The sequence below is a fragment of the Gorilla gorilla genome, chromosome 16, assembly GCF_029281585.2.
Source record: "Gorilla gorilla gorilla isolate KB3781 chromosome 16, NHGRI_mGorGor1-v2.1_pri, whole genome shotgun sequence".
Taxonomy (NCBI): Eukaryota; Metazoa; Chordata; class Mammalia; order Primates; family Hominidae; genus Gorilla; species Gorilla gorilla.
Genome location: NC_073240.2, coordinates 40,257,573 through 40,506,893, shown reverse-complemented (window position 1 = coordinate 40,506,893; position 249,321 = coordinate 40,257,573). Strand labels below are relative to the sequence as shown.

The 249,321-nt window shown below is 39.5% G+C and overlaps 2 protein-coding genes across 5 annotated transcripts; one reads left to right on the top strand and one right to left on the bottom strand.

Annotated features, from left to right (window-relative positions):
* The first annotated feature begins 14,548 nt into the window (after window positions 1-14,548).
* FSIP1 (fibrous sheath interacting protein 1) lies at window positions 14,549-207,020 on the top strand. 4 transcript variants are annotated; one of them, XM_055363352.2, is made up of 13 exons: window positions 14,945-15,120; window positions 20,992-21,145; window positions 21,227-21,359; window positions 27,109-27,292; window positions 31,661-31,815; window positions 33,504-33,597; window positions 55,818-55,913; window positions 57,929-58,053; window positions 59,516-59,626; window positions 70,967-71,125; window positions 84,178-84,315; window positions 179,549-180,059; window positions 202,980-207,020. In XM_055363352.2, exons 3-13 carry the CDS (start codon window positions 21,234-21,236, stop codon window positions 203,024-203,026), a joined length of 1,746 nt encoding a protein of 581 aa, XP_055219327.2. In that variant the 5' UTR covers window positions 14,945-15,120; window positions 20,992-21,145; window positions 21,227-21,233; the 3' UTR covers window positions 203,027-207,020. The 4 variants fall into 4 exon arrangements, with proteins under 4 accessions (XP_055219330.2, XP_063554533.1, XP_055219327.2 ...); XM_055363355.2 differs by lacking the exon at window positions 20,992-21,145 and having other exon boundaries at window positions 14,549-15,120; XM_055363353.2 differs by lacking the exons at window positions 14,945-15,120; window positions 20,992-21,145 and adding an exon at window positions 15,306-15,791.
* On the bottom strand, window positions 206,434-222,865 carry THBS1 (thrombospondin 1). Its single transcript, XM_004055957.5, has 22 exons — window positions 222,706-222,865; window positions 221,992-222,087; window positions 221,164-221,723; window positions 220,224-220,299; window positions 219,727-219,926; window positions 219,492-219,614; window positions 218,352-218,445; window positions 216,395-216,568; window positions 215,697-215,873; window positions 215,216-215,389; window positions 214,829-214,956; window positions 214,561-214,713; window positions 213,891-214,109; window positions 213,290-213,397; window positions 212,563-212,722; window positions 212,290-212,408; window positions 211,116-211,350; window positions 210,691-210,918; window positions 210,253-210,524; window positions 209,717-209,814; window positions 209,472-209,611; window positions 206,434-208,544 (listed from the first exon to the last, which is right to left on the bottom strand). Exons 2-22 carry the CDS (start codon window positions 222,056-222,058, stop codon window positions 208,537-208,539), a joined length of 3,513 nt encoding a protein of 1,170 aa, XP_004056005.1. The 5' UTR covers window positions 222,059-222,087; window positions 222,706-222,865; the 3' UTR covers window positions 206,434-208,536.
* Window positions 222,866-249,321: the final 26,456 nt, after the last annotated feature.

Here is a 249,321-nt window from a genome sequence, read left to right as displayed (position 1 = left end):
AGGACAGATATGCAAATCTAAAGTGGCCCCATCTGTAGGAAAGAAACTGCAAGTTAGTTGGTGGGCTAAATGAACATCTGGAGCTCAAGCACCAGTCTGATTCATCTGAGGAGGAAAGCCACTGCTGCATCCCAGCTGGGTACTGCTGAGCTCTTGGCAGACCTGCCCGAGGTGAGGTGGCTCTGTGCATATGGAGCTGCTGCTACAGGTTGGATCAGAGATGCACAAGGAAAAAAGCTTATTACGGGCGAAATTGTGGTGGAGGGAAAGGGTTAATGCTTTCATAGTGTAGTGTACCAATGTCTCAACATACAGTGTCAATAATACCATAACATAGTGATGCACTTTCCCCAAATAGTTGTAAATATTTAGCAGATTTGTATCCCAACTAATGTGCCACATTAGAGCTCTGTAACCAAAAGAGAAACAAGTCATGGTAAATAACCTGGGAATCTGTGAATAAAATAGGAATTGAAATAAGTATCAATGCCCAGGGCAGCATCAAAAGCCTTTTTGTGCAAGACGTATAAAATAAATGGAAATGAGCTTAGATTCTCCATACATGAGGTTTCAGAAGATAAAACAGCTCCCTTTTTCTTAGCCTCAGTTTCAACCCATGTTTTCCCCCATTTGTGCCAAAGGTATCAGTTAGTTGATCAGTAGAATAAAGGTTGGAAACCTGTATAGAAATGAAACTGTGATCTCCAGCATTGTTTATGCGAACCTCTATAGCACTTCATGTCCTGGGGATTCAGGGGCTTCTTATTGCCAGATTGAAATGAGTGAATGGTGAATGAATACATAAGAGATACAGCACCTGGAGCAGGGGTGCGGTCTCTGTCATGTATGAGTGATGAAAGATTTGCTTTCAGTGGAGTTATTGCTGGCTCTTATTGATTTCCTTGGAATGACTCCTGCAGAGTTAAAAGGCATCAAACGCAAGGCCTTTGATCCATCTCCTTCTTCAAATACCCAAGCCTCCTTTTAATGCACTAGGAGTGTAAGTTCCAAAGTTGGAGGGGAAGTTCAATACTGAGAAACACAGTTCCAGGCATGTGTGTTGGGCTTGAAGAATAATTATTTCATCAGCTATATTGATCAGAACTTAGTGATGAAATCTTTCTGCCTCCCTCAAATTTCTTTTTATATGTATATTCATTGCAGTCCATATACAAAATGTAATACACACACAAAGGAGTTACTAGAATAAACACGTAGTATACATTCTAAGGCAACAGGTGAGAAAATAGGACACATGGCATGATGCTCTTGCTATATTAACCATATTACCTGTGCATCTAACTTCTCTTCTCCCTTTGCCTGGCCTCTCTCATTCACATGCATTGCCGCCAGGGGAGGGGACGAGGCTTTCATTGCTTCAAGGGAAAGCAGATATCCTTTGAATCTCTTCCTAGATTTGGGTCTCAAAACCTAGGTTTTAGGAGAACAGAGGGGACTCTTGGGGTTAGGCCAGTGAAGTTTTGGTCATAATTGTCAAGAAGTGGGGCATGCTCCAGGCATCTACTGGGTAAAGGCCAGGAATGCTGTTAAATACCCTCTAATGCACAGGACAGCCCTCACAACAAAGAATTATCTGGTCCAAAATATCAGTAGTGCTAAGGTTGAGACACGCTGGGTTAGCCAAAAGTTTGAGGTGGTTTGAGGAGGGTGGGACCATCTCCCCAACCCTTACCTCTGTCCTCCATGCAAACCCAGGTTATTTATGGAGAAAACAGAAGAAATTTAAAGAGAGTTGTGTAGGTCATGAGACATCTGCTCGGTGGAAAAATGCAAGCCTGGCTGCTTTTCCTCAGCTGGATATCTGCTTCAGGGATGGACTTGCTGATCGGCCCTCTGAATTTGGAGGTGTGAGAAAGGAATTGGAGAGAGATGACAGAGTAAACAGAGAGGGCATCCTGCACACCCACCATATGGCATGGTGAGAATGGGTGATTTTCTCAATGTCAAGGAGACACCACAGAAACTCGACTTGAAAGCTGGCCCCTGGCCAGATTTGGAGGAGTCTGCGGGTGGATGCTGAGAGGGATTGAAAGTGGTCAGGCCAGCACTGTGTCTGGCACCAGAGATGTGTACACTGAGGGCCACATGCCACACCTCTGGAGATTCCCCGCCAACTACCAATGAGAGAACAATGGCTGCACCAATCAAGGAGAAGATGTTTCCTCCTTTTGCCCATCCTTCCTCCTAACTCCATGGAGGCAGAAGGGGGACCCGCAAGAGGAAACATCAAGCTATAGGAGGAGAGGATTCTCATCCACTCGTGGTGAGTTCCTTGGGCTACAGATCAAGCCTGAGTTGGGGGAGAGGAAGAGCATTACATTAGGCATCATCGTGAACTTTAAAACTGGACCAGACTCTTTAATATCTGAAAGTGACTGTAGAGTGCTAGGATCTCCCTGGGCTACAGTTAAGGAACAAGAAAGGAAGCTTCCTTGGATTAGTTACCAATTCTAAGTTCAGACTCTACAGTAAATCATGACGACAGTTAGGGGAGCCAGCCTTGGAATAAAGGTGACAAAGAGGACAGCACAGTACAGACAGGGCAACATGTACTTGATGATGTCACTCAGCTGCTAAGTCACATGTCTCTACCTTTGAACTTCCAGTTAATGTGAGACAATAAATTTCATGTTGTACACACAAGTTTGAGTCAAAGTTTTGCAATTTTCTGCAGAAAGCACCCTCATCATACTTGATATGTGAGCTAATTTATTATTTGCAAAGAAGAATGCATCAGAAATTGCTCCTGTTTGGGGATACAATCTCAATAAAATAAAATAATCTTCTCAAAAAATTCACTGTTTTCCTGCCTGAGATTTACCCTTTTATGCTGTATCTGAAGTTTTATATTGACTTAATGAAGAAAACCCCACAAAGGAACCATGTGTGGTTCCTGATAAGAAATGACTGATTGATTGTACGTGTCTAATTCTATTTCTTCCTGAAATGCCACTAAAACCACATTTAAGGGGTTAAAAAGAAATGTCATAAATCCAGAAGGATGCAAGGAATAGGAGAGAAGACAAAGCGCTCTCTGGTTCCAGGTGAGTCTACAACAGCAACAAATTTTAGAAGCTGGAAAGCAGATGGAAGGTGGTAACTGACTGGGCAGCAGACTTAAGAACTTCCCTGGAGCTTTTTTTTCTCTCTTTTTTTCTTTTCTTTTCTTTTGTGTGCTTTGGATCTTCATTTTTAAGGGAAAGAAACATTTTCTACTGTCTCGCTGAGGATATTAAGGATAATTCTTCTCTATGGGTTTGTCTTAGTTTCCAGTTTTTTTGCTAGAGGTTTATTTTATTTTTTTGCCTGACAATAATAATTCTTAGCTAAGGTGTTGGCTTCTCTAGGTGCCTTTGAAATGAAAGCTCAGGTTGGGGAGGTTGACAGCTGTTTGAGAAGTAATTAGAGCCCTGGCTAGATCTGCTGTTGGTGCCACACTGCTGGGCCAGCTGCCTCTCCTTAGTCCAGCTTCCCCATGACCCCGCACTTCCAGATCTTCTCCCCACACTCCATTCCCAATGCCCTTCCAGTCAGGACTTTACCTTCCTAAGGATTGGAAGTATTGCACAAGAGAGCAATATCCTCATCTACCATGACGGGGGGCAAGATCAAATTATGCTCAAAATGTGTGATGCGAAACAGAGTAGAATGTGAGTTATTCAGAAATATGGGGAAGTGTGATGACTGCCAGAAGAGGCGGCTAAAATTATTGCAGGTCCTTTTCTCTGGGACTGTTACTGTTTGTTTGTTTTGTTTTAAGACTTTTAGTTATATTTTAAAACAGTCTACGTGTATTATTTTGATAAGAATACACATTAATGTTAAAAGTCTTCTGAATTTTGCAAGGCTCCATCAGACTAAGCAAAAGAAAAAAGAAGAAACTATATACATCATTAGAGGAAATTTAGAAAATGAGGCAATTTAGGCTGTCAGGGTCAGAGAAACTGATGGCTTTTGCTGATATACTCAAATCATGTCAGAGGTACTCAGATAATACCTTTGGCTTGGCTGTATGAACTAGGCAATCATGGGCTACAATGAATTCTACTTTTCTCCCCATATCTTCTCTATAGCCAAGAAGAAAGATTTCTTCTTTCTTCTTCTGTGTATTTTTACAGTGCTTTTAAGAATTATTGCTACTTTGTTATATAGATTTAATTTAAGTAATGCTGGTTTGCTTTAGAAATTAATTTAGAACCCACAAAATATTTTGGATTAATATGTCTAAGATATTGAGTTTAATGAGTCAAAGCATCCTAGGATTTGTTTATGTATTTATAATTTATGTTCTCATCTACTTTTAAAAAATCTAAAGTGTATGCAATACAGGTACCTTTGCATCAACCAAAGGTCAGTAGAATATTACTTAGAAGTTCTTAATTCATTTTAATTTATAATACTCTGTCTTAAAGTTTATTCCCTTGGTAATATTTGGATTCTTATTGCCTGCTTTATATTTAGATATGATGTTTCACCAGAGGATATTAAAGCACAGTCCACGGGCTTTCTGTAGGAAATGATACAATCTCTTTTTTGCAGATGGGGAAACTAGAGACACAGATGGCCACGTCATTAGCCCTAAGAGATGAAGCAAGTTAGAGACAGAGCTAAAAACAGTACAGAAGGCATTAAAGCCCAATTCTTCCACAGCACCCTCTAAAGTACTGATGATCATTATCATCTATCATTATCATAACTATTTTTTGAATACCCACTTGGCACATATCATTAAACTGTACTGGGGACTAGATGAAAATCCTTGATGCTTGGCAGCTGTTTTGCTCAATGTTATTTTCCAAATTTACTTCTTCTCCCTCATGATTTCCCCTGTTCTGCTGTAGAGGCATTCAGTTTAAAATAAATGTTAAGATACTCTTGAAGGAATGCCAAGACTGAGGTCGCTCTGCGGAGAGCACTCAGAGGCATCTTCTTATGTCCTGTGTCCTCCATGTTAATATCTTCGCTTTTTTTTTTTTTTTGAGACTTCTAAACATGAGCAGACAGCCAAGGATCACCAGTCCTCTGAGGAAAGTATCTAACATACAGGCAGATGCCAAAACAAACATACAAGAAAAAAAAATTGGAGGGAAAAACAGGATATACAAAAAGAACAAAACTTAAAAAAAAAAAACAACCCATTCTTAATCTCCTCAGGGAGATATAAGAAGATGTTATATGGCCTTAAAAGGACATTCAAAGGGTCCTTCAGAGGGCCTCTCTCTGTCACCAAGGCTGGAGTGCAGTGGCACCATCATAGTTCACTGCAACCTCAAACTTCTGGGCTCAAGGGATAATTTTAAAGAACTTTTTTGTAGAGACAGGGTCTTGCTGTGTTGCTCAGGCTGGTCTTGAACTCCTGGGCTCAAGCGATCCTCCCACCTCCCCCTCCCAAAGTGCTGGATTATAGGAGTGAGCCACTGTGCCTGGCCCTCCTTGTTAATTCTGCACTGAGTTTACTTAACTTTAAAAGTTTCTGCCATCGCATCACTTTCACCCATTGCCCACATTCCTGAGAGTCACTTGATACTCTTCCCTGTAAGGACATGAAACATTAACAAGATTCATTCATTCATAGCAGTAAATATTATTGCATTTAATACATGCTATTGTAATGGAATATAAGGTGTTCAAGATATGGTCCCTGCTCTCCAGTGATTTCTTTTGATGAATGACAAGTCTTTCTTAAATTCAAAAGATTTCTTTCACCATAAAATTCTCATTTACTTTATATAGTGATAACATTTTGAATTCGGAAAATTTTAGCCTAGTCATATGCCACCCCTGTAATTTAATATAAAGAAATTGAGGTCCAGGAAATTAAGTGCTTTGTCCAAGACTATGGATCAGAACTTATGATTCTTTTTAAATTTTTTATTTTTTTAACTTTTAAGTTCAGAGGTACATGTGCAGGATGCGCAGTTTGTTACGTAGGTAAATGTGTATCACAGGGGTTGGTTGTACGGAGTATTTCATTACCCAGGTATTAAGCCTCGTAACATTGGTTAAATTTTCTGCTTTTCTCCCTCTCCCACCCTCCACCCTCCGATAGGCCCCAGTGTGTGTTGTTCCCCTCTGTGTGTCCGTGTGTTCTCATCATTTAGCTCCCACTTACAAGTGAGAACATGTGGTATTTGGTTTTCTTCAGAACTCATGATTTTTTATTTATTTATTTATTTATTTTTTTTGAGACGGAGTCTCGCTCTGTCGCCCGGGCTGGAGTGCAGTGGCGCGATCTCCGCTCACTGCAAGCTCCGCCTCCCGGGTTCACGCCATTCTCCTGCCTCCGCCTCTCAAGTAGCTGGGACTACAGGCGCCCATCACCACGCCCAGCTAATTTTTTTGTATTTTTAGTAGAGACGGGGTTTCACCGTGTTAGCCAGGATGGTCTCGATCTCCTGACCTCGTGATCTGCCTGCCTCAGCCTCCCAAAGTGCTGGGATTACAGGCGTGAGCCACCGCGCCCGGCCTGAACTAATAATTTTTAAAAATGCCTACTCCATAAGAAAATTATGGAGGACAGAAACCATTGCTTTTAAATGTCTTTTCCATGATGAAATATAAGTAATTTAGTAGATAGTAGGTTGAGAAATAAAGAAATATTTCCTTAATTAAGGCCTTCCATTTCTTCCTCTGCTAACTATTGTGAAGGGGTAACTATTGCATAGTTAGTATCTAGAAATCCCCCTGACTTCCAACACTTTTTATCTCAAAGGAATGGAAGTGAGGAGTTGGAGAAGATTCATGTGACCATCTTGTTCCTATCCCTGTCAGAATCTCTGAGCAATTCGGCATGATTAGAGAAATGCTGAAAAGTTCACTTGCCCAGAAATAGTTCGCTAGAGGTTTTTTTTTTTTTTTTTTTTTTTTTTTTCGAGATGGAGTGTTGCTCTGTCGCCCAGGCTGGAGTGTAGTGGCGCAATCTCCGCTCACTGCAACCTCCGCCTCCCGGGTTCATGCCGTTCTCCTGCCTCAGCCTCCCGAGTAGCTGGGACTACAGGCGCCCACCACCACGCCCGGCTAATTTTTTGTATTTTTTAGTAGAGACGGGGTTTCACCGTGTTAGCCAGGATGGTCTAGATCTCCTGACCTCGTGATCCGCCCGCCTCTGCCTCCCAAAGTGCTGGGATTACAGGCGTGAGCCACCGTGCCCGGCCCTGGCTAGAGGATTTAACTCAGAAAAAGTGACCAATGAATGATAGAAAATTGAATGCATGGATGCAAGTATCCACCCGAATGCAAAATTCTCACAAATATGGGTCCAGGTAATGATCTCTAGATTCATTTAAAAAATTGTTGGCAATTTTCCCCAAAATACCATCATCTGTAGCAAGCTATACAAGATAGATGAGCATTTAATGCACACCAGATATGAATTGAACCTGATAATTCATCTGCTTTTCTTTCATTCTCCAGCATGGATTGGATGGTTGCTGTTATTTGACATGAAAGTACTCATTTTATTAACAAGTGCAATGAAAAATTCAGTATAGTGTTTCAAGAACATATTAATTTCTCTATTTCAACAAAATAAGGAACAGTGTTAGAGAGTTATCTTCCCATTGTTTGACAGATAGGCTGGTAAACTGAAGTCTGGAGAGGTGAAGAGGCTTGCCCTTCCATAACAGAGGTGGGATACATATGCAACTCTCATAAAACCTAAACAAATTCTGTTCTATTGCATCGTTCTATAAAAATAGGGCACTTCTCTTGTGGTTTTGCTTGCTTAATTCTTTGTTCGACAATTGCAGGGACAAGACAGATGGTTGTTACCATTACCCAGATGTTTCTAAACAAGCAATTCTTGCTGCCATGCACGTTGAGCAGATGCCTTTTACATTGGTATGAATGTTGGGTTGAGAAGCAGGTCATTTCCAAAGAGAGCAGAGACTGCTTAAATCAGAAAATCACAGGGTCTCGGAGCTGGAAGTAGTGGTAGAAACCTTTATCTACCTCTTATTTACTAGACGAAGAAACTGAGGTGGAAAGAGGTTAAGAGACTGGGCCCAGGCCACACTGTTCTTGGCAAAGACAGGACAGAAAATCCAGAGATGTGTATTTTAAAATGTGTGTCAGCGATGAATTACAAAAATATAAAACATCACAAATTTTGAACGAAATTAAAGCACTAATTTTAGTTTGCCTATTACGGCAAAATAAGGGGAAAATAAGCCAGCTTCTATTAAGAAAGGAGTTTGGATGATCAAATTTTAAAAATGTAAACAAGAAAACCAAGTCTTCAAAATGATGACTAGTTCCTAGTGTAATAAACACTGTATGTTCAGATAGAAACATTACTTTGGATTCGAGCTAAGAAAAAGATTGTGTAAGAAATAAAGTGAGAAGCTAAGAATGCCAGGATGAGACTTAAACATTGTGGCAGCCTGACCCATGACTGATGAACAAACCCCTGGGGTGGTTTACTTCTTATTTCTTTATGTCTGAGATGTTAACTCTGAGAAAAATCATTTCCATACCTTGCTGCTTAACACCCTAAATATTTGGTTTGAATGTTTCTAATATGGCATCTTAATTATTTTAGCTTCATTTTTTGTTAAAATATGTACAAAGGTTTACATAATAATGAAGGCTTACATAACTATATACTAAAGCTTCATTTTGGTATTGTAGGAAAACAGCCTGTTGCATAGCAAGATGACCAATGTGTTCCTGTAGCATAGATAAACCCCCATAGAGATGCTTATCTAACCACCCCAGGGGTCATGAGTTTTGCAAGAAGGCCTGAGGCATGACTGGCTGCACATCTTTCCCTAAAATCTTGCTATATAAAAGATGCTTTCTGGAGGGCAGGTGCGGGGATCCACTGTCTCTCTGGCCGCCAGAGACATGGCTTCTGTTTGTAAGCCCTTATTGAATGTTTCTTTCTGAGAAACTGGACTTGTCAGCTTCTTTCATTGGCCTCTCAGCTTCCTTGGCCTTTGGGGGTAGGTTTGCATAGACCTGCTCACCTCAACCAAGTACACAGATCAGGAGATCCAATTTAAAACAACAAACTAACAAACCCCTATGGGATCAGAGAGACCAAGCTCAATACTGAAGTTAGGTTTTGGACTCAGAGACAAGCTTACCTGTAGGTTGAAAGCGTGAAGCATGAAACCCAGTGCATGGGCAATGTTCAGAATCTGTTGGTTTCAGCCCAGGATTGATATTTGCAATGCAATTTCAGCCATTATGTGCAAGCAGTGTCACATCCATTCAGCTGACAGGGGCGAGACACTAATCTTAGTGGGCATCCAGCAACTGAAACTGCAGCTGGCCTTGGGAAGTTTCTGCCAACTCTTTAAATCTTTACAGGTACAGAGTTGCTGCGGGTGACCAAACTTTGTAGCTAGTAAGATCGTGAGAAAGTTAAGCAGTCTGTTACTTTGAGGGAATTTCCTTAGAAAAGAAGAGAAACCGATTTTTTTCTCCTTTCTGGTAAGAATGACTCACTTGGCAGAGCTGATTGCTTTAGGGCTGACTTGACATGACACCTTCCCCCTGCAAATGACTCTGGATATTATAACATACCTTCGTTTTCATTGATTTACTATCTTTAAAAACAACCCTCTAGGCCAGAAACATGTAGCTGCACTGCTATGTGTGTGTGTGTGTGTGTGTGTACGTGTGCACTGATTTTTACACAACTTCACAATGTCCTGGAAGTTTGTGGCCCCCTAGGTTGACATTCGGATCGCTCGAGCCAGTTGAATAGTTATATGACAATACATGATCTAACTTCTTTAACTGAAAACAAACCTAAAGTCATCACTGTTTTTGGACCAATAGGCATCGAGAAGTTGTAAGCTTGATCTTTTAAAAAATGGAGACATCCACTGACCAGCAGCTAATTCTGTGTAGCACTCCACAGCAGACAGGGAGAGGAGGGAAAGAGTTCTATAGGGAGAACATTTTTCAGTCTCTAGCCTGCTGTTTACAAAGGAAGTGCTGGATGTCACTGTTCACAGCCTCCGTGTAGAATAGCTGCAGGGGGCTCCATGGTGCCTCCAGGAGCAATGTCCTCGCCAGTATTTACCCTCTAAAACATTAACTTGAAGTCAGTGGTTCATCTGTACCACAAGCACCAAGGGACTTGCTAAAAATGCAGATTCCTGGTCTGCATTCCAGACCCACTGAATCATGTAATAGGGACTAGAATCAATATTTTAAATAACACCTGAACTGATCCTTCTCAACAGCAAAATCTGACAATCCATTTGAATCGGGTTTATTTCACAGCTTTTAAGTTCTAAAAAATGTACTAAAATAAGGTACTAAGCACATACGAAACATATACTTAACATGTATTTTACTTTCAATAAAAGTAGCATTAAGCCTGGGCAACATAGGGAGACCTCACCTCTCCAAAAAAAAAAAAAAAAAAAAAAAAAAAAAAATCAACTGGGCGTGGTGTTGCATGCCTGTAGTCCCAGCTACTCATGAGGCTGAGGTGGGAGGTTGCTTGAACCTGGGAAGTTGAGGCTGCAGTGAGCCATGATCATTGTGCTACTGCACTGCACTCCAGCCTGGGCGACAGAGAATGACTTTATCTCAAAAAAAAAAAAAAAAAAAAAAAGAAAAGAAAAAGAAAAAAGTGTTACCTGTTCCAGAATCTGATTGTTGTTTTTTTCAGGCTTTATTTACTTCCCTGTTCATGACCCTTGATGGCATGGATGGCACTGTGGCCAAGCAGGATTGGGAGATGCTGGAGGGAGTACAGTTGGTATAAAAGGGGTACATGGAATAAAACATGTATTTCTTCTTAAGTCTACTGATTTAATGTAAATACAGATGTGTGAGAACTTTCAGTGTCTCAAAGTCACCATGGTTTTTTGATATTATTTATATGTACTAATATTTTTAAAAATGCAGTTTTTTTGAGATCAAATTTTCACTTTTCCTATTTGGGTGGCTATTTAAAGATGCATCCAGGCACAATTCAAACATACAAGATACTTCAGTTCAGTGGTTTCATGAATTACACCTAAAATCCAAAGGAACGTGTTTCTGAAAGTAGCTGCCAATTTTTTTTTAAGAGGAGAATCAGCACCATCTAGTGGACACAAATATCTCCTCTTCTAGAATTCGGACCCCTGAGGAGATGGAGGGCAGGCTTTGGAACCCTAGGTTGGAATCCCGGTGCCAGTTAGTTCCCCAGTGACCTTGGGACAATTACTTAACGCTTTAGGTGCTCTGCTTCTCAACTCTAAATCCAGGTAATACTAGTGCCGACTCATAGAATGTTATGAATGAAGTGAAATGATGCTTCGAAGGCAAGTCTGAAACACTTAGTAAATGAAATTTTTCAATAACACTAAGCATAGATTCACAGGACATGGGAACTATCCAGTGGTAAACACTATTACCCGCTCTCCAGTAGGAATGGCTATTACACACAAAATCCAGTGTGTAGAATCTATGATATGAGGCTTAATGAGATCCCTCTCCTACCATATTGTTACATTTGGTTGAAGTTTATGGTGAGAAAAGGGCAACCGGGGCAACAAGGCTGAAATGGTAGTTGGTGCCCAGATGGCAAACAATGCTCTTGCTTGCTTTCATTCATTCAAATCTGACTCCACTCGGAAGGAGGATGTCAAGAGTAGGGAGAGACTGCAAACAAAAACAAAAGCTAACTCCGAAACTAACACTGCCACTGCCATATGTCACCAACCTGGAATGAGACCAGGGAAATTTTAGCTTCAAATATCTTGACTCTAGAAGAAATTTTTATGAATGACTTTGAAGGGCACAACACTTTCCAGGATGTGTTTGCGGTTTTTGAAAATGGAACTGCAGAGAACACAGTATAGACATTTGGTGCTCTCGGACTTACATCCCAGTGCTGTTTTGAGGGTGTCACCTGCAATAGCTGACACAGAAGTATTTGGGGAAATTAAAAACAAATACACAACAAATGCAATTTATTAAAGCTGGCCCTTAAGGCACACACAGCCTCTCGGCAGTTTACAAAATGGAAGCATCAGGAGGTAAATAAACAACGTGAGAGTGACACAGAGACAAAACAATTCAAAATGAGATAAATAGTTTTATGCAAAATATAGTCAATAGGGACTTAGCCTGGAAAGGTTACAAAGAGTGAAGAGACACAAAGTTTACGTGGAACCCGAATTTTATTTTCACTTGCTTTATATGCATCTTATGTTGCATTTTAAAAGCAACAGTTAAAAAAATGACAACAGCAGTAATCATAGGTCCGCTTTTTCTTAGTTCAGCCCCTCCCCCCCCAAGAAATTGGGAAGGTATTGTTTTCTTAGTGGACACTATTAGTCACCAAATTAAAAACCGTAAAGAATGGCCTTCGTTTATGGTGTATGAGAACCGTGCAGGCACTTGGCAATGATCTCGTCTTGCCGCTAGGTAAACAGCGGTCGGTGGACGGGGAGCATTGGCATCATCTAGGAGCCTGTTAGTCTCAGGTCTCACCTGATACTGAATCAACATTTTTTTTTTTTGAATCAGCATTTTTAACAAGATTCCTCGGTGATTTGTCTGCACATTAAAGTTGAGAAGCCCTAGATTCATTTGATCTCAGGTACACCCCTGGTTGTGTAGTTTATGAAGTCTCCCCAGGTGATTCTAACGCTCTGTGCAGTTAAGCACTGCAAAACTAGTCCAGCTTCATTTTTCAAATGAAGAAACTGTGGCCCATAAAAGCTTATGTATTTACCTAAGATAACCTAGCTGTTTAGTATCAAAATCCAAATAATGTCGTCTCTCTTCTTCATAAAAAAATAAAGCAGGGTTGGGGAGAGAGAGGGTGGGGTGTGTGGAGATGGGGATAATTATTTTACATAGGGTGGTTGGGAAAGGCCCTCCTGAGGAAGCCGATGCCTGAGGAAAGAGAGGAGCAAACCATGTGGATACCTGGGAAACTATATTTCAGGCTGGTGTGTGTGTGTGATTATTTGGATTGGAGGAACAACAAGTGTTTCCAAATTCCTGACAGATACTGATCTTTGGGATGCAGAAACAGGAAATCAGAAATACCAGCTGTTCTCAAAATCTTATTCTTAAAATATTCCCTACCTTCTTCATCTTCTTTACTCATTATTACAAGTATCTGAAGCCTTTGTTTAAAAAATGAGAACTATTAAATTTAGAAGTGTTTACAAGAACTGGAGTTTATAGCAAATATTCAAATACTGGAAAACACAGACAACATTATAGAGTAGTATTCAAATAATAGATCTCCTAGCAGGGTTAACTGTACTACCCAGAATCATGGGTTGGAAACTGCCAATTTAAGGATTTACTTTGAATCCAAAACCCGTTACTTTTTTGAACACTGCTCATAGAATTTGTATGAAGTATACAATGAGTATCAACCTATTTATATTTTATTTGCAAGAATGACTCACTGCCAGGAGCACACAGGGCCAGGAACATAGGCTTACATGGCACCAACTACAAACAAGACTGACTGATGAGATTGTGCCATGTTTCTCCCAAGTGCTCCTGTCCTGGTTCCTGAAAATGTTCACCTCAACCTCGAACTCAGCATTTCCTGCGCTGGTTTTCAACTTGACATTGGTGAATTTCTTCAGTAACATCTCTAGGTTGGCTGCTAAGTTTTAATTCTCATAGGAGAATTAGGATACTTTCTCCCATTTTCTTCAGTTTGCAACTTTTTTTCTTTTGAGATTTGGAAAGCCACATAAATTCCCTGAGAAATGCTGGGAAGAAATCCCTGCACAGAAACACTAACAATGAGGACAGTGAGCCTGGAACCAGGTTTACCAGGGGAAAGCAGTAGGTAGGAGTGGAGGTCAGAGAGCCAACAGAAAGCCTTATCATTTAGAGATGATGTCAGTATGAACCTGAATGGAAGCACTGAAGTTGTGACGAATGTTTGGATTCTGAATATATTTTGAATGCTGAGCTGATAGGACAAATTGATTGTAGAGTGAGAGAGAAAGAAGAATTGAGGATGACTCCAAGGTTTTTGGTCTAGGCATGGCAGGCTGAAATTACCATTTGCTGAGATGGATAGAAAGTGGGTGGGGGACTCTGGAGAAGTTGTTTTTTCCCGTGTTAAGTTTGAGACGCTTACACATCTAAGTGGATATGCCAAATAGGCAGTTAGGTAAAGGAGTCTGGAGTTCAGGGAAGTCCGGGCTGGTGATAAGATGCAGGATTCAGGAGCACAGGGATGGCATTTATAGCCAGGTTTTTATACCCAGCACTGGCCTAGACTGCAGCTGTGTTCTTTCGGCAACTCAGCCTATGACTATTTGCTTCGCTGAAGAAAACCACATCGTACCTAGTTAAAACAATGAGGACAAAGGGGCCATGAATGTGAAAATGCCCTGTAAACGGTAATGTGCTGTTCAGACTGGAAAGCAGGAGAAATGATGGCAATGGAGGTGAGGAAAATCAGTTTGTGGACGTAGGGAAATAATTTTCGTGCACTGAGAGTTAGAGAAACTACGAAATGAAAGAAGGTGCAAAAAGCAATTATAACTCTTTTTGGACTGTAGCCGAATCTGTGCAAAACTCATATTTTTAAAATTTCCATAGCACCCCAAATTTACTAGAGCTTCACATACATGGTCTTTTTGAGCTGCACAAGTCTTGTAAGAAGGGAATTATTATTGTTCCCATTTTACGGAGGAGGAAACTGCTCGGAGAGGATAACTGACCTGTAAGGCATCACAGCAATATGAGGGACAGAGATACACAAGCATCCAGACGTCCCCGTTCCGAATCCAACCTAAAGACGAACAAATCGCTCCCAACCCCCACCGTCTGCAGCGAAGACGGAAGGACACACACCGGCCGTCCCAGCTCGCAGGGCTCCAACAGCCGCCGGCCCCGGCCCCATTTCCGGATGGTACAGCCCTTTCCACTATCGCGAGACCGGAAGCATCGCGCATCTGGTTGCCAGGGAAACAGCGGTGCCACAGGCAGGAGGGATCTGGACCGGCGGCTTCTTCCACCACCAGAGAGGCTGAGGTGGCGGGAGAGAACCCTCTCCTTTGGGGGGAAGTGGCTGGCGCGGCGAGTGTCTGCGGCGCGCTTCTGCGGCCATCTGCGCCCTGACTGACGGCGGCCAGTTCCTCGAGGAGGCCCGGCGGGAAGGTGAGGGGCCGCGCAGATGAGGGCGGAGCTCGGTCGCGGGGCGGTGCGCCGAGGAGTGGGCGGGGCGGAGCTGCGTCGGGCCGCTTGGCATGTAGATGGACTGTCAGGGAGAGCGGACAGGGCCAATGAGAGGGCGGGGGCGGGCTCAGTGGGGGCGGGGCCCCAGCGGCTTCTGCCTCCGCGGAGGCTGTTTCTCCAGGAATCACCTAACATTAGGACCTGTAACCAAGGCTTCTACTTTCCCGAGATTTGGATCTTCCCACCAAGATCTAGAACTGATCACCAGCCATTTAAACTAGATCGTAAACGGCAAAGGATGCAAATAGGCATTTCACAGGAAAAATAAAAAGATGCAAACAGCAAACAATTGATTAGAGACTCAACTTTTCTCGTGAAGAAATGTAAACCAAATTCACAGATACCTTTTACACCTGTCAGACTGGAGAAGATGAAACAGCTTTGACATAACCAGATGGGCCCCAGGCCAGTGTAGGGAAAGTAGTGTAATTTGGTGCAGCCTTTTTGGAGTACAATTTGGCGAACTACCAAAATTTGAAACATAGGTGTTCTTTGACTCAGCAATTCTAATATATTTTATGGATGTATGAGCATAACTAAAGAAAGATTGGCACAAATATATTAACTTAAAATTGAGGTATAACTTACTTATGGTAAGCCTGACCCATTTAATCTACAGTTCTGTGAGTTTTGACAAATGTGTACAGTTATGTAATTACCAACTACCACAATCAGCATACGGAAGTTTCATCATGAACCCCAAATTCCCTAGTGCTCTTTGTATTTAACCCCTCCCCTAACGTCATCCCTGGCAACAACTTCCTAGTTTTTTGTTCCTGTAATTTTGCCTATTCCAGAATGTCATATTGATGGAAGCAAACACCCTGTGGCCTTTTGAATCAGGCTTCTTTCAGCTTAGCATCATGCAGTTGCTATTCATTCATGTTCTGTGTATCAGTTGTTTGTTCCTTTATGTTGCTGAGTAATAGTCCATTGTATGGATCTATGGTAGTATATTTATCCATTTCCTACTTGAGGCACATTTGGATGAGTTCTTTCCAGTTGTTGGCTATTATTGATGAAGCTGGTATAAATATTCATGTACAGGTTTTTTTTTGTGTGTGTGAATATGTTTTCATTTCTTGGGTAAATATGAATGAGATTGTGGAGTCATATGGTAAATATATGTTTAACTTTATAAGAAACCGCTAAGCAGTTTTGAAAAGTGATGATTTTGCATTGTCGTTGGCAATATGAGTGTTACAGTTGCTCTCCAACTTTGTCAGCACTTGGTATTGTCAGTTTTCTAAAAAATTAATTTTTGTCATTTGAATAGGTGTGTAGTGGTATCTCATTGTGATTTTTATTTTATTTTTTTGAGGGGTAATGATGTTGAACATCTTTTCATGTGCTCTTTTGCCATCCGTACATCATCTGGGGTGATGTGTGTGTCCAAATCCTTTGTTTTCTTGTTATTGAGTCTTGATATTTGTTTATATATTCTGGATATGAGTCCTTTGTCAGATATGTGTTTTGCAAATATTTGCTCCTACTCTTTGGGTTTTGTTTTCCTTGTCTTAACATCTTTTGAAGACTACAAGTTTTAAATTTTGATGCCTTCCAATTTATCCATATTTTCTTTTATGAATCATGCCTTTGATGTTGTATCTAAGAAGTTTTTGCCTAACCCACAGTCACACGTATTTTTTAGAAATTTTATAGTTTTGGCCGGGCACAGTGGCTCACCCCTGTAATCCCAGCACTTTGACAGGCTGAGGCAGGCAGATCACTTGAGGTCAGGGGTTGGAGACCAGCCTGGCCAACATAGTGAAACCCGTCTTTACTACAAATACAATAACAATAACAACGACAAAAAGAAAATTTTATAGTGTGAAGTTTTACTTTAGGTCTGTGATACATTTTGAGCAAGTTTTAGAATTGCTTTTAATAGCAAATATTCTATATACCACCTAAGTAAACTGATGAAAAAAGTGCTGCATCTATGGGATATTATGCTGTTGTTTGAAAGCATGATGTATATCTATAAATGGTGATATAGAAAAATAGATAAAATAAAGTTTTTTTCTTTTTTTGAGATGGAGTTTCGCTCTGTTGCCCAGGCCGGAGTGGCGCAATCTCGGCTCACTGCAAGCTCCGCCTCCCGGGTTCACGCCATTCTCCTGCCTTAGCCTCCCGAGTAGCTGGGACTACAGGCGCCCATCACCACGCCCGGCTAATTTTTTTGTATTTTTAGTAGAGACGGGGTTTCACCGTGTTAGCCAGGGTGGTCTTGATCCTCCTGACCTCGTGATCTGCCCGCCTCGGCCTCCCAAAGTGCTGGGATTACAGGCGTGAGCCACCGCGCCTGGCCAAAATTGATTGTTAATTGTGAAAAAGCAAGTTGCAAAGCACCATGCCATTTGTATGTGTGTCTGCGTTGGGGAGGAATCGATGGGTATAAAAGATAGAAGGTTTGCGTATGGCTAAAAAAATGAGACTTGCGAGTCTCTATTAACACTAATTCTTGGGATAAGCCGAATTTTGACTTAAAACATTTTGATATTCACCTGTATTATTTGATGTTTTTTCTGCATGGGCAAGTATTCCTTACAGATACACAAATATATAAAGTAAAAAAATTGACCATTCATAAATAATTTTTAGACATAAAAATAATGAAACTAAATCAGTCCCACTTTTTAAAGTCTTGCTACTCATAATGACTAAACAGAGGAGGATTCATTTTCTTTTGATTCTTTTATTCATCTCAAAATACCAAATTATAGCAGCCATATGTCCCCATTTTGGCTTTAAATCATCTATGTTGATTGCATTTCTCAGAAGCCTCTATGAAAAACTTTAATCTTGTTTGAAATGAATGTTATATAAAGTTGGCACTTGTTACAGTTTAGAATCTGGTCATATATCTAATCTATTTAATCAAGTATCATGAAGTAAATACGATTCTATTTTGAAGTGTTTTAATGTCATAAGAAAATGCTCATTATGTACTGGTGAGAAACACATTAGTCCAATTTTGTTGAAAAAGACATAGAGCAAAAATGGGAAAGATGTACCAATAGCGTTTAGCTCAGGGTGGTGGGATGTTGGGTGATTTTTATTTCTTTTCAAATACCTTTTAGTACATTCTAGAGATCTTTCTATAATAAATGAATTCTTTAGTTATAAATACAAGATATAGTTAATAGAAAAACAGAAAATACAGATAAGCAAGGGGACAAGAACATCCAGAAACCCACCAATCCAGAACCCACTACTCTTACTTCCTTGATGTGTCATCATCTTTCAGGTCCCTTTGTGTATATTCCTTTAATAAGAGAAGTTGGACTTTTTAAAGCAGGATTATTGACAACTTGTATGTCTTTCTCTATTTTTTTTGATATGTGCATTTCTGTTTAAAATCTTTACCCAGTTTTCTATTAGAATTTTCTTTTCTTACTGATTGGTAAGAGCTCTATAAATATGTGAATATATTAACCTTTTGTATATCATCTTTGTTGCATTTATTTCCCCAGTTTCTCAGGTTCCTTTTAATTTCACTTAGAGTTCTTTTTCATGTTTGAGATTCAAGAGCATTAACTATTATGTAGCCACATCTGTTAGTCTTTTCCTTTTTGATTTATATTCTTAGTATCACGCTAAGTCATTAATTCCAGAATTATGAAATTTATCTTTACATTTATGTTTATAAATTTATCTTTATGTTCCTTCCAGTCTGTTAGAGATTTCATATTTTTTATTACTTATAAAATTAGTTTTTACTTTTATTAAAGTATTATGTTTAACTGTTGTTTGGCTTTATCAATTTCTGGACAGTCTCTTTGATTTCCTGTGGTAACAGATTACACTTCTGATACTACTCGCTTCGTTTTGTGCACTCCTCACGGACACTCAATATAATTAAGGCATAATATTTGATTAAGTCAACATTCAATGCTTATGTAATTATAACTATTTACATATTGTTTGATTGCTTTTTTCTTGTACAATGCTTTATTTTTCTTGTGGAATTTCTATGTGGCAGTTGCAATTTCTTCTCAAATGCTTAAATACATCTATAAGATCCAATTTTAATACCCTTTACCAATACCTTTTTCTAGATGGCCAAATTCATAAGATAGTCTGTTATTGCGTCCCCACCTACCTCAGGAACTGCATTTTATTTAATTTATTGTTTTCAGGAGTGAACCTAATAGAACAGACCTATTTCTAGAGCAAAATGAAAGATTTGTGGAGCCCTTTAGCTGATCCAGGTCATTGTTGGTTGCCTGTGCCTGTGCCTTTATTGACATGTATTATGCGGCTCTGCGCATGCTTCCATCTCATTGCTCCCTCTGCAAGCTGTAATAAGTCTCCCTTGACAGGCTGCTTAGGGCGTTTACAAGACATTTGGCCTTTTGGTGACTTATGCTTTTTGGTTTTGATGTGAGGGGCCAGGGTGATCCATCATCCCACAATAATAATGTCAGTGCTTTCCTGAGTGAGCCCAAACTCTTTTGCAGAGTTTGAATAATATTGAGATCAATGCTTTTTTCATTTGCTGAGATGGGAAGAGCTGAGCTCCTGGTCTCTTAAACATAAGCTTTGGCACCTTGAATGGTTGGAAGCCAAGCCGTAACATCGCTCTGTGTACCTAGGTGAAGCCTCAGGTTGTTTATATTTGTGCTTTCTCCTGTGTCCACAGCTTCTCTGGACCCTGCCTCTGCTGTTCAAAAAAGCAAAAGAAAGATGAGTCATTTTGTAGGGTAAGAAAAGGACATTGTTGGGTAGAGGCAATTGCCTTTTTCATTCTGTTATGGTTGAATGTATAATTGATAGGAATTTAGGAAAGGATTTGTTGGAAGACACCCATTCACATGTAAATCCGAGTATGAGAGGGCAAAAGCTGGAATTACCCTCTTTCTTCCATCTGACTCAGCATGCGTGTTGCCCCAGTGTCACAGGACAGATCTGGAATGGTCTTAGTCAGCCACACAGTTTGGAAGGATCAATGTGCCTGCATCGCTCACTGCGTCTCTGTAGCTTATGCCACCCTGCCTAGTATTTCTTGCTTCCGGAAATAGCACTAGTTATAGAGCAGCCAGGGTGGTGAGAAGCCTGTGGATAATATCACATGAAGAATAGTTAAATAGATTGGTAATGTGTAGCCAGATAATGAAAATCTGTCCTCTAATAAAGGAAGTAGGTTTTGTTCTCTTGCTTCAGAGGGCAGAAATAGAATTATGGGTTTTAGAAGGGGAGGGTTGATAAAATGAGAGCAGTGCCTGGAGATAGGTACTCCATGAAAATGCAGCCCCACGGGGGAGAGGAGAAATCAGAGCTGAGAGGGAAGAAGGCTGAACTAGAGTGGACAAGGCTAGAAAAAAGAAGGCAAAACCGAAAGAAAGTAGCAGGGGGACTTTGGGAGACCGAGGTGGGCGGATCACCTGAGGTCAGGAGTTTGACACCAACCTGGCCAACATGGCGAAACCCCGTCTCTACTAAAAAAAAAAAAAATACTATAATTAGCTGGGCGTGGTGGTGGGCTCCTGTAATCCCAGCTACTTGGGAGGCTGAGGCAGGGAGAATTGCTTGAACCTGGGAGGCAGAGGTTGTAGGGAGCCAAGATCGCGCCACTGCACTCCAGCCTGGGTGACAGAGTGAGACTCATTTTCAAAAAAAAAAGAGAAAGTAGCAGGAGGGCCTTAGCAAATCATTAAGATGAAGTGGATCTTGCTTGAGAGACGGGTGCCCCTGAGTGTTCCCTCGGGGAAGACCAGGGACATGTAAATGTTTTTTCCTGGAGGCCCAGGAAGCAACCAAGGTGGCATTCACTTCTGTGTTCTCTTTTAGCCATATTCAGTATCTAACATCCTGAGCAGTATATTTTATGCATGCTGTGGCATAAGATTGAACAATCCATGTACACAAGGTGTCTTTTGGTGAAGCTGGGAAACCCTTAAGTGTGACTTCAGTAGCAACATAATCTTTAAAACAAAGCCTCTGAGTAACTGGATATTAATACTAACTAATGAAAGATTTAAATATCCGAGTTGCTTGGTATTAAATATTTTATTTGTTGTTTCAGGATTTCAATGGATATTATAAAGGGAAACCTAGATGGAATTTCAAAACCAGCTTCAAATTCAAGAATACGCCCTGGGAGCAGAAGTTCAAATGCTTCTTTGGAGATGCTCTCAACAGAACCAGGATCCTTCAAGGTAATTTACTGTTTAGAAAAGATTTAAACTCCTTTCCCCAACCTCTCAGCAGTTGATGAAACTAAGGTTGTTGTTAACATCCCATTTTAAATTTTCTCCTTAGACGGTGTGTTTGGGGAGCACTTGCAGATTTCTTGGATTTTAATCTAGATTAATATGAAAAAACTCTACTCCATTCCTTCCCTCCCTCCCTCCCTCTCTCTCCTCCCTCCGCCCCTCCCCTCCCTCTGCTCCTCCCCTCCCTCCCTCCCACCTTCCTTTTTTTCGTTTCTTTTTTTGGAGTGTGGTTTATTTCTCTGCACTGTGCTTTGTTAAAACTTGTGCATCGACTCTTTTTTTCTTTATAAGGAAGTTTTGTATTCCAACATCTAATATACCACCATTGACTTTTACTAAAAACACTTACTCAAAAAGATTCAGTATTTTAAAAAAACCGTTTGGTAAAGGCCATGTGATGTATATTGGGTAGGTATATTGTATTAGTCCTTTCTCACATTACTATAAAAGAACTACCTGAGACTGGGTAATTTATAAAGAAAAGAGGTTTGCATGGTTCCACAGGCTGTACAGGAAGCATGGCTGGGGAGGCATCAGGAAACTTACAATCATGGTGGAAGGTGAAGGGGAAGCTGGCACATCCTACATGGTTGGAGCAGGAGAGAGAGAGAGTGAAGGAGGAGGTGCTACACACTTTCAAACAACCAAATTTCATGAGAACACTGTCAGAAGAACAGCAATGATTCAGTCACCTACCACCAGGCCCCTCCTCTGACACTGGGATTTGGGTGGGGACACAGAGCCAAAACATATCAGATATTATCTGGCTGTAACCTTATTTTTTTTTTCTTCAGCAGTCCCTTTTTTTTCCTTAAAATATCTAGACTTCTAGACTTGATTTTTTTACTTAAAGCATTAGTTTTCTCATTTATTTCTTTTAAGGTTTTAGGAAATGAATAATTGAACATTATAATGAAAAATTTTGGCAAGTTAATGAATTCATACTCATTTTTTTTTTTGTTTGTAGACTAGATTCTGCATTATGGAACTCTTAGAATTCTGTCTGTCATGATGTGGTTCAGGAATAGCATTCTATGTATTTCAAGCAGAAGGGGATTGAATACGAGAGTTAAAGCCTGGGCAACATTGTGAGACCCTAAGTCTACAAAAAATTAAAAAAATTAGCAGGACATGGTGGCACATGCCTGTAGTCCCAGCTACTTGGGAGGCTGAGGCAAGAGGATAGCTTGATTTCAGGAGTTCAAGGCTGCAATGAGCTGTGATTGTGCCACTGCACTGCAGCTTGGGTGACAGAGTGAAACTGTGTTCCCCCTCTACCTCCCCCACTGCAAAAAAGAGTTTAGTTCCTCAAAATCAACAGAAGACCTCAAAATCAACAGGCGACCAGCAAGAAAGGGAGTTCAGGGAGGGGCTTTCCCTGGATTATGGGTTCTCAGGTCACGCCACCAGAGCTGTAATCCAGAGATCAGAAAGTTGCTGCTGCTGCTTCCGCCACTGCCACAAGTCCCTCAGAACCACAAAGCTGGTGACTAGACATGCAGAGATGGCTGCCTTTGATATTTTTCTGCCAGCTTCCTATCAGGAACTTAGGACGATGCTTCTACCTCACATCTGCTTTCTAAATCTTGTGCAGGTTCATCTAATTGGATTATCCTAATGTACGTCCGGAACCCTAGCTATAAGTGACTTTGTACAAAATATAGCTTTGTTTCATCTAGTCCTGCATCATTACTATATGGCGTGTTAACTCTTACAGCTTTGTAATAATTACTGATATCTGATAGTGGCTCTTCCATATTATTTGTTTTCAGGACTGTCTTAACTATCCTTGGCTTTTTGCTCTTCTGTATGTATTTTTTCTTTTTTTGAGTCTTGCTCTTTTGCCCAGGCTGGAATGCAATGGTGTGATCTTGGCTCACTACAACCTCTGCCTCCTGGGTTCAAGTGATTCTCCTGTCTCAGCCTCCCGAATAGCCGGGGCTACAGGCACACACCAATAGGCACACCTAATTTTTCTATTTTTAGTAGATATGGGGTTTCACCATATTGGCCAGGCTAGTCTTGAACTCCTGACCTCAGGCGATCCACATGCCTTGGCCTCCCAAAGTGCTGGGGTTACAGGCATGAGCCACCGCGTCTGGCCTATATGTGCTTTAGATCAGTTTTTTAAGTTCTGAAAAATCCGGTTGGGGTTTTGATTGAAATTGCTTTGACTTTACAGATTAATTTGGGGAGAATTTCTAACTTTGTGATATTAAATCTTATCATGTATTAATATTGTATCTCAATTGATCTATTAACTTTTAATTTTTAGTTAAAAAAATTCACATACAATAAAATTCACTTTTTTGGTGTATAGTTCTATGAGTTTTGGAAGATAGATTGAGTGATATAACTACCATTACAATCAAGATATGGAACAGTTTGTTCCATCATCCCTGAAAACATTTTTTCATTCTATTCCTTTGCAGATAATCCCATGTCACCCTTAATCCCTTACAATTACTGATCTATTCCCTGTCTCTCTTCTTTTTCCTTTTCCAGAAGTTTGTATAAATGGAATCATACAGTATGTAGCTTTTCACGCTGGCTTTTATCTCCTAGCATACTTAATACATTTGAGATTCATCCATGTTAATACATGTGGCTGATTTCCTTTTTAAAAAATTTTAAGTAGAGACAGGGGTCTCACTATGTTGTCCAGGCTGCAAATTTTAGAGTAGCATAGAATTAGTATTCCTGCTTATTTATTTCTGGGTGACGATTTTTTTAAGCAGCAACTTCATGATATTGATACTTACACATATTTTAATACACAGATTAATATTACTTCATTCAAGACTTATTAAAAGGAGAATATCAGTGATCATGTAAACTCAGATTTTATTTGAACCTGCTAAGCTACAGGTTAAACTCTAGAATATTTATCAGCCAATCTGGACTTTGGCACTTATATTGAAAGCAAAGTTTTCAAAGTTGTGATTTGTGTTAATCAAGTTCATAGAAAGTCAGTAAGGTTCACCTTAGATTGGGGAAGAAAGCTACAAATATATTGTATGCTGACTGCTGATTACAAATCATTCAGCATCTAGAAAACCTTACATATTGTTTGACTAATAAATCTTGGTGTGCTAGTTAGTTTTATTGCTCAGATTTATCTTTTATTAAATTCTTACCAAAGATTTTTTTCACAGCAGAAAATGAGCTTAAAATATTAGTGTTTTAGTGACATGTATTTAGTGATAATATACTTCTCATTCTAAAAATTTTGGCTTGTTGTTGCTTATTAATTTTTTTTTAAAGAGCCAATAGTTGTATTTTGTGTAAAAATCCCATGGGTTTCAAGTAGGAATCTAAATACTAGTAAGGGGTTTCATGAGGTATTTGCGTTTCCTGTGATTAAGATAAAGGTATGGAATGGGGGAAGTGGAGCCATGAAAAATGGAGGTGGGGCTGGGCACGGTGACTCACGCCGGTAACCCCAGCATTGTGGGAGGCCGAAGTGGGCAGATCACTTGAGCCCAGGAATTCGAGACCAGCCTGGCCAACAGGGTGAAACCCCGTCTCTACTAAAAATACAAAAATTTGCTGGGTGTGGTGGTGGGTGCCTGTAATCCCAGCTACTCGGGAGGCTGAGGCAGAAGAATTGCTTGAACCCGGGAGATGGAGGCTGCAGTGAGCCGAGATCGCACCACTGCACTCCAGCCTGGGCGACAGAGTGAGACACCACCTCAAAAAATAAAAATAGGCTGGGCACGGTGGTTCACATCTGTAATCTCAGCACTTTGGGAGGCCAAGGAGGGTGGATTGCTTGAGCCCAGGAGTTTGAGACCAGACGAGGCAATATGGTGAAATCCCATTTCTATTAAAAAATACAAAAATTAGCTGGGTGTGGTGGCATGCACCTGTGGTTCCAGCTAGTCAGGGAGGCTGAGGTGGGAGGATCGCTTGAGCCCAGGAGGTCGAGGCTGCAGTGAGCCATGATCATGCCACTGCACTCCAGCCTTGGCGACAGAGTGAGACCCTGTCCAAATGTATATATATATTTATATAGAGATGGGATGTGACGTTAAGAATGAGGAAGAGAGAAAAATCATGCATATAGGCCACAGAGCAGAAGAGCAAGGGGGTTAGGAATAGAGAGGCCAGTGGGCAATGGGTTGGGGAAGACAGTTGGTAGCTAGTGGGGTGGGAAACTATGGGAAAATTTGTGAAATTTGCCTAGTTCTCCAGCTTCACCTTTGTACCTCATTACCTTCTGCTCTTTCTGAGTTAGGATCATATGAGATGATGGATGTGAAAGGTCTTGGGGTACCCTGAAGTGTGCTATCCATCTAGTTATGTTTTGTATATTCTTTATTCCCCCATGTGAAACCCAGCCGCAGAGGAAGGTCTGCTAAGTTCATTTATACCAATATAAATGACAGACAGAACTTGTGTGACTTCTCCCAGAAATGTTAGCATTTTCACAGGGCAGAAGGCCTTAAGGATTAACTGGCTATTGTGGAATTACAGACTTTTTCTGGCATTTGGCAGAAATATGTTTTTGAACAGGGAACCCTGTTTAACCACCTCCCGGATTACATAAAGTAGACACTATTTTGCTTATTTATAAATTGGGCCTTCACTAGTTTCGTTTTCTGCTAGGTCTGTTTTCTTCTCTGTTAATTCATGGTAGAGAAACTTACACCATAGGGTCATTGTGGGAAGCCAATGAGGCAGGCCATGACTGATAGTAATTCTTCAATAAATGATGGCTATGATTATTACCACTGAGTCAGCTCAGTTCCGCTGGGTTTATGTCCTGGCTCAGGCAGGGACATACTCATGCAGGCCTGCATTCCTGGCAGTTTCATTCTCAGCACTGTCCATCTTCCACCCTGGGGATTCACGAGGGGACTGCAGATTGTGGTGGAGAGTTGAACATGTGGTGCAGAGAAAACACAAAACCTATGGAGGGCTGAGAGCAGATGGGCTGGAGGAGACAGTCTCTCTGTTGGGAGGGAAAGGTACTTCTTTGAGAAGGGGCTGACTCTCTCTCTTTAAGGTCTTTCCTCTCTCCCTTGGGCTGTGTTAACTTCTGAAGTGATTTTCATCACAGTTTACAAACCCCAGGGCCTATGATTCCTGCTTTTCCCTCACCCGGCCATGGAGGTCCTTTTCTGTTCTCTCTTAGGAAAACACAGCTGTGTCAATTGGTGTTTTCAAAATGAACTTTGCTAAAATGTAAAGGGAAACTAAAATGAAATAGAAAAACTGTGAATAACATAGAAATAAATAAATGACCAAAGCACAGGGATCTGATTAGGAGACTCTCACTAGAAAGCACATCTCAACTCAGACTATCCACTTTTCAACCATTCTGTAGCCACATGTGGCAAGTGGCTGTCGTATTAGACCTTTGACTGCCCATCCCGGTATGAGCTCAAGGAGCAGGCCCGTCTGCCTTATCCCAGAGCCCGGCAGATAGCAGTTCCCTTCAGGACTGAGGTAGACTCTTCTCCATTATTGCTAGGGATTGCTGGAGAATGGTGCAAATGTTATTACACGGAATTGTGTAGTTAAATTACATTTAATTAGAGTGTTATATTTCTAGAATACTTTAATGCTACTGTATGCATTTATGTACATTCTCCATCTGCTTCCATTAGTGTCAAAATATTCTAGAAATGTAAAGTTTAAAAAAAAACAGTATTTTCGGAATCTGTTTTTTTTTGGAAATTATTTTTAGGTCGATACTGCAAGCAACTTGAACTCTGATAAAGAGGACCACTCCGAAAGCAGTAATACAGAGAACAGAAGAACTAGTAATGATGATAAGCAGGAAAGCTGCTCTGAGAAAATAAAATTGGCTGAAGAGGGATCAGATGAAGATCTGGATTTGGTTCAACATCAGATAATCTCTGAGTGTTCAGGTAGGATAATCACTAGGTGATTGGCTAATGATAATTACAAATGTTAATGATAATTACAAATGTTATATTTAAGGTGTTAGTATTACCTGTGTTTTTATCAACTAAATATAAAGAATAAACCAAAAAAAGACATAGACTATTTGTGAGCAAGCAATCACTTTTTATTTATAAGAATATTAAGAGCCCTTAAATATATTAGAAATATAACAAAATATGTCATTTAATAAAATTGTGGTCATTGTGCATGAATCAAGTAGGGAGTATTTCTGCATTTTATGATGCAATTTATTGATTTTTTGATGACTAAAATTATACAATATAATATATGCTCTAATTTATAGGGATAGTCCCACCCAATAACATTTGGATTTTCAAAGATGACATTTTTTATGCTGATAAATTAATTCTAGTCAGATTGAATTAGAATAGTGTTTCTCAAAAAGTGGCCTGCAGAGCCCTGGGGGTATGGTGGGAGATAGTGTCCCTGAGACCCTTGCAGGGGCTCTGCAAGGTAAAAGCTGTTTTCATAGTAATGCTGAGATGCTGTTTGCCTTTGTGTCCACCATACTGACATTTGCACTGATGGTATAAAAGGAATGGTGGGCAAAATTGCTGGTGCTTTATCATGAATCAGGACAATGGCACCAAAATGTACTAGTAGTCATTGTATTCTTTGCAACCAGGCACTGGCAGGAAAAAGAAATAGCCAGTGTCACTGGCTATGAATCAGTAAAAACTATCAATTTTATGAAATTTTGACCCTTAAATATGCATCTTCTTAACATCCTGTGGGGCAAAATGGGAAGTATACATAAAGCAATTCTGCTGTATACCGAAGTTTGAAGGTTGTGTTGAAGAAAAGTACTTTTGTGATGGTTGGAGTTGAGAGCTGAACTGGCCACTTTTATAATGGAACACCATTTTTACTTGAAAGAATGACTGACAAACAATTCTCATTCAGATGGGTATTTGGTAGACTTCTTTTTAAGAAAATAAACATGTTACTTCGAGGATAACTACTGACAGTATTTGTTGCCAATGGTAACATTTGAGCTTTGAAGTGAAAATTACAGTTTTGGAAAACTGCATATGTCACTGTGAGGTTGATAGCTTTCCAATACTTAGACTTTTCTTATAAAAATTGGTGGCAATATTAACTGATGCCATTGTGTAATGAAATGTGTTAAGAGGTTGAAGGTCTGCATAATCTAGTTAACCACTGTTTTCCAAATGATCAATGTAGGATAAAAGATCCATTCAATGTGAAATATAGATCCGTGGATTTTAATGGAACAAATACATAAAGCTCACTGATTTGATTACAGGTTTCACTTAACAGTTAACCTGTAGGAAACCACCCCTGTTAAGTTTTGGTGTAGTAACAAAGAAGACTATCCAATTATCTGAATAGGCTATTAAGTTTCTTCTTCCTGTTTTAACCACATGTCTGTGTGAGGCCAAATTTTCTGCATATACTTTAGCCAAAACAACAGATTACAATAGGGTGACTGTCTTCCTATGAGAATATGAGAATCCACCTGTCTTCCCTTCATCCAGATATTACAAATTTAAACAATACCACTCTTCTCACTAATTTTTTTGAGAATATAGTTATTTGTCATAAAATGTGATACTTATGTTAACATAATTAGTAATAGCATGTTTTTTATTTTTGAAAGTGAATTAATAAGTAAATATTTACTTTTCAGTGTTGATTTCTAATATGTTCATTACCAATAGCTATAACTCACATAAGAAAAGTTAAACTATTTTTAAGGCTGTAAAGGGGAGCTGAGAAAAAGTTTGAGAGCTGTGATTTAAAGTATGTTTGGGATGAGATCAACTCTCACTGTTAGGTCAGGTGACTCAGGATTATGGTTTTCAGGAAACAAAGTGGAATGGGAGATTTCCCTTATCACCCTTGAAGGACGTGTGACAAGGGTACGGCTCACTTCTTCAGTGCCTCCCTGCTCAAACCCCTAGAGGGGGCAGGCAGATGAGCAGGTGCAGAGGCCATGGGGAGTGCTTTTGTGCTCTGACCCCATGGCAGTGTCTAAGGGTGAGTGTTTACAACTCCCAAATCCCAAGTGGGAGTGTTCCAGTGTGCTCTTTCAGCTTTGCCGTCTGCTGGCGGCTTGTGTTAATCAGCTCAATGAGACCCTCTGCCTTATCACAAGGGCAGAGGGCTTTCTGTATCCTGGGTTCTTGCCCTGGTATACCAGAAGAATCGAATCACATGTTGGCTTGGAGGATGAGTGCAAGGTTTTATTGAGTGGTAGAGGTAGCTCTCAGTGAGATGGATGGGGAGCTGGAACGGGGATGGAGTGGGAAGGTGGTCTTCCCCTGGAGTCGGGCTGCCCAGTGGCTGAACTCTCCTCTGACTGCCTCTGGCTGAACTCACCTTGGCATCTGCATCATTCCGTAGTCACTGGTTTGCCAGTGTCTGCTGGTGTATTCCTCTGCTCCTCTCAACGTCCAGCCACTTGTGTCTTGTATGCTTAAGGTCTCGGGTTTATATGGGCACAGGATGGGGGCATGGCAGGCCAGACGGGGCTTGGAAAATGCAACATTTGGGCATGAAAATAGGAGTGCCTGTTCTCACTTAGGTCCATGGGCACAGGCCCAAGGGTGGAGCCCTCACCAGGGACTCTACCTTTCTCTACCCAGCACTTCCCTGTCCCCTTCCTGTCTCAAAGATATTATAATTGAGATTAGCTGCTGACACAGTTTACATTGGATTTGTTTATATTGTTTTAGTACTGCATGAGTTACTTCAAAATGCCTGCTATATAGACTACCTATGTTCACGGAGCCTGAGAATGCTAGGATTGGCAGTTGGGAATGAGAACTAGAAGGTGTTGCTTTTGAAGTACATAAGCAATAAGATTCAAGGAACCTCCTTATTAATAATATCCTTTTTGGATAAGTTGCTTTCCTCTTTCTTTTTTTCCTCTAAGAGGAAATGATGGAATTGAGAGCAGTAGCTCACACCTGTAATCCCAGCATTTGGGAGGCCCAGGCAGGAGTATCACTTAAGCCCAGGAGTTTAAAACCAGCCTGGGCACCATAGTGAGACCCCCATCTCTACAAAAATTTTTTAAAAAAATTATCCAGATATAGTGACATGCACCTGTAGTCCTGGCTCTGGCTATTCAGAAGCTGATGTGGGAGGATTGCTTGAGTCCAGGCGTTTGAGGTTGCAGTGAGCTATGATCATGCCACTGCACTTCAGCCTGAGTGACAGAATGAGATCCTGTCTCTTAAAAGAAGAAGAAGAAGAAGAAGTGGTGTACATTATAGGGAAACATCACTAACCTTTGGGTTTTCAAAAGTTGATAAATTTGGCCTTACTTAGCACAATATGCCACTTCTAATGATCTAATCTGGGGTGGCTGAGACTTATTATTTGAGCATTCATGCTCATTCATTGCTGGATTATCAGCTTTCATCAGATTTAAACAGAGAGAATATTATCTGTGGCTAAGAGGCTAAGAACTTTGGCTCTGCAGTCAGGCAGATTTGGGTGGAACCTGACTGGCATTTACCAGTTATATGACCTTGGACATACGTGTAACTCAGTTAAAAATTAGCTTCAGTTTACTAATTTGTAAAATGAGAACAGTGATTATACCACCTCTGAGGGTTAATATGAGCATTAAATGATATAAAGTTTAAAAATAAAGCACTTAAAACTGTGCCTATCAGGTAACTCTATAAATGTTAGTTATTATTATCATTAATCATAAGTTAATGACAGAAGTTCTAAAGAGTCCTTAATTTCAAATAAGTGACTATCAATTGTACTTTAAGAAATTAGAACAAAGGAAGCAGCATAGAAAAAAGATACAAGCTACATAGAGTACTTGTTTCGAGTTTTTTCTTTCTATATGTTGCAACCACTTCGTGTCACTGAAGACATACGGCTTTCTGCTGTAGCCATTTGTGTACACGCCTTCTCTTTCAGTTAGTCTGAAGCAGCTTTAGGACAGGATTCTTGTCTTATTCCTTATTTCCTATTTTTTAGTCATGAACGTAGAAAGTATAACAGAATGAAGGAGAAAGAATTTGGGATTTAAAATCACGAGGATCACTTCTGAGTCCAGTGCTATAATTTGTTACGTATTTGAAAGGACCCAGTTATCTCAACTGTAAAATAGAGATAAATGTCTATTTCATAGGGTTGTTAGATAATTATATAGACAAACACATGTGAAAGCACCTTGTAAATTGAGATACATGGTACCAATATAGTAGTTATTACTATCAGCTATAAATATTTGTTGAATGAAAGAACAAATTGTAAGAACAAAACAAAACTTTATAGTTTTATTATACTTCAAACCTATTTTTACTTTCAACACAATATAGATGAACCCAAATTACAAGAATTAGATTCTCAACTTCAAGATGCTATTCAGAAGATGAAAAAACTTGATAAAATATTGGCAAAGAAACAACGCAGAGAAAAAGAAATTAAGAAGCAAGGTCTAGAAATGAGAATAAAGCTGTGGGAAGAAATTAAGGTAAGAATTATCTAACCTTATGCTGACGTGTAAGAAACAAATTCTCCTGGCTGGGCATGGTGGCTCACACCTGTAATCCCAGCACTTAGGGAGGCTGAGGCAGGAGGATTGCTTGAGGCCAGGAGTTTGAGACCAGCCTGGACAACATAAAGAGACCCCATCTGTACAAAAAAAACCTAAAAAATTAGCCAGGCATGGTAGTACGTGCTTGTTGCCCTAGCTACTTGGGAGGCTGAGGTGGGAGGATCCCTTGAGCCCAGGAGTTCAATGCTATGCAGTAGCTATGATCATGTCATTGCACTCCAGCCTGGCTGACAGAGCAAGACACTAAAAAAAAAAAAAATAAATAAATAAAAGAAAGAATTTCCTCTAAGATGAGTAAGAAAATCATGGACCATGGTGTTACTGTGGCCTACCTTTATTGTTTTATTTTGTGGAGGTAGTGGCAGTGGTATGTATATGTGTGTATATGAAGGAGTCATAGGGGTGATATTTTTCTGGAACCTGAGAAGAAAACTTGGTCTGCAACATTCAGATTTCAAGCACTGCGCTGGCGTGTTCATCTCCCCAGGGACAGGCCCAGGGTACCATGTCTCTTACCAGCAGCAGGCTGGTAAAGTGCTGGGCCCCTCCATCTCTGGAATAGGAAGGGGTGTAATAGCTGCTTTCATCAAGTATGTATATCTGCTTTTTCTTCAGCAGCCTTATAGTTTGGAGATAAATAGACACAGTTTAACCCTCTGGTTAGCTTTATTATTTGGGTAAACCTTTGTGACAAACAAGTTTTGGGGAGTTGACTGTTTCCTGTGCTGGTCAAGATCTTTGGGAAGCTGTGAAGTGCTTGAGGTCTGGGACCATACTTCATTTGCTTCTGTCTCAACAAATTCCTGGTGCTCAATGAACTTTCCTTGGCCTTCTCGGACCTCTTATTCTCTATAATATTGAGGGCTTGAAGTTGACTAGATGTTGGCATTGACTTGGTATATAGCCATTGGCTCATATTTGAATTTTGACCCTCAAAGGAAAGCACCTTTAAGGTAAGGAACCTTGTCATAAGAGATTGGTTGTTTTTGATAAAGCCCTCCTTGAACAGTTGACTGACTTCTGGGAAAGTTTCCTAGGCAATAATGTGAATTAAAAATGTAGTAATTAAAAATACATTTTTATGAGGTTCCCAGGAAGTCCACTGGGATGGAAAGAAAGAAACATCCAAAATGCAATGCTTTAAACTAGAGAAATCGTTTCTGGAAATTTTAGCAGAAAAAGTTAGCCTATCACTTTTTCCTACTGAATCTCAAGCAAGTTTTTATTTCCTTTGAAGCAAGAATTGTAAATGGAAACATAATAAAACATAGTAACAATCTTGAAATGTCTGAAATTTTTAAATTTTATGATGTATCTTTAGGTTACTCACAGATTATAAAAATATCAAGCAGAAACTTATGATACTTTAAGCAAAGTAATTATCATATAATGATAGGCATATACTCTAACTCTATCTGGGAATACCCATTGACAGAATTTTGTGAGAACAGAGGAGATTTACAGATTTCCTCAAAAAAAAAAAAAAATAGCCTGAGACTTCTCGTTTGTACGTATGTGATTGGGAGCCGTGTTGGAGTTTAAAAAATCAATGATTATAGTTGCCTTCTTTTCCCATGTTTAAATTTTAATTCTTCTTTCATTAGTCTGCAAAATATAGTGAAGCTTGGCAAAGTAAAGAGGAGATGGAAAATACAAAAAAATTTTTATCTTTGACTGCTGTTTCTGAAGAAACTGTTGGTGAGTAGATGGAGATGTCATTCGACTTTGTTTTTATCTGAGTCATGGAATATTTGGATTAAAGTAAAATTCCCAATCCAATTTTTCTGTCCTGTTCTTTGTGAGTTTGACTGTTCTTTAGGGAAATAATTGATCACATTAGGTAGGATTACATGAAACTACTCCGAGCTTAGGTGTGTTTTGGTGTCTTTAAGTGTTTGTGTCTGCTTGATGGTAAGGGGGACAGGGCAGGGACAAACTGGGAAATAGACAAAACTATGTCATTGCCTTTACTTCCTTGTCTCTTTTAGGTGTCTTTAGACCTCACTTTCTGCATACAATTCCCTAACTGCTTATGAGCCTGTGGAACTCCTTTTGTTAAAATCTGTGACCGATTTGTCCTATTTCCTGGTCTCTCACAGTCCTATATTTTTGAGATGAGCCAATTCTGCACATTTATTTCTGCCTTTCTCCTTTGTTTGTGTGTATATTTGTGAATCTTCCTTTTTGAAAACAGAAATATTATGGAGTCATGTAACCTTTAACCCATTTATATGATGGTGAAAATTTTAGGGATTAGAAACATTTTGTATTTTTGTATATTCTAGTTGAAACATCAAAAAATACTAGTCTGGCCTATATTAAATTCATAGATCATTTACTTTTTGCATCTTCTGTTTTGTTACGGAGGTAACACATGTATAATCTATATAAGAAAATATTGGTTAAACAAAAAAAATTACTATCAGCTAAATTCTCAACTTGTAGAGATAACCACTATTAATATTTTAGTTTACTCTTTATCTTTTGAGATGTGTTTAATGCAAATATCCATGTATATATTTTGAGAATAAAAATATGATCAAATTATATATGTATATGGTATTTTGTAACCTTTTCCCCACTAATTTGTATTTCACGAGCACCTTTACCTGTCAATAATAGACGTGTGTGGTAGTTTGTTTCCAAACGGCTGCCATTAGTTCCTTCCCTTTATTTGTGTTCATTCTCCTCCTCATTTAGAGATGGAGTCCATGTTTCCCTCCCATTTCAGTCTTGGCTATCCTGGAACAACTTTGATTGATATATTACAGCAAAAATGATACTATGCCATTTCCAGGCCTTGTCTTTAAGAAAACAGGCCGTTTCTGCTTCCCTTAGAATGCTCACTCAGAGGAAAGCCAGCCATTATGTAAGAGGTCAGGTTACCCAAGGCTGCCATGCTGTGAGAAACCCAAGCAAGCCATATGAAGGGGCTATGCAGAGAGAAGATGATGGTGGCCAGTTCCTGGCTACAGTGATTTTGGTAATGTCTCTCTCAAATTCATGTCCACTTGCAACATTGGAATGTGTCTTTATTTGGAAACAGGGTCTTTGCAGAGACTTAGTTAAGATGAAGTCTTATTGGATTAGGGTGGGCCTTTAAAAAAGAGGAGAGGACACAAAGAGACATAGAGCCACAGGGAAGAAGGCTGTGTGAAGACAGAGGGATGTAGCTACAAGCCAAGGAATGCAAGGATTGCTGTAAGCCAAAAGAAGCTAGGAAGACCCAAGGAATCATTCGGAAGGAATGCTCTGCTGACACCTTGATTTCAGATATCTCTTGATTTCAGATATCTTCTAGAACTGTAGAGAATAAATTTCCGTTGTTTTCAGCCACCCAGCCTGTGATAAATTGTTATAGCAGCCCTAGGAAACCGATACACTGACTGTTCAACAGTTTCAATGCAGACACTGAATAAAAGAGCAAGCTTGGACATTTCAGCTCCACCAAACACAATGCAGAGAATAACCAAGGCTAGACATACGGCCCCCTGACCTGCTCCAGGCATCTCCAGCCAAAGGGAGCTACCCAGCCATCTGAGGCCCCATTCATAGTGGAGCAGAGATAAATTGTTCCTGCTGTGTCCCTCAAATTCCTGGCCCACAGAAGCATGAGCATAATAAAGTGTTCACTGTTTTATGCCATTAACTTAAACATTTTTATTGTAAATTGACAATTTATATTTATGGGGTACAAAGTGATATTATGATTTATGAATACAATATAGAATAATTAAATCAAGTTAATTCGCCTATCCATCACCTCAAATACTTAACATCTTTTATGGTGAGACCATTTGAAATTTAGCCTCTTAGCAATTTTGAAATGTACAATACATCCTTATTGATGATATTCACCACACCGTGCAATAGATCTCAAAGAAAAACTCTTATTCTTCCTAACTGAGACTTTGTACCCTTTGGCCATTATTTTCTCATTTTCCCATCCTCCAGCTTCTGGTAACCACCATTCCACTCTGCTTCTATGAGTACAATTGTTTTGGATTCCACATATAAATGGGAACATGTAGTATTTGTCTTTTTGTGTCTGGTTTATTTTGCTTGGCATAATGTCCTCTAATTCTATTCGTGTTGTTGCAAATGATAGAATTTCCTTCTTTTTAAAGACTGAAAAGTACTCCATGGTGTCTATACACCACATTTTCTTTATCCATTCATCTGTTGGTGGATACTTAGGTTATTCCATAACTTGGCTATTGTGAGTAGTGCTGCAGTGAGCGTGGGAGAGCAGACATCTCGTTGACAAACGAATTCCAAAGCTTTTGGGTAAATGCCCAGAGGTGGGATTTCTGGATCATATGGTAATTCTATTTTTAGTTTTTTGAGGATCCTCCATACACTTTTCCATAATGGCTGTAGTAATTTACATTCCCACCAACAGAATGCAAGGATTTCCTTTAATCCACATCCTCACCAACAATTTAACTTTTGTGTTTTTGGTGAGAGCCATTCTGACAGGAGTGAGATGATAGTTCATTGTGGTTAATTTGTATTTCCTGAATGATTAGTGAGGTTGAACATTTTCTGCATATTTGTTGTATGCCATTAAGTTTTATCTTTTACTTTTTATTTTGAAATAATTTTAAATTTATGGAAAATTTGCATAAGTAGTACAGAATTCCATATACCCTTCCCCCCTGCTTCTCCTAATCTTACATAACCATAGTGATCAAAACTCAGAAATCAACATTGGTATGATACCATTAATTAAAGTATAGACTTTCTTAAAAATTTACCAGGTTTCCCACTAATGTCCTTTTTATTTACTAGTATCCAATCCAAGATCCCATGTTACATTTCGTTGTCATGTCTCCTTAATCTCCTCCAATCTGTGATAGTTCCTCAGTCTTTCCTTGTCTGTCGTGATGTTGATCCTTTGGGAGAGTATTGGTCAGCTATTTTGTAAAATGTCCTTCAGTTTTGGTTTATGTGATGTTTTCTCATGATTAGATGAAAGTTATGAATTTTGGCAAGCATACTCTGGAAGTTATGTGCCCTTCTCAGTCAATCACACTTGGTATACCTAATGCTGTTATATATTATTATTGGTAATGTTTCACCTTGATCACTTTGTTAAGATGGTGTCTGCTGGTTTTCTCCACTGTAAAATTACTATTTTTTTCTTTTACAATTAATACATATCTTGGAGGAGATGCTTTAAGACTATGCAAATATCCTGTTTCTTCTCCAGCTTTCACCTACTAATTTCAGCATCAATCAGTAGATCTTGCTTGCAATAATTTTTACCATATACCACTAGATTTGGGTGATTTTTTAATCCAACAATAGAAAACTGGAACAATGTGCATCAGCATTATTTTTAATGATTATATATTAATTCATTAGATGGATGTGCTATCATTTGTTTAACTAATACCCTTCTATTGAATATTTAGATTATTCCCTTAGTTTTTCAGTTTTTTAAATTACACATGTTGCAGTGACATCCTTAGTCAATTATTGCAATGATTACCTTCTGTGGTAGGCTGAAAAAAATCCACCCCAATTCCCCAAGAGATACCTATGTCAAATCCCTAGAGCCTGTCAATGTTACCTTATTTGGAAAAAGGGTCTTTGCAGATGTGATTAAGTCCTGGAATATTGAGATGGGCCCTAAATTCCATCATAGGTAGCCTTATCAGAAAGAGATGGAGGGAGAAGAGGTAGATAAGGAAGAGGAAAAGGTGCTGCAAAGATGGAGGCAGAGATCGGAGTGATGCAGCCTCAAGCCTGCTGGCAACCATCAGAAGCTGGAAGAGGGAGGAACAGAAATTCCTCTAGAACCTCTGGAGGGAACGTGGCCCTGCTGACACCTTGATTCTGGATTTCTGGCCTCCGGAACTGTGAGATAATAACTTCTGTTGTTTGAAGCCACCAAGTTTGTGGTAATTTGTTAGGGCCGCTATAGAAAATGGGTGTACTTTCAAATACATTCCTAGAAGAGAAATACTTAGTCCAGGGTTGGACTTTCACAAGATTTTTATTCACATTGACTTATTGAAATCAATTTAGACTCTTACCCACATTGTATCTGAATATTGTTTTTCTGTGCCAACAATGGATTTTGTAGTTATTTTTAAGCTTTGTTTATTTAAAGTGGAATCACAATAATTTGTATTTCTCTGATTATCAGGGAGGTTATAGATTTATTCTTTGGTTTAGCCAAGTTGTGAGTTACCTACTCATGTCTTAGTCTCTTTTATAAAGTGAGGTATTCTTTATTGATTTGAAAGACTTTTTTAATATTAAGGATATTAATTATTTGTCACAAACACCATAAGCATTTTTCTAACTTTTTTTTTAATTTTGTGACATTTCTTGCTCTAGTTAGTCATTTCTTTTATGTTATCATTCATTGGTACTCTGCTTTAAAAGGCCTTTTATGTCTCAAGATTGTATAAAAAATATATATTTTCCTTTCATCAGTTATAATTTAATGAAAAAATTTAAATATTAAATTTGAGATTTATTTTGGTATTAGATATGAGGTAGAGAGTTGATTTCGTTTTTTTCCTCCAATTTGCTAACCAGCTATTCCAAGACCCTTTATTGGATAATCCGTCATTTCCCCACTTATTTGAAATGCTAGCTTTATCATGTAGGAACTGGGTTTATTTTCAGATTTTTCTATTTTATTCCATTAAAATTTCTGTCTGTGCTGATGTTAATACCACTCTATTTTGATTATTGTGTCTTTGTAATATATTTTATTGGGGCAGTATTTTGAAATAACATGGTTTTCTCAAACCTATTTTTTTTCTGAGTTTAGCAATGACTACATTATTTTTTAAAAAAGAGATTGCAAAAGCACCTCTAAAGCTATAGCTTATGAACTGCTTTTTTATTTATTTAAATGTCTAAAGACCAGTATATGAACGTAGTCTGCTTGGAAAAGTACAACTTACTAATATATTTCATTCAATGTTTATCAGTAATTCTATACCTTCATAGAAATGAGACTATACCCCTTACTCCCCCCCCCAAAAAAAAATCCATGGACAGTGTCAGGAATGAGATTCTGGATGTTATAGTATCTCAATGTCTATAGTTTGGAAACCAGGAGTCAAATACTGATTTTTCTAGTGGATAGGGCTTTTCTGAAAGACCACACCTGCTTGTGGTTGACTCTGGAGCAAGCAATGTAAGACAGGCCACTCTGTAAGTGGATCTATGGTGGCCTTTTAACATTAACCTTTTTGGTCACAGAGTTCACTACCCAGTGAACTTTTGGTCCTGAAAGGCAAGGCATTTGTTTTCAGTTGCCCTTTTTTCAAAACCAAATCAAAACTGTCAAATATGTTTAATTCTTAAAGCTCCTGGCACGTATATTTGGCTTAAATCTATGCTCACATTGTATTTCTGGAGTTATGTGACTGCTGTAGGCCCTGTAGACACTTCCCATAATGTTAGATTAGTCCTGATGTTCTAACATGGAAATTAAGTGGACTTAATGTTATGAAAGCTGGAGCTGCAAGGGGCTTGAAAGCTATGTTCAGAGAGAATCATTGTTTTAAACATGATGACATTATTAAAGCTTCAATTTTTAGATTCAGACTTCTTAGTTATTATGTATTGGCAGTGTGTGCAAAGCAGGTAAGACGCAAAAGTAGGGTCAACGTAAAAGGAAAAGGGAATACAAGATACTGTTAGGTGAACCAGATGTCTGTTGCACTTCACTCTTGCTACTGACTGTCTTAATTAGTTCACACTTGACCAGTTCACCAAAATGAAGAGGTAACATTATTGTATTACTGGCTTCTTCAGATTTAATTAGAATCTTTTTTTGATGATTGTTCTTTTACAGAAAAGCCAAATTCCTTAATGAAATTTCCTGCTTGCTGTTTACTTCATAGACATATGTTTTGGAGTCATTTATTGCCACACATATCTGTTTTTTTTTAATTCTTCAAAACAAAAAAGTAGTTAGCATTTACTTTAGGCTGCATTATTAACCTAATTATATTAATTTGTTTTTTGGACTACGTAACTATTACCTTATTCTAAAAGAGGAAACTTTTGGAATAATCAGCTTAAACTTGGTATTATTAGCAGAATATTTTCATTGCAAGTATGAAAGAAATAATTAGAAACACAACAGTCCAGTTTGACCTCATGCCACAGATTTTTTGAAAGTCTCATATTCCTGCTATTTCAACATAAGCACTATCATAAGGTGGTACGAATCTACTTTCATCTGTTCTACAATGAAATGAATTTCCCATTACTCATTAGATCTCAGCTACTGTTTTAATTAGAAATGTATAAAAATTTAAAAATTATTTTAATCAATCATATATAGCCATACATTTCTAAATAAGATATTTTTATAAGTATTGTTAGGAAAACAGGAAAATTTTGCCTTTTTTTCCTGTATAATTTTTTGTTGCCAGCACAGTTTCAGGCACTTGTAAATTGTCCAGTAGGTGGCAGCATCTAGTTACAATAAGTACTTTAAAAAGCCTTAAAGCATTTTAAAAAATTTTAAAGCTCCTGGCATACATTTTTGGCTTAAACCTATAGAGTTCACATTGTATTTCTGGAGTCACATGACTGCTGTACACCCTGCAGACACTTCTTGTAATGTTAGATTAGTCCTGATGTTCTAACATGGAAATTAAGTGGACTTAATGATGTGAAAGCTGGAGCTGCAAGGGACTTGAAAGCTATATTCAGAGAGAATCATTTTAAGCATGATCACATTATTAAAGCCAGACCTATTTCAGCATACCTATCAATATACCCAAACCTACTTTCTTTCTTTTCATTTTTTGTCTTTAAACAAAGGGAGAAATTCTTAGGATGGATATTTTTCTTTTCTAGTCAGTTTTTCTTATCCTCTTATTTAAGAGTTAGCTTCAGGTTGGGTGGGTGGTTCATGCATGTAATCCCAGCGCTTTGGGAAGTGGAGTCAGGAGGATTGCCTGAAGCCAGGAGTTCGAGACCAGCCTGGGCTACTTAGCAAGACCTTGTCTATACAAAATATTTAAAAATTAGCCAAGCATCAGGAGGCTGAGGTGGGAGGATTGCTTGAGTCCAGGAGTTTGAGACTGCAGTCATGCCATTGCTCTGCAGCATTTGTGACTGCGTGAAACCCTATCTCCAAAACACAAACAAACAAACAAAAAATTAACCTTAAGGACTTTGGGCTGATGGCTGAATGGCAATTTCCAACCTGTTTTCAGCTTCCAAAACACAGAACCCATCCCAGTTGGCTTATAACATCACAACTAAGCAACAGCAAATAAATGAAGAAAATAACTGTGATTGGATAGTGCATTTACTTTTATTTATAGGTGCTAAACACAAAAGGCGCCTTGACTCAAGAGAAAGTTGAAAACAACATTAAATTGATTTATATCACATTTGAACCTTATAATCCAGACATATTAACCTCAAGTTTACTGGGATTTTGGAGTAAACAATATTGTACTTGCTAGAGATCTCTGAAGTATTTTAAAAGTCTGTCCCATCCCATTACTGAGGGGTCACTTTTGGGTTTTTTTAGAGGCATGTTGCAAAAATCAAAACTCTTTACATTGCCAGGAGTTTTCCCTTAGTTTCTATCATTTATCTAATGAATACAGGTAGAATTCAATATTCTTTGAGACAAATACATCTAGTGACAGGGTTGCTTTTTGATAGAGGTTATTCTTTTTGTCGTTGTCACGTTTCTCTCTTGTGTTTCTAGCTCCAAATATAGAAATGCATATAAACACAAAACATCAACATCATAACCAATTAGGCTTTTTCAAATTTGAGAGTACTTTTTTCTAGGTGCCTTTTCTGTGAGACTCAGATATATGATACTTCTGCTCTTGGATGCTTGGGTTAAATACTCAAAGAAAATCTGGTAGTCTCTTTCTACTCTGATATGCAGAGGATAGAGAGAGGAAATCACATAACTGTGCTGACTGACACAGGCAAGGATTTTGGTTTTTAATTTCTGTTGGAGTCTCAGCATTGTTTAGCAATCTCTTGCATTCTCCAAAATGGTGATTCCAAACTATTACTATGTGCTTCATCTCCCGTCTTCTGCAAGAACTTTACTGTCTTGGTTGGTCTTCCTTTCCAGAGAAAATGAGTCTACAGGGTAGGAATTCCTTTTACATTCATTCTTTCTGTTTCTAAGCTTCATCCTGGCTGTGTTCATTCATCCTCTGCCTCTTGCCTCTAACTTTAGATGGAGGGAAGGTACTCTTATTCTCTGAGGCCAAAATCAGTAACATCCCATCCCTTTCACTGTGTTCCTGGCTGTTGGTTTGTTCGTCATTCCATTTTTTCATCTAGAGCTTCAATCTCTCTGACTCTTTCCCTTTAACTTACCATGTTTAACTCTTCTAGTCCTAAAACAGAATCAAAAAGCCATTGAACCAATGAATAACCAACAGAACATACAAATAAGCCTTTTTCCTCATTTTTTTTTTAACCTTACTCTAAAACAGACACCACTCAGTTTCCCTCTTCTCCTTAAAGGTCAGACTTCTTGAAAGAATAGTCCACATCTCTTGGTGCTACCTGGTCAACTTCCATTTACTTCTTAACTTTTCAGTGTCTGTATTTTCTACTGTCACGCTGTGGAAGCTGCTTCATCAGTGGTCCTCCTAAATTCGAAATCTAATGGCATACCTCCAGTTTTGATTGTACTTGACATCACTGTAGAATCTGACACAGTGACCTCTCATAGCATAGTACAATTTTTACTGGATTTGTTATTCCCTGCTGGTTTTCTTCTTTTTTTTTCCTTCTTCCTCCTATTGTTGAAACTTATTCCTTCTTTTATATGTTTTCTCTGCTTTAGTTAATGGTTTCATCACCCACCTAGTCTCCTAAACTAGGAACTGAAGAGCCAGCCTCAGTTCCTCTGTTATTGTTCTTTTACACTTCTTCCTTGAGTTCCCCAAATGAGTATTTGTTCTGCCCTATCTGTATCTGACCTGTTTTTTTTTTTACCCCCATTATTAAATGGTTTGGTCTCAGCATTTCTCTATCAGGTTATTGAAACAGTTTTCAGTCTCACCTCCATGGTGTCATTATTTTCCTGCAAGATCATTGTACTGGTTATCTAGTGCTGTGTAACAAATTACCCCTAAAACATGGCAACCTAAGCCAACAAACATTTATAATCTCACAGTTTCTGTGGGCCAGGAATCTGGGAGTATCTTAGCTGGGTGGTTCCGACTCAAGATCTCTCCTGTCAAATGGTTGCCGGGGCTACAGTCATTTGAAAGCTTTATTGGAGTTGGAGAATCGGCTTCCAAGCTCACTCACATGGTTGTTTGCAGACCTCAGTTTCTTGCTGCCTTTGGGTTGGAGACCTTAATTTCTTACTACACAAACCCCTCCATAGGATGCGTGTATGTCCTCACAACATGGTAGCTGACTTCTAGAGCACTTAGTAAGTGCTCAACAAATTGAGTTATTATTAGTAATCCTGTGATTACTAGACATTACTGCATCAACAGGAACATGGTTTGTGTCTCTTATATTATCGTTTATATGTCGAGGAATTTCTTCAGGTTTCATACATCTGTTAGCTATGCATAGGTCTTATATATCTTTTTATTGTTATTACCCTGATTGGTGTTTAGCCCATCATATTTATAAAGGGTTATTAATGACATAGACGAATGTTAGTGACTTCTTAGATATTTATAATTTGTTTTCTATTTGTACATTTAACTAAATTATCTTATTAATTTTAATTATTTTTACTTGTTTACTTTTTTTAGTTTATGAACACATAACCAGGAAATAATGTTAATTTTTGTGTCCTTTTTAACAATTATTCCTATGCTGAGAACTGTAAGAACTTAGTGTTGAAATTTATTGAATGCATTTCAATATATATTTAAATTATCATAAAGTTTTATTTCATGTCCAACATATTTAATGTTTTAAAATTAATAGATTGAAATACCAAATGAGTCTTTTATTCCTGGGCCAACCCTTCTTGGTTATGGAAGATTATTCTTTTAATTTAGTACCAGATTTAAATGGATGAATTTATTCAGATTTTTTGCATCTATATTTATAAGCAAGGTTAGTTGTGTTTGTGTGTGCACACACAGGTGTGTGAAATGTTTGTTATGGTATAGGGGGTGAAGTTGAGGGTGGAGAGTTGATGTATGTGTGTTTGCTTTGTCAGGCTGTGTGAACTTCATAAAATGAATGGGGGTGGCTGCTCACTTATTTCTATGATTTGAAACAGTTTATATAACACAGGGATTATCTGTTCCCTTCAAATTTGAAAGATTTCACTGGAAAAACCATCTGGTTCAAATAATTTCTTGGAGGCAATTCTCTGACTCTTTTCTCAGCTGCCTTCATATTTACTATTCTATTTCAGGTTACTAGCTATTCTGGAGTCAATTTTGGCAATGCATCCATGTCACTAAGATTTTAAAGTATCCACTTCATGAAGATTTAAAAATTTACTAACATACAATCTCAGATAGTATTTTAAATAATAATTCTTTTTCATATTGTTTGTACATCCTCTTTATCTCTAATTTTGTTAATGTTTTCTCAATCTTTTTAATCTGGAAGTTTTTTCTAAACTTTTTATTTGGGCACAGTTTTACATTCATAGAAAAATTATGAATATGGTACAGAGATTTCCCCTATACCCACCCCCAGTTTCCCTTATTATGAATATCTTGCATTTGTATGGTTCGTTTGTTTCAACTAGTGAACCAATATTGATATATTGAGATTTCCTTAACTTTTACTTAATGTCCGTTTTTTGTTCCAGAATCCCATCCAGGATGCCACATTCCATTTAACCCTCATGCCTCCTCAGTCTACTCTTGGCTATGACACTTTCTCAGACTTTTTTTATTTTTAATGACCTTGACAGTTTTGAGGAGTACTGGTCAGGTATTTTGTAGAATGTCCAGGAGGTGGAATTTATCTCATGCTTTTCTCATGATTAGACTGAGAGTATGTGTTTTTGGGAGAAAAACCATGGAGTTACAGGGTCATTTTCATGACATTACATCATATTATTAACATAACATTGCTATTAATGTTAACTCTGTTCACCTGGCTGAGGAAATATTTGTAAGATTTTTCCACTGTAAGTTGCCATATTTCCCCATCCTTTGCCACACTGTACTCTTTGGAAAGAGATTGCTATTTGCAGCCCCTGCTTAAGGAGTGGTGCTGGGAAAACTTGCTAACCATAGGAAGAGAGATAAAACTGGATCTCTAACTTACCATGTACAGAAATCAACTCAAGATGGACTAAGGATTTAAATATACACAAATTCTAGAAGAAAACCTAGGAAATACTCTTCTGGTTATTGGCCTAGGCAAAGATTTTATGACTAAATTCTCAAAAACAATTGCAACGAAAACAAAAATTGACAATGGGAACCTCATTAAACTAAATATACTAATAGTTATTTAGAAAATGATGATGACTTTCTTTTCTTCTCCAGAATTTTGTACAAGTCCTATATTTTAAAAATGAATATTGAGTCTCATAATATTGTGGTCATGGTTTTGATATTTTTAAAAATAAATTTTATTGTGTATATTTAAGGTATACAACATGATATGAGATACATATATCTATAAATATATATGGTAAAATGGTTACTATAGTGAAACAAATTAACATATCAGTCACCTCACATAGTTACCCATTTCCTCTCCCCAACCCCCCATCATGGGAAGAGCAGCTATAATCTCATTTAGCAAAAATCCTGAATGTAATACACTATTACCAATTATAGTCCTTGAGTTGTACATTAGATCTTTAAACTTGTTAGTCCTACATATCTGCTACTTTTTATCCTTTGACCTACATTTCCCCATTTCCTCCCAGTGTTCTCTCCCCAGGTAATCATTGTTTTATTCCCTTTCTCTGTATATTTGACTTTTTTTTTTTTGGATTTCACATATAAGTGAGATCATGATCATGCAGTATTTTTCTTTCTGTGTCTGGCTTATTTCACATAGTATTATGTCCTCCAAGTCTACCCATGTTGTGGCAAAAGGAAGGTTCTCCTTTTTTAAGGCTGAGTAATATTCCTGTGTGTGTGTGTGTGTGTGTGTGTGTGTTTATGTATTACAGTTGCTTTATCCATTCATCTGCCAATGGACACTTGGTTTGTTTCCATATCTTGGCTATTATGAATAATGGAGCAATAAACATGGGAGTGCAGATGTCTTTATGAGGTGGTGATTTCATTTTCTTTGCGTTTATACCCAGAAGAGGAATTGCTGAGTCATATGGTAATTCTTCCTATTTTTAATTTCTTTAGAAACCTTCATATTGGTTTCCATAATGGCTCCACCAGTCTGTATTCCCTCAAACAGTATACAAGGGTTCCCTTTTCTCCACACCCTCACTAATACTTGTTATCTCCTGTGTTTTTGATAATAGCTTTCCTAACAAGGTGTTATCTCACAGTAGGGTTGATTTACATTTCCCTGATGATTAGTGATGTTGAGCACCTTTTCATATTGTTGATCATTTTTATGTTTTCTTTGAAAAAATATCTATTTACTTTGCCCATTTTTAATCAGGCTATGTTTTCTTGCTATTGAGTTGCATGAGTTCTTTATAAATTTTGAATATTAACACCTTATCAGATATATGATTTGCAAATGTTTTTCCCAATCTGTAGGTTTTTTTCTTTTATTGGTTGTTTCCTTTGCTAGGCAGAACCTTCTTAGTTTGTTGTAGTCTCATTTATTTATTTTTGCTTTTGTATTCTGAACTTTTGGTGTGATACCCAAGAAATAATTGCCCAGGGTGATATTGAGGCACTTTCCCTCTATGACTTCTTCTAGGAGTTTTGTAGTTTCAGATTTTATGTTTTGGTCTTTTATTCATTTTGAGTTGATTTTTGTGTATGATGTAAGATAAGAGTCTAATTTCATTCCTTTGGATGTGGAATTCCAGTTTTCCCAGGACCATTTTTTTTTTTTTTTTTTTGAGACAGAGTCTCGCTCTGTCGCCCAGGCTGGAGTGCAGTGGTGCAATCTCGGCTCACTGCAAGCTCCGCCTCCCGGGTTCACGCCATTCTCCTGCCTCAGCCTCCCGAGTAGCTGGGACTACAGGCGCCCGCCACTGCGCCCGGCTAATTTTTTTTTGTATTTTTAGTAGAGATGGGGTTTCACCGTGGTCTCGATCTCCTGACCTCGTGATCCGCCCACCTCGGCCTCCCAAAGTGCTGGGATTACAGGCGTGAGCCACCGCGCCCGGCCAGCACCATTTATTGAAGAGACTACCTTTTCCCCATTGTGTCTTCTTGGGCCCTTGTTAAAACTTAGTTGACTGTATATGTTTGGATTTATTTTTGGGATTTGTATTTTGTTCTGCTGGTCTGTGTGTCTGTTTTTATGCCAGTATTATACTGTTTTGATTACATTAGTAATACTAATTTGATCACCTTTCTGTGTGATGCCTTCAACTTTAGTTTTTCTTTTTCAGAATTGCTTTGGCCATTTGGGGTCTTTTGTGGTTCCATATGAAGTTTAGGACTTCTATTGCTGTGAAAAATATTATTGGGATTTTGATAGGGGTTGCTTTGGGTAGTGTGGACATTATCACAATATTGAATCCTTTGATCCATGAGCATGGAGTATCCTTCCATTTATTTGTGTCCTCTTGAATCTCTTTCACCAATGTTTTATAGTTTTTAGTGTCCAGGTCTTTTACCTCCTTGGTTTAATTTATTCCTAAGTACTTTATTTGATTTTTTTGATGCTATCATAAATGAGATTGTTTTCTTGATTTTTTTAGGCTAGGTTGTTTGTGTATAGAAATGCCACAGATTTTTATATGTTGATTTTGTATTCTACAACTTTTCTGAATTTATTTATTACTTCTAATAGGTTTTTTTTGGTGGGATCTGTGAGGTTTTCTACATACAAAATCATGTCATCTGCAAGTAGAAATAATTTTACTTCTTCCTTTCTGATTTGGATGCCTATTATTTCTTTTCATTGTCAGATTGCTCTTGCTGGTCCTTCCAGTACTGTGTTGAATAGAAATGGTGAGAGTGGGCATCCCTACCTTGTACTAGATCTTAGAGGAAAAGCTTTCTGTTTTTCCCCCTTGGTTATGATGTTAACTGTGAACTTTTTATAAATGGCCTTCAGGAAATTTTCTTCTATACCTAAACTCCTGAGAGTTTTTATCAAGAAAGGATGTTGAACTTTGTCAAATGCTTTTTCTGCATCAATTGAAATGATCATGTGGTTTTTGTCTTTCAATCTGTTAATGTTATTTATATATCACATTGATTGATTTACATAAGTTAAACCACCCTTACCTGCCAGGGATAAATCCCACTTGATCATGATGTGTAGTCTTTTTGATATATTGTTGAATTTGGTTTGGTAATATTTTATTAAGGATTTTTACATCAGTGTTCATCAGAGATTCCTGGTGTGTAATTTTCTTTTTTGTGTTGGGTCTTTGTGTGGCTCAGGTATCAAGGTGATACTGGCTTCATAAAATATGTTAGAAAGTATCCCCTCTAGCCCGTTTTGTTTTTTTTTGGAAGCATATAAGAAGTATTGGTATTAATTCTTCTTTGAGAGTTTGGTGGAATTCAGCCATGAAACCATCTGGTCCTGGGGTTTTCTTTGCAGGGAGGTTTTTAATTACTACTTCAATCTCTGTGTTTATTGTAGATCTGTTCAGGCTTTCTGTTTCTTCCTGATTTAATAGTGGTAGTTTATATTTTTCTAGGAATTTATCCATTTCCTCTAGGTTATCAAATTTTTTGACACATAATTATTCATAATAGTCCCTTTTGATACTTTTTATTTCTTAGGTATCTGTTGTAATTTCTTTGTTTTCATTTCTGATTCTAGATATTTGAGTCTTCTGTTTTTTTCTTAGTCTAACTTTTGTTGATTTTGATTTTTCAAAAAAACAACTCTTAGCTTTATTGATTTCTCCTTCCCTGTGGCTTTTCTATCCTCTATTTGATTTATTTCTGTTCTGATCTTTATTATTTTCTTCCTTCTGCTAACTGGGTTTAGTTTGTTATTTTTGCAGTTCCTTGAAGCATAATGTCAGGCTACTTATTTGAGATCTTTCTTCTTTTATAATGTAGGCATTTATTGCTATAAACTTCCCTCTTAGAACTGTTTTTGATATTTTGAATTTGTTGAAATTTTCTTTATAGCTTATTAGAGAGGTTCTCAATTGTAGGAGACATTTGGATGTGTGCATTTTTGGTTGTCATAAGGATGTGCTACAGGGGAGAATGAGGGAACTACTGGAATTTATGCCACTATGCCAGGGGCCAAGTTTGCTAAAGGTCAGGAATTGCATAAGGAAGCTCCACACAGAGAATTGTTTTGCCTGTAATATGATTAATACCCCCAGGGAAAATTCACCTAATATATGATTAACTTTTATAAGTATTCCACGGATACTTGAAAAGAAGGACTATTTCTCTCTGTGGAGAACAAACTTTGAAATGTGCAAAATGTCCTTATTACTTGTCTACTTGATTTGCATTTATCTTAGAGAGTTCTGTTAAGGTCTTTCAATATAATTGTGCTTTTATTAGTTTCTGAAAACTGATTGGAATCCTTCAATATAGTAGAAAATGCATAGTATTTGTGAAACCAAAAAAGAAGACCCGGAAGAAAGAGTATATTAACATGAAATGACAAGAGGATGATTTAAAACAGAAGCTGATTAAGATGAGAAAGGATTACAAGGAAAAATAGGAAAAATGCACTTATCGGAGTAATGAGCATAATTAAGACTGCAGGAGAATCAAGGCAGTGAAGGATGCTCCACAGCATGAAGGGATAAATAGATGAGGAAATGATGAAGTAAATGATAAGTGTGGAGATAGGGAATAGGAATTCCAGTTAAAAATTATAGAAATTTCTGAGAAAGTAAACTAGTATAACTATTACAGAAACAATGATCACAGGAAATTTTTCTGATTTAAAAAATATTATATATGCACTATTAATGATAAAAGGCCAATACCCATATATACACAGGCAAGATTCTGAACCATGGGAAGGCCCTAACAAATCTTACAAGCATCCAGGCCCAAATTAGAATAATCTTATTTTACCTATAAAAATGGAAGCTGAATTCAGATATCTTTCTTGCAATAAAGGAAAAATATAGTAACTAGGGATTACATATTGCTTCTGTTACTGTTTTGTGAAGACAACAGAAAGACATTCTTAGATATGGTAGAGTGGATAATTCACTGCTCATATTGTTTTTGGAATAAATGTACTTGAAACCATACTCTAGGCAACCAGCAGATGAGTCACAATGTACAATCCAGGATTAGAGAAGTTGCTATATAAAGGAATTATCTGTGAGCATTATAACCAGCCAAACACAGAGGTGAGCAGAAATAAATGTATGTTTATAAATCCAAGAATTACTCTACACTAGAAGATAAGAATAACCATAGGTAGGCCTAAAAGTCCGGATTATATTAACAGAGGCTGAAAAGTGGGAGAAAAGTGAGGGTAAGTAAAACAATTCTAAATTCCTTGTATTACTTTAGAGGAGAGGCAGAAAACCATTTTTTGTTCTTGACTTTCTTAATATAGAAAAAATATGTTTATATAACTTAGACTTCAAATTAAAGTGCAAACTTTCCAAATTGTTGTATAGTGAGGATTATGGTTTATAAAGGAGAAAGGAAAAAAAGACAAGAAAATGAGCATTAAAAGAAAGGAAGAAAGGGAGAGAGGGAGGAAAGAGGAAGGAAGAAAGGAAGAATGGAAGGATGGAAGGAGGGAAGGAGGGAAGCCCGAACAGGAAAACCATTAGGGTCTAACCGGAAAATCACTAATATGTCTAGTGATGTACATGTTAGGTGAGGCAACGAGTGTACTCTTTTGAACTAGCCTGTTAAAAGATACACTCTCACGTTGGTTTTCTTATCATCCCTCCTTATTTCACTCAGTTCCCCCCTTCTTCCCCCTTTATTTTTATAATCCCGTCCTCTTGTCTTTTTATATTCATCAGTTCTTTCCTGTCACTTACTTCTCTAGTTTCACAAGTGTCATATATTTTGATATATTGAGGATGCCAACAAGTTTTTAGAAATTGTATGATTTTTTTATAATTATTTTCAAAATGTCTGCTGTCCCATTGATTACCAGGATGCTGTTTCGTTTGTTTTTCATTTTTTTTCCTTCTGTGTCTTCTTATCCTCCAGTGAGGTAAAATCCATCCACACCTGCCATTTACCAACAGAGCAAAAAGGCACATCTGCCTTGAGTCTGCTCATTGTCCATCTGGATGCTTTTAACATTGTGATCTTCATTGCTGATTTCTGCCTCCTTTCTGTCCAGTTGTTTTCTAAGAGTTGCAGCCTCTGAATAGATGTAGAAAGAAGTATGACAGCGGTTGAGTAACAGCATTTGAACTGCCTCAAGAAACAGTGTTGTTGCTCAAGGAGATGGGGACTCTGGTTTCTGGTTGGTTTTTTCCTTTTATCTCTGAGTCGAGGGGGTGCTTTCCATCTAGATCTAAGTCTGCCCCTGCGCTGTTTCAGTAGGCAAAGCTTGCATGGCCACTGATTGCTTTTCTCTTTCCCTTTCTATCATTTGTGTTGGTGGCAATTGCTTCCAGATTCTGGAAATAGAGAACAGTAGGTCCTTGAATGAAATCGTTTCATTCAACATTGTGTTTTTTTACTTTTATTTTTTTAAATTTTTATTTTTTAGAGATGGGATCTCATTTTGTTGCCCAGGCTGTAGTGCAGTGGCATGATCACTGCTCACTGCCACCTTGAATTCCTGGGCTCAAGGGATCCTCCCACCTCAGCCTCCTGAGTAACTGAGATTACAGGTGCATGCCACCATGCCCAGCTAATGTTTAAATTTCTGTAGAGATGGGGTCTTGCCATCTTGCCCAGTCTGCTCTTAAACCCCTGGGCTCAAGAGATTCCTCTTGGCCTCCCAAAGTGCCAGGATTACAGGTGTGAGCCACCACGCCGGGCTCAGTGTCATTTTATTATAACATTGATGAAAAAAAAATTGATTCCCAGCTAGGGCCACTGTCTGTATGGAGTTTGTCTTCCCCCTGTCTGCATGTGTTTTCTCCAGACACTCTGGTTTCCTCTCCATCTCAAAGATATGCATGTTAGGTTATCTACGTGGTTCCACTGTGAGTGAGTGTGGGTGTGTCTGAGGGCACCCTGCCATGGCATCCTGTCTAGGGTGTGTTCCCACCTGGGACTCTGAGCTGCCCAGATAGACTCTGGCCACTTGAGACTCTGAATTAGAATAAGCTGATAAATAATTACCTTGCTTATTTTTATTAATTTTTCTGAAATGTACTTATAGCCCACATTTATGTCAGTGTTTGATATTACAAGTGTTTTGGTCTTTATTTAGAAGTTTAATAATGTTTTTGTGACCAGAAATGTGCCACAGAAACTTAATTCTTATTTATATTAATTAGACTGTGGTAAAATTGGTTTTGTTATATGTCATTTTGCTTAAAGTCGCAGTTTCCAAGAATCTATAGATGACGTTAAGAGAGGATTTACTATACTCGTGTAGGGCATCTAAAAATTGTACGGCATAATTCAGTATTCAGAAATGAGGCTCTTTTTCCCTTTCTGTTTCTTCCTGCCTTTTCTCAGGATGGTGTCTGGGTTCGGGAGGACGATTGTATAGCATCATGGCCTGGGGATGGCGGGGTGGGGGGCGGGGTGGCGCGTGCATCTGGTCCTTGCTGTTCTCTCAGAGGCATATCTCGTCCTGCTTGGTCTGTGGATATGGGAAGCCAGCTGGGGCATCTGCTGACTTGTAGCTGGTCCCATTTAGCCTTTGTCATCTGCCAGCAGATGCTGATGTTGTATGTGGTCCCTGCCACATCCTCTCTGGCATAGAAGGCTCTATGCCACCCCCTCATCACGACCCCAGTCTTCTTCACAGGGGCATGTGAGAGCTTCTGGTCTCCTTCAAGCCACAGGCTAGCCAGCCATGGGGAACTGTGTGTGTGTGTGTGTGTGTGTGTGTGTGTGTGTGTGTGTGTGTGTGTGTGTGTGAGACTGAGGAGGAGAGAGAGAGAGAGAGAGAGAGACAGACAGACAGACGGACTACTTCAGCCTCTGTCTCTCTGTAAGCATGCCACACTGACTTTGCTTGTCTGCAGCTGTCATGGGTGGTTGGAGAGCACCGTGTTGCTGTGTGCGGGGTCTCCCCTCAGTTCCAGGTGTACAGTGAGGCAGAGCTCACTCTGCTCTGGGTTTCTCCAGCCTCTTCAGGTTCTCTATGCACCTCCAGGATTTCACCTCCAGGGGCTGTGCCGGGGAGCAGCTTAATACCTGTATCACTTGTGTCTACTCTAAACTCATCCCCTCTGCTGGTCTTCTAGGTCCTCTAGGTCCTTATTTGGGATGGGCTTTAATTTCTTCCATGGGTGGCAGGAAGCAATTTAAATCACATCCTGCAATCTTCCTCTTTCAGGACTCATATTAAAAACTTGCTCAATCATCAATGTTTTGGCTCATGATCTCTAAAGGGAGATTTTTTTTCCCTTCTCACATGAATGTTTGTAGTGAAGAGAGGAATTTTTAAAATTTTCTTATTAACTTTGAATTTTGATGTAACTTCAGATTTAAAGTCATAGGAAAAGTACAGAGGATTCTCAAATACTCTCTATCCAGAGTCTCCAAATGTTAACATTTTACCACATTCTCTTTTCTCTTTCCCTCTCCACACAAGGACACACATATACACACATACATGCACGATTATACATATAAATCAGGAAATGATTATTTTGCAATTATCTATAGGCTTTATTGAGATTTTGCCAGTTGTCCCTCTAATATCCTTTATAGCAAAAGAAAAATCTCAGGCTATGCATTACATTATTGTCATACCTATTAGTCTTGGTGTTATGACACAGGCATTTTTGAAGATAGTAGGCCTATTATTTTGTAGCATGTCCTCTAGTTTGGGTTGGTTTGTTTCTGCTCGGTTAGGTTCAGGTTATGAGTTTGTGGCAGGAATCCCACAGAAGTGATAGTGTCCTTCTCAATGAATCAGACCAGGAAGTGCATGATGGTGATTGTCCCGATGCTCACAATGTTAACTCTGGCCACTTTAAATGAAAATGGTGTCTACCAGGTTTCTCCATGGTAAAGTTACTATTTTTCCTTTGGTAATTAATAAATTATCTTGTGGGGAGATAGATACTTTGAGGCTATTATCCTATTATTCCTCAAACTGTCACCCACTAGTTTTATCGTTCATTGGTGATACTTACCTGAGTCAGTTATGATGGTTACCAAATGGTTAATTCCATAATTTCTTCTACGTTAATCGTTTTTGAAAAAGAAGGAAGAATTTTCTAAAGGGAGACTTGGAATTCAGAAAATGTTTTTTTTTTCTTCCAAGGATTAAGCTCTTGCAATTGAATGCCCAACTTTTAAAACTGTTGTCTTTTAAACTCAAAGCTGATTGATGGCACCTTTGTTGTGGGTAGTACCCACCTCTCTCTGAGGCAATGAATACCACTGGGATGATGGGCAAAGAGCCACAGGGTCACAAGAATAATTTCAAATTCTTCTTACCCACCGGCGTGACACTGGTCTCAGATAGTCGCTGATCACCTTCGAGGGTTTTCCATATTGTAAATTTTCATATTTTTGTGTCTTTACAGGTGTTTTAATATAAAATTGAGTGAACTGTTATCATAAAGGAATTATGGGATAGAAAAATATATTACCACTTCAGGACTATGATGTAAATGTAACTTAAACTGATAATGAAATGTTGCCAAATTGCTGACTTGCTGAGCCTACTTTTAATGAATATTGAAGACCCCCTAATAATAGTGGTTGCAACAAAAAAATGAAAGTTCAAAAACAGTTTTAAATCTTTTTGTTTTCTAAGTAGTTTACCCCTCTCTCCCCAGGCTTACACCACAAATTTGCTTGATTAACTCATCAAAGATTGTACAAAGACTAACAGTGTAATGTCAACCACAGTTCATAATTCATTATTATGAATTCCAAATTAGAGAATTGGAATTGATGAATTAGTGTTTGTAGCAGAAGTTTTGTGTTTTGAATTAGGTGAATGTGTGTTGAGGGTGGATGTGTCTTCTGCCTGCTTCCTTTGTCTGTATCAGCTCATAGAGGGTGTCTGAACTTGGTTTGCTTTCTGGGAGAGGTGGTGGATCCTGTAATATCCTCAAGACTTCCCATATTTTCTGAGGCAAAACCATTTCTGTGCTACAACCTGGCAGATTCCCTCACATTAGGGTATAGAGACACACTTTTAATAAAACGTTTATGTTAACAGCGTCTTGCAAACATACAGTGTCCAAATTAGCTAATAGGAGAACATAAAAATAAACTACATTGAAACAAAGTTAAGTTGAAAAACACAATGTCCTATCTTCTTTATGGAGGTGCCAAGAAAATACATCAGAAAAGAAGAAAGTTAACTGCTAAGAGTCTCCCAAGTTCTCTCTCACATTCCTTTATCTTAATGACTGATCACATATTTGAAGTCTCCACCTTGGGGACCTAAAATAAAAAAAGAAAACCATAATTATAGTTACTTAGTATGCATATTCTCTGTATTATGAACATCAAGATTTGGGTGCATTATCTCTGGAGAGTTAATGTGATATTTTAGCACACTCTTACACATCCTTTTTGTGCTTAAGTTCTAGGGAAATGCTGTTTAACTATCTTAGCTTCTGTAGTTTGTTTCATTTGGCTCCTGTATACAAAGGTGATTGTCATTTCTACTTGGAGATGACATTAACATTGTCTTAAGAAATTTATGTGTGTGGAGGGGACTGAGGAACACTGGAGAGAATATTAAATGTTATCTTTTTAAAACAATTTTGTAGACAACTACTTAATTTATTTTGTGAGCATTGAACAAGTGATTTTTTAAATCAACAGGTCCTTCTCATGAGGAGGAAGACACCTTTTCCTCAGTGTTTCATACTCAAATCCCTCCAGAAGAATATGAAATGCAGATGAAGAAACTCATTAAAGGTATATTTAAATTTGTGTGATTATACACATTTTCACAAGGGAATACTGGCTGTATACAGAAATATTCATAAATGAAATAAGTTCATGTAATTTAATCCAAAGGTAAGTGGAAGCAAGTAGAGTTCAAGATGACACAAGATTGGTTATTGTTGCAGCTAGTTGTTGAGAGTTTGTTATACCATTCTACTTTGGATGCTTGAAATTTTGTATAATAATAAAGAGTTTTTAAAAAAAGCTGGCTGCAAGTAATGAAAATCTGGCTTAAGCAAAAACAAGTCTGTGAAAATGATTTTGGGGGGGAGGCAGCTTTCTTTGGTTCCCAAGAGCATATGCTGTGGTTAGTCATTCAGAGGTTGGCTCAGTTCTGCAATCCTAGAGAAGAGCCTGAGTGATCCAGCTGGGTCAGGGGCCTACCCCTGGCTCAACCAACTTGTCCAACCCAGCAAGGTTTGGGGTCACTGTAGGAACATGGCAGCTATGTCAATACCAGACTGGAGAGGAGAAGAGGACATTTCCAGTGCAGATAGTTCTGGCCAGATAACCCAATGTGTTTTCCCTACTGTTTATTAGAAATATGTTTTAAAGAAGCTCTGTGATAAATGTAAACATGGCTGCATTCAGTTTGTATTTTTTAAATGTTGTATTGCTTAAGAGTATATGAAACTTCAACTGAATGAATAAACAAACCTCATATTTCAACTGAAAAGACTGTATACAACTTGAATTATGGAAAGAAGTGTTATATTTTGTATCTATTAGGCCACTCACCAAAAAAGTAACTCATACTTTAACTATTGGTAGTTGATTTAAAAGATAATTACGTGATTGTTAAAAAATAAAACCCCAGGTATAAAGCATAGGTTTATTTGCCTATATAAGCTATAAGCTTATATAACTTAATAACTTAAGTTATATAAGCTTATATAACTTAAATTTGAGTAAAATATGTTTTTTACTCAAAGCTACTTCTGTTTGAAAAGAATTTTAATCAAGAGATCTTACTCTCTCGTTCTTTCCAGCTATTTTCATCAAAAAAATTTTAAATGGTTATATCTGTATTGACTCTTTGATAACTAGCTGTAAACACACCAGTTGACTAGCTCCCTTAATCCTTTATGTTCAGGTAACCTCCCTTATAAAACAAAATTAAATTTTATATAAACTTTGTCTGGATTGAGCTTGTGACTGGTGTTTTTTTCCTTTGTGGAAATGAATGTGGAAATGCATCCTGTTTTGTAGGGTGAACTGCATGTGTTATATAAGGAGACATTCCTTCTTCGTGCATATTTTCAGAGCTTTAATGAAGGGTTCACATGATCTTGTTTTAGAATATTTTAATGTGACACATAGAAAACAAGATATTTTATAAAGGGAATACGAATCCACAAGTATTTTTCTTATTCTTATTTTGAGCACTCAGTGTCTGAATATCTCAGACATTGACTCAAGCCTCTTCCGAAAGGTTGAGGAAAATTGGCCAACTGAGATGGGCTCTAGGGGTTTGTGCAGATGGGAGCTAGGACATGGGACGCTAACTCCCAGACCTTGCTCAAAAGACAGGCAAAACAAAATGCACTGTTCAGAAAGGGTAATGGCAAATTAATAGAATAGCAGGGATGACCTAGCCTTTAGGGAAATTTTTGTTTTGTGTCAAGACTGAAATAAAAAATATATTTTAAAGTCTCCCTAACATCAGCGATTTCTTCTTCTCATGTCTGTCTTGAAGTTCTGTTGATATTTCCCATCATTCTCATGGAATCAACAGGAAGAAGTTTGATACATGATAATGAATTACACAAGAAGTTTTATGAGAACTTCATTTGAAGTTACAGTAGCACACTTATCTTTTTAAGACTAGATCTCCATTATATATTAGGTTTCTGGATCTGGAATGTAGAAGTTAGTTCTTCTGTGTGTGTTTTAGTTCTTATATATTTTAATATATGCTTAAAGTGAACTTTTAGCATAATTGACGCTTTTAATTATGAAAAAATTTTGAACTTTTTTAATGTTAGATTTTACCTGTGATGTGGAAAGAAATGAGTCATTGATCAAATCAGGAAAGAAACCTTTCTCGAATACAGAAAAGATTGAGCTCCGGGGTAAACACAACCAGGATTTTATTAAGAGAAACATTGAGGTATGTACTTAGAAATTCAGAAGCCAGAATTTGGGGCTAAATGAGTTGAAAAAATGGCAATAGTTTTGTTCAGTGTCTTTAAATATTTTTCAACCATCATAAATGTATAAATGATTGAATTAGTAGATATAATGAAAGAAAACTTTTATAAACTAGTACTTCATTATTTCTATGTTCAACCCACTACATCCTATCCTATCCTATCTCTTTTTAAAAATGCTAGGTGCATCTATCATTTATTTCACTATCCAGAAATAGTCTGTTTCCTGCAATTTGCAAAACACTTATTTAGATAATAGCTTTGGACAATGTTTCTCAGATTTTAAATTGCATATTAGTAAAACTGTTTTTTTTTAAGTAATGAGACTGATTTTGTAGCCAGTACATTTAGAACTTTGAATGGAAAATGCTCCTGGCAGAGCAGCAGGGCTGGGCTGGAGAAGCCAACTGGTTGTCCGCCTCTTCTCTGGACCTCCCGGCAGCTGGTCACTGGCCTTCATTAGCTTCTGCTTCAAGCACCTATCTTTGGTCTTACAGGCTTTGCAGCCTGTCTTTAAGGCAGATTCAAACTAAACAAGGGCACAGGGGTTCCTGGGTTAGACCAGAATGTGAATTAATTAATTTACAACAAGAAATGTAGTGAGGAGGACAGAAGCTCTGCACACCCTTGAGCAGAGTCACTAGAAAACTGCATGGGTGAGTGTGGAGTATTGACAAGAGAGAGTTAAGTAATTTTTTACCCTTCAAGCCTGATGCTTTCCCCATAATTGGCACATCATTTCCAGGCAAACTGGATTCGTGGGGCAGCCTGCCACTGCCAGGACTGGCCTCTGGGACTCTCGATTTTTGTGCTCCACATTCATATGATCTTCTTCAAGAAACTTCCATCTTGTTCTGTCTCTGTCTTTGCAGTGGCCTGTTGTATGTTTATTTTCTGTTCAATTTTCCTAGAGGAGTAGAGTTCCCCCCTTATCCAGGTTCTTGCTAACACAGATAGCAGGTCTACTGTAGATTTCTCTTTCCCCTTTTTAATAGTAACTGAATATTTAAATTCCTCATATGATAGTCTTGAAATTTAAAAGCACTTTCATTTAGTGGATAAGTACCCCAAAGAAAGTGGCAAGAAGATTTCTTCCAAATGTCTCAGCAAGTATGTTTTTGCATTTATATTTTTTATCTATGGTAGAGAGGTTTGAAAACTGCTCATATTATTTTTTAATAAAATGTCTGTTGGAGTGGTTAACAGGAGGGCCTGCTTATAGGGATAATATCTTTGGATATTAGAGAATGGCCCTATACAAAAATTTTGGTATAAAATAAAATTACCTAGAAAATGTAAAATGCCTAATCTTGCAACTTTTCTTTGTGTATCTGTAGTGTAGAAGTCTCAGATTCCATTTTTATTTTCCTGAACTGTGAATTTCTTTGAGTATATGATATTTTCCATTAATAAATTCTGTAGTTGGCCAAGGAATCAAGAAACCCAGTGGTTATGGTTGACAGAGAGAAGAAAAGGCTGGTTGAGCTTTTGAAGGACTTGGATGAGAAAGATTCTGGGCTCTCCAGTTCTGAGGTACGTAAACTCTGATAGGGAACACTACACTTCTTAATTTAGATTTTAAAAAATCATATTATTGGCCCAGTAATAAATTTACAATAATTTTTCGGATTCTGAGACATTATTCTTTGATTTAAAAAAACCCTGTTTTACTAACACGGGAACAGATAACAAAATACCGCATGTTCTCACTTTTAAGTGGGAATGAAATGATGAGAACACATGGACTCATAGAGGGGAGCGACACACACTGGGGCCTGTCGGAGAGTAGAGGCTGGGAGGAGGGAGAGGATCAGGAAAAATAACTAATGAGTACTAGGGCTTAATACCTGGGTGATGAAATAATCTGTACAACAAAGCCCCACGACACAAATTTACCTGTATAACAAACCTGCACATGTACCTCTGAACTTAAAATACAAGTTAAAATTTCTTTTAAAAAATCCTGTTTTATACAATTATTTTTATCGAGGTTTTCAAATTTATTCTTGGTCAATTCGTTATTGACTTTCAAAGGATTATTTAATGTCATTCTAAGAAGTGTTTACACATTGGTTATCACAGTAACTTCTGCCTGTGATGTGATGTGCTTATTACTGGTGACATATGAATGTGTTTTTCTGTCTCCTTTTCTTATTGTCCCTAAACTGGTTTTGTGGTATTTCAGTGTAGTCTTCTTCAGTAATCCTAAAGAATTCCGTCCTGTTCCTGCCCAGTTAACTTTGAGCAGACAGTTCCCTGGAGAGTCCTGGGGTTAACAGGAGGGCCTGCTTATGGTGATAAGTCCGGGTGGGTACAGACTAAAGTGAAAGAGGGGAACAGCATGTAATGGGGGTGAGGTGGGGCAAACGCAGGTATTTACAGGGCCCGGGAAGGTCACCTAAAGAGTGCTGTGGCCCAATGTTTGCACTTGTTTACATACTAAACTTGAGAAATATCCTTTGCTTCCGTGAAGAAATACACTGTCCTATGTTCCTTGAAGCACTTAGCTCTATTGTATATCTTTTATTCCCCTGCATTTAATAAGGACATGATGGAGTGAATGCTGCTGGCACCCTGCCCATATCCCCTTTCCCTGAAACTGGTCTGTGCATCCATGCCCCAGCCCTGTGCTAAGGGTGCACAGCTGTCCCCTTCCCCTGAGAATTTCCCTGAGCCAAACAGCCCAGGATATCACTCCCTCCCCACCCTAGGCCCCTTACCTAAATGTGAGATTAGCTCTGTGGTGCAGTGTGTCCTCCATAGCTTCCCCAGGGATCAGACTGAAGCTGGGCTTCAGCTGAGACCACATCCTCGCTTGGCCCTGTGCCCTTGCCCTCGGCTGTTTTCCTCATGTCCCTGGTCCCAAAGGCACTCTCCCAGTGAATTACTTGAACAAGAATCCTTGTCTTAGTTTCCACATCTAGGGACACAGAGATTCAGAGCGTAGTTTTTTTGCTATAAGTCTAAAAGCAGTGCACGTGCAGTGATCCCTGTGGCCCACAGGGGAGGAGGGTGTGCCCGTCCAATGGGAGGTAACACTCAATGTCTGCTGCATGGAAATCCCAGGCCAGGCCTGCCTGGATCCTCCAGTTTTTCAAGGGAAGCTAGAAATTCAGATTTTTTGTGAGAAACATTAAACTTGTAAAATGTTCATAACTGCTCCTATTTAAAAAGTTCTGTGTGGGCAAACAAAATATCCCTCCCTTCCACCAAAAAGCAAAAACATATCTACAGAATATCACAGATAACAATCCTCTAAATAATCCTTCCTGAGATGGTGAGGTCCCAGCAGGGGCTGTGTCTAGGAGCAGGTGAAGGTGTTGCTATGCCGGGGGCTGATGAAGTAGGGGAAAGGGGTGGGTGAGGGAAACTGCTAAATGCCCACATAATTCTGAGATATTTTAGCTTCGCTGGTTCATGGTATAGTCATGTGCCACATAATGATGTTTTGGTCAACATGCATACATGACAGTGGTCCCATAAGATAATAATGGAGCTGAAAAATTCCTGTCACCTAGTGACACCGTAGCTCTATATTTTAGAGTGTGCTCCTTGTACTTACATATAAAAAAGTGAATTGTAAGACAGCTTCAGGCAGGTCCTTCAGGAAGAATTTCAGAAGCAGGCATTGTTATCATAGGAGATGACAGCTCCATGCGTGTTACTGCCCTTGAAGACCTTCCAGTGGGACAAGATATGGAGTGGAAGACAGTGATATTGATGATCCTGACCCTGTGTAGACCTAGGCTAATAGGTGCATTTGTGTCTTAGTTTTTCATAAAATCTTAAAAATAAAAAAAGAAAATTTTAAAACAGGAAAAAGCTTACAAAGAAAGAAAATATTTTTGTACAGCTGTATACTGTGTTTATGTTTTAAGCTAAGTGTTATTATAAGAGAGTGAAAAAGTTAAACAAATTTAAAATTTTAAAAGCAAAAAAGTTACAGTAAAAATTCATTTATTATTAAATAAAGAAAAATATTTTAAAATAAATTTAGTGTAGCCTAAGTTTACAGTGTTTATAAAGTCTACAGTAGCAGCCAGTAATGTCCTAGGCGTTCGCATTCGCTCACCACTCACTCACTGACTCACCAGAGCAGCTTCCACTCCTGCAAGCTCCACTCATGGTTAAGTGCCCTTTACAGGTATGCCATTAAAAAGATTTTTATACCATATTTTTATTGTACCTTTTCTATGTTTTAATATGTTTAGATTCACAAATACTTCCTATTGTGTGAACAATCACCTACAACACAGTAACTACAAAACACGCTGTACAGGTTTATAGCCTAGGAGCAATAGGCTTTACAATGTGGCCTGGGTGTGTAGTACACTCTACCATCTAGGTTTGTGTAAGTACACCCGATGATTTTTGCACAATGACAGAATTGCCTAATGATACATTTCTTAGAACACATATCCCTGTCATTAAGCGACACATAACTGTAATTTGTCTACTTTATTAACAAAAGCTTAGATACCAGTAAGAATTAAGGGATCTGGGTTTCATTCTGGTTTTGTTATTAATTGTGAAATTGGGTAAACTGCTACCCATGGTCTCACTGCGTATCAAACTATGGCAACAGATTTTCTTGATACATTCTAGGAATGCTTTCATAATGACTTTTTGTTAATAATACTGCCTTTTGCATATTATTTTTGTTAGTATTTATGTCTCATCTTTCTAGTTTAAGGTCATCTCTATCATTTTAGTTTTTGATCTTTTACAAGTACTATGTAGCTGGGCTTTTGCTGTTGCTTTTGTGTCTTTATCTTTAATTGTTTCTTCATCCTTTATCTTTTGTTATTATCAATATGAGGGTATTTAATTTGCTCATATTCATTACGACCATATACTTTTTGAATCTTTTCCTGACATCAAACTTTATATTTTATTTATCATATTTGTTTTTGTTTATCTCCCTATCCTCTTGTGGTTTGGAAACTTAATATCCTATTTCTGATCTGGTACTGTTAACCTTCAAGTTTTAAAAATACATTAAAATGCGTATTTTCTTTTCAACTTCAATAATTAGTTTCTAAAATTTCATATTTTAACAAGATTGGATCTTTGGTGTACTTTCATTTCCCTTGTGTTTCATTTTCTTTCCTCCAGGATATATTGAAATCATCTGGAATTTTAGTTCTGGAATACTACACATTTTAGTTTTTACCTTTAAAAACAGTATGCTTCTTGTGTGTTAGGAATCTCTCTTAACAAAATTTAGCCAAAATTTTTAGCCACATCATTAACTGTGTATTTGGACTCAACAAATTATTTATTTGTATAAATCATTCCTTGAATTATTTTTCTGGAACTTTTTTGAAAAATTTTGCCCCAAGAAATGGTGAAGTGTGGATAATTTTTGAGTGTTTGTGTATTCAAATATTTATTTTTTCCTCATTTGAATGTTAGCTTAGCAGATGACTAAATTCTACTTGCAAAATCCTTTTTTTCTTGAAGCATGTAGGATTTTCTCCTTATTTTGGAGTTCACAATTTTATCAGATTATATTTGTGTGTGTCTTTAAAAACATTTCAGTTCCTGCTTGGTACCTTGTAGGCTCTTTCCACCTGAAGGTTCAAATCTTCCTTCAGCTCAGAAAATTATCTTATATTATTTCTTCCTTTCCATCATCTCTTTTTTCTCCTTTTGGGAGGTATCAGTTGAGAATGTGATCGCCTGCCAGTAACAGTGGTTTAAACAGTAAAGAGTTTATTTTTTTCTAGTAATAAGAAATCCAGGAGTGAGCAGCTCATGTCTTTCTGTCCTCCTGTTCTACATTCCTATGTGGATTTTGTCTTTAGGTTTGCAAGATTGCTGCTGCATCTGTAGGCAGTGTGTCCATTTTCCAAGCAGACAGAAAGAGGGAAGGGTAAAGAGCAAAGAGACTGTCCTCTGAGGCTTTGCTTTTTCAGTGGGGATGGAATGGTGTCCCCAGGACTTCTACCTGCATCTCAGCGGCCAAGCTGTATCGCGTAGCCATTTGTTCAGTATGTTGCTGCAAGTGAGAAGGGGGATTCAGGTATATGACTTACTCTTTTTTTGTAGTAGAGGTAGAAATGGGGATCATGTCAGTCAGTAGACAGTGTCTGCCACAGGTGGCTATAGGACCTCTTGGATCTCTCTTCCAGGTCTTATAACATCTTTCTCATAATGTTAATCTTTTTTGTCATTTTGTACATACAAGCTCATTCTACAGTTTTCTAAGTTGGGTTTCAACCATGTTGTTCTGCTGCTTAGCCATGCAGCTCTCTTTTGAGATTTTTAAAGACAATTGTTTTTAGGCCCAGCGTGGTGACTCACGCATGTAATCTCTGCACTTTGGGAGGCCAAGGCGGGAGGATCACTTGGGGCTAGGAGTTTGAGACAACCCTGGCCAATATGGCGAAACCCCATCTCTACTAAAAATACAACAATTAGCCAGGTGTGGTGGTGCACGCCTGTAATCCCAGCTACTTGGCAGGCTAAGGCAGGAGAATCGCTTGAACCTGGGAGGTGGAAGTTGCAGTGAGCCAACTGCACTCCAGCCTGGGCAACAGAGAGAGACTCTGTCTCAAAAAAAAATATTTACACTAATATTTACTGAGAGTTCTTTCTGCAAGTCCTCTTATCTGATGTGGGAGGTAAACATACAGAAATTCTAGAGTCAGATGGATGGTGACAAATGTTAGAATAGAAATTCAGAGGAAGAAGCATTGCTGCAGGAAAAGTTTAGGAAAACTTTGAAGAAGGAACCTATTTACTCTATTCTCAAATCATACCGAACTTCTTGCTGTTCCTCAAATTCTCTGTGTTCTTTTAAATCTCTGTGTTTTCAAATGTGCCCTTTCCTTTATGAAGTGCCCCACAACCTCATCTTTGACAAATAAATGCACAGCTTAAAGAAGACTAAATGATATGACTAAAATGATAATTATGTTTTAATTCCCCTGAACTCTTGTTCTCTAGTTGTTTTTTTTAGTGGCATGCATAATTTTTTTTTTTTTTGAGATAGAGTTTCACTCTTGTTACCCACGCTGGAGTGCAATGGCACGATCTTGGCTCACTGCAAGCTCTGCCTCCCAGGTTCAAGTGATTCTCCTGCCTCAGCCTTCCAAGTAGCTGGGATTACAGATGTCTGCCACTACGCCTGGCTAATTTTGTATTTTTAGTAGAGATGGGATTTCACCATGTTGGCCAGGCTGGTCTCTGAACTCCTGACCTCAGGTGATCTGCCCACCTCAGCCTCCCAGAGTGCTGGGATTACAGGCGTGAGGCACCATGCCCAACCTTCATGCATAATTTTATGGATGTAATCTTCTCTTGAATCTCTCTAGGACGGGGACTGGTACCAGTTGGGCCCATGGCCTGTTAGGAACTGGGCTGCACAGCCGGAGGGGATGAGCGGTGGGCTAGCGAGCATTACCACCTGAGCTGTGCCTCCTGTCACATTAGCTGCAGCACTAGATTCTCACAGAAGCACGAACCCTGTTGTGAACTGCATGGGAGGGATCTAGGTTGTCTGCTCTTTTGAGAATCTAATGCCTGATGGTCAGAGGTGGAACAGTTTCATCCTGAAACCATCCTTTCTAACCCCATTCCCCCCAGTCCATGGAATAATTTTCTTCCAAGAAACCTGTCCCTGGTGCCAAAAATGTTGGGGACTGCTGCTCTAGGATACTTATTTAGAATTTAAGAAATATTTTCATCTATGTTGGGAACTCACACTTGCAGTGAATGGCACCCGCTAAGCTAGATGTCTCTACTACCACCCTCACCAGTGAAATGGGTTTGCATCCGATCTCAGGTCACTCACATCTAGTAGTATTGAGTTGGGGAGTCTAGTGGTGGACCCTTAGTTACCTACCTGAACCCTAGCTATAAAAGTTGCTGGTGAAAAGCATTTTCTGTTCTGTCTTGGGAAGGTAAGTTTCCTAAAAGCTAGAAGTTCCCCACACATAGCAAGGGTGTATAGAGGCGCTAGACAGATAGAAAAAAATGATGCCATTTACTACCTTTTACATATATCTTATTTCTGTAACGGCATAGTGCATAAAACATTTACATTTCTGGTGAATTTCATCTGACATACTCTTTTAACTTCAGTGTCATTTGAAAATAATCCCATTCAGACAGAACTTATGATTTATTAGCCACTATTTCATCATCGATTTCATAGTTTTACTTTTTTGTGATTCTTTATTTTTTATCATTTAGGCTATATGGTATTGACATCACTTTTATTTAGGAAAAATTACCAGAGTTTGTGAGTAATTAGGTAATATATTTTAAAAATTATGCATAACTTTCTTTTTTTTTAAGCTGTCCGTGTTTATTTTCAAGGGAGAGCAATAGAATTTAAATCAGAACCTGGAATTCTGTCAGTTTATCAGAGTTGTGTGCCTTTAGCTAACTGAACCTCACTGAAGCTCAATTTCTTTATACCAACTTAAAAGTGTATTTAAAAACATTTATGACTATATCATAATCCTTATATTGATATACTACAAACTACCCACTTTCCCCCTATTTTTAGACGGTTTATTATAAATAGTGTGACAATAAATTTTTTATCAGTCACTGTTCTGGGTTGCAAGTAACAAAGATGGACTTTGGCTAAGCAACAGAAAATGAATTTATTGGGAGTCTTGAGTAGTCCATAGACTCAGTGGGAAGTTTGGGGAGCCAGGTTTGTACACCGGGCAGATGTCCAGGCAGCCATAAACATGGCTTTAGGAACATCCTGGTTAGGGGCTGGCTGCTGTGGCTCCACAGCCACCAGACATTTGCTCTCCACGAGATGCTCATTGCTGCCACCATCACTGTCCCTATTAATCATTTCCCTGCACCTTTGCTTCTGTCCCTCAAGGTTCGGGGTGTTTGCTTTCGAATAGCTGAATCTAGGTCATTTGTTTGTCTTCCTGATATCAGAGGGTGGGGAGGAGTGTCTTGTCGTGATCCTCCCCTGCCAAGACTCACACACTGTTTGGTTTCACTGAAATGGACTGTGAATGCCAGGGTCAAGAGGATAAAAATATAAAAGTCTTTGTGCATAAAGTTTTTACCTATAATGCCTCCGATTATCACCTAGGGCTTAATTCCTGGTATTAACATCGTGAAATCAAAATGTATGAAATAAGTTTCTTTGCCCTCTATTTGACACGTTATTCCAAATATTCTTCATGATTCTTCTGTCCTCTTTTTGCACTAATGCTTCCCTTTATGACCTTATCCATTCTCATAGCCCCCAGGGTTTGAACCACTGTAGATATGTGGGTAAGTCAAGTGTGTTTATTTAATCCCAAGTCTCTATCTTGAATTTCACATAAACATATTTAACTGCCTAACATAATCTGTGGATATCCTAGGGGGATGTCTGCCAGTTTCAAAAGGTCCCAAACAATTCATTGTCTTTCTCTCCAAACCTACTTCATCTATAGAATCCCTAGTTTAGATAATGTGACCACCATAGCCTACTTCACAAAATCAGGAACTTGTTCTTTTTTTTTTTTCTGGTAAGGCCACAACAAAGTTTATTATTTTTTAAGTTGTTCATTTTAAATCAATAAATACTTTTATTTTAGGTTCAGGGGTACACATGCAGGTTTGTTCTGTAGATAAATTGGATGTCACAGGGCTTTGGTGTACAGATTATTTCATCATCCTGGTAATAAGAATAGTACCCAATAGGTAGTTTTTCGATCCTCTCCCTCCTACCACCCTCTGCCCTCAAGTAGGCCCCAGTATCTGTTGTTCCCTTCTTTGTGTCCATGTGTACTCAATGTTTAGCTCCCACTTATAAGTGAGAACATGCAGTATTTGAGTTTTCATTCCTGTGTTATTTTGTTTAGGATTATGGCCTTCAGTTGCATCCATGTTGCTGCAAAGGATGTGATCTCATTCTTTTTTATGGCTGCATAGTATTCCATGGTGTGTATGTCCCAAATTTTCTTTATCCAGTCTACTGAAAGGCATTTAGGTTGATTTTTGTGAATAGTGCTGCGATGAACATACGCATGCATGTGTCTTTTTTTTTTTTTCCTTGAGACAGGGTCTTACTCTGTCACCCAGGTTGGAGTGTAGTGATGTCGTCATGGCTCACTGCAGCTTCGACCTCCCAGGCTCAAGTGATCCTCCCACCTCAGCCTCCTTAGTATCTGGGACTACAGGTGCATATCACCACATCTGGCTAATTTTTAACATTTTTTTTGTAAAGGTGAGGTTTTGTCATGTTGCTCAGGCTGATATTGAACTCCTGGGCTCAAGCCATACACCTGCCTTGGCCTCCCGAAGTGCTAGAATTATAGGCATGAGCCACTGCACCTGGCCTGCATGCATGTGTCTTTATGGTAGAATGATTTATATTCCTTTGGGTATATACCCATTAATGAGATTGCTGGGTTGAATGGTGCTTGTGTTTTAAGTTCCTTGAGAAATTGCCACACTGCTTTCCACAATGGCTGAACTAATTTACATTCCTACCAGCAGTGTATAGGTGTTTTTCTCTGCAGCTTTGCCAGTATCTGTGATTTTTTGACTTTTTAGTAATGGCCTTTCTGACTGGTGTGAGATGGTATCTCATTGTGGTTTTGGTTTGCATTTTTCAAATGATTAGTGATGTCGAGCGTTTTTTTCATATGCTTGTTGGCTATGTGTATGTCTTCTTTAGAAAATTGTCTGTTTGTGTCTTCTGCCTACTTTTTAATGGGGTATTTGCTCTTTGCTTATTAATTTAAGTTCCTTATAGATTCTGGATATTAGACCTTTGTTGAATGCATGGTTTACAAATATTTTCTCCCATTCTGTAATTGTGTTTACCCTATTGATAGTTTCTTTTGCTGTGCAGAAGCTCTTTAATTAGCTCCCATTTGTCAATTTTTGTTTTTGTTGTGATTGCTTTTGGCATCTTCATTATGAAATCCTTGACAGGGATTATGTCCACAATGGTATTTCCTAGGTTATCTTCTAAGGGTTTTATACATTTAGGTTTTACTTGATTTTTGTATATGGTGTAAGGAAGAATTCTGGTTTCAGTCTTCTGCACATGGCTAGCCAGTTATGCCAGCACCATTTATTGAACAGGAGTCCTTTTCCCCATTGTTTGTTTCTGTCAACTTGTTGAAGATCAGATGGTTGTAGGTGTGTGGCTTTATTTCTGGGCTTTCTCTTCTGTTCCATTGGTCTATGTGTCTGTTTTTGTACTAGTACCATGATGTTTTGGTGACTGTAGCCTTGTAATATAGTTTGAAGTCAGGTAACATGATGCCTCCAGCTTTGTTCTTTTTGCTTAGGATTGCCTTGGCTATCCAGGCTCTTTTTTGGTTTCATATGAATTTTTTAAATAGTTTTTTCTAATTTTGTTAAAAATGTCATTGGTAGTTTGATAGGAATAGCATTGAATCTTTAAATTGCTTTGGGCAGTATGGCCATTTTAGCAATACTGATTCTTCCTATCCATGAGCATGGAATGTTTTTCCATTTGTTTGTGTCATCTCTGGTTTCTTTGAGCAGTGCTTTTTAATTCTCATTGTAGAGGTCTTTCACCTCCCTGGTTAGCTGTATTCCTAGGTATTTTGCTCTTTTTATGGCTGTTGTGAATGGAATTGCGTTCTTGATTTGGCTCTCAGCTTGGGTGTTGCTGGTATATAGAAATGTTATTGATTTTTGTACATTGATTTTGTATCCTGAAACTTTGCTGAAGTTGTTTGTCAAATATAGGAGCTTTTGATCAGAGACTATGGGGTTTTTAGGTATAGAATCATGTTGTCTGCAAACAGAGATAGTTGAACTTCTTCTCTTCCTATTTGAATGCCTTTTATTTTTTTTCTCGTTCTTGATTACTCTGATTAGGGCTTCCAGTACTGTGTTGAATAGGAGTGGTGAGAGTGGGCATCCTTGTCTTGAGGAACTTATTCTTTATCCTTGATCTTTTTGTCTCCCTTTACTCTTCCATAAAATTATCTCCAGGTTCTGTAAATTCTACTTCCTGTGTATCTCTGGATTCTGTTCTGTGTTCCCAGAAAACATTCCTTAGTTCAGCCATTCAGCACTTGTGTTCTAGATTATAGCGATTGCTTCTTAACTGGTCTTTCTGCTTCCACTCTTGCTGTCAGTAGTTCCAGTTTTAAAATACAGACCTGATCATGGTGTTTCTTTGATTAAGGTCTTGTTTTCTCCAGCCCCTTCCTGCTCACAGAGGTTAGTTGATCCTCTCTGGTTCCCATGGTGCCCAGGGCTTACCAGCACTCTTCACACCTTGTTAAAATTGTTGCTGCCAAGAAATTGAGAACTCCTCAAGGGCAGAACCTTGTGATATTCATATTGAATCACCAGTGCCTGCATAATACATGTGTTCAGTAGGCATTATTTTTGAATGAATGTAATGAATGGGTTTTATGAGATAATATGGAACAAACATTAGTTGAATGAAAGATGATCAATTAAGTTTGTGAAACCCAAGCAACTGATTTTATAGATGCTATGTTACTTTTAAGGGACAGAGTTTGAAAATACCATGTCCCATTACAGGGTAAACCTGATTTCTTCCTACTTAACATGTCACAAAACATTTTTTGAATGTAGATAAATGAGAATGTCATGAGAACCAGACTGTGAAACTAAAAGATTTGTTCCACAGAGGAAACCCCTCTCAAAATATTAGAGGATACTTTATACAGGCTGGCAGATAACAAAACCAGAAACTATTTCATATTATTCTTTTACTAACCCAATGTTAATTCTGTTTGTGTGTGGTGTGTGTGTGTGTGTGTGTGTGTGTGTGTGTGTGTGTGTGTGTATGTGAAGTCCTGGGCACTGTTATAGCCCCTTGAAAGGTATATTTTGGCAAAAATATAGCCTGAGAATGACCTGGTGACCCTTGTTTCCTCTTAGGGTGATCAGTCTGGCTGGGTGGTCCCAGTAAAAGGATATGAACTTGCAGTCACGCAGCATCAGCAGCTTGCTGAAATTGATGTAAAACTCCAAGAACTCTCTGCAGCCTCCCCAACAATTTCCAGTTTTTCTCCAAGACTTGAAAATCGGAATAATCAGGTATTTGAAGAACCCATAGACTGTTCAAGTTAATGTGTGCTAAAGCTGTTCACATAATTTTACAATCTGGTTGTTAACCAGTTGCTTTTTCCAGTGATCATAGTTTCATAACAGTGTGTATATTCCTTCGGTTACTTCCACTTTCTACTCACTTTTCTTTCATTTGGTAATTTTCTGGGATGGGGTCACTGAGGAAATATTTCTTTTAATATTATTATATCTCTATAATTTAAGCTAAATCTCGATCATGATCAAGAGAGAGGGGAGGGAAGAAAGCGGATATGGCACTCATGAGTCCTTTGAGAGCCTTATTTTTCTTTATTCCTGTGGCACTAGGTATTAGCAGTGGCAGCCATTGTCCCTTACTCCACCACATTCTTTTATCTCCTTTAATTTAACATCAAGCAGTGAAGCTCATTATGTTGACTTCTCTCCTATGAGAGTTTTGAAATGAATGTGTTTCTTCTCTCAGTAGTTCCCTCAAATACTCTTTTACAAAGCAGGTGCGGTGGCTCATGCCTATAATCCCAGCACTTTGGGAGGCCAAGGTGGGTGGATAACTTGAGGTCAGGAGTTCAAGACCAGCCTGGCCAACATGCAACATGATGAAACCCTGTCTCTACTAAAAATACAAAAATTCGCTGGGTGTGGTGGCGCATGCTTGTAATCCCAGCTACTCGAGAGGCTGAGACAGGAGAATCGCTTGAACCCAGGAGGTGGAGGTTGCAGTGAGCTGAGATAGTGCCACTGCACTCCAGCCTGGGCAACACAACGAGATTCTCTGTCAAAAAAAAAAAAATCTGGTAGAAGGTATGGCATATTAGAAAAGTAAATTTCTCCCTCAACCCTATATTTTAGTACTTCATGGAATCTGGTTTGGTTTGGGTGGTAGACTGAGGAGAAAATGTCTGATTGCATAAGAGAGTAATAACCCTGTAGCAGCTTTGTAAAACTTTTCACCAAATCATTTTCTCTACAACTGTAGATGGCCGTGATCTTCGTGGACCATCCAAAGATTTAAATATCAGTAGCCTATAGGTAATCCTTCTGATTTATAGTAAGAACTTTCTCTAAGCTGTCAGTCGAAGGTTGGGGATCTAGCTTCATGGCAGTTGAAGCAACCTCAGGGGAAAGGAGCAGTGTGAAGGTGTTCCAAGGAAACAGTTTTGTGACTGGTTGTATTTCTGACGGACAGGAACAGCTGCTTCTGACCCTTTAAACAGCAGTAGTGGTGCTGTTGTTCTCACTATTGATTTGAAATTCTGCAGTGGAATTAGAATTCTTGGAAAACAGAGATAATTGGAATCTTTGTCTTCCCTCAAATGTGTCCCAGGACTTTGTATTTTATTTTATTTTGAGACGGAAGCTCGCTCTGTCACCAGGCTGGAGTTCAGTGGCGCGATCTCGGCTCACAGCAAGCTCCGCCTCCTGGGTTCAAGTGATTCTCCTGCCTCAGCCTCCTGAGTAGCTGGGACTATAGGCATGTGCCACCACGCCCAGCTAATTTTTGTATTTTTAGTAGAGATGGGGTTTCACCATGTTGGTCAGGATGGTTTCTATCTCCTGACCTCGTGATCCGCCTGCCTTTGCCTCCCAAAGTGCTGGGATTACAGGCGTGAGCCACTGCATCCGGCCGTATCCCAGGACTTTGCCATGAGTTAGGCTAGTTTATTTATGTTACTGAATTCTATTTTTCAAAAAGGAGGAACCCTAGATGGGATAATAAAATGTTTCACAGATACTCTATTCTTTTCATGTTTCAGTTGATTTTTGTTGTTCTTGTTAGATTTGAAGGGTAGCTGAAATCTCAGAGCTGAACTGTGGTCTTAAATATAGAAAATGTTTCGTGGCTGTCAAATGAAGTGAAGTCTGTGAAGTCCGAGGCACTGATATAGCCATCCAAAAGGTGTACTTTTGGCAAAAATATAACATGGGAATGACCTGGTGACCTTTGTTTCCTTCTCTTCTTAAAAGAGACAGAGAATTCAGAGATTTGTTTGGCTATTAGCACTTCAAATAAAAAGTATGAATATGGGCTGGGCGCGGTGGCTTATGCCTGTAATCCCAGCACTTTGGGAGGCCGAGGCGTGTGGATCACGAGGTCAGGAGATCGAGACCATCCTGGCTAACACGGTGAAACCCTGTCTCTACTAAAAAATACAAAAAATTAGCTGGGCGTGGTGGCGGGCGCCTGTAGTCCCAGCTACTTGGGAGGCTGAGGCAGGAGAATGGCGTGAACTCGGGAGGCAGAGCTTGCAGTGAGTCGAGATCGTGCCATGCACTCCAGCCCGGGCGACAGAGTGAGACTCCGTCTCAAAAAAAAAAAAAAAAAAAAAGTATGAATATGGTCCCATTTTCTTATCATCAACAAAATCACATTTTCAGAGTTCACATTTATGGTTCAGATAAGATATTTTAAAAATAATGAAAGGGAAAACCAGTACCTTACATTTTTGTTACATACTGAGATTATGTGTTTTTATGTGAAATAACATATATTTGGAAAGAAAAGGGAAAACAACATTTTGGGACTCACATTTGATGTAAAAACAAAAATGTAATGTAGTTGTTAAAAAGAAATAATTTATGCTTCTTGCATGCAAAAAAAAAAAAGAATATCTTTTGAGCTTTTGTTCAATTTCCCTTTGGCATTTCTTCATTTCTAACTAAAACCAGCATTACACATTGAATTTTCAAAGCAGAAATGCTAACATGGCAAAGTATTTTAGGGATATTATTTTTGGATTGGACTACTTTTTGTATAAATACACTGTATCTTGAATAAACCCTGTGTATCTATGTAGTTGATGAATGAGTTCCAATCAGTTGCTAATCCACAAATATTCATAGTTCATATTCACTTTAACTCTTCTGCAAACCATTAACTCACCAGTAATTTTTCTCCATACTCCTTAAGAAAGAATTTCTTTTAAGTGGAATATAAATTTCTGTTTTTGAACAATTGATTCAACACATATTGAGTGCTCCTGGATGTAAGGAATTGTACAGAACTTAAAGATGAATCAGGCAAATAAAATACTTTGGAATAAAAAAGTCTCACTTCAGGCTGGGCGTGGTGGCTCACGCCTGTAATCCCAGCACTTTGGGAGGCCAAGGCAGACAGATCACAAGGTCAGGAGATCCAGACCATCCTGGCTAACACGGTGAAATCCCATCTCTACTAAAAATACCAAAAAATTAGCCAGGTGTGGTGGTGGGCACCTGTAGTCCCAGCTACTTGGGAGGCTGAGGCAGGAGAATGGCGTGAACCTGGGAGGCAGAGCTTGCAGTGAGCCGAGATCGCGCCACTGCACTCCAGCCTGGAGGACAGAGCGGGACTCCGTCTCAAAAAAAAAAAAAAACACACAGTCTCACCTCAAATTTGACTCTTGCATTTACTAGTTCTGTGGACTTGGGCACTAATTAGAAGCTCTCCAAACTTCGTTTTCCTTATTCATAAAATAATAGTAATATTCTTTAGGGTTCTTTAGGTAATGAGTAGCTGAGTTAATATACGTAAAGTGTTTAGCACAGTGACACAGATCTCAGCCAATTATATTATTATAAGTGATATAAAGAACTTATTTCCTTATGGGAAGTATTGAGTATACGTAGAAAACTGTGGACAAGACAGCACAGGCAAGTGCCATAGAAAGCTTTTTTTTTTTTCTTCAAGAGACAAGGTCTCGCTTTTCACCCAGGCTGGAAGTACAGTGGTGCAATCATGGCTTGCTGCAGCCTTCACCTCCTGGGCCCAAGTGATCCTCCAGCCTCACCCTCCCCACAAGCTGGGACTACAGGTGCATGCCATCACACCAGCTAATTTTTTTATTTTTTGTAGAGGTGTGGTCTCACTGTGTTGCCTAGGCTGGTTTTGAACTCCTGGCCTCAAGAGATCCACCTGCCTCAACCTCCCAAAGTGCTGGGATTACAGGCGTGAGCCACTGTGCCCAGATTCATAGAAGGCTCTAAGTAAAGTGCTGTGGTGGTTTAGAGCAGAGAGAGAGAGAGCACATCCAAGGAATATCCAGAAAGTCTATTTCCATAAGTGAGGGGCAGGAGAAGGAAGAGGAACTAGGGAAGGAGGCAGAGGGATCAGAGACACAGAAGAAAACCACCATTATGTATCACGAGGCTGAAAACTGGTGGCCTACAGCAGTGGTCCCCAAATATTTTGGCATCAGGGACTGGGTTTGTGGAAGACAATTCTTCCACGGGCCCAGGGAGGGGGATGGTTTTGGGATGATTCAAACATGTTACATTTATTGTGTACTTTATTTCTATTATTATTACGTTGTAACAAAATAATTATACAACTCACCATAATGTAGACTCAGTGGGAGCTCTGAGCTTGTTTTCCTGCCACTAGATGGTTCCATCCGGGGGTAATGGGAGACAGTGACAGATCACCAGGTATTAGATTCTCATAAGGAATATGCAACCTAGATCCCTTGCATGTGCAGTTCATGATAGGGTTCACACTACTGTGATAATCTAATGCCGCTGCTGATCTAACAGGAGGAGGCAGAGCTCAGGTGGTAACATGAGTGATGGGGAGCAGCTGCAAATACAGTTGAACTTGGGCCTGCCGCTCACCTCCTGCTCTGGGGCCCGGTTCCTAACAAGCCATCTACCAGAACCGTCCATGGCCTGGGGGTCAGGAACCCCTGACCTACAGGACAAATTAAGCTCCCAGATGGGTCTGCTTTTGCTTACAAAGGGTTTAAAGATTTTTTTTTTAGCCAACATTTAAAAATTAGGTAAATTCCTATAAAAATCCAAATTTCTAGTTCTCTCTTGAAAAATTCAAATTAGAAAATATGTCAGCATTAGACCTAACTTCTTGCTTGACAATTACCTAATTGAGCTGAATAGCAACTGCTCTTTCTATGGGGCACAGATTCTCCTGTTTGCTGCAGTATCCACCACTCTATATTGTATGGCAGGCCCTAAGGCCCACTTCATGCATTTATGTTACTTGTCCAGCCTTTGCAGAGATCGTCAATACATTTTTGAATGCCTGCTTATTTCATAGGAGACACTGTAGTGGCTGATGTAGTGTCCAGACTAGTATGAAGCTTGATCTCTGACCTCAAGGTAGCTTGTAGGATACCAGAGGATATGATGTAAACAATAGAACAAGTTGTGGAGTGACTGTGCAATGAAACAAGAACCACCACCAGATGGGCACTGATCGGATGAAAAGTACGGAAAGTGTATGCTGCTGGAGCACAGAGAAAGGAAAGGTTATTTGATGAAGACATGATATTTTAAAAATTCCTTTGAAGATTTATCTTTGTTGGTCAAGAAAACAGTTTTCTGAACAAGTTGAAACATAGACTTTCTGACTTATCTGTGTATGGTAACTATAAGGTAGTAAGTTGGTATGCATATAGATTTAAGATGATAAATGTGGTTGAGTCAATGTGGTTAAGTCAGAATAGTTTGAGGAACTCTAGGAATGTGGCTCAGAGATTAAGGAGGTGTTGGTCTTTGTGAAAAGGGCAGATAAGAAGTCTTCTTTTCCTTATGGGCTCACTGATTGTGATGTTCTCATGTAGATGCTCTGGCCCAGCACTTAACTTTATGGCAATGTTTTAAAAGCAGCATTTGGCTTTTACGTATCTGATTTCCTTAGCATAAAACAAAGCTTGTGGTCACAGTCAAAAGAAAGAATGGCATATTACTGCTCTTTCTGTAGTGTGAATAATATGTGGTTGCAGTTTTTACATCTGCTTTTTATTTTCATTTTGTCTTAGCAAGAGAAATAATTGAAGAAATTTTTTCTTAAGATCTGTGGTTTAACTGTGCATACTTTTCTGTATCCGTCTCCTAACCCTCAACAAATCAGTTTGTTCTTTCCACGTACTGTAAATCCCACCATAAAACTGAGTGATGTTCTATAATTTAGTTACCATACTTCTTATTTGTAGAGGTATCAGATTCCAGTTCTCTCCGGAAATATCTAAGATATAGGAGTTATGTAAGCATTCAGTTTCTTAAACCCTTAGCAACTGGATTCAATAGTAAATTCTATTCCATTTGGCTCTTATATACAAGTATATTTTATTCATCTCTCATGAAGTCAGTTTTACTAAATCTAGAATTCCAGTTCACCGTTAGATTTTTTTTCTGGTTGGGGAGGGCCTCAGAAATGGCTCTCCTTGACAGGAGGCATTGCTGTGTTCTTAAACTAACTAGTTTAATTGAATATAAAGGTCCTCCTTAATTTGATTTATTTTCTTATTCTTGAAATATTGATTCAATTGTACACAATTTGATAAGCTCAAGAAAAAATTAGCAAACATTTGACTGAGGAAAATTGTAGTTTATATTGATCTCCTTTCTTGCCAAGATCATGCTATTATTGCTGACAGCAACAATTAATTTTTTTTTGGTGTCTTCCTGTCTCAATATTAGCTAAAATTGAGGAAATACAGACCATTGTTTGACATGTAATTCTGAAAGATGTTTTATTATTGAGTCCAGGGATTTGTATAGTTCCAGTAAGGGCCATGGACTCTACTTGACCCGAAATGTACTTAGGTGTGTGTTGGCTGAGGGCAGGAATTTAGGATTTTTTAAATGTATGCTAGTCACAGGCACAGAAATCTTATTGACCATCTGCTCATTTCCAAAACCCATAGAAGCCACAGGAGCATGCATTTCTGGGTTTGAGGAACAAACAAGAAGTTACTTCAGAGCTCTTTACCTCCAGTGCCAATCTGTTAGATCTCCAGTTAAATCTGGGAAACTGCCCTTGCCACCTCCATTTTACAGATTACTGTGAAGTTTATATTTCTTTGCTTTCCTCTGTTAAGCTTCTGATGTAGTCAAGGTTTCCTTCATTTCATGGCATTATTCCAAGGTGATAAAAACAATCTGCCTGAAGTATCTTTTTCCCTGCTTTTGGTACTGCCAGACACACGATCCATCTGATGACAAGAAATAGCAGGAACCTACAGAAATGTATAGCATTATCTCGAAAACATAGGACAAGCTGTCTTTATTTAGGCAGGTTTGTATTTTCCCAATCCTTAATGCATGCCTTATTTGCATATCAGATAACTTACGAAGCTGCGGGTAATTTCCTCTGTTTTTGATTTTTGAAAATGAGTTTATTTTGCTTCAAAGATCCCTTTTGGCCTAGTCAACACCACAGATAATTTTTCTAAGGATAAACTCAGAATCTCTTGGCAACCAATTAGTCAAATCAACAAGTATCTATTGATCTTGGCGTCAGGGACAGTTCTCTTCTTGTGGCATATTGAGGAGAGCTTTTATTGAATTCTCCGTGAAAGCATTCCTGTATGACCCAGAAACACAGAAATGATATGTTGGTCAGATAATCTGATTAAATATTTCTACTATGAGAAATCAAGATATTTCCTGATGATCACGAGGACAGATAGTGCTGGTTGGCACTTTGTTGTGAAAAAAGAATCTTTCCTGGCACCACAGAGCTTTTTGCAGCTGGGCAATTTTCATCAGCATCAGTGGCAACCTTTTCTTGCCCCCTCTTGGCCTCTGCTTTCATCATACAATATTTTTCAAATATTTAAACTATATGGTTATGCCATCGGAGGCCATGACTAAAGAAAGCTGTTATATATCCTTTGGGTCTAACTGTAGAGAATTATAGACTCATAAGCTATTAGAAGGGGAAATAACTTTCTCAGAAGTAACTGAGACCCAGAAAGAGGAGGTGACTGCCTCAAAAGTGCGCAGCTGATTGTTCCAGCAGAACTGAAGCTAGAATCCAACCTTCGGGTGTATACCTCTTAGGTATGGAGAGTCACATTGTCAGAGCAGGACAAAAATGGCTTTGGCAGAAAAATTTATTAAAAATAAAAAATCAGTGGCTCACATCTGTAATTCCAGCACTTTGAGAGGCTGAGGCGGGAGGATCCCTTGAGCCCAGGAGTTCAAAATCAGCCTGGGCAACATACTGAAACCCATTTCTTCTTCATACAAAAAAAATCAGCCAGGCGAGGTGTTGTGCACCTGTAGTCCCAGCCACTTGAACTTGAGAGGCTGAGGTGGGAGAATCGCTTGAGCCTGGGAGGTCGAGTCTGCAGTGAGATGTGGTTGTGCCACTGCACTCCAGCCTGGGTGGCAGAATAAGACCGTGTCTCAAAAAAAAAAAGGTTTGTCTGCTTATGAAATCGATAACATGTTTATTGTAGGAAATTCAGGAACTACAAAAAAATAAGAAAAATAAGATTAAATCATCAGGATTTTTGCCAAGTTAATTATTGTTAAATTTCCTTCCAGTCTATTTCTCTATACGCACACAGACTATATATATATACACACATATATATACACACACACATATGTGTATATAATTATATGTGTGTGTATATATATGTGTGTGTGTGTATATCTATATCTATATCTATCTATCTATATATATACTTATGTTAGAGTTTTTGACAAGAAACAGAAGGAATACCTAGCTTGGATTTCGAAGATAATTATATGAAGGGGCTATTTATATAGATTTAAAGGAGCTAACAGTGGGTGTTGGGACACCGAGAGACTAGCCACCGTGGATGGGGGAAGAAAAAGTGTGTGGGCGCTCAGCAAGAGCTGGAATTGTGGGAGAAGAACTGGCCATCTGAAGTTGTAATAATAGAGGACATGGGCAAAGGGTTAGCCAACCCCAGCCCCCTCAGCATGAGCGTTTGAGCGGTAGTTAGTTTCCTAACTCTGTTTCCTTGGCAATCTGAGAAAAGTTGGAATGCTGAATATGTTAGGAGGCGACTTTGCTTATGCTTAAAATGATCCCTGGATTGGGAGAATTATAAAGACCTGATGGAGAAGCCGTATTTTGGCCATCTCTGACTGCAGTGATTCTTGTGGCTGGGCACGTTTCTTGCTGGGTCCCTGGACTCGGTGTGCCTATGGGGCCATTTCAAGAGATAATGGCTCCTGTAGGATATGAGGATTTTAAGACAGGCAGCTTATAGCTGTTTTGCTCTTTATACCTATATTGTTTTGGCATGGACTGTAGCAAACACTCCCATTGAAAAGGGATACCTGATACTGCCCTGCTGTGTTTCCTGTCTTATATCCTTCTGAGTAGAGTGGCTCTAAGTGTGTCCTCTGTTAGTCTTTGAGCATGAATATGCAGTTGAATCTAAGAAAACTCAGCACATCTCAGGGATACATCACTGCCCAAACTGTGATGCAAAAGCATTAGGGGAAGGGGAAAAAATACCCCAAGCTCTCTCTCTTTCTGTCCTGTACTCTCCCCTCACTTTGACTAAACCTAACCAGAAGATGGAGCTCAAGGAGAAACACTCTGATTGTCCCAGCTGTGGCAGGTGCTCACCATAGTTTATCATACTTCTGTTGATGGACGCCTGGGCTGTTTTCAGTTTTTAGCTGCCATGAACATTTGTGTACAAGGCTTTAGTTATATATTTTAATTTCTTTTTGATAAATTCATAGGAGTTGAATTTTTGGATCACATGATCGACAAACATTTAACTTTTTAAGAAATGGCCTGTTTTGGCGTGGTGGCTCACACCTGTAATCCCAGCACTTTGGAGGCCAAGGTGGGTGGATCACAAGGTCAAGAGATTGAGACCATCCTGGCCAACATGGTGAAACCCCGTCTCTACTAAAAATACAAAAATTAGCCAGGCATGGTGGTGCATGCCTGTAATCTCAGCTACTCAGGAGGCTGAGGCAGGAGAATCGCTTGAACCTGGGAGGCAGAGGTTGCCGTGAGCCAGGATTGCGCCACTGCACTCCAGCCTGGCAACAGAGCGAGACTCCGTCTCAAAAAAAAAAAAAAAAAAGAAAGAAAAAAGACATGGCCTGTTTTTCAAAGTGGTTGTACCATTGTATAGTCCTGCAAACAATGTAAGAGAGTCTCTGTTGTTTCACACATTTCCAACATTTGGTGTTCACAGTTTTTTTCATCTGGGCCATGCTAGTGGCTGTGTAGTAGTGTCTCATTGTGGTTTAATTGCATTTCCCCAATGACTAATGATGTTGAGGAGGTTTTCATGTTCTTATTTGTCATGCACATAGCTTTTATGAAGTATCTGTGCAAGTCTTTATAGAATTTGATTGTCATTTGATTAATTATTATTGTCTATTTGATTATTTTTATTATCGAGTTGTAGGAGTTCCTTACATATTCTGGATACAAGTCCTCTGCCAGATTTTTGTGTTATGATCATTTTCTCTCAGTCGGTGGTTTGTTCATTTTCACAGTGGTGGTTTTGATTAAGCAACATTTAAAAATGTTGTTAAGTGCAACTTATAATTTTTTTCTTTCTGTGCCTTCTCTTTGCTTGCCCCAAGATTTAGAAAAAATCATAGTTGTAGATTATTAAAATAATTTCAATTTAAAAATGAAATCCGGCGTGTTTTGCAGATTACCATGTGTCCTGCTTCATAGCTGGTGTATCTTCATGAAAGTTTATAAAATGCTGACTGCTTAGCATTGCAAAGAGACCTTGATACCATTTTTTCCAAAATTCCCCCTAACATTAGATTTCCTTTAAAAAATATTTCTGATAATAATTCAGCCTCTAGATGTGTATTAGTCTGTTCTCTCACTGCTGTAAAGAAATACCTGAGAATGGGTAATTTATAAAGAAAAGAGGTTTAATTGGCTCACGGTTCTGCAGGCTGTACAGGAGGCCTAGCAGCTTCTGCTTTTGGGGAGGCCTCAGGAAACTTACAATCATGGCAGAAGGTGAAGGGGAAGCAGGCACTTCTTACATGGCCAGAGCAAGAGGAAGAGAGAGAGAAGAGGGAGGTGCTACACACTTGTAAACAACCAGACCTCATGGTAACTCATTCACTCACAATCATGAGAACAGCACTGAGGGTATGGTGCTAACCCATTCATGAGAACTCCACCCCCATGACCCGATCACCTCCCACCAGGCACCACCTCCAACACTGGGGGTTACAATTCGACATGAGATTTGGTAGGGACAGAGATCCAAACCATATCAGGATGCTTCTAGAGATTGAAAGCTACCAGAAGTGAGAAATGAAGCCAAATATAAAATAATCACTTCTTGAAATTGACGCACTCTTAATAATTTGCTTGGTAGAACTGTATACAATAAGAATTTTACTGAAATTCATTGCTAGTTTGATGAAAGTTTCGAAAACCCAAATTACGGTCTATTGGCCAGTGCTTACACAGCTTCGGGATTATAGTTTGCATTGGGATACAGAGAATACGGTCAGCCATGTCACTGTCTAGGTGGTGACAGTGTGGTAAGTGCAATAAAGGAGCATGTGGTGTGGCTGAGAGAATAATTTGTCCTTTGTGGGTATGTCAGGGAATATTATGGAAATATGCTTGAGCTGGGCCCAAAATGGGTAGGAGTCTCAGGAGTTGGAGGGTTGGAATTGGGGGAACTGGTAGTAGTGAATATTGCTGCACATTTGAGTCTGAGTCTCAAGCAGTGGGAAATGAGATGAAGAGATTGGCGGGGCCTAAAGCATGAATACTTTGCACCTTGTTCTGTGTCTTCCCTGCAAAGAATGGAATCAACAGGGTGACTGGTAGCATCAAGACCAGCCAGGAGGCTCTGGCAGCAACCTAAGTCAGTAGTTCTTGAATTCTCAAGTAGGTGTGCTTCAGTTTATTAGTCCTTAGTCCTTTTTTTTTTTTTTTTTTTGAGACAGAGTCTCATTCTGTTGCCCAGTCTGCAGTGCAGTGGTGCGATCACAGCTCACTGCAGCCTCGACCTCCCAGGTTCAAGTGATCCTCCCACCTCAGCCTCCCAAGTGGCTGAGACTGTAGGTGTTACCGTGCCTGGCTAATTTTTTTTTTATTTTTTATTTTGTAGATATGGGGTCTCACTGTGTTGCCCAGGCTGGTCTCTAACTTCTGGGCTCAAGGGATCCTCCTGACTTGACCTCCTGGAGTGTTGGGGTTACAGGTGTGAGCCACCAGGCCTGTCCTGTCCTTCCCTTTTGAATCAGAACCTCCTGGGTAGAGGCTGGTCCTTCGGATTTTTTCCTGGGCTCTGGAGGTGATTCTGAAGCTCACTGGAGTTTAAAAACTGCTGGTGAATGATGAGGATATCTTAACTAAGATGGTGAGAAAGAAACAAGTGCCTTGATTAGAGAGGTATTAGGGATTGGCAACTAGATAGTATTCCTGGTGACCATCTCTATGTAAGGAATGAGGGAGTAGCAGGATTATGGCTTGAGTGATTTAAAAAATGTCATTCCTGCCCATCACTTATATGGCAACACAGAGCAGATGTGTGTGAGAAAGGAAGTTTAATCTTAGATACAGGACCAAATTCCTATCAAGAAATGCCCATTTTTATCACCCAGAAATAACATTAACTTTGGGAAAATATGGTTCTGTCAATATAAATATTGCAGATAATAATGAAGTACTTTCATTATGTACTACTTAGTCTTTTCAAAGGACATATTCAGCTCGCATTTGTTTGGCATTAAGATTTGTTGCTTGCCTACTACATACTGTGATGACTTTTAGCCTAGATCTATTATTACTGTTACTGTTTTACAGATGATGAAACTGAAGCTCAGAGAGGTTAATTCATTTCCCTCAGGTCAGTCTAGTCAGGAACCAGGCAGGGCGAAGATTCAAAACTCCTGACCTTGCCAAATCCAGTTTTCTTCCCATTATTACACAGCTGCTTCTAATAATATGGATGGGCAGGTTTTTTCCTTCTTATTTATACATGATAAACTTGAAGTCCAAAGAAAAGTCCAAGGTCTCAAGCTGGTAAGTATCAGAGCAGGGACCAGAACCCAGGTTCCTGTTTCCTGGCTCCAGCTCTTTTCACTGTCTCCTTCTGCTTCCCAAATGATTACAGAAGTTGGGTTCCTTTCCTACTTGTTATATGTACAGTTGGACCTTTACCTCCTAAAATGGGAAGACTTTAAAGCATTATACATATTGTTTTGAAGGGAAGAAATAATTGTTTGAGAAGCAAAGCTAACCCTCAAGGCTCAGTTGCTTTGAGGTGGTATGTGACAGCACATTTCCAGCCTGTGAATGATGCTTTTTTTTTTTTTTTTTAAATTAGAAACCTGACCGTGATGGTGAAAGAAATATGGAAGTAACTCCAGGAGAAAAGATACTTAGGAACACCAAAGAGCAACGCGATCTGCATAATCGGCTGAGAGAGATTGATGAAAAGCTGAAAATGATGAAGGAAAATGTGGTAAGTCTTTCTTTTTGTTTTAATTAATTTTTTTAAAGAAAAAAATAGAGGCAGGGTTTCACTATGTTGCCCAAGCTGGTCTCGAACTTCTGGGCTCAAGTGACCCGCACACCTCAGCCTCCCAAAGTGCTAGGATTACAGGTGTGGGCCACCACACCCGACCATCTCTCTTATTTAAAGTTTAATTGTAACCAACACTTGTACCAAAAAAGGTTTCAGTCCCTTTTGACTGTTTTATGACTGTTCTCATGTGTTAAATCAGCCATGTGAATTTGTCAGTAACAATGTGAATAAAAGCTAAAAATATAATTCGTAGGACTTTGATATTATTCTTAATTTAAGCAATTTATGTAATATAAAACATTAAATAACATATAAAACATATCCTGACTTCAGATAGTGTGTAAGATACTATCTGAAGTCAGAATAATAATCCATAATCCTAATATTCTGACAGTGACACAAATATTTGTTTTTCGTGGAAAAATTTGGTAGTTCTCCCTAAAATCATCCCTATGTTTTGAACTTATAGCTTAAATTCTCTTACTTTTTGTTTGTAATTACTAATATATTATTAGTAACTAATTAATTTTAATGCATTCCAAATCTTTCTTGGCCTACTTCATGTTTTTCTTGCTCATCATAAAGACATGTCATTCCTGATGAGTGAAAACTCTTAAAGCAACTAAATTGTGAGCTGGTTGATGCTCTGAACCTCTTAGAATTGCTCTGTCATACTATGATTTTCCAACTACCCATAGAATGTTTTCAGCTGGATACCTGGATTTTACCTAAAATTAAACATGTCAAGGCTGAGCTTGTGATTGTGGTCTTGCGGTAATTACCTGCAGTAACCCCTTTTGGTCTCCTACTAAATTCTGTCATCTTGGGTGATCTTCACCCTCTTTGAGTTTTAACCAATGTGACTAGTTTGTTGCCATATTCTTCCTGAGTTTCTTATGACTCAAAATCTTTTTTTTTGGTCCCTACTTTTATCACCCTTCTCTCAGTGTTGTCACCTCATGCCTTAGCCACTTATAACCTGGTTTTTGTAGGATTTCTTGTTTCCAGTCACTCCCTTCTCTCATTATTCCGCTTAATATGCTGCACCGTGGAGTAAACATCAGGTGAGTGATTTTAAAATGTGATGCCCTTCAGAGCCCCTGAGAGTGTGCCACAATCCTGTCTTCACACCTTGTAATCAAGCCCAGCTGAACTGCCCTCACTGCCTGCAGGCCCACAGATAGCAGCACTGACACAGAGCCTACAGGAGCTCAGGGCCACCTAATGAGAGTTAGGCAGCAGATCTAAAGGGAATGAATACATTGTGCTTCTTTTATAGCTCATTTATATTTGCTTTGCATGAGAAATCTCATGGACGTTATATTTCAGGGAGACCTCTATTTCCATTTTCAGAGAGATTTCTCTGATTCTGTTGATGGGATGAAGTCGAAGAAGTAGGAATGGGCCGGGTGCGGTGGCTCACGCCTGTAATCCTAGCACTTTGGGAGGCCGAGGCGGGCAGATTGCCTGAGCTCAGGAGTTCGTGACCAGCCTGGGTAACAAGGTGAAACCCCGTCTCTACTAAAATAGAAAAAAAATTAGCCGGGCGTGGCGGTGTGCGCCCGTAGTCCCAGCTACTTGGGAGGCTGAGGCAGGAGAACTGCTTGAACCCAGGAGGCAGAGGTTGCAGTGAGCCGAGATTGCGCCACTGCACACTCTAGCCTGGGTGACAGAATGAGACTCCGTCTCAAAAAAAAAAAAAAAAAAAAAAAAAAGAAGTAGGAATGGTAGGGAAGTGTAAGGGGGCTCTTGGCCAGTCATTGTAGTGGTAATGATGGTACATTGTGAATTCGATGTGATAAATGAAATGTTTTGGTTTGATCGGTTTTGAAAACTGTTGGTACTTCCTCTCACTCCATATCTGCCAATCCAAGGTGGGCTAAGCCTGTCACTCCCCATGATCCATTCTCCTGATTTCTGACTGCTGTGGTTTGGATGTTTGTGTCCCCTCAGAATCCCTGTTGAAACCCTAGTCCCCAAGGTGATGGGATTAGGAGGTGGGGAATTTGGGCAAGTGATTAGGTCATGTCAGTGAAGCCCTCGTGAGTGAAATTAGTGACTTTATAAAAGAGGCCCAAGGGGACTCATTTGCCCTTTTTACCATGTGAGGACGTAGTGAGAAGTCACCCCTATCAAGAAGGAAATGGGCCCTTATTAGGCACCAAACCTGCCAGCTCTTCGATCTTGGACTTCCCAGCTTCTAGAACTGTGAGAAATAAATTTATGTTGTGTATAAACCACCCAAAATACCATTATTTTGTTGCCCAGACAGACTAAGACATTGGCCATTTGTCACATACCTTGAACATGTAGCTGTTATTTTCTACCACATCTCTACCATTATTTAATTTTTGGCTCAAAAGCAGGGTCCTTTAAGAAATTGTATGTCATTCCAGTGCCTTATGGAATTTGGCTACACTTAAAGGGATATGATAAATGTCAAGAGTTGGTTGTTATCCAAGTGGAAAAGAATAATACATGAGTAGATAAGAGCAATTATTGAATACCAACTATGAGCCAGGCACTGTCCCAAGTATTTTACAGATACTAAAGTATTTAATCATCGCAACTGCTCCATGAGATAAATACCACAGTCCTCATTTTATAGATGAAGAAATGGAGCGAAAGAGAGGTTGACTAATTCCTTGAGGTTATACAGCTAGTAAGTGGAGGAGGTAGGATTCAAATGGTTAGCATTTAACAACTATGCTATTACTGCCTTTCTGAGCCTTGCTTTTCTTTTCATGATTAATGTCTTTTTTTGTGAATTAAAGTGTGATAAACTTGTTATAATCAGTAATCATGAGCAAAATGTTTGGGTTCCCCTATACAAATTTAATTTTCATAGTTTTGTGTTTTATAGTCAACACTTTCAGAGGCTGTTGTCTGCATGATAAAGGCCCATGAATGTTGATCTGTACTGTTTTATGTTTTTTGTTTTTTTTTTTTCTGAGACAGAGTATCACTTCCGTCGCCCAAGTTGGAGTGCAGGTAGTCCTCCCACCTCAGCCTCCTGAGTAGTTAGGACTACAGGTGTGCGCCACCATGACCAGCTAATTTTTTTATATTTAGGAGAGACAGGGGTTTGCCTTGTTTCCCAGGCTTGTCTCTAACTCCTGGGCTCAAGCAATCTGCCCACCTTGGCCTCCTGGAGTGCTGGGATTACAGGCGTGAGCCACCATGCCTGGCCCTGTTTTATGTTTTCATTGCTTAGTGTTTCATAACTGTAGATTCATAACTGATTTCATAATTGTGGATTCATGTTGTGTACCACGTGACCTGTTGAGGGGAAGATACTGTGTGTTTCAAACTCTGAAAACGCACTGTACCTCATAGATGGCTAGATATTATTTCAGCCAGGAATCTGGAGACCTGAGTCCTTGTTTCAGTTTTGTTAATAGCCTGCTCTGTGACCTTGAATAAATTACATAGTTTCTTAGAGCAGGGGTCCCTCACCCCTGGGCCAAGGACCAGGTACGGGGCCGCTCAGCAGGTGGTGAGCAGCAGGTGAGGGTGGCTTCGTTTGTATTTACAGCTACTCCCCATCTCTTGCTTTACCTGAGCTCTGCCTCCTGTCAGATCAGTGGCATTAGATTCTCATAGGAGCACGAGTCCTGTTGTGAACTGCACATGCCAGAGGTCTAGTTTGCACGCTCCTTGTGAAAATCTAATGCCTGATGACCTAAGGTGGGACAGTTTCATCCAAAAACCATACCCCTCCCCCATCCCCTCCCCCTATTGCCAAAAGGGTTGGGGACCACTGTCTGAGAGACTTCATTTCATTGCTTTAAAATCAAGTGAGTAGTGCAAGATGACCTCTGTTCTTTTGCCAGAGATTCTTGGCACACTTATTTTTGATAAGAAGTGATGTTATTTGTAATATATAGTATCTAAAACTAGTTTGTGTGTTTCCTAAATATTTGTTATTAATTGGATTAAATCTTCTATTGAAAGTTACTTTTGAAGTTTAGTAACACTTTTCAGGAGAATGCAAGATTGTCTTTTCTATATACAAAATTAGCCTACTGCCCTCCAACCAGAGAACGTGGTTTCTGAATGATAGGAAATGGCCAACTTTGCAGTTTTGCCTTATTCTGCCTCCTGCAATGGAACATCCTTTCAGGATTACTGGTGGAAGAGGTAATCTGTGGCCACTGAATTGGTGATCAAGGGATCAAACCCATATCCTGTTTTAGGGATGGGAGAAGAAAGAGTGAGCTAAGGGGCAGTATAGGAACCCTGGGGGTTACTGGAAACGCCTGCATCTAGGATTGATTTGTCAGTAAAGGCTGGAAAAGTAGCTTAATTCTGTGTTTCAGGGTTAGGCTGAGGCTGCTGATGCACATTTATCTTGGTCAAGACTGGTTGAGGAAGTAGGATTTGATTTAGTCTGTAGGAGGTGGTAGTGTTGGCGTCAGTGGATTTAGCTATTAGGAGCTAGGGGAAGTAGACACAATGAAATGAGGTTGAAGCTCACACATTTAATATGAAACTCAGTAAGCATATAGGGACCTTGAAAAGCAGCTCTGAGAGTGGAGGAAGGATGAGCCTTGGGTGCTGGAAGTAGCATGTGTGAAGCACATCTGTAGGATTTCCTTAATGTGAGTCAACAGTGTCATACAGCTGCTCTGGGACACATTAAGAGAGAAGTAAGCAAAATGGATCATATTTAGATATTAGAGTGACCAAGATGAGGAAGAGATGTAAAACCAGGTCATACGAAGGATTGTTAATGGGGCTACATGTATTTATTTAGCCCAGCAAAGAAGGGACTAGTGTGTTTTGTGTGTGTTGGTTGGGGTAGGAGGGAAGGGGAGTGGTTTGGTAGAAAAATCACAGATGGTAACTTCCCAAAGAGATTTAAAGGGCTAACATGTTAAATGTTAATTTGATTCTTTATAGTGGAGGAGGAAAATGCATGGTGATTGGGAAGCCAAAAAGAGACGTATTTCTGGTAAATATTGAGGAAGAAAGTTAGAATTATCTCATTGGAAATGGTCTGTCTGGGACTAAGTATTCAAAGTAGACTGGAGTGACACTGGCTGGGTAGAGAGAGTGTTGAAGTATCATGGGGTGCCTGGATGGTTTAGGTGAGTGTCTCAGGCACAAGCAGGCAGCCTGTAGATGGTGAGTGGGTGGAGGAGCTGTGCTTTGAGCTCTTTTCACATGTCAGGGAGTTTGTGCTGAGCCACCTGCTGCTTGCCTAGTTGGTTCCCATGGTATTAGGTGTAGTGGCTTTAGCCATGGATAAGAGTTTTTCCACCAGGTTAACTACTTGTATGGAGACAATTTGAGTTGTTAGAATGAAGAGATAATGGGAGTATCTGCTTTCATAGAATAGGCACCATAAGACAGCTCCCACAGACAGTCTCTCCATCATTTCCCATGCAAGTGATGTTTGTCTCTGGTACTTCAAACCAGACAAACAAGAGAGTAGTTTTCTGTTGGTTCGGGTGCTCTACAGGCTTCTCTGCCCATCCAGTCTTCTAACCCCACTCTGCTCTAAATCATTTCCCTGGTCCTATTATATAAGCTTTATATAGGGGGCTTGGTGGTTAAGGGCCAGACTGCTTGGGGTTTGAATCTCACTTAGTAGCTGTGTGACCTTGGCGGGTCCCCTGAGCCCAGTGTGCTTCAGTTCACTAATCTGTAGAATGGAGATAATTACAATTACTCTAACACTAACCTCATAGGGCTGTTATGAAGTTTAAATTAGTATATATAAGGTACTTAGAAGAGGGTCTAGACATTTTAAGTGCTATATACATTTTTATTATTAACATAATTAATACGGCATTTACGTAAGCTTGTTTCCAGGATAAGGGGGGAAGGACATCATATGGAGGGCAACATTGAAGATGGAGGGGTAAGCCTTGGAGAAGAACCAGGGTACCCTTTTCCTGACTCGGGGTGAAAGAAAGGAAGGGTGGGCCAAGAAAGGCAGGCTGAGAGATGAAGAGAAGGTGGGCAAGGCCATGTTTGAATGTTCTCTACTTACCCTGTAAATTAGCGACCTCTCCGTATGGTCAGAGTGGGAGGGTAGAGTGGGGATTGAAGAAGGGTAGGAAGGGACTGGAATAGAGCCAGTGAAGATGAGAAAAAAGCAATGGTAAACGATCAGGTAGCCCGGGGGAGGTTGGAAACCCTGCTGCAAAATGGAGCCAGTCAGGAAGGCTGAAAGGTTTCTCTGACAGCCCTCAGCAGTCCACCAAAGCTGGAGATGAGGGTTGATGAGTTGAGGCAAGGGTGAGGAGAGGTTGGGTGATTGCAGTGAAAGATCAAGGGGGCAGAGGAACTGGTGGCAGATACCTATGGGGGCAGGGGAACTGGTGGCAGTTACCTATGAGACCGTAACTGAAAAATTGTAATGTATATACCTCAGATATCAGCTGGGACCCTTTTGTCTTGCTTTGACCCAGTTTCATAACTTACTGTACACAGATTAGAATACCATCTGCCTATCAAAAGAATGAGGTAGGTCTATGTATCTTGAAAAGATGTCTGTGATAGAGTATTAAGGAAAAAGAGCCTGTTGCAGAAGACAATGATCAGTGTGATTCTATTTTTATAGAAAGAAACATAGGAAAGTCCTGGAACAATATACATATACCAAGTGCTTAACAGTAATTACTTTTAGCGGGGATTGGGATGGATGGGGAGGCGAAGAAAGGAAATTAACTTTTTGTAACACACAGTATTTAAAGGGAAAAGTGTGTTGGGATTATGGGTGATTTTTATATTATTGTTGCGCTTTTGTTTATATCTCAGACTGTCTATAATATACATATGTTGTGTCTATAAACAGAAATAAATTAATGTTTAAAAATATGGAAAACATCTATGTGTACAAGAGATCATTGCTTATTGTATCTCAGTAAGTGGTTTTTATATATTTAGAAAAATAGAGTGAGTCATCACAAGGAATAATATTCAGCCTTATCAGCAATTAAAATTCATATTCAGACAACCTGTACGAACTATATACACCCGTTAGGCCAGCCAAAAGAATGACAAATGTGATATCATTATGTGTCAGTAAGAGTGGTGTAAAGATTGGGACAGCGATATTTGGACATTATTGGTAGCTGTTTGAATGGGTTATTTTTTCTCCTGGAAAACAATTGGTCAATAAATGTAACAACAGCTATAATATGATTCATATTTTTGACCTGTATAATTCTACTTTTAGGAATATTTTCAAAGTAATAATGCCCAAGGAAACCAAACAACCAACCAAACAAAAAACCCAGGAAATAGATGTTCTCAAAGAAGGGAATGTCAAAGCAACTTATATAATATTAACCCATTTAATTCTATGGTAGGATGATAAAAATGACAAGTACATGGACTTTGTCAATAGAAGACTTTTAGAAAAATTTTTTTTTTTTTTTTGAGACCGAGTCTCACTCTGTTGCCTAGGCTGGAGTGCAATGGCGTGATCTCACCTCTCTGCAACCTCTGCCTCCCAGGTTCAAGTGATTCTCCTTCCTTAGCCTCCTGAGTAGCTGGGACTACAGGCATGCACCACCACACCCGGCTAAGTTTTGTATTTTTAGTAGAGATGGGGTTTTGCCATGTTGGCCAGGCTGGTCTCGAACTCCTGACCTCAAGTGATCTGCTCGCCTTGGCCTCCCAAAGTGCTGGGATTACAGGCGTGAGCCACCACACCTGATTAATATACGACTTTTAATTGAAAATATATGATACGAAACACAAAAATAAACATTTAAGATAGATTTTTGTCAACTATGTTATATATATATATTCATATATTGGCACATATATACTAACAACCATCTGAAGGGAAATAGAATATGTGCTGTAACTTACCTTTATTAGATAATTTTCTACTTTCTATTAAATTGCCTTTATTCCTAAAGAAAGGGGAGCCATAATTAAGGCAATTTTATTATATCATTCTCTTATTTAAAGATATTTTAATCCATTAACATAATGATGGACTTTTTGAGTAATTTAAATGAATAGTAACAATAATTCATGATTTGTCTCATTTTTCAGAGGTGTGAGTGTTCCACTGTGACAATAAAGATTTTTTGTTTTTTTTTAAAAAATAAAGAACATTTTTGACTTCTAGGGTTAGGTAAAAATACCTTTGATGAAGTTGCATAATGATCCTATCTTTCACAAATCAAAAGAATTCTATTTTAGTTTTTGCATTTTAAATAAAAAATCATCAATCTGACCTTATCCCATTGATCCCACTAATGATAAAATACTCTCAAAGATGTTTTGTTAGTATTGTTAGGAAAACTTTCCCTGGTTCTAGTCATTCCAAATGCATTGACCACACTTTTTAGGTCTTTTTTGTGTCTCTTTTTGATTCTCAGTTTGAACTTCATTCATTTTCTTCATCATTTGAAGTCTCTACTATTTCTATCCACATTCTTTCTCTTTTCAGTTTCCTGGAAACCACTGAGCTTGGCCTTGTTTGGTGAACTGCATTGTCATTATTGCATCAAAATGTTTAGCACTCTAAACCCTGTTGCTGAGCATTGAGGATAAGAATGTGGCTGACAAAGGATGATAAATCCTCTCATTCTGATTCTTATTTCGACATGGTCTTGTCATTTAACCTGATATAAGCATATATGAACCCCAGTCAGAAGACTGGAGTGTTCCTTCTGCTTAGAGAATGGGGTGGAAAGTCTACCTTCAATTGTTACACATGCTATAGATTCAGAATTCTTGAATGTGAGAGCTAAAGGGGCTTGGAGGTCATTGGGCCAGTTCCATGGATTAGAAACCAAAGTCTTGAGGAGCTAAATGATTTTTCAGAAATAATCAGAAGCCCAACTCTTCTGACACCTCCACCTGTGAACATTTCAATAAATCCACCCTCTCTAAGTCACGTCCATATAGTTCAGCCAATTTTTAGCTAAGATTTGTGGCCACCCACAAATGTAGGCTTTATTCTAAAACCTTTAAGCTGTTACCAACCGGATATACATCTTTTCCACATTCAACACTACTCCAAACAGACCTGACATGTTTGTGGTTAAATAGGAAGACCAACTAGTGTGCTTTGGTATTCATACATTAATGAAGGTCCGAATTGGAAAAATAGTTATACTTTGGTGTCTTTGTTTAGAACTGCAGAAATTATTTTAATCTTTTTTTCACTTGTAACAGGTTTTAGAAATGTGGATAAAATAATAACACTGCCACATACAATTGGTATTTAGAGTATACAACTTTTGTTCTTTCTGTAGGTGGTGGCAGGTGTGTGTAATGATGCAAAACATTTGGTTGTAAACTTCGGAGAGTGAGATTTGTACATTAACAGAGAAACGTTAAAAAATTTGTTCTCTTAATCACAGGCCCATTTTGAAACAAGCAAGTAGAACATAAAATTTTCAGAATTATATATTTCTACATCATTTAATGCAGAAACCTTAACAAAACTCCTTGCAATGGAATATTATCATTTAATAGTTGAGAATGTAGTACAGTTATAGGTATTTGGCTGATGATCATGAATTATCCTGCAATGAATAAATGACCCAGTAACCTTTTAAAAGTTATTGACTACATAGATCAATATAATTTATGAGAAATTTAAAACATAATTAGCTGGAGTTCTTTGAGAGGAAAATGTTTTTATTTATTTATTTATTATTTTTTAAAATTTTACTTTAAGTTCTGGGATACATGTGCAGAAAGTGCAGGTTGTTACATAGGTATACATGTGCCATGGTGGTTTGCTGCACCTATCAACCCATCATCTAGGTTTTAAGCCCTGCATGGATTAGATATTTCTCCTAATGTTTGAGATGAAAATGTTAAGGATAGTTGGATATTTTTCCATTAACTTACTTTGTTTCAACTATCATTTATAATCAATTTATAAATATATTAGTAGGTTTCAGCTTCAAATTTATTTTGGAACAAGAGAGATTATAAATATACTTTGTATTCTACCTATACTGTAAACATTTTAAAAATTATTAAAGATGTTTGGTTCTGGATTATGGTTTTTCACATGCGTTATGATAATGCAGATGATATGTTATAGAAGGTGTAGGCATTGTGCTGTTTCTGAATAATAATGTGCCATATCTTGAGAGGCACCTTAAAAATGACAATTATGAGCCGGGCACGGTGGCTCACGCCTGTAATCCCAGCACTTTGGGAGGCTGAGGTGGGTGGATCACCTGAGGTTGGGAGTTCGAGACCAGCCTGACCACTATGGCAAAACCTCATCGCTACTAAAAATACAAAATTAGCCGGGCGTGGTGGTGGATGCCTGTAATCCCAGTTACTTGGGAGGGTGAGGCAGGAGAACTGCTTGAACCCGGGAGGCGGAGGTTGCAGTGAGCCGAAATCGTGCCATTGCATTCCAGCCTGGGCAACAAGAATGAAACTCCATCTAAAAAAAAAAAAAAAAAAGACAATTATGATAGTAACTTTGTTTTATAATATTACTTATTTTTCCTTAAATTCTTATTGTTGAGCAGAGGCTCTAGAAATAGGTAATAAGACTAGTTAGGTTTTAACATAACTTACCTTTTGCTTTCTGAACTGGTTTTTAAAGTTCATTGGTAGAGGCCATGTGCTGTAGGTGTGATTACATGGAACAAGTACAGGTACTTGCTTCAAGAAATAAATAAATGTGAATATAATTAAGTATAATTATATAAAATAATTATTGTAAAAATTATAATATGTGATACACACACACACCATATTTAAACAGTATAGCATTGAGGTAAAAGAAAAATGTATACATAAACATTATACTGATTTTAGAGGTTGAAATGAAGCCTGTTATTTGGATGTTGACCCAGGGTAGTAACATGCCACATGGGACTGTTTACAGCCCCTATGCAAATCTCCGGATGGGAGAGTTCTAGTTCTAGCTATATGGCAGACTAGATGTTAAGGGAGACCGTGCTTGGGAAAGCAAGCCTGAACATGCTAGATAAAATATATTTTTTAAAAAGTAGTTTTAAAAGCATGGCTGAGCTGGCAGAAATGTAAGGGAATTCCTTGGAGGGTAGGAATGGGAAGACACTATGTGTCAGGAGGAGTAAGTGACCATTGGAACAAGCATTGGTCCCTGTGGTATCTGTTAACCTCTAAAGGCCTAAAGTGTGGGTTTTAACCAGGCATGTGTAGGGAGCACAGGAAACAGAGCCCAAGACAGGGTAAAGGTCAAGTCAGAGCTCCCACATAGAGTCAGCACACCAAATGGTTAACACCGAGTGGAAACACTAGGAAGAATCTGCTCTGGAGAGGGCATGGTGGGGACATATATAACTGTCTCTGCTTTGGTTGTGGGAGGAATGGAAAAGAAAAGTCCCCCATGAGAGTTACCAGCGATAAGCCTGCATGAAGGTAGGCTTTGGGTTTGAGTTCATACCACCTGTAGGGCCAAGTTGAATGTTCAGTTGAAAATGGTCTTGGATTGGCAGTAATCCCAGCTCCTGGTAGGAGGAAAGGGAAATCTCTCTGGAAGAACACAATAATTTAAATCTAGACCTTAATAAATTCCCACAAATAAAATTGAAGGGCCATGAATCCACGGTAGAGGACTCCTCCCATCCCCAACACATAAAGAAATAAACTATCATGAGCAATCGTTAATTGAAAAAACACACTATAGAGTCAGTTCCACGTAGACTGCAGAGTTTGGAGTGGTCTATTTCAGAATGTAAAATATGTCTGTTTAATATATTTAAAGAAATAAAATGAGCTTTGAGAATATGACAAAGATTTGAAATGAAACCAGATAGAATTTGTAGAAATGAAAATATAATGTTAAGTGGACATTCTTGGAGTTAGACCTTCCTTGATCCTTTAAACAGGATCCTGGCACTTACATCTATTTTCCCTTCATCATTCTATAGCTTTTTTTAAAGCTTTGCACCATCCCTCTAGTGAGAACAGCATCAGTTTTTCAAACCAGTCAGAGAAAAGTTGTTATATAGTTTTTCTAGAACAGCACGTTAGCCTCTGAGACCTGGGGCAGAAGGAAGAAAAAGAGATACATTATAATCACACACAACCTACATGTGCAAGAATATTATTTTTTTGCCAATAAGATGCATTTTTTTTCCAACTTTTTTTTGCCCTTCTTATTGCCCTTCTTAGCTTCTGCTCTTTGTTCCTTAGAATGTTAATTCTTATCACCCCAACTTTTTACATTGAACAGTTTATTAATTGGAACACATACTGTATTTACTAAATAAGTGTGCTCCCTGATCCATTAAAAAATTTTTTTTAAGACAGGGTCTCACTCTGTCACCCAGGCTGGAGTGCAGTGGTGCAATCTTGACTCACCGCAACCCCTGCCCCCTGGGCTCAAGTGATCCTTCCACCTCAGCCCCCCAAATAGCTGGGACTACAGGCACGCACCACCATGCCCAGCTAATATTTGTATTTTTTGTAGAGGTGAGGTCCCACTATGTTGCCCAGGTTGGTCTTGAACTCGTGGGCTCAAGCAGTCTGCCTGCCTCGGCCTCCGCAAGTGCTGGGATTACATGAGTGAGCCACTGCATCCAATCAAAGCTGTGTTTTAAATGGGAACTCACCTGGAATGGCACAAAGATTCTGTGTCCCAATTTTTGGGTTCAGGAAATCTATTCATCCTTTGCAGATGCTCAGGAATCGTTATGTAACTGGATTCTTCTGCTGAATTGATATGGGGACCTATGGGCTGCATAGTGGAGTAGTGAAAGCCTTGTATAGGCACTGGGGTGGGCAATCTTTCCTCTGTGCTCAAGGCCATGGGACATCCCTTCATATATTTGTAGTAATTTTCTCTGGAGCTCAAAATGGAAAGCAATGGGCTGATTATTATTTTGACAGTCATAATCTGTGACCAGACTTTAAAAAAACATTGTGGTCAATGATGTTGCACAGTTACTTTTTGTCTGTCACATAGACAAAACAAATCCAGATTTAATTCAATGCAAACAAATAAATAAAATGCTCTGCTAAGAGTATAGAGTCAAGCTTTTGATCTAGTGGGAGAGGCTGAGACTGATCGAAAATATAAGGCAGAAATAAATGACATGAGAGAAATAGAAATAAAGTGCTATATTTGATCAAAATAGAGAACAGTTATAGCAGAGCGATTTGGAAAGGCTTTGTGGAAAATGTGAAATCAGAATTGAGTCTTGAGGAATGAGTAGGGTTTCATTTGGTATAGATGGGGGTGGGTGTTACAGAAAGAAGACACTTTGTGGAAAAGGGCCAGCTTTTGGAAAGCTTGGGCCATTACAGGGAACAGAATTGATCAGTAACATTTATGAATTAATCATAGAAAGTTCTGACTTTTTGCCAATGCCATAAAGATATATGACATTTTAGAAACTTGAATTTTGCTGAACCAAGAACTTGAATCAGGCTTTCTGCAGGGCTCTTGTTTGGGAGTGAATCACTTAGTGAGTGAGTGAGTGCTCCCAGCTGAGGGCCTGGCATCCTCAGCCAGTGCAGCTCTCCCATTCTCAGCTTGGCATGGTGTGGGCCTTAATACTTGTGAACTACTGAAGCTATGTTTCTATGTCTTTTAAAAAAATATCTTCTAGTGGTAGTGACTGAAAAACAGACAGTGGTTCTTATTAGCAACAACAGTGCTTCAGAAATTTGAGTGGAATGCTGAATTTGGTATTGGATCAGATGGGTGACAGGAGTGTGGAATTTTGCAGATGACTCGGGAAGAAACTCGTTTTCACATTGGAGGTCTGCTTTCATCCACTCCGGATGACAGGAAATAGAAGGAAGTAAAATTATAAAAGTAGAGTGAGGCCATGTTGAATAGCAGGCTGTGACTGGTGGATAAAGTTTTCTAAGCAGCTATTTGATTTAATATGAACTAAACTTTTAGAAAAGATATTACTGGCAGGTTGATTATACTTTTACTATCAACAAAGATACATGCTGAAAGTTGTTGTAAGAACTATTCAAAAAAGTGGACGTTCAATAAAATGAAATGATCCACATAAAAGACATTATATTCTCAAAGTTTCCATTCTCCCAACTTTGTATCCAACATTAAGATTGTGAATTTTGTTGGATTTTTCTTTAATCCCCTTATCCCTAGGCGTTTATTCATATCTCTAACAAAATTGCAATAATATTTGTGAAAATATAGCTATGGTACACATTAACAACTGCAAATCCATTTACCGTTCTTCCTTACTGATAAAATTCTAGTTAAAAATACTGTCTCAGACTCCCTTGTAACTAGGGTGACCACGTAAGTTAGTTCTGGCCAGTCAGATAAAAGCGGAAGTCTCCTGATAAAAAGAAAAACCGCTGACATGTGCCTTTTGCCCTTCATCTTTTCCCTTCTTAGTTGGAGCATAGATGCACTGCCTGAACATTCAGGAGGCATCTTGAGACCACAAGGGCAGGTCGGAAAGACAGAGGAGGCTAGGGCAGTTGTCCCATCATAAAGCTATTGAATCACCTCTTATCTGTTTACCTCTGACCAATTTCTTAAGTTGGAAAATAAACCAACCTTGGTTATGCCAGGCAGGTCATTGGGTTTCTTTTATGAAAGCAATCCTAACTGATACAGTAGTCCACTTTTGGGCAGGTATAAAATGGTTAACATTCCTCCTGGCGCACTGGGAGAATTCAGGGAATGAATGAGTTTTGCAAGGGAATTGTGGTGGCACTTTAGTGTGTTTTCCCTGTGGGAAGCGAGTTTGAACCCCAAACTGAAAGTTACGCCATCCACCAGCATTGGCAAACTATAACGCCACTCCACTGCTCAAGTGTATGTGGCACAAAGGGGCAGAACACCGCTGGGGAAAACACTGATCACGAGGAGTGCAGAGTGCTGAGATTAAAGTAGAGCTAAAGCTTCTAGTAAGCACAGACGTTAATTTTGGGGAAAAGGAGTAACTAGTGACAGGTGTTTTACCGAGTGTGGTAGAGGGAGCAAATCTCTTGAGTAATGCCACTGATGAAGACCTATTATTTAAAGAGAATACTGAGTATTTGCAGAGTTACAGAAATGGCAGTAAGAATCTCGACATGATGAACTAGCATTCCAGACCAGCACCATCCAACAGAAACACAATGCAGCCACATAAGTAATTTTAAATCTTCTGCTAGTCACATCAAAAAGGCAAAAAGAAGCAGATGAAATTATATTTAACTCACTATAGTCAAACATCATTGTGACATGTAATTAATATAAACATTATTAATTGTATATTTTATATATATATTCAATTAATATTTTATATATATATATATTTGAAATCCAGTGTGTTTTGTACACTTTCAACACATCTTGATTTGGACTCAGCCGCCTTTCAAGGTCTCCATTGCCCCATGTGGCTGGTGACTATTGACAGGGCAGTTTCAGAGTAGAAAAAGGTGATTTATGTAGTACTCAGATACATTGGTTTATTTTTTTTTTAAAGTAAACATTTCCCCAACATTCTAATTTTCTAGGGGTATAGAAGAAACAGGCATTAGTAAGATTCTAGGAGAGTCTAAAAATAGTGAAGAGAGAGGTCCCATAGAAGTGTCTAGCTGTGTGTTTTTAAAGTGAGTCTGACATGGGTTGTTAGATTTGATCTAAAAAATGATGGCCAAGAAATGAAAATTGAAATAAAAGATTTATTGAAACCATATGTGTAATCTTGGAAAAGAAAGAATATGCTCAATTTCACATCTTGGACATATTGAGAAGTAGGAGAAGTGTGTCTTTGTAGAATTATTCACAATGTCTATCTAAAATGATGGAAACTTTCTTGTTTTATTATTTTTCTGTTATAGGCTTTTCTTAACTTGGGAGTGATGAGTGAAGACGAATTTGGGAAGCACAGGGCAGAGTGTCTTACTTCATTCTTATATGCTGCTGAGCTTGATGTCGACTCAGTTTGTATTTGATTCCTGAAGTTAGAATATCTCAGAAATCTTTCTTTGGGCAGTGTTTGCTAATGTAATTATTATTTATCCCAGTTCATTCCATACATTAAGTATTCTGGAAGGGTATTTAACTCTTCACATTCTTATTGGCCAACCAGTATCTAATACATGGAATGAGGTTTCAGGCCCTGCCTCCACTGAGGCGCTTCCCACTGGGAAGTACTAGAGAATATTTTTAAAGAGTCTCTGTGGACACACAGCAAGTTTTAGGTTTTTTTGTTTTTGTTTTTGTTTGGTATATCTAGAAACACACTTTGTGAATGTGAAAGGTTCTCTTGTACCCAACTAGAAATAATCGCTGACTGCCTCTGAAGATAATGATGGAGAATTTGTTGAAAGATTTCTCTTTAATTATAAAGTGGCTATGCAAATGTGATTATAGTTTAAATTTATTTTCGTAGTGAAAATAGCTTTTGGGGGCATTCAGGCATTCTAGAAAAATATAAAGAAGAAAAGAAAAATTATGCATACAAGCATAGTTAACACTTGGTCATTATCCTGTCTGAGGTTTTCCCTATTCACACATACCCCAAATGCTTACCTCCCCCCATCCCAACACACACACACACACACACACACACACACACACACACACACACACAGACACCCCTTCCCCCTCCTCCTTTCCTCTCTTCTTCAATCTCCTTCCCTCTCCTCTCCTTCCTTCCTCCTTTTTTTGTCTTTTTACAAACCAGGATCATATTCTACATACATTTTATAGCCTGCTTTTTCACTTAACAATACATTATGGTACTATATGAGTGTGTCTATTGAATGAGGCCTTTCTCTGTTCATTTCTAGTAATGTCCAATATTGTTATTATAAACCATGACAGAGTGAGCATTTGTTTAATTATTGTCTTAGGATATATTCTTAAGTAGAATTGCTGAGAGTGTATGTGTAGAGTTTGGCTGTGTGTTGCCAAATTGTCCTCCAGAGAGGTTGTGTAATTTATTCTTGCACTAAGAATATTCTAGAGTGCTATACCTATAGTGTTAGTATTCTTTTTCTGCCAATCTCAGAGTTTAAAAATGATATAGTTGCTTTAATTTATATTTTTTTGGTTCCTAGTAAATTTGGACATGTTTTCAGTTGTTTATTGGCAGTTTGTGTTTCTTCTTCAGTGCATTGCCCATTTGTATCTTTTTTCATTTATTTATTTTATTAAGGTATTCTTTTCGTTTTGTATTGGAAAGCTGTCTTTATATATTTAAAACATATACTCTTTGTCACATATGTTACAGATTTTACTACCTCTAAAGTGTTAATTTTATTTACTGTTCTACAATATTGAAAAGTTTTGCAAGGTGCTATTTTTCTATCTTATTTCCATATGGAGTCATTTGTGAGAAATATATGCTGGGTATTACAGCCTGCTTTTTGTTTCTTGAAGTGATCCATCAAAAGCATTTATATACTTTCATGTATAAGCCCTGCATCATCTCTAGAGTGTGTTTTGAGTAAGTAATATCAATGAAATCACCATCTAATTATGTTCTTGCTAAAGCGCCTGCTATTACCTTTGAAGTTTGCTGCTAATCTCTTCTTACCTTCATTTCTTAGTATCTAAGGTTTAGATAAGCAGTGACAATTAAAAACATAGAGGAATGTAATTTTTTTCTTGAGTGAGTCTACTTTTAATATTTGAATTGAATGTTAGCAAGAAGTAGTAAGCTCACTGTTTTAATTTTTATTTATTCAATCTCTACATTGTGTGCAAACACACATGATCAACATCAATGGCCTAAGATTATCCTTCAGAAAATTTTCTTAGCAACTCAAACAATGTCCCGTAGTCAGTGGGCTCCTAACAGTGTATTAAGATTTAAATATCTGTCAAAAAGCAGGAATTTGCATAGTGTGGGAAGTCTACCCATTGTCATACTTCTGCATATGAAAGTAATATGGTAATATTGAATTTGACTGTGAAAAATAGTAACATTAAATTTGTGTCCATAAGAATTTAAAATTATATAGGGGACACAAATAAATATAACTCATGGGAGTATATAAACAATAGTTTAAAGGCTTTGAAGGGTAAAGTGTGTAAAGTAGAATGTGATACTTTGGCAAGAAAACTTTATAGGCAGAGTGTGAGTTATCATTTAGAGAGAAGGAGCAGAGTGAGGCAAGCAGAAGAGGAACAGTTGGGTACTGGGTGCCACGGGGTACAGATGGGGATTGGCAGCCATGGAGGGGAGGATGACAGAGAACACCAAAGGTAATTAAACACTAAAGGCAATGACCAGAAGTGTATTTTGATGTAGAGGTCAAGGACTAATCCCAGGTAGGCAGCTAGTACCTTTTCAAAATGGTGGGCATGGCATGGCTATTGCATGCAGTTTAAGAAAATAGGTGAAATGCTGGCATATGCAAATGTTAGGGAAGTACAACCTACATAAAAGCAAGACAGAGCTCTAAAATCCTATTGTTCTATGATTCCGTTTGCTGGGAAAATGTTAACCCTACTGACAGCACATCTCTGTTACAGATGTATGGGCAGATAAACGGGCTAAGAAAGAGATTATGTGATTGATTATGACCTTTCTATAGTACCTGACTTACATTAAGTATGTTTTTAATACTTAAAACTAGTTGACTAAAAATGCCTTTAAAAATGAGTCTTTATATATATATATCTTTTTTATTTTTTTATTTTTTATTTTATTTGTTTATTTATTTTTTTTGAGACGGAGTCTCACTGGCTGGAGTGTAGTGGCGTGATCTCGGCTCACTGCAACCTCCACCTCCCAGGTTTAAGCGATTCTCCTGCCTCGGCCTCCTGAGTAGCTGGGATTAGAGGCACCCACCACCATACCCAGCTGATTTTTGTATTTTTAGTAGAGACGGCGTTCTCCATGTTGGCCAGGCTGGTCTCAAACTCCTTACCTCAAGTGATCCACCTGCCTTCGCCTCCCAAAGTGCTGGGATTATAGGTGTGAGCCACCATGACCGGCCAACAATGAGTCATAATATAATTCAAACTTTGCACGTAAATATGTATAAAGTCATGAACTTACATAGTGACTGAGGATTTTGCATATATAATTTGAGTCTTTTAAAAGTTGACTTTGTTTTATAATGCTTGCTGGTTTTAGCCATCTATTTTAAACCATATGTTCCCTTTAGACAAATTTCATAATTCTTAAAACTTTGATATTCTGATTTCTATATTCTTGATACTGAGTTAGGGAATTCCTAGTGATAACTCATAGTAAATTAGTAAATGCAATTAGATTTCAAGGTCTCCATGGCTATGATGGTTACATACTAAAATCCTTGAATTAGAGTGACCAAAAAAAAATAAATCTCTTGGTATCATTTGCAGAGAATAATTATTCCTTTATTTATATAGTGCATCATAGTTTGCAAAGTGCTTGTTACTGCAGTTTTTAAATTTATTTGACAAATAATAGTTGAATATATTTATAGGGTACAATGTGGTCTTTTGATATGTATATACATTGTAGAAAGATTAAATCAAGCTGATTAATATATATCCATCACTTCACCTTCTTATCATTTTTTTTGTGATGAGAATATTTAAAATCTATTCTTCTATGTTCCTTCAGTTTTTGTTTCATCTTCATGAAAACCTTAGAGGCAGGTGGCATAGCTATCACTACCTCTATTGTTACAGATAAGGACACCAGACATAGGGCTTTGGTGACTTGTCCATAACCCACATCTGACTTCCAGGAGAGTTCTTTAAACACACACAGCCTCTATCACTATTATTTGATTACAACTCCTCAGTTAGATGATACCTGAAAGCAGTTTTCTTGATTTTCTTCTCCTTTGTATATAGTATTCTATTTTGGGCCTTAGCAGAGTTGATATTCAAATACAATATTTGAATGAATTCTTTTACTGAGAAAGGTAGTAATATAGTCCACCTTAAATAGATTGCTAAAATACTTAAATCTTATTCTGGCTGATGTTTTGGAAAAATTGGATATAGGGACAGGTCAACAACCATGCGTTCAGCTTGATTCCTTCACAGAGACTTATTGTAGCAGTCAAACACAGCGAATAAGGTGGGCAGACAAATCTTTTAATTGGCCCATGATCATGGAGTGTGCCTCAGTCATTAAATAAATCTGCAAGGGCACAAGAAGTGGTTGCTTCAAATCATTTTTATACTGTTTTTGTGGCTTATATACTTGGCTGTTCAGGAGCTACCAGACCATAAAATCCAGCCAGTGAGAGCATTGGAAGTCACGGAGCTCAAAGGTTGATTACGTGGTGTGAAACCCTATTGTTTTGTGCATGTGTTAAATAATTGCTGTCAGTGCAAGACTGTTAAAAATTCCCGACTAGTAATAACATGAATGCACTTTATGGCTTCAAAAGGAGATAAAAGAAATTTCTTAGTCAGCACTTTGGCGGCATCACAGCTAATGTCAGTTTTGTTATTGTGAGGACTTTACTTTTGGCAGATGCTCTCCCTTCTGGCAGCAGTGCTCTAATTACCATATAAATTAAGCTGGGAAGTGAGCGGAGGGCATGCAACTCAGCCCCTTCTGCCTTGTACCCAGGTTTCCAGGGCTGCAGTGCCAGGCAGGCGTAGCGTGGGCTGACGCCATGGAGAGGGCTCCACTCCCCTTCTCCCCTTTCTTCCCATTCAGATCCATTAGAGGGACATTAAGCGGCTTAGCTGCTGTGCAAACACAAAGATCATTCTTTTTTCTTCTTCTTTTCTTTCTTTCTTTTTTTTTTAAACCTAGGGTCTTCTCTCTAATAGCATTCCAGGAATTAGCCTAATCCATCCTGCTTTAATTCATAGGCACTAATTATATTTCAGCATACATTCTTACACACTAAATTATAAGTATCCTTACTTTAATCAGTTGTAACTAGTCCTTAAATTGAGGGTTTAGTACTCTCCTTTTATCGGATAACAGGCTTTGCTGTGTTATGTGATGGGATTAAACTGTTTATTTAGGATGTAGAATTGAAGACGTGGATGATGTGTTATTTTTTTTCCTAAAGCGCTCTGTATTTTCTTCAGCCAGAGTGTATTTCAGAACTTCATAATGACCTTTTATAATTTGTAAAATGGTGTCTAATGTTTAGGTCCTTTTGGGATGTGAACTGACAAGCACAATTTGTAGAAACATAATTATAATGCAGGTGAATAATCGTTTATAGTTGCAAAGCATTTCACACATAAGCTATTCTGTTTGGTATTTAAGTAGCCCTCCAGGTGGGTAACTGAAGGATTCCTGTGAGGTGGTCACTGAAGGCCACATAGTTGGTAGTGCAGCTGGTGTGGCGTACAAGTCTCATCTCCCTCTGGGGGTTCTTTCCTTCTACCTCACACTGCTTATTGACTGGAGTTCCCCCTACATTACAAAGCACCTAATAAGATGATCTTTTCCTATCAGCATTTAAAATTTTTTTTTTTCGACTTTGTAGAAAATAACGTTTTGCAGCACTTAAAGAGAATCACTTGCGGGCATTCTGTAAAATTTTACATTTTACTGACAGCACAAAACAGGAAATTGTTTTTTCTTTTTGGTGAGTAATTGCTAGTCTAGCTTTTAAAATTCTCTATCTATCACTCGCTCTCTATCTATCTATCTACCCCCTCACAGGGCTTTAAGCCTCTTGAAAGAAGTATAAAGAAGATAGACTGATGACTGCCCCCCTGGTAACTGGCACTTCAGAGAGGGTGAGAGAATTCACAGATAATTCTCTTTTCTGAGCTAGGAAGGAGTCACATTAGTTGAGAGACTTCATCACTTTCAGTCCAGTACTTCCCCAGCCCCATGAAAAAAAGTGTACCCATCAAACAATCCCCTTCTGCCATCTTTATCTTATCAGGATCTCTCTTCTTTAATAGATGAGACTCTTTGGAAAGGACTTTAATTGGCTGACGTCACAGACTCATCCCGGAACCTAACTTCTTGAAGAAGAACATTCTGCCTTAGTTTCAGGCAGGCCCACTGGGTCACTGTACACTGTCCAGAGGTGACTGGCTGAGGGAAAGAAGTGGCTGAAATCTGCTGTGTTCCATTTGATGAATGGTGCTTGCTGGCACACTGCTTCTTCTTACACAGAAGGCTCCATTCACTGGCCAAGCCTTGCAGTGGGGCGACTTTCATCTGGGGCCACTGCCCTGTTGCTGGCACTCAGAACAGGAGCAGTTGCATCCCCATCTACTTAGTCACTAAAGACAGACACTTCACTTCTTTTTTTCTTTTCTTTTCTAAATTGTGAGGAATGTCCAGGCACTTGCTCTTTAGGTGGACATGGAAAGTCACCCTTCCCCAAAGACTGGACTTAACCCTATTAATTATGCAAATATAGTGCAAATGAGTAACCATGATTCTGGGAGAAGAGTGACAGGAAATTGGTGGCGAGACAAAGTCTCACAGTGCTGATTGCCTGTATAGGGGCCAAGGAACTTCCTGGAGGAAAGGCAGTCCAACTCTAGCTCCTTTCTCTTTTTTGGCTCAGTTTTACTCGAACCTCTCTGATGGATTTATGTTGCCCCAGCAGAGGTCCCTTGGAAAGAAAGGACTCCAAGGGGCCCAAAGGGAAACTCACTATGGAGAAAGGAGAATGTTGAACTGGCTAGCATTAGGGCCTTTCTAGGCTCATGAAGGAGGGCTTGTGGCTGAGCCTGGGTTTCTGGCACAGTATCGATCCTTTGACAGTGTATATGAGTTAAGGTAAAGCAGCAGTCCCCTGGGATCCCAAGTGTGAGGCATCACAGTTGTCTTTGCAGGGATCTGGAACACCAGGGTTTGTGGCAGCAATGGACAAAAGTAACAACTCTATGGTTTTACCAGGAGCTGCAGCAGCTAGAAATGTGGACTCATCTTGGACTCATCAGGCTTTCTATTCTGTTTCGACCTGGTATTTGGAACCAGGACAGACCTCAGCATTTTTCGACAATTTGGGGTAGGGCTGTGGAGCAGCTTCAGGAGGGAGATACTGGAATTGCTGCTAATAACATAGACTAATGGGGTCTCAAAGCCAATGAACTGGGAAAAGAAGAGATTGGACTATATTTTTACCCCACAGTTATGAAGGGAGTCATATAAGTGTATTCTTCCTGCTTAATGTCTTTCAAATCCTTTATCTCTGTCTTACCACATTAACTGCTCCTTCTGCAACTAGTCTCCTCAGTCCATTTCCACACTGCTGCAAGAATGATCTTTCCAGAATGCAAATATGATATGTCACTCCCCTGATTAACATCCTATAATGGCCCTGTAACCATTTAAGATGAATCCAGATTCCCTGGCTGGCTGTACGCTTTTCAGTCTCATCTCTCGCCATAGCTCCTAGTCCACCCAGCGTGCCCACCACTGTGAACTACTTGCTGTTCCCTAACATACAAACCTTCTTTATGCCACTGAATCTTTGCACATGTTATTCTTCCCTGTTTTTCACTTTCTCATTCTTAAAGGCTTATTCAAATATCTTCCCCTTTATGGTAGAAAAACTCCACTCCATATCATCTGAATCCCAACATTAAAGCCTAATACATGGGTACTGACCTTCTACCTAAAAGGCTGGTTTTGAATGAGTGATTTTCAGCATGAGAAATGAATGACTCAAGAAAAGCCGTATCAGAAGAAGAAAGGTAGAAAATGATAATGGACTCAAATGATTCTCCATTTGCTTCTAACATTTTCTTTTTGAGGACTTCAGTGATTTATGCCATTTGTGTGGGCATTTAGATAACTAATCTTACTATTATTATAAATACAGTAATTTGATTAAGTATGTGTGATATTGTGATATAATAAGAAATACATATTTAGTCTTTGTCCCCAGTTCCTGGCACAGAATTCCTAAAACCTTTGTAATATCCTGAGTGAGAGGGGTGATAGGAGCAACTTTTGTTATAATAGTTGGTCTTGGTCTTCGGTTCCTGACACAAGACTTTCTAAGACCCTTGGACTCTCTGGAGTGAAAAGAGTGTCTTGTTTGCTAATGAGATGACTGGTGACTGGAGGCTCCTAGATAATTTCAGGATGAAGGCTGGTCACTGGAAAGACCAAAGCATGATTAGAAGGTTGGAACTTTCAGTCCACCCTAGATGTCCAGGGAGGGGAGAGGGTCTGGAGATTAAGCTCATCACCAATGACCAAAGAATTAATCAATCATGCCTATATAATGAAGCTTTCATAAACACCCCTAAATCATGGGTTTTGGAGAGCTTTTGGGTTGGTATACATGTAGAGGTGCTGGGAGGGTGGGGTGCACAGAGAGGACAATGACATTCTGTGCTCCTTCCATGTACATCTCCCTATGCATCTCTTCCGTTTGGCTGTTCCTCAGTAGTATCGTTTATAGTAAAGCAGTAATAGTAAGTTAACTATTTTCCTGAGTTCTGGGAGTCATTCTAGTTGTTGAACCTGAAGAGTGGATCATGGGAACCTCTGATTTATAATTAGTCAGTCAGAGAGTCCAGGTCAGAGAGGCCTGGGATGTATCTACCTGACATCTTCATATGTCAAATAACTCATCCAAACTAGTTAACGCCACTGAAAATTCTTGGTGAAACAGACCTCTAGAAAATACACTTCCCCAATTTTAAATTGTTCTTAGTAATTCACTAAAATTTAGCCTATGAATATTTTTCCAGTGGTGGGCTCTACTTAGCAGGCACAAAACTGGAGAAGGACACCACCTCACCCACAGGTGTTAGGCAAAGAGATTGGGTGCTGGGTCAGAGCCACATGAAGCAGGGTTTTAGAGGGCATAGGCCTGTATGTATTTGGACACTCAGCGTGGAACAGGGCTGTGCTTCTGCATAGGACTTAGAATCTGGAATAAAAATAGATATTTTTCTCTGCAGTCCTATACCTTTGCTACCTAGTTTTAAAAGTTTGTGGCTTTCTAGAAATCATAGTACAGATGGTCCCTGATTTATTATGGTCAATTTAATGATTTTTCAACTTTATGATGGTGCAAAAGCCATATGCATTCAGCAGAAACCTTAACTCGAATACCTATACCAACATTCTTCTTTTCACTTTAGGTACAGCTTTCAAGAAATTACATGAGATATTCAACACTTGATTATAAAATAGGCTTTGTGTTAGATGACTTTTCCCAACTGTAGGCTAATATAAGTGTTCTGAGCATGTTTAAGGTAGGCTGGACTAAACTATGATGTTCAGTAGGTTAGGTGTATTAAGTAAATGGATTTTTGGCTTACTGTATTTTCAACTTACAATGGGTTTATCAGGATGTAAGCCCATTGTAAGTTGAGGAGCATCTGTATTCTGATCATTGTCATCTCCCTGAAGTTGTGGTTTCTTTTAGGTATGTATTTTGTGAATGCACACGATTGCATCGACTGGTCTGATTTTTTCAGCAGTGACTAGTCTGTCTACTTCTACTTTGTATTCAGAGACATTACCTATAAGCAGAGTTGGTAGCTTCCTACCAGTATAGTTCCATGGATGCTTGGCAGGCCCCTTAGCCTAATAATATGCCTCTCTTCTGATTCCTAGTGCTTGAAGTTCTTTGGCTTGGTTTGGTTCCAAATTTTGGGAGTTAGAGATTCCTTTAAGAATCTCATTAAGGCTGTGAACCTCTTTCCTGGAAAAATGCTCATATAGATGTACATAAAAATGTGTTCTTGAACTCTGAAATTAAGAACTCCTGTGTTAGGTAGAGGTAAAGCCTTTCCACAATTAGAGAAGAGGCTTAAAATGTAAATCAGGCAAGGCAAGAGGATACATTCATTAAACAAGCATTGATTAAGGGCTTACTGTTTACAAACACCATGGGTAGGTTTTGGGCATACAGATTAAGACCTGGTCTTCTTTCTTGACAAACTTTTAGCTTGGTAGAGGAGGCCCTCATGTAGACAGAGAGTTACAGTGTGAGGTATTCAGGCCTGAAAAAGAGGTGGATACAAAGTGCCAGGGAACCAGATGGGAGGTAGGGACCAACTCTGCAAGTGACTGGCTCATGTTTACCTTAGAATAGAAATGGCTGATTCTAGACGCTTGCCTCAGTCAGTTTAGAAAGGTGAAAGCTGGGTGCGCTGGCTCATGCCTGTAATCCCAAGACTTTGGGAGGCCAAGGCGGGTGGATCACCTGAGGGCAGGAGTTTGAGACCAGCCTGGCCAACATGGTGAAACCCCATTTCTACTAAAAATACAAAATTAGCTGGGTGTGGTGGCTCATGCCTGTAATCTCAGCTACTTGGGAGGCCGAAGCAGGAGAATTGCTTGAACCCAGGAGGCAGAGGTTGCACTGAGCCAAGATCACGCCATTGCACTCCCACTCCAGCCTGGGCAACAAGAGCAAAACTCTGTCTCAAAAAAAAAAAAAAAAGAAAAAAAAAAAAAGAAAAGAAAAGAAAAGAAAAGAAAGAAAGAAAGGTGAAAGGGCATTGGGTGTCAAAAGCAGGAGTGTTATTGAGTAAGAGGCTGCAAAGCAGGGAAGGACACAGATTGGAGAGAAAAGGAGAGATTGAGATTGCCAAGGAGAAACCTCACATTTAAAAGGTTTACTTGGGACCCAGCCATTTGTAGCTACCTGAAACTGGGATGATATTTTGCAAATAGATACAGACAAGTAGGCAGAACTGTCTGCCCCATTCTCCTGCCAACAACAAACAAAACATAAAACATAATTCCAAATAAGGAAAATGCCCATTACTCAGACTTTCCCTTTGAATCTAATAATGTCACCCAAGTCTTGAGGAATTTGCTAATTGTTTGTAGATCCTACAAGGTCATAATCTAGACCTGTTTTAAAAAATCTTTTAAAACTTCAATATATTTATTTGAAAGGGATGAAGAAATGATATACATTCTACCCAGTCTGCAGGATTACTTGACACTTGCCGTCATAGGCTGGGACTCAAGAAGTATTAGAGGCCACCATTTGTTTTTTCAGTTAGTCACAGCCTTTGCTCACAGGGCTTTTGAAATTATTTTAATTCAGTTACACATATAGTTGAAGCTACAAATTTATCTCAGTTCTACATTGTAATACTGGAACAATGCATTGCCAAGGGGCGATAAAGTCAGAATACCAATTTATATTGACAGTTTGGTGAGATATTCTTCTGTGATTATACACCAAAGCCTTAGATGTAGAAATTAATGGGAAAAGTTTTTAATTAAAAATGTATTTTCTCATTTTTTAAATTTATTTTTTGTTAAAGTGAGGCACCTGGGTTTGAATTTTATACTGCTAATACTTTGGGAAGGCCATAGTTGAGGTGGAAATATGGTTTTGAGATGAAGCAGTGTGAAGGTGCCACCTAGTGGTCACATAATCACGTCTGTGTTCTCTTTCTTGCCAGTGGAAATTGGGTACCTGTGGTGGGTTTCCTAGAGAATCCCCTTATAGGTGGTGAATTCGGTTAGCCTATTGCTGTCCTTGATAGGATAAAGTTTTTACTTTTACTTTGTGGTCACTGAAATTATCATCCTCCAAATTTGTTATTTGAAATTAGTTTTGTTAACTGGACAGCTCTTGTTACCCTTTTTGCTAATATTTTTAGCTAATTATGTCAGCAAAAACTTGGGTTAAATGTAAAAATTATAGTGTAGTCATAGTTTCCCATTCCATTGGTATGGTCTGACATGTAATGTACAGAGAACATGCAGAATGTCTGGAGTGTATCGTGGGACACAGCTAAAGCCTGGGTGATGGCCAGCTGCTGTGAGATTTCATTAAAGGCCTTTCTTGTTGTTTTGGGATTAATCTCTCTTTAGTAGAATGCTGTAGAAGAAAAAAGATCAATAGAAAAACTCATCTTTTGTATAAAAAATTTTTTTTCAGATGAGATGTGTTCAGTAAGCACATACCTCATTAGAGAGATGGTGATGGATGGCTGACTACAGTCATTTCTTTTCTTTACCCTTAAACCACATGTAACCCAGAATTGAAACATATACTTGTATTGAGGTTTTCCAAAACAATTAGTGATAGAGATCTTAAGAAGGACCAGAATTCCTGGAGGGTGTTGTATATTTTGTTTTCTCAGTGCAAGACATCTTTGAGGTTTCCTTTGCCATCAAAGGCTTTCTATGTGTGTTTGTTGGGGATGGCGGGGGGATTTATAGGAAAGGACTTTCACTGAGATATAAAATAATTTTCCCCAGGAGGATTTTTACTTTGCTAGTCTTGTTTTGGTATCTATTTTGGGCAATATTTACATTAAAAACTTAACATCTGGTAAGTACTAACATTTTATCTTTATCACACATGAACAATTTTTTTTTGTCATGGAAATCCTCATGGTGGAATTAACTAAAACATTACAGAAAGTTCAGGAGGGCTCTTCAGAACAACACAAACTTTAACTAAAAACTTTCCCTAAAGATGCTCTTGGAATTTGCAAATGCAGCCCAGATAGCACACCAGTCATTTAGATTTTAAAGTGTGTGCTGCATACCTAACCTTGTCCTAGGTGGACATTGCTGAGAAAAATACACAAAAATAGTGTGATTTGTAGGAGTCTGGGTTCTCAAGGTCCTCAGAAGAGGCAGTACTGAGGCAAGTACGGAGCCAGATTGCCTGTGTTTGAGTCCCTGCTCTGCCCTGGACTAGCCGTGTGACCTTGGAGAAGTTACTTGACCCTCTATGCCCCAGTTTCTTCATCTGGGAGAGGGGATACTAATAACTTGCTTTGCAGGGTTGAGTGGAAAGCACTTAGAACAGTGTCAGGATATATGGCAGGAACTCCATCAATACATGTCAGCTATTTCCATCCTCACCACATGGTAAAGCCCAGACACCACACACAGGAGGACAGTTTAACACTGTATTTGATTAAGAAATGTTAAGGCCACTTACTAGAGGAGTTCATAAAAGAGAAAGCAGTGTAGGCTGGGGTATTTAGGAAAAGACATTCTATTTTAGGATTTGACATTCTAAAATAAAACTTATTTTTAAGGCAGCTTTCTCTATTTGGTTTTCAATTAAGGAGATCAATTCATTAGGATTCTTGATGCTATTTCCTTCTATAGGGTTAAGGAAAAAGAGTAAGATTTCCCTTGGTGCGTCATTCACTTTTTATTCATTGAGCAGCTATTTATGGACTATGTGCTCTATGCCAAGCATTGAGTTTGAGTGAGCGAATGAGACAGGCAGGAATCACAGCTGTAGTGTCTGTTCTCCAGCCTTTTAATAATGTTCCCCATGTGCCTCAGTGACCTTTCCAGATTCCTTATATTTGGTTTATTTTAAATTTTATTTTTAAAAACTGTTTATGATGAAAAATTTCAGACACACATGTGTCTGTTCCTTTGCCAATACCACACTGTCTTTATTGCTGTTGCTTTATATTAAATTTTAAAATCAGCTTATATGATTTTTCCAATCTTCTTTTTCCTTTATCAAAATTGTTTTGGTTATTCCAGTTCTTCTGTCTTTTCATATAAATTTTAGAATCAGCTTGTCTGTACCTACAGAAAATCATGCTGGGATTTTTATTGGGATTGCATAAATTTATAGATAAGTTTGGTGAGAACAGATGGCTTTATTATGCCGAATTGTCCAATTCATCAACATGGCATGCCTCTGTATTTATTTAGTCTTCTTTCATTTCTTTCAGCAGCATTTTGTCATCTTCAGCATGTAGATCCTGTATGTGCTTTTTGAGACCTGTACTTAAGTATAAATTGTAACACTGTAAGTGGTATTTTTTCTTGGTTTCTAATATGTGTGTTTTTTCTTTTGGTTTCTATGTATACAAGAAGTGTATATATAGAAAAATGGTTAATTTTTGTGTTGAACTTTATCTTGTGAACTTGCTAAAATGACTTATTAGTTCTAGAAATTATTTTCCCCTTGATTCCTTGGGATTTTCTCCATAGCCAGTCATGTTGTCTGTGAATAGGAACAACTTAATTTATTTCAAATCTGCATGCCTTTTATTTCTTTTCCTTGAGTTTTTTTCTTGCATTGGCTAGAACTTCTAGTACAATGTCAAGTAGGTGTGGTGGGAGTGGACGTTTTTGCCTTGTTTCTGGTCTTAGGGGAAAAGCATTCAATCTTTCACCATTAAGTATTATGTTAGACGTAGGTGTTATCAGAATGAAGAAGGTCCCTTCTATTCCTAATTTGCTGAGAGTTTTTTTTTTTTTAAATCATGAATGTATGTTGAATTTTGTCAAATGCTTTTCTGCATTGATTGATGATGACTGTTTTTCCTTTTAATCTGATAATCTGGTGGATTACATCGGTTGTTTTTTGAATACTCATCCAGTCTTGCATTCCCATGACAAAGCCCACTTGGTCATGGTTTGTATCAAGTTTTGAAGTTCCAGCTGGGAATCTCTAATAAGGGACCAGCCAGCAGAGAACAAGAAGGCTTGTGTTTGGACCAGTGTTTTGGAAAAAGTTGGCTCACTGGGCTAGTGACCACCCTGTTAACTTCTGCTGACCTGTTTTCCAAGAACCCACCTGGTACCAACATGCCTTTACTGCCAGTGTATTTTGTTTCCACCCTTCTTTTGACTTATATTTATTGTTATTCTCTTTCCCTTTCTGTACTGGACCAGGAACTTCCATCAACTGGAATCATCTCTGGGCATCTTCGTCTTCCATTTGTGTTTGAATTTATAGCAAGAGAGTTTGGGAATAATCGTATTTTAAGAAACCAACATTTATTTAAATATAAACACATGTGATTAGAGTATTAAAATTTAAATGCTATTAAAAGTTTTTGCAATTTTTGTCATTTCATGAGGCAAGAAAAGAAAATATACGGGTGTCTTGTTATATGTAGTCTTCTAAGATCTGATTTTAAATTGCAATTTATTTTGGAAGGTAGTGGAAACAAACCAGAAAGTAATGTAGATGTTTGCTTGTGGTTAACATAATTTGCCTGCCTCCTCAGAGGCTAAATTCCAAGGAATTTTGTTTTCTGTATTCTTAAGTCTAGAGACACAATGGTCCAGAGATCCCTGTGAAAGGGAGCCCTCATCCGGGGAGCCCCAGCTTGCACAGTCACCCCCTCACCCCTTCCTGGGGAGCAGTGAGAATGCCATGGGCTGTGCCTGCACTGAGAATGCTGCTTTTCTGTGAAAACACAGTCAAGTGCACATGATAGGTTTTAGTTCCCAAGCAGTGTTAAAAGCAAATGTGTGGGGTTTTATATTTCCAGCTGCTTTTTTTTTTCCAAAGTAAAATATGTAGGTTTTGGTTTGCAGCAGGCCACATTTCTTCTAATAAAAACAGTTAGAACAAAATGTGTTTTATAAGCATATAAAAATGTCAGACCATAATGATTTTAGTGTTGCATATTTAAAAATGGTCAGTAATATTTAAGACATTAGTATCTGCAAAGAAAGTGAATTATGGAAAGTAAATTACAGTGTATCATTTGTATAAAGGAGAAGGTGGTTGGAAACTTGTCCAGGAACTATATTGAGACCATTTTATTTGCATTTCTATATAATATGCATGCCTTTCAGCTTTCAGTTAAATTTTGGCCCCCAAATTATTAAACTTTTATACTTGCAACTGGGCCCCAACATTAAAAAAAATCCTGTTTGTGTTTGGACACACAATTCATTTTGTGAAAAAGCACCTTCATTCTGTGGACTCATTAGAGAAAGCATCTCAGTAGGTCCTGGTGCCAAAATCAGTTGTGCTTCCTTCTGAACCATTCACTTATTATTATCTGATGGACACTCTGAGCTCCTTTTTGCCTTGTCTGCTAGGAAGCTTAGAAAAAAAATTCAGGGTATCTGTAACAAGGCTGCAGAACCTGAGCCCATGTGTTTTGCACACTGACTGTACATCTGGAATCATTTTCATCTTATTTCTTTCACCTTTACTTTCCTTTTTGCTTTCAATTTTTTTCACTTAACTCTCCTTCTGTGTTATACTGTAGTTGTTGTTATAAGCTGCTTTAAATCCATATTGGAATAATATAGTTGGAAATAGATTTTTAAAAATTGGTATGTTTCTTTTATTATTTTATCTCTATAATTACATTTCTCTAGCACTTTGACACTTTTAATCATAACTTACAATTGCATTCTCATAAAAAATAAAATTCCAAGCAGGAAAATTTCTGATACCCATTATGACATGTTTTAAAAAATCTTTATTGTCTTTTTAGATGATAAAAGTAATACTGGATGATTATAAAAATTTCAAACCTTATAAAAATATATAATGTAGAAAATAAAGGTCCTCTATAATCTCCTCCTGCTGAAAAAAAACAAAAAACAAAAAACCAAAGCCAAAAAACTATAAACCTTTTGGTGTATAACTTTATGGCATGACTTTAAGTTGCATTGTATTGGAGTGGCAGTGGGAATGATTTCTTTTTCCCCTGTGAATCTTGGCTGTATAACTCTTTCTTCATTTCTGTGCTGTGATGTGATTTTTTTTTTATTCTTCACAGTCCTGAAGATATGCCAGTTAAACTGGGGGACATAAAACTCAAGTTCTTGGAATGCTTTGTAGAAGGGGATCGTGGCTGGTCTCCATCCCAGGCAAATGGAATTTATTGTGTATGTGGCTGTGGCTCACAGCCTGACCATGGCATCAGCATCAGATAGGCCTATGTTCAGGCCCTAGTAGCTGAATGACTCTGAGAAAGTTATCTTTTCTCCATAAGGCCTGGCTTTCTGAGGATAGGAATAATTGCTTGTAACTGTTACTGTCTTGAGCAAATGAGAGAGTTTATATAAAGCACTTAGCACAGTGTCTGGTATGTAGTAAATGCCAAATAAATGTTAGCTATTGTATTATTTTGACTAATAATTGTTATTTATAGAGCAAACCCAAGTAATCATGGTGCAAACAAGATAGATATTTATTTCCCTACTATCTACATGGCTAGAATGAAGGTCCAGGCCTGACTGTGGTTCTACAGTTACCAAGGACCCAGGCTCCTTGTACCTTGATGCTCATATATCTACTATTTCATGGCCTAAGATGGCTCTGACCATTTCAGTCAGATTCTAACTAGGGCAAAGATCATGACTGAGAAGTTGTGTGTAATATGTATACTCACATCCCATTGGCCAAATCTTAGTCATATGACCATACACAGCAGCAAGGGAGGCTGGGAAATGAGTCTTGAGTTAAGTGACTGTATGGGCAACTAGAAATTATGATACCATGTCAAAAGAAAACAGACATTGGGAGGCAACTCACAGTCCCTGCCACCCCATCTATAGCATTGTCTGTCAGATGCTCTGAATAAATACACTCTAAGAACTGGTTCCTGCTCTATTATCTATGCATTTATCAGATACTTTTGTAAACTTGTTTATATTCTCATCTTTTGTTAGTTTTTGAGTTAGTGATTGCTAGATGTTTATTAATAGAATCTTTTTTTCTTACATTATTATTATTTTTTTTGAGACAGAGTCTTGCTATGTTTTAAGATCTCCCCACGGTCTAGAATTTCAGGCCTATTCTTTGCATTTCCCCAGTTCTATCACTGGCATGTTTTAAGAGGTGCACTTTCTTCACTGAAATTAGTTAAGTACTGTGGGAGCTTGCTCAAGAGTTCACTACTTCAGATTAATGTTGTATAGACTTCAGTTACGTGATTATAAACGTTCAAATGAATGCTAAGTTTCAGACCTGAAAAAGCTGAAGGTTTATAATCTATAAATAATATATTTGGTACCTTGTGGCTATTTCAAATAGTAATGTTAAAATTTGCATCTGTGACAAATGGAAAATTATGTAGCTAGGGAGATGCCTGTGATGACGTTGTTTGTGATAATGTTGTTTTTCCCCCATTAATCAATTAATACTTTTTTTGCATTGAATAATCATTAAAATGCTTTAGCATAAATATTCCTGTCAGTAACTGCAATATTCTTGCATATAGTAGTAAATTCTCCTGTTTGATCAGGTTATCTTTACATGAGGATTTTTGTTTTTTGTTTTATTTTGTTTTCAGAGACAGGGTTTCATTCTGCTGCCCAGGCCAGAGTGCAGTGGCCTGATCATAGCTCACTGTAACCTCAAGCTCCTTGGCTCAAATGATCTTCCCACCTCAGCCTCCCAAAATGCTGGGATGACAGGCGCGAGCCACCATGCCTGGCCCAGAACTCTTATTTTTAAGTTAGATTCCAAGTTGTCTCGGCTGAATAGTAGCTGAGCCTATGACCAGAATTTGGGTATTCTCTTCCCCTGTCAGTTTGTAGGGGCAACAGGTCAGACAAATGTATAAGGCCTTACAATATTTGTCCTGATGTCTTTGGCTTGTAAAGCTAGATTTTAAGATATTCAGGGTTCCTTATTCCTTAGCCGTTAGCGTTTTTGGGCTTCTTGGCTACTGTAATAATTATTCTGAACCATTCTCCATCTTTCTTAAAAGTTTAATGTAGGTTATCTGAGAATAGAACTTCCTAAGAATTCATAAAAGGCAATTTAGCTTGTTTTAATTAACAAAGAGAAAAACTGATTCAAAGACACTAAACAGCTTAGTAAACTCTGTTGAAGAATGAACCTGTGTATATGGATAGCTGAACACCCAGACAAGATCCGTTCTTTTCAATTCTGTTTTGAGACCTTTGTAGTAGGGACTTTCCCTGGATTAAAGAAAAAGGATAACAACAATAACAAAACAATACCCAAAGAATTAAAAAACCTAAAAACCTTTTGCTGGCCTATCAGTGAATCAATTCTCCACTGTTTAATTTTAGTAGCTTTTGTGGTTTGGTTTGTACGGACTATACAGGGAAGCAGACTCAGGCTATGTGATTTCAGATTGTTTTCCAATAGGGATGGAATGTTTTCATCAGATGAGCCCAGAATTCTGATACAGTTATTGACTTTAGGGAGTGATAACATAAAACAGCATTAAAAAAGGAAAATACCATACCTTTGTTAAGAATTAGTAGTAGGATTTTATTTTTAGAAAGTAAAATTTGGAAACAACTGTATTTGTTTTCTAGTGTATATTATTTTAAAATATTTTAGAATATTTTTGTAAGGTATGTTTCCCGATTACATTACTCTAAATACGAATGTTTTTATATTTCCAATAAAATATTCACTAATATTTACCTTTCCAATGAGATATTTTACTTGCATGACTATTTTTAAAGTATGTGCTCATTTTGGTGGAGTTGCTCTTGTGGTGGTTAAACCATATTTGTGTATTTTCCTTTTCCTTATGAAGGTCTCATTTCTGAATTATAAGACTAAATATCAAATGCTTTTTTGTGGTTGTCGGATAGTTTCTAGATAGAGCACATACGCAAATGGAGTATGTTTATTAACTAAAATTATTTATATTTCATTTTTAATAAAATTTTAGTTACCTTTGTAAATTTTAAAGTATATCAACTAAGTTCTATTTATTAGCAAAATATGTTAACAATTTGGTGTATTTTCACAAGTTTTTTTCCTACAGATATAAATATACTCATGCATATGTATATAATACATTAGAATCTAGGTATATATATGTATTAAATATACTGGACATATTATGTTACATTATGAAAATTTTCCTTGTCAATAATTATACTTCGTAAACAGACTTTTTTTTTTTTTTGAGACGAATTCTCGCTCTGTCACTAGGCTGTAGTGCAGTGGTGCGATCTTGGCTCACGGCAACCTCCAACTCCCTGGTTCAAGTGATTCTCCTGCCTCAGCCTCCTGAGTAACTGGGACTACAGGCGTACACCACCACACCCCGCCAATTTTTGTATTTTTAGTAGAGACGGGGTTTCACCATGTTGGCCAGGATGGTCTCCATCTCTTGACCTCGTGATCTGCCTGCCTCGGCCTCCCAAAGTGCTGGGCCACCACGCCCGGTCGTAAACACACTTTTAAATAACTGCCTAGTACTACGTTCCTTGTGTGATTTATGACATTTTATCATTTCTCTGTGATTGAACATTTAGATTTTGTGCTATTAGATATAATACTCTAACAAACATCCTATATATGTGTCTTTGTGTCTCTGGTTATTTCCTTCAGATAAATTCCTAGGGGTAGAAATACTGGTTTAAAGGGGTGTGAAAATAATTTTAAAAGTGCTTGGTATATAATACCAAGTTCATTCATTCAGTCAAAAAATATTTTCTAAGCACCAAAATTGAATCACACCCTTGGGATACAACAAGGAATAAGACAGTCCCTGTTCTTAACTCACAGCCCAGTTGGGAGGACAGACACATATATGGTGAAGCTCAAGCCTGTTCTCTCCAGAAAGCTCATATTAATTCATATGTCACCAACATTGTCAATACATGCAAGTGGTTTTGGACTGTGTATGTTTGTTCTTTTGAAATCTACTGGTTTCATCATGGAATACTTTTCTGAAATGAAAAATATTTTTATTTTGGTTATTGCATTTAATGAATCACATACTTAATGGTTTTTGACATTACTGATCTAAAAAAACCTAATTCATTTCGATATCCTTATTTCTGTAACAAGGAATTTGTCTACCTTTGTACCATATTCTCATTTCCATAGTTTTATGGGGGCTTCCTTAACTGCCCTCTCCTAGTGTCTTGATACTTTCTGCCACTCACAAATAGAACACTACTCTGACACTTGCAACAGTTAATTAAGAACTCAACTCATATTGTTTAAAACTATCTTACCACTATTTTGTTCTTTATCGAAGGCAGAAAAGACCCTAATTTTATGCGTATTCTTTATCAGTGTGGATAAGTCATGTAAGAATGGAATCTAAATACCTATAGTAGTGGAAACTCATGGTAATCCTGTTACATTTAATTTACAGATTCTCCAGCATCTGCTGTGTACTTCCTTAATATTTAGGACAGGAAGAGCAGATTTTCCAGTTTTCAGGACAATAGGCTGAGTGGCTACATCTCTATATATGTATAACTACTATACTAAATATCTGGCTATTAAAGACAATTGTTTATTATCAGAATATGCTAATGACATTTAGGAGGGGAAAAAACTCATTTTTAGTATATTCTGAGAGTTGGGAAGGCAAATGTGCCTTTCATGGAGCACTGAGCCGCTCCGTGAACACACAGTCTTCAGGAATATATCCAGAACACACAGTCTTCAGGAATAATTATTCTATTCACTGCTCAATAGGTTTCTCACATGTGAAGGCTGCCAGGCTCCTCTGGCTTCTAATTTAGGAGCTAAAGAGATTTCCTTACTGGGCCCAAAAATTATCTTTAAGCAAATGTATGACCTTATTCACTCAAAAATGGTCACAGATGGACACTGTATTGTGGCAAGATGAATGATGTGACTGAGCTGTTTTCCAGAGTGTGCTTTTTCAGGATAATACACCTAGTATTTTTCTGGTCCACTAGTTTCTCAAGACTCTTTATGACTGAGTGTATGAGGTATGATATTCATTTTTTTTTTTTTTTTTTTTTTTTGAGACGGAGTCTCACTCTGTCACCCAGGCTGAAGTGCAGTGGCGCGATTTTGGCTCACTGCAACCTCTGCCTTCCGGGTTCACGCCATTCTTCTGCCTCAGCCTCTCGAGTAGCTAGAACTACAGGCACACACTGCCATGCACAGCTATTTTTTTTTTTTTTGTATTTTTGGTGGAGACAGGGTTTCACCGTGTAGCCCAGGCTAGTCTCGAACTCCTGAGCTCAGGCAATCCACCTGCCTCAGCCTTCCAAAGTGCTAGGATATTCATTCTTAAGTGAGCAGGCAAACTATTCCTAATAAATAATGAGAGAGGGTGTAATATCTACTACTGTACAGTTGTGGTTTTATCTATTTGCATCTCACTTCATCTTGATGAAATGCAGAACTTTATCACATGAAAGAAGTGAAGGAGACTGCATATGACACCATGGAAATTCTGGAGGTGTGTACTTTTAAGATCAGTTTTGATTGAGGTGGGGATTTCAGTTTGATTGTTACGTTGATCCCTGGTTTAATATATCCTTACATTTTATATTTAAGTTTATATTTGATAAAAGAGTATCTTGGTATTGGTCATCTTTCAGGAGTTAATTTTTCAGTCTGTATTATGCTGCCAAGATCTATCTATATTTTTGTATGCAGTGGTGCATCCTTTTTTAGGACTGTATAACATTCCATAGTGAGAATGTACCTAAATTTATTTCTGCATTTTCTCAAATAGATATTTGGGTTGTTTTCAGATTTTCGTTATGAATGCTACTGTGATAAACATTCTTGTACGTGTTATCTGCTCTACATGTACAAAATTTCCTCTAGTTTTTCACAGAGGAATGGCATTTCTGGGTTATAGAGTATCTGAATGTTATAAGATAATGCAATAATGCCTTCCAAAGTAGTTGTACCAGTTTACATTCCTACCAGCAATATTTAAGAAATCTTGTTCATCCATATTCTCTTGAAACACTGGCTACTATCAGACTTAAAAATTTTTGCCAATTATGTGAGTTTATAATTGATGTGCATTTCCCTGATCACTAATGAGGTCAAATATTTATTCAAATACTTATGTCTAATATATTCCACCACCCCTTTTAAAAAAAAGCCTATTCATGTCTTTTGCCCAGTTTTTTTTTGAATTGTCTGAGTTTTTCTTGTTATTATAGAAGTTCTTTATATATTCTTGATTCTAATCTTTTGGTGGTTATACAGATGGGAGCTATCCTCTCCCAGTTTGTAGCTTTTTTTCACTTTTTATAAGGTGACTTTTGATGGTCATATGTCCTTGTTTTTAAAAGAGTCAAATTTACTAATACTGTATCTTGTTTTATAATGGGTACTTTTGTGTCTTTAAAAAATACTTTTTTATCAGATTCAGAAAGAAGTCCTTAAAACATATTTTCCACTAAACATTTTAAAGATATGCTTCTGATATTTTAAGTCCTTAATCCATCTGGAGTTAATTTTTGTATAATGTAAAATGGAGGTTCAGTTTTCATTTTTATTCACATAAACTCACCATCTCTGTCATATATTAAAGTTATGCATATGTGTGGGATTTTTTTTTTCTGGGCCCTCTTCTACTCCATAGGTCAATATGTCTCTCCCTGTCCAGAGTTAGATTGTCTTAGCCTTGTAAGAAATGCTGATATCTGATAGGGTGCAGGTCCCCTCCTTGCTTTTCGTTTTCAGAAGTATCTTGGCTGTTTTACCATGTGAATTTTAAAATCACCTTCTCAAGTTCCATGAACGACCCACGTACGATTTTGATTAGAATTGTACTTAATTTTGGCCGGGTGCAGTGGCTCACGCCTGTAATCCTAGCACTTTGGGAGGCCGAGGCGGGCGGATCACAAGGTCAGGAGATCGAGACCATCCTGGCTAACATGGTGAAACCCTGTCTCTACTAAAACTACAAAAAATTAGCCGGGTGTGGTGGCGGGTGCCCGTAGTCCCAGCTACTCGGTAGGCTGAGGCAGGAGAATGGCATGAACCCGGGAGGTGGAGCTTGCAGTGAGCCGAGATCGCGCCACTGCACTCCAGCCTGGGCGACAGAGCGAGACTCCGTCTCAGGAAAAAAAAAAAAATTAAATCGGGTCGGGTTAAGGATGTTCCCTTCTCTATACTTAATTTGTTAAAGTTTATATCAGGGATTTATATAAAATTTTATTAAATGCTTTTATGAATCTATTTATATGACATCCTTTTTCTCCTTTAAACTTTTAATGTGTTAAAATTAAAAATAAAACTAAAAAAATGCTTTTAAGATATATATAAAATATATGATATATATATAGAAAAATAAGCCAATTTTATTATTCATGATAGCAGTTAATGCAGGTGGGTTGAAGAGAAACACTTGATAGGTGTAAATTTTTAATGTTCTAGTTCTTGTGTCAGGTGGTGGGTTCATGAGGGTGTATCGTATTATCTAAAACATACAAATACATGCATAAAATATAAATGATTAAATATAAAGGCAGGCCATGCATGGACCATTAAGGAGAGATAAATGTATGTGTTATGAGCCAGGCTCAATGGCTCATCTTCATAATCCCAGTGCTTTGGGAGGCTGTGGCAGGAGGATTGCTTGAGGATGGGATTCTGAGACAAGGCTAGGCAAACAAAGCGAGACCTCGTCTCTACCAGAATAAAAAAAAATAACCAGGTGTGGTGGCGTGTGCCTGTGGTCCCAGCTACTTGGGAGGCTGAGGCAGGAGGATTCTTTGAGCCCAGGAGTTTGAGGCTGCAGTGAGCTATGATTGGGTCACTGTATTCTAGCCTGGATGACCAAGTGAGACCCTGGCTCTTAAACAAAAAGCATATGTGTTACGAACTAAGGATTATGATTAATCTAACTTTGTAGTTAAAAAAGGAAATTTGATATTTGCTTTTATGAGACTGTGTTGCGTTTACTCCTAGGTTAGTAAAAAGAGACTTTTAAAAATGTCCGTATTTGTTCTTCATTGTTATTCTTAAAGTTTCTCTTTTTCAGAAACCTTTTGGGCAGTTTTTGGTTGTGAGACTTGATGTCATGACTGACATATGCGTTAGAGTCCATACATTCTAGGACTGACAAGTTCCGTGATTATCCTGTGGTCTCAGTTGTTTGATCTTAAAATTACCAGATGATTAATGGCCCTCATTTTAGATTGACACTTTGTGTGGAATGTTCTGTAGAAGGCCTGATCATTTCTTCTGGTTTTTTAGGCCACATAGTTCTGTATTGAGCATGCCATGAGTTTCCATCCTACCCCATCTCATCCATCTCATTCCATCATGTAGTGGTTTTGTATGAGGCTTCTAGCTTGTTGGGAGGACACTTGGAACAGATTACAGTGATTATGAACATTTGGAATGAAACAGACTTAGATTCTAATTTTGGCTCTTCTCCTTACCAGCTATGTGGTCTTCAGAAATTTTAATAACTACCGTGAGTTATCTGAAAAATCTGTATGATATTATCTCTGAGGTTGTTGTGTTAAAGTGTATCTTTATTACTATTGTTATTATATCGCCATCAAATATAATTAATTTTTGCATCTCCAAGTATACTGGATGCACTTTCAAGCCACTGATCTGATTTTCCCTTGAGTGTACTCAAGGTACCAATTGCTTTAATTCCTAAGTGTTATAAAGAACCGCAGTGCCAAAATATTCTTACCTCTTAGTTCTCAACCACTGACTCTTCTATCTTGTCTGTACTATTCCTGGAGAGAAGGGAGAGACAGGCAATCGTGTTGCTCCCAGCCAAGCCCTTTCTAAGCATAGCTGACAGATGGAGGTGTTTGGGCTGATCACAATGTTGAGGACGACAGTAATCACAGCAATCGCCTCTTCATGGAGCACTGCTAAGGCAGCCGCTGTGCTGAATGCCCTACCCTCAGCATCTTGCTGGATTGTCACCAAATTCCCTAAAGCAGATCTTCATCTTGATGCCTTCATCTTGACACAGGGAAGCTGAGCTTGGACAGATTCAGCAACTAGCCCAGTGTCATACGATTAGTAATTGGCAAAATCAGGAGGTAGTCGCTAGTCTCCTTGACTCCAAAACCCACAGTCATAACCGCTGCTTATGCAAATGCTATTCCCCCAGGTCTTTATCTCTTCCTGTATTTTCTGGATGCAGGAAAGTATGTGGAACCTGTATCTGGTGAGACCTGGTGGGTAGGTGACTCTAGTTGGATTCTCTGTGCTCTTTGGGAAGGCTAGCTCCCTGCTGAGGCAACAGGTTCTGGAAACTTTGGGGGCTATTTGGTTATTTTGCACTGAAAATTAAATCTAAAATGATTTAATGATGAGAATGGTAACTTTGAGAGATTTTTGCATTATTCACTTTGGAGCAGGAATATTTAGATACGTGGGCTTCATGACTGTATTTTGGGTTTTTAAGTCAGAAAACTAGGAAGGTTTATAAAAACCTTTGGAAAATATCTGTTGCATGCTAAACTAAAGTGAGAGCTTAATAAAAATATGCATTAATGCAGGACTCCACTGCCCTCAGACTAAGCACAAGAGATCTCTGTTGAACCTTGGGAAAAATAAACTTACTCCCTTGGCATTTATGAGGGTGGCACTAAAATTTGGTGGTTGCGCCCAGGAGTGGGGTAGTAGCATAGAATGAAAACAGTCTGCAGGAGCCTTCAGGTTTTTAAAAATATAACCAAATTAAACATTAACATAGTCTTCATATAATTAGTCTCTGATTCCCTCATTCCACACAGTTGGTTTTCTTTTTAAAAAAAAATCAATATAAAATACTTTTCTCCTTTTATCAAGTATTTAATTCATCATAATGAACTAAAGGATAAAATAATAAAATTTTCTGTTTAAAATTCTTTGGGAGTGATGGAAAATGTGAAAAAAATTATTTTCTTCTCTGGAACACCAAAAAATTGACAAATAAATTTTAGGAAGAATTGTTAAATTTTGCCTTTTGCCCTTCTGCTAGTTCCCTACCTTAATCCAGTTAATATAAAATGCTCAAAAAGCGATTATCATTCATCTTTCAACTTGATGAACAAGTATTTTCTTTGCAAATGAAGTATGTCCTGTAAATGATTAAACGTTAATAAAAACAAGAATCAACCTGATTTGTTTTAACACCTCTATTTCTCTGCAGGAGGTAACATTTTTCTGTCAGTTTGTCAAGTGTTATTTTTTCAGCCTCCCTCTGGCCTGAGTGGTATATATGTGGTTTGGTTTTGAATTTAGTGAAGAATATGACTGAATTCTAAAATGAAAAATAGTATCATACTTCTCAGATTTAGCTTATAAAAATGTTGCGTAAGTGCTTACGACACCTTTAGAAGTTTGTGACTCTCCAGAATTTCTGTGGCATTCCTAAACACTCAGTATTTACAATGAATGTTAAGTGATTGGTAACATTTGAATGACATGCAGTATAACATGGCAGCCCTATTGGGCTTTCCATTTGGCAGTCTTAGTAAGACAGCAGTTGACCAAAAGCTGGCAGCTGTTTCTGCCTATGAAATAAGTAGGGTTCAACATTCCAGGTTGACCTTTCTTCAGTATTCTTTCGGACACCATTAAGAAAATAATATTGAGGCTGCAGTGAGCTATGATCGCATCACTCCAGCCTGGGCTATAGAGCGAGACTCTGTCTCTAAAAAAAGAAAAAGAAAAAGACAAAAGAGAGAAAATAATCATGAATCTTTTGTTTGCATCTAATATACGGTTCTTTTCATTTATTTTTAATATGTAGGAGTATATTTTTTGCCATTTCTTAAGTGTAGGGATCTTTTGGCAGAATTTGTTTCCTGCATTCCTGTTTCTGTTCACCAAGCAAGATAACCACTATCGGAATAGCTCTGCCTACCCAAACATTGACTGGTACATAGTTGGTGCTCACTAAATAATATTTGAATGAATACATTCTGGACATTGAATGAAAGGACCTTTTGGGCTCTATGCATATCTAATTCAGTGGTCATATTATTTAGGGGTTTAGAATGACCATTTCACTTCTTATCACCACTATCCATGTAATGTTTTAAAACTTATCCTCACTTGGATAGCTTAAAATTACAGTCTTTAAACATTACCTCCAGATTTAGATAAAAGTAAAATTGTAGTGTTGGCTATAAGCAAGCAGAGAAATATATTAATTTCCAGTTTCCAGGAGGGTTGGAAGAAATACTTTTCCAGAACGAGCATGATTCCACTCTGATATGAGAAGTAAATTAAGTGACACTAGTTGTATAAAGCTTTGGCAGTGGGCCTAATATCCCTGTTGGTTTTATATGCATGCTGCTGGCTTTGCTGGCAAAAATGCTGGTTGTTAATTTATTGATGCCAAGCACTTATAAAACCAGCTTTGTGTAACACATTAAAAACTAGACTGATATGTATTTGTTGTCACTGAAATGACACTCTAATTATATTAGATGTCCCAATTTAGTTTTATCCTTTTATTTTTAGCCTCATAACTTTCTTCCAAAGTTATCTGGGATAAAAACTTGAATGTTCAAACTTGGCATATAATTAAATTGAGATTAAAAAAGGCTATCAACTAGGACTTAATTTGTTTAAAATATGAAATAAAGATATCTTTCTGTTAATTAATAGAACAACTTCAAATCAAGTTACTCAACAGGCCTGTTCTTGGCACTTCAAATATGTAATTAAGTTTTATGATGACCTAGTTAATATCTCCAAAGTAAGAAAGTACAGTGTCATGGTTTGGGTTCTTTAGAAGCACGGCCAAGATAGAATTTGGGGTACAGGATGTTTATTAGGAATCATTACTTGTAAAAGGAAGGGGGAGGAAGCAGTTTTGGGTAGAGAGAGGAGTTGAACTGCCATGCAGGCCTGGCAAGCCTTGTGAATGCAGCAAGGGTTTCTAGTCAGTGGCGGCCTGTGTAGGCTGAAGTGGACAGCCCTTCTGTCACCCTTGTTCAGGGACTGAATATGGGCCACCTTGGAAAGTGGGAGAGCTCAGGCAAGCAGCACTCTGCAGCTGAGGCTGGCCCTAAGGTTGCTGCCTCCTGAAGGCTGTCTGCTGACCACCCACTCCACAGCTGGGCACAAAGGCCTTTCTTGAAGGGCATGGAGTGGCACCTCTCTGTGTCTACTGCTTAGAACTCTCATTACTAACAATAATACTCATAATTCATATACTTATATCATTATCTTCATCTGACCAACAAAAAAATAGAAGCAGAATACTTTGCTTAAGATCTTATGGTTAATTCTGGGCCACACTAGAAAGAATAACCTGTGTCTTATTCCTAGCTTTCAGCAAACTAACGTCAAGCTGCAGTGGACGTATTTATTATTTTTAAATGGGTGGCCAGTCAATATATGTGAAGAAAAAGCGAGGGGAAGGAATTGTAGCTACTTGAGAACTAGTGTGGTAAGCAAACAAGAAAAGGCTGGGTTTAGATTCCAACTGACCTCATCTCCCAGTTCATGTTCTCTCTGGCTCTGTGACCAGACAAGTGACACGGTCACTCTGACCTCTAGGGAGCTGATCTGGCAATAAAAGGAATGAAGTTGGCATGTCATTTAAATAGTGTAGATGAAACATAGTATGGCACCTGGTGTTCATAGCAGGAAACACAATATAGGCTAATTTTCTTAAATACCCAAAAGAAGTCAAGCTGCAAAATGCTGGTTAGAGACATGAAAATTTCAACTTGAAGACAGAGAGAATTTTTCCCCCTAGTATTTTTCCTTTGTATCCTCTTATTCCTTTAGTGTCGACATATTAATATATGAATTGACAGATTTTTGTTCTGGAGAAATTGCTTCTGCAAGTTGGGTCCACTCCAGACAGACCTGGGGAGGGGACTTCACAAAAAAGGCGAGGAAGAAGGAAGAAGCATGGAATGAAGAAGATTAACTGAATCAACAAATATTCATGGAATGCTTATTATGGGCCAGGTTTTTTTTTTTTTGGAAATTTAATGATATGGTTCATTAGAAGATCATCAAAAGTACTGTATCTGAGATCATTAAAAACGGCCCACTTCTCTCTTTTCCATTGCCACCCTCTTGGTTTAGGCTACCATTATTATCCTAAGTTTACTGCAATAGGCCAGCCACTGTTTTCCTCCTGTCTGCTGTAGGTTTATTTTCAACCCCGTTCTTCACTCTACAGACATTCTGGTCATGTTATTCTCTGCTTCTCAGGACTTTAATAAAGCCTGAAAGACTAGACATGAACTGTTGCCTAGCACCCACCAGCCTCAACTTTCACTAGTTACATTACTAGACCCCAACCCTCAACACCTGCCTTTTCAAACTCACTAATTCCTCTGACAGGCTTTGCCCCTCTTGCGTCAGGCCTTTGCCTAAATTGATTTCTAATTTTGGAATGTCCTTTCCCTTTCCTTTTATGCCTGGTTAACTTCTACTTGGTGCAAACATTTCTCCCTTTGGGAAAGCTTTCCCTGATCCCTAGAATAGATTGGGTCTCTCTCTCTCACTCTCCCCTAAGACTGCTTCCTAGAACTGCTCATGGGAGGTAATAATGTGTTCCTTTGTGTGATTGTCTGTTTCCCTCAGCAAGTTTCAGCTCCAGAAGGGCAGCGACTGGGTCTGTTTCAGCTTACAGTTGCCAAGCACGGTCCTGACACAGAGTAGGGATCTGATAAATCTTTTTGAATAAAGGGCTTAAAAGGGTCACACAGTCCTCTTCTGATCAGCCTATGCTTTCCATCTCACTCCTGGGGGCATCTAAGGATAGACAGAGACCGGTGTAAATCCCACTTAAGTCAAGCTCTACATGTGCTACCAGAGACTAAGAACCAGGCCTTTACTCTGATGTCTACACTTAAATTCTTTTTTTAAGCTTTGTACTCTTCATGATATTATAGTGTATGCTGTTGTGTCAGGTTAAAAAAAAATCATGGTACTTTTGATTTATTAAAAAAATTATTTTCTTTAATCAAGTCATTGAGTTATGAGAAGTGATAACCTTTAAATATAATATCAGTTTTCTAATGCGGCAGTTTATTTGGAGGGGGAAGGGAAAGTCAAGCACTTGTCCATGTTTGTCCTCAGAGCTCTCCTGATCAATGGTTTTTCCTTGAACCACTAGGCCATCTTTTCACAGCGCCCACTGTCTTGTGATAGTAAGGAAGAGCTGAGAAGCAGATTTAGGGTGGAGCTGAAGAATGGTAATCTCTAGAGTTTGCTTACAAGAGCAGATGTAAACCTCCCAGTCATAAGTGTGCTTCTTGGCTATTTTATGCTGGTATGAGTTCAGGCTGGCCTACTTTAAAATGGACATCTATTTTTATAGGAAACTCATGGAATGTCTGGAATTCTGCTTAGAAAAAGGAATCTGCATCCTGCTGTGAAGGAGCAAAGTACTTGCTTTTTGTTAGTTGTGGTCTTAAGACTTCAATTCCAAAGGCATCCTAAAAATTGGACATGATTGACTCTGAAGTTCAGTGCTGCCGCTAAGAAAACACGAGAACACTTAGATGTGGAGCAGCTGAAAATGAGGGACTCTATATAGTTTGAAAAATTAAAAAATTTGGGTTCATTCACTTTGATAGTGTGATTTAACTGGTTATTTTGTCATTCTGTTTTATTTTGAAACTATTTACTTTATGAAGCTTTCCATATGAATATTTATTTTCACTATGAAAAAATTTAAACAATTGGGAGTTTAATTATTACCTCTGTGACATTCTAGTACTTCCTATAAATAAGTGCCTGAACGAATGGATGAAAAAATAGTTCATAATCATTCATGCAAATAACAATATTGAAATCATAATAGGAATAACTTTATTTGGAACCTTTTCTTATCTTTTTCATGTCACTATTAAAACTACTTCTTGTAAATTGCAGACTTATAGATAATGTTAGTCTTTCCAAGTCTTGAATATGCCATTCTGCCATATCTGCTAGCCAGAAACTCGGCTGGCTAGATTTTTAGTCACACACAAAGGTTTATCTTATTTTGTTTTTCAGCATAGTTCATCATTTTCACTTTAAGGAAACACAGAATGACAGATCGACATAGTTGATTAATGCAGAGTTTCTTGCTTCACTGTTTATACCCTTTATTATTAACCAGAGGCTCCAAATTGCTGATGCCGTATTTTATTTAATTTTTAAGTTTACTGGGGTTAATAAGTAAGTGAGATTCTTCTAACAGTTTCACTTTCCACATTGTGAATATAATCTCTCTGGGAAATATAAGAATCCAAGAAAAAAAGGAAATTAGGTGTTTTTCTTGCTTGATCATTATCTTGTAAGAATCTACAGAGAAAAGCAGCTCTTGTACTCTGAGGGAGTTTTCTTAAAGTGGCTTTTGTTTAGCTCTCTGTGGTATAGCCCAGAAGAAAACCTGTTTGTTCTTTTAATAGCTCCACCCACCCCTGCACTTTTATTCAGTATAATTAATTAAAACTTTACTCTTCTTTTACTAATAGACAAAATTATCAACTACTTCCATAATAATAAAAAGCTTGAAATCTATGGATGTGGGTTGGTGGGAAATGAAAGCTCTTTTTGGTGTTGGTAAGATAAAGAGTAGTTAATTGACTTTGCCACTGCCTTAGTCTGTGACCTTGGGGAAAAACCATTTTCCGTTTTCTCATTACAAACTTAGACTATCTTTCCATTAAATTAGTGTTAAGTGGTACCCTGCTTGTCTACTTCATGACTAAATAACTTCTGCAAATAAAGAAAAGTAATATTTTGTTATTTATTAAATAGGTATTTTATCTTACATATTTCTTTTCAAAAAGTAGGGGATGAGTTAGAAATCAATTCATAAAGTAGTTTGGACTTTCTCCTCAGTACAGTTAAAGAAACTCTCTTGAGCTCATTCAGGCATTGATTTAGGATCTAATAACCGATAAATAAGGCAGTCTTTCCTCTTAAGTACCTCGTTTTATAGTGTGGAGTGAGAATTGGAGTTAGGAAGAATGTATATAAAAATGTCTCTTCTGTGTTGTAGGAGGGATTCAAATGTTATGGGAGCCCAAAAGATGTAGTAATTAATTTTCCCTGGATGCAGTTGGGGTTGTGCTAATGAATGAAGCTTTCGGTGGGAGTGGTGGGAGAAGGGGAAGGCTTAATAGAAGATAGGACTTGCAACAAATATTTAAGGAATTTTTATTGCACAGCTCCAAAAATGGACACCCTTGCATGTGTTAGACAGCCAGGTGAACAAGATAATGTCTGTGCTCTCATGGAGCTTCTATTCTAGTGGGAGGAAATAGCTACATTAAAAAATTAGGTAGTGTTTTTACAGTTAGAGAGGAGGGAGATCATTTCCAGGCATCCCTGCACTTTCTCCCCTAGGATGGGTCTTTTGTGCTTTGAGGAAGGTCAACAGCACATGTAGGGGAGCTTAGTATTGTTTGGAGGGAGGGACATCTCTCCCTGGTAATAGGAGGGGCAAAGGGACACTGGAAATGGATGCTCCAAGGTTTGTAACTTGATGGTGGGGATTGGGTGAGCTCTTACCTAAAGGGTTTTGTTTTCCCAGTGAAATGTAAGGTCATCATCTGAGATTGGGGTCAGGTGTGTGTGTTGGGGTGGTTGAAGGAGAGAAGAGCAGGTATTGGGGTGGCGATAATGAATCTAAAATAAAATACATTCGCTTGCGTATGTGATTTTTCTCTATGAATATTCAGCTCCTTGGCTACAGGTTGATTGCTGGATTTTGCTATAGTCCTAAAGGAATGAGCTTTTGATTGGCTGTAAATAAATATGATGAATGGATGGATTCTACACCAATTTTATATAGGTCTGAGGGAACTTAAATTTTTCTTTTAAAAACCCCTTAAAATGTGCTCATTTAGCCAAAATTTTAACAGATTTCTTAATTCTAATTCTTTTCAAGCATAAAGAATTTTGCAATTTGACATTAAAAATATGACTCACTCACTTTTCAATTGACTTATCAATTCATTAGTTGTTTTTCTAAGTAGAATAAATTACCTTAGGTGAAACAGCTATTGCAGAATATTTTTAGTTGTTGAAGACTAACATAATTTTAGTAGTATTAAAAAAACCTGCTTTCTTGCCAGTGCTGTCTAAATGCGAAGACCCTTCCCCCACCCACCCTGGCTGGTTATGCTGCGGGCTGTACTGCTCTCTGCATTTGTTTCTTTTAACAGCCCTTTAATGTTTTCAATTCAAAAAGCTTTTAGTTACCATTAGGAATGGATCCAAAATCAGTGACAGAAATTAATAAACAATACCTTGGAACAATGCTTTGTTACATTCCATTGCACAATATCTATCTGCATGAAATTCTTTTCTTGCCGATGAAGTAGAGTTTAAATAGAGCATAGGATCACTGAATAATGCCTGTAAGAAACATTTTAAAAACCTAGTTGTCCCTTTGAGACTTTTGTCTATTTCCTTTTTTATCTCCCCTTGGACTGTATTTTATCCTGGAAATTAATTCTGCGACCCCTTTTGTTTCACACCTTATTTTTCTCAATACGTTGCACATTGTTACTTCTGCCCAAGTTACCTTCAATGAAAATGGTTTAGTCCATTTTCATTCCTAACCTTATATTATAAGGCTGTATTATGAGTGTGCCAAGTACAGTTCCTATTGTTTTGATTTGAATATAACTGCAGCTACCATAGAGGTCTAAGGGAATTTTCATTACCTTCCCTTTACTCCATGTTGGAATTAAATCGGACTGGGTATTGAGTTGGATATATTTACCGTAGATTTGAATACACATAGACAGATATAGAGGTTATTTGTATCTGTTTAGATACAATTAAGATTTATATACTGATTTATATTTATATCTTATGTTCTCTGGGGAGTACATTTCTTCCCTTGTGATATCAATTATTTGTGGTGTACTTAGAAATTCAATGTTGGCGAATCTGTAGGTTTTGTTGAAAACATATACACAAGTGTCAGTGGGTTTAATAATGTGCGCTACTCGTTTTCAAGTAGGAAAAAGTCGAATTAAATTTTGTCAGTATTATATGGTATTTAGAGGATTTGAAAACAACAATAATAGATAACAATAATAAACAACAATAGACCAGTAAGGGATTTTTTATTTTGCACATTATGAATCTTTTTGTTTTGGGCAGAATTAATTTTTTCAGAAGAAAATTTTAAACAAGAAAGCTTGTTTGAGTTTAGCAAGGTTGCTGTCTAAGATTATGCTTTAAATATGTCATTTTGGGTTTTTGCTAGTTTTTTTGCCAGTGAGAAAATGCATAGAATATACAGGACAGTAATGCTTTAGCTGTGTTTTGATTTATGGTCTCTTATTTTATGACATTATATTCGTTTATATATGCAATTAGAAGTGAATTGTTTGCCTTTCCTGAGTGCTATTTAATAGGATTCACACTTGCATTCTGTTACCAAATTAATGGACTTTCTTTTAAAGTTAATACAAAGCATTAATTGTAGTCCTTTTTTTTTTTTTCAGTGACTTAGTGGGTTTTTCTTAACCTTACAGTCCAGTGTTGGATAGTAAGATAATCATCCCTATCCAGCTGAGGCAGAAGGAAGTCGATTTGATTTCTCAGTACTGTTGAGTGTGGAAGGCTGGAGAAGACCTCACTGCTGATTAATGTATCCACCTCATTATTTTTCATTGAGCAACATTGTGCAAATTAATTGAGAGTTGCAGGGCCTGTGACTACATATCCTTAATTTCCAGAACGTCTGTTACTTCAAAACATCTTACCTGCTAAATCTTTCTGCCTCCTTTTTTGGGTAGATAATGGAACTATAAAAGAACTCTTCTAAAGAACCCTTCTGGGTGCTGGGTTTTCAACTTCTCTAAACTTTATACTTGTAGCTAAACTTTAAAACTTTATAATTTTTGGGGGCTTGATTACATTTATTTTAGGTATGGCACATCTAGACTCCTGCTAACCAGTATAACTTTATTAATTAATATTTTAAAATAATACAACTTGCCTAGTTTTTTGCTTGAGTGCCTTTGAATAATGATCTTCCTCCCCTCCTCACAGCCCTTTCCCCCACTCCCACTATAGCCAGAAAGAGAGGTGAAAGCAGTTGAACATTAGAAAAGAAGTCTTTTAATGTTGTAGTTAACTGTATTTCTGAAAACTAGATACTGCCCTGCTTCTAGTTAGTCCTGTGACTCATTCATTTGTGTTATAGTTCTCTTCTGGGGGTGATCTAATAATTTTTCAAAGACATTCTGGCCTGTCCAAGAATATAACCTTTACAATGTTTATGCTGTATTAGAAGGTGTTAATGGAATGCAGGAGAGCAGGCTCCTGAATGGCTGATTAGCTAATATTTTTATATCCTCAAGTAATGTTAAAACCATGCAGTCTTAGTGGAAAAAAAGAGTGACTTCCAGCTGGGCAGAACTCTACTTGATATGACCCAAAAATTAATATGTGTGGTTAGGAAGCTGTATCTCTTGTAGAGGCAATTTTACTCTGGTGTATGACTTGAGGGAAAGAATAAGGTAATAAAGTTAATTAGTTCTGCAATCTATAACCAAACCCATAGTGCTTTGGGTCTAGATTGTCATATTTTCAGCACTTTGGGCAAAATGAATTTCCACTCGTACTGTCCGGAAAAATACCTGGTCATCTTTGAATTCAAGGTGAATGAACCAAATCCATTTGGAATTATTTTCTAATTTTCATATAATTCATATTTTTTCTTAATGTAATCATGTTATTAGGTCCTAGTATAAAAAATGATCCAAGTAATAAGATTGTACAAAATAATCTGGGATTAATTTAAGTGGTAAACTTTTACATTAGCTAAGCTAGGCTCAGATGAGTCAAAATTTGTAGCAGATGCTCTCCTTCCCAATTATCTGTCCAGATCTATTGTATACAGAAAGCCATCTCATCATTCGGATGTGGCGTAAGTAGAAGTTAACCCTGTTCTATATATTGAAATAGAGTTTGTTAAGAAAATAAGTGGGAGAAAAAATTGCCAGGGAAATATGTAGCTCCTTAATATTTTGAAGTCCCTAGTTTGCATACCAACAATCTAGTGTGTTTTTCCACTAGAGAAGTCAAAAGCTGTTCAAATGGTTAATTTTCTAATTATTGCATTTATTTATTTATTTATTTATTTATTTATTTATTTATTTATTTATTTTATTGGAGACGCAGTAGCTCTCTGTTGCTCAGGCTGGAGTGCAGTGGTGTGATCTTGGCTCACTGCAACCTCCATCCCTGGGTTCAAGTGATTCTTCTGCCTCGGCCTCCTGAGTAGCTTGGATTACAGGCGTGCGCCACCATGCCCAACTAATTTTTGTATTTTTAGTAGAGATGGGGTTTCACCATTTTGACCAGGCTGATCTCGAACTCCTGACCTCAGGTAATCCACCTGCTTCAACCTCCCAAAGTGCTGGGAAAATCACAGGTGTGAGCCACCATGCCCAGCCAATTATTGCTTTCAGATTAAGGTGTCTACTTCACATAAGAAAACCAAACACCGCATATTCTCACTCATAGGTGGGAATTGAACAATGAGATCACATGGACACAGGAAGGGGAATATCACACTCTGGGGACTGTTGTGGGGTGGGGGGAGGGGGGAGGGATAGCATTGGGAGATATACCTAATGCTAGATGACGAGTTAGTGGGTGCAGCGCACCAGCATGGCACATGTATACATATGTAACTAACCTGCACAATGTGCACATGTACCCTAAAACTTAAAGTATAATTAAAAAAAAAAAAAAAAGAGTAAAAAAAAAAAAAGAAAATTCACTAAAATTTAGCATGAAGATATTAAAAATTTAGATAATACTAATTTCCAGTTTTCTTTTTCTAAATAAATAAAATGTTACTCTAAATAATCTTTTGTTTTAACCAAGTAAGTTCTTACTTGTGTACTTTATCTTTTGGACTTTTATCAGCCATTTTTCATTTAAGCTAGAAAGTGCATTAATGTTACTGAAATCTGCCAAAAGTTACTTGCTGATTGAAGAAATCTAATTGTAAGATTTATAATCAAGAAATTGATCCATTGACTTATATTCAATTAAAACTGTTACAACATCATAAATACTCAGTGATCTCTCCTCCTCCTACCCTTTTCTGATAATTCAATTCAGCTAACCTTTCTTGAGCCTTATTTGAATGTCGTGTGGGCTAGAGAATATATAAAAACTGCCTGCATTTACTGAGTGCTTCTGTCTGGGAGGAGATTGTTCTTCCTCTCTCTAGCCATGGGGACGGAACTCAAGGACATGTTGCCCCTTTCTTCACCCTCTCTAGCCTCACCTAGAAGGTGGGGCTGCTAATCCACTGGTTGAAACTACGGGCAACAGTGTGCCACGTTTTACTTACTACGTTGTCAAGGCAGAAATATAGGCCCCTCCTTCTCTCTTTCCTCTCTCAATCCTAGGGCATGCTGGTCATTCTTGCCCTTGGAGTTAGTTGGAGTTTGGCCATTTTTCTGTTTTCCCATAGATGGGTACTAGTTTTGTGAGGATGGGGGAAGGGATAGAAGTAAAAAAGAAGTCACACTAAGTCTTGTGTTTATTTCATATTTTGAAATGATCCTTGGACTTAGAGATACTGCATATTTAGAAAACATTTCAGAAGTTCTTGCTGTCGTAACAGTACCCAACGACACTGAATTTTCTACATTATTACGTTCCAATTTTAGAAGCAAAATTGCAATAAAAATTCCAGAATGAACGTTATAGTGATATACACACTGACAAATCTCTCATATTTGTTCCTGTAATTATTTTTATTTATTATATATGAGGAAATTAACCAGACACAAATAAAAACGGGCAAAAAGAGGCCAAGGAAGTTCAGGAAGGATTTGAAAAGCCATTGCTTTTTTTTTTTTTTTTTTAAATAACAGCTTTATTGAGATATAATTCAAATACAGTGAAGTTCACTTTTTAAAAAGTGTGCAATTCAGTGTTTTTTTTTTTTTTGAGGCGGAGTCTTGCTCTGTCACTCAGGCTGGAGTGCAGTGGCGCGATCTTGGCTCACTGCAAGCTCCGCCTCCTGGGTTCACACCATTCTCCTGCCTCAGCCTCCCGAGTAGCTGGGACTACAGGCGCCCGCCACCACGCTTGGCTAATTTTTCGTATTTTTAGTAGAGACAGGGTTTCACCATGTTAGCCAGGATGGTCTCGATCTCCTGACCTCTTGATCCGCCAGCCTCAGCCTCCCAAAGTGCTGGGATTACAGGTGTGAGCCACCGCGCCCAGCCCAGTGTTTTTTACTGTACTCACAGAGGGTACATCCTTCACCACTATCAAATACTGGAATACTTTTTTTACCCTCAAAAGAAACCTTATATCCATTAGCAGTCACTCCCCATTTCATGGCATAACCACTGATTTTTTTCTGCCTCTATGGATTTTCATAGCCTGGACATTTCATATACATGGAATTATACAATATGTGGTCTTTGGTGTTTAGTTTCTTTCACTTTGCATAATATTTTCAAAGTTCATCAGTTCTGTAGCATGTATTAGTACTTCATTCCTTTTTATTGCCAAATAATATTTCATTGTATGGATATACCACATTTTGTTTACTCATTAGTCACTTGGACGTTTGGATTCTTTCCACTTTTTGGCGATTATGAATAATGCTGCTATGAACATTGGTATACTAATTTTCATGTGGACATGTTTTTAGTTATCTTGGGTGTATACCTAGGGGTGGAGTTTCTGGGTCATATGGCAACTCAATGTTTTGCTTTTTGAAGAATCCATTGACTTTTAATACAACTTCTAAATAGGAAGCAGTCAAATATATGCAAGATTTTGTAATTAGATCATTTGGGATGAGCTATGTATTGCTATGTCTATCTTAAAAATCTTATCTTAGTACAACATTCTTATTTTGTAATTATAGAGAATTTAGGCAAACTTAAGTTATCTTTATTAAAGAAATAGATTATCATGTCTGTTTAGGCCAGTTGCAGTGGCTCACGCCTGTAATCCCAGCACTTTGGGAGGCTGAGGTGGGCGGATCACCGGAGATCAGGAGTTTGAGACCAGCCTGGCCAATGTGGTGAAAACCCGTCTCTGCTAAAAATACAAAAATTAGCTTGGCATGGTGGCAGGCACCTGTAATCCCAGCTACTTAGGAGGCTGAGGCAGAAGAATTACTTGAACCCAGGAGGCGGTTGCAGTGAGCTGAGATCGCGCCACTACACTCCAGCCTGGGTGACAGGGAGACTCCATCTCAAAAAAAAAAAAAAAAAAAAATCATGTCTGCTTAGGTTGAAAGATAAGTCAAATTTCCTTATATAATATTGGTTAATTTGCATTGATTATTCATATTTAATTGCCTAAGATGGTAACCTGAAAACTAATGTTAATAGATTCCTCATTTTTTAAAGGACAAGCTAAAAAACACAGAATAAATATTAAAAATTGTGGAAAGGTAGTCACCCATTTTATTTTATGTTAAAAGTACACAGTTAATACTCTTGTTAAGTTGCAAATTAAGTTAGTGTCAGAGCGTTTTTGTATTGGCCATCCATCACAGGCCCTACTATATATGCTGTTCTCGAATGAATGGCCCAAACCTTGAGGCATTTTTAGAATTTTTTGTTGATGACTTCTTTCCTGTGTATTTGTACAGTCATCCCAGTCTTTAGTAACTTTCTTTTTACCCTGAATTCATGATTTTTGGCATGGTCTTATATTCTTCAGTCCACATTGCGGGCTATAATTTTTTATTAATATTGATTTTATGATCAGAGTGTAGAGACTTTGGTTGTTTTCATTTTTATGTCCTCCAGGATAAAACAATGGTGGCATATCCTGGGTGCTACCAATGTGTTTGTTTTATGAATAAGTGAAAGGATGAATGGAATTTGGTACTGTACCATATTAATTTCAAGAAGGAGGAATGGTGGGGTAACATTTTATTTGCTGTTTTTATAAACAATATTTAAGCCTCCTCAAAAATGGGAAGTTCACTACTGCTTTAAAGGTGTGCCAAGTTTTTCTCCAAGAACAGAATGGAAAAATCAAGTAAAATTTTTTGCTTAAGATTAAGATAATAGAAATAAACATGTTGTTTTTGTTGGAGAGTGTTTTTGGGTCATAATATCAATCTAGCATGGTGACCATGTGGATCAAATGTGATGTGTGTGAAGTCAGTTTGTAAATTGTGTAATCTTGTCCCTGATTTTTTCTTTGAACTTCTTTCCAAATTGAAGACATGAAGTCCTTGGTATGAAATAGATTTACACAGGAAGACTTAGTTGATTCTTTCTATTGATCCTGAGCTGGATTACTGCTTCCCTCTTTTCACTTAAGTGAGGTCTCTCACATGGAGAGTGAGCCTTGTCTCGGAGGGTAGCAAAGGTTCTGAGGTGTGGTGTCCTCCATCTTCCCTGGGAAATGCCCGGTCTTTGAGACTTGTGTTAGCACATCGCAGAGAGTTTGTGGAAGGGTCCCAGGTGCTGCTTTCCAAAGAAGGTGCTGTTTTAGCTGGTTATAAGCATTATCAATGAAGTTTGTAGCTTTTAATTGGTGAACAGATCTGGGAGCCACAAGGCCTGGGCTCAGTTTGCCTTTGTCAGCAACACACACGGGCCCTCAACCTGTCTACTTTTCCTCCTCTGCAAATGATGGCATGAAATGGAGGCACACATGATCCTCTGAGTTTGAGTAGTTAAGAATAAATGATTGCCTTGTTCTTATAAATATTTTTTGATTTTTTCTCTTTTAAAATATTAATAGGTCAGAACCCTTCCAAAAAATGTCACTTGCTTTAGCAAACTTCTGTTGTCTTTTGCATATTAATGCAAGTCCACAAGATTGTGTTAGTGAGAACTCATGGGTAACAGAGTGCTTTCCACATAACTGTTTTGATTCTTACAAAAACTGTATGGGGTAGGTTATTCTGCTGACTTTATAGATGAAGAAATTGAGGCTCATATTGATCAAGCAATTTCCCTAAGTCTCCAGCTAGTAAGTGGCAGAGTCAGAGTGTGAACCCAGGTCTTTTGCTTGAAGTGCCACACTCTCAGACAATCGTTAGTTTTAGAGGAAGGAGGTTGGAAGTCCTAGAGGTGTCGAAAAGCCAGAAAGAGGACAAGATTTAGAACAATATTACCTGGGTTTGTAACTTCGTTTTGGTTTTACTTTCATTGGCGCTATAGGTATAAGGAATATTGTACACCTTTAAATAACACTATGATAATAATAACTTAACTTTGTAAATTGTTTACAAATGGCCCATGCAATACTCAAGGCTGAGATGCATGGTATTAAAGCATTATGCTATTGAAGCCTTTTTCTTCCTTACATTCTTATGTGAACTGTGACCACAAACTTAATTGGCTTCACAGCCTCCACTCACTCCCTACCCCAGTCCAGTCTGCTTGGTGTCGACAAACATCTTTTTAGGGTTCAAACCTATTCATGTCTTCCCCTCTCTGTGTACAGATGTTTTCATCTGGCATTCAGAGCCCTTTGAAATACACACAGCTGCCCTTTCAGCCTCATCTAATCGATAATTGCCATTCTAGTTATGTGATTCTGTATTGAATTCTTCCTGAACACTTCTTTTAATCATTTGTTAAATTTATTAATTTTCTCTGTCTGTATGCAACAGAAATGGTTGCATTTAGTGCCTTGGTGAGTGATCCTTGTTCTTGGAACAGTGGAAAGATCCAGAGCAACCTGCTTGAGATTCTGTGTCCTATCCTAAGATCGTTTCAAAATATATCATAGTCTTCCTCTAGGTTGACCCACGCACCTTCCTCCCAGTAGGGCATCTGAATAAGGAGGATGGGGTTTCTCTAGGTTGGTTCATAAAAAGTAGCTGCATACCAGCAACTAGTATTTTAAATAAGGATACCGAAACTTGAGAGTTTAAGAAACTTATCCAAGGTTTCACAGGTTTTGAGTTTTGGAGCCATGATTTTCAGAGCCTCAGTCGTTACAACACTGAACTTTGTAGTGGGCATTCAATAAATGTTTGCTGGATGAATGAATGAATGGATGAATGAATGAATGAATGGATTGTCAGTCTTATTAGAATGTTGAATCAGCAGAAGAATTGATTGGGTGATTGCATCTGCACAGAAGAGTTACATTTTGAGGCTTGTTTTTCTGAAAAATATTCTAGGATGAAAATGTCCTTTTGATATACTAGGTCTCTAGTTCAGTACATTTGCACATAAAAGCTAACAGCTACTGGAGGAGGGGGATGGTGTATATCCATGGAGACCCTTAAGAAATCCCTGTGAGTTTACATTTCTTTTCCAGAAAGGATTGTTCTCATATAACAAAGTCTATGATAGATTTTAAATCTCTTTTCATATAGTATTCCTTCTCACCATTGCCAATAAGGAGAGAACAGATACTGGGAAAACTTCAGTTTGAGGGAACACAAAAGACATGGAATTTCCTTGGGATTTTTCTCTAAGTTTTATCAACTTCCATACCCTAATAAACTTTGGTTGGTGAAAGCGATGAGAAATAGAGAATGCCAGCTCAAGCAATAGCACATAATTATAAATATTTTGATGTTTTTAACTGATTATTGGAGAAACCATGTTTTTATCAGCTGGTGTGTCTTTTTCCAGAAGACATGTGATTTCATGATTTGCCTTTAAGCCTCTGGGCAGACAAACCTCCCTTTAAAGGAAAGGAATTTACATGATCAGAAGATAGGCCAGTTGTTTTCTTGCCATTCATCATTTACCATACTTGGGGTCGCAGAATTTTGTTTCCTGTTTAGTCCATGAGCACATGAGAGCCATTGGGTCACAGGTCTTCCTGACTGATGTGGTTGTCCTTGTGAACTAGCTCCAGCCAGCCAGTAGTCCTGCAACTGCTGAAAAATGAATATACGTGTTATATCTGAGAGAATATATGCTCTTGCTTCCTCTTAAAACTTCTGAAGGGGTTGTCTTTGCTCTGACTGGGCAGACTGAATTGGATTTATTGTCTCTCAAAGAGCTCTAGCAGTTTTTCTATAAATGATCCATTTAAAATTTCTGCTGAGTTGCAATATTTCAAACATTTAGTACACAGGTATCACATAAGGATGTTTTGGTCATTGATGTACTGCATATACGACGGTGGTCCCATAAGATTATAATGGAGATGAAAAGTTTCTATCACCTAGTGACTAGGTAGCTGTTGTAACATCACAGCACAACGGGTTACTCACATGTTTGTGGTGAAGCTGGTGTAAACAAACCTACTGTACTGCCATTCGTATAAAAGTGTGGCACATACAATTATGCGTAGTACGTACTTGATAGTGATAATAAATGACTATATTACTGGTTTATGGATTTCCTATACTATACTTTTAATCATTATTTTAGAGTCTTTTACTTATTAAAAAAATAAATTAACTGCAAAGCAACCTCGAGCAGTTCCTTCAGGAGGAATTCCAGAAGAAGGCATTGTTGTCGTAGGAGATGACAGCTCTAGGCCTGTTACTGCCCCTGAAGACCTTCCAGTGGGACAGGATGTAGAGTGGAAGACAGTGATGTTGGTGATCCTGACCCTGTGTAGGCCTAGGCTAATGTGTGTGTTTCTATTTAGTTTTTAACAATACCATTTAAAAGTAAAAAAAATAAAATAAAAATAGTGTATTAGTCTGTTTCACGCTGCTGATAAAGGCATACCCGAGACTGGGCAATTTACAAAAGAAAGAGGTTTAATTGGACTTACAGTTCCACATGGCTGGGGAAGCCTCACAGTCATGGTGGAAGGCAAGGAGGAGCAAGTCTCATCTTACGTGGATGGCAGCAAGCAAAGAGAAAGGGCTTGTGCAAGGAAATTCCCCCTTTTAAAGCTATCAGATCTCTTGAGACTCATTCGCTGTTATGAGAACATCATGGGAAAGACCTGACCCCATGATTCAATTATCTCCCACCCGGTCCCTCCCACAACAGGTGGGAATTAGGGGAGCTACAAGATGAAATTTGGGCAGGGACATAGAGCCAAACCGTATCAAATGGAAAAAAGTTTATTGAATTAGGATATAAAGAAAGAAAGTTTTTTTGTACAGCTAATGTGTTTGTGTTTTAAACTAAATGTTATTACCAAGACAGTAAAAAAGTTTTAAAAAATTTAAAAGTTTAGAAGGTAAAAAAGTTATGTTAAGCTGAGGTTAATTCATTATTGAAAAAAGAAATATTTGAAAAATAAATTTAGTGTGGCCTAAGTGTACAGTGTTTATAAAATATACATTAGTATATAGTAATGTCCTGGGCCTTGACTTTCACTCACCACTCACCCAGAGCAAGTTCCATTCATGGTAAGTGCCCTAATCAGTAATCAGGCATACCATTTTTCGTTTTTGGGTTTTTTTTCTTTTTGAGACAAAGTCTGGCTCTGTCACACAGGCTACGGTGCACTGGCGTGGTCTCCACTCACTGTAACCTCTGCCTCCCAGGCTCAAGACATTCTTCCACCTCAGCCTCCCAAGTAGCTGGGACTGCAGGCACACACCACCACGCCTGAGTAATTTTTGTATTTTTTATAGAGACAGAGTTTTGCCATGTTGCTTAGGCTGATCTCAAACTCATGAGCTCAAGTGGTCCACCCACCTCAACCTCCCAAAGTGCTGGGATTACAGGCATGAGCCACTGTATTCAGCCTGCATACCGTTAAAACAATATTTTTGACTGTACCTTATCTGTGTTTAGATATACAATTATTTACCATTTTGTTGTAATTGCCTATAGTAATCAATGCAGTAACATGCTGTACGGGTTTGTAGCCTAGGAGCAGTAGGCCATACCATATAGCCTAGATGTATAGTGGGCTACACCATCTAGGTTTGTGTATAACAAATGAAATAAGAAAGACTTAGAAAAAAGTGTTTGAGAAATGTCACAGATAAGATTACTTTGTGTTTGCTTTTGAAGTTATTGAAATTATATCCAGTAGAAAGGAAGCCTGCTTAGATAAGTAGGATCCAAGATTAAGAAAAAAAATGGAAAGAAATGTTTAGGTAGATGAAATCTTTTGATTAATCACCCGAAATGTGCAAAATCCACAACAAATTTTTATTTCAACAGCTCTTAGTCCTATATATATAAGTTGAACTTGCTTCTATTAATACAGATGCAAGTTCAAAATATAACTAACAAAGTACTGCTCTGAATGTAGCAAATGTTTAGAATTAACTTTTAATCAAAACATCACTTCTTGCTCTCTTAATAAATGTGCTGGAAAGCATTTATCTAAGTAAATGAGTTGAAGTTGTATTCCAAAGGACTGAGAATTAAACTTCATTCTTGACTAGCACTAGCATTCTTTTTTAAAATGGTAATATTTAGCCCGATCCTCCCCTTCAGACTTAACTTTACAGAAAGCAACAGTGTGGGCACTGAGGCTGAGCTGGAAGGGAACTATGGAGGTCATCTATTCTAATAGTTTCTCAACCCACTCAGAGTCACACAGCTGGTTATTGACATTTATGGGAGTGTAACTTATGCCTCCTGCCTGGGAAGAAAAACATCTCTTCCATTCACCCCTTTATTTGTCCTCCAATCTGTGTGTCAAGAATTGAGCTGACTGCTTTAATGTGGCTTTGTCTAATTTCATCTTAACTTCTTTCCCCATTTAATTGCATTAAGCTTTCTTTGATGATGTGAATTGGGGGAGATAGACACGTAGTGGTTGAAAGGAGGACTCTATTAAAGGCAAAAGAGACCACACGATTTTCTGGGCTTTTCCAACTTGTATCTAACAATTTGTATAGGTTGACTTAGAACAGTGCAGAAAGAATTGGCTTTCAAATCGAAGTGAGGTAATCTCCAGAGGTTTAATAGAATTCTTTCTAACTGTCCTTTTTATAACAATAACACTAGTCAAACGATAATCATAATAACAACAACCATAAGCAAAAAAGCAATAACAGTCACACAATGATGTGTTAAGTGTTTTGAATACATTATTTTTTTGAACACCCAGGACAACTCTATGAAATAAGCCCCATTTTACAGATGAGAAAACTGAGGCTTAGAGAAGTAACTTGCCCAAAGTCACACACCTGCTGTGAGGAGGAAATAATGCACTTTTCATTCATTAGAGCTTGCACCAGATGTCATATTTATCTATTTTTTACAGATGGTTAAAAGAATAATATGGAAATTTGAGTTGCTTGTCATTTTGCATTAAACATTGTGTGAAAATCACATCAATGTCACACAATTTATTGGAATAATGGAATAGAGATTGTTTTGACATTCATCATTTCCAGAGTCTTAGAATTGTGATGATCTTTTTCCAGTAGGCTCTGGAAGCTTAAGAAATTTAAGATTTGTTAACTTAGGAAACCCTACATTATAAAACAAATTGGTTGGTTGGTTGTTCATCCACTAGAACCTGAAGTATAACTAGATATGGAGACACATGACAGCTGTTTTTCATGGGTTCATGTCCATGGGTTCATGCCCACCCTCCCATCAGATGACTTCCTCTCTATGTGGCCTGTGCCCTCTGGGACTCCATCTGACCAGTTACTGGCTGCACTTGGGAAATGAAGGAGCACTGCAGGTGTGGCTGTTGCTGTGATTGCCGAGTCATTCCCTTCCCTGTCAAGTAAAGCCTGTGTTAACTCAAAGCCAAATGACAAGAAACCTAAATTAATAGGAATTGTTTTTATTCAAGGGAGGAAAATCATAAGAAAACAAGCTATTATTATATTAGTGAGAAAGCAGAGCACAAAGACTTCCAAAGAATGTTCTGGGGGTGATATCTGATTGCTTAGCTCTTACCTTTATACGATTGTACAGTGAATACTTATTTAAGAATCACAATGCTGAGATGCTGTACGATAGACCGTCAGAACTGGGAAGTTCCCTTGTTGTTCAGATGAGGACGCTGAGGCCAGGGAGGTGGTCTACATAAAGTCGTTTTCAAAAGTGGTGCTGTTGTCTTTTTGCCATTTCAACCTGTCTCAGCCATCAAAGACCCATTCATTGTACTGCTTACTAAGGCAGGGAGGTAAATAAATACATATTAGAAAACTTTCCCCAAGGGATGAGACAGTATTTTTTGGTTTACTCTTTACTTTCAGTCATAAGGGAGGACTTAATATTTTGGATATTTGAAAAGGACAAAGATGTATAGAAAGAAGACAGAGAAGTAACAGGATGATACCATATAGCCAGCAATGTGATTAAGTGATAAATTGTGTGGTACCAATTTTAAATAATAGTAGGCAACATTTCCCAAATAAGACTGTCCTGGGATTTCAGCAATTATACTGTAAAATTTTTATGGCCAAGGAATTTTGTGAAATTCTGAATATTATATAACCCTCTTAGGAATTCACAACTGATGGTAGCTTATTAAAGCCTCTGAGAATTCCATAGTAGAGAAACCTGTCCAACTGAGTTTGAGCCAGAGTTTCCAAATTTATTTGAAACAGAATGTCTGAAAGTATTCTAGAAAAGTGCTGTGTGAGTTCAGGTTGCGAATGCTGATGTGGGGAATCCCGAGGATAAGGACGCTGAGTGGGGGATCAGCACAGCTGAAGAGAGCTTTGTGGAGGACTTGGCATTTGAGCCAGGCCAGCAGGAACAAAAGTGTGGGGCCAGAAATGAGCACGAGGCCTGACACTCAGCTGGTGCTCAATAAGTGTTTACTGAGTAGGTATGTGAGTGAAAACATGATTTCTATGGAAGGCAATCGGGATATTGGCTTAATTAGAATGAAAAGGTTGGGGAACGTGGAAATAAAGTTGAAGAGGCAGATTCTTCTGATTAGAGAGGGTCAAGCTGAGTGTTCAGGACTTGATCCGACAGGGAACGCTTTGTTGGTTCCTGGGCAGAGGACGGCACAGTAGAAAAGGTGTCTGGGAAGAATAGCCTGAGAGTGGTGTAGAGTCAGGCAGGGATGGAAAAGACCAAAGTACAGTGAAGAGCAAGGAGCCTTAGAAAATGATGCTAACCTCTGTCTGGGTAGTAGTAGGTCACATATTGATTTTTATATGTGCCTAGATAAATGCAAAAGCAAGAGATCTTTTTAAATATAAGAAGTAAGCTAGATTAAATTCCATCTCAGTCATTTCTGGGATCTTGAAAAACAAAGGGATAGTAAAGTATTATCAGAATAGGTGGACAAATGTTCTTGGAGATTGAAAACTTGAAGCATTTCTACTCGGAAACTTATAGTGTCTTTATGACTAAAATATATTTGACCCTTATGCTTGCAGGATGTGAAATTTAGGATAAATTACTCTGTCAGGAAACATTACCAGCTAGAGTTCCTGGAGTGGGAGCCACACTGGCTTTACAGGTGTTTTTGGTCTTTTCATATTGCAAAACAGTTTATGTGAATAAACATAATTTATCCTTATACATCTTATTCCAGCTGAAAACTCTTAAGTCTCTTAAGTCCCTCCTCTTAAAGAAGACTGAAATCGTGTCCAGTCAAATGTGTAGGTGTTTATGGTACTCAGCTTTTGAACTATTGGTTGTTTCCGTTTGCTTAGTTCTCTTCCACTCACTCTTAGGCTGGATAAAGATTTCCATTCCTTTTTGGGTGAAATATTTTCCATAAGTTACAAAAAACCCAAATAAAAAAAAACTTTGCACAAGAAATCCCAGTCTGAAATAGCTTTCCTTTTAAAATAATGATATAAAGTAAAGATAGAACACATGATAATTATAGCCATTATTACTTGGTGGCTTGAATGCTCAGATTATTTGAAGGGGTCACCTTTAAAATGCCTGCCTCTTTATTCTGTGATTTACTGACTCTTGACCTTTATAATTCAGTTTATAATTAAGACTTTCCCAAGAAGTCTCCCTGATAGGCCCCAAACTACCGATTACATCACACATTTCACCATTTCCAGCCTACCTTTACTTTTGGGCACCAATGTTAGTATCTTATTTACATCACTATAATTTAAAAAATCTGTTTAACTTACTTCTTCTGAGTTACTCCTGGGTTCTTAACTGCTATACTTGTGTTTTCTTTTCCTAACAAAGTGGGGTCTTGGAAAGCATTGGTCTGCGTCAGTGGTTCCCAACCATGGCAGATGAGAATCACCTGGAGAACTTTTAAGAATTTATGATGCGTATGTCTCACCTTCTAAGGTTATGATCTAGTTTGTGGAACCACTGGTCTACATCAAACCCAAGTTAAGCAAACATTATATATTGTTAGTGAGTAGTACAAAACCTTCAATTCTATGGACATTTGGCAAATAAGGTAGAGACTAAAATTAAAATTTAGAATTCTAGAAAATTTCAAGCTGCCAGTACAATCTCAAGTTTTTCTAATTTTTCTTTCTTGTTTTTTTTGGTAGCAATTTTATACTAGATTCTTGTGTGCATTAAATACCAGTGACTAACTTCTTACTTTTGATTAAAGGGCAAAGCGTAGTGATATTAATTTATTTTTGGATTTCAGACATTCTATGTCATGCAGTATTTTTCCCAATATACCAGTTTAATATCTATTTGTCGTTATGCAGTAGATTTTGTTAGAACATTTAAACATAGACCTTTTGGAAAATTGACCTTAAGAAGTCTTTTTTTTTTAATGCCTTCCCTCTCCTATTCATGGTACATGTGTGTTTTCATTCTATAAGTGATAATTTTTTGAATGGCTGTTCTGAAGCTTTAAGTGTAAATCATTTTCCTATGTCCTGAGACTGTTGGAAAACACCAAAATCTGAGTAACATACCAGTGATGTCATGGGGTAGAAAAGATGTGGAAAGGGGTAGCACAAGTCTCTTCTGGGTGTAGGTTTGGCATGCCCAGGGCCAGAAGGGACAGAGGTGGATACCTGAGCCCTACCATAAGGCAGAGTCTCATATGTCAAGTGGAATAAACCCCAGATGATGCATCCACAGGGCTTTTGTTTTTGTATCTCTTTTTTTGACCACAAAAAAACCACTTTTTTTAAATTGTATATATTTAAGGTATACAACATGATATTTTGATATACATTGTGAAATGGTTGTTATAGTCAAGCAAATTAACACATTCATTTCACATAGTTACCCTCTTTGCGTATGTGTGGAAAGAACACGTAAAATCTACTCTTTTTGCAAGAATCTCAAATAAAAGGCAGTATTACTAACTATAGTCCTCATGTTGTACGTTAGACCTCCAGACTTGTTCATCTTATATGTCTGCAACTTTGTATCCTTTTACGTATATCTCCCCATTTCTACCAGTCTCACCACATCCCTGGTAACAACTACTTTATTCTATCACCCCTGGTAACAACCACTTTATTCTATCTTCGTGTATTCAACTTTGTTTTTCTTTTTTTAGATTCCATATATAAATGAAATAATGCAGTATTTTTCTTTCTGTGTCTGGTTTATTTCACTTAGCATAATGTCATCCATGTTCATTCGTGTGGCAAATGGCAGGATCTCCTTTTTTAAGGCTAAATAATATTTCTCTGTATGTGTGTGTATCACAGTTTCTGTATCCATTCATCCATCAACAGACATTTCAGTTGTTTCAGTATCTTGACTATTGTGAATAATGCTGCAATGAACAAGGAAATGTGGATACCTTTATGAAGTTAAGTGGTGATTTCATTTCCATCAGACTTTTTTTTTTTTTTTTAAGAGACAGTGTGTCACAGTGTCACTCTGTATCCCATGCTGGAATGCAGTGGTGCAATCATAGCTCACTGTAAAGCTCAAACTCCTGGGCTCAAGTAATCCTCCCATCTCAGTCTCCAGGGTAGCTGGGACTACAGGCACACATCACCAAATGCAGCCTTTTTTTTTTTTTTTTTTGTAGAGATGAGGTCTCGCTATGTTACGCAGGCCTGTCTCAAACTCCTGGCCTCAAGCAATCCTCCTGCCTCAGCTTCTCAGAGTGCTGGGATTACGGCCCAACCCAGTAGTGTTAGGAGATCTCTCAGGTGTCGATTTTTCTGGTGGGAAACCTCTGTGGCCCCAGCGCCTTTGCCCGAGTTCTTGTCCTGCATCCAGGAAAAATGAGGTACACAGACAAGTGAAGGGTGAAGAAGCAGAGTTTTATTTAGTGTTAGAACAGCTCAAAGGAGTGAGTAGCTCCTCTCTACTGGCAGGTCATCTCTGCAGCTCTCAGCAGTGAGGGTACTCCTCTCTGCAGCTGGTCTTCCCATCGTCTCCAGCTATCAGCAGACAGGGTAGTCTTCTCTGCAGCTTGTGGTCTGCTCCCATTCTCTCTGCCCTCTTCGTCCTTAGCCATCCTCTGCCCTGCTCTGGCTGAGTACAGAGCTTTTATGGAGTTCAGAGAGGACAGAGTGCATGCCAGTTGGTCCATGGGCAAGCCAAAGAGGCACCATGAGTCTCCACTCCCGTCCACAGGACTGGCAGCCCGGCCCCCAGTCTTCAGGCCAGGGACGGCCTGAAAGTGGGGCCTTACTGGGGACCCTGCCCTCTCCCACCCCGGACTCTGTCTGCCTCCTGCTGCCGTTCATGGCCCTGGGGCTCGGCCCCAACCCCGCTCCGAGATTGGAGCTGGGGACTGGGAGCGGAGAGAGGCCAGGCAGTGGGAGCAGACACCCCTGAGCCTTCAGGGACAGGGGCAGGGAACCTTCCTGGGGTGCCCGAGGGTGCAGGCTGCAGAGATGCCCTGCACGTGGGAGGGCAGCAGCAGCTGCAGCCAGGAGCTCCCGCCTGGCCAACTCGGAAGAGGCAGGGCTCCTGCTTGTCCCTGGTTCCTGCCTGCTTCCCAACTGGGAGTCCCAGATCTGCAGCTGCCAGTGCCGTGGCTCCAGCTGCACCTGGGAGGGCAGATCCTGACTGTTCCTGGCTCCGCCAAGAGCACAAGGGAGGCTTGGATTCACAGCTGTAGTTTAGGTGGCCTGTAGCCTCACCCAGGAGGGCGAGGCTCCTGCTTGCTCCCTAGAGCAGGAGGCCTGGGTCTGTAGCTGCAGTTTGGGCGGCTGCAGAGGCACGTAGCTCTCTTTCCAACTCAGAAGAGGCAGGGCTCCTACTGGCTCCATGGAGTGTGCAGCCCCAGCCACGCTTCCCTGCTGCAGCTGACATGATGGCAGCAGCCACTGTATCAGTAGTTCTATTTTTAATTCCTTTAGGATCCTTCATACTGTTCTCCACAATGGCTGTACCAATCTACATTTCCACCAAGAATGTAGAAAGTTTCTCTTTTCTCCATACCCTCATCAATACTTATCTCTTGTCTTTTTGATAAGTTATACTAACAGGCATGAGGTGATATCTCATTGTGGTTATGATTTGCATTTCCCTAATAATTAGTGATTTTGAGCACTTTTTCACATAGCTGTTGGCCATTGTTATGTCTTCTTTGGATAAATTTTTTATATCTCTTAATGACAGCTTTGTTCTGAAAAGTTTCTTTTGACTATAACTGCCTGATGATTGTTCAGCTCACTTATACGTGGATGAGAAATGGAATGATACCATTTTACATGAGCAATTTGAAAACTTGAATTAAATCATTTTATTTTCTCAACCTTTGATGGCAGCCGGCCTTGGAATTTCCTGAACAATGAGAAGCCAGCTATAAAACAGGTTTACGTTTAGTTACAAATTCAAAAAATCCTCTTGGCTAAGTTTTTTTTTTCAGTACTTGCCTGTAAATCATAGTGCTGAAAAGTGCTTTTGAACATTGTGTATCTAGATACTGCTCCTCATCCATGGTGGAGATGCTCATTTGTCCCAGCTTCTGAATTTGAAACTACTTTGGCAGAAGTTCTCATGAGTTCTTGGAGACCATAAAGCAAATCATGGGCAATTAAAACAAAGGTCTCTCCCCTCGTGTCTCAGATGCACACCTGAAAAGAATCATCCTGGCAGGTTTGACTGATAAATGGGCTGGAAAGGGGATGCATGGCAGCCTGGTTCAGCAGGATGCCTTGACTGGTGGCGATAACACAGGGTCTGGGGTGACCCGTCCCCGGGAAACGAAAGGTCTTCTCATTTGCAGTCATTAATCACCTCAGGAACAGCCGTTTTAAATGCTCAAGCCTAATTGATACGGACATGGCACACTCGGCCGGGCAGCTGGAGGTTAATGCATTTTCCTGTAGCGAGGGGAAGTGTTCGGGACAGTCGCAGGCATTCAGCTGTGAGGAGCATGAAATTTCAGGAGGGAGGTGTGTTTGGAAGGATCGAGTGTATAGGCGAAATTTCAGAAATTGAGTTTTTAAAATACTAAAAGCCTGATGAGAAATCTCAAAGTGTAACTGGGTGTCTGACAGACTATTTTAAGTGATAGAGAGTTTCAGCTAAGGAAAATTACTGTCACCAAGGTTTGTTACTCATAAACCTCATGACGTTAGGTCCTTTGTAGGCTTATAAACTATGTAGGGTACATTCAGATGTTATTTTAATTTATGGTTGGCACACTTCCTTAGCATTGCAGAATTTTCCAGTCATACCAAAACTAAACTGGAAGGTTGAAAAATGTGATTGATACTAAGTTTTGAAGCTGAGATTCAATTTGAGTACCTTGCTTATGAAATAATATATGCTGAAGAGTAAACTGCAAAGGCACTTCTGTTATGGATGTAGCAACTTTGCAGGCAATCTCAGAAATAAAGACCAGACTTGATGTTCCCACTTATTTGGGTAACATCTACTGTTTTTTTACAAAAAGAAAGAAGTACATTGTCTCAATTTCCCCAGATATATCTAGAAGCTCCAGAATAAATTCAGGCAATTTGAGACTCAGAAGTATTAACCAGTCTCTAATGGGTAGTTGGCAGGCTTATTTCTGATCAGAAAACAGTCTATATTATTTGTTTCTCCATCTTTTATTTTTGTTTTATCTTTTCTCTGACAACTTTTAGGTACCTCAGGATTTGGTAATGCCTGCATTAACCTAGCTGGGAAACTCCAGATAAGAACATCATCTGGAATAGGTCTAGTCAGGCTTTGTGTGCACAAATATTTTCTAGAATTACTCTCAACACTTAAAAACTCATTTTTCATTTTCTCTAACAATTTCAGTTTTGAAACCTGTAAGAAGGAAACAAACTTCTTGTGATACATCATTTCATTCTTGTCTACTCATCTTTTAAATGTTTTCCTAAACATATAAGCAATGTTGAAATAAAATAGCAGCCACTTCATATGTTGGATCTTCCTTTTTTTCCTTTTATCTTTCCCACTTTTTATTGAACTTAATTCTGCTCTGCCAGTGCCTAAAAATGATGTTATTATTCGGCCACATTTTTAACCTCAGGTGCAAAGGATTAATTATACTGCTACAGGATTTTCTCTGAAGGCAGAGTCTGAATATGAATTTATTGATTCAAATGTGTGGCTACCACCTAATAATGAAGTGCTTCGAGGACTGAACAATTGTGTCAAGAAACTGTCTCCATTAGAGGAATTTTATTTTCTCTCTAAAACTCCTGGGAAAAAATTATAGTACAACATTGTTTTAGAGATATGCTCAATGATGGTGGATGAACACAATGACAATAACCAGTGAGTTTATACACTTTACCATAGGAATCAACTTATATATAATGTTAGAGTCACCAGTGGAGCTTCACGGATGTCATCTTGTGATACTGACCACTACTTAGCAAAACAGACAAACAAAACAAACCAAAAAACTTTGAAAGTTTGTTTCATATCTTCCTTGAAAAAAGGTTTCAGGTTTTTGTACTTTTACTGAGACATTTTCCCCTAAGAAATGAAAAATGAGTTTATAACTTTGATCTTGTAAGCTGAGTCACAGCAGGCCTGAATATGAAGCAGCTGAAAACACGTGTGTGCATTCCTACCCCATGCAGCATTCTTTATTCTGCAGATCCCTGTCACTAAAGAATTCAGTTAAATACAAAGACCCTCAGGTAGAAACAGGCTGCTAAGAGCCGCCCCCAAGTCTGTGAGTGAGCTGGAGACAGCCACTCATGTATGTCAGCCCTGCTGGAAAGGCCATTAGTAAATGCCTAGCACTCCAGGCTAGGAAATGGTTTCTTGGACCAGAAGCAGGTTAAAAATAATTAAATAAAAAACAGGGGTGGGAGAGGGGAAACTTGCATTAAGACTCTTCGGTCCCATTAAAATTAGCAAGCATGCTTAGGGCTTTATTCATTGTGATGACTGGATCTACAGGGAAGTTCTTTTGTCCTATGGCATTCTTTTTTGCACCATGAATATGTGCAGTATTATATAATTGTGATATTATAATAATATGAGTCATAGATAGTATCTGTGACTCATTTCAGTTTCATTAACTCTGACAAGTAGAACATTCAAATTGGAGGCTTTATAGCAAAATATCAAATGTCAGGTCAAAAAATGAAGGTTGATTTCAAGAGTCCCAACCCACATCCTATTCTTGTGACTGCAATTTGCATTTCTGTAATCACTATAATCAAGGACCGCTCAATAATTTTATAAATATTACTAATATTATGAAGGCTTATAGACTGCTGTAAATTTACACAGCAGCTGGGTAATCTGTTTAGAGCTCTGGTGTTTTCCGTTTTTACGTTTGCTGGTTGCTGCAAAGCTCTAGGATATGGGTGGTGAGGCTTACGTTATAGTCTTGCGCGGTTTTGTTATGACATAGGAAGGAGAGCAGATTTTGGCCTTAAATCATGTAAATGGTAAAGTGGCAACCAGAGACTTGAAGCTATGACTCATAGTTCATGCAATGAACCTCTGAAACATTTCATCAGGTAAACCAGGAAAACGACTTTCACTGGAAAGTCAGATAGAACATCAAGTCAGTTTTACATCATTTTTATGCATCATATTTTATTATATTTGTCATAGTGCTTATTTGCTTTCAAATACCATAAACCCTGTTAATTATAGTCAATAAACAGTTTTGAGGATTTTTTTGCTTACTTATACAGCTGGTTACTATGCGATGAGAGGCAAATGACAGGCATCCAGGGAAGTCGTGTGTTTTTACCCACTGGTGAAATTGACAGTCACCAGCCACCCATGTTGATTCTAAAATGAGGGCCTGAACTTTGCTTTTGTGCTCTAGTGGTGGGTAATATGCTGACACCACAGCTCAGATGTAGAGAACAATTCTTGCTTTCCTCTCTCTGGAGAATGACAGGAATTAAAAAAACATTTTTTTTTTTTCAGTTTGAATTAGGCATAGAAAAATTTTGTATTTGTAATGTGTTAGCTTCCTTATGCATTCCCTTCTATGGGCTATTTGAAGCATCTTTGTCTCCAAAGATTTCCAGGTGTCGAATAGATCTTTATATTCAGTAACAAATCATTTCTGTCCATGAGCCTTTTGGGATGTATAATTTAGTATTCTTTGCAGTATGTTAAAGCAAACTAAATATGGCCTGAGAAGGACTCTGTACTTTTATATTTGAGTGCTTGTGGTGAACTGTAACCTAGCTTAAAGGCAGATGAGATTGAAAACCTAATTTAGTAGTATGCACCTGTAACAATAGCCAAGTCTTGGCCAATCCCAGTGGCCAGAGGCCAGACTTCAACCTTTCATACACTGCTCAATGTTCAAACGATGTTCAAATAAGGCATATACACTGACCTGTAACCAACCGGCAGTTCTGTACTTCCCTTCCAATTTCTGTATGTCGTTTCCCTTTTTTTTTTTTTTTTGTCTATAAATCTTCTTCTACCAGCTGGCTGCACTGGAGTCTTTGTGAATCTGTGATTCTGGGGGCTGCCCAATTCGCGAATTATTCATTGCTCAAACTCCTTTAAATGTAATTCACCTGAAGTTCTTCTTTTATCACGTACCCCAGAACTCTGTGGAACAAAAGAAGTTTTCTTTCTGCTGCGACCCGGGGCAAGGCACTCAGAACCTCTGGGAAATTCCTCATCAGTGAATTAAGGAGGTTGAATTAGATGGTTCATGTGTAAGGCTTTCTGATTCTATGACATTACCACAGGTCCCAAACATAATGCAGCCAGATGAGACCTCATTGAATGTTATCAGGATAATGGAGCAAGGAGGAGACCATTAATTATGCCCAGAAAAAATGATCTCTCTGGAGGCTGCTGTGGCTATTCCAGTTGAAGAAATTCTAATAGGTTAAAGATGAGAATTTTCAAGGTGTCATGAACAATGGATAACTGCTTACAGGAATTTCCAGAGATTAAGTGACAATTCTCTGTCTATTTTATGCTTTCATCTCTCCTCTTTTCTCACCTTTCAGCCTCTCGTTGTTAATTGACATTATTTGGGGTCCTAAGCGTGTTTTAGTGTATGTTATGTACATACATGGGGTTAACACAAGTATTCATTTAATTATTGTTTTACACGTTAAGTATTTATTTATTTAATCAACAAATATTCACTGAGCATCTTCTCTTTGCTGGGTACCCTGTTAGGTGCTAGGATTACAATAATGCAAAGACAAACTTGGCTCTTGTACAAGTGAGACTTACAGTCTAGTGGGAATAAAATACTATATTTGTTATTTTGAGATGAATTTGAAATGACTAAAATTTTATAACTAAGTTACTCTGCTTATTTGTGGGCTTTCATTTTTTTCCTTTTACAGATTGTTAAGAATTTATATGAAAAAATAGTCCCCGTTCTTCCCTGTTGTACATTTTTGGGTATCCAGAGTGTGCTACTGGATACTCAACCCTTTACAGTATGTTCTTATTTGCATTTGTGATTTTAAACAGTAAAAATGCTCTCCATATACTGCTGTATACTTTACGGTAGAATCCAAAGAACTCTTTGGAAGACAGAAGGTTTCTGAGAGTCACAGGACTCATGAGAAACCCTAGCATATTCACTTGTGTTGCAGAGTTCCTATACAAAATATATTGTATGTAGTTCCTGACTGTAGCCTTTTAAAGAAACATAATTGTAGAGTTTTGTATACCAACTTCGAATCCATTTTTGTTGTTACTGCTTTTATCACCTTTAACTAAAATTGTTTGTTTCAATTACAGACCAAGCTTGTGGTTTCCTAGATTGCTTTTCACTTGCTGGCAAGGGCTTGCAAAGAAGACCTACAAGAGCCATGTTAAAAACGCTTGAATAAAAAGGTAGTCAGAGGAACAAGGAAAATGCTGTTTCTGCTTCATCACCTCCAGTGCTCAGTCATTTCTCTTAAATTCCTCTGGACTCCCCGCAGGCCTTCTAGCTTTGGCAATGACCACTATCTCTGTAGCCTCAGAAAAAAGCAAAATGGTGAACTTTGGTCTTTGGTGTTAGTTGGGAACCAAGAGAATTCAGTAAATTTTTAACCTCTATGTAAAAGCCGTTTGCTCTTTTTTCTCTTTGTTTTCTTTTATTGCTTTTAATATTACTTCTGATTTCATGATATATCTCCGATTTCATAGACTACATTTCAAATCTAAATGTATACCTTTATATTTTTCTTAATATAAAGCACTGGGTCTTAAATAAGTATTAGCTTTTATACTTAGAAATAAGAAAAAAAGGAATTTTGAAGTTTAAAGTTTCTATTGAAATGGAGCAAATTTGCTAGGCAAAACCGCCCCCCACCACACACACACATGCACACACACACGCGCACACACACACACGCACCCACACACACACCCACATGTGCATGAAATAGGAAAATAGTATAGTCTCTTTGGTTCCCTCTTTGCCTCCTTGTTATTACCTTCTTTTCCCCTTTCTTCTTTTTCATTCTTTCTTATGGCCCATCTAAGCACATTTTGTTAAGTCATTTGTCTTCTAGATGTTGTCAAAACACACACAGTGAAATGGATGCATATATCCAAATGTTAACAAATGGATAAATTAAAATACTTATATAATACTCTGAAGATTGTAGCAAGAGAGAAGACGACATACCTGCTTAAGATGAGAAATTACCATGTGTTTCTATAGCTTCCAGATCCTCTTTTTTAACAAGCAGAAAGAACTTCCCTGCTCCTCACCAATGGCAAAGCGTCTAAAATCACTAAGTACTCACTAATTCCTTTGGCCACTCACATATCTCCTGTCGTTCTCCTAGAATTGAATTTCTGGTTCTCCAGTGTTGCTCCATTGGTTCTCCTCTTAGTTGCACTTTTTGGAGGGCAGATTGCTTTAACATGCTTTGCTATAATGTACTCTAAGCATGCTTAACGGGAAGTGTGAAATCAGGTTATTATAAGAATTTTTCTGTTCTTTGATGCTCAAATCCATTCTAACTGGTAGCAAATGTTCTCTTGTCAGTCCTTGTAGAATTTTAAAATATTCTTGGGAAATCCTAACAGATATTATAAATACTTTTTCTGAATCAGCCTTATTGAGGGCAGAAAAAAGAATGAGGGATCAAGAGTATTATTTCCAGATTCTCTAATTTGCATGGTGAAACTCAAGGGAGTCTTTTCTCTTTACTTGCTTTCTTTTTATTCACTATAAAATATTCCTAACTGCCATAGATACAAAACACCTGCAAATAAATGAAACTTTTGCAACATTCTGTTTTTCCCTTAGCATGAAAATTTTCCAACTTTGGCTCACATAAAAATTCATCTTCTTTTTCTGTAATGATGCTTCCCCAAAATACCAAGAAGATACCTACAGGGGTATTTGTCTTTTTTTTTTCCTGGTTGCCTTACATATGATTTCTCTTCCCTTGTTTGGGAAGTTCCTTAGTTTGTGAGTCTTAGCAGGATTCACAGCTTGCCTCTCATCATTGAATCTAGGAAGTTCCACTATTCAGTATCCCAGCCACCTTGGCTACAGGACATGTGCTAGACCTAGCCTATCAGGAATACCCACTCGGTACTAATGGACAGACCACAGAGAATGGGTGATGGTCTACTCAATGTGTGCAGTGATGATAGAAACATCAGTTTACTGAAGTGGCAGTGGTGGCAGTTCCAGCAGTCGCATCCTGTTTCTGCTTTTGATGTTGGTGTAGTTAGCTCAGCTAGCTAGCTGAGTGGTCCAGTGGAAGCAGCAGCCTTAAATTCTGTGGCATGATTTTGGTTGTGATTGGGTAGCCTACTGTTTTTCCTGATTGTTTTCCAGTACCTTCCATAGCCTTCTCAGTGATTGTGTGGGAATATCCACCATCATTTCAATTAATTCAATTTCTGCTTAAAGCAGCCAGTCTTAGTTTTGTTATTTCTGTTATTTGCAAGTAAGAACCTAGATTGATAGGGAGTTTGAAACCAGGAATGGTTCCAGGAAATAGAACCACAGAAAAATTGGGGGAAGCTGGGATTGGTTTGTCTGGGTTAGTTGGAGCTGAAGGTAGTGAAAAATCCAGCTGCATAAGGGATAAGACTGACACCCCGTAACATTTGGTGGAAAATTAGCAAATAAATCATCTGCGAACTTCTAGAATGAGTTGCTAATTGAAAGAAAACCTTTTGGGAACCAAGCAGGGACTTCCATGCAACAACTGCATAGGAATGAGGACTTGAAAAACTGGGCTGGTGTGATGGCTGCATGTAACGGTGGCAGACAGCTTAAAGAAAGGGAATATAAGCTCAGATTCCTAAATATTCTTACCTAAGGATGGATTGAAAAATAGGGACTTTCTACGAGTACGCTAAAAGAATCTCTTTTGTACTATATATAAATATTACAAATTTATTTTGTAACTCTTTCAGGGTTAAAAAGTCAAAAGCCAAATGCAGTAATGCAAGTTGTCAACTAAGGATGTCATTTGAATTCACAGCTAGGTCCCTTATTTTGGTATTTGCTTTGGGTATTTAGAGAAAGAGTGGGACTCTGGGAACTAGAACAGGGGATATGGTAGGATTTGGTGAATTCAGGGCACCCTGAGTCCCTAAAGTCCATCAACCCACCTTTGCCAGTTGTAGCAGCCCTGTGGCCTTCTCTGATGAGGCTATTCGTGTCTTGATGGAATTTTCTGCCATCTGAAGGAGTTGCATTACAAAGGTAGGTCGGTTCTCCTTCTGCCCTACTCCCAGATGTGTAACTAAACTTAGATCCCAGAATGCCTCAAAACACCAATGACAAAGTCAAAGGTAGGAGGTGATAGCTTATGGTGCTAAAAAGTTGCAAGACTTTCCCAATTGATACTGGAAAATATTCTGGGGGAATATGTATGATAATGGATTTTGAAAGTTTTAGGTCAAATAGAGAAAAATACCACTTTAGATGGCTTGAATTTATTGCTATAAGAGCTTAACCAGAGGTTCTGAATTCAGTGTACTAGCATAAATAGATGGCATTGATCTATTTATGTTTTCTTGACTGGTTGACCAAAACTGGGACCGTGGCACCAATGAGCTGCTAGAAATTCTGTCACATACTACTATAAGAGCAAGAAGTCCAAGCACTTAGGGAGATAATATTTGTTGGAGGGGATATATCATGGGTATGGAGAGCTGTATTCCAATTGTTTTCCTTGAGAGGGTCCTGATGAGATGCTCTTCAACAACAGCCTAACAGATACAGTGAGGAGGGACCAACTGGCTTCACTGGAAAAAAAAATTTGGCTGTTCTCTGTAGACCTCTGATGCTTGTGAAGTATGGTACCGTTGAAATGGGACTCCCTAATCTTACTAGGGATATTAGGATCCTGGGGTAATAGAGCTTAAGCAGCGGCACCTTACCATCAGAAGGCAAGGGGGGTAGGCAGCATGGCTTCCATAATAGGCAGCAGGATGGGTATTTAATCAGGATGACCAGGAATGTTTGGGAATGGCTACTGATAATGGGATTCCTGTGACTGAAATGCATAGGCGCTTAGCTATGCCACCTGATTTTTACAACCAAAAAACTCTGGGTCTTCTGGCAAATGGAGGCTTGATTTAAGCTATTACAATAGGAAATCATAGCCCCCATCCGATTGTTCCCAGACAGGTCAGTTCATAAGCCCAACATCCCTTACATGGAACTAAGGTCAAGAACTTGCTAGATCCGGCCCTTTGAAAGAGATCTGAGTGTACTTACTAGAGTAATTGGGGAAATGGAAATATGGAGAGATTACTGGAACATGTGTCCTGTTCAGGATACAGTTTCTAGTAACTCAATACATGCCTTGATCTTTGGTATGCATGTATCTATCTGGCAAATGGTTTTTTTTTTTTTTTTTTTTTTTGAGACAGAGTCTCTCTCTGTCGCCAGGATGGAGTGCAGTGGCGTGATCTCAGCTCACTGCAACCTCCGACTCCCTGGTTCAAGCGATTCTCCTGCCTCAGCCTCCCAAGTAGCTGGGATTATAGGCATGCACCACCATGCTCCAGCTAATTTTTGTATTTTTAGTAGAGAGGGGGTTTCACCATATTGGCCAGGATGGTTTCGATCTTCTGACCTTGTTTGTGATCTGCCCGCCTCGGCTTCCCAAAGTGCTGGGATTACAGGCGTGAGCTACCGCACCCAGCCCAAATGCTTTTTTTACTAAAGGCACATAAGCAGAGAATAAACAGTTTGCTTGTACCTCATAGGGGCAGCAGAATAACTTCATTGCCTTACTTTTAGGCCTCTATCTTCTTTTTGGCTCTGTGTTACCATTTTGTCTGCAAGGTTGTCACACAGGACACCATGTTAGTCCAATATATTGTGACATTGTGCTCGTAGGATCCTGGGAGTAAGATACATTAGGTACCACTGATGTCTTGGTGTAAGATGCACATGTACTAGTGGAAAGGAGACATGGCGTCCGCATGACAGTGAAGCTTCATTCTCTATTCCTCACCATTTTCACAGTAATGATCACTGTGTTTTAGATACTTTGTTTTGTTCTGAGAAGTAGCTCTAAACAGGTCACATGCTAGTGTGGTGAAGACAATGAAGAAAGGGGAAAATGGTTTGAGAAAGTTGCAGTTCTTGGCCAAAAAATGAAATTGCTGGATAAATCAAAGTAGAAAGTTACACTGACAAATAGGGCTGAGTTATGAAATGTATAATATGCTCTATCCAGGTGTTGCCAGGTGAAGAGTGTTCAGCTGTGTTATACAGTGCTGAGAGGTCCAGTAAGATGGAGACTGAGAATGAACAGCTGCTGTAGAAATGTGCAGGGCATTGGTGCCATAGACAAGAGCAGTTTTAACGGAGTGGTGGACTAAACCCTGTTTGGGTTGAGTTTAAGAGACAATAGAAGGAGAGGGATTTGGTGATAGTAAGGCCAATTATTTTAAGAAATTTTATTGTAAAGAAAGTAAGAGAAATGCAGTGGTGGGCAGAGAGAGGAACGGGATCAAAAGAGGGCTTTTCCTTAATATTGGAGAATAGCAGCTTTTTGTATGCTCATGGGAAAAATCCAGTGGAGAGAGGGAAAGCAGTGATACAAAAGAGAGTGGGGAGATTGCCAAAGCAATGACCTTGAGTAGGCAAGACAAGGTGGTCTCTTGTGTGCAGGTAGAGGGGACAGCCATCAAGAGGAGCACAGGGGGTCCGTCTAGTGACATGAGGGATGGTGGGACACTGGGTACAGGTGCTGGTAGATGGGTGATGGAGCTTGTGGAAGAACTGAGGGCCTATATGTAAGTTTCTGTATCTGCAAATTTGGAGGCTGTGAGAATCTTTAGATCATTTAGGAATGTTGTTGGTTTACTCTGCTGTTGGAGTTTTTTCACCTATTGTCCAGTATGTATGACAGCAAAGTCTGGTGTTTCATTTTACATGAAGATGATATAATCAGCATCTATTACAACATTTTAATATTTAGCACTTAAATATGAACTGTAGGTTGAAATAAATTAGAATAATAGTATGTGATGGCTTCAGTTTTGAAACGGAATGTTTAAATCCCTAATGAATCTTCAAATTTATATATTTATTCAATTAACTACGTCTAAAGATTTTCCTCTCCACTGGCTTCACAGTCCATATTGCAAGTTTTAATGTAGAAGTTAGTTATAATACAGTAATTATACTGTGCATTAATAGGTTCATGGTAATTTATAAATGCAAAATTGATTTTAACGGGTCAGTCATGAAGAAGTCACCTGGCTTAATTAACTGTTGAATTCAGTTAAGTAATGCATTTTACGAATTAAAAAAAACTAGATTAAGTTAATTAATTGTTTGGACATTTAAAAAGTATAGCCAGGCCGAGTGCAGTGGCTCACGCCTGTAATCCCAGCACTTTGGGAGGCAGAGGCAGGCAGATTGCGAGGTGAGGAGATCGAGACCATCCTGGCCAACATGGTGAAACCCCGTCTCTACTAAAAATACAAAAATTAGCTGGACACAAGGGTGTGTGCCTATAGTCCCAGCTACTTGGGATGCTGAGGTAGGAGAATGGTTGAACCCGGGAGGGGGAGGTTGTAGTGAGCCGAGATCGCACCACTGCACTCCAGCCTGGCGATAGCAAGATTCCATCTCAAAAAAAAAAAAAAAAAGCCTATGTGGGGAAGATTTTGGACATTAAAAATGATAATTATAGGAGTGAAATTTATGTCTAGCAAAGGGAAGTGCAATTCTGAGTCCACATCTCTGTGTTTTCATTTTTATGCTCCTTGTATTTCGACCTATCACCCTTCAGTTAATTCTTATTACCCGATTTGAGAGAAATTGTGTTTTTGCCCTGCCTACTTGAAATTAAAACATTAATTTGAAATTAGATTAAAAGGAAATAAAGGCTGTTCATTATTTTGTCTGACTTCCAAAGACAGTTATTTATTTATTTTTTTTGAGACAGAGTCTCACTCTGTCACCAGGTTGGAGTGCAGTGGCCGATCTCGGCTCACTGCAACCTCTGACTCCCTGGTTCAAGCGATTCTCCTGCCTCAGCCTCCTGAGTAGCTGGGATTACAGGCACACGTCACCACACCCAGCTAAGTTTTGTATTTTTAGTAGACATGGAGTTGCACCATGTTGACCAGGATGGTCTCGATCTCCTGACCTCATGATCCACCCTCCTCAGCCTCCCAAAGTGCTGGAATCACAGGCTTGAGCCACCACGCCTGGCCAAGACAGTTATTTCTATATTACAAAATCAGAAGTTGCCGGGCGCAGTGGCTCACGCCTGCAATCCCAGCACTTTGGAGAGGCTGAGGCGGGAGGATTGCTTGAGCTCAGGAGTTCAAGACCAGCTTGGGCAACATGGCAAAACCTAATCTCTACAAAAAAATTAAAAAATTAGCCGGGCATGGTGGTGCGTATCTGTAGTCCCAGCTACTTGGGAGGCTAGGTGGGAGAATAACTTGAGCCCAGCAGGTGGAGGTTGTAGTGAGCCAAGATTGAGCCACTGCACTCCAGCCTGGGTGACAGAGTTGGACCCTGTCTCAATAACAACAACAACAAAGAAAATCAGAAGGTATAAAAATTTGAAGATTTAAAACAATTTTTCAGCCAAAATATTTTAGCATATTTAATTAGGTGATGTTTCCGACAACCACCACATTGAACATCTATTGTACTTGTCAGTCTTTATATAATCCATAATTCCATTCTAAATAAGTGACTCAGCACCACCATCTAGTGCAGAGGCCAGAGCTTGTGCTAGCTCATTGGAAATCAAAGGAGAAAATATTAACATGACATGATTAGAAAATGTTCACATGAAAGATGGGGGCTCTTTTTTGGTTTGCTGATTTGAAATGTTTATTTAAATAAAGTAAATAAGGAGAGCTTTCCCTGTACATACTTATGAACAGAAATGGTTTTCTGCCATGTTTGTGAGGCTTTCTATTAATATATATGTACTTGAATAGGTTTCTATAATTAAACCTAACCACAATCAAAGACTGTGATTATTATTCAGTTCTATTTTCACAGCAGACCAAATTAAACCTCTATGTCAGACTTGTAGTGAATATCACAGCAATAGGCCCAGAATGCAGGCTTTTTATTGCGCTTGGGCATTTTTGCAAATCTGAAGCATTTTTTCCATGGTGAGTGGACATGAAGTCTGGGAAGAGGTGTCTTCGTTACTTAGCCTCTGCCTGTAGGTGGGATGAGTCATTGCCTATACAGGGTGATATGGAGAATACTTTCAGCACCCTTCCTTTCAATCAGTTTGTCTGTCTGTCTGCCCTTGCTGGGATCTGAGGTTTCTCACAATGGGGAGCTCTCCAGGAGTTAAAGCATTGCTATCTGCTGTGCCCAAATCATAAACAAAGGTTCATTAATTGCTTAAACCATTGTCATCCAAAGTCATGTGGGGAGTGCACGCTCTGGAAGGAACAAGACATCGGGGAGAGAAGAGGAGTTGGGCCTAGGATGGGCCATGGCCTAGGACCACTGGTCAGTAAGGGGACAGACTAAGAGCACTGAGTTTTTAGGGGTGCGATGTCACTGCAGAGGGCGGAGGAGCACCCAAAGAAAGCAACATGTAGTCAACAAAGCTTTGCCATGTGTGCATCTTATACCAAGGCTCTGTGCTAGGTATGGGAACACAGAGATGAGGAGGACCTGGTCCCAGCCCGAGGAACTTACATCCAGCAGGGAAAGTAGATGCAGAAGGTACTGAGATGGCACAGCCTGATGCCCCAGGTTTGGGAGACACAGAGGGCAGCCGCCACCCACTGGTGAGGGATTCTTGTTTATACACTTGCCTCAGATTTATGAGTTGAAAGGGGCTCCCCTTACTAGGCTGCTCTGTGGTATCACATTTTCAGATGCCGGATAGAGTGTGGAGGGGGCATGTTATGGTACCATGCTGATGCCAGGTGCTCCCCCTCGAAAAAGGAGTTTAACTAACTCTTCTAAGCATCTGTCTGAAGACAATTAGTGTGAAAAGGCCCTAACTTTATAGTCTGGCTTCATTTTTTTTATTAGTTCTGGGCCCTGGACCATTCAATTTCTCTGAGGCTTAGTTTCCTTATCTGTTCAATGTGGAGAATGATTTTCCAATTTTCCCCACTAGGTAGTTGGAAGAGGTAAATGGAATAAATACTGTATGTGGTGCATAGTAGATGGTCCAGGGCTATCAGCCCTGTTCACTCCATGCCCCACCCCCAGTGCAACTGACTAATGACCTGGGCTGGTCTGGATACCCACCTAATATGGGACCCGCTGACAGGGAGGGAGGTGGATGGATTCATCTCTTTCTTAAAGCTTCTTGCTCTGTGTGAAAGGGAAACTATTTAAATGTGTCATTTAAGAGAGGGTATGCATCAAGCTATTTAGATTCTTCTGAATTTGGATTCAATTCACTACACAGCTTTTTTGGTTTGCTCTCTAGATAATTTAACTTTCATAATTTGGATCATAGCACAACTTGGAACTTCTTATTCACAATATATTATCCTTATTCTCAGCAGTAGCATGATTTCACGTTCAGATTGGCAAATGTAAAAGGACAGTTCACTGAGCAAATATATTAATATGGAGCTTCATGTTTATGTAATGACGTTGGGCTTTGTGTGCTCTACAGAATGTACAGGGGTAATTAGATATTTCAGATACGTGTCTAGACAGGGCAGAGCTTCAGGAGCACTTGCTCAACCCTGGGAAATGCTACAAATCACCCATTTGTGACCAAAAAAAGCTCTCTGTGATTAACAAGTTAAATGTGGAGTTAACTGTATGGCACTAGATTTATACCCAAGAGGAGAATCAGATCTGATGAAATTTGTCAGGACTGACCATTTGTAGAACCAGACTAGGCCTAACTTTGCCCAGTGTGGCCTGATTTGAGGGTGCTCAAAGTGATATCTTTCAAATATCTTTCTATCATCCAGCTATGGGGCTTGGATTCTATTCTTAGAATCACCTCTTCAGGTTAAGTCATTCTGATTCAACGAGGCTCCTATAAAATGTGAGTTTGTTTCTTGAGAGAGTTGTACATTGACCTAGATTGCTTAGACTCAGGGACAGTAGTGAGGAAGCACACCTCAGGATTTGATGTGAGGGCAATAGGAAATGAGTAAACATTTGAAATAGAGTTTGCTTCCTGAGGAGGGTGTGCGCAGGCGGAGAGGGCTGAGGGGCAGCCTGAGGAGTAAGAAAAACTGACTAATGGGGCACGTGTCCCTGTGTGTGGAACATGGGATGAACCTGGCTTAGCTTCAGCCCTGCGCTTGAAGAGACTCACCTGGTGCCCTGACAGGGATTATTTTAACCAAATGTAAAAGCATCTAGAAGCCAGCCCCTTTCTGGTTACTTTGTGGTTACTACATACAGTACTTTCTGATGCTGAAGACTTAATAGTGTCAGCCTTGAAGTTTAAACCTTCCGAGGGCGATGATAGATGATAGAGAATCACATGCCAATCTTTCCCTCTTGGGTGCCCTCTCCCAGCATCTCATGGCCTCTGTAGCACCCCCTCCCCAGCGCCAGGAATCTACAAGAGTACACATGACAGCTTACTCATTGTGAATTGTTAGTTGTGAGATCGTCCATAAAGCTCCATTCCTGGTATCCAAGAGACATCTTCAAAAGTAGGGGCCAGTTGAACTTGGAAAGTACAGGCTTCAGTGTACAGCTTCCAAGAGAGGCCATCTGGCTGCTGCTGCTGCTGCCAGCTTCCAGACGGAAGCTGAGATTTGCTATTGATGTTCCAGCATTGATCGAGCTCCTGCCTCGTCTGCATCAGGCATGGTCCTTGTAGCGTCACGCAGGTATTTCATGCTATTGCAAATTGTTGCTTGTTAGTATTCCTCCCAACTAGTTGTTTGGAGTCAGCTAGTTGTTAGTATTTTTACTCTACTGACTAGAAATCTGAGACTTTTAAAGGTTAAGTGATTTGCCCAATACCAAACAGCTGGGGAATGAGAGAGCCAGAATCTAAAGTTAGAAATGTCAGCCTCCTCCTGCTAAGTTCTGCTGCTGGTAAGGGTATTTCCTCTCCCGCTGGGGCTTTCTATTGCTTTCAGAGAGAGAGTGTGCAAGCTTAAGGAACACTTAACTTGAGAGGCTTTCCCAAATGGAGTATAAAATGCCACGAGGAAATAACTTAAAGATAGGGTGCTGGAGATGCGTCTAAGATGTGAGGGAATGTCACACATGTGCATGGCTCACCTTGCACCTCATTTTGATTCCTCAGTGGCTTTTAGGGTCTTCTCTTGCCTCACTCCTTTTAGCCCCCTGGCCTGGTGTTACACTCTGCCCATCCAGAATGAAAGCAGGCCTCCTACGTCTTCGCAGTGGACATGCATTGGCACTGAACAACATGCCGTGACCTCTTTTATACCTCATGCTTGTCATTCTTTCTGTTTATCTCGACACTCCAACCTAAGCTGTGACCTTGGCTTTCTCTCCCTGGCTCCAATTCATATTCTGCCTCTAGTGGTGCTGCCTCTGGCTGCCCTGGGTAAATCCTAGGCCTCCAAAGGATTTTCTCCTTTGACTCTGCCTTCTTGGACAGTACTCTGCTGCTCTGGTCCCAGCTATGCCAGTAGAAACCACCTATTAAGCCATGAGCCCCGAGGATCCTGAAGCATCACTTTGCCTCCTATCTCCTATGGCGTTGACAGTGCTGGCCATAACCCTGCAGTACCTGCACCCAGCCAGTGCCAGCATGTGAGCCTTGTTGACAGTTTGCAGAGGCTGGTTGGAGCTGCTGACCCTGTGCTTCCAGGCCCACGCTGTTTGGTTCGGTTCGAGTTGCCCTTCAGAGCCCTGCCCAGCCCTGACTTGGAAGCTGTTGCTTATTGTGTCTTAGTGTGGAGCAGTGGGGCCTGAGGCAAAAGTATATTGCTGCTGCTTCATTAGTGAAAGCATCACCAGAGAAACAGAAGTGGGGAACAAGAGAAGTGAAGCAAAGAAAGAGAGTGAATATAAGAGCTGTATCATTGACCTGACTACTGCTTGCTAGCAAGTACAGCTGATTGTTTCATCTTGTGGGACATATGCAGAGAGATGCCATGTGGGTGACTTGTGGGACACATGCAGAGAGATGCCATGTGGGTGACTTGTGGGACTTATGCAGAGAGATACCATGTGGGTGACTTGTGGGACATATGCAGAGAGATGCCATGTGGGTGACTGCACTTCAGGGAGTCTTTCTGGGGGAAAGTAACTCCTTCACTGCCTTCCCTCTCCCCTTGGTCAAAGTCTGCCCCAAGGGGCATGAATTCTCTTGCACTTCTGGTTTGTACAAGCCTAGAAGTGGCCAGCTGATCACCCCACACCTTATTAGCAACTCACACCTCATCAGCAATAGACAAGAAATCCTGGGAAGGAGCCAAGAGGGGCTTGCTGTACCCGTGGGTGACTTGAGGGGCCATGGCAGTGGCATCAGAAGTGACATCCAGGTCTACACCTGTGAGAGCAGCATAGGCCATGTTAGATCTGCTCAGCCCGGCAGCAGGCAGGTGCTCAGCCCGGCAGCAGGCAAGTGCACAGGTCTGGATGATGGGTAATCTGAATCCAGTCATGTTGAGCAGTGTAATGTCAGTGCAGCTTGGCCGTTTGACTTGTATATGCTGCTGGGAAACTTCTTGGGCATGTAAGGAAATACTCAGTTTTCTTTTCCAGTTCCCAGGGTTGAGCATCTTTTTGAGGGGTCTCTCTTATATGGGTGGGGCCTAGCTGAGTGTTCTCTGTGATTGGGGTGAGGGGGCAGGGTCCAGATAGTGAGACGCTTCTCACAATAAGAGGCAGAGGAGCTGCTGGTGATCGTGGCACTGATCAAGTATTAAGGGCTCATGTCTCTGGAAAGCAGAAGTCCTGGTACCTGAAGCCTTGTCTAACTGTATTCATCCATTTTCACACTGCTGTAAAAATACTACCTGAGATGGGGTAATTTATAAAGAAAAGAGGTTTAATTGACTCCCGGTTCCGAATGGCTGGGGAGGCCTTAGGAAACTTAGGATCATGGCGGAAGGCAGAGGCACATCTTACATGGCAGCAGGCAAGAGAGAGAGCACACGGGGGAAACTGTCACTGTCACTTTTAAAACCATCAGATTTTGTGAGAACTTTCTCACTATCACAAGAACAGCATGGGGGAAACCACCCCTGTGTTCCAATCACCTCCCACTAGATCCCTCCCTCAGCACATGAGGATTACAATTTGAGATAAGATTTGGGTGGGGACACAGAGTCAAACCATATTGCTGACCTACGGGCAGACTGTGCAAGGCCAGGTACTACCTTCCAGGCCATGCCACATCTCCACCTTCTTTCAGCACCAGTACAAGGTGGAGGGTTTTGGATACACTCCCCTGACCTGGCCTTAAATGAACCCCTGTTTGGGAAGATCCTTTACAGACACAGCACCTCCATCTTCAGGCCAGCTCAACACAGAAGACACATGTTGAAGATCCCTGAGACAGAGTTCTGAGGATACCTTCTCTTCAATTGTGAAGTTTAGATGATATCAAGCAAAGTATTTAAAGTTCTAGAGACCCCTGTGGGCATACATAAGTTCTTTAGGTTTCATTTATACCAGATTTCTCCAATGTGACTCATCTATCAGCTGATTTCCTGCAAGAGGGTGAGGTTTAATCTGGATCCATTGGAGGTTAAGGTATTTAAATAGCTAATGGCCTTCTTGACTACTGACCCCATCACAACCTTCCTTGACCCAACTTATCTCTACACAGTAAAAATAGGCATCATCAAACTGAGAGTACAGAAGGCCTTCACCCATGCAAATGATACTCATAACTAATAATAGCCAATAAACAGTCTTGCCAAGCAGTGGGAGCTAGCTGCTCTAAAGTAACAAACTGGATCTACTTCCCGGAGTAGGGGGTGGAGTACGTTCCAGTTCCCTCGGAGCATGAGAACTACTCAATCAGGGGCCCCTTTTTAGGCTCTTTATGCAAATCTGTGCACCTCATCTCCTGGCCAGGCTTTTTTAGCTGGGAGTTCGGGGCAGAGGTGCCAGGCCCCCTCCAGCTGTAGAGCTGGGCCCCAGACTTGTTTCGGGAAAGGAAGTGATAGACATGTGATAACAGGGCCATTCCGGCGACTTGCTCAGAACAAAGGGCATCTGATCCAAGTGGACTTGCTGTCTCTACTGCTAGAAAACAGCTACTGTTGGCAATCCTCAAATGGTAATTGTCCCACAAAATGAAAACATAAGAGTCCCTTTTCACCAGTCACCCTGTTAGAAAGCAAAGTCACCCTGTTAGAAAGCACAGTCTGGCTCTCCTACCGAGCACCTCCACACTTTTCTGCTTATGTCCCTGGCAAGCCATGTTTCTAGCCCTTTTTCAAATAGTAGGACTTGAGAATCCTACCTCCTGCTTCTAGCTCCCTCGATCCATGCTCATCCCTAACTTACACACTGGGGTCCCACTGGCAGCCCACCTCTCTCATTCTGGTACATAGAAACAGAAAGCTTGGATCCTTGAAGCCATGGAGCCAGCCCAGGCACCTGGGCCACGGGAGACGAGCCATCACAGAATGCCCAGGGCCACAGCAGCCTCTCACCAGGCAAACCCATAAGGCAAGCCCTGCCTCACCCGGCTGTTTGGGGAAGATGGGTAGCCTAGGCATAGGTGGGGTTTGATTCTGCATGGTGACTTTGCCATGCCAGGCCCCACATAAAAAGGGCTTCCCACACCACCACAACGTTCATGACCTCGCTTCAGAGCTGTTTGCCTTGACCTACTTCACACTCAGTATTATTCTGTCCACTGAGCCTCCTGGCTGCTGACCTGGGAGCTGACTCACTTTCCTGTTTACAGCCTTGCCTCAACCGTCACTCTTGATGGTGGTTTACATAGTTTCTCTGGCAATGATATTTGCTTCCTTTTTGACTAGAGTTCAGATTCTCTTCTGGCCAGACAGCCTCTGACTATTCTGGTGAAAAATATGCCAGATTGTCCCTGGCCCCCAGGACCCTTTGTCCTTGGTTTGGCCTCTTAAGAGCAGTCTACCTGCCGGACTTGCCTTTATATGATTGGGGTAGCCTCAGTGTAAGAGAGGAAGGTGGGAGAATGGAAAAGGGAGGGAAGGAGCTAGGAGAGGAAGGAAGAACAAGCCCTTTTCTCCTATGAATCCTTAGCGCCATTGATACAGACATTAAAATGAACACCAATTATTTTTACCCCTTGATTTTTAGATGTGTTTAATCCAAAAGAGCTATAGCAAGTGATGTGAGCCTATTGTGAGCATTCAAACTCAATAGTGCTGTTCTGTAGCCTAACTAGAGTGCCTTTATTTTTCTATGCACAGGTAGATATTTTCTGACAACTAGTTCTACATTTATATCTCAAATAACTCTTCAGTGAGTACCCAGATTTAATGAGATCAGTGAAGTTTGGAAACACTTCGATCATTAATCTTGTAGTTGACTATAGAACTAAATTAAGTGGCAGGTTCCTTCTGATGGTTACGTACTTCATAGTAATTATAGTTCAAAAATATGATATTTTTGAATCCCTCTTCTGTTGATACCTTCTTGTTTGGGAAATCACCTTACCCACAGCCCTGCCAAAACCTTGGGCTTAGATGGTTGTGTTTCTAACATGTGACCCTCAGTTCAGATGTTTGGACCAGTGGTGGACACTTGAACCTGACACAGGCAGTCCATCAACCTGGCCAGTGACCAACCAGGTTATCTTGCTTGAAAATTTAAGCAAAAGAATATAGAGAGCTAAAGGACATAGTTGTTGGTGGGTGTGATACTCTTACAGAGTCAGTTCATGCTACATAGGCAACCTGAGGTTGTGAGAAAGCAGAAACCATCAATAAGCAGAGAAAGCTGGTTTACAGAGAAGAGGATGCATCAGGCAGGCAGTGAGTGAAGAGATGACATGGACCCAGAAAGACAGATGGGGCACATGACTTTGGTTCCTGGTGGCTTCTCAGCTCTAGACTCCGAAAGGCCAGTCTATACTCTTATTTCCTGCTTGTCGTTGTCCATGAAGTGACTTCTTTGATCTTACAGCAAACCTCAACCCTACCACCTCTTTTTTTGACATAAGGGTTTCTGTTCCTTATAGCCAAAAATCCTTGACTAAAATAGACTACTACGGAGGTGTTGCCAGTAGTGGTTGCAACAGAGAGCTATAAACTTATATCTTCGTCATTAAGCAAACGGTGGAATGTTTTTTAGTTGCTTATTTGGAAGTAGAACTAGGTGTCATTAAAATCTGTGTACATCCATATTCTCCTTGTTAATCATTTAGAACATTCTAGCTTTCCACCCTTTTCTCACTTGTGATAATGGTATTGGTTTCATAGGGTGGGTCTTTAGGAATGCTGTTTGGGGGAAATAAAAAACACCGGAAGTAAGCTTACATCAAAGGACTAGATTGCTTCTGCTGGTTTGTAATGGGTAGACTTTCTGATTATCTGCACCAGGGACATAATCTTGATTGCCTTGTCAACAAATCCATTGCCCAATTAACTGGAGATTTTTATGGCTGGGGAAACTCCGGATGTATAGCATAGGAGGTGGGGCAGGGATGAGAGTGAGGTAATCCACAGTCTGTGTTCCATCTCCAGCAATTACAAGTTGCATTCCTCATCAACTTTAGCTTCTACATCAAACTGGCATTTATCTGGGTGGAGATGTGTAAACAGTGGGCATCCTGGGAATGGAGCTGTGGCTGGGTTTTTTTTTTTAATGAGCTAAAAGAGAGGGCACTATATATGTTTGCATAAAACATACACTGTGTACATTTGCATAAAACATACATACAAAAGCCAATCTGGGCAATAAAGTCCCAAGTTAAGTAAACTGTTCTGCGGGGAGAGTTTCTGTATCTGATAGAATGGACAGAAAAATGAGTAGCAGTTGGGAAAAGGACACTTGGAGGGTGGTAGAGGGAGAACTCATTTACAGCGAGTGGCAGTGTAGCCATGTGGCTAGACACTTAGGTTCTGGACCCAGACTACCCGGATTCAAATTTCAAGTCCACTGTTTAGAAGCTACATGACCTTGGAGAGGTTACTTCATTTCTTAGTGCTTCAGTTTCTTCATCTGCAAAGTGGAAATAACAATAGTTTCTACCTAATAGGTTTATTGCAAAATTAAAGGAATCAATACATGTATTATGCCTAGAGCAGAGTCTAGTCTGCTTAGTGAATGCTACGTATTTATTATATTCTGTAAGACATAACCTAGTGTGCCAACCAGATGCAAGATGCAGCAGAACTAAAACTGCATGTGTATTCTATTCTTTTCCTGATGAAAAATCCAATAGATTTACTCTTTTACTATGAAATGTGTGTGTATTGGCTGAAACGAGAAAGAAGATTCATAAAAGAGCTACTAAAATGAAGGTGGGAAGAGAGGGGCTTTCATGTACAGAGTGAAAAGAGATTGGGTTCTGGCCTGGAAAAATGAGGACCGAGATGCATTATGTTGAGTTTTATGAAGGATAGGAATAGTATGAATAATAACTTGTGTATGGAATACTGGGAAATTAGAGCTGGCACGAAAGATGAATACTTTGAGGTGAATACTTGAACAGATGGTTACTTGACAGTGCCTGCACAGTGAGTGGTTCAGTTATGGTGCTTATTAGCTCAGAATTTTTGAGAGCAATCTGGAAAAAGGCTGTGGGTTAGATGATTCCTTAACTATTGAGGGCAGTTAGGGATGTTTGTGATGGAGCCCTAGTTTAGTTCAGTTCAGTATTTGTAAATAAATTATATCAATATAGTACCTTAAAAAATGGTTTCAGCACTCTAATCATTCAATTCTCATGATAGTCATTTACTGAGTTTTGACTGTGGGCAAGACTCTGCTGGGAATCAAAAGATGAGAAAGATGGGTCGTGTTGAAGTTTCCAATCTGTATTGCACCCAGAAGCACTATCATTAAATTAATTTGAGGGCTTAATGTATTTCATTTGCTCTTACTTATATTTTGAGGCCAGAGAATTTTTAGTTATTTTATAAGAGTTCGGGATTGATATTGTGAAGGAGCTAAATAAATAAAAGTTCTCTTTTTGCTATTATTTTGTTTTCACAACTCTACCCAGGCTACACTCTAAAGTGAGTAGAAAAGTTTATTTTAAAATTTATTTTTATTTTTAGTGTAGTTGTTCGTAAAAAGCAATTTTAGAGTTAGAATTTAATGTAGAGATTATCTTCTAAAGTTCCTCATTTTACAGATAAAGGAGATGAGCCCCTGAGAACTCAGGTGACATGCTCAAGGCAGCAAAGCTTGGATGGAAGCCCAGGTTCTAGTCTTCTGTGTTTTCTTTCCTATCCAGCTGCTTCCCCCAGGAGGATCAGGGTAATTGTAGTCCAGCTTATTTCTGTGTACACACAAGCTGAAATGTGTAATGTTTTATCTCATAGTACCCAGAAGCAATTTACCATGAAGCCAGTAAAGATTCAGCTCAGGGCCTCTCACTTATAGGAGTTTTGGGGTGGGAAGAGGAAGCCAGGTTGCAATCAGCAAACATTTCTGTAAGCACGTCAGGTCAATGACCTAAAGAGATACTGTAAGAAATGGATTCAACCCTCCCCAAGACCCCAGTAATTTGTTGTGATCTTTTTCACATTCTAAAATAAAAGAAACTTGCTTTTGTACCTAATTTTGAATTTGTAATTTTGTATTTTTTTTTTTTTTTAAGAAATGCCCTTCTCTTGCTTCAAGATTATATAAATTTCTGGCTCTGTGAAACATGGGTCAGCTTCTGATGTCCAAACATACAATCACCTGGGAATTTCATTTAAATATTTTAAATTTTATTTCTAAGTGCATTTTTGTTAAAAAATTTGGGCTGGGCATGGTGGCTCACTCCTGTAATCTTAACAATTTGGGAGGCTGAGGTGGGTGGATCACTTGAGGTCAGAAGTTCAAGACCAGCCTGACCAACATGGTAAAACCCTGTCTCCACTAAAAATACAAATATATATATATATATATAAGCCAGGTGTGGTGGTGGGTGCCTGTAATTCCAGCTACCAGGGAGGCTGAGACACGAGACTCACTTGAACCCAGGAAGCAGAGGTTGCAGTGAGCCACGATTGCGCCACTGCACTCCAGCCTGCGTGACAGAGCAAGACTCCATGTCAAAAAAAAAAAAAAGAATACATTTAAATTACTTTTATTTTTATATTTAATTTTAACTTTTGTTATAGTAATACAGAAAAAATTGTGTTAAAATGTTTTAAATAAAAATGGCAGCCCCTTGCCTCAGCCTTCCCTACCCATTGATATTTTCTCCAGTTAACTACTTTTAAATCTTTTGTGTTTTTCCTAATTTTACCTCTATATTATTTATTAATAACTTACTTTCTTAATTGATTAGTTTTAGACATTATATATTGGGTTGCTGTAATGGTAGGCAATAATTTAACTAATAAAGTGCAAACACCCCTTGTTTCTCGTCACATTTCCCCAAAATAGTTAAGTCACAATTTTTGCTTACCTTAGTCGTCAGTATTTGTATTATCATTGACTGTGTAAATATTATTCACAGCAGAAGCAATTATTAGCCTATGGCATCCTTTCTCATGTAACTTTTTGTTTGTCCTAGACTTTGTAATTATCTTAGTTTCTTTTGTCTAATTTTCTGTGTATATGTCACTGCTTTTCCTTTTTTTTGTAAAACTTTTTGTTTTCCCCAGAGTTCATAATTGCGTTGATTTTCCTTCTGCTTCATTTTCTGTGTATTTAGCCAAATACATCATCAGAACTGCCAAACATCTATCATATCAATATTACTTTTGGAAATGGTCAAGCATATTGGATAATCTACCAATCCTCCCTCCTACCCTTTTTTCCCTAGAGACCTCCTCCTGCTCTAATATGGACTGATTTTTTTTCTAGTGTCTAAAAATTTCATCATAATAAGGCTTTGATGAGGATGTTTGGTAAGGATGACACTCAGTGGGCTCTTTCTAAATCGTAGGGAATTGTCTACACATTATACGTAATTTTACATAAGCAAAGTTTGAAAGTGTGTTTTAGGTATCTAATGTCATAGAAGGACTTCCTTCATTTTCTACTTGACTAGGTTTCCATAGTAGGGTGGAGAGAATGCTCCTGATTCTGGATACAGATGGATAAAATACTATATCTGGATTCCTGAAATGCCTAGTGACTAAAAGTAGAATTTGCTAATACATAATTCTAATCCTATTTCTTACCATATATATTAACCTTAGGGTCAGTCACCTGAATTTTGAATTCCAAATCTCAAATCCTATTTCTTGACATGTATATTAACCTTAGGGTCAGTCACCTGAATTTTGAATTCCAAATAATTACTAAGAATATATTTCCAGACAATTTCTTATTATCCTCATACTCATAGTGACACTTGCCACTGTAAAAACTAGTTTTAATATAGGTAAGTTCAACATAATTTTAAACAATATTTTTTAAACATGGCACAAAATTGTTTTACATATTAGTATTTATTAGTTGCATTAGAAGCTTTACCTAATAGTGGAGAATTAAGTACACTAGTATCAGTAATAGCTTTTTATTTCAGTACTTTACATATGCAGAATATTTAGTTATTTTTTACTGTGTACTTTCAGAGTAGGCCGATAACATTATTTTACTTTGCTGAAGTAGAAATTAAAGTCATTGAAATTCATGATTAAGTTTTCTTATGGGGACTTCTTGTTCTCAGATAATTCATCCACCTGTAAAGGAGGATTAGTCTTTTCCTAGATAATCCACATGTAAACCATGGAAGACACTGATTTTTTGGGGAAGTAGACATTTTTTTTTCAGCGTGTTTCACATATATTTTAATCTCATTCCTTTTTGAGATTGTTGCAACTCAAATGTTATGGTATTCAGCTGAAGTCTTGTGGAACATGGCTCTCTACTTTCATTTGATTTTTAAAAATTTATTTCCTGAGAATATTGTTGAAAGAAAAAAAATGTTTTTAAATATTTAAGGTCTTGGTTGAAACACTTAGCCCTGGTAACCTTTACAAGCAGAGATTAAATATGCATGATCAAATCATTCTCCCCAAATGCACCGCCTCTGGAATGCCCCTGGCCTCTGCCTAGACCTGTAGCTTTGCAGCAACGACACATCGCAGGATGCACCACCCTTCACCCTTCCTTTTCTGTCTTCAGCAGTATTGTCCACTGATAGTTGTGGACAGACATGGGAGTGCTGAATCCCCAGAGGTAGGGGTAGTCTGCCTTGTATGCCAATTTTTTTCCCAGTTAAGGAATTGGATGGTGGTGGGGTTCATGCTGAGGGATGGGTGGGGTCAGAGAAACACCAACCAAAGATTTTGCCAGGATTATGACATTTCTCCTACAGTTTTGGATACTTTACAATGAATTATTTTTCTATTTTTATGTGTTGTGTAAGGGGTTACTTGCATTTACATTTGTATTACTGGATGCCTACCAAAAACAAATGTGTTTACTCAGTCAACTGACTATGTAATCTTTTGGTTTGTTTCATCAGTTAGAGTCCACATCACGTCTCTCTGAAGAACAGTTAAAGTGTCTTCTGGATGAATGCATACTTAAACAAAAATCCATCATTAAACTTTCTTCAGAAAGAAAAAATGAAGACATTGAGGACGTAATACCTGTGTTCCCCCAGCTTTCCAGGTCCATCATCTCTAAATTGCTAAATGAATCAGAAACAAAGGTCCAGAAAACTGAGGTAGAAGATGCAGATATGCTTGAGAGTGAAGAATGTGAAGCTTCTAAAGGCTACTATCTCACTAAAGCCTTGACTGGACATAACATGTCAGAAGCTCTTGTCACTGAAGCAGAGAATATGAAATGCCTTCAATTTTCCAAGGACGTTATTGTTAGTGACACAAAAGACTATTTTATGTCGAAGACTCTTGGCATTGGGAGACTGAAAAGGCCCTCCTTCTTAGATGATCCGCTGTATGGTATCAGTGTGAGCCTTTCATCAGAAGACCAACATCTGAAACTCAGTTCTCCAGAGAATACAATAGCAGGTGAGGCTTGGCGAACATGTGTTTTGGTAAATAATTCTTAAAAGCACCTCAATATAAAGGTATTATGGTTTAAATTAGAGTCGGATAAGAAGGTATGTTTGTAAGTCACAGATAGTGTCAATAAGAGTATGCAAACATAAAACCTATTTCCCAATGCTCTTATGAAATCAAAGTTGAGGTTAGTACTCTATGAAATACGTTATTCTTGATGGTAATTAATTGTGTCATCCAGAAAATAATGTTGGTTTCACAGGAAAAGAGAAATTAGTTTGAATGGAGAGAAATACTTTGAATAGATTTGCTTAGTATTTCAACTTCAAACTTTAGTATTTTCAAACTTTAGTGATGAAAATTTGTTCTAAGAAATGAAGTTAAAATGTAAAACGTGTAACTCATTGCGGTTATATTAGTTTCTGTATGCAAACCTCCTCTCCTGAGCCACTCCTATGTTCTCAGGTGTTTCGTCACGATCTAGTGTTTCATCTTGCAATGGTCATGGTACAAGATACAACTATAACTAGTTTTCGACACAAACAAATATTCAATTATTTTTGTTAGAAATCTGTGTAACAATTGGTGAATCTATTTAAATAGATTCAACTTTTACCTCTATTGTAGATTACTCTAAAATATATTGGCTATTACATTTCTATCTATTAATCTATTCTTTATTAAATCTATAATCCATTAACTCTGAACTGAGTCAGATTTCGGTTTTGACTTCCATTTCCTTAGTCACCCAGGCACAAAATCTGAGTCATCATTGAATTACTTCTCTTTCTTGCTTCCCACTTCCAGTGTTCAGGTGTTGTTTGTTCTATTCCTGCGGTGTCTCTCATGCCCATCCCTTCCTTTCTCTTCCTACAGTTTCAACTGGACCAATGCCATAACCCTTCTCAACCCTCCCTGCCTCAAGTCTCTCTTCTCTTCCTACCATTGTTGACAATCACTAAACGAATTTCCTTAAAGCACAGCTTTGATAACCACGCTTCCTTCTATGGCTCTCCAATGCCTGTTGATCAAAATCAGAATTCCTTAACTTGTTCAGTGTCTCCATGGTCTGACCTGAAGTTCTTTTCCTAATCAATCTCTAAGTAGTCACCTAAATGTTATTCAGTGTGTAGCTAATCTGGTCTAATGATTTCCGGTGATTTCCTAGCTTCTGCTGTTGTTCAGGCCCTCTTCTTCCCAGAAATGTTCAGGTACCCCTTCAATGGTATTTGAATTCCAACCCTATCCTCTCTGATTGTAGCCTTCCCCGGTCCCCTCTGTTAAGTTTTCTGTCTTCTGCGAATGTCCAAGCACTTTGGTTTCCTATAGGATCACATACACACTCACCTTCTCTTCCTTAAAACTGCATAACATTTTTAAAAACAGAGACTCTATCTTGCAATTCATTGTTACATTTTCCATGGTGTCTAAACTGCTGCCTTAAGCCAAGTGCCTGTTTAATAAATAAAAGAATTTAAATGTATAACCAGTTTTAGAATAAAACACTGAAAATGTGGTTCACATTTATTCTTTACATTACCAATGAAAGTAGGTAATGTTGCTTAAGAATTATGTAAGTCACACATTCTATATAAAGATTTGGATTTTTTGTTTCTTACATGAAATTTCGCAAGCTGTAATTTTTAAATTAATATTTTTTAGATTGGCATAATTATATACATTTGTGGGGTAAAGTATGATGATTTGATGTATGTATACAATGTGAGATGAGTAAATCAAGCTGATTTACATATCTATCACCTCACCATTTTTTTGTGGTAAGACACTTGAAATTTACTCTTAGTTATTTTGAAACATACAATATGTGATTAATGACTGTAGTTACCCTGCTGTGCAATTCATCTCAAAATTTATTCTTCCTAAGTGACAACTGGTACCCTTTAGCCAACAATCTGTACATTCCCTTTTTCCCCCTCTTCATCCCCCAGCCACTGGTAACTGCCATTCTACTCTCCACTTCCATGAGTTTGACTTTTTTTTTTTTTTTGTATTTTTAGTAGAGATGGAGTTTCACTGTGTTAGCCAGGATGGTCTTGATCTCACCTCGCGATCCGCCCACCTCGGCCTCCCAAAGTACTGGGATTACAAGTGTGAGCCACCACACCCAGTCTCTTTCATCTTTTGATAATAGTTGTTATAACAGGTGTGACGTAGCATCTCATTTTGATTTTAATTTACATTTTCTTAATGATTAATGATGCTAAGTATTTTTTCATGAACCTGTTGACCATTTTTATGTCTTCTTTTGGGAAATGTCTGTTCAGGTCTTTTGCCTATTTTTTAATGTTTTTTTTTTTTTTTTTTTTTTTTGCTTTTGAGTTGTTTGAGTTCCTTATATATTTTGGATATTAACCCCTTATCAGATGTGTAGTTTGAAAATATTTTCTCCTACTTCACAGATTGTCTCTTTACTTTGTTCATTGTTTTCTTTGCTGTGCAGACACTTTTTGGTTTGATATAATCCCATTTGTCTATTTTTGCCTGTGCCTTCAAGGTCGTATTAAAAAAAAGTCACTGCTCAGACCAATGTCATGGAGCATTTCCCCTGTTTTATTCTAGTAGTTTTACAGTTTTGGGTCTTATATTTGTGTCTTTAATCCATTTTGAGTTGATTTTTATACATGGAGTGAAATAAGGATCAAATTTTATTATTCTGCATATGGATATTCAGTTTTCCCAGCACCTTTCCCCATTGTGCATTCTTGACATCTTTGTCAAAAATCAATTGACCATAAATGCATGAGTTTATTACTGGGCTTTCTGTCCTGTTCTGTTGATTGACGTATCTGTTTTTATGCCAGTAGCATGTTGTTGCAATTATAATTGTGTTATACTTTGAAATGAAGGAGTGTGATACCTCCAGCTTCGTTTTTTTTGCTCAAGATTTCTTTGGCTACTCAGGGTCTATTGTGGTTCCATACAGATTTAAGGATTGTTTCTTTTATATTTCTGTGAAAATGACATTGGATTTTTGATAGGAATTGCATTAAATCTATAGATGACTTTGGATAGTGTGAACATTTTAACCATTAATTCTTTCAATCCATGAATATGGTACATCTTTTTTTTTTTTTTTTTTTTGAGACGGAGTCTTGCCCTGTCACCCAGGCTGGAGTGCAATGGCATGATCTCAGCTCACTGCAACCTCCGCCTCCTGGGTTCAAGCGATTCTCCTGCCTCGGCCTCCCGAGTAGCCAAAATTACAGGTGCGTGCCACCACGCCCGGCTAATTTTTTCTATCTTTAGTAGAGATGAGATTTCACCATGTGGGCCAGGCTGGGAACATGGGACATCTTTTAATTGATTTGCTTTTTCTTCACTTTCTTTCATCAGTGTTCTATAGTTGTCAATATATAGTTCTTTCACCTCCTTGGTTAATTTTTTTTAATAGAGACAATTGTTAATGGGATTGTTTTCTTAATTTCCTATTTAGATAGTTTGTTCTTAATGTATAGAAATGCTCCTGATTTTTGTATGTTGATTTTATATCCTGTAACTTTAGTGATTTTTTTTGTCACTTCTGACAGTTTTTTGGTGGAGTCTTTAGCGTTTTCTATATACAAGATCATGTCATCAGCAAAGAGAGATAGTTTCATTTCTTCATTTCCTATTAGGATGCCTTTTATTTGTTTTTCTTGCGTAACTCTGGCCAGGACATTAAGTATTATGTTGAAAAAAAGTGGTGAGAGTGGGCATCCTTGTGGAAAAGCTTTCCACTTTTCACCCTTGAGTATGATGTTAGTTACAGATTTATCTTATATGGCCTTTATTATGTACTTTACCTCTATACCTAATCTGTTGAGAATTTTTATCATGAAATGGTGTTGAATTTTGTCAAATGCTTTTTCTTCATCTATTGAGATTATCATATGGTTTTTATCCTTCATTTTATTAATGTGGTATATCCCACTTATTAATTTGCATATGCTGAACCATCCTTGCATACCAGGGATAAAGCCCATTTGATCATGTGAATGATTCTTTTAATTGCTTTTGAATTCGGTTTGCTAGTACTTTGTTGAGGATTTTCATATCTGTGTTTATCAGGGATATTGGCCTGCAATTTTTTTTTTCTTGTAGTATTCTTGTCTGGCTTTGGTAATGCTGGCCTTGTAAAATGAGTTCAGAAGCCTTTCTTCCACTTCAATTTTTTGGAAGAGTTTGAGAAGCACTGGTATTAGTTCTTCTTTAAATGTTTGGTAGAATTCAGTAGTAAAGCCATCTGGCCCTGGGCCTTTTTTTGATAGGAGGCTTTTTATTACTGAGTCAACCTCCTTGCTCATTCGTGGTCTGTTCAGATTTTCTGTTTCTTTATGATTCAGCCTTGGCAGGATGTATATGTCCAGGAATCTGTTCACATCTAGGTTATCCAATAAAATATCTAGGTTATTATATGTTGGCGTACAATTTTACATAATTACCCTTTGTATTTCTTTGGTATCAGTTGTAATGTCTCCTCTTTCATTTCATTTTTGTTTTGTTTTAAATAAGCAGAAGTTTTGAGCTTAAAGACTTTAAAAAGTATTTGTTATTGCTTTCTAATAGCACAACAAATGTAAATTTGTTCAAGGCTATTTGAAACATACAGAAAAGTGTAGAAGATAAAATCATTGTCCAGACCTATTCATTGTTAATATTAACATTCATCTTTTTTCTAGTTGTATATTTTAAATTGTCTTCATATTCTTCTTATAATATATTCTGCTATTTTTTCTTTTATATTTTGAGCATTCTGTGTTATTAAATATTCTTGTAAATCATTCATTATAATGGCTGCAATGTATCTTATGATGTATCATAATTTAAGCATTTCTTTATTTTTGGTCATTTATATTAAGACTTTTTGTATAAGCTAAAACTATCATGAGACAAAAATATGGTCATAATCATTATCTTCCCATTACATGATGGTGTGATGAGTTCAGAGGATTTGATTTATTTGAGTTTTCTTTCTTTCTTTTCCTAGTTAGTCTAGCTAAGGGTTTGTCAATTTTGTTTATCTTTTCAAAAAGCCAATTCTTAGTTTTGTTGATTTTTTCTATTGTTGCTAGTCTCCATTTCGTTTATTTTGGCTCTAATATTTGTTATTTTATTTCTTCTGCTAACTTTGGACTTAGTTGGTTCTTTTTCTAGTTTTTTGAGGTTTAACATTAGATTGTTTATTTGAGATTTCTTCTTTGATAATAGGCATTTATTGTTATATATTTCCCACTTAGAACTGCTTTTGTCAGCATCCCATTAGTTTTGATATGTTGTGTTTCCATTTTTGTTTGTCTCAAAATATAGTTTGATTTCCTTTTTTCCCCCCTCTGACCTATTGTTTGTTTAGGAGCATGTTGTTTAATTTCCACATATTTGTGAATTTGCCAAGATTTCTTGTTATAGATTTCTAGTTTCATGCCACTGTGATCAGAAAAGATACTTGATATGATTAAAATCCTCTTAAGTTCATTAAGACTTGTTTTGTGGCCTATCCTGGAGAATGTCCCATGTGTGCTTGAGAAGAATGTGTATTTTCTTGTTGTAGGGTGTGATGTTTTGTATATGAATGTGAGGTCCATTTGATTTAAAGTGTAATTCAAGTCCAATGTTTTCTTATTGATTTTCTCTCTAGATGATCTCTGCATCATTGAAAGTGGGGTATTGAGGTCCCCTACTCTTATACTATTGCAGTCTATCTCTCAGATCATGTAATAATTGCTTTATGTATTTAGGTGTTCCAGTGTTGGGTGTGTATATGTTTACAATTATGTCCTCTTAATGAAATGATCCCTTTATCATTATATAATGACCTTCTTTGTCTCTTTGTGTAGCTTTTGACTTAAAGTCTATTTTGTCTGATATAAGTATAGCTAACCCCTGCTCTCTTTTGGTTTTCATTTGCATGGAGTAACTTTTCCATCCCTTCACTTTGTCTATGTATTTTCTTACTAGTAAAGTGAGTCTCTCATAGGTAGCATACAGTTGGCCTTTTATTACTATTTTTTCAACCCATTCAGCCACTCTATGTGTTTTGACTAGTGACTTTAATCCATTTACATTCAAGGTAATTGCTGATAGGTAAGGACTTGCTACTGCCATTTTGTAATTTGCTTCTGGTTGTTTTGTAGAGCTGTTGTTTCTTTCTTCCTCTCTTGCTACTTTCCTTTGTGGTTTGATAATTTTCTGTGATGGTATGCTTTGAATCTTTTCCTTTTATATTTTGTGCAACTATTACAGGTTTTTGTTTGTGTTTACCATCAGGTTTATATAAAACATCTTGTACAGGCTGGGCATGGTTGTGCATACCTGTAGTCCCATCTACTTGGAAGGATGAAGTGGGAAGATCACTTCAGCCAAGGAGTTTGAGCCCTGCCTGGGCAATATAGCAAGACTCCATCTCCTTAAAAAATAAAAAAAAAAACAACAAAATATCTTATTATAACAGGCTATTTTAAGCTGATAACTTTTATTGCATATAAAATCTCAATACTTTAACGCCCTCCCCCCGACATCTTTTATGATTTAGATGTAAATTTTACATCTTTTTGTAATTTGGATTCCTTTAACAATTTATTATAGCTGCATTTGTTTTTAATAGTTTTGTTTTTTAACTCTCATAATACAGAGAAAATTCCTTTACACATCATCCTTACAGTATTATTCTGAATATGACTATGTCTTACTTACACCATTTAGTGCTTTTTGATTTTATAAGTTTTATGTATCAATTAGGAGCCTTTTATTTCAGCTTAGCTCCCTTTAGCATTTCCTGTTAGGCAGGCCTAGTGGTGATAAACTTACTTAGTTTTTGTTTGTTTGGGAAAGTTTTTATTTATCCCTTATTTCTGAGGAATAGCTTTGCTGAGTTAAGTATTCTTGGTTGCCAGTTTTGTTTTTCTTCTGCACTTTGATTATATTATCCCACCCTTTTATGGCTTGCAGGGATTCTGCTGAGAAATCTGCTGGTTGCTGTTTTGGGACTCCCTTGAATATGATATGTTCCTGATCTCTTACTGCTTTCAGGATTCTTTGTCTTTGTTTTATTTTAATTTTAATTTTATTTTATTTTAAGGCAGAGTCTTGCTCTGTCGCCCAGACTAGAGTGCAGTGGCATGATCTTGGCTCACTGCAGCCTCTGCCTCCTGGGTTCAAGCGATTCTCCTGCCTCAGCCTCCTGAGTAGCTGAGACTACAGGCACGCACCACCATGCCCAGCAAATTTTTGTATTTTTAGCAGAGATGGGGTTTCACCATATTGGCCAGGCTGGTCTCAAACTCCTGACATCGTGATCTGCCCACCTCGACCTCCCAAAGTGCTGGGATTACAGGCGTGAGCCACTGCGCCTGGCCGTCTTTGTTTTTTAATAGTTTGATTATGATTTGTCTTGGTGCGCTCATCTTTGGCTTGAATTTAATTGGAGATCTCTGAGCTTTTTATACCTGGATGTTGTCATATTTCCACAAATTTTGGAAACTTCCAGCCATATTTTCTTAAGTGTATTTTCTGGGCCTTTTTCTTTATCATATCTTTCTTAGAATTTTATTATAAGAAAGTTAGTTTTCTTGATGGTATCCCATAGATTTATGTAGGCTTTCTTCATTCTTTTTTCATAGCTCTCCATTTTTTTCAGGGTCCATTATTGGGGCTTTATTAGTTTCTTTTTGTTGTGTCACATTTCCCTGATTCTTTCTAAACCTTGTTGTCTACACATTTGAGGAAATGGCCGCCTCTTTCGGCCTTGAAGGTTTTCTTTCACAGTGGTAGACCTTCACTAGTTAGTTTAGCATTTGATTATGGATAGGCCAGCTGGTAACAACCCCAGACAGGTACACCTTGCTGTTGGTGTTGCTGTTGGGCCAGCCTGCTGGCTGTTCTTTGAGGTCAAGTGGAACTTCTGGCTGTGCTCTGTGGTCTGATGAGACAGATCACTAGCTGGACTCCACAGTTAAGGTGGAGCTACTGGCTGGGCTCTGTAATAGCCTCTGATTGCACAGGGTTGCATGTTGTTTTCCCTGGCTGGGAAGTACTGCTGTTTTTAATCTGCAGCTGGGCAGGTCTGTGTGCTGGGCTCAGCGACTGGGTGAGGTTTCTGCTGTTGTGCTCAGCCATTCAGGATGGGCCAGGCTATCATCTAGAGAAACGCATGGATGCAGGCTTCCCTCAGGGAAGCCTTAAGCAAAGCACTGAGGCTTTGTGGGGTCACCATGCAGCTGCTGGGGTTGGGTGGGGCCAGGTACTTTTGTCCATAGATATTCATTCATTGACCTGCACTTGCCTCCTAGCCTGGCAAGCCTTAAGCAGAACATGAAGGCTTGGTAGGGTTAGGCTAGTTGGCTGCTGGGGTTGGGTGGGGCCCGTTGCTACCCTCCTTAGGTAATCACTGACCTGCCCTTGCTGCCTGGCCTGGGGAAGGCTTAAGGAGAGCACCAGAGCTAGGTGGGGAAGCTGGCTAGGGAATGAAGCCTGGCAGATCAGTTGACTATACTTCCTGCAGGACAGTGCTAATGCTGTGGGCCAGTTTCTCTGGTGGAGTGCCTCCATTGGCTAGAATGCAGAGCCACTGCAAGATCCATGTGCTCGTTTCTGTGAGTCTCACTTTTGTTCTTTGTTTCTGGCTGATCCTAGGTGGTCTAGCCCTGCCTGTACTCCCAAGTGTTTCCTGGGAGATAATAATGAGTGGGCTTCCTGCTCAGGGTCCCAGAATGTTGGGGAAGCTGAATGTTTGCCTCTAACTCTCTTTTCCCACTGTAGAAACTCTGGGCCCAGGGGAATCTTCTGTGTGTGGTGCTGTGCTGGCTTGAGGTGTGGCAGGGTTTGGGGGAGTGGTGATGTGGTCAAAGTGAAACCATTCCTCTATTCCACTTACCCCTTGAATGAGGCTTTTTTCAGTTATGTGGTCCAAGGGAGTGTCTCAGCCTTTCACGTTCAAGGAGTTCAGGAGTATTAATGAAGATATTCTTGTCTGTAAATAGTTGTTGGTTGGAGTTTTGTTGGGGGTATGGGAGCTGAGCAACTCCCATTCTGCCATCTTGCTGACTAGAACTTCCAGCTGTAATGTTTTTATTTAGCAGCAGAGTTCACTTACAAATGCAATTCAGTTAGATGGGTGTGGTTTGCTTTCTCCACACCAAAGATCTTCATTTAATAAATGAACTGTGAAAACTTTGTTCTACTCTGAAATTGCTGTATATTGTCCTTCTTTTTGGATAAAGCGTTTTTATTAGAAAGTATCTGAATCTCCTCTGACTTCTGAAATCAAACTTACAAAATTGGATGCAATCATTTCTTGTGTATGGGATCTCATTCCCATGGAGTCCATATATAGAGGGGTTTAGAAAAGTAATTTGCTAAGATATGACTTTATTTTTATGTGAACATGAGTCACACTGATGCATATCTGTCACTGGGTAGAGCATGACAAGATGGAATGAATTGGAACTTAATGTGACTTAATGGAAAGAAGCTATGGAGACATAGAACATGGCTCTGATTATACCAGATAATCTTAATATGCAATTATAACAATTAACCCTCTGACTATGATTAAGATATCATAGGTGTGAATATGTGAACCATATTTTACTTTCTGTTTATTACATAATAAGCTCTAAGGAATAGGTCTTACATTATTACTTTGAGCATGTTAGAATATCTGAAGTTGGAGTTTTACTAACCTCATTATTTATAATTATTAAAATGACTTGCTGATCAATTTTATTCTAAAATACTAAATTGTACATTATGTGCTTTCTACAAAAGTGTGCATCAAAACTGAATGCTGTGTCAGTTTTCTTGACAAAAAGCCCTTTGAAGACATAACTAATGAGGAGTTGCTGCGTGTTTGGCTGTTACATTTCTTTTTTTTTTTTTTTTTTTCTAAAATGGTAGCTCTTCCTTTATTGTATGTTTTTCTTTTTTTTTTTTTATTATTATACTTTAAGTTTTAGGGTACATGTGCACATTGTGCAGGATAGTTACATATGTATACATGTGCCATGCTGGTGCGCGGCACCCACTAACTCGTCATCTAGCATTAGGTATATCTCCCAATGCTATCCCTCCCCCCTCCCCCCACCCCACAACAGTCCCCAGAGTGTGATATTCCCCTTCCTGTGTCCATGTGATCTCATTGTTCAATTCCCACCTATGAGTGAGAATATGCGGTGTTTGGTTTTTTGTTCTTGCGATAGTTTACTGAGAATGATGGTTTCCAATTTCATCCATGTCCCTACAAAGGACATGAACTCATCATTTTTTATGGCTGCATAGTATTCCATGGTGTATATGTGCCACATTTTCTTAATCCAGTCTATCATTGTTGGACATTTGGGTTGGTTCCAAGTCTTTGCTATTGTGAATAATGCCGCAATAAACATACGTGTGCATGTGTCTTTATAGCAGCATGATTTATAGTCCTTTGGGTATATACCCAGTAATGGGATGGCTGGGTCAAATGGTATTTCTAGTTCTAGATCCCTGAGGAATCGCCACACTGACTTCCACAATGGTTGAACTAGTTTACAGTCCCACCAACAGTGTAAAAGTGTTCCTATTTCTCCACATCCTCTCCAGCACCTGTTGTTTCCTGACTTTTTAATGATTGCCATTCTAACTGGTGTGAGATGATATCTCATAGTGGTTTTGATTTGCATTTCTCTGATGGCCAGTGATGATGAGCATTTTTTCATGTGTTTTTTGGCTGCATAAATGTCTTCTTTTGAGAAGTGTCTGTTCATATCCTTTGCCCACTTTTTGATGGGGTTGTTTGTTTTTTTCTTGTAAATTTGTTTGAGTTCATTGTAGATTCTGGATATTAGCCCTTTGTCAGATGAGTAGGTTGCGAAAATTTTCTCCCATGTTGTAGGTTGCCTGTTCACTCTGATGGTAGTTTCTTTTGCTGTGCAGAAGCTCTTTAGTTTAATTAGATCCCATTTGTCAATTTTGTCTTTTGTTGCCATTGCTTTTGGTGTTTTGGACATGAAGTCCTTGCCCACGCCTATGTCCTGAATGGTAATGCCTAGGTTTTCTTCTAGGGTTTTTATGGTTTTAGGTCTAATGTTTAAGTCTTTAATCCATCTTGAATTGATTTTTGTATAAGGTGTAAGGAAGGGATCCAGTTTCAGCTTTCTACATATGGCTAGCCAGTTTTCCCAGCACCATTTATTAAATAGGGAATCCTTTCCCCACTGCTTGTTTTTCTCAGGTTTGTCAAAGATCAGATAGTTGTAGATATGCGGCGTTATTTCCGAGGGCTCTGTTCTGTTCCATTGATCTATATCTCTGTTTTGGTACCAGTACCATGCTGTTTTTGTTACTGTAGCCTTGTAGTATAGTTTGAAGTCAGGTAGTGTGATGCCTCCAGCTTTGTTCTTTTGGCTTAGGATTGACTTGGCAATGCGGGCTCTTTTTTGGTTCCATATGAACTTTAAAGTAGTTTTTTCCAATTCTGTGAAGAAAGTCATTGGTAGCTTGATGGGGATGGCATTGAATCTGTAAATGACCTTGGGCAGTATGGCCATTTTCACGATATTGATTCTTCCTACCCATGAGCATGGAATGTTCTTCCATTTGTTTGTATCCTCTTTTATTTCCTTGAGCAGTGGTTTGTAGTTCTCCTTGAAGAGGTCCTTCACATCCCTTGTAAGTTGGATTCCTAGGTATTTTATTCTCTTTGAAGCAATTGTGAATGGGAGTTCACTCATGATTTGGCTCTCTGTTTGTCTGTTGTTGGTGTATAAGAATGCTTGTGATTTTTGTACATTGATTTTGTATCCTGAGACTTTGCTGAAGTTGCTTCTCAGCTTAAGGAGATTTTGGGCTGAGACAATGGGGTTCTCTAGATAAACAATCATGTCGTCTGCAAACAGGGACAATTTGACTTCCTCTTTTCCTAATTGAATACCCTTTATTTCCTTCTCCTGCCTGATTGCCCTGGCCAGAACTTCCAACACTATGTTGAATAGGAGCGGTGAGAGAGGGCATCCCTGTCTTGTGCCAGTTTTCGAAGGGAATGCTTCCAGTTTTTGCCCATTCAGTATGATATTGGCTGTGGGTTTGTCATAGATAGCTCTTATTATTTTGAAATACGTCCCATCAATACCTAATTTATTGAGAGTTTTTAGCATGAAGGGTTGTTGAATTTTGTCAAAGGCTTTTTCTGCATCTATTGAGATAATCATGTGGTTTTTGTCTTTGGCTCTGTTTATATGCTGGATTACATTTATTGATTTGCGTATATTGAACCAGCCTTGCATCCCAGGGATGAAGCCCACTTGATCATGGTGGATAAGCTTTTTGATGTGCTGCTGGATTCGGTTTGCCAGTATTTTACTGAGGATTTTTGCATCAATGTTCATCAAGGATATTGGTCTAAAATTCTCTTTTTTGGTTGTGTCTCTGCCCGGCTTTGGTATCAGAATGATGCTGGCCTCATAAAATGAGTTAGGGAGGATTCCCTCTTTTTCTATTGATTGGAATAGTTTCAGAAGCAATGGTACCAATTCCTCCTTGTACCTCTGGTAGAATTCGGCTGTGAATCCATCTGGTCCTGGACTCTTTTTGGTTGGTAAACTATTGATTATTGCCACAATTTCAGCTCCTGTTATTGGTCTATTCAGAGATTCAACTTCTTCCTGGTTTAGTCTTGGGAGAGTGTATGTGTCGAGGAATGTATCCATTTCTTCTAGATTTTCTAGTTTATTTGCGTAGAGGTGTTTGTAGTATTCTCTGATGGTAGTTTGTATTTCTGTGGGATCGGTGGTGATATCCCCTTTATCATTTTTTATTGTGTCTATTTGATTCTTCTCTCTTTTTTTCTTTATTAGTCTTGCTAGCGGTCTATCAATTTTGTTGATCCTTTCAAAAAACCAGCTCCTGGATTCATTGATTTTTTGAAGGGTTTTTTGTGTCTCTATTTCCTTCAGTTCTGCTCTGATTTTAGTTATTTCTTGCCTTCTGCTAGCTTTTGAATGTGTTTGCTCTTGCTTTTCTAGTTCTTTTAATTGTGATGTTACGGTGTCAATTTTGGATCTTTCCTGCTTTCTCTTGTGGGCATTTAGTGCTATAAATTTCCCTCTACACACTGCTTTGAATGCATCCCAGAGATTCTGGTATGTTGTGTCTTTGTTCTTGTTGGTTTCAAAGAACATCTTTATTTCTGCCTTCATTTCGTTATGTACCCAGTAGTCATTCAGGAGCAGGTTGTTCAGTTTCCATGTAGTTGAGCGGCTTTGAGTGAGATTTTTAATCCTGAGTTCTAGTTTGATTGCACTGTGGTCTGAGAGATAGTTTGTTATAATTTCTGTTCTTTTACATTTGCTGAGGAGAGCTTTACTTCCAAGTATGTGGTCAATTTTGGAATAGGTGTGGTGTGGTGCTGAAAAAAATGTATAGTCTGTTGATTTGGGGTGGAGAGTTCTGTAGATGTCTATTAGGTCCGCTTGGTGCAGAGCTGAGTTCAATTCCTGGGTATCCTTGTTGACTTTCTGTCTCGTTGATCTGTCTAATGTTGACAGTGGGGTGTTAAAGTCTCCCATTATTAATGTGTGGGAGTCTAAGTCTCTTTGTAGGTCACTCAGGACTTGCTTTATGAATCTGGGTGCTCCTGTATTGGGTGCATATATATTTAGGATAGTTAGCTCCTCTTGTTGAATTGATCCCTTCACCATTATGTAATGGCCTTCTTTGTCTCTTGTGATCTTTGTTGGTTTAAAGTCTGTTTTATCAGAGACTAGGATTGCAACCCCTGCCTTTTTTTGTTTTCCATTTGCTTGGTAGATCTTCCTCCATCCTTTTATTTTGAGCCTATGTGTGTCTCTGCACGTGAGATGGGTTTCCTGAATACAGCACACTGATGGGTCTTGACTCTTTATCCAACTTGCCAGTCTGTGTCTTTTAATTGGAGAATTTAGTCCATTTACATTTAAAGTTAATATTGTTATGTGTGAATTTGATCCTGTCATTATGATGTTAGCTGGTGATTTTACTCATTAGTTGATGCAGTTTCTTCCTAGTCTCGATGGTCTTTACATTTTGGCATGATTTTGCAGCAGCTGGTACCGGTTGTTCCTTTCCATGTTTAGCGCTTCCTTCAGGAGTTCTTTTAGGGCAGGCCTGGTGGTGACAAAATCTCTCAGCATTTGCTTGTCTGTAAAGTATTTTATTCCTCCTTCACTTATGAAGCTTAGTTTGTCTGGATATGAAATTCTGGGTTGAAAATTCTTTTCTTTAAGAATGTTGAATATTGGCCCCCACTCTCTTCTGGCTTGTAGGGTTTCTGCCGAGAAATCCGCTGTTAGTCTGATGGGCTTCCCTTTGAGGGTAACCTGACCTTTCTCTCTGGCTGCCCTTAACATTTTTTCCTTCATTTCAACTTTGGTGAATCTGACAATTATGTGTCTTGGAGTTGCTCTTCTCGAGGAGTATCTTTGTGGCGTTCTCTGTATTTCCTGAATCTGAATGTTGGCCTGCCTTGCTAGATTGGGGAAGTTCTCCTGGATAATATCCTGCAGAGTGTTTTCCAACTTGGTTCCATTCTCCGCATCACTTTCAGGTACACCAATCAGACGTAGATTTGGTCTTTTCACATAGTCCCATATTTCTTGGAGGCTTTGCTCATTTCTTTTTATTCTTTTTTCTCTAGACTTCCCTTCTCGCTTCATTTCATTCATTTCATCTTCCATTGCTGATACCCTTTCTTCCAGTTGATCGCATGGGCTCCTGAGGCTTCTGCGTTCTTCACGTAGTTCTCGAGCCTTGGTTTTCAGCTCCATCAGCTCCTTTAAGCACTTCTCTGTATTGGTTATTCTAGTTATACATTCGTCTAAATTTTTTTCAAAGTTTTCAACTTCTTTGCCTTTGGTTTGAATGTCCTCCCGTAGCTCAGAGTAATTTGATCGTCTGAAGCCTTCTTCTCTCAGCTCGTCAAAATCATTCTCCATCCAGCTTTGTTCCGTTGCTGGTGAGGAACTGCGTTCCTTTGGAGGAGGAGAGGTGCTCTGCGTTTTAGAGTTTCCAGTTTTTCTGTTCTGTTTTTTCCCCATCTTTGTGGTTTTATCTATTTTTGGTCTTTGATGATGGTGATGTACAGATGGGTTTTCGGTGTGGATGTCCTTTCTGTTTGTTAGTTTTCCTTCTAACAGACAGGATCCTCAGCTGCGGGTCTGTTGGAATACCCTGCCGTGTGAGGTGTCAGTGTGCCCCTGCTGGGGGGTGCCTCCCAGTTAGGCTGCTCGGGGGTCAGGGGTCAGGGACCCACTTGAGGAGGCAGTCTGCCCGTTCTCAGATCTCCAGCTGCGTGCTGGGAGAACCACTGCTCTCTTCAAAGCTGTCAGACAGGGACATTTAAGTCTGCAGAGGTTACTGCTGTCTTTTTGTTTGTCTGTGCCCTGCCCCCAGAGGTGGAGCCTACAGAGGCAGGCAAGCCTCCTTGAGCTGTGGTGGGCTCCACCCAGTTCGAGCTTCCCGGCTGCTTTGTTTACCTAATCAAGCCTGGGCAATGGCGGGCGCCCCTCCCCCAGCCTCGCTGCCGCCTTGCAGTTTGATCTCAGACTGCTGTGCTAGCAATCAGCGAGATTCCGTGGGCGTAGGACCCTCCGAGTCAGGTGTGGGATATAGTCTCGTGGTGCGCCGTTTTTTAAGCCGGTCTGAAATGCGCAATATTCGGGTGGGAGTGACCCGATTTTCCAGGTGCGTCCGTCACCCCTTTCTGGGAACTCCCTTACCCCTTGCGCTTCCCAGGTGAGGCAATGCCTCGCCCTGCTTCGGCTCGCGCACGGTGCGCGCACCCACTGGCCTGCGCCCACTGTTTGGCACTCCCTAGTGAGATGAACCCGGTACCTCAGATGGAAATGCAGAAATCACCCGTCTTCTGCGTCGCTCACGCTGGGAGCTGTAGACCGGAGCTGTTCCTATTCGGCCATCTTGGCTCCTCCCCTGGCTGTTACATTTCTGTTCTACCTCCTTCTCAGGAAATAGATACACAAGAGTGTGATTCGGATTAGATTTCTGGAAGCAGACAGGAAGAAAATAAGAAAAGCCATTTATTGTTTTCTCTTTCAATAGCAAGTATTACTGATACGTAGTTGTCTTTTCCTTGATGTGCTGAGGTCTGTTCCAACTATTTCAATTCTGCTTCTAAAAGGCAGAGTCAGATAAGGCTTCAAAACTAAAACCAAACTCAGTGACCTTGAAGACCAATTTAAATGGTGGTATTGAAAAATAAGGATTTGCCTATCAGTTGTATTAAAAATTTTCAATGTGAAACACATTATCAGTGTTTGTGCTTTAAGCTTCATGGTAACCAGTATTATTTGAATTTTTGAATACAAGGTTCAGTAAATTCAGCATTGTACTCACTAGTTACTGGGGTTTTACGGGACAAATAACTAGCACTCTTCTCTTCCCCACCCAGGTCAGAACCAACTGAGAGAGAGAAAGATTCTGACAAATGGAGATCAAGGAGGTTCGCTTTATTGCTAATGAAATGTAGAGGATTGTCATGATCCGGGTGGGCAGCCAGACAGGCTTCCAATGCTATGCCTTTAAAATAAATGTACCCACCCAGTCACTGGCAGAGATGGAAAATCTCAGGCATCATCTGTGGAGACCTGTCCATGTAAAACCAATAGGGTGGATGAGCAAAGCATGGAGCCTTGGGGAGCAGGGTCAGGTGGGAGCTGGGTGCTGACTCCTGAGGGGGCAGGGGCTGAGCTGAGCATGCCATTTCATCTCCCAAACTTAGCTTCCCACGGACAGTGTGGAGGGTGTGAAGTGAGGCCAGCATGCTTCCACTGCAAGTTCCTCCTTGTGGGAGCATGAGGAGAGTGGGGATTAAGTGTTGTCAGGTCACACTTAACCTCAGAGACAATCCTGAATGTACTGGCACTTCCGAAGCAAAAAGCATCAGGTCTGTGAGTTAGTCTAGTATTTAATCAAATTATCTAATACTGAGTTGCTTTCTAGGTAATCAAAGCAAAAGCCACCTATGCTTGTGTAGTATTCTCCCTTCCTACTAAGCATTTGAGCTAATTATTAACAGAAATTCATAAAATAAAGATGAACATGATATTAGCAAATAACAAACATAGTAAAATAGGGCAAAATGGACACAAAATCAGTTGTGCAGTAAAAAACGGGGACAGAACTGCACTAATTCTTTAAGAAAAACAAAATGGAATTTCTCGTTGGACCTGTTGAGTGAACAGTATTCTTGAAAAATTGTATAAGTTAGCAGGGAGGAAGGGATAGGGAGTTATTGGTTAAAGGATACAAAATTATAGCTTTATAGGAGGAATAAGTTCTAATATTCTATAGCACTGTAGGGTGACTATAGTCAACAATAATATATATTTTCAGATAGCTAGAAGAGAAGATTTTGAATGTTCTTAACACAGAGAATTGATAAATGAGGTGATGGGTATGCAATTTACCTGATTTGACCACTAGACATTGTATGTATTAAAACATCACTGTGTATCCCATAGATATGTACAATTGTGTGTCAGTTTAAAAGCCTATAGTAAATGCAACAAGAGTCATGTAAGTTTTGTTTTCTTTTTAAAATAATACCCCTAAATGAAAACTATAGTGGCCAACTGTCTTGGATTGCTCAGAAGTGTCCTGGTTTTACCACTGAATGTTCCATGTTCCAGGAAATCCTCAGTCTCTAGCAAACTGGAATGGTTGGTCACTCTAAATTGAAACTGTGAACATAAAACCAAAGAGCAGATTAGTTACTCAAAGGACCAAATTAAAGGAGTCCAAGTAAGTAGCAGAATCCCAAGCTAGAACCTAGATTAGCAGAGGGAGGGTGGCCTACCACCCACCAGTGGGAAGTGGCCTAGTGGTTAGGAACATGGGTTCTGGGTAGGGAAGACCTGGGTTTGAATCCTTGCTCTGCTGCTAGATGGAGATCTTAGGTAAGTTAGTTAATTTCTCTCTCTCTCCTCTACACCTTGGTTTCCTTGTCTATCATATAAGATGGCTTAATACCCTGTAGGGTTGTAATGAGGATCAAATGAGAACATTCAAATAAAATGATTAGCTCTGGGACTGGACTTGGTTGGCTTACATGGTGTTTAACATTGAACATTGTCAGGAGATTTTTCCGTAAAAGGCTAGATTTCTGACATTTCTGACAAATCAGCAAGTTCTACCACCACCCATGGGAGCTGAGTAGCAGATGCTCCCCTTAGAAGGCATGTGTATTCTCCAAGAGGACACAGCCCCCACCTAGCCCTCTCTACTTCATGGGCTTGGTCCTTTGGAGACATTGAATTTCCATTCCATGTTGTAAGTCTCCTCTGCTTGTAGTGCAGTCCAACCACTGGGAGCTTGTTAGAAATGCAGGGCCCCTAGGGGCCCACCCACAACCTAAGGCATGAGAATTTTCATTTTAATAAGATCCCTGGTGATACTTCCCGGCAATAAAGTTTGAGAAGCCCTGTTACAAACCGCAGAGCATTATTCCTAACCACAGTGAGTATCAAGATCATCTGGGGAGTTTTTTGCTTGTTTGTTTTCTAGCTGTGTCCAAGGACCTATCCAGACTTGCTGAAATCAGAGTTCCTGGGATGGAATGTCCAGGCTGCTAAATTAATGCTAGGGACAGGATTTCACTGTGAACACTTGAGAACTATAGATTTCAGTTTAGATGAAAGAAAGCTAAGTATGTTATCTTTTTGGGATCCTCAGATAAAAAAAAGTTCTGCTAATAATGACGACTATATAATCTGAATATACTTGAGGCTGAAATTTTGCCCATTGATTGTAACTTGCTGGATGAGGCCTGGTTGCCGGCAGATTGACTTTTGGTAAGGGTGTTGCAGTGGTTTGAAGCGGGTATGTGTTGGTATATGTCCTTAATCATACCACCTGAACAGTTTCAAGGGAACTAGATTGTTTGAGAAAATTTTCTTTGTTGTAGTATAGGCTTACTGGTTTGCAGGAGAGCGGTGAGATTCTAGAAACAGTGACCCTATTAGCTGATCTTTTCCATTAAAAATATTTTGGATTGCTCTTAGGGAAGTCCTTAACTCATCATTGCCTTAATAGTTTTCTGTTTGTCTCAAACAGGGTGTACCTTCAGACCTCATAGTTACTATTTGTTAAATTACTTTTCCAAGGCTACACGTTGCTTCTTCAATGCCCTTAGTGACTTAACCTCCCTTTGTCTAGTCAAACCAACCCTCTTCCAGAGTTTATTTGGTCAAAATATCAGAGATGCCATATTAGAAATTTGTAATGTGAATTCATTTTTTAATATAAAACCTTAGTGTATAGTAAGTTTATATTTGATTAATTTACATCTTCAATTTACTTTCAACTAATTCTCTTTAATTCTTCTTGAGGTAGACTTTTCATATAAAATATTTGCTATTGATCATTTTCTCTATCATTTTAGCAGTATAAAATGAACAAAGGCATGCTTGAGAGTTTTGATATTTAATTGTAATGTCCTTATCACTTTATCAGTTATTGGAAACTTCTGATTCTGTTGCTTCATTCAAATTGGGTAAAGTAAAAAGTTACTGAAGATCCGCTATTGTGACTGTAAACTAGGTCTATGGACTAGTGGTGTCAGCATCAACTGGAAGCTTGTTAGAAATGTAGAGTCTCAGCCGGGCACTGTGGCTCACGCCTGTAATCCCAGCACTTTGGGAGGCCCAGGTGGGCAGATCACCAGAGGTTGGGAGTTTGAGACAAGCCTAACCAACATGGAGAAACCCCGTCTGTACTAAAAATACAAAATTAGCCGGGTATGGTGGCGCATGCCTATAATCCCAGCTACTTGGGAGGCTGAGGCAGGAGAATCGCTTGAACTAGGGAGGTGGAGGTGGCGGTGAACTGAGATCATGACATTGCACTCCAGCCTGGGCAACAACAACAACAACAACGAAAAGAAATGTAGAGTGCCAGGCCCACTGCAGACCTACTGAATCAGAGCCTGAATTTTAAGATACCCCCCAGGTGATTTGTGTGCATGTTAAAGAGTGAGAAGCTCCGGACTAAATGGTTTACTACTTACTTCTGCTTTAGGATTATCAAAAATAAATGGTGGTAGTGAAAATAATGTACAGAAAGTATCTTTTTTCCCATCTGCTGAATGCCTGCTTTTTTCTTCTTAAATTTCTTTTTAACGAAGATACTGCTGCATCCACGTTGTCTTGTGATCTCTCCAGCCATCCATCTTTTCATTCTTTTGGGCAACCTTCCTCTTAGTCAGAGCAAGCATGCCTTGGGACCCTCCCTTGAGTTCTCTACTCTTTCCTCGTTAATATTTTATTTGGAGACACGTATAACCAGTATGGAACTATCTATGCTTTGCATACTTTTGATTGCCCAGTCTCTCTACTTCCATCTGCCTTGAGCTGGCCTGGCATTTAAGCTATACTGAGTCTGTTCCTTAGCCGGTGCTGCCTCTTACCTCTGGCTGCATGTTAGAATCACCTGGTGAGATTTAAAACAGATTAGCAGCTTGGTTCCATCCCAGATGAATTAAGTCAATTTCTAGGGGTGGGTTCTGGCAGCAGTCATTTAAGTCAGTTTCTGAGAACAGGGTCTGGGTGATTCTGCTGTGCAGCCATGCTTTAAAACCCCAGGGCTCCATGCTATTCATTCATCATCCATCTGCCATCCATTCATTCATCGATTTACCCCACAAACACTTCATGAGATTCTCCTGTGTATTAGATGCTTTTCTAAGTTCCGAGAGTTTTTCATGTCAGCACTGTTAGCATTTTGAGTTGGACGTTTGAAGGGCTGTCTTGTGCATTGTAGGGTGTTTAATGGAATCCCTGGCTTTTACTGACTTGATGTCAGTAGCGTCCTCTGCAGTTATGACAGACAAACATGTCTCCAGACATTGCAAAAAATGTTCTTTGGGGGCAAAATTTCCCCCAGTTGAGGACCGTCGTTCTAGGTATATTGATGAAAAATTTTTTATTACTCAATCTAGGTCTATTGATGAAAATTTTTAAGTGCCTAAAGACAGACACTTAATTACAGTAGGGTGGGACAAACATAGTAAGAGCTTCAGGACCAAGTACATAGACAACACTATAGAGGGATGGGAGGTGGCATTTAAGTTGCACCTCCAAGGGTGAATGGTTATTCGCTAGGTGGGCAAAAAGAACACACCATAGTGAGAGAATAGAACTTACGAAGGCGTGGAATTATGTCCCATCATCTCCCACCTCATGCATGGGGGTATTGTGATCCACTTTTCATTCATCCCACCTGCCTCTACATCCTGTTTAATATTTCTTCTCCATGTGTTGACAGTACCACTATATTTATCACTTTGCTCTGAAACTGCAAGTCATCTGCCCTTCATTACAAGGTTGAGTCTTTTTTTAATAAGGGCTTTATTGAGATATAATTCATATATTTGTATTAGTTTCCTATGGTTGTCACAACAAATTACCATGACAGAAATTTATTCTCTCACAGTTTTGGAGGCCAGAAGTTTGAAATCAAGGTGTCACCAAGGCCACACGCCACCTGGAGGCCCTATGAGAGAACGCTAGAACGCTTCCATGCTTCTTCCAGCTTCTCCTGGCTATGGGCATTCCTGGCTTTGTGGCCACGTCACTCCAGTCTCTGCCTCCGTCTTCACATTGCCTCCCTCCATCTGTGTGTGTTAATCTCCGTCTGTCTTTTTTGTATAACAACACTTCTTATTGAATATAGGGCCCACCCAGAGAATCCAGGATGATCTTCTTATCTCGAGAAGCTTAATTTAATTGCATCTAGAAAGACCCCTTTCACAGGTTGCAGGGATGAGGATGTGAGTTTTGGGGAGCCACTGTTCACCAGCTTCCTACAATTCATCCCATTAAAAGTGTGCAATTCAATGGTTTGTAGTATATTTACAGAGTTGTACCTCCATCACCACTATCAATTTTTTATTTTTTCCACCCCCCACAATGCAACATTATGGGTATTAGTAATCACTTCCCATTTTTCCCCAACCCCAGCCCTAGGCAATCACCAGTCTTTCTGTCTCTGTGAATTTGCCTAGTCTGAACATTTCATATAAATGGAATCATACGGCATATGGCCTTTTGTGACTGGCTTCTTACATTATGTCTTCAAGATTCATCCATGTCGTAGCATGTATCCATACTCCACTCTTTTCTATTGTTGAATAAGTCTCAATTATATGGATATATCACATTTTGCTTATCCATTCATCATTTGATGGACATTTGGGTTGTTTCCACTTTTTGGCTATTACATATAATGTTGATATGAACGCTTGTGTACAAGTTTTTGTATGGATGTATGCTTTCATTTCTCTTGGGCATATACCTAGAAGTGGAATTGCCAGGTCTATGGTAACCTTCTCAGGAACTGCCAGACTGTTTCTAAAGCTACTGCACCATTTTCCATTCCTGCCAGTCGTGCATGAAGGTTCCAGTTTCTCCTGTTTCTCTTTGTCTTTTTAAAATTTAGTTCTATTGTCAATTCTGCATTTTCTGATAACCTTCTCACCAAGGGTAGAAAAATCCATTCCATTTCTGTTAATGTCACAATTTTTTTTTCTCACTTCAAGAAATGAAAGGCGATCAGCTCTTATCTATTCTACATATAACATTTACTTTTGGTCTCACTCTACTTCCCAGAAACTTAGTAGAAAGCAAAATATTAACTTCTGTGTGTCTCCACATCCATAATCATTTTGGCTCCAAACCTGTAGTGTTCTCCCTGAGCTGTAAGCTCAATGAGAGTAGGCGCCCTGATCTTTCTATTTTTCTCGTAAACTTTGTCTGCAGCTCGTGGTGACTGTTCAATAAGTATTAAATGAGAGTGTGATTATTGCCTCATGTGTAAAAAGATTTAATATTTTATAGGCTGAGTTATTTTTCTTAATTATGCATACATTTCTGAATCTCTCATAACTGTGGTTATTGTTTTTATGTGCAGATGAGCAGGAGACTAAAGATGCAGCAGAAGAATGTAAAGAACCCTAATCAAGGACTTGCTGGGTGTGCTTTTAAGAAAGTTGGTAATGAAGTTAAATTAAATTTCTTATTGAATTATTTGAATTCAATGAATGCACTGCAGAGACTATTCTTTATTGATTTTGACATTTGGAGTCGCTCTTTGTGGATTATATTTCTTTGATATTTTTGAGACTTGGGGTGTAATTGTTCAGTGGGTTTTGCTCATTAAAATTTCTGGGACTATTGTTTATAAATTTATTGCTAATCTTACAATATTAGGATTCATTATAAAAACCAACAAACATTTTAATGTATACGTGTTAGGGTGAAACTCGTTGAAGTGCTGTGATTGTCCTGTATTCAATTTTGTATGTTTCACCTCTACTGTGATTCAGACAGATCATGGTGGTCACTGGGAATTTTTGCTGTGGCCCTGCTTTTCCTTCTTCCCACTTGTCTCATGTCTGTGAAATTGGTACAACCTGCCATAAGATGAAATGAATTGTCTCAACAAAGCAATATTAGAAGAGCCTTTACTATCTTATTGGTGATGACACGTTTCTTAAGTAGGAGTTTGAGTGAATTGTTTGATATATTACTTTGTTAATAATAGTTAACAATAGTTTCTTATTTTCTTTCAGAGTTTGGGCCTTTTAGATTGCATCAAATAAGGATGAGCTACTTTAAAAGAAAGTCTGCAGTACTATTTTAAGAGAGACGGTTTAGTTACAAGTCAGTAACTTAGATTCATGAGAAAATTTTACGTTGACATTCCATAAGATGAGTTGGCATTAGAATTGCAAGTGCAGTTTATTTCTGAATCAAAAAATGAGCGGGCTGCTGTGCTGCCTTTAATAAAATTTGAGTGATGTATACATAACATTGTTTTTGCTGGCACATGTTCATCCACTGATACTGAATAACATTAATGATTGTTTATATGGAATTTCCTTGACTTTTTAAAGTGAGGAATTCTATAGCTACTATTTTCAGAGGTATTGATAGGCAGTTTCTTTTTCCAGACACTATTTCAGTTTACTATTTGTTCATTTAAAATAGCAATTGTTCATGCTGATGTCAATGTGCTACATATAATTTATCTTGATGCCAAGAGTTTTGCTGTGGGATGGAAGTATAAGTTAAAAGTTGTGATTTCAGATTCTCATAGGAATGCCATGAGGCACACTCTGTGTTTTAGGGTTTGGGTGGGAAGAATCAGAGGGCAAAGGTGATATGGGTGAGAATTTGTTGTGGGGCAGAGAGGGGCCAGTGTTGTCCATCAGCCTTTCAGAGGAGTTCAGCTTTCTAAATCTATGCTTTTCTGGTATTTGATGTTTGTATGTATGAGAGAGAGAGAGAGAGAAAGAAGGAGGAGGGAGGGGAGGGGAGGGTAGGAAGGAAAAAGGGGAGGGAAGAGGGAGACAGAAAGAAACACAGAGTAAAATCATTTCTAGACTTGCACTGCAAAGGGCTTATGACTTTATAATTTGCTTCTGCCAATGATATTTGGGACATAGTGAGCCTTTCTGTTATTTAGGTAAGGGGGAAGAAAATAGAGTGATTTTAAGTAACGAATTCTGCCATAAAAGAGGTGAGACCATTCATAGCCTGTCAACTGAAGGTAACTCTAACAAGGACTGGTAACTAAGTCTGTAACATAATTCAACACAAAGCTTCCGGATTTTTTTTAAAAAGTCACCCTGATTTAGATAGAAAGTGTTATTAAAAATAGATGTTTTTATTTTGGATTTCCCTTTAGGGCTTAGTGTTTGTCCAGAACAAGGTGAAACCCTGTCTCTACTAAAAATACAGAATTAGCCGGGCGTGGTGGCGGGCACTTGTAGTCCCAACTACTTGGGAGGCTGAGGCAGGAGGGAGAATTGCTTGAACCGGGGAGGCAGAGGTTGCAGTGAGCCGAGATTGTGTCACTGCACTCCAGCCTGGGCGACAGAGCAAGACTTCATCTCAAAAATAAAAAGAAAAAGAAATTATAGAAGAGAGAGAGAGCCAATTAATTTAAGGAATGAATTCAGGAGCTTAATACTGGAGGCTTTTCTACATGTGACTCTTTAGAAAAAAAAAACTACTGGCACCACCTTTATTGTATGTACATTCTTATAAGACCTAGAGTTTATTGCTCTTCACTTGAGCTCTCCCACAACACATGACAATAAACTGTTGGAGGAGGAAAAAAGCTATCATCTCGATGACATAATTTTAATTTTTAACAAGTCCTTTATTTCAGTACAACCTGATTATTTGAAGGTCAGTCTTAGGGTGAAACTGGAACATGCCTGGAAGAAAAGCTCCTCTTTCCAGTCACTTTTTCTGTCTTATCTTGGTATTTTCAATCAGTTTTGCTTCACTATCCAAGAATGAATTAGAATTATCTCCCAGCACTTCAAACGTTGAACTCTTCTGAGAATGAATGATGGTATTTAATTCTTTGCCATTTCAAAGAATTATTTCCTTCAGATCAGTTTTCCTAACTCCACAGCTATTATCAACACTTTCTAGTTCCTGCTTCTTCACCTTGGTACTATAAAATGATTTGGCAATTTACATTTGTATGTGATCATTGCTACTCAGAAAGATGAGTATTTATAGAATAAGAGTGAAAATCAACAAGGAAGATTTTATCTCACCCAGCCAGTCCTTTCTAGTGTTTAATAGACCTCAAAGCCAGACCTTTAACCTACTCATAAAATTTCTTCTTTGATCTGTTTTCATTAAAACTGGAAATTAACTGGTCAGTGTTCCACGTTCACGATGAGCCCATCCAAAAATCAAGGTCTGCTTATTGGTACACTTGGGCCTTTTCTTCACATGATAATTTGTATTTAGACACACACGCATTTATGGATTCCTTCCAAATTTTACATTTTTTAGTCTTTTTTGATTAAACTTATTATTCCTTCTTCAAGAGGAGTATCTGTAATGCTTGGCTCAACATTGCAAGGACAGCTCCTCCCTCATCCACATTTACTTCCGAAGTGTCTCCACAACATGCAGTCGTGTTGCCCACCCAATGCATCATTCGTGGGTCAGAAAATGTCGCTGTGAGAGTTGCGTGTGCTTCAGTGTTTTTCCCTTTGTTTTCATACTGCACTTTGAAAAGGATTCAATGACATCTAATGACCTTAATAAGAAATTTTATTCTTATGGGGGCCCTTGACTTAGGGATAATTTCTCTTTTATATGTTTTTGATATGGCAGGCTAATGTATCATTTTGTTCTTTTATTCCACAAATGCAGCAAATTCTAAGCCTAGGCCTGAGCAACTCAGTCTTTCTAAATCACATACAAACTGTGAATGTTGCTATGACTTACCGTAATTTCTTTTTGTATATGCTATATTGATTTATGAATGGTATTTACGCATATACTTCATGACATAAATCCAGTAGAGAACAAATAAGCATGGATACAGTAAGTATAAATATAAATTTCCATATGATTTATTGTTGTTCCTTGTACATAAGAAACAGTAATATACAACTTACACTGCTTTAGAATGTAAAATGGATAAAAATGTGTACAAAAAAAAGCACATTCCTAGAAAAAAGTATTGGCAAATAGTAAAAATGGGAGGTCAAAAGCAAAAAAAAAAAAAAAAAAAAATCAAAACAAAAAAAGAAAAAACCAACAATTCTTCAATTCAGTGTGCAAACATTATATAAAAATAGAAATACTAACTCTACAGGCAGTATTTCCTGATAAATTATTTAAATAGCATATCTACACAATCTGAGATATCTATTCCAATGGCAATGAGAAAATAATTTATAAAAATAAAGCAATGGTATACAAGATGATAGAAAAAAAACGTAACTTTCAGAAATTGTATTTTAACATTTCAATGCTATTTCCTTATTGGGAATACTTCTCTGCAGAGTTTTTATACTATGTACAACATTGACTTTTTAGGTACTACAGTAGCTTTAAGTTTGTTAGACACTTAAACTCTTTCTGCTTGATCCAAAAATTCTTTACTCAGTCACACAACAAATGAGGTAATATTTGTATGTAAGTTTCACCTTTTGTCATTTTTTTCTCTTTTGGAAAAATGAAAGAAAAAAGTGTATATGCTTTCCTTCTCCCTGGAAATAGGCACAAGGGATGGGGTAAAACAGTATTGAAGACCTCATGGCTTTCTTTGCAATTTAAAACATTTGCAAATGGATAACCAACTAATTCCACCTGAAAAGATAAAACAGAGAAAAAAAGAATCCCATAACATCCACTCTGAGCACAAGGGGCAGAGCAGCTTATTAGGCTGATTTTCCTTGTGCTGTTCTTGCAAGAGATTTGCTGATAAATGTCAACTACTTGCTCTCAAACACTTTCCATATGAAGCCTAAATTTCCAGGCAGAACAGAGTTAATAAATAATCTGTATTTACAATCTTACAGTCACGAAGACTCTCAACAAAGATGACATGGATAGTCTTTATGCTTCTTCCTGTTCCATGAATAATCCTTCAGCCAGATCTTCCAGAATAAGTAAAAAATAAATATTTTACATCGTAAAGCATTTAAAAAAAATCTACATTCCAAAAGAGAGAATTAGAAAACTCCATGATAATTCAGGAAAAAAGAGAAAAGGAATGTTTTAGTTAGGTTGATAATAATTTTGTGCCATTGTAACCATAAAAATATAAGCACGGCTGCCCCTCCTTTGGGAGGCAGCTGGTGCTCACTGAGATGGTAGGTTTTCCTATTTTTCTGCTACATCTGCACAAGCTACATCTAGAATGAAGCCACCAATTTCATTGTGACCAGGCAATGGCAGCCAGCACTGCCTTACACTGGTTTGATTCTGATTCCCTAATTCTGGCCACTGCAGGTGATGATGAGTAAGGGGTGGGGATCAGGGAGGAATTCCGGAAGCCAGTCTTTCTCTCCCTTTCCTGCTTCTATTTAAGTGCCTATTTACATGGGTTAATCAGCTAACGCCAGTCAGCATCATGAAATCCAGCAATAGTCTTTCAATCCCCTGAAAATGACTTAGTACCGAACATGTAACAGTTCCTCCGTATTTTCTTCATACAATCGTCTCGGGTATGCGCCCTCCCCTTAGTGCTTTGGCCTCTGCTCCCCGTGTTCCTGAAGGAGGATGTCAGGGTGGTTTTGTTTGCTAATTCTAGTGAGTCCTCCCTTCTCTGACATGCCTGAAAATGCTTTTGAGTCCACTGCTCAGAGATGGCCTCACAATAGCACCCTGCTCTGTGTCAAAGGCAGAGTGGAATGGGCACCTTCCCAACTGAAGCAAGTAGATGCTTTTTCAAAAGGAAACCAAAGCAATTGTTTATATGCTTGGAAGATGTCTTATTCATTGGAGGCTGAATGCTGAGTCTGTTTTTGAAAACTGCATTTTCTTGAGGCAGGTCGCATGTTCTAGGAGTCCACACTGATGCAAGCAGAGAAAAGAAGGAAGGCAAGGAGAAGTGATCCTGGGGGTTTTCTCAAGCCCATAGTTCCAGAAGGTGCAATACCAGCATTGGTTTATGATCAGTCTTTCAATCAACAATTTGATGATTAGGGATCTGTTAAATAAACAAATATAAATAAATATACAAATGAAAACTAATTCATAAAAGCATAGACATCTTAGTATCAGTTAATAAGTTAACCACATAGGAATAGCTCTACTTTTCGAATGACAAAAGCCTAATTTTAAGATTGTTCAAGCACATTAGCATTTAATTTTATTAGCTGACATTGATGCTAGGAGACCGACACAGCGTGAACCTTCCAGAACATATATTATGCTTTCCAAAGGCTTTCAATGTTAAAAGTTTAGGGAGTCTTATTTTAAAAATTCGGACTCAAAAATTACATTAATAATTTAGATTTTTTTTGAGTAAAATCAACCATCTTTCTCTACTCTCATTGATCTTTTAGGTATCTGGCCTTGGCCCAGTAAATATATATTAAGCACTTATTTTGTGGTAGAGCCAGTGTTGGACTCAGCGAGCTTAAGTAATCACTAAGTAAAAAAGAATGAGAAAAAAAATGCTAAGTTTAATAGTGAACATTAATTTAACATGCCAATATGAAAGCAACATTCCTCTCCCTTCTTTGTATACAGGGAAAAGTTGGGAATGCTAACTCGTGCTGTGATGGCATGCATAAAACACTAAGCAGTAAGATATATAAATATATAATTGTAAAGAACAGTATTATTAATGAAGTCCAAATTATATAGGAGCTTTTCTGCAGCTTACCTTTGCACTGTGTATGAGGAGCACAGAGATTGCTAAGCAAACTAATATTATAACTAAGGACTCAGGAACTCATAAGCCACAGTGCCTAGGCATTATTCCATTTTTGTCCTTGTGTCCTCAAAAGCAAAATAGAAATAACCCTGTCTCCAAAACAGTCTTTACATTGGACTCCCCCATAACCGTCATCCTTGATATTAGTCTGAAATAGAGATGTCCAGTGTACATTCATGGTGATGTTGCTCTTACCTCTACATTCGTATTTCAGGTCGGAGAAGAACACCATTTCTTGAGAGAAGACAAACAACCCTAGTCTACCACCAGCATAGGTTTTATCATAGATGGGTCCTGAGTCAGCCATGATTTTCTTCCCTTCATACATCACCACTCTGCAGGGAAAAAAAAATGTTGTTTAGTGACAACGCTGTTTAACACTTTTTGTCTTTTTGTCCATCAGTGTGACTGTAAGTGAAATTGAATCAGTATGATTGTACCTAATGAAACCCGTCTTTGGCCTGTGGCTGAGACGCCATCTGTAGGCGGTGAAATCTTTCCAGCCTATGTGACGAGGGTCATGCCACAGGGTGCGCACCTGAAGGAAAAGGAAAAGGAAAAGGAAAGGTTGAAACACAGCTCCTTCAGGTAAAGATTTCTATTTCATTCCATCAGAAACAATGCTTGAAAGGCACCGAGCTGATCTAAGTTAGAGGGCTGCAATGGGGAATTTTTCCAAGTCCTCTCATATTTGTTGTGTGTCACTGAGCACACATATAAAGCAGACAGAGAGGAGGGAAGGAGGTTTTTTTGTTTGAAAAGGCTGAAGGCACCTTAGGATCTGCAGGACAATTCTTGGTCAAGCTCTCTTTTCAACACTATTATGTTTTTACAAAGCAGAGTTCAATGCTGCAGCTGGTGATGCTGGGAACTTTCTAAGACTCCCTGGTCAGAGTCTTGGTCAAAGCACAGCATCCCCAGTGCTAGTCAGGCACCCATAAGCTCTCTCTCTCTGTTCCAGGGCTTTGCTTCTTACCTGGCCAGGGGTGTTTCCTGTGTGCCACAGGGCATTCCGCAGGTGCTCGCCAGGCCCTGTGGTGGAGTTTACAACTTTCACAGAAAGGCCTGAGTATCCCTGAGCCCTCGTGGGGTTGGTGTCCCAGTAGGACTGGGTGACTTGCTTCCACATCACAACATAAAAGCGGCTGCTGGACTGGTAGCCGAAGACAAATCCAGCATAGTCATCGTCCCTTTCGGTGTTGATGAAGAAGGTGCCACTGAAGTCCACAGCATTAAACTCATCATAACCTGGAAGAAGAGCCCAGAGGCAGGTTAAAACCTGCAGCCTTCAGAAGGTTCATCATGTTCCCAGACATCCTCAGCACCCACAGGGATAGGTACAACTGCCAGGTTTTATATTTGTTTTTCCCCATGTATGCATCAGTCTCTTAGGATCTAAGAACTCGCTACTCACCTACAGCGAGTCCAGGATCACAGTTGACAGTCTGGACGAGTTCTTTACCCTGATGGCGTACAACCCAGTTAGGGTCATTTTGGGATGTCCCTTTGGGGTCCAGAGGAATCATCTGGAATCGGCGGAAATCGGTCTCACTGATGTCAACATTCTCAGGACAGATGTCATCGATGTCTGGAACACTGTCATGGTCAAAATCGTCTTTGCAAGCATCACCTCGACCATCGCCTGAGGTCAAAAAAGCAAGAGTTCAGCAAAATTCTGAAGTGCTATTATTATTATTGGTGTCAGAAATGTCACTATCTTGTCTAAGTTGGCATTTGGTCCCTTCATCCTGTCAAATGCTTTGAGCCTTGGTTTCATTTCCTCAATCTACACAGCTGTGCCAGCAGTCCCTGTCTTAGAAAGTGGCTCCCCTGACTCACCGTCAGAGTCCTTCTGGTCGGGATTGGGCACGAGTCTGCAGTTGTCCCTGTCATCAGGAATGCCATCGTTGTCATCATCGTGGTCACAGGCATCTCCCTTGCCATCTTTGTCATGGTCAGCCTGGTTGGCATTGGGCACATAGGGACAGTTGTCCAGATTGTTCTGGTGGCCATCTTCATCAATATCCTGATTGTTGTCACAGGTATCTCCAATGCGGTCTGAGTCAGAGTCCAGCTGAAAGAGAGATGTAAATGGAGGGTAAATTGCAGTATAAACCATTCATGTTAAAGATAACTTATGCCCCCACCACAGGGAAAATTCTCCATTGTTTGATATAGCCAGTGGGGTGTCATGTCTATTTACACACTCCTGCAGAAAGATAGCAATCGTAGCAATTACATTTTAAAAGTTTTTTTCCTTTATCTTTGTTTTCGTATACAAATCTGAGAAGGGATAATTTAAAAATGTTTTACATATAAAACTTTCTAAATAAGGTCAAATAGAGTGTTATTTAATTACTAAAGATGAAATGAAATGTTAACTGTTTACATCTTAATGTTAGATGAAATTTTCTGGATACTTTAACAGAGAATTTCCTTAGAAGGTTTCAGTTGTAAAACTGTTGACATGTCGACTTCTCTAAGTCCTGAAAAGATGGAAACAGACCACTGGTCCCTGTGTTGTATACTGTCTGGGTAATGTTTATGACAGGGATAAATTACTTTGGTTTTGGATGTATCCTTAGTTTGATGATTTTCTTATAGCTAGATTACATCATTAGCCATGAAAATGGTTATTTTGCTTATGCACATTTATTTTTCCATCTCTTAGTATTACATATGATTAATATTATTGTACAGTTGTCAGTCACAGATGTCTGCTTTGTATAATTTGTCTTAACAATGGTAGACGATGCTGAGCAAGTCCAGTAGCCCTTCTTACAGAAGGTAAGACTGAAGTTACGAGATCTTCATGCTAAAGATCTGTGAGACTCTGTGCAAGGAGCTCACATCAGGCAAATTATTTACATGAACGTATTCCAGTTGGCTATGAGAAGCCAGGGAGCCACAGTAATGAAAGTGTTTGAACTTTGTTAAGCTCATTTTTCAAAGGCCATGAAAGGGATATTCCAACAGTTTACTGAAAGACTCTGAAAGGAGTCCATCCACCTACCTGATCCGGATTATGTTCCAAGGGGCAGTTGTCACACTGATCTCCAACCCCATCCATATCAGTGTCTCTCTGGTCCACATTGTAGACGTACTGGCAGTTGTCCCGTTCATTGAGGATACCTGAAGAGAACAAGGGACAAATAAGAGCTGGGCTCTCCAGCCTTGGATGTTTCCACCAAAGTGCATACTAATAGCCAGGACTAGACAGAAGTAAGTTTGGAAAGCTGTGCATGTCCCTGTCTCCCGCGGGCCCTGTGATCAGGCAGCACCTTACCGTCTCCATCAATGTCTGCAGCACAGGCGTCTCCTTCCCCATTGTTATCTGTGTCTGCCTGATCTGGGTTGTGGTTGTAGGGACAGTTGTCACAGCGGTCTCCCACATCATCTCTGTCATAGTCATACTGAGCTGGGTTGTAATGGAATGGACAGTTGTCCTGCAAAGAGAAGAAATGGAGCACTTAACAATGTTGTCCTTGAAAACAGCTCAAGCCTCAAACCATGTGCATAATATGTCTAAAACTGTGAAAATCAGCAATACTTTCTACCTAGTGGATAGGCTAATTGATCACTCAGTGTAAAACGATCACTACAAAAGTTAAAAGGACATAGTTAAAAAAATGGATCCCTGTGGGTTAGAAGTTAGTGAGATGTAGAATATAATCCCATCATCTCAGTTCATAGTGTGCCCAAAGTCAATTTTACTGTAATTTCGATGTGACATTTGAAATGAATCTAGGGAACCAAGTGACATTTGTTTATGCATTATAATTTCTCAAGTGCAGAGAAAAACAGTTCTGATGAAAAACAAAACCCTCATTTAAAAATTCTCTTGGCAACATCTACATCCTTAAACTACCGGAACACAATGAATAATTTCTAATTATCCTGTGTATTGATTTGGTATATTTTTTGCTATAGCCATGTAATTTCCTTGAATCCCAAAGTGTTTCAGGCTCTTGCTGAATTGAAAAGATGAAAAAGGGATGGAAAACTGTTTTTACCCTGTCATCTGGAATTTTATCATTGTCATCATCATCATCACAGGCATCACCAATTCCATCCTTGTCATAGTCTTCCTGCCCTGAGTTGGGGAGGTTGGGGCAATTATCCTAGGAAAGAGAAGATATATATCACTGCTTCAGTTGCCTTCCTCATGCTGAGCTCATGCACGAGGGAGTGTACCTGGAATTCCAAATAGAAAAAGAACAGAATTTGGCTCAGTAACAGCATATGTTTTTTTATGGGAAGACAAGAAAATAAAACTTTTCTTGGGGGATATACATACAGAATTTGTGTAAATGCTCTAGGCTTTATAGATGTTGTGAACACAAGTCATGCTTTGCTGGTATTTGGATAGAGTACTGAACTTTTTTTTGGACAGAAGAGTTGACTATGGAACACAGTTGCCCAAAAAGAGCTAGCCCTGTTCATGTTTTTGGCACCAAGTAATTTAATTTTAATAGGAATTAGTGCCCCTCTCCCTTTGGGAGATTTAGTCTTTCAGTTTCATGTCCAAACTTTAAGTATTTAAAATTCCTTAGCCTGTGTTTTGATAAGGTGATGGGCCCTCTTTCTGGAGGCACACAAAGGACCTGGCTCTACCTTTTTGCAGTGGTAAGTCGCATTGGCCACGCACACCAGGTTCTCATTGGGCCAGCCATCCAGGTCTGTGTCCTCCCCGCAGATGATGCCATTGCCAGCGTAGCCAGGCTTGCACTCGCAGCGGTACATGGGGTCGCTATAGTGGCCCAGGTAGTTGCACTTGGCGTTCTTGTTGCAGTCGTGGGTCCCATCCGTGCAGGGGTTACGGGGCTTGCACACCTGAGGGTACACCATCCTGCTGTTACACAGAGCTTTCGAGAATCCTCAGATATCATGGAAACAAGAATCCAGATCCCTGTCACCTCTGAGTAGACAGAGGCTCCATTTGGAAGAGTGTGGGACCTCTGTCCCTCCCCATTCTTCCTGAGGCTATAAGCAAACTTTGCTTTATGTTTATTTTTCTGGAATTTGCTCAGCACCTAGGCGTTTACAAGTCCATCTGCTCACAACTTATTCCAGAGCAGCATTTTTTATTAAATATGGAAGACTGTTTTTCCCCTGCAGGATTTACCATGGATTTTCTAATCACGTTTCTAAAACTAGACGGTACATTCATCTCCTCGCCCTTTTTTTTTGGTGAAGGGTATGAAATTACATTCCTCCCGCTCCCAGTTATTTTGGTCAAGGACAGCTCTCCTGTCCTCTGGTTTACTCGTCTAGTTGACTGTACCTGTTTGTTGGCCGTGGCGTGTTCGACACCCTGGCCGAAGGGCTGTGAGCCGGTGAAGCGTGGGGGGCAGGGCAGGCAGTTGTAGCCAGGGTCCGTGTTCTTACACCGGTGCTCTCCATTGTGGTTGAAGCAGGCATCAGGCACTTCTTTGCACTATGGAGGAAATAAGAGCGTGCTTCATGTTTAGAAGTCACTGCCATAAGGAAGCGACTGCACAGGTTAGCTGCTTTCCTAGATCCAGAAACTCGGAGCCCCATCAGTTCCTCACCTCATCAACATCTGTGCACTGGATGCCATTTCCACTGTAACCAGGGGGACAAGCACCACATTTCCAGCTGCCATCAGGGTAGCTAGTACACTTCACGCCGGCAAAGCAGGGATTGGACAGGCATCCGTCTGAGACAAGGAGAGAGAGACAGTCACAGTAAATGGTTGGTCTAAGCTGCCATACTGCCATGCTGGGCACTTAACACAGTGTAAGATATTATAGGGTATAGGGAACCGATAACTTGTTGGGATTATGTTGTCCACCTGCATCTTAGAGCAATCAAATCGCTCAGGACTAACCAAGCTGGAATCTCCTCGAATGCTGACTGCAGCATTCAGTAAAAGAGCAAAGCTCCTGGGTCGTTTCATCCTGGGCTGCATGGCTCACCAATTGGACAGTCCTGCTTGTTGCAGATCTGGTTTTCTGTTACATCACCAACGCAGTCCTTGCCTCCAAACTGGGGTGTGGGGTTGTTGCAGAGACGACTACGTTTCTGTACCCCTCCTCCACAGGTGACAGAACAGATGTCCCATGGTGACCAAGGACCCCAGCCTCCATTGACTGTAAGAAGACGAACCACAGGCAACAATTAAGATCAACTTTCAAATCCCTCCCTTGTCATAGACTCTCCTAAGCCCGTTCAAGAAACCTCTGCTTCTCTGACACATGGAAAGAATGCTGGGGAAGAGGGTGAGTTTGTTTTTCATTAAAAGAAGTTGCTGAGCCTGCAGGACTTTGCTTCTGTTTGTTTCTCTAGTAGGTAACCTTCCTGCTCTATGACCCACTGAACTGCAGGCTGCAGATGCCAGGCAACCAGCTGGGCAGAGCTGCTGCCCATGTTCACCCTTGCAGCGGACCTCACACTTACTGGGGCAGGCGTCTTTCTTGCAGGCTTTGGTCTCCCGCGCTTCGCCTTCACAGGGTTTCCCATTCATCTGGGGGCTGGGAGAGTTGCAGAGCCGGATCCTTGTGATCACACCATCACCACATGTCACAGAACAAGATGACCACGGGGACCAGTGGCTCCAGCCACCATCCTGTTTAACTAAAGTACAAAGTTGATGGTCACAAATGGTTTTGGCTTAGAGACAGCCAAATAGAGGCTCCCATCAGGAGCACGCAGAAGTATTTCCAGGAAATGGTCAATGGCAACTAAACCCAGTGTACGGTAGAAATTGGCTCCTGGCCACATGCCCAAATGTCAACATGGAATGTTTTCTACCAGAGAACAGATAAGTTTGCTGTTTTTATGGGTTGCTGTTAATATCCTAACATTTACAGGGTGCTTACCATAAACCAAAACTCAATGCTAACTGCTTTACATGCAGTATCTAAATAAAATGCTCAAGATAAACTTATCAAGAACTATTATTATCTCCAAGTTGCAAATGAGGAAAGAGCCTCAGAGAGGGTAAGTTGTGTTCAAGGGTGCACAGCTAAGCAGTGGGATTGGGATCCAGAGATCCTAGAACCCGTGTTCTTAATATACATGCTGTGGAGCTGCCCTTGGTGACGACAACAAGGACAGGTCAGTTCTCTACGTCCCTGAGAGGCTAAGATGCTTACATCTCTTGTCACACTCCTGAATGTGGCAGGTCCGTGTCTGGACCGAGGAGCCCTCACATCGGTTGTTGAGGCTATCGCAGGAGCGGCCGCGCTGCTGAATTCCATTGCCACAGCTTGTAGAACAGGAGGTCCACTCAGACCATGGAGACCAGCCATCGTCCGCAGAGTCGCTGGCTGCAGGGGAAACAGAGGTTCATCAGGTACATGATGATTAGGACAAGCTGTTCTTTAGAGGTCTCTGTTCAGGGCCCTCCACTTGCCAGAGGGTGAAAAGCAATATATTTATTTCTTTTTGGCTTTACTGAGGTATAATTGACAAATATTATAAACATTTAAGGTGTATAATGTGATGTTTTGATATACACATATATTGTGATTACCACCGTCAAGCTAATTAACACATCTCCATCATCTTACAGTTACTTTTTTTGGTGATGACTTAAGATCTACTCTCTTAGCAAATTTTAAGCATACAATCCAGTATTATTAACTATGGTCACCATGGTGTACATGAGCTCTCTAGAACATAATATGAGCCGGCACAAAGTTGCAGTTATACAGGATGAAAAGCAACATATTTCTTAGGCCAACGGCCCAGGGATTTATCCCAGGTCATGATGTGTCCAGCAGTGGGGTAATCGGATGCTTTGCCTGGCTCAGTATAGCTGAGCCTTCCCACAGTGTATGCTCTCCTATTCATTGCTTTTCTTTCTCCTCTCAGCATTGCAAATGAATTTTCCTTTACTGACTTAACATATCTGGGTAGGCATTTCCAGTCTCAGACTTCCAAGAATGCGCGAGTATGAGGAAGCTTATAGGAGTCATTTCTGTCAGGGGAGCCATACACCATGTGTTTGACAGATGAGTGTGAAGGCAGCCGAGCTGTTGTTGGTTCTGGCTCCAACTTGGCCGTGAGTTAGTCAGTTTGTTGTTCCTCTCACCCCAGCGTTTGGGGCCTTCTCTGCACATATTGTCATAAAAGGACAGCATGTTTGTTTACCATCTGCCCAGGCACCACGGCTACAATCACATCTAGCTGTATCAGACAGAAGACAAAGAACTTATTTTCTGTGGTCATTAGTTGTAAGTTTTCTTAGCAATCCCTGATTCAAGTTCAAAACTTTGCTACCTCCAGCTAGCTTTGTTCCTTTTAACGCACGTGTTAAGTGAATGCGGAACAGAAAATAAATGTAAAAACGATCATTACAGTGCCAGTATCGCTAATATGATCCCTGGATGGAATTGGTTATTCTGAGCTGTGACAAGGGTGTGTTTGTGTGTGTGTGCATGTGTGTTTCTGTGTGTGTGAAGGGCAAGTGCTGTTTTCCTGTTTTCTTCCTTATCTTAGTTGTGATGAATCACTTTTATAACTTGTACCTGCTACACTAAATATTGTCTCAGCAAAGTCACTCATTTTACTGGTAACAAAAGCCAGGGATAACGTGCCATGGAACAATATTGTGCCTAATTTCTTTTGGTGCTCTAGAGCTCAGATTGCTGCTATTCTCCTAGGCCCTCTTATCCCTACAGATGACAGGGGCAAAACTTCCAGGCCCGATCAGGCCAATGCTTACACAGTAAGCCTGTCAATATCTCTGGTGAGCAGATTTTTCTTAACTCTGTGCCACTAAGGTCAAATTCTAAAAGCAGTCAACTTAGAGCTGTTGCTGCCACGTCTTCATCTCTTTTCCTCAAAGCAAAAAATCAGAATTAATGAGCTATACCAAGATCTTCACTGCCATTACTGTAATCCAGATGGGTAATTACGATGTACTCATAATGGAGTTTTGGCTCTGTACAGCAGATAAGCTGTCAGTTAACCAGCTGCTGCAGCAAGAAACTGAATGAAAGCATGATGGAGATGGGGGTGGGGTTCCAGTGTTGTGCTCGGCTGTCTAGGATGTATGTAGAACTGACCTAGTCACTGAAGAATAGCTATGCCATTTGAGAAACTTACGCCAACAGCGAGGACAGCATTCTCCATCAGGAACTGTGGCATTGGAGCAGGGCATGATGGGGCAGGACACCTTTTTGCAGATGGTAACTGAGTTCTGCAGGGCAAGAGAGTGAGAGGGGAACAGGCTGCTGAGCATGTTGCATACAGAAGTCTACATCCTGTGACATTTCCTTTACAAGCCAAAACATGGTCAGGGCTGTCAATGCTCTAGTGGAATGATTTTCATAGATCTGTCTCTGTCATATTTGCAGCCACCACTATCGTAGAGACAGTTCTAGTGCTAGTTTACGTGTCACTCCATTCCTTGGAAAGTTCTTTTTAATTGCTACTTAGTCAAGGGTGGAAGTTACAGTACAAAGAATTTATAGCAGAGGAACCAACAAACATCATGGGTCAAATCTATGTCTGAAATCAAACTCAGAAAATTCAGCCAGGACTTTTACGTTTTTATATTATGTGTTTGGGGGGAGGAAGGAAGATCTATAAGCACTTTTTCCTCATCTATAGATCTGTGATCTGTCTTTATATTGGAAAAGAAAGGGAATTTAATGAAGTTGGTTCCCACAGCCAGTCATCTGTGATTTGTATTTAAGCAAATTCAAATACTTTGCTATTAATAGATAAGCCAGGTGAACCTCCAAACTCACTGGCCACTGGCATGCGGGGATGCTAGAGTGAATCATACACCTGGCAGTGCCATCTGAGCAAAGCAGACAGTAACATCCTAACAGTGTCAGACTAAGTGATTTGAAAAACAATTGCTACTGTACTAAAAGAACCTATGCCAAAGCTGAATATAAATCAGGGTTGGGAAAAAAAAATGAATGTTCCAACCAGGTTTTATTTACCTGACATTCAACACTTAGTCTTTGAACTAAGGTAGGTAAATTATTCAGATGTCTTAGTAGATTCATTCTCTTAGATACTTAGCCTGGGGTATAATTAATACTTTGATAAACCATCTGAGAGTTTAAAGAAGAACTTATAGATGCCTTAATTGCATCTTAAAGAAAAAAAAACACTTTGTTATCAGGCCATGGAACATAAAAAGAATCTCTGTGGCGATTAGGGTATTTCCCCAAAGATGTAGGTTCAAACAAAAGCCGTCGATTCTTATTCTGGCTGGTGAAGGTCCCTTACCTGACAGTGACACTCAGTGCAGCTATCAACAGTCCATTCCTCGTTATTTCTGTACTGAACTCCGTTGTGATAGCATAGGGGAGGCCGCCTCAGCTCATTGGCCAACTCTTTGTTCTCTTCAGTCTAAATGGGAGAGAATATCATTAGTGTCCCCCCGCATTTTCAGTCATTTGGGACCATCTGCAATAAACCTTCCAGGGTTCATGCTAATGGGCTGGGTGCAGAGGCCACTGACCACTTTGCGGATGCTGTCCTGCAGCGTGGTCACAATGGTGCGCAGGCCCCTGAGTTCCAGGACCATGCTGGACAGCTCATCACAGGAGATGCCGCAGATGGCTTGCAAGTCCTTTGTCTTGTGGCCAATGTAGTTAGTGCGGATGGCAGGGCTGGAACCATTCACCACGTTGTTGTCAAGGGTGAGGAGGACACTGGTAGCTGGCAAGAAACAAAATGAAAACTTCAAATAGATACTCTTACCAACCAGCCTCTTGAGTTCTTAGTGGTAGAAGACGTTTCATTTGGTGTGAAGGATGCAGGTAGAGGGGCTGCGTGTATGCGCACATGTGTGTATACGTGTGTGTGTATAGTACCCCTTGGAGTCACTTCTGTATGCCTCTTGATGATCTCACTGGGGGTAATTTATGTATAACCACTATTGCTAAATTCCTCAGTTTGTTTTTGGTGGAATTCCCCCTGATTCCCTATGTGCCCTAAAAATAGAGGGGTACTCACAGCTGGAGCAGCCTTTGTTCCTGAGGATGTCTTCTGGTGTGGTTCCAAAGACAAACCTCACATTCTGCAGCACCCCCTGTGGGCAGAGGACACACATTACTTGTAGAATGCTGAGGGGGGTGGTGATGGGGTTGGGGGAGACTGTCTCTATGCTAGGAAAAGCATACAATAGATGTTCTAAAAGCTTCAAAGAGCTGTCTTAAGATCACTATGTCAAAATAACACAGCAACATTAATCGCCAAACAACTTCAAAATCTTAATTGTGACTTCTGCCAAGTCTTGAGTATTTTACAAAGAATTCAGTTATCAGCCTACTTGGGTACACAGGAAATGGAATCTGATCCTAAGCCCAGAGGATATAATGACACTTTCCAGTGTCAAAGAGTTAAATGTGGGAGTTCAAAGCCACCGTTGCAAAGATCTAGAAGTTAAGGCACAGATGAAGCTGTAACAGCAACAACTAACTGCTATTTTAACCTTTTATGTGAGACCAGCTGCATCCCCATGAGGAATCCAATAGCAAAGTGGTACTGATTCTGCCCATAGAAAGTATCCATTTCAAACAAGATTAAAATTGGGGGAATGCATTTGAAATAAGCTCTTTTCTTAAGAGCCTAAGGAGTATCTAAGGCTTGAACAGGCTGACTGCTAAAGGAAAACCATTTCTTGTTTCCTTGAGTAGTTTTCAAAGTGTGCTTCCCAGACCACCGGCATCAGCATCACCTGGTACTTGTTAGAGTTGCAGTTTTACAGAATCCCAGACTCTGGGGCTGGGGTGCAGCAGGGTGAGCTTTCACAAGCCCTCCAGGTGATGCTCATGCTGCCTAAAATCTGAGAACTGCTGCTTTAGTTTACAGACAGGATTTCCTGTAGCCCTCCCAGCAGGTCACCTGTCTAGCAGATGATCCCACGGAGCAGGGCTCAGAGAAGAAGCCTCACCTGGAAATTGTCATTGACGCCCCCCTTTGCGATGCGGAGTCTGGCGATGCTGGCCAGGTCTCTGGTGAAGACGCTTTGGATGGGGACGTCCAACTCAGCATTCTCCATCTTTTCACAGTCGATGTACAGCTGGGCCCTGTCTTCCTGCACAAACAGGGTGATGCTCTTCCACTGGCCGGTTGCCAGGAGAGCTTCTTCCACAGACACCACGTGCTGCTTTCCTTGGACGGTCAGGCTGAGGTCCAGGGTGCCCGCCTTGCCATTGGACACCACGCTGAAGACCTGGCCAGAGTGGTCTTTCCGCTCCAGGGCCAGCAGCGTGCCCCGGGTCTTCTTCATCTGCCTCAGGGATGCCAGAAGGAGGAAACCCTTTTCTGCCCGCACAGCATCCACCAGGTCTTGGAACTTGTCATCAGGCACAGGGGGGATCAGGTTGGCATCCTCGATGCGGAAAGCTGGGCTGGAAGGGTCGGGGCCCTTCACCAGTCGGCGCCCAGACCCCTTGCGGGCGGCCCCGGTGAGTTCAAAGATGTCAAACACGCTGTTGTCTCCGCCAGACTCTGTTAGACAGGAGAGAACACAAAGTGAGCTTTCTAGGCTGGGACCAGCAGTAGGGGGCTGAGTCCTTAGGGGTGGAGACAAAGGGCTGGGGTGAAAACTCCTGGCAACCACTGAAAGAGGTGAATAAACACCAGGATCAGAGTGAAGCTGCGTCCTGATGTCCAGTCAGGCTCAAGAGGGAGAGGACAGCACGTGAGAGGGCACACCTGGGATAGCCAGCACCTCTTCCTTGTCCCTCCTTCCCCTAAAGGTGCCACACAAACTCACCTGGAATGCGGTTGGTGCCACACACATGCATCAGGAACAGGACGCCTAGTCCCCAGGCCAGCCCCATGGTGGAGCTGTTGGTGCCCAGCAGGGATCCTGCAGCAGGAAGCACAAGAGCCGAGGGTCAGAGATCAGCTAGGCAGGGAGGGAGGGTGCGCCGAAACGGGGCTGGGCATGGGGACAGGGCCGGGACCATCCCTCTTTGACCCCGCGTTTGCTGAAATGAAGGACAACAGGATTACTTTCCAGAGAGCATGAGAGAGAGAGAGAGAGAGAGAGAGAGAGAGAGAGAGAGAGAGAGAGGTGGAGGAAAGAGATGCTGGTTTTAAAGTGTGGGGGGCGCAAGACCAACAATTTGGGGGCTTTTGGGAAGTCGAAGTTGAACAAGATCAGGAACTGTAGTTTGGGGTTGCAGGGAGGGCACGGGGAAGTACAGACTCTTCCCTGGAGTGCTGATACAAAGGCTTAAGGAGGACTTCAGAGAGTAAGGAAATCTTGGGGTGTCCTGATGAGTTGGTTTGTGAACCTCAAGGCTGGAGAGGATGGCTCTGGAGCCTTGCCCTGAAGAGTCCTCCAGCGGCTGAGAGGAGCGGGCTGGGGCAGGCGAGCGGGGAGAGTGTAGGTTCCGGGGTCCACCAGAGGGACTGAAGCCTCAGCGCTCCAGGGGGATGTCCCGGGCAGCTTTGGTCCTCGGCGGCCGCCGGGGCGACTTACCTGTGTGTACCGGAGCGCGGCGGCCGGGAGCGGTGGCGAGGGCGGCGAGGGCGGCGAGGGCTGGAGGGGCGCGGGGACCGCCTGTGCGTCCGGAGTAGAGGTTGCTCCTGGAGAGCGGCAGGAGCCCTGAACTCGCAGGCCAGCTCGGGCGCAGTGGCTGGCAAGGCGGAGGAGCCGCGCGCTTTTAAAGGGGCGCTCGCATTCCTGGGGATTCCTCCGGCCAATGGGCGGCGGCCGGGCAGGAAGCGGGAGGGGGGCCAGTCTGGGCTCCTCTCCGCCCCCCGCTGCCTGGCGCGCAACTTTCCAGCTAGAAAGTGAAGGGGGCGGGGGTCGGGGCTTGGGAGCACTAGAACTTCTCAGAAAAGTCGGTGCCCGCCCACGCAGCCTTGGCGCGCACGGGCTCGGCGCTCGTACTCTTGCGCCACGCTGGCTCGGGGTGATCAGCAAGCATCCCGAGCAGGGACGGGGCTGGGGAGACCACCTAGGAGGGCCCGCGGGGTGGGGCAGGGGCTTTCGGGTGAGCTGATCTCCCGGAATGCCTGGTTGATGGCTAGAGGTGGACACTAGAGACTGGGCCCGTTTTGTAAAAAGAAAAATGGGCCGACGGGGCGCAGGGGACACTAAGAGAGCCATTCGTTAAAGTACCTGCCTCTCGGGCCCTCGCTGACTCTCCTCCACCGTCCCGGTGGGGTGAGGACACGCGTCCCCCGAGCGCCTGTCCTGAGCTGGCCCCACGCCCGCCCCAGAGGGAGGTGAGCGCGGCGTCGGCGGGGCCGGCGGGTTGGTGCGCCGGGCTCGCCTTCGCTGCCTTCGGGCGCTTTCCTGCCGCGGGTGCTAGGGGGCCCACAGAGGCTCCTCTCCCGCTGCCGCGGCGCTCCCTCGGCCGGCCGCTTGGGGGCGGTGTGCGTATTCTCATCAAGGGGCCTGGGGAGGACAGCTGCTTTCTACTCGAATTTTAAGGAAACTTACTCGTATCCAGTTTCCACAAGCCAAATTGAAATTGTGTCTTGAAAAACAGTTTTTGTGCCCACTCGTGCTTCTTAACGTGACTCCTGTTTGGAGAATTTGCAGAACCATCTGGCTCCAGAGTCTTCAACTATTTACAGAGCAGACCCATAGAGTAATAAATTACTCTCTGCCTATTATTGTATTTCCCTTTTTCCTCCCTAAACGTTCTTTTCATTTTTCGGCTCCTGAACCCGAGGTGTGGGTTACATTTCTGTGGGTGCACACATTGCCATGAGTGCCGCTGCCTAGTGCTTCTGTCATTGAAGTCTGGTCTCCAAGCCACTGTCCCAAGCCAGCATGACTCTAGCTGCCTGGAATTCCATTCATCTCTTCGGGATGGGACGTCAGCCGCTTCGCTCCCTCTGCTGTGGTCCAGCGCTATCGGGCTGGCTCCGAGGCCAGGGCATAGGTAGAAGCTTGTCCAAATAAGGATCTCAGCACGGGCAGGGGGAAACCCCTGGGGTTCACCTCCCATCTTAGCACTTAAACCTGGCAGGACTCCCGACTGCTGCAAACGGCCAAGCGTTTACATTCATCAAACAGCAGTTTCGCTTTTCTTGCGTGGGAGTGTTGTATGACAAGACTGTGTGTGTGTGTGTGTGTGTGTGTGTGTGTGTGTATTACGGAAAGAGTGTTTTCTAGTTACTCAATATGTATATAAAATGCCTCTAAAAGATGACCGGTATGTTCCTAAGGCACATGTTTGTTTGTTGGATTTCAGATGTTGGGAGGCAGAAAGAAAAGTTTCTATTGGTTGATGAATAAAATCAGATTCTTGTCCCGCAAATCATAGGTAATGATTCATCTAAGCAGATCTGAAGATTCTGGAATCGGCACCCATCCATCTCCCTCCCCTTCCTTCTCCTTCTACAGCATTCATCTTGCTCTTTGAAAAGTAATTGGGTTTTTTTTTTTTTCTTCTTTCCACTTGCTCCATGATACTGGACAGTCAGAAATAGTTCTTGGAGGGATGGGCCGCTCATGGCTCTGGGCTCCTCTGGCCCACTGGATCATTGTGTACAGATCAGATGGGGGCTTGAGGGCTGCAAGAGGCCCACAAAAGCAGAATGCATCTTGTATGAAAAGATTATCTCCCCTAGGCTTAGCTGTGCAGAGAGAGTAGAAACCAGCACTCACTGCCCCTTCAGGATTCGTGCTGCCATGGCTGAGGGATTGTAGGAATGCCTCTGCAGATTTCTTGGAACTTGGCTTCTTTCAACAAAACAAGGACAACAGTTTCCAAACTTCATCATGCTTTACCAATAAGAAGGTCACCTATATGGTGGCAGGAAAGAGCTTTCTTATTAGAGAAAGCTGACAGGTGTAGGAGCTGCTTATCTCAAACACAAAGCCCTTCCTCTTATCATGATACTCCTGTTGTTCTGGGTGGAAAGGAAAGGTCACAGAAGAGGGAGCATCTGCGCACCTTAACAGGGATTCACCCACATTCCTGCCAGCCAACATGTGCTGCAAATATTCCCCAAACCTCATATACCTCTGTGCAGCTTTGAGAGAAGCAGGGATGGGAAAAGGGAAAAGAAAACCTATCCCCTTTAATGTGAGGGCAATAGTCCATTTTGAGTGTGTCTCTACAACCTGGAAGCACTGTGATTTTAAGGCAATCAACGTGGGCCGAAGTGATGGACCTTTCAGGGAGCTGGTCCAGTTCTCTTTTTTGCCAAGCTGTCATCCTTGAGGATTAGTTACTGAAAATTGTAAGGCATATGGCATTTCACCGTAGGATTTCCTTTTTCTAAGTTTCTCTAATTGGAGGTGGGATTGACCTAAATACATTGGCAGTAAATGTGAGGAAAGGGCTGTCAGTTACAGCTAGTTTTAAAATTGCGTGTAATTAAGGAGAGCAACATAATTGAGAAAAAGTATTTTGTTTATTTAGCAAAGAACAGCAAGGTGGGCTGTGATTCTGTGTAGGAATTTTTTAAGTGTTGCAAATTTTCAGTAGTGGAACATTTCTTACAAGTGTGAAGCAATGAAAAATCATTGTATTCTAGAATAGTCTAAAATCATAGCATCTTCAAATTGAAGGCATCATAAATTCATTTCTCTCTGAATATGTTCCCTAGATCACAATTCTAAGTTGCTTTACTTTAACTGCCTCAGAGGTCAGAGCTAGGAGGAAGTTAACAACAGATTTTTCTTGTCCTTCAATCAAACACCAATTCAAGCTCTCCCTTCTCCATGAGGTGTTTTCCACCTGCTTTATGCTGTGTGTTTTAAAGCACACATTATCTCTATCATAAAACTTATCACCTAACACTCTTTATTATTTAGTTTTTAAAAATTAGCTTTTATTTTTTCACATGTAAAGACCAGAATTTTTTTTTGGGGGTAGGGGGTGGGATGGAGTCTTGCTCTGTCTCCCAGGCTGGAGTGCAGTGGTACAATCTCAGCTCACTGCAACCTTTGCCTCCCAGATTCAAGCGATTTTCCTGCCTCAGCCTCCTGAGTAGCTGGGATTCCAGGCGTGTGCCACCACATCCAGCTAATTTTTGTATTTTTTAGTAGAGTTGGGGTTTTGCCACGTTGGCCAGGCTGGTCTCAAACTCATCACCTCAGGTGATCCACCCTCCTTGGTTTCCCAAATTGCTGAGATTACAGGCGTGAGCCACTGTGCCCAGGCAAGGACCAGATTTGAAGTGCCCAAAGCCCGCCCTGGGCTTGGGAAGAAAGAATTCTTATGTTTAAATTTCCAAATCTCTTTGTGTACAAGTCAATTATGGCACAGAAGGACAGGACTACTCACCATTTTCCTACCAGCTCTACCATTTTACTCAGTTATCCCTTAGCTCTTGGTGGGTAAATGTGGTGAGTGACTCACAAACATTGTACTCCTCTTCAAAGAACTGAAGCAATACTTTTATGGAATTGATCTCAGTGGGCAGGGGTAGGCATATTGGTTAAGGGTAAACACCTCCTCCCCTTTTCCCCACTTCCCTGCCAGTGACTGATTTAGGAATTGGCACGTGATTCAAATCTGAGGAGGTTTGCTGAAGGCTTCTGGGAAAAGTCCTTTGTTGCTTTTAAGGAAGAGCCATGTGAAATCAGGCTTTCTCCATCTCTTTTGGATACCAGCAAGAATGCTGATAAGTGCTGTTTGGTGCTATTGGCCACTGGGGAGCCAAGTTTAGTGTGAAACCAGTGTTGGAGGAGAAAGAACAAAAGCATAGAAAGAACTCGTATGTCAGGTCACATTTTTGAGCTGCTAAATCTCTCAACCCTTAAGGGCATCCTACTTCTAGGTTTCTTTGGTTATGTGCTTATTATTTAAGCCAAGTTGTTGTTTTCTATTTCTTAGAAACATAGACATCATAACAGCCCCTTTTCCTGTGTTTGGATTGCCTTTTCACTCATGCTTTGCTTAAACCTCTTCTTATTCCTTTAGAATAAAAGAAGTAAGGAGAGGTCATAGGATAAACACATTGTAAAGGCTCTTCACCTATATTACTAAGATGCTTTCCAGAAAATTTGCACCATTTACTGTCCTGCCCATGGCATGAGGCAGCCCTTCCCCCTATCTCTTTGCCTGCAGCCACCCTAGTTCCACACACTCTTAACTGCAGGCTGGTAAGGGTGAGCGTTATTTCTGATTTTATTGTGTCTTTGTATCCCTCTTTTGGGTAACTTTGAGATGTAGTCCAGCAGGTTCATAAAGAAAAGAATAACCAGGATGGATGGATTCCAGTGAAAGGGCAGGGACATTGACCTGCTAGGAAACCAAGGGTATGGAGGAAAGAAGATGGGAAAAGGAGATGGTGAGGTCTCACACTGGGCCGAAAGATGGAAATGGGGAAGATTAGCAAGGTAGGAAAGTGAGGACATGGAGAACAGGCTCTTAACATGTAATAATGATAAACCCCCAAAAGCCGTCTTTGGCAAAAGTCTTTTTCATACTCTGGATGATAGGTGCAGGCTAATGCAGTGTTGCTGATGGGGAGGACTGTATTTGGGAGCAGCCTCTCTCACTCCGCCAATGTTTATCCTTTATCATCTTAGCAAAAAATGCCACCTTATGGGGCATCCTAAATATGGTCTGATTTGGGTTTCAGCGTGGAAGCTTTTTCAAGTGTTTGCCATCTTGCAGGAAGGCCACACACCCAAAGGCAGCCTAACAGATCGGGGTTGGGAGGGGGGGACTGGAAAGTCACCAGTGATTTAATTTGATGAGTCCAAACCATACCTTTTGCCTCTCAGTTTCTTCTCTCTCTACCAATGCTTGAAATTCCTCCAGAAATGAAATCACAGAATTTTTAAGCCAGAAAGAGCCATCTAGTTCAACCACTCAGTTAATAGATGAAGTCGGTTCAAAGAGGTGAAGCAACTTGAAACAGGTCCTGGAGACTGTTGGTGGTGGAAGTCCAGAAGACAGCACAGGTGCGCCGACTGCCAGCCCACAGTCCTTCCCTTCATATGGTTCTGATCCCCAAGACTCATTTCATATGGTCTCAATGATGTTTCAGGATTAAAATCAGCAGAAATGTTTACTAGTTTCCCAATTAAGAGCAGGGTACGTGTTTCAGATAGGGAGACAGAGAAAGGTGGGGGGCTCAAGAGTGAGGTAAGGAGGAGGAAGGAGAGACAGAGGCAGCAGAGACTGGACATAGCCTATCAACCAAGGCCAACCCATGTTATCCCATACCCTTTCTCCTCGTCACGTGCAGCCCCAATGCCCCTAGTTCCCCAACTCTCTTTTGAACCCACTCAAACACTTGCTGTTGCTCCTGGAGGTGGTGCTGTGTTGGCTTACTGTTGGGATTGTCAGTTGCCATAGAATTACACTGTTCCTTCATATTTACTCAGCCTAGGACATGATGGAGCATCTCTTTTAATTCTCAAACAGGTTTTACAGAACTGGAAGCAATCTGGCCTCTCAGGTTTCATCAACTCATCTGGCTGGCACCAACCAGAGTGAGGTGTTTAGTTGTTCGACCCACAACGGAGGGGCCCACAGAGCACGTTGTTATGTACAGGGTCCACACAGGTCATTAAAGGACTGAAAAAGGTATAGACATGTTAGTTTGCAGAAGAGAATGTGGGCTGGGCGCAGTGGCTCACACCTGTAATCCCAGGACTTTGGGAGGCCAAGGCAGGTGGATCACTTGAAGTCAGGAGTTTGAGACTAGGCTGGCCAACATGGTGAAACCCTGTCTTTGCTAAAAATACAAAAACTAGCCAGGCATGGTGGCGGGTGCCTGTAATCCCAGCTACTCATGAGGCTGAGTATGAGAATCGCTTGAACCCGGAAGGCGGAGGCTACAGAGAGCTGAGATCACGCCATTGCACTGTGGCCCGGACTACAGGATGGGACTCCATTTCAAAAAAAAAAAAAAAAAAAAAAAAAGAGAGAGAGAGAGAGAGAGAGAATGTTCCTTAATTCTTTTCCTGTTTTTTTTTTTTGAGATTGTAAAGGTTTTGATCTTGTTATTTTCACAAAGGATGTAGAGCAGTAGCAGTATCTCTGGAAATAATGAAGGATTTCCTAAAAGCGAGGATTATAACACATTGGAATATTACTGAGATAGGTTGTGAAATATTTCCTGGGTGTCTTCACCAATAATATGGACTAGGCAGTTCATCTGGAATCCTGGGCTAGGTGTGGTCTCACCCAGTAACTTGGAGATTCATTGAGAGACCTCCAGAAGTTTCTGACAATAAATAAGAAAGTCTATGAGTCTGCAAATCTGTGAAATAATGGAGTTTCCAGGACTTCCATGACGGAGTCTGCTTCTGATTCTAATTAAAGGCATTCCTCCTAAAGAATTTAATTTTTCTGAGGTTCAACTGGTACTTCAAGCCACCCATTTGCAAATTATAATTTTTCAACTTTTCTGAACAGTCTTAACATGTGCAGTACAGATTAGGTGATATTTTCAAGTTTTCTGCTATTCTTTTTTCCTTGGAAGAAAATTATGAGTGTCAGTTAAAAGACAAGCAAACATAAAGAAAATCAACTCTTGCTGGAAAGTGTTGGAATTGCACAAAAGATTTTGAAGATTGAACATGACATGGAGCTTGGCATGGGATTGTGGTCTGGGTGAAAGCCTCACATGCCACTGGAAAACATGGACAGCAACCAAATGGCTGGCCCGCTGGGCATTCGCTTGAAGTGATAGCCATCTCTTGGGAGGTTGCTTTTTTCCCTTTTTCCTTTTTTTAAGAGGTGAGATCATGACAACTTGCATTTTGCAGAACTGAGCCAAAAGAAATTGTCACTCTTTCTAATTTAAGAGGATGAGTGTATAGTCTGAAAAAAAGCTTTTAATTTTATTATGACAGCAAAGATAAACACTGCTGCTTCCTAGGGAAGAGGAGTTCACGAGTAAACTTTCTCTCTTTTCTTTTTGATCTCTCTATCAGCTTACATTTTCTTCTTTGCTCTTTTCCCTCCCCTTCCCTTTTTCTCTTTCACTTGATCTCTTTCTCTTCTTTCTCTTCTTCCTCTGTGTCTCTTCCTCCCCCTTCTTATTCCCCTCCTCCTACCCCTCTTCTCTCTCTCTTCCTTCTTCTTTTTCACATTCTTCTTCTCCATATTCTCCTTCCTCCTCCTCCTTTTCATCATCATCCTTTCTCTCACCTTTCTCCTTCCTCTTTTTCTTTCTTTTCTCCTTCTCTCTCTCCTTTTCCTTAGGGTGGTAGTGAGGATGAAAGCAGTAATCCGTGTGAAGCACTTAGCTCATGGTTATTCAATGAGCTAGTGTCCACTTGCTTGAGTTCAAAGTCCTGGCTTTGCTCAGAACTCTAATCCCTCCCTCCATCCCTCTTTGTCCCAAGACTTGAAGGCAGAGGGCATCTGTGTGATTTACTCTTCATGTTTCCTTTGCCAGTTTGTCCATCCTGCCCTAAGGCATGGCGCTCAGTGCCTTCAGCCTCATTGCCTTGCTGGACCAGAAGCTTGGGGACTGGAATCCATGGGAAGATGTGTGGGAGGAAGGCAGAGGTGGGATTACCAAGAAGCTGTAGAGGCTTAGGTGTCAGGGTCCCTCACATGCCTGGGTTCCTTCCCAGGCCCTAGAGAAGCCCTAGTGATGCGTTCATGTGGTCATGTTTGGCAACATTTGCGCAAGTAAGACATGTTAGCTACAACTGCTTACATCCTCTGACTTTTCCATTTCAACTTGCCTCAGTCACACTTCTCTGTTAGAGAGTTAGAGTGATTACAGGCAATTTTTGGATCTGGCTAAGGGGACAGGGTGTGAAGATATATCTGTGTGGTTTGCAGTCACTGTGTGAGGTAACGGCTAGCCCTCCTTGTGTTGGAATGGCTTCCATTCATCTTCCTATCGCCCACCTGCTGTCCTGACCTGAAGATGTAGTGCTAGAGGTCTTATCATGATGGTCATGTCAACCTACAGTGGCTTCCCCTGGATGCATGTGGGTCATACAGGAGAGACAAGGTTTGAAATATACATGGCATAGTCAGAAGGCAGTCCGTGGACCAGTGCTACACAAAGAACTATCTAATACATTTATTTTGAGATTTTTTTTCCCTTAGATTTTGTGATATTTGTTACTTTGTTTTTTAGTTTGATGAAACTTCTCTTTTTAAATAAATATTTATTTCTACCTAATTTTGAAACAATTTTTTTTTGAGATGGAGTCTCGCTTTGTCTCCCAGGCTGGAGTGCAGTGGTGCAATCTCAGCTCACTGTAACCTCCGCCTCCTGGGTTCAAGGAATTCTCCTGCCTGAGTAGCTGGGATTACAGGTGTGTGCCACCATACTTGGCTAATTTTTTGTATTTTTAGTAGAGACAGGGTTTCACCATGTTGGTCAGGCTGATGTAGAACTTCTGACCTTATGATCCACCTGCCTCGGCCTCCCAAAGTGCTGGGATTACAGGCATGAGCCACCGCACCCAGTAGAATTAATAATTTAATATTATTTTTTTGAAAATAAGAAACCCTAAATTGTATACGTTTCAGTCCCATCCGATGTGAATCCTCCCCTGGAAGTAAGGGAAAAGAGAGAGAATGAGGAGGCAGAGAGCTTGGGAGTACTGGGGAGCACCACCCGGGGCCATAGCAGGGGCAGGAGTGTGAAGAGGCAGGCGAAACAGGGTGCGCAGGATTTTAATCTTTTGCTGCCTGTGCTTACGTGTGTGTGTGGTTGGCATTAATGGTGTGGGGAACACAGTAGACCAGACACTTGTACACATATTAGAGAATAAATTAAGCCAGAGGTGGAAAAGGAAAATAACTTAGTTGTGCTAATTATTAAAATAACATACATGAATTGCTTACATCTGATACCTTGTTATTATGTGGCAGAATAATTATGTACACTAATTAATTTTTCAGACAAACCTAAGTTTTATTTAACTGCAATCTCAGATGTTCTCTAAGTGTAATAATCTTGCAAAGTTAGGAGTATGCATTCCAACAACTAAGCTTTAACGAGTTCAAGGTTTCAGTAGCTCAAATTATGTGCCTTCAGTGTGTGTGTGTGTGTGAGAACATTCTATACTGAAATGCTCCTCACTGTTAAGAATAAATGGACCCTCCACCTTTAAGTGAGTAGAGTTGGGAGTTAACTTTAGGCAAACTACCTCTCTTTTAGCAATTTGGAACACGTATGGTGTTACATATACCCTGTGGGATAGGTCATTATTTCTCTTCTAGTATAAGTCCGTCTTTGTCTGTTTAAATATGTGAAATTTCCTTTATGTATTATTATTATTTAAATGTACACCGTGGGTATTTTTCTTTTATGCTTTCCCTTAAATTCATATGCTGAAAATCGTATAAACTATGTATTACAGTCCTTCAGAAATCATTTATGAAGGGCTTACAATGTGCCAGAGACACCCCAAGTGTCCACCAGGCTCATGAGGGATGCTGATAATGAGGCTGGGCCATGAGGGGTAATGCAGATGTGTGAAAATGCTAAGGAAGATCTATGGTCTAGCTGGCGTGGTTGTGTGTGTGGGGTTGAGGGCAGAGAGGTCACAAAAGGTTCCCTTGAAAAGGTAGTGTCTGAGCTGAGTCTTGAAAGACTCCATTCAGAAAGGCTTAGACTTTTGGATACAGAAGAAAGACCACTTAATAGTGTTCACATGCACAACCACCATTTTTGTTTCCACTAAGCCCTCTTATGATCTGGGCAAGAGGATCTGACCAGTCACAAGGGCCCCAGAGAAGAACATCGGTGTTTTAATTCTCCCAAGTATATTTTGGAAGGATGGCTCTTTCAGCCCCTTCTTGCCTTCTCTTGCCTTCTGTGTTAAGATAATAGTGCAGAGCCAGGAATGCAATCCACCAAAGCCAGTAATTAACTTTCTCTTTGGATGGGGAGAGTGAATTCTAATTTCCTGGCTGATGAAATTTTCTGCAGGTTGTTCTGCCTGGTGTCTTCTTTGTTGGCCATTTTGCCAAATAGATGCCAATTTCCTCAGCTTTAATTAGTCCAAATGTCAGAAGCTCAAATCATAGTATCTTCAATGTGTGTGTTTGTCAACATCCTGCTTTTAAATGCTCCCGGCTTCTTTGTGTATATTTCTTTTAGCACAGTGCCTTGAACCTGATAGATACACAGTCTTTTGTGAATGAAGGAGTATAGGAATAAATGAATTAATATCCATGATGAGCTTTATTTACATGAGTGAACCTCAAAGCCTGAGGATCATATAAGAAATAGTTAAATGATTTTCTTTTTTTCTTGATCTACTTAATTATGCTAAACTTCCTCTCCTCCACCCCCCAAAAAAACTCCACTCAAAAACACTTTAAATTCCAAAGAAAGGGAGCTTAAGAAATAGTTCTTAATCTATTTTTAAGCTCACAGGGGTTTTAAGACTAATTCTCTGTGAAAATGCATCTAATTGAGAAAACATGCTTGGTTGAGGGATGAGAACAACATGCATTTTCTTTGAACAGTTTAGGTTTTAACACACAAAAAAAACTCAAAGGAAAACAACAATAACAACAACAAACCTACAACCATAGATATGACCGGGTGGCAAACACAGAAGAGTGAATTACCCTGGATGACACCCACAACCAAACAGCAGCGCCTCTCTCCTGTCTAGCCTGGTCTGGTTAGGCTGGGAGATCTTGTTTTCCTCTCCATACCCCTACCAGAGAGGCCTCCCCAGCAACCTAAAAAGATGCCGACCTAAAGCCTAGCTGAACTGTAGTCTGAAACAGAGAAAAACATGCTGAACTGACCCTGTAGTGACTCACTGCTGAGTCTGGGGGATAGGTCACTCTGCAAGCCCACCTGGGCTCCAGCGTGTCTTTAATGAAGACCTGGCTGTGCAGCTTTTTCCTGACGTTGTCTCCGCCACCTTGGGATATGGGTTTAAACAGAAATGGAAAATTGTTCTCTCCAGGCTGAGAATTGTTACAGGGGTTATTTTAAAACATCCTTTTGGGGGTAGGGATAAAAATGGATGTGGCCTGGAGCAATCTTTTCTCTCTAGGACTATTTCTTCATCTGTATTAGATGATTGCTACAGTCCCTTCTAGTTCCAACATGATATGACTCTCTAATTCTCCCTGCTGTAGGTATAGAGATGTCTAAATTAGGTAGGTCACCTGGTCAACCTGTGATTCCCTGGTTTTATGAGAGAGGAGATCACTATACCATAACATATCTTGCATATGCTTTCTGAAAATCTAAGGATTGGTAACTGTATCAGGTGTCTTGGCTGCAAAGATGAATTCTGGCTAGTTTAAGCAGAAAAGGGATTTATTACAAGAATTGTCTGTGAGGTAAGACAGAATCTCCAAAAGACAGAGAACCAGTTGAAATAATGACATTTGGCCAAACCCCATCCAACGCTGATCCTATGAGGACACTACTCAGTTTATAGGTATAAACAGAGCATTTGTTGAAGTCTCCTGAGTGTTGCTACGTAAGCAACCCTCCAGTGTACATTCTCTATTAAGGTAATTGGCTACCCTTAGCATTGAAGCTGGCATACAGATGATATCACATTGTCTATGTTGAAATATGCAAAGAAATACAGATACTGCAAAAAAGAGCCCAATTGTATGAGTCCTTTCCTCCCAGGATAAAAGCCAAAAACATACTTCACCAGCCTCCCTTGCTATTAGGCTCAGTCAATCAGATGCCCTTGCACCTGACTGATTATGGAGCTAGTGATGTAAGGAAGTGAGTGAGACAATAGCAAAGACATGGAACCAATCTAGGTGCCCATCAATGGTGGATTGGATAAAGAAAATGTGGTACACATATACCATAGAATACTACGCAACCATGAAAAGGAACAAAATCATGTCCTTTGCAGCAACATGAATGCAGCTGGAGGCTGATATTCTGAGTGAATTAATGCAGGAACAGAAAACCATCTACCACATATTCTCACTTATAAGTGGGAGCTAAACATTTGGTACACATGGACATAGAGATGGCAACAATAGGCACCGGGTACTACTAGCAGGGGAAGAGAAGGAGGGGACGAAGGGACTGAAAAACGACCTATTGGGTACTATGCTCCCTATCTCAGTGATGGATTCATTCATACCTCAAACCTCAGCGTCACACAATATACCCATGTAACAAACCTGCACGTGAACCCCCACATCTAAAAGAAAAGTTGAAATTATATGAAAAAAAAGAGAAGTGTATGAGACTTTGCTAATTTAGCATAGTGAATATCCGAAAGGAGTTTTCACTGTGGAAACTAGTGACATTAATTAGCAAAATGAACATTAGATATGGGATATCATTTTGATAAAAAAATCAGTATTTAGGATACTGGTATGGGCTGAATTGTGTCCCTGCTACCAATTCATATGTTTAAGTCCTAAGCCCTAGTACCTCAGAATGTGACTATATTTAGATAGGATTTTTGAAGAGGTGATTACATTAAAATGAGGCCATTATTGTGGCCCTAATCCAATCTGACTGAAGTCCTTATAAGATGAGGGGATTTGGACACTCAGGGACACCAGGGATGTGCATGTACAGAGAAAAGGCCATGTGAGGACACAGTGAGAAGATGACCATCTGCAAAACAAGGGGAGAGACCTCAGGAGAAACCAAGCCTGCCAACACCTGGATCTTAGCATTCCAGCCTCCAGCACTCTGAGAAAATAAATTTCTATTGTTTAAGTTACCCAGCCTGTGGTCCCTCACAAACTAATACTGCTACCTTGATTGGCTAAAATATTAGAGCCCTTCCTGTTTTTAAGGAAGAGGGTATAAGGCTCCAGCAAAGACTGCAGCCTTTTTCTTAGGGATAGTGCCTGAGACTTGATCGCTAACTGGCCCGGTGTCCACCCACTTAGTTGGAGAATTCCAAGTTGCCCGGCATGGCCTAGGAACCTTCCGGAATCCTGCCTCAGGCATGTTGCCATGTCTGCCTTGAGAAAATGTTTCAGTCAAGGTGGTGCTGAGAGCCCCTAAAAGGACAGAAAATGGGACTTCTTTGAGCTTACCAAACATGTTGTATGAATTGTTAATAAGCAATTGTAAAGTAAATGTCTGTATATGGAGCAAAAAATTGGTTTAAGACTTGGTGTCCATATTTGGTAGTGTGATAACGGGCATGCCTCGCCTCATGTGTGGCCACACTGGTTTGGGTCAGTTCATGGGGGGTGTTCACAGGTGCTGAGCAGCCATTACAATGACAAGTCTCTATCTTAGTGACCAAATGGGGACATGAACTCCATGACAAATCTCAGGCCTTAGTTTTCTGTGACCCAAATAATGGCCTCTATGTCAACTTTTAAATGAGGTTGTCCTTTCAATTAAGCCCTTATTTATGTTTTTCTTTCCTTTGGAATTGAGATTCTCAAAATACGTGCCACAAAACATTCTCAAAAATAGCTTTCTGTGATTAAATAAGTTTGGGAAACAGTTAAATGCCCTCTCTCCTTTCTTGGAGATACAGAACCTATTAGCATCACATTAAAGATCTGGAGAAGTCGGCCGGGCGCAGTAGCTCATGCCTGTAATCCTAGCACTTTGGGAGGCTGAGGCAGGTGGATCACCTGAGGAGTTTGAGAACAGCTTGGCCAACATGGTGAAACCCCATCTCTACTAAAAATACAAAAATTAGCCAGACATGATGGTGCGGACCTGTAATCTCAACTTCTTGGGAGGCTGAGGCAGGAGAATCACTTGAACCTGGGAGGTGGAGGTTGCAGTGAGCTGAGATTGCACCACTGCACTCCAGCCTGGGTAACAGAGCAAGACTCCATCTCAAACAAAACAAAACAAAACAAAACAAAACAAAACAAAACAGCATTAACAACAAAAAGATCTAGAGACGTCTATAGTAAAGGAACCTGTTCAAATTTACTTAACCTAGCATTACTCACGTGACCACAGATCATTTTTCCCCTTTTGGAATACGCTGTTAAGTGGGGGGCTGGGAATGGGTGGAAATGGTTAATGGGTACACAAAATAGAAAGAATGAATAAGACAATGGGTGAATATAGTCAGTAACTTAACTGTACATTTTAAAATAATGTATGGAGTGTAATTGAATTGTTTGCAACTCAACGGATAAACGCTTGAGGGGATGGGTAACCCAGTTGCCATGGTGTGCTTATTTTACATTGCAGGCCTGTTTCAAAACATCTCATGTACTCCATAAATATATACACCTACTATGTGCCTACAATAATTTTTTAAAAAGAAATAAAATTTGCAAAAAAAAGAGAGAATACCTGTTAATATCCCAAGGAACTGTTGTTCTGCGGGACACTCTTTTTTATTTATTTATTTATTTTTTGAGACGGAGTCTCACTCTGTCACCCAGGCTGGAGTGCAGTGGCGCGATCTCAGCTCACTGCAAGCTCCCCCTCCTGGGTTCACGCCATTCTCCTGCCTTAGCCTCCCGAGTAGCTGGGACTACAGGCGCCCGCCACCACACCCTGCTAATTTTTTGTATTTTTTAGTAGAGACGGGGTTTCACCATGTTAGCCAGGGTGGTCTCGATCTCCTGACCTCGTGATCCGGCTGCCTTGGCCTCCCAAAGTGCTGGGATTACATGCGTAAGCCACCGCACCCGGCCTCTGCGGGACGCTCTTATCTAAAATGTGGTTCTAGAAGGGTATTTGTGCCTGTGATTAGATTTGCCCCCTTTTTTTTTTTCACACAATGTCTTTCACTATTCAAACATGCAGTCAAGTTGAGCTCAGCAAGACATAGTTTTAAATCTATGTGAAATAAGTAATTGATGAAATGACTCATATGCCATCTCCTTTGATTCAGTGGTTTTTCTTTGAGTGGCCAAGAGCTTGCTTGGGAGTCACACAATGTGCGAGGTATCAGAACCCGGGAAGACATCCCTGCAGGCATGCTGGAAAGGTTGGTCTCACGCCGGTTAATGATTTCAAATGGCAATCCCAGGCTCTACATGCAGTAATCCTACTCCTAGTTGTTTAAATTCAAACACTTATTCTCTTAAATACTCATTATTTTCTAAAATTCAAATGAAATAAAGTAAAAGTATATAAAATTAAAATGGCACAAGCCAGAAATTTCTGGATGCAGGTAAGACAAGAAAAACAATGAGGGAAACCCTCTTCATTGTTCCAAAGGCAGGGGCACACGTTTGGAATTGTCCTTGAAGGTGGGCACCCGTTCAGTATTGGGAAAATCCTGGGCTGGCAAAGGGTAGTTGCATTTGAAGTGAGAAATGTGTCCCAAAGAAAAGAAAAGAATAGCCATTTCTAGACAATGCTGTAGCTAAGGCTTATATAAACCATGAGGGGTAGGGCAGCATTTAAGGATGTTTCCATGCCAGATTTCTCCTCAGCAGTGTGTGCCTTACTTTGATACACCGAAGCATTAGCAAAACCCCAAGCAAACAGCTGTCTTCAGAGTCCTAATTGGGTCTCCCATGATAGGACAGTATGAAAAACAGCAAGAGAAAAAACATCCTTCTCTAGGATCATGTTTTAAATATGTATAGATACATGTGTCTGTGTGTATAATTGTATGTTTAATTTGTAGATCATGACTACAATGTGTTTTATTCTCCTCTTGGGAACACGCATCAACCTACTTCTCTCTCATATACATAAATGCCATCAGGGCAACTACTCAAGCAGAATCCTAGCAGCCACCCCGATTGCCGCTGCTTCTCCACCTGCTACACTCAGTCTATCAGCAGCTGCTGTTGCCTGCAAAGTGACCCCAGATCCACTCATTTCTATTTCCATTGTTATGACCTAGCCCAAGATACCAACACCTCATGTAGATCACTGCAGTTCCTGTTAATTTGTCATTCTGTAATGGCAGAACCAATTCAACGTTGTCAGTAACAAAATGATGAGTTTTTCAGTGCAAGGAACCCCCAGGTTGCTGGTCACATTACCTGAGCATGCCCAAATGAACTAAGGGTACCTGATTCAGGACCCTGTAGCCAGCTGGAATAAAAAAGTCAACGATGTGCGGAACCCAAGTGCTTGGATCAAGGGACAAGGGCCAAATTAAGAAGCAAGGGGTGCCCTGTTTTGCTGCCGTATGGACTTAACCAAAGACCTGGCGTGACTTTTTTGCATGATCCAATCAGATCATGCCTTGTTTCATTTTCCTGTGCTTTGCATTGTTGCTGTTTGCCTGGAAAACCTGCTCTCAAACCCCTGTTCAGGAAGACAGATTTGAGTGTTGGCTCCTGTCTCCTTGGCAGTTGACTTGCAATAAAGCCCTTTCTTTTCTCAAAAGCTGGTGCCATAGTACTGACTTCTGTGTACCTTAGGCAGTGAGGCCATTGTTTGGCAACATTCCTGCTGATGATTTTGGGTAAAACAGTTACTCTCTTGATTCAATTTGCTTCTGGTAAAATAGGGGTAATAATAGTTTCTACTTCATAGGATAGCAGTGAGGTTTAAATGAGAAAAGGATATCCAATATTTAGCAGAATGCCAGGGCTATGGTGAGTTCTCAACAAATATTAATATTTTTTACCACTACTGCAATATATCCTCAATTCCAAGGAGTATTTCCATTGGAGATTTTAATGTCAATAGTGAAATCTCTTGAGCATGTGCTATAAAATACCTTATTTTTCTGTGTAGCTAATAAGATATTAAATGCCATGATTGTATGTTTACAGACTGTTAGTTCACTGACATATTTTGGGGATTCATGAGATAATTTCTATAACTGAAGTTTAGGGATGACAAATGCTAAATATACAGAAAGTATCACTCCTAAAATGTCATCGTCTTTCACTGGGGAGTAGTAACTAACTCATATATTGACTTTTGCACAGGCAGAAGCCAGGTTGAGGATTAGAGGAGTTTATATAAAAAGATTAAGATAAACTGGAGAACTGAGAATTAAGGGCATCTTCCAAATGCTATTCACTATGCCTATATGCATCTTTATTATAAATTTAGGATTCTGAGGCTAATGAGATTCCAAGATCCCAATTCAGAAGTCTCACGATAGGACTGAATTCACAAAGCAGCATCTACTTATTGGAAGAGTCTATTAGCTCTATAAGGGACTATTATAACATTATCTTGACAAATTCCAGGGTTAGGAAATTGCAAATTACATGCTTATCAGTTAAACTCTGAATCTTGTAAGGCTGCCCACGTTTTGAAGATCTGATAATCAGATTGTTGTTCTCCTACAGTCCAGATATGTTCTGAGAGTTGTGTCCTTCCTTAGGCGATTTCATCTTTGTGTGAACATCATAGAGTGAACTTACACACACCTGGATGGTACAGGCTATTACATGCCTAGGCTATATGGTACAGCCTATTGTTCCTGAGCTACAAACAAGTACAGCATGTTACTGTACTGAATATTGTAGGAAATTATAAAACAAAGGTAAGTATTTGTGTAGCTAAACATATCTAATCTTAGAAGAGATACAATAAAATACAGTATTATAATCTTATGAGTCTACTGTCATATATGCAGTCCATGGTGGACAAAAGTCATTAGGCAGCACATGAATGTATTTTGCCAGAGGCCTTCCTCATCTAAGGTGGCATCTTGGCATTTCTAAGCAACTAATTTGATGATAGTTTTCACATGCTGTTCATCAATGACGATGGATAACTGGTTTATGGACTGTGGATAAATGATGTCAATCAAACCAATTAAATTCAATCTTAAAGAACGAGACTTTCAATCAATTGATTTTTTTATCTTATAATGCCAAAAACCCATTTGTGATATTTCTTATCTTAAATTGACTAGTTTTAAAAATGGATGTATTGAGTACATATTTTGGCTATTTACTATGGATATCGGAAGGCAGAAAGTAAGTTGTAGGACATGGTCATGCTATGACCTAGCTCAAACTATGCATGAATGAAGCTTTGTGTTGTCTATTGATTATGGAGCAGAGAAAAGAAGAAACAACTTCTTTATTTTGATACCTTTAGAAGAAGCACACAGACCAAGCCTCTGGATAGGATGATCTATTGCTAATTCACAGGTTAGAGGAGGCACAACTATAGGACACCAACTATAATACTGTTGACAGGATTGTTGTATGTTTATATGAATGGCCCAAATGCTAATCTGTGTATTAAAAGCAATCCCTCATGTTCTTATTAGAGAGAGGTAGAAAATGGAGGTATAGGGGCACATGAGTGAGGTTATTGCACACTGCAGACCGGTGCATTGGTTCCTGAATGCCTTCTCCATCCAGAGTCCACTTTATGTGATTTCATGCCCCAGGCCTGCCGACAAGGGCCTGATAGAGGCCGTGGCGGAAGAGCCTGTTCTGTTTTGGATGGTGAGGATTGAATGACTCCATTTTCTTCACAGTAAAGAGTTGCCTTGTATAATGTATTAGACAGGGTTCTCCAGAGAAGCAGAACCAATAGAATTTCTCTTTCTCTCTAAGAGGGGTGTACATGAGCTTTGACTCATGTTATTCTGGAGGCTGGGAAGTCTCATGATATTCCAGCTGGAAGCTGGAGAACCAGGGAAGCTAAAGGTATAATTCAGTCTGAGTCTAAAGGCCTGAAAACCGGGGGAGATGATGGTATAATTCTCAGTCCGAGGTTAACGGCTTGAGAATCTGGGGGGTGGGGGGCACTGGTGTAAATCCCTGAGTCCTAAAGCCCCAGAACCTGGAGTTCTGATGTCTGCGGGCAGGAGAAGGTGGATGTCCCAGATCCAGGAGAGCAAATTCGCCCCTTCTCTGCCTTTTTGTTCTACTTTGGCTCTTGATGGATTGGATGATGCTCACCCTTCTTGGTGAGGGCGATCTGCCTCACTCAGTCCTCTGATTCAAATGCTAATCTCTCAGAAACACCCTCACAGACGTACTCAGAAATATTATTTTACCAGGCACCTGAGTATCCATTAATCCAGTCAGGTTTATACCTAAAATTAACCATCACGTATAAGAAATGCAATACATCTCAAATGAGGAAAGATTGAATGATACCTTTGGCTTTTGACGCAATTGAAAATGGTTTACCAGGCTGAATTATTTAGTAATTACTTGGCATTTATTGAATATATGGCCATTTTGTTATTATTCAATGTTATAAAAGGCAGTGTCTTTTCTAGACCATAGATTACCTAAATTTTGTGAAACAGGTAAGATTTGACAATGAACTATTGGCATCTTGGAAATCGTTTACACTTATAATTAAATTATTAGGTATGCTGTGCATGATTATAAATCTAAATATGGAATTCAGCCACTAGTAATCATAGTAAACTTTAGTTAATTTATGCTTTCCAAGGGGAAGAGAAGAATTAAGTAAAAGCTCTTAACAACTCATGCTTTTAAAAAATTTTTATCTTTGAGTTGACTCTAACCTTTATAAAAGGTGAGTATTATTGGATTAGCGTTCATTTAACAATCATCTAGTTAATCTGTGCAACTAGTTTAGATCACTCTGTCTTCTCCAAAAATCTAGGACATATTGAAAACCTATCGCCAATAGTGAAGGAATCTCTTCTGTGCATTTGTGGTGTGTATACGAATGTGTGTGCTTTAGAGTGATATGGTAACTTATTAGCTCTGTCCACCTGTATTTCCAAGCTGTTCTTTTAGGCAAATGATAGGAATGAATTTCTATGCCCTTTTGGAACATGGCTAAGTGACTTGATTTGGCCAGTAAAATGTGATTGGAGATGATGTGTGTCACTTCTGGACAGAAACCTGTAAAAGACAGTGCAAAATTTTGAAGCTTTCCTTCCTCTAGCTTCAGTCACAGTAAATGACAGCGTTTTTCTTTTTTCTTCTTCTTTTTTTTTTTCTTTAGAAGGAGTCTCCCTCTGTCGCCCAGGCTGGAGTGCAGTGGCTCGATCTCGGCTCACTGCAAGCTCCGCCTCCCGGGTTCACGCCGTTCTTTTGCCTCAGCCTCCCAAGTAGCTGGGACTACAGGCGCCCGCCACCACGCCCGACTAATTTTTTTTGTATTTTTAGTAGAGACGGGGTTTCACTGTGTTAGCCAGGATGGTCTCGATCTCCTGACCTCGTGATCCAACCGCCTTGGCCTCCCAGAGTGGTGGGATTACAGGCGTGAGCCACCACACCCGGCCCAAATGACAGCCTTTGGTTGTATAAGCTCTGGTGGAATGGGCCTGGATCTAGATGACCTGACCTGACCTTTCCATGACCCATGATCAACTTGTAGCTTAAGTGATAAATAAGTTTTCGCTGTCCCAAGCTTTTGAGATTTTAGGCTTGTTTTACTAAAAGCAACACAGTTTAGCCCATCCTGTCTAACATAAATAACAGCAACTCCAGATGTGGCACGGCCATGCCCTTTAAGAACTAGAAAAGATAGGTAACAATTATGATTAAAAACCATAAATAGTGCTAATTATAAAGCCATCACAAAGTAAAATCATGGCTTATTTAGATGAAATAAAATAAGAACTATAATAACAACATACTATTTGGAGGTAGAAGACAAAATTATCAATATGAATCATAAAAATGATATAATTGTCCATCTAAAAACCCGAGACAATCAACTAAAAAATTACTAGATCAACAAGATGAATGTAGGCAAAATGAAGGTTCAGAAATCAACAGTTTTCTTTGATATCAACTGTAAACAATTACACAATTTAGTGGAAAAAACAACCTTTTCAAAATGCAATACCATGTACCAATTCCAGAAAGATCAATTAGATAATTGTTTTAAAGTTTGCAAAAAGATGTGCTAGAAGGATCAGTAAGACACAAATAAAATCGGTTCCCTACAGGTGATGGGGACAAATGAGGTGCAGACAGTAGGGGTAGAGGCAAGGCCTGTCGATGTATTTCTATCTATATAGATTTGACCTTTTCATCATGTAAGCGCAAATGAACTTGGATCACCCGGGAAAATAGCTTCAATATTTAAAAACACAGGGAGAAACTAAAAGGGAAAAACTGGATAGATTTGACTGTGTAAAGCTTAAAATTTCTGTGTGTTAACACCATGAACCAGATAAAAATTAAATGACAAACCATGAAAATATTTACAATATGTAAATAACCAAGGAGGTATTATTATATATTCACAATCTTTTCAGCTCAAGAAAACTATAAGCAGTCCAGCAGAAAAGTAGGTAAAAGATGCAAAAGATAATTAATTATAATTACATATAGATAAAATACAAGTGGCCATTAAATTGGAGAATAGTAAAGACCAATTTCAACAGTGATCGAATAAATAAAAATTAAAATGAGATATAATTTTTAATTGAGCAATTTGGCAAGGATTAAGAAGAAAGCTAATATAAAATGTTGAGAAGACTATGATAAAATAGATAATTTGATAATAGAAAGGTGAAAAAGTAGATTACAAAAATATTTGTGACTTGTTTTTCAAGTAAAAAATACATGCATATGTATTTAGAATTAAAAAATCTTGGACAGAAATACATATTAACTTTTAATTTTTGGTTTCATATTAAATTTTATTTTTTATATCTGTATTTAAAATTTTAATGTATTTGCCAAAATTTCCACAAAACATGTAGTATTTTTACAAAGAGAAAAAATTTTTAAAGAATGTGAGATAAGAATCTAAAGTCCTTATGAGTCCAGTTTCCTCATACTTTCCACAGAAATCTCTCTTTCATTAAATTCTAATTAAACATTATTTCCCAAGGATGTCATCACTAAGGATAACTGCTCAAAAATGTTTTTGAGTTATTTTAAATGTAATTATAATAATGTAGCAGAAATGTTTTCCTTGTTTTTACGGCACATGTGTATAATTTTAGCTATACTACGAATTTGTTAGGTTTAGACTACACACCTGACTATTTACAGCACTGTCCCTTTGGAAAATGGGTTCTGACCTTTAAACTATGAATTTAAAAAGAAAGTTTTGGGATACAACTCATTTATGCGTATCTTGTGCTTCTAGATCTTGTAATTTGAATTTTTCATCATTTATTGTTCTTTAACATTCTGCAGGGGACTTTATGGGTGTCTTATGATCTCAGATGAGACTGGAAACTGGTCTGGAATGACAGGTATACACACTGCTAGGCAGGTAGGATCATTTCTTCACACTTCCAAGAGTATACAGTAGGCACTCAACAAACACTAGTAGAACAAAATAGAAGACAGTCTTGGTTTGGAAGAAGGCAGGGCATCAGGTTGCTGCAGCGGGCTGAGCCTGAGGCTGACAGACTGCATCCAGCACGGGTGAGGGCACGGCATTGTCTTCCTGGTTTGTTGGCCTAGGTACAGGGTGCAGATTGCATTTCACTTCATTGGCTTTAGGTTGGGAGCTAAGCTTGCTATTAATAGTTCCTCCTTAGTCTTGTGTTTGGTTTCTTCACTCTCACACACCTGGTGAGGCTCCTTCTCCAGAGAGGGGCTGTTTCCTGAACTCAGAGTTTTGTGTGTCTTGGACTTGGGCTTCCAAGAATTCACCCCTCTTGGGATCAGTCAGCTTTGCGACAGATGTCTCTTAACTCTGAAGAGAGTTCTCTCTCCTGTCGGAGCACTCAGAAAAATTTCTCTTATTATTTTTTTCCTCCTAAAAACCCACCATTAAAGTCAAGCCAGTAACAATGTAAAATTATTTTTATGATGCTTTGCAGCATACTACGCTCTCAATTTACCCATATTTCATAGTAATAGGGGGATTGACCCTGTCCACTTTCTAAAACTAAGCAATAAAAACCTCTATGTTTTCCAGGAATGTTCTCTCCAAGGGACACATGCTTTTACGCAGAAGGCTCTTACTTCCTGTGACAGAAATTTTAGTGGGGCATGGACTATGGTTCAGATAATGCTACTCCCCCTTTCTTACCACTGGTCCCACCAGGAACTTCTGTTACAAATAAGCCCTTTGTTGATGAGTGGGTTTGCCTGTCATCTCCTCCAGAGCATAACATGGCACATAGGTCTTAGAGGCTGCTGGTATCCATTAGCATTTAAGAGGCTAAAGAGACCCCCTTGGGGGAAAATGTGGCCAGCATGCTGATCATCTTTGAAGCTCAAGGTAAGGCTACCATTAAGCGGGACTTAGAACGGTTGTTCCTTAAAATATGATCCACAGGCCACCTGGATCAAAATCATCCCAGGAGCTTGTTAGGAAAGCAAATTCCTGGGCCCCACCCCAGAATTTCAGTTCCTGGAGAGGGAGGACTTAGGATTTGTGTTTTTTTTTTTTTTTTTTTTTGAGATGGAGTTTCACTCTTGTTACCCAGGCTGGAGTCCAATGGCACCATCTCGGCTCACTGCAAGCTCCGCCTCCAGGGTTCAAGTGATTCCCCTGCCTCAGCCTCCCTAGTGGCTGGGATTATAGGCACATGCCACCATGCCTGGCTGATTTTGTATTTTTAGTGGAGACAGGGTTTCACCATGTTGGCCAGGCTAGTCTCAAACTCTTGACCTCAGGTGATCCACCCACCTAGGCCTCCCGAAGTGCTGGAATTACAGGCATGAGCCACCACGCCTGACCAGGATCTGCGTTTTTAACAAGAGCCTTGGGAAATTCTTTTACATACTCATTTAGAGGCTGGATGCTGAGTCTGGTTCTCTTTCTACCAGGTGGGATGCCTCTCATCGCTGTGTGCCTTAGCAAAATGCATTTTCCCGTCTTCTCTGGGGTGGACTACAGTGACCCAGCCACCCCTTTGCATGCACACTTTTATTTTTTCATTCTGCAGATATTGTGTGAGAATCTACTATGTTCTACGTATTGAAAAATCGTGAGAAATCCAAAGATGGCATCCAAAGCTGCCTTTGGGGGCAGTAGCTATAGTAAAATAGTATATACAATCATTTAGTTGGCATGTCCAACCCGCCTTATTTTGTTGTTCTTTTTATTTTGTTTTAGGCTTTTAGCAGCCTGAAGCCATGGCTTTTAGTTTCTGTCTCTAGTGATAAATGGAAAAGAGGGATGAGGAAGGGGCTTTACTGGCCTAACCAGAAACAGCAACTAAGAACCTGTGACTGTATTCTCTCCCTTGGGCACCCCTGAATTGTTCCCCGCCTTTGCCATTTCTCATGCTGGACCCTGTGTGTGGCAGGAAACCCTTCCACGTGGAACCCACCCACTGAGTAAGCAGGACCCTTATCCAGTTCTTTCCTTGATGGTAGAACACTGCTCAGGTCCCACCCACCTTGTGCTTTGGCAGCAGCTGCAGTGGCAGCTGGCCTAAGTAGTGCGTTTTTGATTCATGGTGAGGTGTGATGGGTAGCGGGGCCTGCAGGCTTGTTTGGGCTTGTTCTTCTGCTTGGGTTCAGGCATTCGGTGTTTAGATTTAATGTTTCAACATCCAACAGCTTCTCAGTTTGCGCAGAGGTCTAAATCATAGAAGTCTTATCTAAAGCAGGCAAAAAGCATCTGCTATTGCTGGGAATGTTCACACTGAATGCTTTGGAATCCAATTTTGTGATCATTTCTCCTGCTTCCCCACCCCACAGCTCCTTCCCTTTTTTTTTCCCCGCTCAAAGAAGTCCATTGCTTGCAGCCACCCAACTTCAGTACATATTTTGCTTGTTTGTTATCCCTCATCTACTTAGGGGAAATGGTTGCAAGAACAACTTCAGAGGTATATTAGTCTACACAAGACAAGAGAAACAAGGACTAGTCCCTGGAGAAGTGAACAAGGGAGACTAAGTATATGAAAGTTCCCCATCTAGGGATGCTGAAAGTTCATCCTGAGGCTTCTGGAATCTTTGCCTCTGCTCCGTTTTTGTTTCTCTAGCATCCATTGAGCATTACTAAGTGCTTTACCCTGTTGCTCACTACAACCTATTTTGCTGATATGAAAACAAAGGCTGAGCGAGGTTGGGCAGGTTGCCCAAGTGCACATAGAACATGCTGGGGCCAGGATTTACACCCTCACACTCTAGCTCCAGCAGGGGCACTCCTAGCTGCTCTGCTATCTGCCTTTCGCAAGCGGTCCTGCATTTTTCTCTATGGCCTTTTAAATGCCTGCTGGCTGCAGAGCTCCTTTTCAATTCCTTCTACCGGATTCTTAATCCAAGGGGGCAGAGATTGACTCACCAGCAGTTGGAATCCATAGAATTCTACGTGAAGCATTTCCAAGGAGTAGGATCACACCCAGAAGAAGGGGATCTTTGCCCTTCCTGACTCCACAGGGAGCTAGTGGGACAGTGAGATTGGTGGAGACTGCCACAAACATTTCTGTGTAAAAGAAAAGCTTGCTTATTGGCCGGGACCCAGTGAAAGGGTCTGTATGCCAGGGCTGTCCAGTGATGCTCTCAAGGCTCTCAAGGCCTCTCAGGCACAGAGGCAGAATAGAGGGCAGTGGGGAGCTGGGGGAACTGGGGAGAAAACCCTCTTAAAGAGAACAGGGGCTGACTGAACAATGCAGGGAAAGAGCATAGATTGAGAAGTCCGAGGGACACAAGTTCAAATCCAGACAATTGCATTTGCTAGATGTGTATGGAAGTTGCTCAGTTTCTCCAAGTTGTAAGTCTAATAACTGCCTCACAACTCTGCCATTGCAGTTGAAGTGAGCAATACGAATGATGTGCCTCATACAGGGCTTGACTCTTACCAGGCACTCAGCTCATGGCGGCTGTTATTAGCCCAGGGGCAGATACAGGGAATGAAAATTCCTTTCTCCCTTTGACCACCAACCCAACCTCCCCTTTTTCTTCTTAGATTAGGCTGCTGTAGAGGTATGGATGTGTTTCTGGTTTTGGCTGTTTGCACATGCTGATCAAATTATGACAGTAGTGTGAACTTAACCTGAAATTAGAAAGAGAAACCAAATTATGACAGCAGTTGGGCAAAAAGATCTCCAAGTGGATTATTTGGTTAATAGACATTCCCTGTAGCATTTCATTTTTTCTCTAGAGAGAAACCATTGATAGCTATTAATTAGTATTCTGAATGTACTTTGTCTTGGCAATGCCTCTGCTGATCCTGATCTGAAGGTGGGTTGGCTGCCTCCTGTACAGCCTGACCTCCTCTCCAGGGTGCTGGACACTCTTACCCATGTTGATAGTTGAGACATTTTTGTGGTCTGTGTCCTTTTGTCTCTAAAATATAAGGGGTTCTAGTGAATTTTCCTCCAATGAGCTAGTTTGCCTTTTTGTAAGTAGTCTCAGCTATCTGCTGTTTTTTCCTATAGATTAAGCCTTGGGGACTCACCTGTCTCATTTTGCTCTTCTCTCTGGGGGTTGCCCTCATCCCCCTTTGCAAGTCTTCTTCTGGTATCTTTCAGGGGTCTTTCGTTCTCTCTTCCACA

What these genes read in the sequence shown, in the direction of transcription:
- THBS1 (XM_004055957.5), bottom strand. Translation starts at nt 222,058, where the DNA reads ATGGGGCTGGCCTGGGGACTAGGCGTCCTGTTCCTGATGCATGTGTGT. An exon ending in TGGCACCAACCGCATTCCAG is followed by an intron (nt 221,724 to 221,991) that starts GTGAGTTTGTGT and finishes CCTGTCTAACAG; the next exon opens with AGTCTGGCGGAGACAACAGC. An exon ending in CAGGAAACACCCCTGGCCAG is followed by an intron (nt 209,815 to 210,252) that starts GTAAGAAGCAAA and finishes CTTTTCCTTCAG; the next exon opens with GTGCGCACCCTGTGGCATGA.
- FSIP1 (XM_055363355.2), top strand. Translation starts at nt 21,234, where the DNA reads ATGGATATTATAAAGGGAAACCTAGATGGAATTTCAAAACCAGCTTCA. An exon ending in AGCTGTGGGAAGAAATTAAG is followed by an intron (nt 31,816 to 33,503) that starts GTAAGAATTATC and finishes TTCTTTCATTAG; the next exon opens with TCTGCAAAATATAGTGAAGC. An exon ending in TGTTTCTGAAGAAACTGTTG is followed by an intron (nt 33,598 to 55,817) that starts GTGAGTAGATGG and finishes TTAAATCAACAG; the next exon opens with GTCCTTCTCATGAGGAGGAA.